The sequence below is a fragment of the Cervus canadensis genome, chromosome 8, assembly GCF_019320065.1.
Source record: "Cervus canadensis isolate Bull #8, Minnesota chromosome 8, ASM1932006v1, whole genome shotgun sequence".
Lineage (NCBI taxonomy): Eukaryota > Metazoa > Chordata > Mammalia > Artiodactyla > Cervidae > Cervus > Cervus canadensis.
In genome coordinates, this window is record NC_057393.1 from 67,299,850 (window position 1) to 67,588,207 (window position 288,358).

General features: G+C 49.6%; 1 protein-coding gene across 1 annotated transcript; it reads right to left on the reverse strand.

The window, feature by feature from the left end:
* Positions 1-44,308: 44,308 nt before the first annotated feature.
* On the reverse strand, positions 44,309-194,642 carry COL13A1 (collagen type XIII alpha 1 chain). The gene is given in 40 exon segments (XM_043476738.1): positions 44,309-44,760; positions 46,436-46,474; positions 50,479-50,565; positions 56,168-56,203; positions 58,114-58,167; positions 59,464-59,517; positions 61,621-61,656; positions 65,572-65,652; positions 66,577-66,603; positions 67,576-67,617; positions 71,817-71,861; positions 73,834-73,986; positions 74,307-74,351; positions 75,448-75,510; positions 76,971-76,994; positions 77,843-77,911; positions 78,287-78,331; positions 79,451-79,504; positions 80,292-80,378; positions 81,350-81,403; positions 84,482-84,508; positions 85,113-85,145; positions 86,041-86,085; positions 95,062-95,097; positions 95,821-95,847; positions 98,433-98,540; positions 103,443-103,499; positions 105,333-105,359; positions 106,124-106,150; positions 109,642-109,668; positions 110,279-110,305; positions 111,100-111,135; positions 118,407-118,457; positions 121,121-121,147; positions 123,938-123,973; positions 126,587-126,613; positions 146,219-146,226; positions 174,937-175,006; positions 193,762-193,925; positions 193,928-194,642. Coding segments are annotated over 40 exon segments (2,085 nt in total). The 5' UTR covers positions 194,055-194,642; the 3' UTR covers positions 44,309-44,757.
* Between the last annotated feature and the right edge of the window lie 93,716 nt (positions 194,643-288,358).

Consider the following 288,358-nt stretch of genomic DNA (forward strand, 5'->3'; position numbering starts at 1 on the left):
GCATATTCTTTGGAGTAGCAGATGTATGTTTTCATGGGTAAGACTGTGTTCATGGATATAATTTTTAGTTCAGTTGCTTTTACTGGGTGTTAATTTGTATTCTTGGTAGGTATTAAGACTAGCAGGAGGCTATAGTCTTAAAGACCAATTTCTATTAGTTTCTGGAAAAAAATATATTTATGGGGGTGTGGTGGACAATATCAGGTGTGAAATGGAATTTATTGTAGTTCTGTTCTACTGGAAGCTGGTTCTGTCCTTTGTATTATGTTAGCTAGGGCTCTGTGGCTAGGGGGGTTGAGTCAAAGGAATTTGTTTATTTCAGTGGGAAAAGCTAACTTGCTATGGGCCATCCTTGTTTCCTCTGATCTCCCGCTCTTGGTAAGTCAAAGGATTGACAAAAGGAGTGGCAAATTTTTGATGTCTTCACAAAAGAGAAACCCACAGGAAAACACAATTTTCCAACACTGGCCAAATGGATGCATTTCAAAGCCTCTTCCATTTGGCAATGTTATATGTATTTGATCCTATAAATGTATAAATGTTTAGGCAATCTTTCGGTGTAAAAGCCTCCAATAGACTTAAGTGGGAAGACCCCAAAAGTCCATTACCCTCTGAATTTATACTAATTAATCAGGGCTGTTGATGGATTAGCACATTAGACCAAATGTGCTTCAGAGAGTTTTTTGAGCAATTGGTTTATTTCCCAAAAGATTATGATTATAAAGGTATAAATAAACCTCTCTGTTTAAATCTCACATGGCTTCTCAAAGTCTCCTGGACCCAAATGGTCTCTTTTCATTGGAACTTCCTTCCTTCACCTTCGTACTCTTTTACACTCCCTGTATATGACCTCACTGTTCTTTGTCTTTGAAGGCACTTTCCAGGTTAGAAATCTAGTGAGGACAAAGTTCTCTTTTCCCAAGACATATGTTTAAAGAGTTTAAAAATGATCCCCTGGGGCATCTCATAATGGTTTCGATCTCCTCTTCCTACAGGAAGCCCCTACCTCCCTTACTTTATAGATTTCTGATCCCTATACTTGATCAGAAATAACCTCCAGGCCAACATTCAAGACAGCTCAAGAGCCTTCTGGGAGTGCTTGAAAAATCCTCCTATCCTGTGACGCAGGCAGCCAGGCTGACTGAGATAGAGCTGAATAATTCATCAATATATATTAGATTCACATTCTCCCTATAACTTTCCAATAAAAATGTACGCATGGTCATTTTTATGTGTAGTTTATATAATTCGTTTCATCGTAGCATTTTGTTATATGCTCTTCTGATAAAGGCTGAGTCTAAGAAATTTACTAGACAGGACTTTCCCCTTTCATACTAGTTGGTTCCTTCAAATAGATGATGTAGTTGAAATTCAGAGAATCAAGGGAATGTCAGTTTCATAATAGTCTGGTTCTCAGAAGAGATCCCAGAGTTCACTTGGTCAAACCCTTTATGTGATAGGAAAAATCTAGTATTCAGGATGTAGAGGGGACAAAAATGTAACCTAATGTGCAGATCTAGTTAAATTGTCTGTATTTATTATTGAGCATTTAGAACATGAACAGGAATTTAGCACTGAGATAATATTGTATAGTTAAAATACATTTGAAATAGTCAACAGGATTATGAGTTCATCAATAATCTTGAGTTCTGCAATGGCCTCCCACACAGGGAGCCTCTGACAAGGTGAATAATAAATAATGATAGTAAGACCTTACACTTATTGAATGCTTATTGTGTGCACTGAGCTTTTCCATTACTAACTCATGTAATCTTGACAACAACTCTATGGGGTGGGTGTTGTTTTCTCCTTTTTACAGGTTTTGAAACTGAGGCAGTGAATGGGAGAGAAACTTGCCCGCAGTTACAATTGGGAAGTGGCAGCCTCATACTCTTTGTTGTGTTTTTGTTGTTTAGTTGCTAAGTAGCCCGCCAGGCTTATCTCTCCATGGGATTTCCCAGGCAAGAATCGTGGAATGGGTTGCCATTTCCTTATAAAGAGGGTTTTCCTGACCCAGGGACTGAACCCAGGTCTCCTGCACTGCAGGCATATTCTTTACCTCTGAGCCACCAGGGAAGCATTTGCTTTAAGCAGAGCAATTTTGTGATTGGTCACAAGGTCGAAAGTCTCTTGGACCATTCCCAATCCATATCCTCAAGGAGTCAGTGAAAAGCATGATTATAGTACATTTGGTTGATTACCGTTGCAATGAAAATATTTTCTTAACCCTTGACCTGTATGTGTGCATGATTTTATGAATAAATGTATTGATTGTGAGTTGACTCCATTAGCGACGAGGGTCTCTCGTAAACATTTTATTGAGATGCAGGATGAACTGTTTCTTCACTTAGAGACAGGCATGTCACATGATTTAGAGACGAAAGAAATGAATTATCCATGCTACCAGATTCATATTCTGTTGGGTCTGTTAGTAATTCATCCACAAAATCATCAATTTTAAAAATAACTTCAATTTGCCCACCCTTCAAGCCATTTTACTTTTTCCGTGATCCAAATGTTTGATGTTGTGTGAATTTAGTGGGTTTTTATTTTCCACAATTAGTTCTAATCTGGTTTATGACAGCTATTATAATTTGTGATTGTCTTTTCCTTCCAAGATCTTGGGATGCAATTACCTTATTAATTTCCTGATCCTCACCTCTTCTAGAAGACTATATCATGTAGGTGTATATTTTTATCTGACATATCTAAGTACATGAGTATGAAATTTCTATGTCCAGATTAATTTCATTTGAGAATTCTGATCTCCTTTGAAGTAACCTGAGATTCCCTGGGAGTGTCATAAAAACAGATGGAAATCATTGGTTTAAGCTCTTCTTTGAATGTAAGTTAGGCAGTTCTAGATGGTATATTAATTCCATCATGGCACTAACTGGCCTAACTCTAAATAGCAACTTGGAAGCCTGAGGTTATGAATGCCCACAAAACATCAAGCTAAACAGTTCCCCACTATGCTAAGAAGCAAACACAGCTTCTAAATGTACCTTATAGCCTGGAAAATATTAGGCAATCTGATGTTAAAGTTTTTTATTAGAGAAATGCAGAGTCTTTCCTATTGTTATATTTTGAATTGTAAACATGATTAATGTTAAACATTTATTTCCTTCATCAGAGCTGGTGGCTTTAAAATCTTAATCATTTTGGGTAGTGAATAATATCCTTAAAGAGAGAACACATAGGCAGTTATTGTGCCAGCAAAGTGCATTCTTGGTGTCTCTGGCTAAAATGAACATTGTCCCCTAACAAAAGAAACATTTTACTGGTGCTGGTTCTTAAGAACAACAATAGAATATGTCCTTTTAGATACTATGTCCTGACCTTTTGGGCTTCCCAGGTGGCGCTAGTGGTAAAGAACTTGCCTGCCAAAGCAGGAGATGCAAGAGATGCGGATTCGATCCCTGGGTGGGAAAGATTCCCTGGAGGTGGTAACCCACTCTGGTATTCTTGCCTGGCGAATCCCATGGACGGAGGAGCTTGACAGGCTATGGTCCATAGGGTCGCAAAGAGTCGGACACAACTGAAGCGAGTTAGACAACTCTGAAGCCAGTTAGAATGCACGCAGGACATTTTGGTTTGGAAGGGGGATTTACATGAGTGGGTGTGATGCATATCTATGTCTATACATCCACATATGAACAAATAAATATTTGGTGTGTATGTTACATACGTGGACGTTATAAGATGGGTAGTGACTGAGACTGCTGTAGGTTCAGAGTTAAGCCCAGTTTGGGACTTGTCTGGTGGTGCAGTGGATAGAAGTCCGCCTGCCGATGCAGGGGACACGAGTTCAATCCCTGGTCTGGGAAGATTCCACATGCTGCGGAGCAATGCTGTGTGCCAGAGTTACTGAGCCAGCGCTTTAGGGCCTCTGAGCCACAACTACTGAGCCTGTGAGCCCACAGATACTGAAGCCCACACGCCTAGAGCCTGTGCTCCATAGGAGAAGCCACCACAGTGAGGAGCCCACACGTGGCAAAGAAGAGTGTGCCCCTGCTCACCAAAGCGAGAGAAAGCCAAGGCAAAAAAAAAAAAAAAAAGGCCTGATTTGGATTTTAAAGAAATCTACCAAATGTTTAGCATTTAACCAATGAGCTATGTTGTAAAGGAAAATGAAACGTTTCATGTTTCTAAGGGAAATACATTGTCAGCCCCAATTATGCAGAGTTGTAGTTAGGGAAATAAGGCACGTAATGTCATTAAATTGAAAGGAAACAGAACCTGGAGCTTACGGGAGTGTGCCAGTTGGTATCTTGCTCGGTTTGGTGCCGGAGCTCCCTGGGAGATCATCCCAGTACCCCCAGGCAGAACTCTTTGTGACAGTTGTGATGGGAAGTGGCAGCGTGCATCTAGAGACTTTGGACTTTCGCATCTGTGTTGGGAGATTGTGTGATGTGGCCTCACACCTCAATGAAATGGCTCTTTACAGTTCAGACCCATTCTAGAGAATGGGGGCATTGATTTTCCAAATGCACACAAGCAGAATCCCATAGTAAAACTATAATTTATTTATACAAATGGTGTGTTTTTACAAAGGCCATCTGTCAGTTGACTCTCTGATCTAAAACAAATCTGTTTGTTCCCCAGAAGAAATAACATGTCTGTTGAAAAAGGATTTATGGACGACAGGCTGCCCAATCCACCAGCCATTGGTATAACAGTAACTATTTATGATATATTTACTTCTAAGGGAGTGCTGTGAGTAGAAACTATTACTTGTAAAGTATGGTAATTAATTTTTCATTACCTCAAAGCCAAGAAATGGAGCCCAGTCGCATTTGTTAAGATTGCTGCATGAGAAACGTGTTTTTTTCTAGAAAAGTAAAAGCATTCAGAGAGCTATGGCCTCATGCTAGTGCACTGCTCTGATGGATGGGGTAGGACTATGGGCTTGAACTCAAGCCCTGGATTTGGTTTTGGAGGCCAAGAAGGCAAATCACTATTGAATGATCCTGGCCTCTTGATTTCTAGGCACCAACTGGTAGCCCTTATTGAAAATTAGTACTGAAAGAAAAGAGGACTCTAGGTGAGGGAAACAAATGGAAGAGAAGGGAAGACCCCCTGTCCCCATCCCTCTACGCAAAACAGATACTCCACCAACTATTCATATTTTAACAATTATTTTGGAATGGAATCTAATATTTCTTAACATGTGCCCTTTTAAAGAAACTGGATTAGGTCACAGGAGAGGTACAAAAAGGTATGTTTTCTTCTCTTAGGAAGCTTGCCATCTACCTGATAACTCAGAACATGGTGATAGATACAGAGATCACCTTGACATTATCAATAAAAAATGGTTTACCAGAGTCCGTGGTTATCTTATTTCTGAACCCTTTCCTTAAGTCAACACCAGTTCTTATAGTTTGGTTTTCCAAAGTATTCTTAAAATTAGCCCTACCAAGTTTTTCCCCCAAATATTTAATTTTATTTTTATTTTTCAGACATTAAGATACATATGACACCTGAATATGACACACAGATCGAAAAGTGCGAAGGTAGATGGTCCAGGGGTCCTTCCCCTGTGTTCCCCAGGCAGCCGGGTGCATTCCCCAAAGTTAAATTACTTCTCTGTCCTTCCAAGCCCCACTTTCTCCCTGGGTTTCTCTTTGTGGACAAAAGTGTTATTTGTCTTCTCCAAGGGACTCTGGAAGAGTCTTTATAGTCACACCTCAAAGGGGACAGATTCTATGACAGCACATTAACTCCTCTTGGTTAAGATCTCAGGCAGAAGTATGGACACAGAGACTTGGAGGTGAGATGTTGGTGAATGTAACCACGAGGCTCTCCTGCTGGTGCAGCCAAGTGAAAATTCCTACTCCCCCCATCCCCCACCACTCTGGATCTAGAAAAATCCTCACGTGATGTATGTCAAACCCCAGAGACAAGGCTGGCACTGAAATACATTACGTCCATCAGGCTGACAGTCCAGAGTCCCAGCTCTGAAGGTAGGAGGACCCTCCCTCACCTCTTGATGACTCCTTGATGATGCCTGGATGCCATTCCGTTTTATTTCCCATAAATACCTCCCAGGAGTGGGGCTAGAGATGAAATGGGCACTGCTGCAGACCCCCATTATGTGGATAAGTCTCCCAGGGCGGTTGGACTGAACCCATTTACCCCCAAGCTCCCCACTTCAAAGGGCATCAGAATCGATGAAATGTCTGTTGACCCAGATCACATCCAAGGTCATGTCTGCTTGGGATCTCTGCAGCCTGGGGCCCCTGAGCAGGTTCACCTTCAGCTGGCCCTGCTGCTCCCTGGTTTGGGCTGCCAACCTTCCCGCCTGGAGGCTGGTTCCAGCCCAGCCTTTCGGGGAACTGAAGGCAGTGGACCAGGGCGCAGTGTATCCCTGGAGCCTCTATGAGTAGGAGGCTGATTTAGCAAAGGCACTAGAGAAATGAGCTCTGGAAACTGTGGGAATGGGGCAGCTCATGGCTTCCTCCAACCTTTCAGCTGTGGCCTCCTTAGGTCTGGTTCTCAACAGCCCTTGTGTTGCTCCCTCCCGTATTCTTACAGAGGAATATATATATATATATATATATGTATATATGTATATGTGTATATATATATAAGAGAGAAATATATAAATATAAATATATATATATATATATAGAGAGAGAGAGAGAAGAATTTCATGCTTGGGCTTCAACAGAAGACTTCCTGCCTCACCTAAGTATTCCTTCTATTTGATTTGAGTTGGAGAAGAGTATCAGAGTGAATGGGAAGAGAGTTTATGTCAAAGGAGACTCAGTCACTCACACCTTCGCTGTCCATAGAGGTTTCAACCTGTTTCTTCTTTTTTCCCCTCCCTCCCTGTCTCCACCACCCCCCCCCGACCTTTTCCCTTCCTCCTTCCCTTCCTTCCCTCTTTCCCTCCTTCCTTTTTCCTCCTTGAAAATTCTTAGCTTGGGTCTTTGGGCACAGAAAGGTCCACTGAGAGCTGTTGAGCTCCTGGGAGATCTAAGGCTCTGGGACAATGTGTGCGTGTGCGTTTCTGTTGCGCTCCCATCTTACGTTGTTGGCAGCTTCTCACAGGGTTTCCCCCACAAGAGAGAGCTGCCCACTCAGTCTTCTCATCTCACCCCAGGCTCCTCGCCTCACCAGCTAGCTCTGCTTACTCTGTTACGTATTCCCAGGATCCCTCCTTCGTAGCAGATTGAAAACATTTTTCTGGAAAGGGACAGATAGTCAATATTTTGGACTTGTGGAGGATATTATGTAGGTATTTATATAGCAAGGGAAAAAACAAATTTCCCTAATTTTTTGTTAATACAATTCTAAATATAGTAATAATAGTGGAATATGATTTTTGTTTTCATTTATTTAAAAAACTAGTTCATTTTAACTGGAGGATAATTACTTTACAATATTGTGATGGCTTTTGCCATGCATCAGCATGAATCGGCCACAGGTATACATGTGTTCCCCCCCCCCCATCCTGAACCCCCCTCCCAACTCCCTCCCCACCCTACCCCTTTGGGTTGTCCCAGAGCACAGGCTTTGTGTGCCCTGCTTCATGCATTGAACTTGCACTGGCCATCTATTTTGCATATGGTAATGTATGTGTTTCAATGTTATTCTCTCAAATCATCCCACCCTCCCCTTCTCCCACTGAGTCCCAAAGTGTGTTATTTACGTCTGTGTCTCCTTTGCTGCCCTGCATGTAGGATCATTGGTACCATCTTTCTAAATTCCATATATATGCATTAATATACAGTGTTTGTCTTTCTCTTTCTGGCTTACTTCACTCTGTACATTAGGTTCCAGGTTCCTCCACTTCATTAAAACTGACTCAGATGTGTTAAATATTCATTAGAAGGACTGATGCTGAAGCTGAAGCTCCAATACTTTGGCCACCTGATGCGAAGAGCCAGCACATAAGAAAAGACCCTGATGCTGGAAAAGATTGAAGGCAGAAGGAGAAGGGGACAACAGAGGATGGGATGGTTGGATGACATCGTTGACTCAATGGACATGAGTTTGAGCAAGTTCTGGGAGATCGTGAAGGACAGGGAAGGCTGCAGTCCATGGGGTTGCAAAGAGTTGGACATGACTGAGCGACTGAACAACATCTGTATTTCATTGTGTATATGTACCACAACTTCCTCATCCATTCATCTGTCAAAGGACATCTAGGTTGCTCCCACGTCCTAGCTATTGTAAACAGTGCTGCTGTGAACATTGGGGTACACGTGTCTCTTTCAATTCTGGTTTCTCTGGGTTATATGCCCAGTCGTGGGATTGATGGGTTATATGGCAGTTCTATTCCCAGTTTTTTTTAAGGAATCTCCACACTGTTCTCCATAACGGCTGTACCAGTTTGCATTCCCATCAACAGTGGAAATGTTGAGGGTTCCCTTTTCTCCACACCCTCTCCAGCATTTATTGTTTGTAGACTTTTTGATAATAGCCATTCTGACCGGTGTGAGATGATACTTCATTGTGGTTTTAATTTGCATTTCTCTAATAGTGAGTGATGTTGAACATCTTTTCATGTGTTTATTAGCCATCTTCGTGTCTTTGGAGAAATGTCTGTTTAGGTCTTAGGCCACTTTTTGATTGGGTTTTGTTTTTCTGGTATTGAACTGCATGAGCTGCTTGTATATTTTGGAGATTAATTCTTTGAAATACAGGTCTACTAATGAGAAGAATGGGATTCTATTTTAGGGGTGATAACATTTCTCCTCCTCCTTTCTCTCCTTCTTCTCCACCCCTTCCATCTCCTTTCTCTTCCCCCTCTTTTCTTCCTCTTTTCTTAGACATTCCTGTTGGATCCCTCCTTTGCATACTCCAGGCTGTGCTGCTTGCTTTCTAGGACTGCTGTCTAATTATTTGAGGGACTTATCTCTCCCACCCCTTTAACAATTTCCTTCTCCCCTTTTGTGTGTTGCACCTACTGTCTTTCTTATTTTTGGCTGACTTCCTTGTTTTGGTGGGGAACATTTTCCAGGTCCTTCCTGAGAAAGGGTACATAGAGGTAAAACTATTTGCATATCTGAAAGCAGCTTTATTCTGTTAATACTCTCACATTTGATACTTTCATCTGTGGTCATTTCTCTTACACTTTTTCTCCCTAAGGGTTTATGTCTGTGACTTCCTTTATTAATATTTTAGTGGAGTTTCAGAAGGAAGTGAAAATAAACATAGGTAACATAGTTAAAATTCCACATGCTAGTCAATATATTTTTCCTTTTTTAAAAGAACCCCCTCCCCTAAATTTTAGTGAGATAGCCAGAATAACGACTGTTTTTCCTTGTTTCCCTTGGAGCTAGATGTGGCTGTTATTAAGTTCTGGCTAGTTCTGCATGTGATATATGTGTAGCTTCCAGGTCAAACTCTAAAAGGAAGAGGCTGGTCTTTTCCTTCTCTACCCTTTTGCCTGGAACATGGTTATGGTGGTGAACCATCCTCAGCCTTGCAAAAGAAGATAACACTTGGGGAAGGCTGAGCAACAAGAGAGAAGGAATCTGGGCCCCCAACATAGTGGGGCACCTTATCAGCTCTGGGCTTCTAATGATCCCTGGCATGTGGGAGAGAATTACACCTCTGTCTTGTTTAAGTCATTGTGAGTAGACTAATCCACTGCATGTTCAATCTGTCATGCTCAACTGGAGGAGGTTCTTCATTACATGTCAAATAAATTTCTCACCTTTTTCACATGAGGGAATTAAAAGGCTCAGAGGTGGTAAGTAGCGGAGGAGATAACACATCTCTCAGTTGTGTGATAAGTGAACTATTGTCACATGACCACACTCCTAACTTATTTTATTTTTCTTCATATGGGTTCATGAAGCTCAGAAATGAAAGATTTGGTTCTAGTCCTAGTTCCTCCACTGTGTGACTTTGGAGGTGATAGAATCTCTTTGAACCTTAATTTCTTCATCTATAAAATGATAATAATGGTTAAGAATGGGGTGGGGGGTATACCATATTCTGCTTTTGTAATTAAGTCTTTAAATGTTTGCTCTAAAATGAATCTTTAAAATGAATTTTATTTAACATGTAAACTTATTGTACTTCTCTGTCCATGGACTTCTCCAGGCAAGAATACTAGAGTGGGTAGCTGTTCCCTTCTCCAGGGGTTCTTCCCAACCCAGGGATCAAACCCGGTTCTCCTGCATTATAGGCAGATTCTTTACTTCTGAGTCACCAGAGAAGCCCCCATAATATCAATAGCTATTATTTGTTGAACATTTTCCATGTGCCTGGGACTGCAAAGCACTTTTAGAACAGTAATGATGTTAATAATAATAAACTCTATTGCATGCTTATGATGTGCTGTGTATTCTGTTTGTATGTATTATCTCATATACTCCTTACAATAATTGCGTATGACCCAGCAATCCCACTACTGGGAATATACTCTGAGAAAACCATAATTGAAAAAGACACACGTACCCCAGTGTTCATTGCAGCACTATTTACAATAGCTTGGGCATGGAAGCACCTAGATGTCCATTGACAGATGAATGGATAAAATAGTTGTGGTATATATATATATATATATATATATATACACAATGGAATACTACTCAGCCATAAAAAGGGATGTATTTGAGTCAGTTCTAGTGTGGTGGATGAACCTAGAGCCTGTTATACAGAGTGAAGTGAGTCAGAAAGAGAAAAACAAATATTGTATGTTAAGGCATATATATGGAATCTAGAAAAATGGTAATGATGAATCTATTTGCAGGGCAGAAATAGACTGGCAGACATAGAGAACAGACTTTGTACACAGCGAGGGAAAGAGAGGGTGGGACAATTGAGAGGGTAGCACTGAAAAGTATATATTACCATATGTAAAATAGATAGCTAATGGGAAGCTGCTGAATAGCACAGGGTGTTCAGTGTGGTACTGTGACAACCTAGAGGGGGTAGGGGGTGGGGGGTGGTGGTTCAAGAGGGAGGGGACATATGTATACTTAAGACTGATTCATGGGTTTGATCTGTGGTCAGGGATACTAAGATCCTGCATGCTGCTTGGCATGGCCAAAACCACCCCCCCCCCCCCAAAATAAAGACGTATATTAAAACAAGCATTTTGGATAAGATGAAAAACAGTCTTTTGCAACAAATCATTGAGATGTACCTAGGGCATGTTTTCCTTTCCTCTTCTAGGCTTCTCTGGCAAGAGGCACAGTTACATCACAGTCTCAGAGAGAAGTTGTCTTCTAACTTTGTCTTATGGGCCCAAAGTCACACAGCTAGTGGCCCAACAGGCATCAGAACTGGGACCTTCTGATGGAGATTCCAAGGTTCTCTCCATTCCACCTAATTGCCTCTGTTAATCTCACTACCCATCACTGTGTGTGTCTCATATCAAAGGTTAGAAGAGACTCCAAAATAATTCAACACAGGAAGATTTCACAGTTGGATTTTATGTGGACAAATGAAAACGACCCCATTTCTTTATTGACACACGTTCATTTTCATAAAAAGATACTTTTCATGGAAGCAAATTAAGTAGATGTACCCAGAATCTTCTGGTGTATTCATAGATTTATGACCAAAGGACTGTGTAGTCACCATTTACTGATGAAATCATTTTCTTATCTGAACAAGGTCACAGCTGCCTTGTCTTTTGCGTCTGGTTTTGTCAAGAGGCCCAGTTCTCTTTCTAGTGCCCTGGGCTACCTCTATCTCTGGTTGCCACATTCATCCAGCTCCTTAGGTGAAGGTAGTCACCACTTGGTTCTGTGTCAATGATCATGAAATTGAGTGCTCCCAAACAGTGTAACAAGTGAGCAAGAAGAACCTTACTGAGAGCCAGAGGTGGAGGTGGGTTAGTTGGTAAGTGATGTCGGACTCTTGAGACCCCATGGACTGTAGCCCACCAGGCTCCTCTGTCCATAGGATATTCCAGGCAAAAATATTGGAATGGGTTGCCATTTCCTTCTCCAGGGGATCTTCCTGACCCAGGGATCAAACCCGGGTCTCCTGAACTGCAGACAGATTCTTTACCTACTGAGCTACCAGGGAAGCCTGTCAGAGCCAGAGGGGATGGTCACAATTAAGATCTTCAAGAACTTTCAAAACGACATCCCTGTAGAGTGGCTGTGACTGCTGCTGCTCGTTGAGATGAGAAACCATTGGCTCAGAACCAGCCAGTTCTCAACAGCAGGGCTTCATGTGCTACTCCAAAGTGTTTCTTTCTTTCCATGGTGGTTGCTGAAATGCAGGCTCTAGGAATCCTGCTTTAAATGTGCCGCTGGAGACTCTGGGCTATTAAGGGTTATTGCTAGTGGTCCTCCGTCTAGGAAATGATTCCAGTTCTGTATTATCCATCTTTGACTTGGCTTTAAGGACTGCCTGTATTACTGCAGAATGTTGTGGTGATTTTTGTGTTTGCTTTGGTAACCCATATAGTCATTTGTAATGAAAATTATGTTGAGGATATTATGGTACATAACCCAAAGAAGCACATGCTCACCCATCAGATACTCTCAATTCTTTTTAGAATAAATTCTGTAAACTAAGCTTCACATGAACATGTTTTTATTTTCCAAGCAGAATGTGTGTTCAGATTACCTTTAGCTCACATTTGTATATCCTTAAAATGGTTATGTGTATGAATGATTCAGTTGAGTTAATAGCCCCAGTTAAATAGTTCTCTTGGAACTATTTAAAATTTTCTTATATTGCTTCAAGGTTAGATAAAATCCCAAATTTTGAATCTCTTTGTCATGAAAAAAACCTACGTTATACTTAGTGAGAGCTCATGACATCCCATGTGCCACCACACTCCTTTTCACATTTAAAAAAAAATCAGTAATCCAACTGGACATTCCTTTTTTTTTTTTAAGTACGTTGTAGTCCCTTTGCTAATCTTTTGAGTGTATAAAGTGTTTTCTTACAAATGCTATACGGCTGACATTCTTTTGTGGCTAATCTTACTTGACCCAGCCCTAGTCATTCACAAACAACAGATGTTCATGGGCTATTTTTCACTTTCCTGCTTGCTCTGTGAGCAATTAAGTTGGTAGTAGGCTGTGTCTTTGTCAGGTCCTCAGATTTCCAGTCAAACCTGGTATTTTCCTTGAGCTGATTTTTCCTCCCTTGGGACATGGTCTTTTGGTGCGGCTGGAGGTTTGTGGCAGGCTTCATTTACGTTTGTTCTGGTTTGGGGTACGGCTAATTCAGGCATAAGATTTCTGTCAGAGGATATTTAGAGGCGCTCTGTATTTCTGTTTGGAATACTGAACTATGGCTCTTTCTACAGAATTCGCGAGTGCAATACCTCAGTCTCCTTGTTTACAAAACAATCACAAGACCTTCTAGACAAGGCCAGAGCCTCCCAGGGTCTCTGACTATTAACTCTAGCTTTGGGATAACTGTTCCTGATTCCCTATCTCTCAGTGAAATATTATTAAGCTAGAGCAACAGATGACAAAAATGGGCTTTTAGTTGCCTTTAATTCAGTTCTGTACAAAAAACTTTTGGATTATCTATTGTTTACTAGATATTGGCTGTTAGCACACACTCCAAACCAATTTGGAGAGAAGTGGGCAGGACTGATGTAATCAAAGCAAAGACACAAAGATAGTGAAATGAATATGAATTTTTTTCCCTAAAAGACCACATATCCACTTTGTGGATTAAGTGTTTCTGTTTAAAGTATTTATTGGTTCTATTTATTTTTTTCCTGATTGCAAAAGTAAATAATATCCATAGTAGGCATTTTGGAAAAAAATAAGGAAAGTAGTCTTCATCCATACTCTCAACATCCATGAACTAACCACTAACACTTTAATCTCCTTCCTTTTTTATAAGCATGTCTATATGATTCACAAAACTCTTCATATTGTTTTTAAGGACTCTGTCTTGTAAGATAAAACCTCTATCTAGAAAATGACTCAAATGTATGGCTTAATATAAGTTATTACAAGGTGAGCACTCATAATTAATATCTAAATAAAGAAGTGGAACTTTACCAACACCAGAAACCCCTCATTCTGCCCCATCACCATTTCAACCCCCTCACCTTCCATGAAAGTAACCACTATTTTGACTTTTATCATGTATAACATTTTATCATTTATAACTTCTATGTATGTTACAAGCCTCATAATATGTTATTATTATTTTCATTAAACTGCCAATGATCTTTCAAAGAGATTTTAACAAATAAGAAAAACACTTTATATTTATGCAAATATTTCTATTTCTGGTGCTCTTATTCTATCGTATAGATTCAGATTTCCATCTAAGTTTCCTTCCATCTGCAGGACTTCCTTTAACATTTCCTAAAGTGCAAGTCTGCTGCTAATAAATTCTTTTAGCTCTTTTATGCTTGAAAAAGTATTTTACTTTTGTTTTTGAAAGGTATTTTTTTCTGAGTATAAAATTATAGGATTATAAGTTTTTGTAGTCATTTAGTTCTTAAAATGTTGCTCTGTGGTCTTCTGACTGGCTCTGTTTCCATTCACTAGTTTTTTATTTTTTTTTATTTTTTTTTCATGTGGATCATTTTTTTTTCAAAGTCTTTATTGAATTTGTTACAATATTGTCTATGTTTTGGTTTCTTGGTCATGAGGCATGTGGGATCCTAGCTCCCCAACCAGGGATCAAACCCTCAACCTCTGCATTGGAAGGCAAAAGTCTTAACCACAGGAGTGTCAGGGAAGTCCCTAGTTAGTTGTATTCTTATCAGTTGGCTGCTTATAAGATTTTTATCTTTGCACTGACCTAAGCAGTTTGGCTAAAATCTTGTTGTTGCTTAGTCGCTAAGTCACGTCTGACTCTGCAACCCCATGGTCTATAGTGCGCCAGGCTCCTCTGTCCTTCATTATCTCCCGGAGTTTGCTCAAATTGGTGTCCGTTGAGTCAGTGATGCTCTCTAACCATCTTATCCTCCACCGCCCCTTTCTCTTTTGCTTTCGATCTTTCCCAGCATCTGTGTCTTTTCCAATGAGTTGGCTTTTCGAATCAGGTGGCTAAAGTATTGGAGTATGCCTCGGTAAAGTTTTCTTCTTGTATCCTGTGCTTTGGGTTCATTGAACTTCTTGGATGTATACATTTGATAATTTTGATAAATTTTGGAAAATTTTCATCCATTATTTATTTCTTCAATTTTGTCCCCACCTCCCTCGTCTTTCCTCTTCTTTGGGGACTCTAACTGTTCTTTTTCAGGCTGCTGGAAGTTACCCCACTGCTCCTGGGTGCTTTGGGGTTTTTCTTTCCCAGACTTTTTTTCTCTGTATGTTTTGTTTTGGATAGTTTCTATTGCTAGGCCTTCAAGTTCAATACTCTTTTTTCTGCAATAATTAATATGCTGGTCCTCCTGCCCAGTGTTTTTTTAAAATCACAGATACTGTAGTTTTCATCTCTGTTCGTTTGGGTCTTTTAAAAATATTTTGTTCAAATTGCTGCATGCTCAACCTTTCTTTTACTTTATTAACTATATGTACTGCAATTACAATTGTTTTATGTCTTTATCTACTATTTGCGTCATTTCTGCCTCTCCTTTTTATGGGTCGCATTTTCCTGTTCCTTTTTATACCAGGTAATTTTTTGCTGGCTCCAGATCTTATAAATTTTAACATGTGGGATACTGGATATTTTATATTTCTGCAAATATTCTTGAGTTCATGTGTGGGATTCAGTGAAGTTACTTGGGAACAGTTTGATCACTTTGAGGTTGGCTTTTAAGCTTTGTTAGGTGCGGTGCAGGTCCTCTGGAGAAGGAAATGACAACCCACTCAAGTATTCTTGCCTGGAAAACCCCACAGACGAGGAACCTGGGGGTCTGTGAGGTTGCAAAGAATCGGATACAACTTGGTGACCAAAAAACAGCTATAGGTGAAGTCAGAACAATTTTTGTTTTAGGGCTGATTTTGCCCCATTACTTAATGCCTCATGAATTATAAGGTTTTTCCAGGTAATGGGCTTTTCCTGGATTTACGTGAGCTCCGGAAATTGTTCACCTTTCTCTGTTTGATGGTTCTTTCCCCAGATTTGGGTGGTTTTGTCATAGCCACGTGCTGATCAGTTCGCAGAGGTGGTTCTCTGCGGACCTCTGTTGCTCTTGTCATGCATTCATCTCCTCACCTGTAATTTGCCCCATGGACTTCAGCCACCTGGCCTCCTGGACTCTCAACTTTGTTTCCTCAGCTCAGGAAGACTGCTGGGTTTCTCCTGTCTGCATTTTGGCTTGGATCTTTTCTCTAGGCAATAAGCTGTGGCAGTTTTAGAGTTTACCTCCGTTGTTTCCCATGTCTTAGGGATCACTGTTCTGTGAAGCCAGAGAGCCGATATCTAAAAATGCCCCCCCCCCCATATATTTTGTTTATATCTTAGTTATTTCAGGTGGGAAGCTCAATCTGGTCCCTGTTACTCCATCTTGATCGGAAACAGAAGTCCATATCTTGACTTCTATAGTGATTGATCCTTTATTCTGCTTAGTAGTTTTATCACCCAGGGGCACATCTTTAGGAACTTTAGTTTAATCTTGCCCATAAAAAAGTTATTATGCACCTTTTAAATCTCTTAATATATCGACTTCTTCTTCATCCTTTTCTTTTTCTTTCATCTGATCTGTGGAAGAACTGAACTGTTTGACTATGCTTTCACATGCTCTGGCTTTTGCTGATGCATATTTTTGGTGTAAGTTTAACATATTGCCCAAGTCTTTTATATTTCCTGCAAATGGGCAACCAGATCCAGAGGTCTGATCAGTTTGGGTTCAATTCCTTTGGCAAGATTTCACCAGGAGGTACCTAATGTCTGGTTGTTTCTCTTTTTGTAATGTTAGCATTAATGTTTCATGCCTAAATGTATTCATTCACTGAGGATTGCAAAATGGAGATATTCTAATTCTTTAATTTCTTTTTCATTTATTAGGTGGAGTGCTTTATAAAGAGACACATGTCCTCATTACTATTTGATTATTCATGGTACAGCTTATATGGGAAGGCAGAGTAAATGATTCATTTAAGATAACAAATTGGTTTCATATCATTCTCTCAAGATGACTCATTAGTTTAAAAATTCATTTTTAATGTCATTATTAACTCATTGATTGATCGGTTTTAATCAATTGCAATTATACTTTTTGAAGCTCAAATTGCCCTGTCTCTGGTTGGGGGGAGTCTCTTCAAGTTGGCTCTGAGTTTTTTTTAACTTTTTATTTTGTATTGGGGAATAGCTGATTAGCAAACGATGTGACAGTTTCAGGTGAAAGCAAAGGAAGAACTCTGAGTTTTTTTAGCACCTTAATAGCTTAATAAATTCCTCTGTATTATGTAATATATTCCAGGCTCATCTTGTACATTTCTTGCCCCAAACCAGGAATGGCAACTTGCCCAAGAAGTCTTTTCATAGAAAATGGCATTTTAAACACTCTGCTAGGGATGATCATTGCTCTTAGGTTGGTCAGTGTTAGATCATTGCTGTTGGTCATTGTTTTCAGGCTTCTTTAGTGCACAGAGCTAAGATTTTATGTGTATATGTTTATGTGTGTGTATTTTTTCTTTTAAGAAAGAGACTATCTCATGCATTCATATTGATACTTCTAATTTATAAATGACAGAGTTGTAAAATTCAACTTCTTCTGTATTACATTTATATTTCCTCTCTTCTACACCAAGAATATTGATTCTTAAGGACAGAAGAGATGATAGAAATATAATATCCCATAATTACTCATGTACTCTATCCCTCACACAAAACACCCTTAGAATAATAACTGTAATATTACAACCCCCAGTGTTATTACTAAGGGCAGTTAAAATAATTGTTTTTGCATATTGTGCCCCACTTAAACTGTATCTACTTGTTTGTACTTCAGTCATTTCATACTATAAATCTCTCTCTCTTTTAGACCTCATTTAGTGTTAGTTCTATAAATAGCTACTTGTTTATTACTTATCACCAATTCATATGTTAAATGTTCCTTTAATCATTTTGCTCGACTGAAGCTCATTCGTTGGTATATTTCTCAAGAAGTCCTCATGGGAACAATATTTCGCAAGTTTTTGTGTGTTGGTAACACTTTATACCTTTGTACTTGAATGCTACTTTTACTGTCTATAATCTTAGGCTTGTATTTTCTCTCTTTGAATATCTTAAAAATATTCTCCATTTGCTTCTGGAGAAATGCTAGTGTAGAAATGTTTCATGATAATCTAATTTTCTTTCTTTTATAACTCAACCACTGTTTCTACTAGATATGCAAAGTATTTTTTTTTAAGTTTAGCAATTTCATTAGAATATTTTGTGATATTGGTAATTCTGGGTTGATAATCTTAGATATATATGATATATTCTTTTAAAATGTAGTTTCAAAATCTTTTCTTTTAATTTAAAGAAAGGTTTTTTTTTTTTTTTTTAAAAGAAAGGTTTTAAAATTATATGTTTTGATATTTATTCTATTCCTTTGTTTTAATTTTCTTCTTTGGAGACTCCTAGTATTCATACATTGAATTTTCTTATAGACTTTATTCTTAAAAGCACTTTTAAATTCACAGAACAATTATCTGAGATCACTTACTTTTGTCTTGAAGATTCATACTGGATCTTATTTAAAATATTTAATTATTGATTAAAAAAAAAGGCACCTTAATTTTTGAAAGCTAGTTTTGCTGGCTCCAATATTCTTGGTGGACAGTTCTTTCTTTCAACAATTTGAACATATCATCTCACTGCCTTCTGGCCTCTCATTGCTGAGGAGAAGTCAGCATTTAATCTTATTAGGGTTCCCTCATATGTGATGAATCATTTTTCCCTTGCTGCTGTCAAGATTTTAGTTTTGGGTTTGGGCTTCAGTATTTTTACTATGATGCATCTGGTTGTGGATTTTGTGGTTGTATATTAATATTTATTCTACTTAGAATTTACTTATTGTTGTAGTGAGCCCAGGCTGCTTTAACATAACACATAGGCTGGGAGGCTTAAGCAAAAGAAATTTATGTTCTCAGTTATAGAGGCTACAAGCCCAAGATCAAGGTCGCATCATGGTTTCTTTCTGATGAAAGTTACCTTCCTGGCTTGTAGGTGTTTGCCTTCTTGCTGTGCCCTCTCATGGTGGGGAGAGAGAGAGAGAAAGAAAAGAGAGAGAGAGAGAAGGAAAGGGAAGGAAAGATGAGAGGAGAGAATTATGGTCTTTCTTTCTTTTCTTATAAAGGCACTAATCCCATCATAGGGGTGAAACCTCCCAAAGTCCTTCCTTCCAAATACCATCACTTTGGAGGATAGGGCTTCAACATATGAATTTTGAGTGAAAACAAACATTTAGTCCATCTCATGCCTCCAAATTTAATTGCAAGAAAATGACTCCCAACTTCACATTTCTAACAGAAAAAAAATTATTTACTGCCATCATATTTATTTATTTACTTATGGTACCTACAGATGTGAGAGTTGATCCATAAAGAAGGCTGAGCACCGAAGAACTGATACTTTTGAACTGTGGTGACTCTTCAGGGTCCCTTGGACTGCAAGGAGATCAAACCAGTCAATCCTAAAGGGGATTAACCCTGAATCAACCTCTTAATTTCCCTCTGTGCTGTCCTCACTTCTGGCAATCAACTGTTTGTTCTCTGTATGCTTGATTCAGTTTCTGTTTTATTATATTTGTTCATTTACTCTGTTTTTTAGACTCCACAATAAGTGAAATCATACAGTATTTGTCTTTCTCTGCCTGACTTATTTCACTTAACATAATACCCATAAAGTCATCTTCTTCTTTTTTTTAAATTGAATTATAGTTGATTTACAATGTTGTGTTGGTTTCTGGTGTACAACAAAGTGATTCAGTTACGCATATATCTATTATTTTTCATATTTTCCACTATGGCTTATCAAAAGGTATTAAATATAGTTCCCTGTGCTATACAGTAGAACCTTGTTGTTCCTCTATTTTATATATAGTAGTTTGTATCTGCTAATCCCAAACTCCTAATTTATCCCTCCTCCACTCCCTTTCCCTTTTGATAACCATAAGTTTGTTTTCTATGTCTGAGTCTATTTCTGTTTCATAAATAAGTTCATTTGTTTTATTTTGTTTTTTATTTTTAAAATTCATTTATTTTTGGCTGTGCTGGATCTTTGTTGCTGTGCGGGCTTTTTCTCTAGTTGTGACGAGCAGGGATTATTCTCTGCATGGGCTTCTGGTTGTGGTGGCTTTTCTTATTGCAGAGCATGGGCTCCAGGGCACGCAGGATTCCAGAGCTGGGGCCCGTGGGCTCAGTAGTTGCAGCCCCTGGGTTCTAGAGCACAGGCTCAGTAGTTGTGGCTCACAGGCTAAGTTGCTCCTTGGCATGTGGGATCTTTCTAGACCAGGGATGGAACCTGTGTCCCCTGCATTGGCAGGCAGATTCTTCACCACTGAGCCACCAAGGAAGTTCCATTTGTTTCATTTTAGATTCCACATGTAAGTAATATCATATGGTTATTTGTCTTTTTCTGACTTCACTTAGTATGATATTCTGCAGGTTCATACATGTTGCTGCAAATGGCATTAGTTCATTCTTTCTTTATGGCTGAGTAGTATTCCATTGTGCACATACACCACATCTTCTCTAACCGTTCATCTGTCAGTGGACATTCAGGTTGCTTCCACATCGTGACTATTGTAAATAGTCTATGAACATCAACTCTTAAAACTTATTGGAAGGACTGATGCTGAAGCTGAAGCTCCAATACTCTGGCCACCTGATGCGAAGAGTCGATTCACTGGAAGAGACCCTGAAGCTGGGAAAAATTGAAGGCAGATGGAGAAGAGGCGACAGAGGATGAGATGGTTGGATTCAATGGACGTGAACTTGGGCAAACTCTGGAAGATAGTGAGGGACAGGGAGGCCTGGCATGCTGCCGTCCATGGGGCAGCGAAGAGTTGGACACGACTTAGTGACTGAACAGCAACGACGACATGAACATTGGGATGTATATATCTTTTCAAGTGAGAATTGTCTCTGCATATATGCCCGTAAGTGGGATTGCAGGATCATATGGCAACTCTATTTTTAGTTTTTTAAGGAATCTCCATACTATTTTCCATAGTGGCTGCACCAAATGACATTCCCACCTCCAGTGCCTGAGGGTTCGCTTTTCTCCCTATCCTCAACAACACTGGCTATTTGCTATCTTTTTGAATAGTCATTCTGATAGATGGGCTTCCCTGGTGGCTCAGCTGGTAAAGAATCCACCTGCAATGTGGGAGACCTGGGCTTGATATCCCGGCTGGGAAGATCCCCTGGGGAAGGGAACAGCTACCCACCCCACTATTCTGGCCTGGAGAATTCCATGGACTACATACAGTCCATGGGGTCAAAAAGAGTTGGACACGACTGAGCGACTTTCACTTTCACATTTCTATAGACATGAGGTATCTCTCATTGTGGTTTTAATTTGTATTTCTCTGATGATTAGCAATGTTGAGCATCTTTTCATGTGCCTGTTAGCCATCTGTATGTCTTCTTTGGAAAAGTGTCTATTCAGGTCTTCTGCCCATTTTTAAATTGGGCTGTTTGCTTTTTTTTTATGTTAAGTTGTATGGGTTCTTTAAATCTTTTGGATATTAACTCCTTGTCAGATTATATTGTTTGCAAATAAAAAGAAATTGTTCCCTCTACTGATGGACACATAGGTTTGTTCCTATTTTTTAAATAACAAACTATGTTACATTGAGTATTCTTGTGCATTTTCTCTCTATATATGTATAATTAAATATGTAATACATTGGCATATATTTTTATCTATATAATATTGATAGATGATATATAAAGTATATTGAAAAATATTTTGAAGTTGTACACAGGGCAGTTTCTAGAACTATTGATCAGAATGTTTCTGTTTTCACTTTTAATAGACAATACTCATGTTGCAATGAAATAATTTCCCATTTATTTTCCACTCATTTTTCTTTTCTTCCCAGTAGTTTTCATCTACTATTAGGACAATTTTAAGAGAATCATTGGGAAAAAAAATCAACCATAATCCTGTCACTTTACATCAGGAACTTTTTTTGTGTGAGTTACATTTGTTCATTTTGTCCATGTATTATTAGAATCTAACATCTTGTTTCCTGGAAAGGGAAGCCTGGTGTGCTGCAGTCCATGGGGTTGCAAAGAGTCAGACATGACTAAGCGACTGAACTAACTAACTGATCTTGTTTCCTGCTTATTTTCATTCCACTTAAAACTGTCAAAAACATTTCCCTGTGTAATTACATAGTCTTTCATCATCATCATTACCATTATCATATGGTTTTATGATGGCATGATAAACTGAACAGATAAGATAGTAAATTTATTTAACTGTTTTGATGGAAACCATTCTAAACTGCAATTAAGAAAGATATTCCTATCCGTTTTGCCCCAAAGATGCATGGATCTTTAGGTCTCAATTTGGAAGGGCTAGGCTACTTTTCGGAAGCTAGCCAGAGAAATACGAGGTGCTCAGGGAGTTTCCTGTCCAGTCCTGAGACACATTTTAAATAAAAGTTTTCATTCCAAAAGCAAGTTTGGAATTTTGTTGTGGAAATTTTGGAGGGAGAGTGAGAACATTAGCCATTGATACTACCACTGTAGTAGTAATATCTCCTTTCACTTAAAAAGTAATTTACTAATTAATTAATTTTTGGTTGCATTGGCTCTTCATTGCCACACACGGGCTTTCTCTAGTTGCGGTGTGCGGGCTTCTCCCCGCGGTGGCCTCTCTTGCTGCGGGGCACGGACGCTGAAGCAAGTGGGCCTCGGTAGCTGTGGCGCACAGGCTCAGCTGCTGCTCGGCGCGTTGAATCTTCCCCAATCAGGGCTCAAACTTGTGTCCCCTGCATTGGTAGATGGATTCTCAACCACTGGACCACCAGGGAAGTCCTGATTTGTTTTTTGTGTTAATACATTTCCCCCTCCATTTGGTTTCTTTCCTTTCCTTGTCTTCCCTCTTAAAAAGTACAGAATACACGAATACATTCTTACTGTGTAAAAGATGAAAATAATTATCAAATGGAGAAGAAACAATATACGCTCCTCATTCTAGCACAGGAGCCTGCCTTCCCTCTAGAGGTTCATTACTGTTAAACATTTGGTGAGCACAATTCCAGTTTTATTTCTTTGTAGCTACAAATATATAAGTACATAAACAGTTATTTTCTTTTTACAAGTAACATCTTTTCTCTATTGTTCTGTGACTTGCTTTTTCAATTCACAACATAATCTCAGAGCTAGTCAAGTTAGCACTACATTGTTATCTTTAACATCCATTTAATATTCTACAGAAGGGATTATGGCAGAATTTTAAAATATTTCCTCTATTGGTAGACATTTAGATTGTTTCTACTTTTTTCTATAAAAATGTTACAGCAACTACTCTTGTGCATTTTTTTTTGAAACATATGAAAAGTTCTGTATGGTAGGTTCAAGTTGAATTTCAAGTTCACTTAGTAGATATGTTCAAAAGTTTGAGAGATGTAGTCAAACTGTCTTGAATTTATGTCCTTTCTAACAGTATATTGGAGTGTCTGTTTCCTTTTACTCTTGTCAAATTTAATATTGTTGTTGTTCAGTTGCTCAATCATGTCCGACTCTGCTATCCCATGGGCTGCAGCATGCTGGGCTTCCCTGTCCATGACCATCGCCTAGAGTTTGCTCAAACTCATGTCCATTAAGTTGGTGATGCCATCCAACCATCGTGTCTTCTGTTGCCCCTTCTCCTTTTGCCTTCATTCTTTCCCAGCATCAGGGTCCCTTCCAATGAGTTGACTCTTCACATCAGGTGGCCAAAGTATTGGAGTTTCAGCTTCAGCATCAGTCCTTCCAATGAATATTCAGGGTTGATTTCATTTAGGATTGACTAGTTGGATCTCCTTCCTGTCCAAGGGACTCCCAAGAGTCTCTCCAACACCACAGTTCAAAAGCATCAATTCGTCAGCTCTCAGCCTTCTTTATGGTTCAGTTCTCACATCCGTACATGACTACTGATAAAACCATAGCTTTGATTATATGGACCTTTGACGGCAAAGTAATGTCTCTGCCTTTTAATATGCTGTCTGAGTTTGTCATAGCTTTTCTTCCAAGGAGCAATCGTCTTTTAATTTTGTGGCTGCAATCACCAGCTGCAGTGATTTTGGAATCCAGGAAAATAAAATCTGTCACTGTTTCCATTGTTTCCCCAACTATTTGCCATAAAGTGATGGGACTGGATGCAATGATCTTAGTTTTTTGAATATTGAGGTTTTTGCCAGTTTTTTCATTCTCCTTTTTCACCTTCATCAAGAAGCTCTTTAGTTCCTCCTTGCTTTCTGCCTTAAGGGTGGTGTCATCTGCATATCCGAGATTGTCGATATTTCTCCCAGCAATCTTGATTCCAGCTTTTGCTTCTTGCTGCCCAGCATTTTGAATGATGTACTCTGCATATAAGTTAAATAAGCAGGGTGACAATATACAGCCTTGAGGTACTCCTTTCTCAATTTTGGACCAGTCCATTGTTCCATGTCTGGTTCTAACTGTTGCTTCTTGACCTGCATACAGGTTTCTTAGGAGGCAGGTAAGGTGGTCTGGTATTCCCATCTCTTTAAGAATTTTTCAATTTGTTGTGATCCACACAGTCAAAAGCTTTAGCACAGTAAATGAAGCAGAAGTAGATGTTTTTCTGGAATTCTCTTACTTTTTTGATGATCCAACGGATATTGGCAATTTGATCTCTGGTTCCTCTGCCTTTTCTAAATTCAGCTTGTACATCTGGAAGTTCTTGGTTCACATACTGTTGAGGTCTAGCTTGAAGAATTTTATTAATATTAAATATTAATATTTTAATATTTAATTAATTCTTAATTAATATTAAGAATTAATATTATAAAACAAAAATGTTTAGTAATTTTTGGGAATGCCTTATTATTTTTTCAACTTTATATTTTTAAAAAAGCATTTGTTTTAAATTGAAGGATAATTCAGTTCAGTTCAGTCGCTCAGTCGTGTCTGACTCTTTTCAACTCCATGAACTACAGCACACCAGGCTTCCCTGTCCATCACCAACTCCTGGAACCTACCCAAACTCATGTCCATCGTGTTGGTGATGTCATCCAATTATCTCATCCTCTATCATCCTCTTCTCCTCCTGCCTTCAACCTTTCCCAGCATCAGAGTCTTTTCTAATGCGTCAGTTCTTCACATCAGGTGGCCAAAGTATTGGAAGATAATTACATTACAATAATTGTGTTGGCTTCTGCCATACACCGACATGAATCAGTCATAGGTACATGTATGTCCCCTCCCTTTTCCTCCCTCCCAGTTCCCACCCCATCCCCCTCCTCTAGGTTGTCACAGAGCACCAAGTTGGGCTCCCTGTGTCACACAGCTTCCCATTAGTTATTTATTTTACATATGGCAATGTATATATTTCTATGCTACTCTCTCAATTTTTATTTTTGTTTTAATTCATATTTTTTTTTTTTTTTTGCATTTTGGTACCTCTGTCTTCTTTCACACAGCACAATGTTTTCAATATTCACCAATGTTGCAGCATGCATCAGTGCTTCATTTGTTTCTTTTTTCTGACAGAATACTATTCCGTTATGTAGATCCATCACATTCAGTTTATCCATTCATCAGCTGATGGACATTTGGGTTGTTTATACTTTTTTTTGCTTTTATGAGTAATGCTGCTATGAAATTAGTGTACAAGTTTTTGTGTGAACATATGTTTTCAGTTCTTTTAGGTATATTCCTGGGAATGAAAATGCTGGGTCATTTGGTAGCTCTGTGCTTAACTTTTTGAGCAACTGCCAAACTGTTTTCAAAGGGGTTGCACCAATTTGCATTCCCATTAGCAGTTTATTAGGGTTCCACTTTTCCTGCAACTTGTTAACACTTACAGTTATCCATCTTTTTTTATTATTGCTGTCTTAGTGGGTGTGAAGTGGTCTCTCATTGAGTGATTTGCATTTCTACACAGGTACCAGAAATGTCTTTTTTTCTTTCTTTTTTTGGTTGAAGTACACTTTCTAGTATTGGGTAAGGTTGGCCATCTTGATTGTAATTGCAATGAGAGTTCATGGTCTAAGAAGTATTCTGAGTCTTGCACATCTGAATATGTCTTTATTTTTTCTGATACTAGAATAATAGCTTGATTGGATATAGAATTTAGGCTCAAAATTATTCCGTCTCAGCACAGAAATTATTCCTACATTGTCTTCTTTTTAAATCTATTTTTTGAAACAATTTCAAAGAAAAATTAGAGTAGTATAAAGAGCTCCTGTATACCCTTCACCCAGATTTACCTTTTTTGTATTTTCCCACATTTGTTTTATTATTTTATTTTTGTCTTTATCCGTTTCTATTTTTTTCTGAACTATTTGAGAATTGTAGTTATCATTCCCCTTTACTTTTATTTATTTACTCAATGTGCATTTTCTCAAGGCAAGAATATTCACTCATATAACTATAATACCATTGTAGAAACAGAAAATTTACCATAGATACAATACCATTTAAACTTCAGACCAAATTCAAGTGTTTCCAGTTGCCCTATAATAAATTTTATAGCTTTCCTTTTTTCTCATCCAGGATCCACTTCATTCTCATGTCTGTTTAATATTTATTCTTCATTATTCTGGGTCAGTTCCTTGGTCCGTCTTTGTTTTTCATGACATTAATATTTTTGAAGAGTACAGGCCCGTGTTTTTGTTGAATCTCTCTCCATTTACACTGTATTCTTACACCCGATGTTGCTAGTAAGACTTTGGAGGTAGAAGGACTGAAGGAGAGTGTGTTCAACTCAGCTTGACCCCTTCTCACTCCTGAAGAGCCAGAGAGGTAACAATCTACTTCTGCAATATTTGGTTCCCAAGCCCTTCAAGGCCTGTTCAAGCTCAGAATCCCCAGAGCTGCCCTTTGACAGCTCATTTGGGAGAATTTACTGTTCTCTCGAACGGAGCCTGAGCTGGGAAAGAGATCTCTATGTATTGGTGCTATCCAAGCCGATCTTCCCTCAATTCCCACCTTACAAATCTTGTCTCAGAGGTAATATGCTGACTTCTTTCAGCTACACTTACAGCTGTCAACAACAACTATAGTCACATCATATAAAGGTACCAATGATCACAGTTGATCTTTGGCTATCGCTGGAGGCCATCATAGTATCAGAAGAGATTTTGAGTTCAATGATTTCACTTTTTTGCAAAGTAGAGGCCTCAGGAGATGGAGAGCTACGGAAGGTCCCATCCCTCGTTAGTGCCACAACCCTGTCTTGAATGAATATTATGATTTATTATTTAACTCGAAATCCAGAAATCCTAAGGAAACCACTCTTCAGCAGTGGCAAGACTAATACAGTGGCCACCTTAGTTAAATTAATACTGGAAAAAAGTGGAGGGATGGGGTGCATAGTTCATGTCTCTAGGACTAAGATGCTGTGAATTTGCCAGCCTGATTAAAAAGGCCAGGTGGGTGATATGCATGAGGCATCATTGGAGAGTGGGGGGCACTTTATGAGTTTGAAAAAGAGAGACCGCAATTCATTATGCTAAGAGCATCTTAACTGTCAGCACATTGAATTAAGGGGCCAGTAGCAAAGAGGGCCTTCTTAGTTAACAGTCAGAAACGTGAAGGGTCAGGGGTCTTTAATTCAGAGGAAAGACTCTAGCTGTATAAACGTAGAGATTTATTGCTTACCCAGTGATGAGTGCTATGAGATCCAGGGTCAACACCCTTCACCACATCTGCTTTTGATAAGCTCTGCTGAGTTAGTTATTTATGTCATGAGTTCTTAGCCCCAAGCGAGGTGGGGGTGGGGGCAGGGAGACAGTGGGAGAGACAGTGAAGAGAGAGAGGGGAAGGGCCCAGAGCTCACAAAGGTCAGAAGGTTAACGCTCAAATACGGGGCTCCATCAATAGCTGTTCAAGGGTTTTCCTGATTATACTTTTACCAGCATAACATACGAGTTGAAAAAGATGATGGGTTTTAACATTGGTGAAATAGGTCTGGGTATTAAATAAAGCAGAGCATGGCTTTACAATTGTGAAATATATTTTTGTGTTTTAATGGAAAACTATGTTTCATCTACAGCAGGGGTCCCCAACCTCCGGGATCTAATGTCTGATGATCTGAGGTGGCACTGATGTAATAATAATAGAAATAAAGCACACAATAAATGCAGTATGCTTGAATCATCCTGAAACCAGCCCCCGCAGCCATAGTCTGCGGAAAAATTGTCTTCCACAAAACCAGCCCCTGGTGCCAAAAAGGTTGGGGATCGCTACTCTACAGCCTATTCTTCTGGGTTATCACTATTCTCCAACCCTTTGTAAGTTGTAAGTAACGGTCAGATATGTAAATTCTATCCCAATGGTAATAATTGGCTTTGTTCCCTTTGCTATTCCTGTCAACATTCCTTTCATCCACACGCACATGTACATTTTAAGCTTTTCCTCTGGACAGGTTAAGACAGTTGTCTGGTTCTCTCATCATACGAGTCAAATAAAATCTTTACCGTGTGTTCATTTTTATATCTGTGAGAGCGTCGTGATTTTACCTTTTTCTGAATGTTATCTTTTAACAGAAAAATACTTCCGTTGCCTGATTGCTTGTGAAAAAGTTAAGCCCCTCTCCTCTTCCATGTCTTTCTGAGATTTTGTTACGCAGATCAGCTTCCTGGAAACTTCTTCACGGGTACTTTTAAATATCAGTCATATAAAACAAAAACAAACAGTTGAAACCTTCCCCCTCCTCCTTTTCGATGCTATTTTCTGCATTGTGGGGTTTAATCATTCGAAACTACAGGTCTATGTATCTAAAATACTTGTCTGTTTTACCAATTTTACATTAAGGAGCTGATAGAAGTTTGGGGATTGGGATGGGGGAGGACAGTGGGAAAGAAAATGTCAGGAAACAGAAAACAGAAGAGGTGTTTTATGTGCCTCATGCCAGTGGGAGCATTTCAGATCAGGAAGGGCTCCTGGTCATATTTAATAGCAGAGTCAGATCGGGAACTCATATCTCCTGTTGAGTTCTTGGTCTGCTCTGCTTCAGAAGAGGAGAGGCTAGGTAGAAGTTTTTCCTTTTAGAAGCCCCTCATCAGACCCCTAACTTGTTCGATGCAATGACTGTATTTCTGATGCTCTATTTTGAAGAGAGAGGGCCACAGGTGACAAGGTGAATGCCCCAAGTTCCCTCCCACCTGCCTCCCACAAGCATCATCTAAATGTGACTTATTTATTTGTTTTGGCTGTGTTGGGTCTTCATTCCTTCGTGCGGGCTTTCTCTAGTTGCAGTGAGTAGGGGTGACTCTCTATATGCGGTGTGCAGGCTTCTCATTGCGGTGTCTTCTCTCGTGGAGCATGGACTCTAAGGTGCCTGGGATTCTGTGGTTGGGGTGCACAGGCTTAGTTGCTCTGTGGCATGTGGAATTCTCCTGGACCAGGGATGAAACATGTGTTCCCTGCATTGGCAGGCAGATTCTTAACCACTGGACCACCACGGAAGTCCACAAGTATCACCTAGAACAGTAGACAGAGAAGGAGAGGCCAGAGCCCCAGAGAAGGGCCTGGGTGGTCCCTTCTTTATCCCTAGCTGTTTTTCTCATGAACTGGAGAGACCATGATGTTGAATCACAAAAATTCTGTTTCTCATATACATGAGGAGGGGACTGGAGATGATCTCAAAGGCTTGTTTCTACTCTGACATGGTAGGAAGCCAAGATCAAGCCTTTTGGTCAATTGAAGTGGGAAGCAACCTGCTATTCATCATGACTTTCTTTTGAATTGTATGGCTTCAGTTTGGTCATCCACAAAGGATAAAATGACACTTCTCAGCTTTGATGGAGTTACATGCAGGATTTCCTTGGCTCCATCACAGAGTTTGCCTGGGACATTCCTTGGGAATTCCTACCCACTTTCAATGGATCATCAATTCCAGGTTATTTGACTATTATTTCTGCCTTGGCAAAGGTTTTTTTCATGTGATGTTAGACATCTATGAAACAATTTTGGTCAAACCAAGAACATATTCAAAGTTTGAATATTTCATTAAAAATTGTTGGAATTTATTTTTTCCCTAAATGCTCTTAAAGCTAATAAGATAATTCTGGTTATTAATCATGGGTCTTATACATAAGAACCTATTAATCATGTGTCTTATACAATGGAAAAAGTTCATTTCACATTCAATTTCTTTTTGGTTTTGTCCCAAAATAGAATTGAAGCAAAATAAAATACTAAACAGAAATCTCCCTTATATAAAATATTCATACTCCAACCAGTTGGCCTAATGAAAATTAAGACTTAGTAATTCCAAGTGCATCTGCTACCTTTCAAATTTTAAGAACAACTGTGGCAGCTGTTTTCATTTTTAGATGGAGCTCCAAGAGGTTAAGTGACTTAGGCAGTCTCATATCCGTTAATGAAAGAGTCAGAACTAAAACCCACTCTCCTGAACCCTAATCCTTTCCTCTTTATATGGTACCATCTTACTTCCATTAGTTAGGAATGAATGCTCCCTTTAATCATGAAGCTCTTTTTCCTTTCTGAAAGATGTTAAAGTAAAGGTATATAATTTCTGGGGAAAAAAAAGAACAAGATGTAGATGATTTGTAATTTATTACTTAGATCAACTTCCATTTTAGAAAAGACAAAAAGAAAATATATAATTCATATTTACATCTTTTGCCATGGAAAGTATTTACACCATAGATATTAAGTACAAAATAGCATATAAAACTCTAAGACGACACAGACAGGAAGGACCACAATTTTGGCAGGGAGTTTTCTCTTTTTCTCCTTACGGGTTTAAGTGCATTAGGCTAACCGTTAGCCTAACATTTTGCTGATTTAGGCAGTTACTGTTTCATCTTTTTAGCTTGATGGGCTCTCCAAAAGAGCCTTTGTTCAGAATAATTAGTAATTGATCTTGCCACATCACTTGCGTGGGTTCACCTTTGAGCCTTAGGATACTGTGGTTCAGGCCACTGGCCTTTGTGGGTTTCCAGTGGGTATGGGTTTCTACTTAAAAGACTAGTTGGACTTATTTGCTGCAATGTTACTCATCTGGGAGCCGCAAGGCTACATTTCAAGGAATAGGCTCATTTGCTCAGCCATGTTTTTCAGGAGAGAGAATTCCAATTGCAAAGACTATTCAGCCTTGAACTTTACGGGGCCAGGGACCAGACTAGACTGGTCACTAACTAGACTGTCAGTGCACCCCTGGCAGAACTGGGATTGAAACTGACCCCATCTCAGTGCCCTAACCCTGGTGTCACAGCAGCTGGGCTGGAGTTGCTCAGAATGCCCGCTTGTGGGAGGCAAGAAGTTTTAAACAGATGTGGGTATGGGTCAGCCGGGGGCTCTGCCCTCTGTGTCAAAAACACTGAAGAAGCCACTTGTGAAGGCATCTAGAAATAGGTCCTTAGGCAAGTACCGATCACCTGGGATGTTTTCCCTCTGGTTCACCTGTAGCCTGGAAGTTACTGAAATTGAGCAAAGATCCCACTCCCATGTTGTCTTTGACCTGGTATGATCAGGTTGGCAAACTGAATCACAGGCAATTAAAAATCAAAGTTAAAAACGGGAAGGACAGAACAATCCAGCAGAGGAATCAGTTTTGTTGAAATAGCACCTGATAAGAAGAAGAAAACCATATAGGAAACATGTTAAAGGACTGATCTTTTAACGTCAATATCTGTCTATCAAAGAGCTTGCTCACTGCTTAAAAAAAGTGCTTTCCTATGTCTACTATCCCAAATAACTAACATAATTCCAAAATATCAAAGGTCATTAGAAAAATAAATTGACTGCACCAGAAAAAAAATTCAAAATTAAGAATGATAAAAGAATAATAGTGATAGTGATCACAATTAAAAAAAGAGGCAATGCTTAAAATACCAAGATATAACAGAAGATATTTACATGTATGACTGTTAGCAGCAGCACAAAATGTATCAATGGGTGTGTACAATGAAACACAAACTGAAGATTGTGAGAAGCAAAAGAAACTTCCATTATCAAGCTCATCATGAAAATAAAATACTGTGCATTTAAATACTGTACTCCAGATGCACCAAATAACAAGAAAAAAAGCTTAAATGAAAATGTAAAATTAACAAATGCATAAAACCCAACTGCTTCAATAAACAGGCTGGAAAGACCAGCCTAGGATTGCAGTGGAAGTTTGCAAAGTCCAGCTTGGCAGAAAACAAATGCTGGGAATAAGGGAATCAGGCATTTTTGCACTTTGTTCTTTTTTTCCCTGGTAAAATGGCATTTTTTTTTTTTTTTTCTGAATCGCTAGAATATAATATGAAATTCTATACTATTTCTTTCAAAGAAAATTCTCAAACTTAAAATAGATTAATTAAAATTCTTTGAAGGCCTTTTTAGAATATGATTGGAAGAGGTCATGGTGCTTAGTGGAGTCTGGCTATTGAAGCAAAGTAGGGTCTGAGGCACAGGGATTCTGCCCTGAAGCGGTCACTGTGGTCAGTAGAGAGAAGCTGAGGTTGAAGTTAGGGCCTTGCTCCGACATGCTCTGGGGTTCCCACCATCTGGTGAATGTCTCCGTGTGGCTGGTAGCAGAGTCCACGAGGCCCCAGATCTCCAGGGCCCCAGGAAGGCATCCTGTTCTGTGGTCAGCAGTCTGGGGTAGACCGGCTGGGAAATGTGGGCACTGACATTCAGAACTGGACTTGCTCTGAAGAGCCCAGTGTGAATGCCTCGGGACTAGATGAGGGACGCCCTCACCAGTGGCTACTTCAGAAATGAAAACTTTAACTGGAGAAACCAGGCTTCTTTCAGGGTCTCCTTCCGAGTGGGAACCTGCTCGGTTGATGATTAGGTTAACATTTGGACTGGAGGACTGTGTCCCAGTGAAGAACCAGTCAGTTCCTCCAAGTCTGGGTGCCCGGGAAGAGTGTATTTCTTGGCCAGTTGGTACAGTTAAACGTTGCTCTCTTCTTAGCCCCTACTCCTGCTGGGCAGGGGCTTGGAAGGTGTTTTTACACTGTCCATGTACAAGTCTTTTCCCAGGGACATCACTTCGTCCTGCATGAACTTGCAGTAATGCCTTCTGATAGCACATAAAACACTGTTAATTTTCTCTTACACACAATTATACATCCTTTTGGCCACAGGACAGCAACAGAGCTACTTAGAGATTGACTTTCTCACCTTGATCGTTCAGGAGCACACGTTGAACTTTAATAGCTGTGGTGGCAGGGATCCTGCAGACCCTTGCTCATTCATGGGAAATCCTGAGGGTCTTTTGAGAGGGTCTTGGATGGCCACGGAGTTGGCTTGTTTCATTTTGGCTAAGCTATAAACCAAAGATTCAGTTTTAAAGAAAATGATCAGCTATGTTTTTAGCCACAAGTACTTGGCACTGGGTTTCTCTGAATGTCTTATCGTGTGTTAGAGACTTTATCCCAGATTCCAGCAATTCATGCATGGAAGGAAACCAAGTGAGTTCCCAAAGAAAAAAGAAAGAACCAGCACGGGGAGTTGTCACCCCTCCTTTTCCAAAACAACTTTCTACCCAGGTTCGGTGGGGAGGGGGTGTTTTTCTCAACCCAGGCTTGAGCCAGACCCCCTCTTTAAGCTAGAAAACATAGATACCTGGTTAAAAACCAAACCAAACAAATCCCTGATAGGCATAAGGAAAAATGCATTTGACCCATTGAAATCAGCAAAAAAGCTACAGATTATAGAAGCACAAAATATTAAATCTAGTCTCAACCTTTTACTTTAAGGATGAGGAAAAGAAAACTCTCTGCCTCTGGGCTTCCTCTGGAGACAGAGCAAGTCACAGGTCTAGACTAAGAAATTTGCTGTGACTTATTGAACTTAAAAGCAGTAAAAAAAAAAAAAAAAAAAACCCTAGAGACTTTACTTATGACCCTGAAGCCAGAAAACAAAGTATTTCTTCACTGGTAGGTCCTAATAACAATGTTTTATCAGATTCAGAATAGTAACCCAAAATAAAATCAAATAAAACAAAGGTGTGGATTTCTCTTCTTATGAGGGCCATAATAGGATAAATGATACATCTGTCAACAACTCTATGTAATTGAAAGGCACCAGGAGTGTTTGGTAGGAAAACAAAGCTGTCACACATGTTGACCAGATTGCAGATCTTTCTCCCCAGGGGTCTTGTTTTGCAGAGGTGAGCTAAAATGATGCTCAGTGGATTGAGCTGAGAGAAGTGTGGGGGAACTGGGGGTGGGCGGGTGGGGGCTGAGGATGGGGGGAGAGGCAAAAGGAGATGAGGAGAGAGAGATGAGGGAGCCAAGTGGTCTGAGGGTGAGAGAGTGGAGGTGGTGGGTGGTCTGAGGGCTGTCTGAATGGAGAGACAACTGAAAAAATGAAGAAAACAGGTCGTGGGTGGAGGCAAGATAAGGAGGTGAGATCCTCAGGGGGAACCAAAAGGAAAGGCTGAGAAGACCATTCAGGCTGAAGGGCTGGGGTCTTACCCCTTGGAGGGTCAGAGATTGGTAAGAGGCTTTGGGAACCATTTGTGAAAGTGGCAAAGGCAGTAAGAAGGTAGAAAGCTTCCAAGCTCTCACCATCTGCTTGACAGTGGGAGGAGATGCAAGCCCAGGACACTGAGGGACGTGGAAGGGGCGCCATGGAGACCAGTGACTGACCTGGAGCTAGGAGGGGTCCTGTTCATTGAAAATTGATCTCTTTTTGGAAAAAGGCACTAGGATGTGACAGGGGTTCCTGCAGTGGTCAGGATAAGAGAGCCTGTTGTTGTTCAGTAGCTCCATCGTGTCCACTCTTTGTGATCCCATAGACTGCAGCATGCCAGGCTCCCACGTCCTTCATCATCTCTCGGAGCTTGTTCAAACTCACGTCCATTGAGTTGATGATGCCATCCAACCATCTTGTCCTCTGTCATCCCCTTCTCCTCCTGCCTTCAATCTTTCCCACTGTCAGGGTTTTTTTTGTTTTTGTTTTTCCAATGAGTTGGCTCTTCGCATCAGGTGGCCAAAGTATTGGAGCTTCAGCTTGAGCATCAGTCCTTCCAATGCATATTCAAGGTTGATTTCCTTTAGGATTGACTGGTTTGATCTCCTTGCAGCCCAAGGGACTCTCAAGAGTCTTCTCCAACACCACAGTTTGAAAGCATCAATTCTTCGGTGCTCAGCCTTCTTTAAGGTCCAAATCTCACATCTGTACATGACTACTGGAAAAACCATAGCTTTGACTGACTAGGTGGACTTTTGTTGGCAAAGTAATGTCTCTGCTTTTTAACACGCTGTCTAGGTTTGTCATAGTTATTCTTCCAAGGAGCAAGTGTATTTTAATTTCATGGCTGTAGTCACCATCTGTAGTGATTTTGGAGCCCAGAAAAATAAAGCCTGTTGTTGGGGGCACCTAAGGCGGGGAATCCAGTATAGGATGCCTCACTCCAGGAACTTAGCACCAGGTTGCCTTCATGGGAGGCGCTTTGACCTAAAGGAGAGCTTGGAGGAAATAACTTTTTAAAAGTCATAGGAAAAATACAGTTATTAAAATTAAAAAGAGGACATCTCACCTTAACATCAAAACAGAAATGCTAGAGAAACTTAAAGCATCAGCAAACTATATGCAGGTACATTTTTTTTCTTCCATACAAGAGACCCACTGCCTGCAGTATGGATAGGTCCTTACTAAAAACAATTACACAAGGAAAAAAATGTAATTCACCAGTGCTTTTATCATTGAGGAATTACTCTTGAAAATCTTTTATTTTTCCTTACTCTCTAATCTATATAATCAGTCAGATAAGCTGTTGATCTTTATTATGCAATACAGAAAATTAAGTTCTGACTTACTTAAAAAATACACCAAATCTTCAATTAACTGCAGTGAAGTTTCCTGCAAGACGCAGTGCAGGAGAAGTTTTTCTATTGAAATACCGAGGAAATGATTGTTAAACTTAAGACAACAGATTGGCTGCATGGGGAATGTTGGCCTCAATGTCTAAGAGGTCATAGGCAGGGAGCAGAAGTGGGGAGCTGCTGCTAGGGAGATGGTAATAGGCCCAGAATAAATAACACATCGTATTTTTGTTGTTGTTGTTGTTGTTTTGTCTTTAGGACACACCATGAGGCTTATGGGATCTTAGTTCCCTGACCAGGGACTGAACCCACCCCCTCAGCAGTGAAAGTGTAGCGTCCTAACCACTGGACCGCCAGGGAATTCCCGATAACACATTTTATATTGGAGCCAAAAGGGAAAAAAGTCCTCATTCAACCAGGAATATGGGTAACTGGAATTTTAAAGAAAGATTTAAAAAATTTGCTGATCTTTCTCTTTTTAGAGAAAAAAAAAAGTATGAACATTTATGACATTTAGTTTTAAAAAGCAACTTCCCTGGGGTGGGGAAGCCAGTTCACATCTATCCTGAGCCACATCAGGTTGGCCACCATTTCCACATCTCCATTTTTCAGTGTCCATGATGTCTGTCAAGCAGGTCCTCTGTGTGGACACAAGGGGGCCTGCTATGAACCGAATTTCTCCAGAAATCTTAATAAACAATTTCTCAAGTGACTCCAGTTAATGGAGGTTTGATTACAAAAAGCAAGGTTTTTCCCTGAACTGAATACTAACCATCTCCTTGTCTAACTTTATACAGCTGTCTCCCATGTTCCAAGTCCTCTCGTGGAGATAGTCCTCCCATGGCCTGTGAGGCAAGCAGAACCTTCCCCAGGCCTCAGAGGAGGCAGTGGAGGCTCAGAGCATGGCAGGCGCTTGTCCAAGGTGGCCCAGCCGGCGCTGCGCGGTCAGGGCCAGCTCACAGACCTCCTTCCTCCCGGGCCAGAGTGCCTCCCACTGGCGGGGGGAGTTGCAGCTGGCTTATTTTGGCAGACTTTTGCAATAAAACACTTTGTCTTTGGAATGAGCAGAGTGCAAGAAAAATGTCTCTTAGCAGGCAATTTCCCTGCTTTTTTTTTTTTTTAACAGTAAAATGAACCCGGGCGCTGGCAGTTTCCTCTTTAAAAGGTGGCTGTGATGGATCTGTCTTCCTCCAGTGTTGTAGGTTCAGAGCTGGTGGTTTGCCAGCACATGACACAGACCATTTTATTACTGATATGTGCACATGTCCAGGATCCTGTGAGTCAGTGAAAGTCCTCAAACCCCTTCACTCATGTGTTAATGCCATGTTCTAGAGGGTTGTTTTCTGTTTCTCCCGTGGGCCCAGGGATGAAAGGAGCATTGGATGGCTGGTTAATTTGGCTGTAAAAACCCAGGGGCACCCACTGAGCCTCTGCGTATGGTGACCAAGGAAGAAGAAAGGCAGTGGTGGGTACATCCCAGGCACTGTCCCTTCAACCTAAAGGCAGATCCTCTTGGAAGCAGGTAGCTTGCTGCCTATCTCCATCATCCCAGGACTGCACATGAGATACGTGAGGCCCTTGACTGTGAGGGCCAGGCCAGATGTCCAAGCTTATCGCCCAGTCATGCTCATGGGCTTCTCTCCTCTATGACACTGTTGTGCCCTTCGCTTGAAGACACATGCTCTTTGATTTTGCAGCTTGGTATGTTGATCAGCTTACAACATTTGAAAGAGCCCAGGAAGTTAAAAGGTTAATGGTGGCAGCACCAAAGGAAGTTAAAGGAAATCTGTTGAGAAGCAGCTGGGAAAGGTGACCAGTCTCTGGCCACAGCCTCCTGAGGAGGCTTTCAAGGTCAGAGTGTGACCATGCCGGCAGCCACTTGGCAGAGATGGTCGCTCAAAGATCCACAGCTCTCCACTGCCTAAAAGGCATCCCAGCGCCCTTGCAGCGCGGCAACGGCAGAGGGCGCTAGCTGCCAGCAGAGGGCGCTCGCTGCAAGGCCGCGGAGGAAACCCCAGCAAAGCGCTGGAGGAGACGGGCCGTGTGAGGACAGGTGTCACGGTCTCCTGCGGTCACCCTCCGATCACCCTCAAGCCAGACCCCCGGGAAGGGTTCGGCCCGCGACCCTCCGTCCAGAGGCAGCTCCCGTCTTCTCCCTCCTCCGGGGTAAAACGCGTTTCCCAAGACTTGGGCTGCCTGGCTTCACTTCTTGGCGACTAACCATGGACTCTGGCCCTTGAGGAGGCAGAGAGAGGCGCGTGTTTGAGGAGGAGGCCCGCTGGTGATGGGCGATGCCTCCCTGAGCCAGGGGTCCCACTGACCTGCGAGCTTGGAAAGGGCCCTCCCAGTTTGGACCCACCCTCTTTATATTCCCTTCCTTCCACCACAATTTCGGTTTGCCCTTCTGTAATTCCAGAAGCTAGCGTGACCCAGGATCCTGCTCACTGGAAGATTCTATGAGGAGGACGAGAGGAGGAAGGGGCCCCCTGTCTGCAGTGGCCAGCTCCTTCTTCTCTGCTGTTAATTCCTTCCTGGCCCCCTGGGTCTTCTCTTCATTCTGACCCCTTGGCGGCCACAGCATCCTCAGATGTACCCTCACTTAGCACTCAGCACAGTCCTTGAGCTGCCGGGCACACTGTTACCTCCCTGAGGGCAGGCTTACGGTCCTTAGTGGCCCCTCTTCCCTCCCACTGCCTGCACACAGTAGGTGCTTAATAAACCATATTGAGAAGTCAGCAGGTCAGAGATGTTTATGAGTCTCAGCCATGGCAGAGAGACCTGAGCTAGGTCCCTGAGGGGCCCAGTGAAAGAGAAAGTCCTTCTCTAAGAGTTCACTGTCTAGCATAGGAGACCAAATTTCCTCCTCTAATAGAAGGTGGAAGGAAAAAAGAACAAGACAGGGTTCTTGGTCATTTCGGAGAGGGAGACTCATCCAACAGAAGAACCCAGAAAGGCCTTCCTAGGGCCCTGGAGTCTGAGCTGGGCCTTAGAAGGAGGTAGAACTTTGACAGGTGAGAAAGCAGGCATTCCAGCCGAGGGCTCCGCACAGGCCAGGGGTGTGTGTGTGTGTGTGTGTGTGTGTGTGTGTGTGTGTGTAAGCAAAGGGTGTGTGTGCAGGAGCCGGTGAGTAGACCTGGAAAGGGAGGCCCCACAGTGTGAGGCTTGCATCCCTGGCTCAGCTCTGCCTCCATCTACGTTTTCCTTCAACAGACACCCAGCTGCTTCTCGGAAGCAGGGCTGTTCCAAGAACTGAGGGTCTCTGCGTGTGGAATTCTGCCTAGGCCTGTCAAATCCAGCTCCCTTCCCTGTGTCCTCCTCCCTGGCCCTCCTCCTCTACTGCTTCAGGGAAACTTCCCCCTTGAAAACTCCCCTCCTTGGAGCAATGAGCTGCTGGTTTTTCCCTGTCCCTTCCTTCCTTCTCTGCCTTCCGTCTCCGTGTGGATCTCCTCCTCTTTTCTGGGCCCTCTTTTCAGTGGTGCGGATGGGGTCTTAGGTGCTTGACATCTCAAGTTGCCCGAGAGTGTGTCCAGGTGCGGGGCTGGGGCTGGGGCCAGGCTGTAGGTGTGTGGGTGGGGCCCTGGGAAGGGCGCAAGAGCCTGGAGTTAGGGAGGCAGCCGTGTCCCTGTACATCCGGGGGGCTTTGGGACTCCAGCTGCATGCCGGGTGGCTAAAGTTGTGATGTTGAGTCCCTGAAGAATGTGGCAGCTTGGACACCGCTGGGAGGGACCAGGTCTGCAGCCACCGCTGCCCCAGGAAAGCCGGTCCCGCTCGCCCACTCCCCGGGGCACGTCCAGGAGTCTGGTCACTCAGGGTTACGAAGCACATGCATGCGGCACATGGATTTGCAATGCCAGCTCATGCACAAAACTGTCACAGCTGAAAACGACTCTAGGCTGAGGGGCACGGCATGCTCCAGTGTCCCAGTCCTCCTAGGAGCTGACCAGTCAGTGGAATCAGGGGGTTTCAAGATGTCAGAGGTCACCTGTCATTGATACCTGGGGAAACTGAGCGGTGGAGGAAGGGCTGGGAGCTGAGGCTCCGGACTCCTGGCCAGTGCCGGCCCCCGTCTCGGCTGACGCTGACCCTCCCCACGTCTGTGGCTTTTCATTCTGCCAGGTGAAGCTGGGATCCCGGGAAGGGAGACCAGGTGGGGAGGAAGCACCAAGGGAGGCGGTGATGGGGCCATGGGGCATGTGGGAGGCAGTGATGGGGCCATGGGGCATGTGGAAGGTGGTGATGGGGCCATGGGGTGTGTGGGAGGCTGTGATGGGGCCATGGGGTGTGTGGGAGGTGGTGATGGGGCCATGGGGTGTGTGGGAGGTGGTGATGGGGCCATGGGGCATGTGGAAGGTGGTGATGGGGCCATGGGGTGTGTGGAAGGTGGTGATGGGGCCATAGGGTGTGTGGGAGGCGCTGATGAAGCCATGGGGTGTGTGGAAGGGGCTGTCTCCTGAGCGAGATGGGGCTTCCTTTGGCCCCGTGACTGCACAGGTACAGTGGCTGACCTTGGTGAGAATCCTTACTTGGACCTAGAGGACCTGTTACCCTGTCGCTCAGGAGGGGGCTGACTCAGTCTTTTGTCTAGCTGGGTGTTTGCAACTCTCCAGGCAGACAGTGCTTGCCACCAGGTGCATTTGGTGCCAGAGCACGGGGAAGGGAGCAAACTAGAGAAGGTGCTTCTCCAGAGCAGCTCCCTGCAGGTCACAGAGAAGGTCACCAACAGTACTGCGATCTGCCCCGTTGGTCAGGGCTGGTGCCCCAGTCACTCCTTGAGCAGATGGCTCTCACAAGGGGGGCTGCAAGGCCCCAGGACCAGCGTGAGCGTCTCTAACCTCCCTGAGTCCACCAGCCCCTTGCGTGGCCCTTCCTGGTCCATCTCTCCTGTAACACACCTGTCTCGTTCCTAGAGCTCCTGCCTCATTCCTAGAGCTCCTGCCTGCCAGCGTGAGTGTGGAGGCCCTGCTACTGCTTTTATTTATCTGTTTGTGACTGTGCTGGGTCTTCATTGCTGCGAGGGCTTTTTTCTATTTGCGGAAGGCAGGGACTACTCTCCAGGAGTTGCGACTCCCAGGTTCTCGAGCACAGGATCGGTAGTTGTGGCCGCATGGGCTCAGTTGCTCCATGGCTTGGGAGGTCTTTCCGGATCAGGGATAGAACCCTTGTCTCCTGCACTGGCTGGTGGATTCTTTTACTACGGATTCACTAGGGAGGCCACCCCCCATCCCCCACCCCACTGCCACAGCTACTCCTCAACTATTTGCTTCCATGCTTCTGACATGGAGTTGAGTTGGGTTAAGGTCCAAGTAAAGAGGCCCGGTGGAGAAGGCAATGGCACCCCACTCCAGTACTCTTGCCTGGAAAATCCCATGGACGGAGGAGCCTGGTAGGCTGCAGTCCATGGGGTCACGAAGAGTCGGACACGACTGAGCGACTTCATTTTCACTCTTCACTTTCATGCATTGGAGGAGGAAATGGCAACCCACTCCGTCTATGGGGTCGCACAGAGTCGGATACGACTGAAATGACTTAGCAGTAGCAGCAGCAGCAAAGAGGCCTGGGGCACCCTCAAGTCAGGGGTGTGTGGAGCCTGGCTTGCAGCCCTGTGCTGGGGAGGGTGTCTTGGCTAAGGATGTGCCAAACTTTGCGGGCGATGATGTATGTACATGGTACTTGGTGAACTTCCCCCCAGGGGAGGGCAGCGTGGACACTGAAACCAGACTGATGGTTTTTTTTCTCTGACCACCAAGCCCCTGGAGGCGAAACTTGAGAGGTTCTTCCCTGCCTCTCCCCGGCTCTCCTGCCCCCGCCTCTGACTTGTTTTCCTTGACTCTGACTTATAAACTTTTCTTTACACATCTCTCTATTTTATTATTTATATTCTTGCCAGTGACTTTGAATCCTTTGTGATATTAGCTGAGGTGGGGCTTCCCCGGTAGCTCAGACGGTAAAGCGTCTGCCTACAATGTGGGAGACCCAGGTTCGATCCCTGGGTCGGGAAGATCCCCTGGAGAAGGAAATGGCAATCCACTCCAGTACTCTTGCCTGGAAAATCCCACGGCCTGAGGAGCCTGGTAGGCTACAGTCCATGGGGTCACAAAGAGTCGGACACGACTGAGCGACTTCACTTCACTTCACAAAGTAAATGAGGGCTTCCCTGGTGGCTCAGTCAGTAAAGAATTTGCCTGCAATGCGGGAGACCTGGGTTTGATCCCTGGGTCGGGAAGATCCCCTGGAGAAGGGCATGGCAACCCACTCCAGACTTCTTGTCTGGAGAATCCCATGGACGGAGGGGCCTGGCAGGCTACAGTCTGCTGCTGCTGCTAAGTCTCTTCAGTCGTGTCTGACTCTGTGCGACCCCACAGATGGCAGCCCACCAGGCTCCTCCGTCCCTAGGATTCTCCTGGCAACACTGGAGAATACAGTCTATGGGGTTGCAAAGATCACACACGACTGAGCGACTCAGCACAGCAAGAAGTAAATGAACAGAGATGAGGATGGAAGCAAAGTAAGGTTTGGGTTTGCCCAGAGCTTTTCAGGGTGTTCAGCTAACACAGTATTTCAACTTCTGGAACTTTCCAGGGCATGTTTGGCCCTATTTCAAAATCATTAGTGGGTTCTGATTGCTCCAGTGAGACCCTGAAATAGAATGAGGCAGTGAGCCTAGAAAAGCCAGGGTACACTCTGATTCCTTAGGACCTCGGGTGAAGGGGTGAGGAAGCCAAAGAAATGGTGAGGAGGGTGGCATTCCAGGAAGCCCAAGTCAGTAGATCCAGGGCAAGAGCATGTCTCCAGGAGCAGAGGATGGACAAACCTGTGCTGTGGCCTACAGGGACCCTGGGTCCTTTTGACTGTGCAGACGCTTTCCTCCAGAAAAATACAAAAAATGGTCAAGGCGCTACTGCAGAGCCCAGGGACCTGTGTTCAGTGCTCCGTGGCAGCCGGATGGGAGGGGTTTGGGGGATAGTGTATGTGTGTGTATGTGTGGCTGGGTCCCCTAGCTGTCCACCTGAGACCATCACAGCACTGTTAATCAGCTGTACTCCAATACAAAACAAAATTTTTAAAAAAATATATTTTATGACTGCTCTGGTAGAAAGATAAATATAATCCTGGCTGGATTCATGATTATACACTCAATTTTTTTCTTTTGGATTTAAAAGAAATGAAAATATTAAAATATTGTCTTACCGCCTGAAAGCCCCGCAAAGGCCCAGGCTTGTGTTGACTGTGCCTGGTGGAGCAGCTGGCTCTGGGTGGGGTCTGGGGAGTGGGCTTAGGCATTATCAGGGAAGTGCGGCATCCTGGGACCCCCTCGGTAGGAAAAGTAACTTGTGCCAGCTAGTGGCTGGGGCCTGGGTCCCTCATGCTCTGCTGCCTGGTGAGGGGACAGATGACCACAGAGAGCAGCTCTCATTCAACTGCTTCCCTTTTCAAACAAGGAAGCCAAGACCCAGGGGAGGAAGGTGTCTGACTTCCACATTATCTGAGTGGACATTTGCTAAGAACACCAGCAAGGTCCCTGGGGTTTGGGCAGCATGTGGTCCTATGAAGACAAGAGTCTGTGAGTGCAACCTCACCCCACAGTGCGGCAGGGGCCCCGCGAATGTGAAGCTCACCAACTTAGACTTCATGTGACTACATGTGGACAGTGTCTCTGCTTCAGTGTGCTTTTGTACTGTTTGTGATGAAAGGATATGTATTTATATAAAGACAAAGTGTAAACAAAATGGGGAGGGGTATTTAAATTACTCAAGTACTTTGGTATTTTCAAGCCCTTTAGAAGCACCAGTTATGTTGTTAATACCTAACAGTACACCTGTGTGCTACCCCATAGGTAATATTCGCCTGGTCATTAAAATAGCTTTGTTTTATTTATAAGCAGTGAGACCTTTATAAATAGTGCACTAAAAACAGTACAGAAAGCAGTAAAATTCTATTTCTTAAAACAAACAAACAAACAAACAAAAAAACAGAATGCCAATATCTTAACCAGATTTGTTTGAGTGTCCTTTGTTGGAACAAAAAGACTATTGGGGCAAACTTTTCAGCTGCTAGTTGTGAGTGGACCTTGCAAATCTATAGCAAATGAATGGCTGTCATCAACAATAGCTGGTATTAATGACTGCAGCTCAAAAGGAAGGAAAACAAACCAAAAATCAAAAGTCCTAGGACTTAGCCCTTTGTAACCCTGGGGGTTTGAAGGGTTTCAGCGAAACTGAACCTTACACTTGTACATGGAGCTGCCATGAACGTGGGGTACATTACAAAAGATGTCGCTTAATACAGTCCTGGCCCTTCCTCTGTTGGACTTAAAATGGCTCAAACCATTATATTTCTTCCTTTTTTTTGGCCACACTGCAAGACATGTAGAACTTTTTGGACCAGGGATCAAACCCTTGTGCCCTGAAGTGGAACTGCAGAGTCTTAACCCCTGGGCCACCAGGGAAGTCCTCAAACCATTATATTTTCGAGGACCCCTGCTTCTGGGACTTGCTGATTTAACAAGAGAACAATGTAATTAATTTAGTGATGAATCAGGATCAAGAATTTCCATGTTTCACTTTTTTAATAGTGGAAATCCATAAGAGTTTAAAATATTCTGAGACACACCTAGCTTAGCAAACACCATGGACCTTCTTGTATCTGTGAAGTCACACACAAACCAGCCAGCACCTAAGTGCTGGTTGGCCCCCTTTGGCACTGGAACACAATAATTTATTAAGCTTCAATACTTAATAAGTGTGCACAAATATCATGCAAACATACAGCCGTACTCACAAATGAAAAGTGTATTAGAGTCTTAGACGTATGCAAAACATCTTGTAAACAAAAGGGAAGAGGTTGGTATTTTCTGTACAAAATATGCAGGTTTTCCTTTTTTAAAAAATAATCTGTAAGATGCATCATACTTCGGGCATTTTCAAAAAGTGAAAACTGTATAAAAATAAATATTCTATGTACAAACACACACACAGGCCAATCCCAGGTTAGAGGCATCACTGCAAAACAAAAACAAACACAAAACGACATGGTGTTAGTGTCTGTGAGTGTTTATTTCCCTTGTGGGAAATGAGGTAGGTCTTGTTCTGGGTTGGAGGGGAGGGCTTTGGGTAGGGGACCTGGGGGAGCCAGGAACCCCCTCCTCCAAGACCCTGGTGCTGACTGTCAGCACCCTGAGGGTGGGAAACTACCTTTTCTTTCTAGTCATTCCCCTTATTGGTCACTAGAGGGCACTTTCTCTCCATGCAGCCTTTGGAGGCCGGGCTGTTGAATTGCCGAATCTTCCCAGAATAAATTTATGATGTGAATCAACAGACATCAGGCTCTCTAGCAGCTTCTTGCTTCTCCCAGACATTGTACCCCTCGAGAGTGGCTCTTCTTCCCCTGCTAAGCTCAATTATTTCTATCTCCTAACCATCCACAGCAACCCTGAAGAAGAAAGTCTTTTTCTTAGGGGACACACCTCTTTCCTGTTTCTTGGAGCTTTTAACTAGTTCTAGGGGAATTAACCAAGAGGATGAAGTGACAGACAGATTCCTGGGGAGGCATCTCCCTTGAAAGCAGAGCTTTCCCTCTCTCTGGCTAGTGGGTGTTTTAGGTACCTGGGTGAGTAGATGCTCAGCCTACAGCCTGGTGTCTTGGTGATTTCACTGCTTTTACCGAATCTTGTGAGCTAATGAGATGGTGGACACCTAGCCAGAGGAGTGATTCATCTCGCTGTAAGTGTGAGTGCTATCACTGGGCAGGACTGGATTAGTTAAGTGCAAACTCTTGGACAGGTAAGGATCTCCAGCTCTTTAATGAGAATGAACCAAAACCTTGAGACAGTGGTGGTGGAGGGCTGGTGAAAAGTCTCTGAACAGGAGGAAGGTGAAGGGAGGCCATCGGTGGGACTGCATGGCAGGTACTGCCTTTTCCAAGACCAAGTTGGGTTTCTGGATTAGGAAACCAATGGCCCTGGTCATGCCAGGGAGCCTTGCACAATGGGGGCCCTGGATGAGTCAGGTGGCTATGTTGAGGGCACAGCCCTGTGGTGTCAGGTGGCTTTAATGATGGCAAATGCCAAAGGCAAGTGTGGACAAAGGAAACCTCCCTGTTGGTGGGAACTATGGGACTCCAAGAGAGGGTGGGCAGGTCTCAATGTGCAGAAGCATGAAACTCTGACTATTTAAGTTCAAGGGGAAGGATTGAGTGATGAGCTGGCAGGTCTCTACGAGGAGGTATAGAATCCATATGACTTTATACTTAAAGTATAGAGATTTCCTACATCTGGGTAAACATCATCATATGGCTTAAATGGCCTCTTATGAACACTATGAGACTAGCTAATGATAACTGATTTTGAAACATGGCTTAGAACTCCTTGCAGAAGAAGTATGGTATAAATTAACCTCATGAAGCATAAAGATGTCATCTGTCTGGCTACATGGAAATTCCATACACTGGGTTTGCTGATGCCTTAAAAACTATTTTTAAATGTTCTCAAGTGCATGCAGTGAGTGGAACTGTTTAATGGGCACCCTGCTTTTGGGATTGTTCCTTTTTGGACCCCTGTCCTGCTGCCTCATCTGCAGGAAGGCCTGGAATGGAAATCGTGCATGCTTTATCCCACGGCAGAAAATGGAGCCCATGTACAACTCTGCCCTGAGGCCCTGGAACCCTGGGAAAGCTTACCTTGTTCCAGCAGCCCTGGACTGGCAAGCCATCTTCACCCTGCAGTGAGGAAGAAAGGCAGATGGCTCAGACTCACGGGGATGGCCCAACAAGCAGCAGGACAAGGGGAACAAGGGCCACAAACACCGTGTCAGCTGATCAGGGTGCGGCCCACCTGATATGGTCTGTTTCTCTTCTCTACCCCAGGGCCTAGCCTCGGAAGGAGGCAGGAAGCAAGCCCACCTGTCTGCCTGCCGGCCGAGCTCACATGTAGTTACAGTTCAAAGCTGAGATGGGCTGTCCTATTGCCTGTAGGCCCGGTGAGCAGAGGCGACCTGAGCATGGTGGAGAGGACAGCTGGAGGCCTGCTGGTCTCCAGTCTGGCTGTACTGGGTGTGGGGTGCCCGTGGGCGAGTCACTCATCACCTGGAGGCTTCAGTTTCCTCCTCCATAAAACCCGGGGAAGGTGCGGCTCTATGGAACGAACACCCCCCACTCTCTCATTCTTTGATTTCTCTCTCTTCCTTAGCAGCTGGGGGCGGACATCCAGGCAGCTCCTATCTGGTGATCAATAAGGAGGAGGACGGTTGATTTCGCAGGCTTTCAACGTGGGGCCGAGGTGCCTTAAGCAAGGAGGCGGGACTCCCGGCACAGCCTTAGTGTCGCTGGGGGCTTGGGGGTATGAGCAGTGGTAGGATAAGAATCCACCAGGTGCCACTTGTCCCCCTGCTGGCGCACTCACTGAGTACCTGAAGCCCCAGGACATCCCGAGTCTCCTCGGCCGGCTGTCCTGGCTGCTCTGGTGCGCCCTGGGGGGAACTAGATACCCCTGACGAGCAGGCAGGGAGGGTGAGGCTGAACCAGGGCAACGATCTGGTTCTCAGTCTGAGTCTGTTAGAACTGCAGCCCAGATTCTAGAACTTCAGGTTCCAGGGCAGAGAAGGAGATGCACACAGGGTTTCAGGAGACCCGAGCAGGTGGTCAGCCCCCGAGGGGCTGGAATGGGAGCCCCCTACGCCTGAACCTACTCATCCACCCACGACAGGCGTGGAAACCGCTCACCTGGAGCCCAGCAGACAGCCGGCCCTGCACGGGGGCTGAAGAAGTCTAATTACTTTGTACTGAAAATCCTGATCAATAGCGCAGCTTCCCCGCCGCCCCCACCCCCCACCCCCACCGCCCACTGCCCCACACCCACAGTAACACAATGCAGGAGACGGCAAACAATGCAAAACAAGAAAGGGAAGGTATGTAAACTTATACAGCAAAATTAATAGACAAATGACACATTATTGGAGATAATGCCAGTTTGCATTAAAGGTCAAATCAAGGTGACTTTCACCGTCCCTTCTGGGTTGGGGAGGTTCTGCAGGTGGGGGCGGTGGTGCATCCCAGGGTTCAGTGAAGACCTGGGTCCCGTTTCCCAGCCCACCACAGTGCGACACTTCATATGGACTCTGGGAGGGACAGGAGCCTCCGCGGGCCACAGCGGCTTCCCATTGGCACGTGGACAGTGGCAGGGGGAAGAGAGGAGGGCTGGGCAGGCAGGGAGGGGTTGCAGTGGCAGTGTGTGGGTGAAGAGCAGGGTGAGGAGCCAGGGCTGCGGCCGGCAGAACTCAGATTTCGGGATTCTGGAAAGGGCTGTGGCAGAGGGGATGACTGGCTGTTGATCAATGGAGGTGCCGTGGAGGGCATGGGAGATTCCATGGCTGAGAAAGGTGCCTGTGCGATGCATGCTGCATGCTGTGGATTCAGGAGGCTGGGTGGGGGACAGGAAGCAGCCACTCTGTCAGCTTAATCTGCCTCTCCTGGTCCCTGAAAGTCCCTTCAAGGGGCTCTGTGGTCACCGGTCAGGGTCACACAGCATCTTTTCTTACAGCGTTTTCTCCTCTGTCCCAAGACAATTCATCTGTGACCCTGGCGTGGGGATGTGAGGCTGGGAATTCTCATCTGACAATTACTGGTGTGAAAATAGCTCCATGAGCTTCAAACCTCATCGGGAAATTTAGGGGGGCAGGAAGCTTGTAAGCAAACTGCCGTGGAGTGAAGGGCCATCTTCTGCTTCCGCCCATAGTGTGCTGAAAGGATCGCTGTGGAAGCCTAGAAGGTCCCTGCCTGGAGAGGGACTGGGACCTGGGGAACCAGAACTGTAGCCACTTAGGCAGGTCTTATGCTTGGGAGTGTCCTCAATGTCTCCCCTTCCTCCCTGTCTCCTCCCTTCCTTCCTTAAACAACCTTTCCATGTTCTTCTAGACTTCTTGGTGGCAAACCACTGAAAAATGAAAAAAAAAAAAGAAAAAAGAGAAAACCAAGGGATGGTCTTGCAGCATCCTCTGGGATTCAAGCAAAAAAGGATGAACCCTCTAGGATCTAGAATCCTGATTTTGGACCATCCCTTGGTACTGGGGTGTCACCTGGACAGTGATCCCAGTGTCACCTGGACAGGATCTGTGCTGGAAGGTCAGTCAGAGTACCCCCTCCTCTGCTTTGGTTCTAGAACTCCTCATTCTGCCCTGTGTTTATAAGGGCGTCCATCTGTCCTCTGCTAAATCATGAGATGCTGGAGTGGAGAGGGATGTGGTGCCAACTTGGGCATCTCATTCAAATGTTCATCCAACTAACTGCAGTGTGTGAAGGCAGAGAAGTCACAGTCCTGAGAGCTAATGCAGAGACTCCACTTCCCTGGCTTCCTTTCTGGTGGCAGGTTTGTCTAGAAGCAGTTCTGAAAGGAGGGTCCGATGCAGCTAAAGCTGGCATTGGATGGGCAGGACCAGCTCACATTAAGGTGATGGGCTTTTGAAGCTGCTGCAAGAGGAAGAAAAAAAAAGCCTCCTGGCAGACTTTGCATGCAAGAGGGGGATGTGCGGGAGCCCCCGTGGGCCAGCCAAGGCAGGGTGACCCTTGGTGCCTACAGAGTGAAGAGGTGGGAAGCAGAGGCCAGATGGATGGAGCAGGAGTGTGGAGGGCAGTTGGAGAGGCACACAGGCACAGACCGCACACGTGGGGAAGCCCATACTGGCCATGCAGGCAAGGGAGGGTGATGCCATACCAATGGGCACGGGGCATCCAGTCCGTCCAGCCCTGGTAACCCCGGCTCCCCTTTCTCTCCTTTAAAACCTCGGTGTCCCTGTTCACAAAACCAACCACGATGGTTATTTCGGTCAAGGCTGGCCAGCTCCGACTGTGGCGTGGAGAGACCTAGTCCTACCCTGGCCAGGATGCAGGACCCTTAGGGCATCTACAAGTAAACCTCAAACCCCAGTTGATTCCTGCCTTCCCAATTCAGCCTTTGTGCGCTCTCTGGCTCCAGAAATGTTGAGCTTGGCGACGTGTCCATCCAGCCCCCTCTCTATTTAGAGATGCACTTGGCTTCAACACACATGAGCTTCAACTTAATGCATCATAATGTTAGGACCCTCCAATGGGTTGAGGGACACTTGAGAAGCCCAGCAGATGTGCCATGAATCATTCCTCATTGGCTGGTTTGGGAAGGCTTCCTGGGGGTGTCTGTCTACTGACCTTGGTCTGCAGTTTTGCAGGTTTTGGCTGGATGGCTGGTGCGCATTGAGAGGCTGTATATAAAAGCCCCTCTCTGGCCTCATTCTGCCCCATTTCGGACAATGACAACCTTCGGGGGATGCTAGCCCTGGTGTCCTGCATCCTGACCAAGTGGGGATTCAGATGACTTGAACTGCTGGCCACAGAGGTGGCCCCAAAACAAAGAAGGCAAATGGGGGTGGTTCACAAATGCTACCCTGGCTACCAAAGCCACCCCAGAGCTAAGAGCCAAGGCCTGCTCCCAAATCCCTTTCCTTGTGGTGTCTCCATTTCCACACATCAATTGTTCAGCATCTTCAAAGGGAAGGGATTTAGTGGGAATTGCTTGCAGCTGTGGTTTCAGGGCAACACCAGCAGCAGGCAGAATTTCATCCACATGAACAGACGGGTTTGGGTAGTGTTAGTGGAGTCATTCGGTTTTCATCTTAGTTTATTTGCCTTCTTTGTTTACAGCTTGCAAACCTCCAGGAAAAATGAGAACAACCAAGTGATAGATGGAAACATACCAATGGACAGGGGGCATCTAATCCAGGCGCTCCTTGGTCTCCCTTATCCCCCTTAGGCCCTCTAGAGCCTTTCTTCCCCCTCTCCCCCTGTAAATAATGGTTTAGTCCAAGAAAAAAAAAAACATCATCAAAACTTTAGGATCATTCATGTGTTAAGGTTAGAGACAGAAAAAAAAAAAAAGAGGGGAAAATAGATTCTCTCAATTAGGATAGTCTCTTTAACAGGATTAGGGGTCAGTGTCCACCCCACCCCACAAAGAACCTGAGTATTTGGCTAAGGCAGATGTGTGTGGGGGTCAGTAGGGCTGAGAGCCAGAGGTGGGAGGAAGTGCAGATGGATGATACTAATTCTGAGCCCAGAATGCATCTATATAATGGACAGGGGAACCCATTTCCTTCTCTTTGAGGGTTCATTTTTTAAGGGGTCTGGGACTTCCCTGGAGGTCAAGTGGTTAAGACTCCCATCTTCCAATGCAAGGGGTGTGGGTTTGATTCTTGGTCGGGGAACTGAGATCCAATGTGCCACACAGCCAAAAATAAATAAATGAAAGATCATCATAGATCACTCATATTAGAAAAAAAGGGTCTGTCCTGATGGCTTTTGTCCCAGTTGGGTCCATCCCTTTGATGTCCTCTTAGGAGGCAGGGTGATTTTGTTCAGAGCCCTTGTGTGTGTGTGTGTGTGCACCGTGTGTGCATGCATGAGTGTGTGTTCTCACGTGTATGTACAAGTGCATGTGTGTATGTTGTGTATCTAGGTTCTCAGCTGAGTCCTCCCATTCTCTGGTCCATCCTGGTCTGAGGTCATGGGCACCTACTTGTATATGGATATGTTGACTCAAGGAATTCATTTGTTTCTGAAAAGCTTCAGCAAACATCATCTTTCTAAATTGAACCCTATTTTACATGTGCCAAGGTCACTCTCCATTTAAAGAAGGGCTGTGGGAAACTCTGTGTAATGAATTTGAGTTGTGGTCTTATATGTTGGATTTCCTTATAAGGGACCAAGCATGCCCCTGGGAAATCTCCCTGGAACTCTCCTCTATTGAAGGCCAGTTGTCTCAGGCTTGGGGGCTTCCACTGTGTGTCTCTGGGTGGGTAGCCTAATGGTCAGAGAGAAGGCTTGCAGCTGAACGGGATTTGCCTCTTACCAGCCATGAGACTCTGGGAGCTTACTTAACCTCTCTGAGCCTCAGTTTCTTCATCTGTAAAGTGTGGATAATAACACCTCCCTCAACGTTGTTGCGAGGTCTTTGTGCACATTTAGTGCTTAATACTGGCATATAGGGATAAAGGGCTTCCCTCATAGCTCAGCTGGTAAAGAATCTGCCTGCAATGCAGGAGACCCAGGTTCGATCCCTGGGTCAGGAAGATTCCCCTGGAGAAGGAAATGGCAACCCACTCCAGTAGTCTAGAGAATCCTATAGACAGAGAAGCCTGGTAGGCTACAGTCCATGGGGTTGCAAGAATCCAAGAGTTGGACACGACTTAGCGACTAAACCACCATAGTGATAAAGACCTCGCCTGCCAATGCAGGAGACGTAAGAGACGCAGGTTCAATCCCTGGGTCGGGAAGTTCCCCTGGAGGAGGAAATGGTAACCCGCTCCAGTATTCTTGCCTGGAGAATCCCATGGACAGAGGAGCCTGGCAGACTACAGTCCATGGGGTTGCAAAGAGTTGGACACGACTGAGTGTGTGTGACTTAGCACACACACATGCACTGGCCTATAGTATGTGCTCAGTCATGACAGCAGCTTCATAACAAGAGCAGCAGCAATCATCACTTCTCGTCAGCCAGTGTAGGAGCGAAGGCTGCCGTCAGAGGCTGGACCTCCTGTCTACTGCGTTCCAGCAGTGGAAGGCTACAGGGTTCCTTAGAGGGAGGCAATGGATAAGAATATTTAAGACGTTTCTCCAGGCCTTTGGAAATTACCCACATTTCTTGATTCCAGAGGTTACCTGCAATTGCCAACACATCCTTCTAAGTGAGTTTTCTAAAATGCAAATGCCTACTTAGAAAATAAAGATGTGTTTAAGAGGAAATGTGTCTATGCATCTTAAGTGTCATGGCATTGGCTCTAAGATAGGCCCACCAATGAGGAAATCATGGAACAGTTAACCTGCAGACAGTGGACAAGCGAAACCACTTGCTATTTGGATGAAGAAGCCCCGTGGGAAACTTTCTCAGGAAGGTGTCGTTTATACTCTGGGTGAGGCCAGCACAACAGTGAGCACAGTTCCTTAAGTTCAGAGGGTGAGCACAGCTCCTGGGAGTGGGGGTCTTCAGGTCCTGATGACGGGCCTGGCGGGGCAGAGGGTTAGCCAAGGTCCCTTCAGGATGGGAAACTTGCACTCTGGGCTGTCAGAGGGCACAGGAAGTGGCCTTATTGGGTGCCCCTTTAAGACGTCAGAGTCATAACTTCACCTACATCCTCTCTGCTCCCGTTCCCCAAAGAGGACACGAAAAGGGCCCTAATGCAGAGGGGTGTCAAGTTGGTATGGGAGGGGGGCAGGCAGAATCAAGTAGCAGGGCTTTCTTAAAAAATGAACAAAACTGCTTTTAGAGGAAATAAACTGAAGCTGGAGGAGTGGAAGGGAAAGGATGAGGCTGTGGAATCATTATAATGGGTGAACCTATCTAGAGGGAGCAAGATTCAGGGAGTAAAGGGGAGAAGCAGGCCCAGGCTGAGAGAGAGCAGATGGGGGAGAGGAAGGAGGCCAGGGGGCCTGGGGAAGCAAGATGCAAAAACAGATGTGCACACACATGCATGCAAGCAAGCATGTACACGCACGTACACGCGTGCACTCCCCCCCCCACCTGCACACACACACATTGCAGACGGCACCTCTTGGAGAGTGACAGAAGCTGCACGAATGCTTCCAGACCTTTCAGTTGGCTGGTTTGCAGGAAGCTCCACAGTGAAACCCAGTTTTCCTGATGCCCCGATTGCCAAATTCACACCACCCTTTACCCTGTGATGGATTTTTTCATCCTAAAAGTGGCTCTCAGGCTAAATTCACAGAGCTGTTAAGGGACAAGGAGAATGTTCCTAGTGACAAGGACAGACTCTTTCCCCTAGCATGTGTGGCCCCTTAGAAAACTGCCTGTCTTGGCCTCTGGGCCTTGCCCACCACTATGAGGACCATCCTCCTTCCAGGAGCAGGAAGGAGGCCCCAAGACCATCCTCTGGTGGGACTCGGAGTACCATGGTCTTAAGGCTGTGTCTTGGGTCACTCGGAGATAGGATAACAGACCTGGGGCACCCATCCGAGCCTCTCTGATGGAGAGCCCCAGGTGTGATATGAGGCAAAGTTTGGGAGCCCCTTCCATAGCCAGTGGGCATGAAGGGCTTTGAACATCTCCAGCTGCACCTCCACAAGCAACAATGAAACTTCCAACCTGAACATCATCTAAGCACTTCTGGCCTTTTCCCTGGACCAAAGTGCCAGAAAAAACTGTCATGACACAGAGCTGACTCTGCTTGGACCTTTCTTCATTTTGGAGGCTTTTATCACCAAGGCCTCATCTCTCCCCTCAAAAGTTCCATTAGGGCCAGTGGTATAAAGAGGTCTGAAAGAGGGGTGAGCTGTAAGGGGTACTCTTCTAGGACATTTTGGCATCCTGAGAGTTAGATCTCTTGGATGGAAGAATAAGCTGGTCCTTGATTTGAAAACCTGCTCTTTGGAAGAAGTCTACTGGTTTTTTATGAGGCACTCCAAGGAAGGTTCATGTAACTTGTCTGTTTTCTGGACTTGATTTTTACTAAGTGACATATTGCTAATTTATATGTGGGACAGGGGAGAAGTATATAAAACCTTAGAATAGGAACTGGAGAAGAAATATTTTCCCACTGATTTATGGGGCCTCAGTGGCTCATTCAATGACCTCGGTTCTTTAAGCATCAGAGCCACCAGCCTCCCAACTTCTCTCCATCTGTGACAAGGGCATTGAAAATTTTTATTTATTTATCGGCTGCACTGTGCAGTGCGTGGAATCTTAGCTCCCCGACTCGTGCTCCCTGCCTTGGAAGGGCAGAGTTTTGACCAGTGGACTGCCAGGGAAGTCCTGACAAGGGATTTTCTTGCCTCGCTTCTGCCTCTAGGGCAACACAGTCACCACCACTGGAAGGATTGGTTTTGTAGCCTTCAAATGGCCCAGTGCCTCAAGCCAACTGAAAAAGTCTTAAGAAAGAGGCTTAACAAGTATTGATTGAACATAACAAAGAAAACCAGAACACTGCAGAAATAAATTAGAAAGGAGGTTAGTATGCCAACTGAGAGGTGGAATGATCAATTATTTTAGTGGCCTGAACTCTTGGATGCCAGTGTCGGAGGTGGGCTTTCCAGGCCGCCTTAACTGGCTGGCACATTTCTGGAAGTGGGTCTGTTTATTCCAGTGGTTTATTCCGAGCCTCTCTGATGGGGTGCTCCAGGTGTGATGTGAGGCAAAGTTTAGGAGCCCCCTTCCATAGCCAGTGGGTGTGAGGGGCTTTGAACATCTCCAGCTTCACCTCCACAAGCAACAATGAAGCAACAATGGGCTTTTCATGGACAGTCTGATAGGGGTAGCTTTGCCTTTCCTTTCCTGTTCATAGAATATATGGGACAAATGGATTGCTTCTGACCAGCTGACCAGCTGCCAGAAAGGAAACTTTAGGAATATGGAACTGTTCAGTAAATCCATCTTAAATGGAAGGGACTGGCGCTGATGCCAGATACAAACGTACAGATTCTGGAGTGTTCTATTCATGAACGCTCTGTTATCAGTGTTCAAAGATCAGCCAGAAGACTGCGCTTCCGCAAGTCCCCTGCTCTGTCTAACTCTCGTGGGGACTCAGAACATGTTATCATAGTTTGGAGCATTGTTTCTCCTTCTGTTCTTCCCACTCTTCTACCTCTAAGATCCTTGAATATTATTCCCACTAGAAGATGCTCTTGGCCTTCTTGGGGATGTCCACACCACTGAGAACCTCCATGATGAGGAAGGCAACAAGACGTTCTAGAAAGGAAGCCAAAGGCCAGCCCTTGGTCAGATGTCGTGAATGACTGCTGCTGGGCACCAATGTGCCATGTGGCCATCAGGTGGCCGTGGGTGCCGTGGACACTTAGAACTGTGTCCTGGTGAAGATGGCAGAAACCAAAGGAGGAGCAGGGTCCTTGAAAGCCATGACACATTTCATAGTCCTGCTGACTCTTTCCAAGAGAAACAATGGCTGGGATCCTTTTTAAAGGTTTGGCTGTGTACAACAGTTGTCTGCTTGTTCTTGGAGCTGGGATTTATTTTCTCTCTCACCAGTGACCTGGGATGCCTGGTAAAACTAAGTGTCAGAAGACTAGGACTCGGCGATGATGGATGTAAAAATCTCGTTTAGGGGCCCATTACCAGGGCAACCAAGAGAGAGCTGGGCTCGTGACTCCTGTCACTGGATGGCAATGCTAATCTGATGGCCGCCCTGGGACTCAGCCTCCCCTTTCCTCGTGGAAAGATACGTGCTTCAATTTCAGGATTAGGTCCCTAGGCTCCCTGAGTGCCACGGATTAAGCCCCTCACTAGAAAGTCTTTTAATTTAGAATGATTTATCAGGAAAAACTATATTTCCACGTTGAGTCAGGAATCCCCAGTTGGTCATTCCACCTCGCCATGAAGACATTAGTAATCAGAGCCAAAGTGTGAGGACTCAGACTCACCCGGTTTCCTTTGTCCCCGGGTGGTCCGTGTAAACCCTGCAATAAATTCAAGAAACAAAGACACATTAAGGAGAAAACACAGGATGGCCATACAGTCCTTCCTTCCAGGCTCATAAAGCTCTTTACTGGTGCCTAATTCATCAGAGACAGGTTTCATGAGCCCCATTTTACAGAAGGGGGACAAAGGAGAATACTTGCTCAAGGAACTTGACCTAGAGACAGATAATGAGTTATGGGTAAAGTCAAACACAATTTCTGGTTTTCTCACTCTGTAGCCAACACCCTGGCCTGGGGTCAGGTTCTTCTAGATGGCGCATGCCAGGTACGTGATCTGGGAGCAAAGACCGCTCCTGGATAGGCAGGTGTTTACATGGCTTTCCCGCCTGCCTCTTTTTTTTTTTTTTTTAATTCGAGGATTTACTATAATTGTGTTGGTTCCTGCCATCCATCAGTATGAATCAGCCATGGGTATACATATGTCCCCTCCCTCTTAAACCTCCCTCCCACTTCCCACCCCATCCCATCCCTCTGGGTTGTCAGAGTACCGACCAGATTTGAGTTCCTAGATCCCACCTGCCTCTTGCTAGAAAAATGACTCCAAAGCTCCTGAGCCCCTCTTTTCAAGGTGCAAGCTGCTCTCTTTATTATTTTTTCCTTCAATTTTTTTAATTGTGGTAAACTACGGCGCTACTGTTAAAGAACCTAGGTTTCAATGCAGGAGACAGAAGAGATGTGGGTTCGATCCCTGGGTCGGGAAGATCCCCTGGAGGACGGCATGGCAGCCCACTCCAGTGTTCATGCCTGGAGAATCCCGTGGACAGAGGAGCCTGGCGCACTACAGTCCATGGGATCGCACAGAGTTGGACGTGACTGAAGTGACTTAGCACACAGCACAACATACACAAAATTTACCTTCTTAACCATTTTTCAGCATTCAGTTCAGTGGTATTAAGTACACTCATATTTTTGTGTAACTATCACTACTTTCCATCTTCAAAACTCTTTTTACCTTGCAAAACTAAAGCTCATTCCACCTTTCACTTAGTGTTCTACTTTCTGTCACTATGGTTTTGACTACTATAAATACCTCATATAAGGGAAGTCATACAGTATTTGTCTTTCTGTGACCAGCTTATCTCACTTAAATGTCCGCAAGGTTCACTGTAGTGTAGCATGTCAGAGTTTCCTTCCTAAGACTGGAAAACATGCCATTGCACATATAAACCACATTTTGATTATTCATTCATGTATCTATAGACACTTTGGTTGCTTCACATTTTTAGTTATTGCAAATGATGCTGCTGTGACTAAGCCTCTCTACAAGACTCTGCTTTCAATTCTTTTCCCCCTTGTCTTCCGCTGGAGAGGGATGTAAAGCAAAGATTGGCTGGAGGTGCTGAAGCACTGCCGAGCATGGGACCCAATCAGTGTACGACCTTCAAGTGGGTGGGAAACCAAAGTCCTGCCTGTCGCAGGCAGCCGACTTCTATAAACCAGCAAAGAGAAGTCCGTTGCAAATGGGAAGCCAGCCCCCTGGGAAGCTGACTGTCTTGGGAGACATCTCCCTGCCGTCTAGTGATCTGGACGTGGCTCTGCCCCTCCGTGAGGGCAGGGGCCACGGCACAGTCACCTGTGAGACCCTCACTGCATCGAACACAGAGGCCTCCAGGGAAGGGGATCAGCCATGTGAGTCAGACGGTCCACACTGCTGAGGACCTGGTTCCCTATCAGGGGCCCTGTTCCCCAGGGTTTGCCTGGAGCAGAGCCCAGCAGGGGAGTTCTAGAGACTGGGTTGGCGGCAGCTGGCTGCTTCGTCTGTCACAGAGATGAGAATTCTCCTCGCTTGGCCCTAGAATTTTTGCTCCAGGCCCTGGATATTCTGTTTTGACAGTGCTTCTGTGGTGGGGGACCCGGGTGGGTGGAGCCTCTGATCCCATGAGACTTACAGGAAGCCCAGCTGCTCCCGTTGGTCCTGTCATCCCAGGGTCGCCTTTGCTGCCCTGAAACCAGAGAAACAACACATGAACCTTCCCTGACGGGGTAACAACCTTCCGACAGCCATTTTCTGTTTTCATACGAAACCTGGGCAACCTCCCCAGTCTCTTCAAAGAGGCTCCCAGGAAGTAAGGGCTGGGTGGAGGGTGGGATGACTGCATGGACTACGTGCCCTGAGGAGGGGGCTTGGGAGCTCCTCTCAGCCTTCTTCCACAGATCCTGGCCTCCGTGGACAGTGTGTGTTTGTTGGGGCGGGGGTACCGGCTGGCCAGGGGGAGCCGCAGGGGAGGAGAACAAGGAGTAGGACATGGGCATGGAACGGGAGACAGGGAGAGAGAAGGAGGGGGGCAACGGGGAGAGAAAGAGAGCTCTGCTTTCTCTCTGAAGCTGCAGGTGTCACCCTCAGAGCAGCCACCCTGGCTCCCCAAATGGCTGCAGAGCCCACATCTCTCTCTTGAAGCTCCCTCCCCGCCGCCCCCCAGTTGTGTGGTCTGAGAGCTAAAGAGACAAAAGCCTCTCCTGTGGGCAGAGTCAGCAGGATGGGCTAACAGCTCTTACAGGTGGAGAGCCCCGCAGATGCCCACTCAGGGCTCCAGTGCCCATGCCAGCCCTGCAGTGATGCCAGGCCCCGAGAATGTGGAAACCAGGCCTGGCTGGGAGGAGCTGGAGTGGGGAGCTTTCTTCCTCCAACCCCTGCACAAGCCCACCACACTGGATGGGGGAGAGTGACCCACGAGAGCCAGTCTGATGCACAGGTCAGACTGTGCATTTCTAACACGACCTGGTACTATATTCTGTGCTGTTTCCCTAAATCACTGCAGAGGTCAGGTGTGTCCGGTGACAGCAGGGTCTGGGGCCTTGCCAGTTACCTGTGACCGAAGCCAAGTGACCAGAAACTGAAGGGAGGAGGCTCTCCAAGTCTCTGTCCACTTGTAGTTACAAAATGAGCACCCATGGGAATTCCCTGGCAGGTACAGTAGTTAGGACTCAGAGCTTCTACTGTAGAGGGCATGGGTTCGATCCCTGGTTGGGAAACTAAGATCCCACAAGCTGAGTGGCACAGCCAGAAAAAAAATGAGCACCCCAGGCTTGCTGCACCCCCACAGGCTGGGAGGATCATCAAGAGAAGATGTGCATGAGGCGCTGGCAGGGTCTAGGAGGAACAGATGGGGGCTGAGATGGCTGGGCTGACACGGTGGCCCTGTGGGTCACAGGAACCAGGACTGAGGACCTGAGGCAGAGGAGGGGCAGAGGGGCCCCTGGTTCTGGTGGTCCAGGCTCCCGGCTCGCTGGGCACTCACCCTCTCTCCCTTTGGTCCCGCTGGGCCTGGAACTCCGATTGGTCCTGGAGTACCCTGGGGAGGTGAGAGAACGCAGAGGTGAGAGCCCTGACGCCGAGGGGAGCCCGGGATCCCCGCCCGATGCCTGGAGATGAGCAAGGTCCAGAGGCCCAGTTTTCAGGGTTGGCGAGGCCCGGCTCGTGCAGAGCGGTCACTGGACTGGGCTGCGTTCCTGTTTGGTTTTGGGGGCCTCGGGGAGAAAGGTCTCCCCCCTGCCTCAGAGCCAGATTTGAGGAAGGAAACCCTTTTGCTTCACAACCAAGCTTGCCAAGGCTGAAAACGGCAGGAGAACGGTTGCTTAGTTTGCTCCCAGAAGCACTCGGGAGGGAGTTGACGCCATCCCAGGGGTGGGGAGGCTAGGGCTGGAACCCCTTTGCTGACGCAGCTCCACATGCAGCGGGAGGGTCTTCATGCCACAGAGACTGATGCAGACGCACACACAGAGGCAGGCATGGGAGGGTCATTCAGCCATTGTCCACCCCCACCCCGCCCCCACTGCAGGCCCTGGCCTTTAGCCTCAGGCCGGGCCTTCTGTCCCCATCCCAGGCCCTGAGGGACAGGCTGGATTGGAGAGATTAGTGGATGTCTGCTGACGCTGGCCTGCTGTGGAGGTGTGCCCTACGTGCCCCTGACTCAGGGCTGCAGCCCCACGGGGCAGCTGGAGGGATCAGCGCTGTGTTGCTTAGAAACAGAGTGGGGCTTGCTAGGGCATAATTAGACATCTTCTCCAGGTTCCTAATTTACAGCCCTGCTAGGTGAAACCTATAATTCAGAGCTTCCTATTGCTCAGCCTCAGTGATTGTATTTCTTGCTCAGGACATGAGGACTGGGCCTGGGCCTATGGGCGGTTCCCGGTGGTGCTGGGATGTAGCTGTGACAGGTGGCGGGGGTGGGGGGGAGCAAGTGAGGAAGGGCTGATTTACTTTATGTGGAAAAAAAAGAAAAGAGCCATAAGATGTTCGTGGTGGCCCCTTTGAGGGAGGAGCAGAAGCTGTGGACGTCTGTGACGGAGTGTCAGAATAGCACTCTGAAGTCACTGGTCAGCTTCAACTCCTTCCTCGAAGGCCTATAAACTGATATTGGAGAAATTTCTTGGTTTCCCTAAGGATCTGTTTTCCCACCTGTAAAATGGGAATGAGAACAGGAGTGTCTGCCTCCCAGACTGCTGCCAGGTTAGAATCGATGAAAACATGGCATGCATTTGATTCTGGGCCTGACACCTAGGAAGTGCCCAATAAATGTTAGTATTGGCAAGTAAACATTTTCCTTTAACTTTCTGTTATTGATTTGATGAGAAAAAACCTTCAGGTTCAAAGGGGACAGAAAATATAGATGTATACATATGCACTGCTCCCCTCTGTCCAATATGAATGGAATAAGTAGTTGAGAGGAAATCATGGTTTCTCTGATTTCAGCCACAGATAATCCCTCTAGCTCAGACTGGCCACCTGGGAAAGGTGTGCTAGGTGCAAGGAGGATAAAGAGAAAGGGACTGTGGTGTAAGGTAGATGTGGTGAAAGGTGTGGATGTAAAATGCTCTCCGAACACTAAGCTGGGACTCGCCTATGTGCTCCTCTATGCCACACCCGCCCTCACCCATCAGTGCTGGCCTCACCCACATACATACCAGACTGGTGGCTGCACAGGACTAGAAAGCCCTTGTGGGCAGACAGGAGATGGACAGAGCTCACAGTATGAAGACAGCACAGCATGACAGGCACACACAGACACCGTTGTGTTTGGTGGGGGTGAGTCATGGCCCAAACCCCCAGGGCTTGAGTCCCAGGCTGAACTCAGCATTCCTTTAGGAATAGATTCTTTGCTACTGGAGCAGCCTCCCACCCCACATCCAGTGGTCTTGAAACTCAGATTTGAGGACCCTGTGTGCATACTATGAACAGGGAAATGGAGATGAAGGCCTATTGTCTTTGGTCAAGAGGCCTGAATAAGCACTTCTGAACCGAGCACAGATTGCACTTTCTGGTGTCGGTGGTGGGATAAGCCATGATTTACGGAAAAAAACAAGGCCACAGCAGGACAGATGAAAGGGCTTATAGGCCAGGAGTGGGGTGGGGTGGGGTGGGGTGGGTGGAGGGGTAATGGAGAAGTGGCACTCACCGGTGGCCCAGGCCTGCCGTCCAAACCTGAAGCTCCCTGGACAAAGGGAACAGTTTGACCAGAAGAAGGGGAAGGGAGGAACGGGAGGGAGAAAAAGGGGCCAGGGAGGGGAGAGGTGAGTGAAGCAGTGACTCTGGACAGACATAAATGCTGGTCATCAAACAAAATGGGAGAAATAAGCTTGGGAGGACAGGTAATGTATTCACATGAAAACCAACAAAAACATGGAGACACTGAGTGCAGTGTGGCCAACTGCTGAGCAAGCTGGATGGAGATCAGTGCCGATGGCCATCCCCATCCTCTGTGCCCCCTGCTCCCCTCTCTCCTTTCATCCTCTCTCAGAAACCTCTCTCCAAGGAGGTTGCAGTGCTCCAGGGAAAGAGATACAGAAGGTAAACTCATGGAGAGGTGTCTGAACCAGAGCTAGTGCATCCTTTACAACCAGTCTTACTTGGGGACGACATGGCAGGTGGGGCCCAGGTAAGGATGGTCTTCCCAGCCTCCTCTGCATACCTGTTGATGTGAGTCCACACTGGGGGACCCCAGGAGGCTCAACATTGAATTACAACATCCAGTAGATGCTGGCCTACTTCAGCTTCAGCTAGGTGGGAGGAGTTGGGCCTTGAATGATAATATTCATGTTGCCTGACATTTCTCTGGCACTTTACAGTTGGCAAAGCTTAACACAAACTCAGCCCATTCATGTTATCCCAGACAGGGCCTCTTCTATAGAAAAAGGCTTTAGGAGCAGCTGACTGCTCCTAGGACAGAGGGCTAAGGCCATTTGCTCCTTGGAATTAAACTGGCTGGCAGTCAGGATGCTATTAAGACCCACTCACTAGGCAGCATCCAGTGATAGTAGAGTGGGAATTAGAGCTCTTGCTCCTGTGCTGGGCTACGATGATGCTCCTTTAGCCCACCGAGGAGAGCTGATGTTGCTGACACGACAACCAGGGAGAGAGTAGCTAGGACACTCTAGGCTAGTGAAGACTGAGTTCTGGAAAGTGGCTTCCAACTGAGCCTCAGAAATGAGCCTAGGCCTCAGGATTTTAAAGGTGGGGGAATACCCCCAGGAAAGAGGGGGGAAGGGAGCCGTTTCATCCTGGGGAAAGGATATCAGGTAGTAGGATCCTTCAGGGTGTTGCTTCTTAGTCAGGGGGCTTCCCTAGTGGCTCAGATGGTAAAGAATCTGCCTGCAGAGCGGGATACCAGGTTCAATCCCTGGGTCGGGAAGATCCCCTGGAGAAGGGAATGGCTACCCACTCCAGCATTCTTGCCTCAAGTATTCCATGGACAGAGGAGCCTGGTGGGCTACAGTCCATGGGGTCACAAAGAGTCAGACATGACTGAGCAACTAACACTTTCACTTTTTCACAGGGCCTTGCTTCTCAGTCCTAGGACCACATAATCCTGGGACTGATCTTGCTTATGGCCTAGAAAGTGGTGGTTCTCAACCCCAGCTACCATGTAAGAATCTCCTGGGGGTGATGTTAAATAATACAGATGCCTGGGCCCACCCCAGCCCAATTCAAACAGAGTCTCCAAGAGGGAGTCCTGGGAAATAGCACACTTGAAAACTCCAAGTGATTCCAGTGTACAGCCTGCATAGAGAATCTCTTTTTCAGGGTAAATAGGAAGAACTCAATAGGATGTGCCTGGAAACACAGGTTGCTGCTATATGAACTAAAACACTGCGGTGAAGCCTAAAAATAGAACTTGAGCTAAACATCCATATACTTTGTCTATGCAGTATTTTAATATGTGTATATATATACATAATTTATTTATTTATTATTTTTTGCTGCATGTGGGCTTCCTCTAGTTCTGGTGAGCAGGGGCTATTCTTCATTATGTAGAATGAAGAGTATGGTGCATGGGCTTCTCATTGTGGTGGCTTCTTGTTGAAGAGCCTGGGGTCTAGGCTCACAGGCTTCAGTAGTCGAGGCATGTGGGCTCAGCAGTTGCAGTTCCCAAGCTCCAGAGCACAGGCTCAATAGTTGTGGTGCATGCTCTGAGGCATGTGGAAGCTTCTGAGACCAGGGATTGAACCTGTGTCCCCCGCACTGGCAGGTGGATTCTTATCCACTGTAAGACCAAGGAAATCTGTCTATGGAGTATTAATACAGAGTTATCTTGAGCTATCTGGACCAGAGGGCATGAACTGGAGCTTTTGGGGCCGTATGTGGACCACTAACGTATTTTATATGGGTTGTAATATTGCAAATAATTTTGACTTAATATTAGAAAATGAGATATTCCATCAAATGCCAGATGTCTAGCTTCCTTAGAAAAGTTATAGTATGCAGAAATACTGGACCCTCACTCCCCTAAGGAAAGTCAGCTGAACTGAGCAGGGACTGGGCTCTTTAAGAAGAGACACACGGTCTCCAGTGAACCATAGTCCCCACTACTCCTTCTTGTCCCTCTGAAGTCCATGTTAGTTGTCTTTTATGAATATTGTTTTGCTCTGTTGTTTTCCTAAGCCAGCAAAAGTACTTCTCTGTTCCCTTGTCTCTATCAAAAGCTGAAAAATTAAAGACAGTTGGATACTTTGTTTTTCGTCTGGTGCTTTCTTTGTTTACATTACCTGTTTGGTCTTCATGTCAACCTCTGACTGAATTCCCCAATGTTTACTAGGGTCGTGGGGGCCATGAAGGTGAACAAGGAGAGGTTTGTGGTTGAGTGGGGGACTGGAAGGCTCTCTAATAGTAAAAAACACTTAATCATTCCGGATATAGCTTAAGACACGGGAAAAGTGTCTGCTAAAGTCATCAGTTACTGTAGTCTGTCAGGCGAAATCAGCTCCTTAACTATTCCCACATTTGATGCAGTAATGAGGTGTAATCATACCTTTTGCTCTTGCTGCTTGGTCGCTGTGATTACATTAACCAGACCTTCTAGCCCTGCCAAGCTGGGGCAACTGGGCTTCCTATCGTTCCCCTGCATTTTTACGGTTTCCTAGAGTGGGAGCTGGCCTTGTGCTCGGGACAGAGGAAGCCCCAGTAGCTGGGAAAAGCTCTCTTTGCAAGGCTGTGGCCTCAGTGGAGGCTCAGCTTCTGGCCCTGCTGGGCCATTGACTTCATCTGTGAATTCAAGTGACTCACTTTTTTCTCCTGACCCGTTAATAAAATGATTACAGGGAATCCTAAAGTTTCCTTCCATATCTTGAAAAACAAAGCGAGCCAACCTCACTGGGGTGTGAGGGAGGGTGGAGCCCAGGGCTCTGGGGAGGGTGGTGACATGCGTTTCCCTGGAGACAGGTGAGGCAGTGACCAGGCCAGCGGGGTTCCCACTGGAGCTTGGGGCACAGGAATTCACGAGCCCAGGCCCCACATCTGGAGATGCAGAGGCCTGCCAAGCAGCCCCCACCCTGACCTGGGGCCTTTAGCTGAGATCAGAGATCCAGGGAACCGAGACGTGAGTGGCCTTAGCCTGCTGGGACAGGAAGATCTGACTTTTTGCAAGCTTTTTGCTATGGCCAGTGCTTAAGAGCAGAGAGCAGGGGCTCTCCTGGAGTCTGCCTGGGAAAGTAGGAGAGAGAGAGAGAACACTCCACTGTCCCAGTGCTCTCAAGTCCTCTAAGCTCGGCCCCAGTAAAGGGAGATTTTTATTGCCTCAAATGAGCACAATTAGGACTGAGCACAATAAGGCTGTTCTTGGGCCTCCTCTGGTTCTCCAGCTGGGTACTCCTTGGGGTGGGGGTGGGGACTTATTCAAATCCACATTCCTCCAGAACCTAGGCCAGGGCCAGCCCAGAGGAGGCCCTCAGCAAGAGAGTTCGAGACCACAGTCTAATCCAGGTGGGAAAGCAAAACCCCACGGAGTTCTGGGGTGCTCACAACTTTTGAACCTTGAGTTTTCCAGTGGTCCTTCCTGGGGCCCTGCTCAGCACCTCCTCAGGACCACTAGGCTGGGCTCCTCACACCAGTGTGCAGGGTCCGCGATACTTACGGGTAATCCCAGAGGACCTCGGTCTCCTTTTTCTCCCTGGACGCCCTTTTCTCCTTTTGCTCCGTCTAGTCCTGCTTCCCCCTGTAGGGAAGGGAGATGGGTGAGATCACAGAAGAGCATGGCCCAGACAACTCACCCTTGCACTCTTGGGGTCCTGGAGACAGGGGTGGGTGGTGGTGAGGGGGGCAGACAGAGGAGGGAGGAGGAAGAGGTGGCTCATCCAGGGGTGGCTGGCTGGGGACTCCAGGAATCACTGAATTCTTAGCCTGGCTCCGCTCATGTTAGAGTCCCTTGTGTCTCTGTAGTAACTTTGAGGTCCCCAAAGGGAAAGGAGATGGCAAGAGAGGAGACAAATCCCCATGAGTTCCAGGTCAGGCATTGGCATAGACGACTATTTGCGTAGCAGAAAAACTGGGACGCTGGGGATCCTGGCTGGCAAATGCCTGAAATGCCGCCACTGGATCTCTGAGTCTCCCAAACTAATCAGGGAAAGAAACTGTCCCCCGGAGAATGTCAGTGCAGGAGACACAGGCTTCCCCATGCCAGTGGCTTGCAGCCTCTTGTACCCATTTGAGATGTTGAGGGAGGGAGTTGGGAGAATCCCAGGCCAGAGTCCAGTGGGCTTGGTCCCAGGAAGGAGTCCCATGCTCTGCCACCCTCTGTCTCCCACCTATACCTCAGGGTGAGTGAAGGGTCTGGGGTAGGTTACATGGAAAAAGGATCTCATCATTTGCTAAGAATCTAACCTGTCACTCTGTAGGGTCAAATGATGGATGGGAAAATTCTAAATCCAAAGCCTGTCCAGCATCAGTGATGGATGTTAATGGGACCACAGGACTTTATTCTGTCCTAATTCTACCCCACTGGCTAAAGTGTCACATAATTCCATCTAGGGAAGGGGTCAGCTGGTCTGCCTCTGAAGCACTTTCTCTCTTTTCTGTCCTCACCGACAGGGCTGCTTCCTCCACCCCCTCCCCCAGCATCTGCCACGTGACCTCCTCTTACCTTTGGTCCAGGAACGCCTTGGAGCCCCTGCATTTGGAATCAAAACAAGGCACCTCAGAACTGCGTTTCTGGTTAAGTCACTCTCATTGTCCACAAGTTGGACCGCAAAAGGGCAAGGGCTTAGGGTGTAGAGCCTGGCCTGGGATCCCCGCCTGGGGTAGATAGAAGGGAATGCTAAAGGGGGTCTGCTGGGGCTTTCTGGAGTGAGGCCTGAGCCGGGCTTCCCCAGTCAGGTACTAACTGAGAATCTCTCTGTGGCCCCCACAGCTGACTCATGAGAGAATACTCAGTGTCATGAAAGGAAGATTCAGAGAGAACCCAGCAAAAGTGAAATAAATTGATATGTGCAATGTGCTTAGCATAGTATCAGGCACATAGTAAGTTTAAATAAACATTGGCGACTGCCATTATTGCTACTGCTACTACTTGTTCCAGTGGCAATGGGGTGACCCATCCTCATGGGGACTGTGAACCCCACAGAGGCAGGGACCAGCATCTATTGGTCCAGGGGGAGGCTTAGGGATCCTCTAGGTATAATGCAGAGGGGTCCCTTTAAAGGTGCCTTATCACCTGTAAATATGGAAGGGCCAACCTAGTGGAGTCAGTTTTAAACGGGTCACTTTCTATTTTAATCCTGCTGGCTGGTTAGTCAGAATGGAAGAAGGAGAAGAACAGAAGTCTGATAGCAAAGGAACAGAGTGACTCTGACTTTTGTGAGGAAGGACCAGACCCCATGACCAGACCTAGGGGCTGTCAAGCTTGTCAACTCTTTCCAGGAAACCAGGCAATGCCCACGCTCCTTGGTGTCACAGAGATGATGCCTGTTTAAGGTGGGAGGGAAGAGGAGCATGGAGGGCGCATGTGGATGTGAAAATCCCTCCGTGGAAATAGATGATAGTTGACCTAAGGCTGAGACTAAGCCCAGTGACTGCCATGGAGAGGGCACGTTAGGGGCCTAGTCACAGTGGACTGAAACACAGACAAGCCCTCTAAACTTACCGGAGGTCCAGGAGGCCCCTCTGGCCCTGGCGGCCCAGGAACCTAGAAGACAAAGGGAAATGATTAGCCCACCACTTGTTATACTCTCAGTGGCCCTGCCTTTTGCCATAAGTCTGGGGTCCGGCTGGAGTTGCAAGGGGGAAGACAGAACCGCCAGTACACGGTCTCCCAAACGAAGGCTTAGAACAGGTCAGAAACTCATAAAAACTCATTTCCCTACACAATGTTGAGAAAAAGCCTAATGCCTCAAAATGTCTATTCTTCTAGATGTTTTTGAAAACCCAGAAAATCTGGCAGCCCCAGGCTCTTGTTCTTCAGTTCAGTTCAGTTCAGTCGCTCAGTCGTGTCCAATTCTTTGCTACCCCATGACTGCAGCGCAACAGGCCTCCCTGTCTATCACCAACTCCCGAAGTTTACTCAAACTTATTTCCATTGAGTCAGTGATGCCATCCAACCATCTCATCCTCTGCCATCCCTTTCTCCTCCCGCCTTCAATCTTTCCCAGCATCAGGGTCTTTTCAAATGAGTCAGCTCTTTGCATCAGGTGGCCAAAGTATTGGAGTTTCAGCTTCAACATCAGTCCTTCCAATGAACATTCAGGACTGATTTCCTTTAGGATGGACTGGTTGGATCTCCTTGCAGTCCAAGGGACTCTCAAGAGTCTCCTCCAACACCACAATTCAAAAGCACCAATTCTTCAGTGCTCAGCTTTCTTTATAGTCCAACTCTCACATCCATACATGGCTACTGGAAAAACCATAGCCTCGACTAGACGGACCTTTGTTGGCAAAGTAATGTCTTTGCTTGTTAATATGCTAGGTTGACCATAACTTTTCTTCCAAGAAGTAAGCGTCTTTTAATTTCATGGCTGCAGTCACCATCTGCAGTTATTTTGGAGCCCAAGAAAATAAAGTCTGCCACTGTTTCCACTGTTTCCCCATCTATTTGCCATGAAGTGATGGGACTGGATGCCATGATCTTAGTTTTCTGAATGTTGAGCTTTAAGCCAACTTTTTCACTCTCCTCTTTCACTTTCATCAAGAGGATCTTTAGTCCTTCATTTTCTGCCATAAGGGTGGCGTCATCTGCATATCTGAGGTTATTGATATTTCTCCCGGCAATCTTGATTCCAGCTTGTGCTTCCTTCAGCCCAGCGTTTCTCATGTTGTACTCTGCATATAAGTTTAAGCAGGGTGACAACATACAGCCTTGACGTAACTCCTTTCCCTATTTGGAACCAATCTGTTGTTTCATGTCCAGTTCTAACTGTTGCTTCCTGCCCTGCATACAGATTTCTCAAGAGGCAGGTCAGGTGGTCTGGTATGCCCATCTCTTTCAGAATTTTCCACAGTTTGTGGTGATCCACACAGTCAAAGGCTTTGGCATAGTCAATAAAGCAGAAATAGATGTTTTTCTGGAACTCTCTTGCTTTTTCAATAATCTAACGGATGTTGGCAATTTGATCTCTGGTTCCTCTGCCTTTTCTAAAACGAGCTTGAACATCTGGAAGTTCACGGTTCACGTACTGTTGAACCTGTTCTTGTTCTTGCCTGGCAACAATTACCTGAAGCTCAAGGAGAGTTTTCCCTGCTTGGTGGGGCTTCAGTTCTTTGGTTTACCCTAGTCCTCACCACTCCCTATTGTTTTCTGCTATTATTATTTTTTTTTGGCTGTGCCACGCAGCATGTGGGATCTTAGCTCCCTGACTAGGAAGTACACCTGTGTCCCCCCAAACTGCAAGTGCAGAGTCTTAACCACTGCAACCCCAGGGAAGTCCCTCTCTATTGTTTTGAACCCAGACCTTTTGCATTCATTTGTTGCATGCTTGGTCCTGGCTGGCATTTGGGTTTGAGACCTTTAGCTTAAAGAAACAGATTGGTTATTGGAATGGAAGGAGACTGAGATGCTTCTCAAGACTATTCCTCAAGCTCCCCAGGGTGGTAACAGGAGGGGGAATATGGGTCTCCATTTCCTTTGAAGGTAGGTTAAAGTAGAAGAGATTTGGACTGGACAGTGAAGATGAAGGAACCCTGGGAGGTCTTCCTCTCAGAGGAGGATGCTGTGAAGGGTAGATTCTGTCTCCGGTGAAGATGGACATCCATTTGTCCACAGTCAGTTACCCAAGAGCTGGGAGGAGACCTGCCTGCTCTTTTCTGAGTGGGTCCCCCTACTTCAGCTTCTGGACTCTCCTTGGGCTCTTCACCTTTCTAGGGACAGAATCCCCTGGAGTGAGGCCAGCATGGGGACCCTCTGCCAGGTGACCACAAAGGCAGCCGTTGCACTCGGCAGACAGGGAACTCCTGTTGTCCTTGGCCACATGGAGTTTTTAGCTCTGCAATACTGTAGTCACCTTGTAGGGAATGCAATCTTTGCAAACTCTACCTTCTTAAAAAAAATGTTTACTACTTTTTTTCTTAGTATAAACAAGTAAATCATATATCCTGATGGGGGTAGAGGTTATAAAAATCATGAATATATTAAAATTCATAGACCCTTACACAAATCCCTGAAAAGTCACTTTTACTATGTGAGAATTTAAAATATTAAAAATTTTAAAGGAATACAAATTCATTAACATAGCAACTAAAGAGAATGTCTCCCTATGGCTGATTCATGTTGAGGTTTGACAGAAAACAACAAAATTCTGTAAAGCAATTATCCTTCAGTTAAAAAATAAATACATTTTAAAAATTAATTAATTAAAAAAAGAGAGAATTGAAAGAAGGAAAAAGCCTAAATATCTCTGAGTAATGCTAATATTTTGTTTTATTTCCTTCTATACTTTCTTGATACATAAAATGTATTTGAATGTGTATCTATACTTATGATGATATTATATATATATATGTATAAAATTTGGTTCTTTTTTCACTTAAAACCCATTTTTTTATTTTTGCATGTTCCCCAAAAACCTCCTTTCCATGTTGATGTGCTCTTCACCAAATGGAATAAAAATGAGTTCCTACTAGCCAGGGGTTGGAGCAGGGCTTGGCATAAGAAAAACTCTCCAACATGGGGACTATTATTACCATTAGTATTGTTGCGGTAAGTTATTTAATCATTTCCTCCTTGTTAGAAATGCAGGCTGTTTCCAATTTGTACTTTAAATACATCTGGAAGGAACATTTTTGCATATTATGCGTTTCCTGAATTTCAGAGCATTTCCTTAGGAGGCTATCCAAATAAATAACACACGTGTTCTATAATCAAGTCTGGGTTACTAAATGCTGACGGGGCTTGGGGACACTGAAGGGTGACTGAGGAGACTTCTCCGGGGACTGAGATTCTTTGGGGGTCTCTCCCTGCGGTGGTGTTGGGGTGAGATTCTTTGGGGGTCTCTCCCTGCGGTGGTGTTGGGGTGAGATTCTTTGGGGGTCTCTCCCTGCGGTGGTGTTGGGGTGAGATTCTTTGGGGGTCTCTCCCTGCGGTGGTGTTGGGGTGAGATTCTTTGGGGGTCTCTCCCTGCGGTGGTGTTGGGGTGAGATTCTTTGGGGGTCTCTCCCTGCGGTGGTGTTGGGGTGAGATTCTTTGGGGGTCTCTCCCTGCGGTGGTGTTGGGGTGAGATTCTTTGGGGGGTCTCTCCCTGCGGTGGTGTTGGGGTGAGATTCTTTGGGGGTCTCTCCCTGCAGTGGTGTTGGGGTGGCGCAGGCTCTCCCAACAAACAGCCTCTCCCTCACGCATCCTTGATTTCTCTTGTTTTCCTGGCTCTTTCCTTGAGCCTGGTCCCCTCCTGTCTTATGAGAAGGTGGCTTCCATCCTGACTACCTCTCACTCCACTGTTCTCTCCTTTCCCCTTCACCACCACACTTCTCATAAGAATACTGTCTCTCTGGAAACCCTACCTCTGGAGCTTCTGGGCAAACTCCTACAGACCCTGCTCCAATGACCCATCCTCTGGGGTGCTCACCCGACTCCCTGAGCTGTTGCCATTCTAGTGCCCACAACTGGAGATTGTTTGCTGCCCAGGAGCGGTCTGTTTTTCCTGTCTGCAGGCTCTAGCACTGGGAATGGAACATGGCTGGTGCCATGTGAATGCCACCGAGGGACTTGACCAGTGGAGCGAACTTCACAACAACGATCCTGAAGTGCTCAGGAAATGTTGTTTCCTGCCCTCTTCCTGTGCCAGGCAGTTGTGAATTTCATTCTGGAGCACGGCAATGCTGTGCCCACTGGCGACTGTGGTGTGATGAGGTCCCTGTCACAATCCCCATGACACAAGCCGCAGAGCAGGCACAACCTACCTCCATTCCTGGGTCACCCTTCTCCCCTGGTTCTCCTTTCTCTCCCTGTGGACACAAAACAACACGGCGTGGATGCCAGCACTCCAGGGAGTCCGGGATAGACACCCTCAAATTTGTGACAAACCAGACCGGGATTAGGCTATGTCTAGGTGTCTGCAAAGATCACCTGGGAAGCTACGGGGGGTAACTGGCCTGAAGATGAAGACCAGGGCAGGGAGCCTGTGATCACTGGCTTCCTGTATCTGAGGTTCTATTAATAGCACATGGGAGGAGAGGCTGATATTCTGCATGGATCCTGTAGGGTAGAGACCCTAGCATAGACCTGGGACTTGTCTCTAACTAATAGAATATGGCCTGTGGCAAAGGTGATGGTCTGTCTCTCTTGTGATTATGTTATAAGCTTAGGTACAAATTTTACAGATGTTATACAACTGATAGGTTAAGACTGTGTTACAAGTATGTCTCTCTCTCACACACACACACACACACATGCACACACACCTCTGTCTTGCTTGCGTGCACTGAGATGCTCCTCCTGGCCTTGGCCTTGAAGAAGCAAGCTACTGTAATGTGCTCTGCCTACTATGAGAAAGGCTGTGTGGTCGGGAACTATAGGTGGCCTGTAGGAGCTGAGGGACTCAGTCCTACCATAGAAAGGACTGGATTATGCCAACAGCAGCAAGCTTGGAAGAGGACCCCAGCACTAAATGGGAATGCAGCTGATGGCAACCTGACTGCAGCTTCAAGAGGCGCTGGGCGGAGGCCCCATGCCGGGACTCCTGACCCATGGGACTGCCATAACACATGTGTGTTGTTTTAAGCCACTGAATTTGTGGTGACTTGCTATGCAGCTACCGAAAGCAAATATGGCTCCAGAAGCAGAGCCAGGCCCACAGGGTGTTGATGGAGGACCCTCACGCCACATAGGGAGCACTCCCTCCAGTTTGGAGGGGACACGGCAGGAGGCCACCAGCTGCCCGCCTGTCCCAGCTGAGTGGGCAATCAGTGGCCTCCGAGGGCCCCAGCACTGGGTCAGAGGTAGGACTGGTTGACCTCTGAGGTTCTTTCTACCTCTAAGAGGGGAATTTCTCCAAGTCCAAGGTTCTGGCACCTGTGAACTCTGTAGGCCCCTGGAGAGGGAGGCCACCATGTTGTGAGCGGAGGGAGCTGGAGCCCCTGTTGACACCCATCTGCCCCTCAGGGAGCAGCTGCTCATCCAGAGGACCCTCCCACCCCCAGGCTGGGACGGCAGATGAGGTCAGGGCAGCCTCATCACACCAGGCGCCTGCTAGGCAGGTGACCGCAGTCAGGGCACCCGACTTGCTTGCCCTCATCAGCAGAGGCCCGCTGACTACTGTGATGCTTGTCCTCTCGCCTTACTATAAATCCTGGGAGCCCGATTGGGCCAGGAAGTCCAGTCGCGCCGGGTCTCCCTGGGTCACCTGGTTCTCCTTTCTCCCCAGTTGGGCCGTCTAGACCCTACGGATTGACAAAGATCTCTGTTAACCAAGGGCTAGGTCATAACACTGAGGTCTGCGGACCAGCTGTGGCCTGCACGTGGGACCCCCTTCCCCCGAGAGCAGATGTCTAGGGTGCTGTCCATTTCTCAGATGGAAGCTGTGAGGCCCAAAGAAGGTTCCTAGGTCAAACCCAGCTGGCCTGGGCAAGGTGCCTTGTTAGTACCTCCCTTGGGTCTAGGGCTTCTGTATGCTGTCCCAAGAGACAGTTTTACACCCACAACTTTATCTTCCCAACAACCCAGTGAGGTATCCAGGGACGGCATTATCATCCCCATTTTACAGACGAGGAAACTGAGGCTCTGCCAGGCTCAGGGACTTTCCTGTGAATGGGAGATGACAGAGCAGGACCCAGGTCTCTTGAGGGAGGAAACTAGCTTTCATAAAGTAAGCCTGGAGGAGGAAGCAGGTGAGCCCCTGTCCCCGGCTCCCGACCCTGGTTTCCAGCTGCACCGGGCACAGCACACAGCTGTATCACGCTAGGTGGGCCTGGCACTCACCGGTGGTCCTGGCTGCCCCGTCTCCCCTTTCTCCCCCTTCTCTCCTGGGCTCCCCGGGAGGCCATCTTCTCCCTTCATTCCTGCAGGCCCAGGCTTTCCTGGGGGGCCTTGGGGACCAGGAGGGCCCACATCTCCTGGTTTGCCTCGAGGTCCCTCGAGAAAAGATCAGCAACACGTATTAGATACACCCATGGAGGATCGAGGGGAAGAACATGAAAGAATGGGGTGCGGGGGGCCCTAAGGACTTGGCTCTTGGGTGCTTTATTGGACCAGGCAGAGAGCCTGTGCAGCGTGGGTCTGCCTGGCTCCTCCTGGGGCCAGCACTGGGGCTCAGGAGGCTTCTGCAGGTGGGTCCCCCCTCCCCTCTTCTCGCTTCCGCACTAGGTGTGCACCCGGGCTCCCTCCAGAGCCTTCTGCACCCTCACCCCCGGGGCAAAGACTATCTTTAGAGGTTTGTCTGGGCGTGTGCTTACCTTTTCCCCGTCGAGTCCGGGAGGGCCTGGCAGTCCAATCTCCCCCTGCAGCCAGAACAAGCCAAGGTCACTCTCGGACCAGAGGAGAATGGTAACCATTACATATATGGCACTTGGTGTGGCAGGTGTCCTCAGCACTCACGCAGAAGGTAGGTACTTTCACTGACTCTGTTTTAGAGGTGAGTGAGAGTCCCCCAGTGCAGAGTTGTGAGCCCAAGGCCTGTGGTTAATGAACGGTGGATCCCGGTTTGATTCCTAGGCAGGGAAGATCCCCTGGAGAAGGGAGAGGCTACCCACTCCAGTATTCTTGGGCTTCCCTCGTGGCTCAGATGGTAAAGAATCCGCCTGCTATGTGGGAGACCTGGGTTCAGTCCTTGGGTTGGGAAGATGCCCTGGAGGAGGGCATGGCAACCCACTCCAGGATTCTTGCCTGGAGAATCCCCATGGATAGAGGAGCCTGGCGGGCTACAGTCTGTGGGGTCACAAAGAGTCAGACATGACTAAGTGACTAAATACAGCACAGCAAATAACCAGCTGTACCACCAAAGCAAGCTGAGAGGAAAGAGCAGTGAATTCCTCCTGGTAGATCAGGTAAGGCTTCAGGGAGGAGGTGGCAGCCTTCAAGGTGGGATTGAAACATGAGGACTTTGAAAGGTAGGGGAGACAAGAAGGGACTTTAGGGCAGAAGGTCTCATGAGTGGAGGACAGAAGGACAATGAGCGTGGCTTTCTGAGAAAATCCACAGGGATGAGGGCAGAGGATAAAAGGAAGCAGGAATGGAGGGAGGGGTGAGACTGGGGAGGGGCTTAAGTGCTACGTGCTGTGATGGCGGGTTGAGTCCCTGCTGTGGGTCCAGCTAGGGTGGGAGCTCGTCTAGACCCAGGCCTCACTGTAACAGAGGGGCCTGTGAGTTACAGGAGCCTGAGACCAGACAGTGAGGGAAGAACGGCAGAGTTGAGGGTGTGGGAGGGATGGTGGGCAGGTGGTGCCTTGGAGCTTGGGGAGAATTGCAGGCTGGAGTGGGGTGGTGGCCCTGGGAACATGAGAAGGATACAGATGGGGGCAGCCATAGGGTCCCATGCTCAGAGACACATGCAGGGCTTCTGCAGGGTCTGCATCTGCCTTGTCAAGACAGTGTTACCTTCTCGCCTGGGATCCCCGGAGCTCCGGGTGGGCCGATCTGCCCAGGAAGACCAGGGGGCCCCTAGGAAAGGAAAGAGAGACCTGAGGGAGAACATTATGACTGAGGACGGATGGCCTGTCTCCAGGGAGGTGTATGTGGAGGCTGATTATTTCCAAACATTTCATCAGCGGTAGGAACACTTTTTTTTTTTTTTCAAAGAAAATAACAAGGAGACTCCACAGTGTAAGGCAGGTAAGCTCTGAGTGTGTTTAGGCTAAAGACAGGGTTGGGGATCCTAGAGTCACACCTATCAGCCTTTTCCTCCCCTTCCCTCTGCACCCTGGGGGCTCCTTGGTTTCCTAGAAGATAAATCTGACCTTCCCTGACAGTGATTTAGAAATGTCTCTGGGAAACAACCCAAATGTCCATCAACAGGTGAATGTCTGGTACATTCACACAGTGGAATACTATACAGCAGTGAAAAGAGCCAAGCACTGCACAGGCCATGCTATAAAAGAAAGAGGCTCTGACACGTGATGCAGAGCAAAAGAAGCCAGAGGCAGATGCTGACATACTGACTGACTCCATTCTTAAGAAACTCCAGAACTGAAGACAGACCTAAGCTAGGGTGATAGAAAGCAGATCAGTGGGGTGAGTGTGGGACTGACTCTTGAGTCTCAGGAAGGAATTTTCTGGAGTGATCGAGGTGGTGGATACAAGACTATATACATTTGTCAAAACTCAACAAATTCTACACCTAAAGTGGGTACATTTTATTGTATGTACAGTTAATTCAAGGTTGATTTTAAAAATTAAGAAATTTTTCCATGAAAGTTTTGTTTCAAATAGCTATTTCAAATAATATATTTTAATGTTTCCAAATGAAGCCCACTATTTCAGAACCATTTGGTTAATACCAATCTCTGGGATTGAGGCATCATGATTGGTGCTTAGTTCTGGATTTGCATCATCTCTAAGTGTGTTCTCTAGCATATGGCCACTAAAAAATATTGAATGACATAAAATGTGAGTAGTTTGAGAACTTCTTGATCTCTCCTCTTTTCTCTGACTTGGAAGTTAAAGCAGGTGGTGATCATTTTAACTGCAGATATTCACTGAGGACCTATCACTGCTGGGCACCCATGCAGGATCCAGGCTTAGAATACACTGGTTTTCCAGATGCAAATAATGAAGTTGATTTCCAGGAAAAGTGGAGGATCGCTACTGATTTCTTAGGATTACACTTTATTAGTGAAAGTTTGGGTAAAAGGAGAAACATAGAAATATCTTCCTCCATACCACTACTTTCTCGATGCCGTTGCAGAGAGAACCGAGCGTTTATTCTTTGACAGGAGTGCCCTGCTGAGTTGAAGAACCACTCCAGATGACAGCTGTGATCCTGCTCAGGCTCAGGCCAGTCCCTGACCCAGGACAACAGGGTCTACGCTAACCTTCTGGTTTGGCTTTCAGGTTGCCCACCCCCAGCCCCCAGTCCAGCACCTGGGGCAGGCCGGGGAGGGAATCAAGGGACGAGGACTCACCATCAAGGCCAGTGTCCGGATCTCCTAAAAATCAACACCACGTAATCAGTTGAAGAGCAAATCAAGAGCCACCTGGAGGGTCCCTCAAAACAGTCCTGGAAGTGTGGGCGCTGAGCCCCTTGAAGGAGCACCACAGAGGGAGACCCTCTCGGGGACTCTGTGCCTTCCAGACTCACCCCACCCTCACCTCTCCCACAGGTTCGTAATCACTGGACAGAGAACACCCCACGAGCACCAAATGCTGTCTACAACAGAGTCAGACATGCTTAAAGGGACCGCAAACTGTCCCTTTACCAGAGAGGGAAGAAAGAAGCATGTCTTCCTTCTAATCACTGACTGGGACCCTCCCTTCATCTTCCCCCTTCTTCTAAGACCCAGATTTAAGGCTCTGATGTACCTCCCTTTAAACACAGCAGAACAAAACACGGATCTACTTGAAAATAAATTAGAGGGACAATTGTTGGCATTAAAAAAAAAATATGTACACCTTGAACATGGATTCACACAGGTACAAGGATTCCTTTAAAGGAGCAGTTCTCAGTCTGGGGTGATTTTGTCCCCCTGGGGACATCCAGCAGTGTGCAGAGACATACTTTGTTTTTTATAGCTGGGAGGCAATGACATAGGTGCCATCTACTGGGATCTAGTGGGTAGAGACCCGGGATGCTGCTGGACATCCTCCGGCACACGGGTCAGCCTTCTCACAACCAAGATTAACCAGCCCCAGATGTCAGTAACACCCCGCTTTTTAAAAAAAAATTTATGGCATGAGGGATCTTAGTTCCCCAACCAAGGATTGAACCCAGGCTCCCTGCAGTAGAAGCATGGAGTCTTAACCACTGGACCAACTGTCTCTGGGCGGTCCCACTCACCTGGAGAGCCTCGTTGATGTTCCCGTTGTAGTCCACCATCTCTCCTTTCCCAGGTTCTCCCTTGGAGCCCTAGGAGACAAACGATAGCTGTACCCAGGGCCTGGGTCAGCGGGGACCTCAGGACAGGCACCTCCTGCTCCTACAAATGGGATCAGAGCCGACGCTCGCTCCACAGGTGGGTCCAGAGCGTCTGGCGGTGGCTACCGGGGCTCCAGACACGCTCAGGGGATGCTCAGGGAATCCAGAACCAACGGAGAGCCCTGGACTAGACAGACCTGGGGGACGCTGAGTCTGATTGTGGCTGCAATGTCAGACATCCTAGCCAGACAACCTGTCTGGGGCCAGAATGCTCTTCCTGGAGAGCCCCAGATGAGCCACTTCACGCCGTGACCCCAGGGAGCTGAGACATGCTGCCCTGATTCTCTGGATGAGAGATGCACCTACCTTGGGGCCAGTAGGTCCCTGATCTCCAGGTGCTCCAGGCTCCCCCTGTTGCAGGACAAAATTAGAGTGAAATAGGCATAAAGCAGGTACAGAGAATCTGATGTCCCCAGATGGTCTGTGTGTTGGGGCCCTGGAGGGGCTGGGAGGCTCAGCTCAGGGCAGGCCAGGAGGGCGCAGGGCTCCATCTCATGCAGGATCCACCCCTCGGGAAGCGCCTCTGCCAGCCCGCATGGCCCTCTCCCTCTGAGCTCCCTCCAGCTTCATACTGGAAGGTCTTCTTTCTGTCCCGCGTGAGCTGTTGGTGATTCTATCCTTGTTTGTCTGGCCACCTCTCCTCAGTCCCCTAAGTCAGCCACCTCCTTGGGAGCAGAGATCAGACCCTCTGCCCCTCTGTTCCCATCCTGCTCAAGGAGCAAGGGTTCAGAAACTTTGTGCCAATTGCCTGGGTGGTCGCCAATCGCCTTGGAGAGCCCCGGCAGTTCCTGTCTGCTGGTGGAAGACCCAAACTGTGGGAGGAAACACGGGGGGCCAGGGTGAGGGATTAGAAACACCCTGCCTCCTGGAGCAGGTTGGGTGGGGGGGGATTTGTACTTGTTGGAAACAGGACAGAACCATGGGGAATAAACGAAAGGTGGTATAAATTGTGAAAAGCAAAGCAGAGTTCCACACTTGATCTGGGAAAATGTGAACCCTGAACACAGCTTTAAAAATGAAGCCAGAAAGTAAAAATAAAGGGAAAACAAACCCTTTAATATAACTCAACTTCTGCTGACCCTCCAGTGGGTCAGCTCAGGGAGCGTCACCTCCAGGTAGCAGCCGGCCCCTCCCGGCACCCACAGGCTTGCAGTGCCCATAGCAGCACCAGGCTGGCCTGTGCACAGGAGCCAGAGAGAATGGAGCCCCACCTTTACCAGTGGTTGGAAAATAGTAGATGCAGGGCCTCTGGGGCACTGCATTCCCCAGGCGCAGCGTTTCATCCCTGGCCCGTGCCTGGCCACCATCTCAGAGGGAGTTCCCCAAAGCTCAAGGTGACCACGAGAGATGGAGTCATGTCAGTCAGCCCTGTGCCTGGGGCCCAGTGGCAGGGACGGCCAAGACTCTCTCTCCGTCTGAGCTCCCAAGCTGACCCTCATCCTGCAGCTCTTAGATCGGGGCCCTCTGTACCTTGTCTCCTTGCTCTCCTGGGGGGCCTGGCGGGCCATCTGCTCCAGCCTCCCCCTAGGCAACAGGAGAGAGATGGGATGAGGATACGCAGGGGGCAAGAGACAGTCCGGCCATTCATGTTGTAGCAAGTGTATCTGGGCTCTATCTCTTGCCCGCTCATATCTACTAACTCCCCCTATTCAACCTGTCTGACTTCCCCACCCTTGGGCCCTGCCCAGGCCCACCTCCTCCAAGCAGCCCTCCTGACCTATTCCTTTCCTCCTCTGACTTCTGTGCTGCCAGGCCCTCCTCAGTTCTTAGTCAACACATACGTGTCCAGCTTGTTGAGGCCCCTAACTATGGACCCTCATCAACTTCTGGCTGTAGGAGGCAGGTCACTTTGGAGCCTGGAACACTCACCAGATCCTGCCTGGGAGACAGAGGGGAGTGGGAAGGGCCTAGGCATGTGGGGAGGGGGCCCCAGGAGGCCTAGGACCGGAAGAGCAGGGAGAGGCAGGAGTCTCTGTGGCTGATTCAGAGTCCAGGCTATGGGCCTTTCTGATTATCCAAAGACCTGGCAGCCACTGGTCCTTGACTCAGTTACATCACAGCCATTTGAGTCAATGGCTCCTACTTCCATCTGCCCCAGAGAGGGCATCTCTTTTGGAGAGTCAAGGTCACTGCTTGGAAGTAGGAGCTCGGTCCCAGGAGCTCAGACCTTTCTAGAATCCACTGGAAAAACCACACACTTAGAGGAGGAGAGAAGGCAAGGTGCCCAGGATATAGAGTCCCCCAAATGGACTAGGGATAAGGACCACAGGCAAACACTTGGCTTGAGCACCAGTCCAAGGGAAAGACTCACCTTTGGCCCTGGGGGTCCAGGAAGCCCTGGGGGTCCAGGCTCCCCTCTGCTTCCTTCAATGGAGTTGCCAGCATCGCCTTTTTCTCCCTGGGGGTGGAAGGTAGAGTTACCATCACTAACTTTGAGGCAGGTGGTTGGTCTCTGTCTCTTCTCCCCTCATAGTTCAAAGGACTAAAGACAGCAGACTGCCCCTCGGTCTATGCTGAATGTTGGGGAACGGTGGGCTCCAGCATGGCTGGGGACCAGAGGCTTTCAGAAGCCTGGCCATGGGATTTGGGGAGAGAATGGAACTGGTTACTAAAGTGGAACAGGTGTAAGCTAGAACAAGATCCCCATCAGAACCAGGATCAAGGTTTCTCAAAGTGTGTTTCAGGAAACACTCCTTCAGCAGGTTGGGAATATTCAGAATGTGACAAAAAGGGGTCTGGTGGCCAAACAATGTCGGAAAGGCAAAATGAAATGAAGCTATCCAGGCTCCTTCACCACAGGGTGTCAGGAGCCTCTTGGACAGGCCAAGGTGCTTATGACTCTCTGAGGAGCCTGCTTCATTTATTAAAAAAATTTTTATTGGTGTATGGCTGACTTGTGTTAGTTTCAGGCATACAGTAAAGTGAATCAGTTATACATACATATATTATATATATATATCTCCACTCTTTTTCAGATTCTTTTCCCATATAGGCCATTACAGAGTATTGAGTAGAATTCTGAGGGGGCTATTGTATAGAGCCAAACTTATTTGACTTCTTTTTTTTTTAATGGAATATCTGCGGAGCTCATGTACTGTAGACTATGCTTTCAGACCGGGTGCAGAGAAATCAGACCAAGTCATAGCTAATAAATTCTTTGAATTTGGGGCTTTTTGGGGACAGTCAGGACCTCCCATGTGGTACCCCATGCTTCTGTCCCCCAAAACAGAATCTGGCTGCTTTCCCCCAATCTGGGAGGGACCCCTGTAATGCTGGGGCCCGTGTGAATGTGCAGGGTGGGAAATGTGGGTGGAGATGGATGCTGAACTTCTACACAGAGCCCACCATTCAGAGCTGGTTGCTACCCACCTTCTGCCCCAAGAGGCCGAGTGGCCCGGGGGACCCTGCAGCCCCCTTCTCACCCTGTGGAGGGAATGTAGAGTTTGGGTTAGGAACTGTTTCTCTAGTATGTTGGCGAAGGCACCAGCCCTCTAATGTAGGGTCTTGACTTTCTTTTCTCCTACCTCCCTGCCCTTACCTGGGCTGTTCTCTCAAGGACTCATTTCCTGCTGGACCCTATCAGGGACCTCACTCCTTCCTTGGGACACTTCCCACTGGTATCATTGTCCTCCCAGTCCTGTGTGGGTGGGACCCTTGGCACTTATGTAGGGAGAGGAGCCAAGAGCATTGAGTCCCTTAGGGGGGTTTCCTAGGGAGACGTGAGCCATTCAGAATGCCAATATTTGGCATTCTTTTTAAAAAACTGCTTTGCTGTTTTTCACGTTTGTAATGTCTAGCAATTAGATGTTCCTGGTCTTTAGGGAGAGCTTTCTGCCCACCTCCTTCCTGCCTCTAGGGATGACAAAAACCATCACACTAGAACTTTTCCTTTGGAGGAATATTTTGAGAAGTGTGCCTCAGGTTGAATTGTGTCCCATGCAAATTCATATGCTGGAGTCCTAACTCCAAATATCTCAGAATGTGACCTTACTTGGCAATTGGACCACTAGAGATGTAATTAGCTAAATTATGAGGTCACCCTGGAGTCGGGTGGGCCCCTAATCCAGTATGATCAGTGTCCTTATAAAGAAAAGGGAACTTTGGACACAGACATGCATTTGGGGAGAATACCACGTGAAGACGAAGGCAGAGACTAGGGCGATACTTCAACAAGCCAAGGAAGACCAAGAATGGCAGCAAGCTACCAGGAACCAGGAGAGAGGCATGGGACACCCCGCAGAAGGGTGTCCAACCCTGCTGACACCTGATCTCAGACTTCCAGCCTCAGAACTGTGGGTCAATCAATGTCTGCTGTTGAAGCCACCCAGTCAGTGGTCCTGTGTTAGGGCAGCCCTAGTAAACAAGCGAAAGTTGCTCAGTCGTGTCCAACTCTTTGTGACCCTGTGGACTATGTAGTCCACGGAATTCTCCAGGCCAGAATACTGGAGTGGGCAGCCGTTCCCTTCCCAACCCAGGGATCGAACCCAGGTCTCCCACATTGCAGGTGGATTCTTTACCATCTTTCCCATCTGAGTCACCAGGGAAGACCAAGAATACTGGAGTTGGTAGCCTATCCCTTCTCCAGTGGATCTTCCCAACCCAGGGATCGAACCCGGGTCTCCTGTATTGCAGGCGGATTCTTTACCAGCTGAGCTACCAGGGAAGCCCAGTAAACAAGTACCCTTTTCTAGTCTACCACCAAAAAAATACTTTTTCTTGCTCATGACTTGGGCCCCAGAGCCCCGCTCTCACTGCAGAGATGAAGGGTCTCCGTGACTGTGGATGACCCCTCAGTGCAGCAGGGGCAGAGCTGGATGCAGCACCCAGCTCTCTTGATGCTTCTCCTTCTGTGTCACAAAGACTTCACTTGGATTCACAGCGTCCTGTATCAGGAGGGCCCCTCGAGAGCGCCCCTCCAGGCCAGCATGAGAAGCTCCAATTGCCACAGTCTGATGGTGGTTCTCATATGTAATAATATACACTGAGGGCCCTGGACTCATAATTCACTCGGATATCTCAACGAACTTTTCAGCGGAAGACACAAAGGATGTCGCATCAAGTCTAGCTGTCATCCCCTTGCCACCTGCCCTGGGGTAGAAAATGTGAATGACAAGAGGAGGGCATGGCAACCCACTCCAGTGTTCTTGCCTGGAGAATCCCTATGGACAGAGGAGCCTGGCCAGCTACAATCCATGGGGTTGCAAAGAGCTGGACATGACTGAGCTACTAAGCTCACACACAGGGAAGAGAGGAGGGCCAGGTAAAAGCCGCAGGGGTGAGAAGGACGAGTCCTAAGGCCCCAGCTCGCCCTGCAGGGCCTGCGGCTTTAGCGGGGGCATACCCCTGTCTGGGGCGGGGGTCTAAGGGGAAGGGTGTAGGGCTGCCCTGCTGAGGTCCTGGGGGATGGGAGCAGGGGAGAGAGGACCTCCCTTCCTTCGGCTGGGCTTTCCTCTTGGGTACCCAATGGCTTTCAGGGAGAAAGGCTGTGCCTTCGAGTGTGAATTTCTGAAGATTTGCAGGCCATCCTGGCTGGCATTCCCTTCCTCCCGGGGACACATGCACCCACCGCACACTGCAAGCAGCATGGCAGCCATGGGGGCGGGGGTGGGAACGGGGGGACCAGGAGAGGCCGGGGTGAAGGGAGCACACACTCGGAGACACGGTATCCTACCCTCTGCCCCCTCTTTCCCGGCAAACCTGGGGGCCCCGGCTTCCCTGTTGCTCCTGGGTCTCCCTTTGGGGTAAGAAAAGAAAGTCACTGATAAGAGGATGGGGTGGGAGTGGTGAGGGGTACGAGGGGCAGTAATCATAGATGAGTGTTTCCAGAATACCTGCCCCCTAAGACGCACCTCTTAAAAAAAGGTTGTCCTTGTCAGGAAGTTTGAAAATGCTGCAGAAGTTACTTTCTTTTTGTTTAGTTGCTCAGTCGCGTCTGACTCTTTGCGACCTTATGGACTGCAGCCCGCCAGACTACCCTATCCTTCACTATCTCTTGGAATTTGCTCAAATTCATGTCCATTGAGTCAGAGATGCTATATAACCATCTCATTCTCTGCGGCCCCCGAAAGAGTTTCCCAAGGTATATTTAGCACAGTAAAGGCTCTGAGAAGGCCTGCAGGAAAGAAACCTGTGTAATAGTTTGAAACTCCGTTATTTCTCAAATGTCTTTGACACGGAAACTTTTCTCACGTTACACCTCTTATTGGACTGGATGAGAGACACAGCCCTGCGGGTGCAGGGGACCATGTCACCGCCCGCTGCCGCTGGTGTGAATGTAAACCAGACAGTTGCACGGGCCAGGATCCAGGGAGGGGGAAGCGAGGCATCTGCAGCGCATTCTTGACAAGCAAGCCCCTCCCTGGTGGGCTCTCCTCTGCTCCGTCAGGTCCCCAGCCCCGGACCAGCCTCGGGGGACCAGGAGCAAAACCACAGCAGCCCCTCCCACCTCCACCCCACACCTGATGCTCCGGGCTGCCCGGAACATTTCCTCTGTATCAGTACCTTGGCTCCTGGGATCCCAGGTTCACCCTGCGTGGGAGAAAAGAAGACTCTGGTAAAGAATGTGAGAGAGCCAGATGAGTGAGGCCAGGAGCAGAGGAGTGAAGGCATTTGGGGGCAGAAGTGTCTGATCAGCTCAGGGCTTTCCTCTGCCTCGGACTCGGCCCCTCCTGGACTGTTCCTTATTCTTCCCCCAGGTGAGACGGTGGCAGATGAGAGGCAGGCAGCCCAGGAGGAGGGAGAGGAAGGAAGGGGAGTTTGCTTTGGATGCCGTGTCCCTGTAAATGACCTGCCAGGAGATCCACATAGAGAATTTCTGCTTCAGGAGTGTTCCTGCCCACCAGCTGAATTCTGGAGAGCAAAGCAAAGCACTAGACTCCTTTCACGTTGGCAGGCTGGTGGGACCTTCAGCTGAGACTGGTAAACCTTTGCCAGTTACTTGAGTGGCTTAGTTAAACATCTGTTATTCAAGCTGAGCATCTGGCATACATGCTGCTTTAAGGGCAACGGTTCTGAAGTCTGTCTGCTCCCGCCTTGGTCCAGTGGCCACCCACCGAGCCCCTGAAACCCCAACTCTGTCCTCTCCACCCCTCCCATCATGCCCCTCAGGTCTTGAGTTACAAGGTCCACTGACCTTCATCCCAGCCACAGTGGTTCCAGGAGCCCCCTGGCAGAGAGAAGGAAAGGCATGGGGACTTTCTCACCTGAGGCGGGGTGGGGGCACAGAAGAGGTGGCCAGCCTCCTCTCTCAGCCTCCTCTTGGGGAGACATGAGATGTGGAGACTTTGGGCTGCTGCTCAGGTCCATGGGGAAGGGGGTTGCTGAGCTCGGCTCAGAGAGAGTGGCCTGAGAAAGACCCTCTGTGCTCAGCCAGGCTCCCTGGGCTTCCAGACCCTCCTGGGAGACTCAGAGGGCACCATGGCAGGCAGCTCCTGACTGGGCTAGATGGGGGGCATCCTTGGGTGGAATGGGGGTGGGGCTACGAAAGGAGGAGGAGGAGATGGAGGAGAAAGGGTGGGGAGGAGAGCTGCAGGGAAGTGGACAACAGCAGGTGGCTGAGTTTACTAAGCTCACTGGCCCCTGAGGCTGCCTGTGGGACTCTCCTTAAGGGATCCCTCTAGCTCTAAGACCCAGTGGACTGGGGAGTGAACCCCACTTTCTTATCAGCTCCAGACCACCAACTTTGGGGTAAATAACTGCCAAGCACAGCACTTATTAAATTTCAAGTGAATGCCACTTTTAGGGGATCCTGACTCCTACAGACAGCTCTGGCTGTCTCAGGAGTTCAGCCAGAGCTGAGGGTACCTGAGAGGTTCTTTTTATGACCCACTGATGCCCAGGAGGAGGCCTGGCCATGCTGGGAGGCTGCCGATAAGTGATGGTTCATGGGTCAAAAAGGAGCACCCTGCCTGAACAATAGGCCAGGCAGCAAGGGGAGAAGACGAGAAGAAATGTGCAGCCCATCTCTGTTTTTATAGGAGGACAGGATGCAGAAGGAGGAGGTGCTAGGGGAGAGCACTGGGGCTGGGGGAGCTGCTAGGGAGTTGGGGGGAGCTGCATACCTTTGCTCCGTGTTTGCCTGGCATCCCTGGCATGCCCCGTTCTCCCTGCAGGAAGAAACAAGGGAAACAATGAGAAGAGGACCAGACTCAGGGCCCAAGGGCTCGGCCCTGAAGCATGGTCTGTGAGGATGTCAGCGAGAGGGGTTGCTCCAGAAGCTTAGAATAACCGTTCAAATCACATCTGCCAGGGATGGCTTCACCCCATCCTCTTTGGGCCAGGTCTCTAAATTCTGCAAAAGGCCCAGAAATTTTAGCTTCCAATGTAAGAGCCCTCCCTCACCCTGACCCCACCAGGACCTCTGAGCCATAGGCAGGGGTGGTGGAGTTGGACTCAGAAGCAACCGCAACAGATAAGATTGTGCCCCAGGCACTAAATTCTGGAAAATCCCTCTTGTGGGAAAGAGCAGAGAAAGGCACAGTCATTTATTGCATCTGTGTCTGGTACTGAGTGAAGCCGTCACATCCATCCTCTGTTCAATCTCTAGGAATCCCCTCCAGTCAGTGTGGGAGTGGATGTTATTCCTGTCCCACAGGTGAGCTTTGGAAGGCCAGGTATGATAGTCAAGGTCATGCAGAGCAGAGATTTGAACACAGGTCTTTTGTCTGCCAAAGCCCAGGTACCCATTTCTCTCAGCCAACCCCAAGCATCAGATGTTTCTATTGCTTGGCAACCCCAAGCATCCGTTGCTCCCATTAAACACCTTCTGCAGGCCAAAAGCAGGGCAAAGCCCTCTATTCTGGAGGGCCCTCAGGTCAAAGCCCTCTATTCTGGAGGGCCCTCAGGTCTGTGCCCCATAGGGGTTAGGGGTCGGTGCTCAGCCCAAAGGCTGTGTCTTCAAACCCTGGCACCAGAGAAAAAGGCTGAGCCCGGCTGGCCTGTGACCACAGTTCTGCTCTATGGCCAGCAGAGGGCGCCACAGGACTTCGTCAGAATTCTGGTAACTAGCTACAGCGCATAAGCTGAAGTCCCCAGTTTCCATTACAAACAACTCAGCTGGCTTGACTCAGCCCAGAGGGACACCAGAGTCCGCTGGGGTGGTGGTGGGTACAGGCGGGAGGTCAGCTTGGGCAGCCCTGATTACTCAGACATCTCCCGTTTGAACCCCGTTCTTTCTCTTCCCATCTTTCTGTCAGCTTTCCTCCAATGCATCTGCCCTCACATTTCCCACCTCCAGTGAGAGAGCTGAGCTGGGTGTCTGTGTGACCTTGGATAAGTTACTTTCTCTCTCTGGCTTCAGGATCCTGCAAAGTGAGGACTAGACACCTCCTACTCACTCCTGCTCCTGGGAGGACCAACCCGAGGAGCTGACGCTGGGTGTGTTGGCAGCCCCAGAACAAGGTTCCGTGGGGGAGGTGATGTTAGCTCTGGGTAAAACTGTGGTTCTACAAGGGGCTCAGTGGGTCTCCTCCTGCCCCAGAGGACAGCCTGGGGTGCCTCAGCAGCGCAGGAGGCTGGGGGCTGCCCACGCTCCATCTCTGGGTTTCTGTCCCCAATCTCCACACACGCTGTGCAGATCAAAACCTGGAGTGAGGGTGTCTGATGTAATCGGGGTTGTCTTCAGACCCTGAAGGTTTGTCTGTGAAGATACAACCGCACTCTCCAGGGAAATCTGTGCCCCTCGGAGGAGGCAGTCTCCTCGTTAGGATGGCTGACCTTTGCCCCTCCCCTCCCTCTGGGTCAAGTCTCATAATTCAGCAAGTGACCCAGACTCCCTTGATCCCCATCTCAGGGCCTCCCTCACCCCCACCCCTCTGCTGGGCAGGAAGCCAGGGTGCCCCTGGCTGACCCCACCCCGCGGGCTCATTCCACTCTCATCAGTCTCCTTCTCCAGGGTTTGTCTCCGGGGGCTCACCCCAGCCTGACCTCTGAACCAGGGTCTGGACTCAGCTTGCACCAGAAAACACTGATTCTGGACGATGGGAGAGGTGAGAGCGGGCTGAGTCATTATCAAGGGTGGCTGCGAGCAAGGGCATCTGTTTGCAGGGGTGATGGGGGGCTGCGGAGTGGGGAGTGTTTCCGGGGCCATTGCTAAAGGGAGGACAATGACACATGTGTGTTCACAGAGCTTTTCCTGGTGGCGTGTCTTTGTGAGAGCATACCTAGAGGCTCCTTCGTTCCCATTTTCCTACATGAAAGTTTTTTGTTTGTTTGTTTAAAAGGTTTAAGTTTGGAATTGTGCTGAAGAATTTAGATCCACTAACTCACTAACATCTTAGTTGGGGACAGAGCTCTCATAGTTTGCCAAAACCCTAGGGCCCCAGTTTATCTCCTGCACCTCTTGTCCTCCGAGCAGGGAGCCTGGAAGCTCCCCCGGGGGGCTGAGGAAGTAGGTGCTCCAAGCATTACAAAGGGTCTTGCACCAGATGCCCGGAGCATGGATGGTGGCTGATGCTGTGGAGCCAGGCCTGTGAAAGGCTGGCTCTTTTAACCTTGGTTCCCAGAACCAAGGATGCTGGATGGCTGGCCTGCAAGCAGTGGATTCCGGTCTCGGTGGCTAAGAAAGTGCTGAGTGAGCTCACATAGGTAGATAGGGGGCTGCCCTGAATGACCCTGAAGGCCGTCCCAGCCACCACTTTTACGATGCCACTGACTCCTGCTGCCCCTGCCTGGAGTGCCTGCCAGCATCAGTAGGTTCTGTATTCTGGTTCTGTTTCCAGGTGGGAGGACCCATCCTTTGCCCAGATGATGGGATGGAAGCAAGCTCCTTGGAGCACAAACCAGTTGTGTTCTGCTCTCTTAATTGGTGATTTACTGTTTGTTGAACAAATAGGGCAGGGACTTGGCAAAGGAGGCAAGAGGTGGGGGACTTCCAGGTCAGTTCCCCAGGCGAGCAAAGGTCAGGCCAGAGAAGCAGGAGGAGACAAACAGACCTCCCTAATGTGAGGCTCCTGCTGTGGGTTGGGGGGTGGGCGGCCCTGGGCCGGAGCAGGTCCACACAGACTCTTTGTTCTCTGCAGGGGAGAAGTGTGGGGAGTGGAGGACTCGGGGGAGGCCAGCAGGTGACTCAGGCCTTAAGTCTGGACCAGGGCCCTTTCCTGGGCTGGAAAAGCCGGGTGAGGAGAGCTAATGTCCTTCTCTCCCCTAAAGAGTTCCCAGGGCTCCCTTCCGGGAGGAGGGCAGCTTGCTCCCTCTTCTCGCCCCAGCCAGCTCCAGACTGGAGAGGCCTGGGGCCACGGAAACGCCAGGTCCTTCGGTAATTAGGGCCGGCAGGAAGTGATCTGGGGAATTACCGGGGTCAGGCGCCCCATCGAAGGCCAGGGCTTTGGAAGGGCGGCTGGGTTGTAATCTCGATTTGAGATCGGTTGATTTTGTAGTTAGTTCCAAAAAGAAAAGTCAGCTCTAATTAATCTGGGGACTTGGGAGTGCAGGAGAAACGGCGCAGAGAGCACAGGCTGGGGGCTGGAGACAGGCAGAGCAGTCCTGTCGGCCCTCATGAGGCCTCAGAGGTGGGGACCGAGTCTCAGCTCCCTGATCTGCTTTAATTGAAATGGTCTGGATGCCCTCCCGCCCCCAAGGAATCCCTGGTTTTGAAACCAAGTGCTGTCCCCACTCTGCATCGACAATTTCCATCTTCAGGGCATGCTCTGCTGCCTGTCAGCATGGCATGGAGCCTAGGGTTGCCGGGGTCCTCTGGGAGTCAGGGGGTGCAGGGAAGTTTTAGGAGGTTTCTCCGCTGGGGTGCACAGCTCAGACAGCCTTCTCCTGGCTTTATTGGAGGTCACAGGACCAGGTCAGCTCCCTAGGGAATAATTCGGGTACAATCAGCGCCAATGGGCAAAGCACTCCCCTTCTTTGGTTCTTTGAGTAAAATACACCAAGTACCCCCAAGTTCTCTGCCTTAGATGTTCACAGAGAGCCTGGGAGACATGGAGGAGGGCCTGAATCCAGCCACAACCTTCTCACAAGAAGGAAAACAGGCCAGCTCCCTCCTTCTTTCCTTCTAGTGGAGGAGTTGGGAGTGGGAGCAGGCGGTAGTGGTGGGGTATTGGAAATCATAGGTCCCCTGGGCTCATAAAACCCAGGTAGTAAAGTCATCCAGAACAAGACTTTGGGGCCAGACAGACCTGCTTCACTGCTTTGTAGCTGTGGCCCTAGGGGGATTCACCTCTGTGAATTTATAGATGTTGCCCATCTATAAATTGGGGATAAGAATAAAACGTACCTGACAGGGTGGTTATGAGGATCTGATGAGATGATGCAAGCAAAGTGCTCCTACACAGCCTGGCACGAAGAGGCCCAGAAAGGTAGATACAATAATTCTAGTTACGTTCTTCAGAAGTGTGTCCACCCACATGATGCTGTGCTGACTGGCAGGTCAGAACGATCCTGCCCTTTGGTAGAAGGACTGAGGTACCCGGGTGGGTGCCCTTCTGCTCCTCACACCGTCACTCCAGCGCCCTGGCCAGCCGACCACAGGGCCCATCGGATCTCCTTCCCTGGGAGTCCCTCTTTCTGGGGAGCCCCACCGCCTCCAGGAGGTGTGACCTCAGTTACAAGCTGAGTAAACACGAGGCTGTCACATCCTGCCTGCGCTGGTCTGAAGATGCACAGCCCGGAGCCGGCAGGATGGGAATGTGTGCTCAGCTCTGGTCCTTCATGCAAACCCCAAGGCTTAACACCCAGACCGCCACATGTGTCAAAGGCACCCCCCTACTGCCAAGATGGACGGGCCAGTTCTGACGTGCTTGGAGATAAGCTCTCACCAGGTTTTGTGATCCATACACAGTCTGACAATACTCATCAATCCTCTTGAAAGAGAGCCAAGGTTGTGATGCTTTAAACACACATTTTGTGTCTTGCAACACATTTAAAGTAGATCGGTGCCATAAATTTGGATCAAATAGGTACCACATGGGCGCATAACAATGCTCACAGTGTCTAGGCCGCGGGGCTGGGTGTGAGTGGGGCTGCGGCAGCACACAGCCCGCTGGCTACACCGGGCTGTGATCTCGAGGAGCTGGTGGAGACGCTGCCCTGCCGGCCTTGGCTGGCCTTTGAGAGCATGCCAGGTTGGGACCGGCTGCTGGGGTGGGTGGTGGTGGATGGAACTAATCAACAGCAAACTTCACAGGACCAGAAGCGTCTTTGCTGAGAGTTAAATTCCACCCCTTACTGAAAGAAAGGCCTCCCCGCAAGTGTGTCAAGTTGCCGGGACAGATGTGGAAGGGCCACTGGTCACCCCGTGGGGCCCCCTCACACCCTGAACACCTGGGGTGTCCCCACTGGGTGGCACGGGGTGCTGGGTGGGAGCAAACTCTCATCTTCCCAGCATCTGTGACCAAGCTGCCCTTCGTGTGGGTCCCCCCTTCCAGGCCTCTTTCTAGGCAGAGAGCAGAGATGGGAAGAGAGAAAAGAGATTTGGTGGACAAAGGAAAAGAGCCAGAGGGTTACCCCTCCACATCCCAGAGAAACCACAGGGGAGGGTGGTCTGTGCACAGTTAGCTTAGCCTGGGGTGACACCCCTCCTCCCCCGAGCAGACATTTCCTTCTGCACTAGGGCGGGAAGATTGGCTCCTGGGTTCAGACTCATGAGACCTAGCTTCCAGTCCCAGCATGATTATCACTAGCTGTGCAGTGTTGGGGCTTCCCTGATAGCTCAAACGGTAAAGAATCTGCCTGCAATGCAGGAGACCTGGGTTCAATCCTTGGGTCGGGAAGATCCCCCTGGAGAAGGGAATGGTAACCCACTCCAGTATTCTTGCCTGGAGAATTCCATGGACAGAGGAGCCTGGCAGACTACAGTCCACGGGGTCGCAAAGGGTCGGACACAACTGAGTGACTAACACTTGACTTGTGCAACGCTGGGCAGAGTATTAACCTCTCTGAGCTTCTTGTCTCTTGACAGTGGGGATAATGCATCAAATTACTGGGCCAAGGTGAGATGAGATGAGTGAGAGACAGAGTGAAAGGACTCTGGCTGAACCAGGGACGTGAAGAACTGCTGCCCTTGCCCTTGGGCAAGATTCTTCATTTAAGAATTGAAAAATGGGATGAAACACTTTAAGGAGAAAAGTAATATCTCATGGAAAAAGGACTCTTCATCTAAGAATTCTGATGGGAAGAATACTTCTGCCTGGCTATGGTGATCACTGGGGCTCAGGCAGTGGGAACAGGCACTCGTAGCCTCCTGAGTATCACCTGACCTTGAGGAATGACCCCCAGGTTCTTGGGGGTGGACTCTGCTGCTGGCCATCGGCCTCCAGTGCACCCTAGCCTCCGTCGGACTAGGACGCTGCGGCTTCAGTGATGACAGGACAAGGGCCCCAGCAGAGTGAGGGCTAGCACAGAGATGAGAGTTCTAAGACCACCTGGTGGCTCCAGAGCTCCTACTGAGAAGTCTCAAGGACAGGCTGGGAGAAAAGAAGCTGGCAGGAGCCTTCCAGAAACGCAGAGAAGCCGGCAGCCTCACAGCTCCCCCTGGATTCCATGAGAAGAGGCTGTTATGGAAGGGCAGGAGCAGGTCAACAGAGAAAGAAAGTGTGGGAACATGAGCTGAGCATGAAGAAGGGCCTTCTCAGAACCCCAGGAGACCTAAGAGCGGTGATGCTTCTGACAAGCACTGGATGTGGATGAAGAAAGGCCTGGACATAGACTCGAGGGGTCTGACTCATAAAGTCAGGGTCGGATGGGAGGCTGCTCCTCTCCAGGGGGTATGGAGCCAGCTCTGTTCTTAGGAAGATGTAGCTTCCCTGAGCAGGAAGGGATTTCAATCCAGTCTCCCATTGGATATAGAAGCTTCTCTTAACACATGACAGACCCATAGTTTTCCAGCCTCTCCTTAAATGCCTCTGGTGACGGGGAGCCCCGTCCTTCTCAAGGTACCCACCGGCACTTGCTTTATCCTTAGTCAGGCAAAAGAAGTACATCTGTGCTTTCTCCAGCAGCCCTGAGCCTCCTCTAGCAGCCCTGAGCCCTCTCTCTCCAGAACAGGCTTCCTCGGGATCAGAGGCTGCCCCTCTGTCAGTAGGACCACACTAGTTTCCTCTGCAAATTCCACACAGTCAGGGCTGAACGATTCCTCCCACAAACTTCACCCAGAATGGCCATAATCATGGAACCAGGCCCTGTACCATCATGACACCTTAGCCCCAAGCTGACGCCTCTCTATCCTCAGGGCAACAGACTCCCCCTGCCCCCCAACCTCCTTTCTGAATGAACCAGACTTCCAGTTGGCAGGGGAATGCAGATGCCTGCTATGGTAGGGATGCCAGCCGTGAGCATCCCCGTGACCCCCTGGGGAAACTGCTGCCCTGAAGTTTCTTCACAGCTTGAAAGAGCTGGTCTGGCTGCTAATGGGAAAGCCGACCCTGTGCTCCACCGGGAGGCAGTAAATTTTGTGAGTCTGCCTGAGTGGATGGAAGCAACCTCGGGGGCTGTAATTTCCACTTCCTGACACAGTACAAACTTCGCAGTTTATGCAGAACTAATGAAAGATCTCTCGGGTCTTGCCATTTCACCCACCAAGCACCCATAAAACAATGCGGTGAAGGCCCCTGTCGGATTACAGAGCTACAGAGCCTGTGGAATGTGCTCCTCCAGAGCTGATTCTTCCCTTTCCAGAATCCCTCCCCTTCCTCATCCTGCCTTTCTTCCCCTGGAAGGCGCCAGAGCCTCCCAGCTAGGGCCTGGAGGGTGGGATGGGCTCCTTATGACACAAGGCATCATGGGAAAGGCTGTGACCTGGACTTGAATTCCTGCTTTGCCACTTATGAGCCACTTAGGTTGTACCTCAGTTTCCTCATCTGTTAAATAGGAGAAGAAGAGTACCAGCCTCCTAGGATTAGATATGATGCAGGTCCCATTGAAGGCCAGCCTGGCACACAGGAGACATTCAGTAAGTGGTGTATAGTGTTAAAATTATTTTTATATTATTAAAGTTATTGTAATGACCATCTCTGGGCCTTGGCTCAATTGTTTCCCTGTCTAAAATGCCATTTCCCTTGAAATCTGCTGCTTGCAGGAGCACAGTGGTAGATTAAAGATGGTCACAAAGGCTTTGCCACCCTCCCACAAGAAGAACAAGAGGCTGAGTCATCTCGCCCCACTGACTTGAATGCTTTGGCAGTGCTACTTGCTTTGACCAATAGGACCTCAGAAAATGTGATGCAAGAGATGCTTTCGAAAAGCACTTGTGCACTGGGACTTGCCTGTTTCGAAAGCTGACCTGGGCCTGCCATGCTGTGAGGAAATCCATCTGCCCTACCCTAGGGGCTGAGAGGCCACGTGGAGTAGAACAGAGGAACCCAGGCCACAGCTAGCACCAGCCCCAGGCATGTGGACGAGGCCGTCTTGGCCCCCCGGCCGTTCCAGCCATCATCCCATGTGACTGCATGAGTGAGCCCCGAGGAGACAGCTGGCCAAGCCACAGAATCCTGGGAAAGAATTGTTTTAAGACAGTAAGTTTGGGATGGTTCGTTACACGGCAATAGATAACTGATACACTTACCCATTCACCGGGATTGAACTCAGAGGCTGTCCTCTCTCAGACGACTTCCCCCAAATCCTCCCAACCTAGAATGAATCGCCCTGAACCCCCTACCCCAATATTGACACAGCACTTTGGATGGTAGGGGTTAGTGCAGTTGCCTTCACTAGGGTTATTTGCGTAGGAATCCTGTCTCTTTGGCCTGTGAGCAGCCAGACAGCAGAGTTGGGACCTTCCATATCCCCTGCCACACTCAGAAGCTCTGCCTGGTCCCCACTTACTAGGTCCTCAGTGGGCAGGCGAGAACCTGTGCCTCTGTGTGGACACGGCCACTCGGGTTGGCAGGGGACACATTCCTGGGTCTGAGGTCCAGCGGGGCCACTGACTTGCCCAAGGCCCTTCCTCTCTGAGCCTCCTGCTTCCTCAATGGAGACACAAACTTAAATTCACTTAAATTCAAGACTTTTGAGGCCCTTGCTGATGTGTGTGCAAAAGTGTGTATGGACCAAGTCCAGACCCCGTGTGCACTGTGGTGAAGCCCCACTTGGATTGTCACTTGGTGGGGGACGGGTCCTCCCTTCCCCCTCCTTCTTACCTTCCGGCCGTGGTAGCCCTGGATCCCTGGGTCTCCCTGAGGGGAACCAAGAGAAGCCCATTAGAGGGGTTTTCTTGCTGCACCCCCCTCCTCCATGTTACCATCCCCTTCTCCCCAGTGACTCCAAATCCTCTGACCTCCACCTCCAGCCAACCTTGGAACAATAGCAGGGACTGTTTGACCTCCCAGAACCAGTCCCTGTCTTGCAGAGGCTGAGGGAGGAGGGACGGGTCGACTCGGCGCGGGCACAGGAGCCCTGAGGGTCAGTTTTGGTTCCACCATGGGCTCTCTGTGGCACCTGGACAAGTCACTTCCCCCCGGACTCCAGCTTCTGCATCTGTGAAACGGCTGGCTGGATCAGTGCTTTGCAACTTCTCTTTCCTAGAGCCACAGGGACTCCAGCTTCAAAGGGAGACTCGACATTGTGGGCTTCCAGATAAGGTTTCAAAAGAAACTGGATGACCCCAAAGGTCCTTTCCAGTTCTGGCCCCTTAGGAGCCACTGTTTTACTGGGATGTTGTGACAATGTCCTGGGCATCTGAATTCCCAGCTAGACCATGATCTGTTTGGAGAGCAGGGCTACATCTTCCATACCAGCCACAGCACTTGCTTGGCCTGAGCCCATGAAAGTGCAATCCTTGTGAAGCCAATCAATTCCCTCTCAGCCCCTTACTCAGTACCAGTCAGTGCGCCACCCACTCCCCACCAGGGAACTTCCCCACCCACTTGATGCATCACCCATCACTGAAGGGCCCTCACCTTTGGTCCAGGAGGCCCCGGTAAGCCCTGCAGAAGCAAGAAGAAAGGTGAGTGGAGATGGATTCCACTGGCAAATGGTGAGGGCTAAACACACTTAGATGGTGCAGTTGGTAAAGAATCTGCCTGCCAGTGTAGGAGATGTAAGAGACATGGGTTCCATCCCTGGGTCAGGAAGATCCCCTGGAGCAGGAAATGGCAACCATTCCCGTATTCCTGCCTGGGAAATCCCATGGACTGAGGAATCTGGCAGCTACAGTCCATGGGGTTGCAAAGAGTCGGACACGACTGAGTACGCACACACACAAACATGTTTACAGTGAAGGCTGCAGTGGGTTCTGGATGCACTGGAGAACCCATCAAGAGCGCCCTCAAAGGGTATCTGAAGCCTGCTGAAGGCACGTGGGGACAACAGGCTCAGTCCCTCTTTGCAGCCACATGGGTGCCTCGGGCACCTCTGCTGTGCTGGCCCGCTGCAAAATAGGTCAATGGCATCATGTGAAATTGATAGTGTGTTTGGTCCACCCACCCACCTCCTAACTAGAGCCGCTCCCTGGAAAGCTGACCTTGCCCAGCAGAGCATGGATTTTGCCTTTGGCCCTGCCAGCTTGCAGGGGAGCCCTCTGTCTCCATTCCCCACCCCTGGGGCGCTGTGACCACAGGAGCCAGCTTGGGGGAAGTGGTGTGAGCCCTGCGGGAGCCCGAGGGAGAGGAAAGGGAAGGCGGGCTTCAGTGTGGTCTCGGGCGTGGGTCTGGATGGCAAACACTGGCTGGAGAAAACCATGATGCCTGAGTCTGGCCTGTTTCAATTGGTTTAAAAACATGCGTTCTGGTTTTTTTCTTTATAAACAACCTAACAAAGAAAACTGCCTGGCTTGGGTTCAGGGATCGGGAGCCCAGTGTGTTCGGGTGAGGGCTGTCAGGAAAGAAGTGGATTTTGAGCACTTTTTAAAATCTTGGTTTATATTCTTGGCTTGGTTTGTTTGGTTCAGTTCTCTAAATTCTGCTTTTCCTTTTAGGTTTTCTGCTTTTCCATCCATCAATCCATGAAAGTGAGACTATCTTCCCTCCCCAGAGTTCTGGGGAGAAATCATGGAAATATTTAAAATCCGTTATGGGGATCAAGCTGAGCAGGAGAGCTGGCTCTCCCAGAAAGGTAGGTTTTCACTCTGCTGTGCTGCCTTCTGGTCAAGCTGGCTGCTCTGGTTGACCAGAGCTGTCACCCAGCCTAGGGGGACTCTACACAGAACTTTAGCCTTGGAAGCTGGGGTAGCCGAGGGCCCAGGTGTGAAGCTGAGTGACCTGGAATATGGCTATACTCATCGTGGGCTCCTTGACAGAAGCACCCCTGACTCAGCAATTCCACTTTTGGGAATCTATTGCCATGAAAGCATCGGAGATGTGCACACACATTTATGTTTAAGGATGTATATTACAGAACGGAACCCATTAACTACCTTGTAAAGAGTCCCAGCAGTCCTAAAATCCATATCATGGGAGACTCCTGACATAAGAAAGGGCATGGTATATGAGATTAAGTGAAAAGAGTAACAGGATACAAAGTGTTATGTTATTCAGAACATCACCAACCTGGAAAATGTTTATGTGCAGAGAAGTCTAAGGAGAGAAATGGAAAGGACTCTCCCCAGTGTTAACGAAGGGGAACCCTGGATATGGGAAAGCAGACAGTTTAAAACTTTTTCTTCATCTCTGTTCAAAATTTTTCACATTGGATATATGATGCTTTTGTCATAAGAAAGAAAAACAAAACAAAAAAAGGCCACGTGGAAAAAAACATTATCAAACAGACTGTCCTTAACCCCTCTGCCTCCAATAACTGCTGACATTGGTCTTAGCTCTGGGTAGAAATGCATTTTCTCTAAAGAAGACGTCCAGGGTTTTCTGAGTTACTCTGCCCTGGTGCTTTCTTGAACACAATAGAGCTGAGAAAGAGTTGGGGCTTGGCTAGAGCTTGCAAGCAGATGACCTGGTGGACACTGGGACTGACCTATCGCCTGAGTGTGGTCTTGCCCAGAGGAGTGTCTGTCAGCTCCCCTGGGTCCCTCCTGACAGTGGTCCAATCCACAGGCTCGATGCAGGGTCCTCTTGGCCAACCGGGTGTGTAACATGGTTGGAAGGTGGCCCAGGAGTGGGAAATCCACACACACCAGCAAAGGCGTGTCTGTTAGGGATGCTAGGCCACCAGATGCCCCCTTGCTACCTCCTTTAGGACACATCATCCCAACTCAAGTTTTCCTAAGCCCAGGGGGCAGGGGACATCCATCAGAGTGGTCCTGGGAACTTTCTCTCCAAGCTCCTCTCTCCTGAGGCTGGGAGAGGCAGGCCTGCTCATAGTTTCCCCCCTGGGAGGCAGTGGCTGAAGCAGAGCACATGGTCCCAGGATGTGTTTTCAGAACCAGAGAGCAACCGGTGAGTGTGACTGGGACGGGCAGCTCCCACAGGGGCCAGTCACGTCCGGCAGCCTTGCCAATGCTTTTCTGCCCTTTCAGCGGGGGCCCAGAGTCACATTGGTTACCCAGTTCCCAAACTTGCAGAGAATTCAGGGGATGAATCTTGAAGGAGAGGAGGTGGTGGAGAGCAGGAGGGGTACTTACGGGCGGCCCCATGGGCCCTGGCAGTCCTGGGTGCCCCAGAGGTCCACTCGGTCCGGGAGGGCCTGGTGGCCCTGGCGGGCCTTGGATGCCAGCCTGGCCCTGTTCACCCTGAGGTTGGTGGAGACAAGTGTCAGAGGGAGAGCCCGGGGCTGCAGAGCCGTCCCGCCCCAGTGCCATGCACCCGGTGAGGCCCCGCCGTGGGCTCTGGGGGAGGCGGCAGGGGCGTGACGTGATGGTGCGGTGGTGGTGACCGCATGCAGAGGCCGGGGGCAGTGAGGAGGTGGCCAAGACATTAGGCCTCCAGAGGAGAGGCTTCCAGACAGGATTTGCTGCGTGAGCTGTTGGTCCCCTGGGCAGAGCCCTGCTGCAGTGGCAGAGGCGGAGGAGCGGGTGAGTGCCCCCCAGCCCAGCTGAAGTCCTGTTCCCAGGTGGGTCAGATGAGCAGGGTCCCGCCGAGGTGGTGGTGGTCTCAGTCTGCCTTGACCCCTCCCTGTGATCTCCGCGCCCTGGCCTCCCAGCCGTCAAATGAGAACAGCCGTTCCTTGTTTCCTGTCACATTTTGCCGTCTTTGATTATCTGGCCCAGAGGATCAACTGAGTCTTTAGGTCAGAGGCCACAGAATTTTGTTTAGCTCAGCAAACAATTGGGCAAGAGATTTTATGTAAAATATATATATATATATATATATATATGGCTTGGTAGCTTCTGTTGAAAAAAATGGAGCCTGGGTGAGCTAGACCCACGTTCCTGGGGGGCTGCCATCAGCTGGGCTCTCCGGGTCCCTCAGGCCCCAACCTTCCAAACCATTCTGAGTGCAGCCTGCTTTGTCACTTGTGTGATCTGTGTCTGATCTCAGTGGACAGTTGAGTTTGCAACCCTTTGCTTGGTTGAGTTTTGAAGGTATAAAGTGCTTCATGCCTTTCTGGAGTCACTATTATTATTATTTTTCCTTATCCTGAAGCCTTTGTCACCCCACCCCGTGCAGGTGTCCAGGGTGGACCCAGAGTCCAGGGAGGTAGGGGTGGGATCGTGTTCCCTCAGGAGGAGGAGAGAGCCTGGTCCATGTGACCCAGATCTCGGGGCTGGGGGCCAGCCCGTGTCAACCTCTATCTATGCAGACCAGTGTCATTAGGTTGCTTTCTCCATGACCTCTCCGGGGAGGTTCTGGGGTCAGCTCTTGCTGAGGGCTCCAGCCCTGCAGACAGACTCAAGTAGAACAGCCTGGCAGGAGTGAGTACTCCAGACTGGGATGCAGGAGACCCAGGTGCCAGACTCCAGGCCAGCCCACCCTTCTCAGTGTGATCTCAGTAATCCTTTATGACACTGTACATAGAAACGGGGCCTGATGATGCTTGCTGCAAACCCCACACAGGAAAATGATGATTATAAATAGGAGTGCATGACCTCGGAATGGGAACTCAGATTTTAGCAGCATCCGCTTGAACCATCTCACCAGTGGGATATCCTAGGACAGAGGCCACCAGCAGTGCCACTCTCGGCCTGAGCTACATCCTGCCACACCCTCTAAGAAACCACTTAAGGACTCCGAGAGTCCATGGTGGAGAAGGCAGGTGCAGAGATGGTCCCATTTTACAGAAGAGAAAACGGAGGCTCAGAGAAGTTGAGCACTCTGACCAAGGTCACATGGAGAATTTGGGGGGAACTGGAATCAAAACCCAGAACTCTAGACTTTTCTATTCATTCCAAATAAGCCCCCAGCAAAAACTGCTCACCATCCAGCTTTCTGCACTTTGGCACTGACCTTGAACGCCATCTGCTAAACATAACATTTTTTCAACTAATGTTAAACTCAATGTTTAAGCATCTTACAGAGCCTGTGAAATCAATATTGGCTTATTGATTGGAAATGGACAAGCCTTTTTGTGTCCCACGGTGGCCGACAGCATAAAAACCTTATTCTCTAGGCAGAATCTGCAGCAGGAAAGACAGGGGCCCCTATTCTCTCTCTCAGAGCTCTGGCTTCTCCTCCTCCTGCTCTTGAAAAGGGCGGCAGCAACATGGCTCGGCCTCTGTCAGTTTGTTCTTCTGTAAGATGGCCATGATGATGCCAGTTCCACTGCCTGCTGGCCCGTGTGGGATTGCATGGGATAATCTGTGTAGAATTCTTACAACAGAGCTTGGAACCCAGCAAGGGCTCAACACATAGGAGTCAGTGCAACTAGGGCCAGGAGGTAGGTGATGGGAGTCGAGGCAAATGGCCACTCTGAGCAAGGACTTAGCTCTCCTGAAACGGGGTCTGACACGGGTAGGGGTGGCTGAGAGTTGGGTGGGCCTGGTGCTTCTCTGAGCTGCCAGTGGGTCCCCTGAATAACCAGGCGTTGGGTAAGTGCTCGGAGCACATGGAGGCTCTCGAGGATTTGGCTGGTGTAACGGGATATGGAGGCTTGGGTAGCACACGTGTCACGTGTCCCTCTGTATTTTTAGCCATTAATTGGAGTGATCTTTCAGCCTTGTTCAATCAGATGCCTGAACATTCAGGCCCCTGGGCTCCTGAGTCAGGCCAGTTGTTGGCTCCAGGCCCTGCTGTCAGGCTTTCAGAGAGCATCTCAGAGCCCTGCCACTTCCAGCACTCCTGAGACCTTGGGGGTAACCTCTGACCCCCAGTGTGAGCAAGGCTAGGGGTGCGGGTGGCAGCCATGGAATTCCTGGCCTGGCATCAAGCTGCAATGCCTTTGCCTAGATCCCTGGGTCTGTGGTCTCTTGCTCTTTGTTCTTTGTGATCTGGTCCTGTCCCAGCCTCCTTGGCTTAGTAAGGCAGGAAGAAGGAAGCAGTTGCTCACAATGATTACACCTGTTGGTTGTGGGCTACATTTCCTCTGCAAATTCCCTTGCTTCTCAAACTCAGGTTACAAGTGATCGGATGCTGAGCAATCTGCATTTCTAAATATAAAGGGTGTAGGTCCAGCTGAGAGAGCCCTGGTGTGGAGTCTGAGGCCCGGCTGCCAGTTCCCACTGTCTCCTGCTGCTTCTGCCACCTTGGGTACAAATTCACCTCTCTGAGCCTCAACTTAATTTCAGTGCTTCAACTCTGCCAGGAAGTATTCCCAGTGTTCTGCATACACAATAACCCTATACAGTAGGAACCATTATTATCCTCATTTTACAAATGAGAAAACAGAGGCACAGAGAGGTTAAGTAACTTGCCCCAAATTGCATAACTAGTAACCGTCGGAAAATGTGGGTGCTCTGCAGTTTACCGGCTGTGTGACCTCAGGCTACTTACTTAACGTCTCTGAGCCTGATTTGCTCATCTGTGAAACAAGGATGATCATGCCTAACTCATACAACCGTTGTGAGAATTAAATGAAACCAGGCTGTAAAACGCATGGCCCGGCGACTGGCACACAGTGGAGGCTGCTGTTACTGGCTCTTGTGAGCAGCAACAGTGAGACAGTAGTTGAGGCTTCTGGGCCCGGGTGTTGTGTATTTCCACGTGTATGGTATTTGTAGGCCCGTCTTTGGCTAATTTAATGTAATGGGAGTGCAGTGAGATTCTGCTTTTGCCAACAGCCCTGGTAGCTCAGATGGTAAAGAGTCTGCCTGTAATGCAGGGGACCCAGGTTTGATCCCTGGGGCAGGAAGATCCCTGGAGAAGGGAATGGCAACCCACTCTAGTGTTCTTGCCTGGGAAATCCCATGGTCAGAGGAGCCTGGTGGGCTATAGTCCATGGGGTCGCAAAGAGTCAGACACGACTGAGGACTTTCACTGTCACAGCCCCAGCTGGTTCGTCAGGGTCCAGACACTCGCCAGCCCCTTGGGAAGCCCCTTGTGGTCTGGCCAAGGGAGGTGTCTACCTGGAAGGTCCGCCTTTTAATGACGGGGGGTGGAGCCAGCCGCACTGAATTGAGGAGAGGCAGCAGCTGAGGAGAAAGATGAGTTGGAAGGCCAGAGGGCAGAGGCCAAAGATCGCAGGTGTTCAGGAGGGCCGAAAGTCCGCAAGGAAGGCAGGGTAGCCGAGAGGGAGGGAGAAGAGGAAGAGAGAAGAGAGATTAGCGGGCATGAGGCATTGGAGGGAGGGCGTGGACGGGCCGCTTGAGGCTTGTGGGTGCAGTGCTGAGCTTGCCCTTGGAAGGCACCCCATCCCTGGAAGGAGGCAAGCCCTCGGGGTGTTGGCAGCAGCACTCCCCAGTGGGGAGGAGGGCCCTCTGGCTGGGCCTCCATGGCCAAGCCGGGCCACGGAGGCCTCCTGACACACGGCCCAACGTTGCACTGCCAGGCCCACGGGTCCCTGGTCGTGGACAGAGGCTGCAGGGCTGAGGGGAGCAGACTCTGAGGCTCTGACTTTGGAGCCACAGGATCAGCCTAAATTGGTACTTGAAGCCAGGCTGGTAGGCGGCCACCCCTGGGTTCTTTTTTCGGCTGGACGAGAAGGGCCGGTGTCAGCGAATCTGGGGAAGGTGGTCAGCCCCAGCTCCCGGGGGCGGAACAGGAGGAGGGTGTGACCAGTGTGGGCACCAGCTAAGTGCTACTGAGGCCTCACCCTGGGGCTTGGAACATCGAGGCTGGACAAAGACGTTTTTGGCATGTTCAACCGCTTTTTTGGGGGAGCGGGGCAGGGAGAGGCAATCATGTTAGCTAATGCAATTTTCATTTCTGGAAGTTCTGGCTGCTTCCAGTCTCTCTATCCAGTGGAGTTGAGCGCCCCACAGCTTTAGGAAGAGGTTAGAACCCAGGTGAAAACAGAGATGGCATATAATCCACCTCTTGTTTCTGAAAGCATTGTAACTCACACGAGGTGGCTGGGAGGAGCATTAGGAAGCAAGGGCTGCTTGGGCTGAGGAAGCAAGGGCTGCTTGGGCTGAGGATCCACCCAGCCAGGGACCTGGGAGCCCAGTCACGGCCTTTCTGGGTCATTGCCACCTTCATGGGCAGCTGCCTCGCGGGGAGCCCCAGCCTTCCCACTGGGGCCTGGGGATGTGCAACATTGTGCTCTGTGTCCATGGAGCCTCTCACCAGAGGGGCCCAAAGATCTTCCAGAACCTACAAACCTTCAGAATAATTATCTGGTTGGAGCGCAGAGCTGCTAGAGAGCCACTTAGGTGCTCCTGGGGTGGGATAGGGGGTAGGGGGTAGGGGTGGGGGGGGAGACAGGGCAACGGCTGTGAGTGAGTGCCAGGCTCAGATACCAGATCCCACTCCCAGGGCACCCCAGACACCCACTGCCCACCCGGCCTCCCCCTCTCTCCCTGGGGATGCTGCAGGCTGGAACAGAGGCTCAGACCACCTGGATCATGTATCTCGTGGGCTGGGAGGCCTGCCACCCCCCTCAGGCCTGCAGACCCCTCAGAAAGGCAACAGACCCCCTGCCCGAGAAACACCTTGCTGTCCTACCCACTTCCAGATGAATGGAAGGTGCCAGCTGCCTCGCCCTGCCCAGCAGCTGGATCCCCACCTCCACTCTCACCCAGCCTGACTTGTTACCCACCCTGGCGCAGTCATAACCCTGGGTTTCTCTGCCGCCTGTGGCCAAGGTGTGCTGGAGCCTTCCATCCCTGCCGGCTCCCTTTTCCTGGGTTGGGCTCAAGGGCAGAGCCCTTCCCTTCCCCCTGCCCCCATGCTCAGAGCTAACGACACACTGCCAAAGCGGCTACAGTTGTGTTGTCTTTGCTGCTGGGGGATGCTGTCTTTCTTTCGGGTAACATAACAATCCTGTGAGCCCATCGTTTCAAATAAACACAGCTGACCTTCTATTATTGTATCGGGATCAGGCTGGCCGGAACACCAGGGCCCCTGACTCCCTGGAGCACATGCCGCCGCCAGGCTGGCTCTGTCTGCCCTGCTGCCGGCCTGCCTGCGCCCCCTACCCAGCCTTGGTCTCAACCCTACCCCAGATGCTCACATTCAAGGCTGCACCCTGCCCCCGGCCTCTCTCTGGCCTGGGAACCAGAGGTCAGCACCTAGCAAGGCCCTCCCGGGGCCTTTTGGAGCCAAGCTGGTTGACTCCGAGTCTGGCTAGTCTTTCTCTCCACTCCCTCAAGCCCCCTGCCTGGCAGGGGTGGACGGCCAGGCTGGCCACACTGAGTGTGTTGGGGGCAAAAGGAAGCCCACGACAGGGCGATGGACACCTAAAGATGCCTGTCATCCCCATCCCCGCTGCCGGAGGGCGATCCACAAAATGAGGGGTGTCCCGGCTCACTGGGGCTCCTGTATCTTCACTGCCCTCTGCTCCACCCCCAAGAATGGCTCTCAGCGTTAGTGCACACATCTCAGGGCGCTCAGTAGGACTACAGCAGGCTTTGGGCTCCGTATCCTGCGGTGCAGCAAGGGAATGGAGGAACTGGATCGGGGGTGGGGAAGAGCAGGACACCAGCCCTGAAATCCCCACCCCACTTGGAGGGGCTTCCTTGACTCAGAGGCAAAACAAAGACTTTACTCTTGCACTGATAGTCAGCTTTCAACTATCTCCCAGCACGCAGGTCTGGGTCATCTGAAACAATGACTAACCCAAAAGTCCCTGATTTGGCCAGGGCAGGCAGCCAGCCAGCCAGCCGGCCAGACAGACAGACAGACACACAGCAATGCCGGGTAGGGAGCCAGACCCAGACTCACACAAGTTGCACAGCCTTATGTTGAAGGCCACTTGCAGAGGAGCGCACAGCCAGGCACTCGGAGCTCCAGATACACGCGTGCTGGGGGCTCCCAGGCCCAGCCAGCACGGGGGTAGATACACAGAGACACATAGCTCTGCACAAACATACACACGCTGATCACCAGGCACAACCCCGGGGGCCGGCCAGACGCACTGCCCCCATCACGGCGCTGCTCTGTCTGCTGAGTGCAGAGGGTCTGTGTGCGCCTGGCCCCAAGCTCTGTAGGGAAGAGGAGGCTAAGCTGGGGGCTGTGCCCCAGGGGTGGATCAGTTTTCGGGGCTCACTTACCCGGTGTGGGTACTCTCCACACTGACCCTGGGGGAGAGAGGGAAGGAGAGGAGGTGTCAGACACTTGTTGGGAGGTGGACCCTGGGGGCAACCACAGGACCAGGGGACACACCACACACAGGCACACACACCACCTGCCTCCGGGCTCTGTCTGACTCCCTCCCTCATGCCCGCTTGGTAGCGGGGAAGAAACCCCCTCTGTGGCCCCACAGAGCCAAGGGCAGGACTCTGCCACCACACATCATATGCCATGACGGTGGAGTCAGGGGTTATGCTCCACGCCTGGCGGGGGTATCTTCCAGAAAGGTCCATCCTCTGGGTGGGCCCTAAACAGGAGTCCCTAGATGAGAATAGTGGACATCGAGGCAAGGGCAACAGAGCCCTCGGACAAGACTTCTTTGAGCTGGGGTGCCAGGTCCCTGCACCATTCATTTGGGGGCAAGCCCAGCAGAGCCCCCATCAGAAACTCAAGGAGACAGAGCACATAGGAGGCTGGGAAGAGGGCCAAGCCAGTAGTTTACAAAACGGACCCCCTGAAATCCTAGAGCCTCATGGGAGGTGGTCAGGAAATACCATGGGGGAGAAAGAGGCTAAGGGCCAGGCTCCAGGCTGTCCCCTTCCCTCAAGAAAAGACCCCCACCCAGGGCAGCCTCCCTTCTCTCTCATATACTGAGTGCCACAGTGGGTTCCCTGCTTCTGTTGATAAGAACTGAAGTTTGAAAATCACCCTTTCTACCTGTTGGAAGACTGCTTCTTGAGATGAAAATTCTAGAAAACCCCCATCGGCTTACCTTTTCTCCCTTTTGTCCTTGAGGTCCCTACAAAGAGATGGAAATGAGACAGTCAGAAACCGAGGCTCAGGACTCAGGGCCCGAAGCCTCTCTGCTGGAAAGCCCTGGGGTGATACACCAACCGGCTGTCCCCAGGGACCCGCCAGACCCTGAGGGAAGGAAACGCGCACAGGTGACACAGGTGAGTGGAATAAAGAAGACGGGCAGATTCAGAGCATGCAGGCCTGCGTGGGATTGTGCAAGAAACTTTTTGGAAGGCCTGAGTCCCGAAGGCCGGGCTTAGCCACCCGTGCCTAGGCTTCCTGTGCCTGAAACAGTCCAGCTGTTGGGGCCCAGCTTCTTCATCCACCAGCGGACATGACTAGGTGTGCCCTGCTCCCCGCACTTGACTACGATGAAGAATAGGTGTCATCTTTTCCTTATTCCTGCACCCGCCAGGGTCCTGTGGGCTGGCCACAGAGGAGGCTGCATGGACGGGCGGGACAGGGCTCTGCTACTGCCAGACGCCCTGCACTCTCAGGCCATCTCCTCTCGGAACCGAAAGCACATTCTAACTCCTACCCTCTGCAGCCTCAGCATCAAACCCACTGAGCCAGAAGGGCTTCTGGGGACACGGGGGCTGGGGCAGCATTCCAGACATCAGGAACTTTGGAGGAAATTTTGGCCAAAGAGATGAAGCAGGAATTTCATCTCTGTGTTCTGGGTTTCTTGGAGGAATGTAAGGGCCTCAGAGCTCCCCTCCAGGGAGTCTGATCAAAAGCTCGCAGGGCTGAGAAAGGAGCCTGGATTCAGGGTGGACCCTGGTTCTCTGAGGGGGATGCAGCATCTGGCTGGCTCTCTCAGGGGCCTGACCTGAGACCGGGGCTGAGGAGGCCTCAGGTGTGGCTGGTGTGGAGAGGGAGAGGGAAGGTGCCCCTTGTTTTGAGGACCCCCTCGGGGGCAGGCTTTGGGACACGCTGAGCTCACGCCCACGCTGGCCAGAGAGGAAGGCGCTGGTGTTGCTCCTTCTCCTGGAAGAGGTGATGGAGATGAGGTCCTGTGGCTCAGTGAGCAGAGGCAGCGCTGGGACCGGGAAGGTCCAGCTGCGTCCACTCTGCCACGTGCTCTGAATAGAGCTGGGCCCCGTGGGGCAGGGCTTCTGAACTTGGCTGGAGTCACAGGCAGTGTCCCACCCCCTGGGGCTCTGAGGTCCCTTCCAGCCGCCATTCTGAGGGCCTGTGAGGGCCCGTCTGCCAGGCCAGTCTCTGTAGGGCTTGGAGACCTCAGGATCCTCGTGGACAGATCCATCTGGGTGGGTGAAAGCCTACTTTTGTCCCTGACTTGCTAACTGGGCCAATTACCAAACCGGGAGTTTCCCAGGAGGTTTATGGGAAGGGACAAGTGGTCTCTGGGACAAACCATGTGGCATCCCAGCCCATGCAGTTGACAAAGTGTTTAGTATCAAATTCAACAGACTATGATGCATCTGCAGGGGAGTGAACTACAGGGGACCAGGCCACCTTCCCTGGGGACGGAGAGAGGCGTGTGATGAGAGAGGGAGGTCCAGGGGCCCAGCAAAATAACCCAAAGGTTTGGGACTGCAGAGACAAGGAGGACGGAGTCTGGACACTGCAAGTGGTGGCCCATGGGACAATCACAGTCTCCGGGGATATTCTGCTGAGCCCACACACTTTTATTTTAATTAACTGCCAACACTGAAGCTCACAGAGAGTACAACAAAAATCTGAATTTCGAGTTTAAGTATTTCAAGGTCCAGCAACACTTGGCACCAAAGAGCTCTTGAGGCTGCCCCTTTAGGCAGGTTGGGGTCAGGGCAGTGTGCTACCCGTGGTGTTTCCGCTGGGCCAGGCACTGTTTGAAACACTTGATGTGAATTAGCTCTTCCCACCTTACGACAGCCCTGTGAGTGGTGGGACAAGAAGTGAATTCAGAGTCCTGGTTCTCCTTTACATGACTGGTGGGACCCTGATCCTGTCTACACCTTACATCAGCTGCTCCGGGCTACTGGGAGGTGGGTGGGGCAGAGGTGACCCCCTTTTGACAGGTGAGGACACAGGTTAAGCAGGTGAGGGTAAGCCCCAGCCCTCAAGTTGGAAGCTCGACAGACGGTAAACCATCCCGAAGGGAGGAGAGTGGGAGATGGACGGCTGATAAGCAGGCCAAGATAATGACACTAGACAGCATGTGGGATTAATAGCTCAGGGTCCCTGTGCCAAGTCAAACAGGAGCCTAATGGCTCCGTGGCCTGTTGGATTTTGATGGATGACTGTGAGGCAGACACCGATGTGGGTTTGTGGTAGAAGGGATGGCCTCACCTTCCCCCCCCCCCCCCCCCCCGCCTTATATTTGTTCTAACTCCAGAACAGACTGGGAAGATTCATGGGTAGTTAACTGGGGTGGGGCAGAAGGATGGCGGGAGGAGGAGCCCCTTAGAAGGGTCCTTTTCTTTCTAAACAAAGGGGCCTGGCAGCAAAAGGAGGCATGGTGGAAGGTAAGATCGTACCATGTGGGTCTCAATCCCATTCTGTTACTTACGAGCTGTGTAGCCTTGAGCACTATACTCAACCACTCTGAGCCTCTATCTCCCCTTCTTTAGAGTGGAGGATGATAAGCTGTTATTATGAGGATTAGGGAGCAGAGCCTGGCTGATGACCATCATTATTACTTCTGGGGTTGCATGGACTGTGTTAAGGCTCTGCAGAAGGTGGGAAGGAGCAGGAGGAAGGTGGGGACAGTGGTGTGTCTCTCCAGGTCAGCTCTCCGCCTGGCTGGGGCAGCAGCGCCTGGAGCCCTGGGCAGCCCAGAGCAGGGAACGCTAAAAAGTCAGGCTCAGGGCTTCGCTGGTGGCTCAGTGGTAAAAAATCTGCCTGCCCATGCAGGAGACACGGGTTTGATCCCTGATCCTGGAGGAGCTCAAGTGCTGTGGAGCAACTAAGCCCATGTGCTACAACTATTAAGTCTGTGCTCTAGAGCCCAGGAGCTGCAACTACTGAGCTCACAGGCAGCAACTGCAGAAGCCCGTGAGCCCTAGAGCCCACACACGGCAACAAGAGAAGCCTCACTGAGAAGCCCTCACACCGCAACTAGAGAGTAGTTCCAGCTCGCCACAGTTAGAGAAAAGCCTGTTCAGCAACGAAGACTCAGCATAGCCAAAAATAAATAAAATTATTTTTTAAAAAAGAAAATGAGGCTCAGGATGTAGTGCTGGATGGACACCCCTTGCTCCCAGTGTGAGTGCTGAGCATGAGTGATGGTTTGGTGACGCTAGCTGCCAGTTCTGTGTGACACTGGCCAAGCAAGGACGCTCTCTGGACCTCTCTCTCCTCATTCTTCAGGTGGAGAAGCCCCCTGCCCATCTCTCCTTCCTGTGCCCAATAAGTGGGATGCGTGGCACCCAGCTGGGGAGTGACCCTGGGGTAGACACTCCCTCGGCTGGGTAGGGTTTGTTAGCCCAGGAGGGCCAGTCTGACCCCCCTGCCCTTGAGAGAAGGCTTAGGGTTAGGGTGAGCTGGTCTTACCATCTCCCCCTTTGGTCCTGGCCGGCCCTGGAAGGAGAAGAGCAAGTGAGTTGTTTGCAATCAGGACCCCCTCCCCCACAGCTGCCCCTCTCATGACCATCTGTGTCTGCGGCCACGTCAAAGCGGTTGAAATGAACAGAGACAGGCTCTGGATGGACAGCGGCCTCCCCATGGACTTAGGCGTGTGCGGGGGCTCAACCAGGACGGGAGACCCTCAGGAGAACACAGGAGGCACCCTGAGGTGCTGGGGTGGGGTTTCAGGGGGCGAGGGAGTGAGCTGGAGCCTGGGCTCCTTTCAGAATAGCAGGTCAGGCTCTCCAGCCCTCTTCTCTCCCCGCCTCAATCCCTTCCAGCTCCTTCAGGAGGCCCGGAATCAGCAAATTCTAGGATGGATGTTGCTCCAGATGCTGAGGGCACAGCTTGGCCGTGGACTTGTGCCCACGGGGGTTGGGGCAACTCATTCTAATGGCCCCTCCTCCCCTTCCCACTGGCAATGACTTTATACCCCAAGAAGATTCATTTTTATTTAAAGCGCCTTCTAAGGAGTCAGGGTCTCACAGAAGGACTAAAAGACCCCAGGCTAGTGATCTGGACTAAGCAAGGGGGAGGCGCTCACAGTGTGAAAGGGGCCACTCACCGGTTTTCCGTCAAGCCCAATGGGACCCTGAAAGATAAACAGGCCAGATGTGAAGACTGTGCATCACAGGTGTTCTGGTAGACAGGCAGCCTGGGGGTGGTTAAGGACACAGGCTCTGGACTCTAACAAGGTAGGGTTCATGTCTCTGCTTCACCACTGGCTGTTATGAGACCATGGGTAAGCCTTGGCTTCCCATTCTAAAATGGGGAATAAAATAATCTCCGACGTGGAGTCTTTGTGAAGAGTAAATGAAATGCCACCTGCCCCATGCCCAGCACCTGATGGGTGGCAGTCACCTTGGTACCAAAGTCCTTCTCACCCCAGAGGAGAGTGGATGGCATGCTCCTGGATAGCAGGGCCGGCCAGTACTGAGGCCTGCAGGAAAGGCCTGCCTCCTATCCTGCTCTCAGAATCTGTCTTAGGGCTTAGGAGGGGCTCCCCGGACATCCAGATGGCCAGCTGACTGCCCCACACCCCAGGCGGACTGACCCTCAAAGCGAGGTTGGAGGTGGCTTTCCTGAGATGCATCATCTTCCCCAGAGTCCATGGACCAGCCGGGATTCCTAGCCTGTGACCTCGCAGCCTGTCTGGTCTGACACGCCTCTAGTTCCATGTTGATGTCCCTGTCCTTCTCTGCACTGTGAGGCGAGCACCAGGCTACTCTCCTTGGTGGCTTTCCGTGAAAGCCAGCGGGAGGGGGTCCTTGCTGATGGGGGTTTAATAGTGCACATTCAGCTTGAGCACCAGCCCTGCCTGAAGTGTATCACCCAGCCAGGACCAGGGGTCTCCGCAGACACAACTCACCAGTCCTCTCCACTTACCGGAAATCCTGGAAAACCTCGGGTGCCTGGCTGACCCTGAAAAGAGTGTGAGAGGAGTGAGGATGGGCGAGGAGGTGAGGAAGCCAAACCTTAGTCCCTGGTTCACCTGGGCTCCCAGAGGGTCCATGGTTTCCCTCCCATTCCACTGTGATTGTCTCTGGGAGACACAGCCTGGGAGGCAGGATGGGGAAAGATGGACATGGACCATCATAGGAAATCTCCTCCAGGGACTAAGGATGGGAAAGAGGAAAGCAGGTGGTCAGCCTCCTCAGGTCTTTCTGGGAAGTAGCTCCCCGAGCTCCTCACTGCCTGCCTAGATGCTCTGAACCCCTGTGTGGGTATGGGAGGGGGAGCAAGGACACTGGGGACTCAGTCTACAACACACTGAACTCCTTGACTGTGATTGTCCAAGTCCTCTTCATTTACAGTTAGTGCTTGTGGCCACCTATCTAAGGATGGTTTGGATATCAGAACTGACCTTCAGGATGTATTTTCAGGCCAGAACAGGTCAGATTGTCCATTGTCCAGCGTCCCTTCACCCTGGCTAATGGGGCTCTCCTGGTTGGACAATCTCTGGATCCCCCCCCTCGATCTTTGTGGGATGCCGAGCCATCATGCCCGTTTCCCCAGGGGTGCAGAGTACATAGATTGGTATTCAGGTTGGAAATTTGAGGCAGGTTCATTGGCCACAGTCCAGAGGTTTATAATCCAGATTCAGGACAAAGGAGAAGAGTGGAGGTAATAATAAACCTGAGGCTGTGCAGATCCAGGGCGGGGGTGGGGTGACCAGGAGGTCCAAGGTGACAGAGAGTTGAGAAACCTGGATCCCATCACTCCCCTTCTGAGGAACTAGCCAGGGTTCTCTTTTGATCACATATCTTTTCAAGGTCAGCCTCAATCTCACTCCGATGCACCATTTTAGCTCCTTTCCTGCCTCACCTTCCCACCTACTCTCTACCCAGGTGCCCTGGCTGACCTGCCTATCCCTGGACACACCACATCCTTCACATGACTAACTCTAAGCTTGGAGTCTCCCCTTGGCTGAGATGGCCTCAGTCTCTTCCCAAGTCTGGGGTTTTGAGTCAGGCAGACTGAGTTCTAATCCTGTCTCCTCCACCACTGAGGGCTGTGTGTCTCGGAGCAAGCCGCTTATCTTCCCCGTGCCTCAGTTTCCTCATCTATCGAATGGCTAAATAGAATAGCTACATAAATAGTTTTATAGAGTTTCCTCATCTATAGAATGGCTACATAAACTCACAGGGTAATTCAGCTATATCTTCAGAGCCTATTGAGATAGTAGCTGCCACCATCACTGTAAACTGAACTGAAATTTGTTAAACTGAACTGAACCTAGGGCCACCAGAACACAGTAGGGTTGCTTTTGATCTGATATGTCTCAGGGTCAATGGAGGGTTGTTCTTGCCAAGCAGTAGTTTCAAATCAGACCCTTGAGGAGGATTTCTTTGGGTCCATCTTCTGTAAACATGAAACCTCTCCGGGTTTCTTGGGTCCTCCTTGAATCTGTGGACTTGAGTGTCCAGAGGCCTCTGCTCAGGGGACATGCTCAGGGGACAAGGCTGGGTGGGACCGGGTCCCTGCAGGCAGAGTCCATGCACTGGTCAGGCCGGTAGCACACTGGAGCATGCTGCAGGCCTGGGATGGGCTTGTGGAAAGCATCCAAAAGGGCAAGAGGGTGGAGATACCACTCATGTAGCAGAAGGGCCCAGGCTTCTCTCCTCTCAAGGATAAGTGATGCTAAGAATAGCACAAAGGAGAAAACCCGGAAACCTCCCAGTGTAAACTTTCAGTTATGCTGAACACTGAGAGGCCCGAAGAAAAGGTCAGGAGGAAAGGATTCCAAGAAACATCTTCAGTCCCACTCTGGATAATATTTACATGGTGGGGATAATCACATGGTTTGCTAATTACAGAGCCGTCCCTGGTAGCAGGGTGCGTTTCTTCAACCCAGAGCCAAGTCTGGGGCTAACCAAGGCTTTTTCAGGAGATCTTGGGAAGGATGTTGTCATTGACCAACTGGAAACTGGGTCTGCACTTCCTTGAGAGGTTGGGTATTGGTGAGGCACATGGAGAGGCTTGAAACTGGATTTTAATTTCTCTCTCTTCACATCTATGCCGAAGGTGGACATCTCTTCCAATGGTTATTGACTGATTGTATTTATTTGGGAACTGCCTGTGTACATTATTTACCAGTAACTCCTACTGCACTGTTTATCTTTTTCCTACTGATTTGAGTAAAGCTCTTTGACAACAATAGTAACTGAGAGTTATATGCGTTGCAAATATTCTTTCCAATTTGGCATTTGTCTTTTTAATGGTATACTTTCTGTCATATGGAAACTCTACATTTATGTCAACAAATGTATCAATATTTTCCTATGGCTTCTGGGTTTTAGGTCATGTTTTGAAAGACATTCCTCAGTTCAGAAATATAAATGTTTGCTCATGCTTTGTTCCCTAATTTTATGGCTGCATATTTTATATCTAAGTATTTGTTCATTTGAAATTTATTCTGATTTCTAAACTGTTTGTAGTTGTCTCAGCATCATTTTCTGAACAATCTATCTTCTTTTTCTATTGGGAAGTGAAGTCTTTATCATGGACCAAATTTCAAGATGCATTTAGCTTTATTTCTGTTCTGTTTGTTCTTTTAATTGCTCTGCTTCTACAATATGTTTTACTATCTAGTAGAAGAACTACACCTCTCCTTCCTATGCCCCTTTCTCTATTTTTCAAAAAGTTTCTGAAACCCTTACAAGATTTTTTTCCAAACGAAACTGGAGATTGTTTCGTTGAACTCCTAACTGCCCACCCCACAATTCACTGGTATTAGAATCATGTTAAAATTATGGATGATAGATTTATTTGTAGATTAATTTGCTGATTAATATTATGTCCTTCTATACAAGAACAAGGGCTTCCCTGGTGGATCAGATAGTAAAGAATCTGCCTGCAATGCTGGAGACCTGGGTTCGATCCTTGGGTCAGGAAGATCCCGTGGAAAAGGAAATGACAACTTGCTCTAGTATTCTTGCCTGGGAAATCCCATGGACAGAGAAGCCTTGCAAGCTACAGTCCATGAGGTTGCAAAAGAGCTGGACACAACTTAGGGACTAAACAACAATATAAGAAAAAGGGAAACAAACTTTACGTTGCTTTCTAAAATCTCTTCCCTTAATTCAAGGCCAGGGAAGAGAGGGAGCCAGGTGGATCCCTATGTCTTCTTCTCCCTTCCTTTCTCCTGCCTGTATGTGTGTACGGTAAAGCAACATGGACAAACCAAAGTTTCTGGCTGGAGAGAAACTTCCCTCTTGGCTGACCTCTCAAAGAGGGTCAGTCATGGATCGGTCCAGAGCCTGCTTCAATCCACCTCCCCCAACCCAAGTCAGAGCTGACTATCTTTTCAACAGGACTTGGTGCTAGTAAACACTTACTCACGCTGGGGAGAGGAGAGAAGAGAGCCTTGCTTTGTGCAGCATTTGCCGATTTCTGGAAATCTGTGATTCTGTAAATACTCCCATCACAGCCCATTTTAAGCCTTCCAGCCAGCCCCGCACCTGCAGCCTCTTCTAAACATGCTCAGTGCTGGAGCAGGAAGGATCAGGGGAGCTCTGTAAACCGCAAGTCTGGTCATGTCCCCCCTTAGCAGAACATAACCCAACGGATAAAGTCCCAACTCCTGGACATCATGTCCTTCACAATTGGGTCCTCGCCCAACGTGACAATCTCCTTCTCACCATCCTTGCTCTTGTTTTGTTGTAGAAGAAACTTTCCTGGGACATCCCTGGTGGTTAAGAATCCACCTTACAATGCAGGGGACTTGGTTTCAATACTTTGTTGGGGAACTAAGAATCCATATGCCACGGAGCAACTAAGCCTGCGTGCTGCAACTACTGAGCCCACGGGCCCCAGTTAGAGCCTGTGTGCTGCAATGAAAGACTCTGCGTGGCACAGCTAAGACTCGACACAGCCAAATAAATAAATAATTTTTTAAAAAGAACTTTGCCCATTTCTCCAGTAGTTTACAGGAATTGTACCTGCCTTGGAAGTTCTACTCCTCCTTGATCACAGTTTAGTTACCTCTTCCTCCTGGAAGTCCTCCTTGCCTGCCTTCACCCCAGGTCAGGTGCCTCTCTCCGTGTCCCTAATTGTCCCCAGCTAAGCACCGACCATCTGGACTATAATCACTATAGGGTGGTTTCTCTCTGCCAAAGGGTAAGTGGGCTGCAGTCAGGTTTTCATCGTCTACATGGGATCTAGGATGCAGGAGGTGCATGACAAATATTAATGGAATGAATAAATAAAGACACATCCAGCAGGTGTATCAACCTGGTTGTAGGGTGTCTCATTGTGAGTGAGGGCTGGAACTTTAGAGGGCTCTTCCTTGCCTCTGAAGAAAAGCTAGGGGCTCTGGGAAGGAACAAGCTCCCTTTGAGACGGTGGGCTTTCCTAACCTGGCTAATGACCTTTCCAGTACCTGCGGGGCCAGCCAGTGTCTCAGAGTCCCAGCCTCGAGCTCAGCTTAATGGGGCCCGCTGTTCCGGCATCTTGAACCATCCTTCACCAAAGTGCATGGAGGTCCCCTCTTTGCAAAGACCATTTCTAAAGCTCCAAGAGAGGAGGCAGGTGAACCCTAGAGCAGCAAGGCTGGTTCTCATTAGCAGTGTATATTTGAGACCCTTCCTGGCTGAGTGGAAAGCCATATGTTCCCCATCATCCCCGGTCACAGAGGGCTTGCCCACTTGACCTCTGCCCCTTGACTGCATTGGTCCCTTGGTCTTCTGGGTCCCGTACTCTCACTAGCTCCAGGGGGCTTGCTGAGAGGAGATGCAGGGGCTGCCCTGGTGTCTAGTGAGCACTCAGTGGGGGTGGGCCCCGCCATCTCTGTGATGGTCACACACACAGGCCAAAGTCAGAGGGCCCTGGGCTTGGTCAAGCCTTCTAGTGCCATAAAGCCTCTCTTAACACCAACCCAGCACTCACAGGGAGGGCTTTTTCCGCAAGGTAAATATCCTTCTTAAACAGTTGAACTTAAAACGTGAAAGGGGGTGTTGGGGAAACGATGTTGGCATTGGAATGAGACCGACTGGGCCCAAACCAAGCTCCAGCACTGAGGAGCCAGGTGACCACAGGCCAGCGAAGCACCTTTCTTTCCCTCTCTGGGAAATGGGCTGGCAGGGCCTGCCTCACAGTTTTCCTGGGGGCTGAAGGAGACCAGCACATACATGGTCTTTCAGTTTAGGACCCAGCATGTCTCTAGGTGTCTATGAGAGGGAAGCAGTCGCTATTACCAGAAATAGAAAGTACTTCTCACCCCTGGAACCAAGTCCAGTGTGGTGGTTATATTTATGCACGCTGAGCCAGAAGCAGGGCGGAAGGTGGAGGGGGTGGTGTAGCTAAAGCAGACCCTGCCCTCTGACTGTATTCTCTGGATGTGGGGTCTTTTCAACCACCTCTACGTAGCCTGCTGAAAGCTGCAGCTAAGAGGGTGTGAGGACCAGCCTGATCCACACAAATGGAGCATCGTGTCAGATGGGGAGGCAGGCAGAGGTGGTGGCCAAGGGGTAGGGCCCGTACTCTGTTACTCCCCTGTGCTCCTAACAGGCCCACCCCAGGATTGGTCCTTGCCTTTGGAACCTAGGGCACTGTCTTTCTCTGTGACTTTCCCATCTCCTGACTTGCCCTCCAGCTGCATACCGCCTTTGTTGGGAATACCCAATACATGAGGGGGCTTATAGTCTGTTGTGAGAGTGGCCACATGAGCCCAGAAGCACAGGTGATGGGAACTCTGTGGCCGGGTGGTCTGCTTCAGCAGCAGAGCTCAGAGGGCAGACTCTGAGCACACAGCCCAGCTGAGTGTCATATCCTAGCAAGGCCCCACTCATGTGTATGAGTGCAAGTCACTCAATTTCTCTGGGCCTCGATTTTCTCATCTATAAAATGGGTGTGCTTATAGTACCTCCCTGTGAGGTTCTCATAAGGGTTAAGCGAGCTGCTATGTGTAAAGGTCTCAGGATCCTGCCTGCCATAGAGTAAGTGCAAAGTGTCAATCTTTAGCCCTACTGTGTGGTCTGAGCCATGGAAACCTGTTGAAAGGCCTGTCTGTGCAGCCCAGGACCCTTCAATCCCTGCCTCCAGCCCAGGCTCCTGACCGGCCAGCCCTGCCAGCCCCACTCTATCCTTTGGCTCCCCCTGCTAAAATTCCTGGGCTCTCCCCCTCTGCTCCCTGCTCTCACCATAGCCCCTCCCTGACTGCACAGCCACAAGGGTCCCCTCCCTTGGACAGAGCTTAGTAATTTGCTCTCTGACCCCTCTCCTTAGTCTGTGGGTAGGAGACTCATGCTTGCCATTGAACGCAGGGGGATAAGTTAGAGGGCTTCATCCACCCACTGGGTGAGGCTCTGGGGAATCTGAGGCTAGGCCTCCGCATCCCTTCCCCCCTCCCATGCATGGTCAGTCAGCAAAAGAGCCCAGTGGAGCGTAGAGACTGCAGCCCATTGCTATGGGGGAAGCCCTGGGGCCAGGGGTCCTGGGTTCTAATCCTTCTCTATCTACGGGACCCCAGCCAAGCCCCTTCCCCTCCCTGTGCCTCAGTTTCCCCTTCTGAGAGGTCCCTTCTGCTCTGACAATTGGAGATTTGATTGAAGCCCCGTGGGCCAGACACTCTTTGAGAAAAACAGACAGTCCTCCTTCCCACAGTCACGGTATCTTCCCGCAGCATCACCCGAGCCCCCCTTTTGGTCCCTAAGGAACTGTCCTGGAGGGGAAGCCTCTCTCAATTTTCCCAAGCCCCTGGCCACTGGGCAGAGGGTACTGGGACCCAGCACCGAGCACATAAAAGAGCTTTTGTGGGCGAGTGATGGGCAGGCTTTGCTAAGACCAGGAGTGGGAGCTTGGGTCAGGAAACCAGGCCTCTGGGGTAGCTGCTCCCTGGGCTTCTGGAAACAAGTCTTGTCCCCTGGAAAGCTGGAGCATCAGGCCTCCCCACCCCAAGCAGAGCCAGCACTTCCTCCCTCTGCCTATAAACAGCAGGGCCACCTCACAGCTGTTGTCATTTCGTGGCTAGAGGGTCGGCTTTCAACCTTCCCAAGAGGGTGTAACTGAGGCAGATTTAGGCTACTTTCTTTAACATCGACAGCAGCACTGAGGCCTGGCCGGGCTGACCGCATCCCATATGGTGGGCATCACACCCAGACGCACAGCCAGGACTTGCGTACCCCGCTCCCCACTCAGCCCTTCTCATTAACTCACCCATCCATCCATCCCAAAGAAAGGCAAAAACCACTTACAGGGGGGCCGCGGGGACCAATGATGGACATGCCGGCATCTCCTGGGGCGCCCTGTGGGGGAGAGAAAGAGGGAGGAGGGGGAGAGGGAGGGGAGGGGAGAAGGGAGGAACAGAAAGGAGAAGCTGGCAGGTGGGGAAGGCAGAGAGGGCGAGGGGGGACCCCAAGACCCAGAGACCACAGGACAAGGGGCAGAAAATGTGGAGGAAGATGAAGGGCTCACAGGAGAGGGGATGAGAAGAGGATGAACGGAACATTCCAGAAGGATCAAGAAGGGCAGTGGGGAAGCAGGAAGAAACGAGAGAGGAGATACAAGTAAGAGCACATGATCGGGGACCAGAGAAAGAGGGCGGCGGGCCCCCGGGCCGGGAAGCGGGGAGCGGGGAGAAGAGGATGCCGAGCGGGGATGGGGAAGAGGGAGGTGCCGGGGGTGGGGGGAGACAGGGAAGAAGGGAGACTCAGCTCAGCCACGGCTGCTCAGGCCCTAGAGGCGTCCCCACAGGGCCCGGCTCGGGAGGCTCCCCAGCCAGATCTCACACCCCCGAGTCTCCTTCCCTAGGCCCCAGTGCCCACGCGGCTGCACCCCGTGACTGCCAGATAGCAGCCCCCTGGATGGAGCTGCTGTAAACAGAGGTGGGGACGAGACATACACTTGCCGTGTGGGCCCCGCAGGCCTGAGCCCAGAGGTTAGGGCTGCCTTGGCCTCCTAGTCCCGGCGTGGAGTGACACAGAGGGGTCCAGCCTGCAGCAGAGTTTTCAGCCCGGAGAGTACGGTGGATGCTGGGCTGGGGGCTCGAAATGCCATGTGGTCCAGCTGCCTTGATAAGTTGTGTGTGTGTGTGTGTGTGTGTGTGTGTGTGTGCTGGAGCTTGGGGAAGTGTGACAGAAGGAGGGTGAAGGCTGTATGGACACAGGTGGGGGTGAGAGGTGATGGTCTGGCAGAAGGATCCTGACGGTGCCCCACTGGAGGACAGCAGGATGCTACTTCCCTCCAGGAGTCCAGAAAATGCCCAGGCCTCAACTGCAGGTCTTTCTCTGCCTCACGGAACCTCTCAGCCCACATATCTCCTTTGTGAACAGGATGCTGAGAGAAACTCTGCTGCACTTACAGGGCAAGGGATGGAAATGCATTTGTAAAATGTTATGCCTCACATGCAGGTGAAGAGTGAATTCAAATTAGTAGCTGTTTATTCCATTGCAATTATATAATTTTTATACAAAGCAACATAGTGTGATGGGTAGGAGCCAGAATGCTTGGGTTTGAAGCCCAGTTCTGCTCCATGCTGGCTGACCTTGGGCTACTTAAGTTCTCTCTGCCTCAGTTTCCTTACCTGTAATGCAGAGATAATAGCGCCTGTCTCATAGGGTGGATGTGAAAATCTCATGAGATAATGGTGTAAAATGCTTAAAAGAATGCCTGGTCTCCGAAGGGGCTAACAAGTGTCTGCTATTGTCCTTATATTGTGATTGTGTCCCCTGTCTTTCTCCTGGGTGGTTTAACCACCTGTGAGGGTGAGACCCAGCCTTTGTTATACTTGGAGGACAGCATAGGACAGTGGTTAGGGACCCACGTCCGACTCGGAGTCAGGCACCCCGGGAATCCTCTCCAGCTCTGTCACTTTTAAAATTTTTTTAAAATTTTTTAATTGTTCAGCCATGCCATGAGGCCTGTGGGATCTTAGTTCCCAGACTAGGGATTGAACCTGTGCCTCCTGCAGTGGAAGCACCAAGTCTTAACCCCTGGACGGCCAGGGAAGCCCCCAGCTCTGTCACTTTCTGCTCTGTGACTCTGGGTCTGTGACCCTGCCTCTCTGTGCTCCAGTTCCCTCTCACATAAATGAGACCACCAAGCCTCCCTGGAAGGGCCACATCACTGTTACCTGGGATGTTACTGTTACAGAGTAAACCGCTTAAAACAGTGCCTGACAGTTTGTGCGTAATACACGGTTGTTGCTGTCGTTACAGTTGTCATTTTTATTTCGGAGATAGGGAGACTGGCAGAAATACATACTGCGGTGTCCACGTGAGGAAGTGTGGAGCTGGGACCAGGAGTCTGCTTCTAGCCCTCTGGTCATCTCTAATCCTGTGGGACCTCGGGCAAGCCCCACACCCACTCGGGGCCTCATCTCGAGAGCCAGCTGGTTAGCTGCACTGCTCTATAATCCCTCAGAGCCCACCCAGTTCCGGGACAGGGCTGTCTCTTCGGCGTCTCGCTTCCTGGGAGACTCCTCTCTATCACCCCCGGAGCCTGTCTGGGTGTTTGCCGGGGGACTCTCTCGGGGGCAGCACAAAGAGAGTGTCCAGGTCTGAGGGGGCAGTGATGGGCTGCAGGTGGGGGTAGAACCAGCCACATACAACGGCAGCTGGTGCTCTCCTCACCTCTGGGAAGGGTGACTGTCTAAGGCCAAAATCAGAGCCAGGAGGCCACATGCAGCCCCCACGGGCTGCAGAGACCCCTCAGCCAGGGAAGTGGGACCTCAGCCAGGGAAGTGGGACCTCAGTCAGGGAAGTGGGACCTCAGCCCACGACTCCTGCCTGATGGGGTGGAGGCTGTTAGGAGACCCGGCCGTGACAGGCTGCGAGGGCAGAGCAGGCCAGGCTGGCATCCTCCACTGGGGCCTGTGCACCAGGAGAGGGGCTGGAGTGGGGGGCTTCCGAAAGCCCCCACGAGTCCAGGGGGTGGAGGCGCCGGTGCAGAGGGGAAAGTGTGGACTCACCTTCTCGCCTGGTTGGCCCTTTCCTCCCTGGGGCGATCACATGCAACATGGGGTGCAGAGAAGAGACAGGGAGGGAGGGAGAGAAAAAAGAAAGGATGAGAGGGAGACACACGCACAAGAAGTCGTGTTAATGGCATGACGACCAAACACAAGAAATCACCGTGAAATAAGAAACAAAACACAGATGCTGACACTCGACAGGTCGCGAGTCTGGCAAGCATAGCTCGTGGCCGGCTGTTGTCTCAGCCCAAAAGCTGGCCCCAGCCAGATAACGAAGAAGGAAATAGTGGCAGGGGCCTTAAGTGGCCCTCTAGACATCTGTGTGTGTGTGTGTGTGTGTGTGACAGAGAGAGAGAGACAGAAAGACAGAGAGCCCACCCAGGCCAGAAACATGTCTGAGGAGCCGTGGCCCCAGCAGCCTGGGTCATCTGAGGAGGGAGTGGGCATGGGAGAGACTTTCTCAAGGACTGTGAGGTGAGGTGGAGTCTAGTCCTTTTGAAGGTCTAGCTGAACACCAAGCACAAAATTGCCAAGTTAGATGCGACAGGAGTCATTAGGGGTGGCCAGGCAAGATGCGAAGAGGAGCACAGACAGAAGGACACACATCTGGGAAGACGGAGGATGCATCCGGGATGCAGAGGGAAGTGGGTCATGGCCAAGGACCCCTGGACCCAGGGTGACCAATCCACCCTCATTCATAGCAGCCAGGGGCGCCACCTTTGGTGAATCACGAGAACATCTCAGGCATATCACACCCACTGGCCACCCCAGTACTTATCAGGCGGCCCATGCCAGGACGCCTACTGAGCAGCCAAATGGGTCCATTGTCACATTTAAAACAGCACAAGCAGCATAAAAGCACCAAGGCGGCTTGAAAATAGCTTTGTGTAGAAGGAAATGGGGAGACCTCCTGTCGTTCTCTCTCCTGCCGCACCGCCCCCCTGCACTGTGGTCAGAACAGGGGTTGAATGGACATTTCCTGGGGGGACACATCCATAGGGCCCAAGAAGGAGGGCATGAGGGGGCAGGCCTGGAGGGGCTGCTTTGCACTCTGCAGGCTTCCCTGTTGGCTGGTGGCTGCCTGCAGGGTAGAGACTCCTGAAGCTTACCTATCAGGAGCAAGGACTTGGGTGTCTTGGGTACCAGACCCAACTCCACCCCAATCTTGGGTAAACTGAGTCTCACCGTGCTCATAGACAAACAGGCTTTCAGAGGTCTGCGGTGGAGAACGAACCTGGCCCAGGCTTTCCCAAAGCGAGCCTCTGAGAAAGGCTGGCTGAATGTCATCCCCCTACTCTACACAGGACCCACTGAAAGCCTAGGGGACTCAGGGTTTGGAGTTAGAGAGCTGACGCCTAGAGAAAGGGTCAGGCAGGAATGCCACAATGCTGTGATCTGGGGAGTGGTGGGAGAACCACACAAAGGGGAGGCCCAGGGCTCCCAGTCTCCCTGTCTTGATGGTTCTCGGGTGGCCCAAGGGAGCTCAAAGCTCTGCGACATTGTCCTGAAGCTCTGGAATGTCCCAGAACCTAGGCCTAGAACTTGGCTTCACCCTAAGGATCAGACCCTCCTTAGAGCTGTGATGCCCATGGAGGGGATTTGGGAGGTGGGAGGCAGGATTCCACTATTAGGGTCAAGAGCACAGATCTAGAGTCAGGTTGCCTGGATTAAAGTCACTGATAATCCACTTCCTGAACCTGTGGCCTTGGGACAGACACTTAACATCTGAGCCTCGGTTTTCTCATCTGAACGATGGTGGTGGACAGCGTGCCTGCCTCATGTAGTTCTTGGGAAGACCGAATGAGCTGATGCGTGGAAGGCCCTGAGCACAAGAGGCAGCACTTTCAAGTGTTAGCTGTGATCTGGTGGCTTTGCGCACTGGGCTCACACCAGGCCAGCCTATGCACACAGGATGCCTGACCCAGGCTTAAGGCCAATCCAGGCCAAGAGGTGATGTGAACAAGGTAAAAGCATGTGTGTGACATGGAAAGATGGCACGGGGTTGGTCAGGGGCACTGGAAACCAGAGTGAAGGTTGAGGCTGGCTCTTGGTGGGGAGTCAGAGGTCAGTCGGGGAGAGTAGCTTGGGCCATGTCCTAGACTTGGGGGGCGGGGGTGTGGTTATCATTGCCTTAGGTGGCCACCAGGTGCTGCCTTTCCAATCCCTAGGAAAAACCCTGGTGCTGGGCCCTCAAAGCCTAGCGCTAATCTTCCCATTTGTGACACAAGCTCCCTATCAAATCTTCCGTTTCACCATCTTATTTTTTCAGCAGGAAACGAAGGTTTTAACCCCCACCTTCCTGGTGAGGATTGGAGGCACTGCCTGGAAGGAAGCCCTGTCTTCATCACTAGCCTCTGTCTAGGGAAGATGCCTCCAGATGCTGGTTACACTGTAGTTTCTGTAGGACACTGTCTGTTCGTGTTTCCTGCCATCTTTCACTGCTCTTGCTGGAGGATGGTTGCAGGAACAGCTATAAATCTGAGGGTGTCTGCCAGTCTCGGGGGGCAGGGGGTGGGTGGGTTAGGGAGTAGAGTGGATGGGAATCCTCGGTAGTGATTGGCAAAGAGCCAATTCGTGCCATTTTTGGATTTTTCCTTTGCCATGGCAGTTCTCTGGAGAGTTAAAGCCATTTTGAAAGATCTGAAGGATTGGAATAAACCATTCCCCTCCTCCTTGAATGTCCTTTCTGCAGCAGCCTTGGGTGGGGAGAAGCGAGAGGTCCAACTGCCTCCTAGCGGGGTGGGGTGGTCTGCAGGCCAGGCCAGCACAGGGAAGCAAGCAACAGCTGCCCGAGCAGGCAGAGATGCTCCAACTCACCATACGTCCAGGCATCCCAATGGCACCTTTGTCCCCCTGATGAAGGAGGCAGAAACAATTAGAGGTGGCCAGAGCCAGGCCAGCATGTGAGGGGCCCCATGGCTAGCTACACCCAAGATCTGGTTTGCCTGGGTGCTTGGGACGATTCCCAGGCATTGTGGGTGAACTTGTCCCTTGAGCCCCACAGACTGTTCGGTCGCATCCTTGTCACGCTCAGCCTTAACGCAGGGAGAGTGAATGGCAGCTCCCATCTGACAGAAGGGTGAATCACTATCCTTGCTCTGTCTCTGCCAGAGCTGCGGAACAGCGCCCATGGTCCCCAGGTCCTCTCCAAGCCCTGTGTCTGCAAAGACTACCAACAGAGTCCTGCCCCTCCTCGCCACCAACCCGGCACCCACAGTGCGCCAAGTGGCTTCAGCCACATCACGAGTTTCAGCTGCTCAGAGCAAACTGCTTTGTTTTGCAGCCAGGGGTTATATCTCCTCATTCTGGAAATCTGCTTATTAAGTTTTACTCCTCACTCTTTTGGTAGAGAATATTTTTTTGCAATCATATATGTGCAGACTCATAAAATCTGGGGTAGGGCTTGGGGTTTGCTGGGAGCCTGGAAGGATGGAAAGTCACAGGAGCTGAAAATCAGACGGTGTTTGTCCCTGTAGGAAAGAGCTGGGTTTGTGGCTTCATCTGAAGGGTGGGCATTTCTGGAGTGATTTTTGTGTCTGCTGACTCCACTTAGGCAAAATGCCCTAAGGGATAATTAGCATCCTAAGATGTACATGGACACATCAGGGAGTAGCAACCAGCTCTGAATTAGGGTCCTGTTACATGTACACTGTCAAGACTGAAGGTGTCTTCAGTAAAGTGTTCAGACTTTGGGAAAGAGTGGCAGGGTTGCAGTGAGGGTTATGAGCATGGATCATAACCATGATCCATGAGCTCCCTGAAGCTCCCTGAGCATCCGGGCCTCCTCCTGGGGCTGCTAAGAGGATGCCAAGAAACGATGGCTCTGGGAATCTAACTCTGGGTGCCTTCACCTGGTGAGTGCCGTGTAAACTGCGCCTACAGGTACCGAGCCCAGCAAGGTTCTGGGGAAGCGATTGTTATAAATATGTGTGTACCTCACACTTTTGGATTTCACAACAAGGGACCAGCATCAGCAGATCTTTCTGTGGGTCACTCCCAGGCCCCTTCATGGGGAAGCCTGAGTAGGGCCGTGACCCTTCCCACTGAGGACACCAGCCCACTGGTCATCGGTTGTGACATCCCAATGGCCCACTTGCTCTTGTGCTTTTGAATGATCTTGCAGGATGTGTGTTTTGGTTTCATTTCTTTTTTTAAAAACTAATGGTCTTTGCAGTCCTGGCCATAAAACACTTGGGTTAGGGATGGGCATGGAGTGGCCGGAGACTGCAAATTCTTGTGTGGCGGCCCCTGCTCTGCAAATTGCCCCCAAATGCTTTTTAAAGGTGGACGTTGTCAGAAAAAAACAAAGTCTGCCCACGTTCCCCCAGTCATCTGATTTTCCCCCCTCCTTGGATTTCATGGGACAGATCGCCCTGTCCTTCTTTGATCCAGGGTTTGTGCTTGCTGGGACAGTTTTCATTTTTCAAAGCTAAACATTCTCCCACATGTATTTCATTAAGAGTCCTTGCTAGATTTGAATTCTAGAAGTTACTGGTTTAGTCAAGAGGTTATAGCACAATTCACATTGAAAGAGGAGTAACTGGGATAGAAAGATGCATAGGAGGCTCTGCAATCCAACTGAGGTGGCCTTCGGGGCAGGGAGAGAGGGCAGCTTGGTGCCAGCCCTGGCTCCCCCTAAACGCCCACCTTGGCCCTCTGGCTGGCTAGAGCATCTCGCCTGAGCCAACAGCTATCCGAGGACCCATGGTATCCAGTACTCCATGCATCAATGCCCCAGGCCACACTCCACAGGGCAATGTCTTTGAAGACTTTAAAGATGGGTCTCAGATGCCCAGTATGGATCACAGAAAACAGCAGTATGAGATGCTATGAGATAACATGGGGCCTTCAACAGGTCTACATCTGAGGCTTGGACAATTAGGCCAGCTATTTGCCCTCTCTATTTCCTCATCTATAAAATGGGTGTGATAGTACTCATTTTATTGAGTTGGTGAACAAATCAAATGTATAAAGAGCTGCCTGGCATGTATTAAGGTCTCAGTGAGAGAAGGCTATGAGTACTATTTCTACTTTTGTCCCAAAGCCCCCATGGTTCCTGGACCCACCTTCTCCAGCACTCAGAAATGATAACTCATGGGGAAAATAAAGTTTTTGAGTCTACTCTTACCAGGGGACAAAGCAGGGACAGTGGCCTTCAATGAAGCTGGTATGCAGGAGGATAACCAGCAAGCCAGGGGGCTGCCTTCCCATCCAGCCCCCCATTATGGGGCCACCAGTGAAGTCAGGTGCAGCCCTCCAGGGGCCTGCATGCTGTCATCTGCCTGCCTGGGGCCCCAGGAAAGGTACCCAGGTGCTTCACCCTCAGCCGTAGGTTAGAGATGCTGAAAAGAGGCCTCCCATCCAGACACACCTGGTGGAAAGCGGCCACCCACCCTCTCCTGTCCTTGGATTGAGGAAGAGCCTGTGAGAGAAAGGCAAAGTGAAAAAGAAATGAAAGGTACTTACCGGGAGGCCGGGTCTTCCAGCAGGACCCTGAAATTAAGGAGGAAAAGTGAAGTTTAGGAAGGTCAGGGTATTGCAATATCTGATAGTTCCAACTAGCCGTATGACCTTGGAGTCCCTTGTGCTCTATGAGCCTCTGTTATTTTATAAACATAAATGAAGACAAGGCCTTAATCACTAAACTTCCTTTCAGTTGTAGCATGCATTCAGTCACTCATTCATTCATTCAGGAAAGCAGTTAGCAGAGGTCTTCTCTGTGCCAGGCCCAGGGTCTGTGCAGGGAACAGAAGACAAAAATGCCTCTTCATAACTATCCCTCAAGGAGCATCAGAGCTCTGGGCCTCACCAGCATGTCCCCTCTCTCTGAGCCTCTGTGCCTCAGGGTCCCTACTCATGTGTTCTGGCCCTGGCCTGGGAAAGGGCCTGAGGGCCTGGGGCTTGGCCCTCCCTGTCCTACCACACAGGAGAAGCCAGACATCATCTCTGGTCCAGCCGGTCTGCCTGGGACACTTCTGGTGGACCTGCCCCATCTGCGCCAATGGACCGTGACCAGGGAGCAGAGGGTGGGAAAGGGTGGGAGCCTCCCTGGTGGGACCCCTTCCCCTCTGTTGGGATGGTGAGGGGAGCAGTGGGACCTCCTTCCTTTGATGCCTCTAACTGGCTTCAGGCCACTCTCTCTATAGGGAATAGGCCCTGAGAGTGAGCAGGAGGCTGGACCCCACCCCATGTGGCTCCAGGAGCCTGTCCTCATTGACCACAGCCATGTCTGTCTCAAACCCTTTATCTGAATAACTCTAGGACTCTTGCCTAGCGCAATTCTGGGTGTAGACTAAAGACTCCCTATGATGGATCTAAAATCCCATTGAAAAGAGGAAAACATTCAACAAAGCATTGATCATAATAGTTATTCTCAGAGTCATATGCACAGGAGGGGGCGCAGGAACGCAGGAGCTTATGAGAAACTCATATGTTTTTCCTTCTGGCCTCCAACTTCCAGAGAGATCTGATACAAGAGGGTGGTGGAGAAACTGCTCTAGGAGCTGCCTGGTGGGATGTCGCGGGGCACCCTGCAGAGGGTGGGAGGACTACCTGGAGAGAGCTTTTGGAGCCAAGCCCCACCCTGGCATGGCCAAGGCCTGGGGTCAGGAGAGACAGGGTCTTGGTAAGGGAGAAGCAGGCTTCAATTAACAGCAGGGCTCTGGGGTCAGCCAGCCCGGCTGTCACTTACTAGTCAGTGACCTCAGGCAAGTCACTTGGCCTCCCTGTATCTCAGTTTCCTCATCCTGTAAATGGGAGAACAATCTCTACCTCTTGGGATCGAATGAGATAATGTATGTAGAGCATATGGCGCAGGGCCGGCAGGGAGCAAGCACTGAGGACCACAGCCCTCGGAAGAGAAGAGGACTGGCTGGGAGGTGTGTGCAGCTAGGCCCCCTCTCTCCTTTCACGGGCACAGCCATCAGCTGTGTTTCTCTCCTTCCAGCCATCCCGCTTTTCCCAGAAACCCACGGCAACACCAGGAGTAGGTCTCAGGGTGCCCACCTGGAGACAAGTCCCTTAGTCCCGGGCTGCTGAGCAAATGCAGGCAGTACCAGGAATAAGGCCCCCTTCCTGGGGCCTTGTTTCTGAGGATGTCTGGGAGGCGGGGTGGGGAGCGGTGACGCCCCCACAGAGAACCGGGCTCAGGGGATGCTGGTTAGCGGCTCCACAGGTAGAGGGTGAGTGTCCACCCCTCTCTGCTGAGTTTTACCCCCAGGGCACTAAAAGGTAAGCTCCCAGGGCCGGCAGCGCACTTTCTATTTTGCTCATGGTTGTGTCCCCAGTGCCGAGGAGTGCTGAGCTTTTAGTAGGTCCTTAATTCATGTTTGTGAACAAATGAACCTGGGAATGCAGCCGCCTTCTTTCCCAGCCCCACAGAAACAGCCTGGGGGCCCCCTGGTGTCCTCCTTGATCCAGAGCTGCAGCGCTGAGCCAGTCCCTCTTCCCGCCACTTCTAAATGCCATCAGGGAGTGTGCCAACGAGGGGCGGCCACCTCCCTCCGCCCCAAGAGGCAGGCGCACCTGTGGAGGGTTCCCAACCTCACGCAGGGGCTCTGAACCAGAGACGGACAGAGGGGCACTTTACTGACCGCTCTGTGTGATGACCACCGACATCACCTGCATGCGGGGGACGTTCTCTAGGGTCTTGGCAGCTTCACCTAACCCTCCCTGCTCCTGGACTCTTGCAACAACTCTGCTTTCCTGTTTGCTTTGTCCACCAGGAAGCTCAAGGCTGAACCCGTGGCTTGTCTGCACAGGATGTTGTGGGGTCATCAGCTTGGATGCCCCTTGTTTTCTTGCCTCTGCTCTCCACACACCCACCCACTGTTTCCTTATCTAGTTTATGAGTCACTCCCAAATGTTTCTTGGAATAATGTAGGATAGAAATAAAATGAAGTAGTAAATTAAGGAATAAAAATACAAAGAATAATAATTTCCTCCTGAAAATCTTTGGGGATCATCTAGGGAAGTCTTCTGTTTCTAGAGTTTAAATGAGTTAACATATTTTACATGGAAAAGTATATACATAATTATACACACATAGAGGTATGTATAATATGTATACATATACACACATAACCATACATATAAGAAAGAAAGAAAGACAGCACTAAGCCATGTCCAACTCTTGTGACCCTATGGACCGTAGCCTGCCAGGCTCCTCTGTCCATGGGATTCTCCAGGCAAGAATATTGGAGTGGGTTGCCATTTCCTTCTCCAGGCCATACATATAATTATGTATATATTCCTTACAACATCTGGATGAGCCAGGTACTATTACCATTTTCATCTTATAGATGAAGAAACTGAGGCACAGAGAAGTAAAGTAATTTGCCCAAGGTCACATAGCTAGAAGTGGTAGAAGCAGGATTCGGACCCAGGTGGATTGGCTCCAGAGCCCATGCTTGTAATCACTTTATTACACTGCTTCCATAAAAATACATCAGTGTCTAACACATAGTAAGTGTTGGCTAGTATTTCAGCAACCAAGGCTAGCAGCTGAACATCCTATATTTCCTCATATTCCTTCAGAGTAAGAGACACGTATACTTCCTTGGTCACCTGTTTCAGTCTCATGGCTGGCATCATTAAGACACTCTCTTAAATCTAGAGCCGGAATGGCCAACAACTGTCAGCTACTGTGGACTCCAGTAGACTGGTAGTGACTGAGTAAAGCTCTCTGTTAAGATGCCTCCTAATCGATTAGCAATGTCTGTCATGGGCAGTGGGGATGCAGCAGTGGTGGGCACCAATTTTCTACCACTCAGATGATCCCTGCTGCTACTTAAATCCATTCTCCATGGTTGTGTTCTCTAGGTGCTGACTGTCCACAGGAACTGGAGTCACCCCAGGAGGCGCCCCTGAGAAACACCCCAAGGGCGGCAGACCAGCCTTGTGATCAACTGCCATCTCCCTCTCCCTGCCTCTGGCCGGTGGCATTCTTCCATTGTGGGAAGCAGAGAGAATAGGCAAGGGGGTGATTTCCACCCTGGTTGGCTTCCAATTTCCTCCTCATCTTGTGGTTTCAGCCAGGGTTGGGTGAAGACTCAGGCCTCTTCTGTGTCAGGTTGAGAATTCAGGAGAGCTACCTGGGCCCCTGTCCCTCACTCCGTGGGGCTGGGGGCTGGGTGGGCAGACATTGGGAGGAGAGAATCATACCCACCCATTCATGCATCCGAGCTAAGTCACTTCAGTTGTGTCTGACTCTTTGTGATCCCATGGACTGTAGCCCACTAGGCTCCTCTGTGCATGGAATTCTCCAGGCAATAATACTGGAGTGGGTTGCCATGCCCTCCTCCAGGGGATCTTCCTGGCCCAGGGATTGAACCCATGTTTCTTATGTCTCCTGCACTGGCAGGCAGGTTCTTTACCACTAGTGCCACCTGGGAAGCCCACTCAACCACCTCCCAATTTGCTCCCACCTTGCAGAGCCCTCCGCAGTGACAGCACCTCCATGGCTGGGAACCACTGTGGGATGAGGCCTGTAGAAGTTCTCAGGACACTGCGTTCCTGGGGAGCACAGCCCCCAAGTCAGGCAGGGACCCAGCGCTGACTCGGGTTAGCCAGGAAGCCTGGCTGTGGGGACCAGGTATTTGGGGGGAGGTCCCTGGAGTGGGGGAGGTGAGGACTCTTTCTGGCTTTGTCTGAAAAGAAAGGGAAAAGCAGCCCATTTCCAGCAGGTGGTCTGTCGAAGTTTCCTATGCAGAGTTTATTTTGGAAGATTGATGACAGGAATTGAGGTCTGACATCCAAAACATGCATGATAAATCAACCCTCCTCCTCTCAGGGAATGACAAGATTTTCCTCTCTCTCTAAGTGAGCAACGAGCAAGCTGGGCGGTATTGTCAGGCTGGGTTCAATGTGCCTTTCAGAACACGGATGGAACGGAACATCATGGTCTCATTACAAACAGGGTAGCCGCTCTCCACGGTTCAGATCAAGACAACAGCTATGGAAATGACTTCTCCGAGGAAGGGCTGGTGATATAGGCTTTCAGGATCCTTGAGAAAGATCTGATGCGGAGGGCTCGGCCCTTTCAACTCCAATCCCCAGCTCCCCGGGGGGTGACCTCTGGGCCTTTTGTTGGGGTATCAAATGCTGTCCTCAGAAGACATGCTCCTGTTCTCTGGATCCATTACTTCGGGGAGACAGTCTCCTCAGGCTCTTCTCAGGTTCTCTGGAAATGGCTCGGCTCCCCCGCCCTGCCCTGGACTCTAGGGCAACACCAGGAGAAGGAGACCAACTGGCTGCCTCGACATTGTGTTGCTTCCCAATCTAACCCGCTGACACCACTCTCTTACATAAAAACACCACCACCAACAGCCACCACCTGCCTGAAGTGACTTGGCCAGGTGGAGCTGCCCACACAGAGGGGCGAAGACCACATTCTAGGAGCGGTCCATACTTAGAGCCACTCACCGACCTGTTTCCTGAAAGGGCAGGAGATCTTTCAAGGACCCAGACCTGAGTAGAGATGACCTCTTTCTTCTAACACCTGGGGCTCCTTTGACTCCACTTGTCTCTTCGGAGGACAAAGGAGCAGGCTAACAAGGGGGCAAGCCAGCCTTTCAGATTATATTCAGGGACAGGTTACCCCAGTCACAACCTCTGTTTGGCCCTGGGGGCTGCAGAGGTGGATGGGAAGCAAAGTGATGGCCATGTCAACCTTCTGGGGGACCCTGCAGACTTCAGTGCAGAGCATAAGGAGCTCAGACCCCCCCACCCCGGGCCCGGTTACCAGCAGAGAGCAAGGCCTTTTGGACATTGGAGACCAGACTTCACAGGAGTACTTACAGGAGGCCCTGAAAGAGAGAGAGAAAATGCCAGGGTCAGTGTCACCGCCATAAGGGCTGCCTTAGAAGGAGCGTCCAAGAATTTTTCAGCTGTGGGGTTTCCAGCTGGTCTCCGAAGTTTGCATTTTCCTGGCCCACTTTCACCAATCTAATCTCTTCCCCCTTTATTTCACCTCTGTATTTTGATCACTGGATGAGAAATCCAGAGGTCTGGGCCCCAGGTGGAGCTGGGTTGGGGCCCTAACTTCCAGTGCATACCTCAGCTGCCCACCCTAGAAAACAGGCTCTGAGGGACCTGCTCCAGTCTGGGCTCTTGGTGGCATTGCTAAATGTGGGGTGCTGGGCACCAAGGCACTTTGACAACGGTCAGAGTGTTACAGAACCTGGAGATCGCGCTCATCAGCACGCCCGCTGTCTCATCAGCATGCTCGCACGGAATGCAACGGAAAACAGGCAGGAGCGGCAGGAGCCAAAGGAGGTTTTTCCCTGAGTTCCCCGCCTGATGGCTATCAGGCCTGTCCTGGTTTCTGGTAAGCTCTGAGTCAGGCTTTCTGCCCTCCTGGGTCCACTGCCCACTCCCTCTTTCTCACCGCCCACCTCTGTGCCCCGGCCCCACCCTCCCTTCAGCCTCCCTCCTTTCTTTCCTCCTCCTTGTGGCCACCTCCCCCCTCCTCTCTCCCACAGGCCTCAGCAAGAGCCCTATCTCATTACCGACAAGAGCTGAGAATTACAAATTCAAATGTTCCGCAAACGGGGCAGGAGGATGGGTAGGGAGGTAAGGGAGAGAAAAAAGCAGCAGCCGAGAGATAGCGAACTGAAAGGCATCTCTGCAAACATGATTCACCAGAGCCCAGGGCCCGTGGGATTCCCGGCTGGGCCCTGTGCGTCTGCCTAGCCCCTGGTGACCTGGCCACGTTAACACAGCTGCGACTCCTGTCGCTTCTTTTATGCTTGGCCAATAAAGACTCCTTATATTTCCCCTGGCTCCTCGTGTTCCCAAAGCCAGCTTCCTTCTCTCTGCCTTCATCTGCCTGCTTCTCCATCCTGGTTCCCTTCCAGGAGGAAACAGCCTCTTTCATACTGGCCTCTGTCAAGCCATCACATTAAAGGGAACAGAATTTTTTTTTTTTAAGAAAAAAAAAAAAGAGTCAAGAGGGGTAGTTCCCGGGTGAGGAGGCCCCAGGCAGGCCGGCAGTGAGGCTTTAGAAGAGCAAGAAGGAGGGAGGTCTGGGACCTATTAGATGGAGGGGCAGGGGAACGTCACCCAGAATCTGAAAATATCCCCTGAGTGCACTAGCAAAAGGGGCCCAGCCCAGCTGGAAAGTCTGTGCCTCTTGGCCCGGGGAAGTGTCCTCGTGAGAAACAGGCGGGTGACAAAGTTCAGTCCACGGCAATCTGGGGATGGTTTGAGCCACATGGAGAGCAGATGCCCTGCACCCGCCAGGCTCCCAGGGTGCAGGCTTTGGGGGCGGCGTCCCTGGTGACACAGCAGAGCCCCGGCGATGGTGCTGTCTGCTCTTAGTGGTCTTAGCCATGCAACTGTCACCAGATGCAGTCGGTAAGCCAACCCGAGACTTGGCACTTAGCTCCCACCCAGAGGAGAGGTTTGCTGGGTCCTGCCGAGTAATATAAATTCTACTGCTGATTTCAAGGGTTTTTACATTACCGCCACCACCACCACCGCTGCACCTACCGCTATGGTCCTTACGACATGCTGGGCACAATTCTAAGTGTTTCCCACTACAGAGTAGATTCTGTTATACCCATCTTGTAGATAAGGAAACTGAGGCACAGCACAAAACCCCCAAGATCAAGCTGATAGTAACCGGTGGAGCTCCTGTCTCCTCATTCACGCCTTTTACTCAAAAAGCAATCCATATATACCTATGGCCCATTTGGGTTGATGTATGGCAGAAACCAACACAATATTGTAAAGCAATTACTCTTCAATTAAAAATAAAGTAAAAAGAAAAAAGCAATCCACCTCACGCCCAAATTGCCCACAGACCGCTTCCGTCCTCTCCCCGGATGCCCACTGTGTTCAGCCTCTGGCTCCTCTCTCTGGTCCCCACCCTCTCATCTCTCTTTTATGGGTCGCTTTTCTGATGCAAGGGAATGTGGTTCTGTCAAGCTCTTCCAGGCTAGCGTTCCCCCATGTGCCACTCACACAGACTTCAGAATGGAAAAAGCCTGTGTTTGTCAGTTGATTCTGTGCCTTAGGAAGGGGAAGAGGGATAGAGGACTTACCAAAAAAGACTCTATCATTAACAGTTTTTCCCTTGTTAAGGATAATCCTCGAGGGTCCCCCTGGAAAATCTGTAGGCCCCTTGGAAAATCTAACTGCAGCCCTACCCCTGCCAGCTTCCATCAGAGCTCTGGATTTCAGAGAGCATGCTTCACCTAGCACCATGCTCAATGCCCCGCAGCTCCCAAGCAGCTTGGGAGCCGAGGGCTTTGTGAAATCAGCCATGCCTTGATGGCACTGGTGGGTCTCCCATGTGGGTCACTTGGCCATGCTCAGGCATAGTTGACTGGTCACCCTGGCCAAGCACCATAAGAGTCACCCCAAGGCATGGCCAAGTCCCCATTGTACAAATGAAGAAGCGGAACCCGGGGAGGGGGGAGTGGCCATGCATGGTCACCACGTGGATGGGTGTCAGGGATGGGTCCAGAACCCAGGTCTCCTGACCCCCCATCCGGGAGGTTTCCTACCAGGCCACACTGCCTCTCATGGCCTGTGTAGTCGATTTTCTCACTCACCACCTCAGTGAGGCCACACTTGCCCTTCCTAGGGATTGGCTGATCTCCTCCAACCAAGACAGTCATGTTCCTCCTGAAGGGGCACGTAGGGATGGACTCCAGTAAAGAATCAGGGTAGTGCTCTATGTCACACCTTTTTTTCAACCATTTTTAGCATGCTCATTTATTCACTCAGCAAACATTTAACAAAAGCCTACAGTATATTGTAAGCTGTGCTTGGCTATGGCTCTATAAAGATGAATAAGGCACAGTCGTTGCCTGTGAGGAAGGAAAACTTCATTTTTTAATTACCTAATATCTACCAGGCCTGATGCGCTAGTGACACAGATATGAATAACTCATTTCCTCCTGTTGAGAAATCAAGAGTTTCCTATGTCAGAGAGCTGGAGAGATTCCAGAGAAGAGAACTAAAATGAACAAAAGGATTTAAGAGAGGTAGGTTTGCTGTAGGAGGATTCACTCACTCACTCAATCAACATTTTCTGAGTGGCTATGATGTTGCAGACATAATGCTAAACACAGTCCTTATAACAGCACGTTCAATCCTTAGAACAACCACATGAGGTTGGCATTATCCTCATTTCACAGATGAAGAACCTGAGGCTTCGAGGTTAAGCAACCTGCCTAAGGTGGTCTCCCTGTCTTAAATGGCAGCATCTGTTATTTTTTAGGCTTAATTTCCATGTAGCAGAGCCTGGATTTGAACCTGGTCTCTCTTTCCTGGAAGACTGTGCTTTCCAGACTGGAGGTCATGAAGGTCACCAGGGCTGGAAGGGGCAGCCTTCTAATTTGGGCAGGTAAGGCCCCTCCTCCTCCCTTCCTCACTAGCCCTCCCCTTCTACTAACCCTCCTCCCCAACACCCCCCCCACCCCAAAACATAGAAGGCTCTGCCCCATCCAGACCTTGGATCCAGTCCTGATCCTGAATAGAGAAGAAAAGGGCCGCAGAGCGTGCCCGAGTTCAACGTCATATGAGCTGTGATCTGACCCTGTTTGACTGCTGGGCTCCTAGCAGCTGGGGTCCTAGCCCCAACCCATGCCGCCTGGTGCTTGCTGCCAGGCTGCCTGCAGCTGACCACCTGCCACTTGTCTCCGCCACGTGCCGGCCCACCCATCCTGCCAGGACAGATGCTCTGCATCCCAGGCTCTCCTAGGACCTGGGTGACTAACTACAGAGCCGGTCTCGCTCTGTCTGCTAGAACAGGGATTCTTAATCGGGGTGGATTTTGTCCCTCACGGAATAGTTGGCAATATCTGAAGACATTTTTTTTTTTTTTTTTTTGAGCCAAAGAAGACTTTTACTTCAAGATTATTTTCCCTATTTACTCTCTAAAACCACAAGGAGCTTGGATCTAAAGCAGTAACTGGTTTCGGTGGGTTTCGGTGGGTTTGGGGAGGGTGCAGAGGGGAACCCTTCCCAATTACGTTTGCAGACCACAGACGCTCGAGCACCGCTTCCTAGAGCCCGACGGCTACTCATAACGGTCACGGTGTGAGCAAGGGGTGGACGGGGTCCCTTCAGACCTGCGTCAGGCGGAGAGGCCGCCGCCACAGCCCAAGGTGGCGGCGGGGTCGCCCCCTGCGTCCCGGGGGCCTCCGTGGGCTTCTCAAGGCAGACGTGACCCGGGAGTCCAGGCAGCGCGCACGGCGTCCCCAGCCGCTCACCCCGAGTCAGTGGCAGCCGCAGGCTCGGACGACCATGTTCCTGTACTTCTTCAGGATGACGTTGGAGTTGTCGTCAAAGTAGAGCACCGAGATGGCGTTGAGTTTCGTGGGCGCACAGCACGGTTTGGGGACGTACTCGGGGTTCATGAGGTGAACCAGGGTCTGCACGATGGCGTGGTTGGTGGCGTTCATGTGCGCGTTGAGAGGGAACGAACATTCTCCGTCCTGAAGACATTTTTGACTGTTACTACTGGGAGGCTGCTTCTGGTTTCTAGTGGATAGAGGTCAGGGGTACCATTAAACACCCTACAAGGCACAGGGAAGTTGCCTATAATAAACCATTATCTGACTCCAAATGTCAAAAGTGTCAAAAGTGAGGAATCCAGCATGGACTAAGAGAAGAAGTCCTGTCTCCAGGTTTCCCACGTGCCTGTAGTCCTGCCTGTGCTCCTAGGTTGAGGCCCTGGTCCTCACTCTACCTGTGGTTTGCCAACTTTGAGGATCTTCTATGTGTTAGCCCATTCTCCCTCCACTCAAGACCTTGCTAGGACAAATGACAATTCATTTATTGAGCAATTATTCTGTGCCTGACACTACGCAAACAATTTTACATACCTCCCAATGAATGAGGAAAGTAGCTATTATTATTATTATTCCCATTCCACAGGTAGAAAAGCTGAGGTCCCAAGAGTATGTATTTATGGTCACAGAGTCATGCATTCCTGAGCTGGTCCTCAACATGCAGGCATGCAGAACACTACTGTGGCATGAACACAGCGTGGCACAGCCTCTTAGGACCATGGGGCTCCCAAGCTTGAAGAGGACACACACATGGAGCGGAAATGATGAAGCAACCTCCGCATTAAGGAGTGCTGGCAAACGGAAACACGAGTAGCTCAAAAACTACTGAGAGAACTTGGTCAGTGACAGGTGTGATGGCCTATTAAGGGAAACTGAAATGAGGCAGCCTCTGCCCTTGGAGACTGACATCAGAGAAAACAGGAAGCCCTTCTCCTGTGCAACCCCACAGTGGGGATACTGGCTTTTCAGGGATGGTCGCTGTAAATTTCTGAGCAGAGCATCTGGATTTGGAGCCCTGGAAGCATGTCTGACGAACCATGCTTAGTGAACTGATGCTAAGAACCCTGTGTCTTAGCTCACTGAGCTTCACCACAACCCAGGTCTCATTTTATAGATCTGGAAACTGAGGCTTAGAAAGGATGTGAGTCACCTATGGTTCACGGCTGATAAGGGATCCTGAGTTCTAGTCTAGTGCCCTTCCTGGAGCAGCCCACCACTGGCAGAGCTTTGAGAGGTGGCAGGCTTTACAGTTTTTAGAAAAAATATGTAAGTACTCAGATGGTATCTTGTGAGGGCTGGTCATGCTCATCTCTTCCCAACTCTGCATTCAGTGACTTCACATTGGCAGCTAGAAATCAACCACAGTAGGAGTATTCACACCACAGAAATTGGCAAAAACTACAAAGCAGCCTCACCCTGACCCAAGAGCCAACTGTTAACCATGTTCCAGCACACTGCGGCTCTGATCTGTCCCATGATGATGTCAGCCACAAGGCATCTCCAGACCTTTCCAGCTCGGGCTGATGAACAGCAACAGGTCCTGAGAGGAGTGAGCTAAAATCACACGTACCACACTCTCTATTTCTGCACTCATGGCAGACATTGCTAATCAATCACAGCTAGTCTTCCCCCAGTGAGCCTAGGCAAGGCTTCATAATTTTTTCCAACATGGCTACTATCAATCAGCAGAAGCTGGCACGTGAGATGAAATCCATTAGTCATCTTGGAACTAGAGCCATCTGGCGGGTGAGACACAGGAAATCAAGTAGGGAAGCATGGGGATTATTTTCTGACTAATCAGGGAGGGCTGGGCTAGCCTTGAGGGGCAGCAGAGTAGTGAGGCTGGGTACCCTGGACTCCCCAGCCATACCTCATGCCAGGGGTAGGAACTAACATCAATTGCAGCCCTTTCTCCATCCAATTATCAAGACTGGCAGAGGGACTGGGAGGGGTGAGCAGAAAAGGGACAGGAGCCAGTAAGATCCCCTCCAGTTTGATTCATGTCCTAGTCCCAGGAGGTCCCCGGACGACCTACTGCTGCTACATCTCACCAGAGGGCAACTTGAGTGGCCGTCTTCCTGCAGACACATGATGGGGCCTGGGGCCAGCTCTGATGGCTCCTGGACCCCTCTGCCCTTGGCAACATCCCCCCCTTCACCATGGACGTTGTCCCCCTTCCTTGACCTTGCTCCCCATCTTCTTTGGGAAGGGCCTGGGGACAGGCAGAGGTGGTGGGATGGGGGAGGCTCAGGTGCCCTGCCCTGGATGTGTGTGGGAGGGGTGCCTGGGTAGCAGAGTCTCTCCTTGTCTCCCTAGCATTCGTTCTCCCTTCCTCCTTCCTACAGAACCTCGATTTTATTCTAGTCTCTACCCACTCTTCACATAGCCCTGGTGTCTCCAGGGAAGCTAATCCCAGGACTGACTGGGAATGGGTGAGGGTAAGTGTCTGGGGTCAAGAACTCTCAAGAAGATGGCTCTGGTTGCGGGTTGGCCAGTCTGTACAGTCAAAGAGGAAGCCCACAGCCAAGGACACTGAGGGGTTGGACATCCTCTTCCACTACTGCAGCTCCCACCACCCCAGACCCCCACGTGCCTAGGGATGAGGAAGCAGCCCTGGGGCTCCAGGAAGTGGCCCCAAGGGCTGCGGGCTTGCAGGAGGCCACAGACAAGGAGGAGAAGGCTGGGTGTGGGGACCTGGCTTCAGGGGCTCTACCCAGGGGACAGAGGGCTGCACGAGCCCCTGCAGAATGGACAATGGCTCTGATCAAAGATGTCCACAGGCCACACCTGCATCCCCTCCCCAGCACCATGACAGCTGTAACATTGGGAGGATGAGAAAGCAGGGCTGGTGTCCTGAACTGACCAAGCGATGAGCCTAGAGGGCTAAGTATTAAGCAGGACGTGGCTGAGTTTCTCTGGGTTATTTCTCTCACCCTCAGCAGAGGAAGGGGCTTGAGAGCAAAACTGAGCGCAGTATGAGGAGGGAGAAGACAGCCGCATCTTTGTACACATGAGGGGTGTCCCCTGCATGCTCACCGCATGAGTGAGCATAAACACCTGCTCAGCACCGGCTGCCTGTGGGCTGCTGTGCTGGACACGGTGAAAGTCAGACACCGCCCCTGTTCCCGGGGGCTCCTCTAGCTCAGGAGGGCCCCCCCACAAGTGACACCTGGACACTCTGTCCCTCTGCTTGAGCATCTGCCAACTTCTTCCTGCAGACGGAAACCAGGGACCCCCCAGAGTCAGACTGCAGCTGTCCCCCTGATTTCAGGTGCTGGACCCTGACTTTCATCCAGATTAGAACCAGGTTTGCTTTGGGTCTTGGAGGGATGCTCTCCTCTCTCCCTTGGGGCCCCCACCTACCTGGGTGCCCACTCCCCAGTGAGCTCCTGCCTTGGGTGCCATGAGCCTGGACTTGGCTGGTCCATGGACACATAGCCCTCTGCCCTCTCAAGGTTCCTGTTTTACCTTTCCTCATTTGACCCACAAAATAGCTCTGAAAGGTTGCAGCAGGTATCAGCGGCCCCATTTAATGGGCGGGGGTCTGGGGTTCAGGCAGGAGAAGTGTTGCCTAGTGAACTCGGGTCTCCCCCTCTGGCTCCAGCCCCTGGACAGCCCGCTCACCTGCAGACTTGAGCCAATGACCAGTGACTGCCCGGGGAAGGGCAGTGGTCTTAATAAGACCCTTGACTGCCTCTCTCTTCCTATCCCCCTGCACTTGAGCCCTGAACTGGGGCTTTCTTTGTCCCTTCGCTTGTCACGTTGGTCCTGCAGGAGGATAAGCCTCCGATGCATCACCCCTCTGACCCCAGACCTTCTTCCTGTCACCAGATCTGGCCACTGTGTCCGATGTTCCTGTGACAGGCCCTGCCCTGGGCAGCTCAAACGTCACAGCTCTGTTGGCCGAGCCCTACCAGGCAGCTGCTGGAGGTGGGGAGGGTCGGGTCGGTGAGGGTTCGAGACCCTGGTCAGACCCACAATGGGACATTACCCGCCCCCCTCCCCGGAGGCCCAGGAGAGGTCATAGGTTTCTTAGGTTTTGCCTTTACAACAAGGCCTATAGCTTCCAAGGATGAACTTTTTTAATATTAAAATCACAGTTATTGACAACCCTTTATGGGGCTGGTATCCTGAGTTTTGTCTCATCATGGTTATAAATACTAATATTTTAGTAAGGACTCAGCAACCTCCATCAAGAGCCAAGCATGTTTTACATCATCTCATCTACTCTTCACGACAGCCCTGCAAAGTGACGCTACTATTATCCACACCCATCAGAGGAGGAAACTGAGGCAGAAGTCACACCAGTGGCTTATGGCCATAGAGCCGGGGCCCAGGCAGCTCTGCCATGTCCTTAGTGGCAGAGCTGTGCGTTACGTCACTGACTGGCCTGCACAGCCCTGGCAAGCAGTTTCAGCTCTCACTGCTCCATTTTACAGATGGGTCTCTTGAGGCACAGAGAAGTTAAGTAATTTATCCGAGGTCACACAGCTGTGAAGGGCCTGGCATTTGGAATCAGTTATACCCTAAAACTTTCCTTTTCGACACCTATATTTATTGCTTCAGTGAAAGCAAATAAAAGTCAATAAGACTTAGGTGATGGGGCGAGAAAGCTAGACTGCTGAGAATGAAAATCTGCAATAAGTCCTTTCTAGTCCCTTTGATGGAGAAGGAAATGGCTACCCACTCCAGTATTCTTGGCTGGGAAATCCCATGGACAGAGAAATCTGGCTGGCTACAGTACATGGGGTCTCAAAAGAGTTGGACACGACCAAGAGGCTAAACAACAGTCCCTCTAAGGATTGCATGGTCATTCAGACCACTCTCATCTCTCTTAAAGTTGGGCCCTCAAGCACCCCCACTCAAGGCTGATTGTTAACCCCACCGAGACACTGCCTGTCTGAGCAGGAACCAAGGCAGCCCCACACACTCAGTCTCATAACTTCATTGTCACTTTATTTAGAAGCAGAGGGACAGAAAGTTGACTACTTGCACTTTCCACTTATCCAACTGGGCTCCTGCCCAGAATCATGGGTAAGAACATGGGCTTTGGAGCCAAATGGTCACAGGTTCAAATTCCAACTTTGCTACTTGCTGGCTGTGTGACCTTCAGCAAGTTGCTTAACCTCTCTGAGTTCCAGTGTCTTTTCCTACAAAATGGGGGTAATGATATTATCTGTGTGCCTAGTTGCTCAGTCGTGTCTGACTCTTTGTGACTCCATAGACTATAGCTTGCCAGGCTCCTCTGTCCACAGGATTCTCCATGCAAGGGTATTGGAATGGGTAGCCATTCCATTCTCCAGGGGATCTTCCTGACCCAGAGATTGAACTCAGGTCTCCTGCATTGGCAGGTGGATTCTTTACCGTCTGAGCCACCAGGGAAGCCCAATCATATTATCTACATTGTTGGATTTCAAGGAGTAAATGAAAGAATACAGATAAAAAGTTTAACACTATTCCTGGCTTAGAGTAAGCATATATAGTAAATGATAGCTATGATAATTACTATGGTTATGAACTTGGAAAAAATGACCTCCTGTCCCAGAAGGGTATGATGCCTTCCTCCATTCCAACCACAAGTATGGCTAACACAGAGAACTCTTCCCATGCTTCAGGCACTGTTCTTAGTGTTTTATGGACATGACCGTATTCAGCTCTTAAAAACATTATAAGATGGATAACTTTGTGACCCTCATTTTACAGATGAGAAAACTGAGGCACAGAGAGGTAGTATGTCCTGTGTGGGGTCACAGCTGGTGACCCAGGAGCCAGGCTGTTAGTTTCCATGCTGCCCTGCCTCCCGGATGAGTCCCTGAAACCCTGGAAACCGCAAAGAACAAACAGGCAGGGGTCAGGGTAAGCTGAGATGAGCAGAGCAGGATGGACGGGGCTGGGCCACCATGTGAATGAAATAGTGTGAAGTCACCAGCATTGAACCCTCAGGACGAATTACGCATTTTCTTGCTTCCTTGGACACTTCCAGGTTGGGGTCAGAAGCAGAAGTCCTGAGTGAGGAAATCTCGGGACAGGTCTTGCTGACAGAGATTGCAGGCCCAGCTCTGCAGACGGAGGCCAAGGGCAGGCATTGTTCTCTGGCCGCCAGTTTCCTGAGTGGCCTCCCGCACAGGGCAGAGGGGCTGGGCTGCTAGAGCACAGATGGGGGCAGTGAGGCCAGGGAATGGGGAGAGGTTTTCTATCAAGACATTCCCTGCAGTGTCAGGGTGACAATCAGTCAGGGCTGGGGTGTCCATCAGATGCTGCTGGCTCTGACCTGTATTTTGATAAGGATCGAGAGTCCCACTTGAACTTGTCACCCTTGTCTGACTCTGGCAAGAAGCCATGAGATCCTCCAACAAGCTCTGGACAGCTCTCCCAAGGAGAGTTACTTCCTGCCCCGCCCCCATCCCTCACCTTGGGTCTTTCCCAAGAAGTCAGCAGTTGTGCAAGCGATGTTCCTTTGTCACATCCAAAAGGCACACGGAGTTCTCCAGCAGAGGTCACAGCATGTACACCGCAGCGCCACAGCACCTCCTCCAGGCAGTTGGCTTTGATTTACTACAACCCCAGAGTACTACGCACAATTCTCTCAAAGTTCTTAAAATATTTAGTTAGCTATTGTTCTCATTTCTATGTGAGGATGCCAATTCCATGTTTTTATTTTTTGTCTTTTCTGTTAGACTCTAATATTTCTGACGGGTGCAACCGTTCATTCATTAGTCACTATTCTAAGAAAAGTTGAGGAAGATTAGATGCTGCCAACTCCAGAGCCTACAAGAAGCACGACAGGCAATGAATGAATGAAGAAAGCCAGGTGTAGCACAAGAGGGAGTGGTAGAGACTGCGGCAAAGTGCCAAAGGCTTGCTTGTGCACCTAGGATAGAGTCGCTGCCTATCAGTTCCAGCCAAGTACTGCCAGGAGGGGATGCAGACACACTAGTGTCAGATCTTGGAAATAAGCAAGAAAAACTCAAATTGGATATTTCATGTAAAATCTTCTGATTTCTAAATGCTGATGCTAATTAAAAAAAAAAACAAACAACTACTACTCTGCAAGCTAAACAAAGCTGCATTTGGTCTTCAAGCTGCTAATTCACAATTCATAACCTCTGGAAACCTTCCAGACCTGATATGTTCCAATTCCACAGCCCAGAATATGTGCTCATATTGCTGAGGACATGAATGGGTGGCTGGGTGAGTCGATTGGCTGTCATTGAGCTAGGAATCTGTGAAGAAACAGTGTCCTAATAGTATTTGCAAACTGAGCTTATGTTTGAGAGTTAGCTTTATTAATTAAATAATAAAAAAAGAGTTAGCTTTATTAATTAATTAAAGTGTGGAATTGTTTAGCTATGCCCACTTCAGGCATGTTTACACTCATCCACTTTTGCCTCCCTTCTCTTGCTGGATGTGGAAGCCCAGAACTGAAGACTAGCACTGAACAAGTCCTAAGCCTCAGAGTGGCAGGTGACTTAGAAAGCTGAGTTTTACTCAGGCTTGGAGGTAAAGCAGGGTTGTATTGAACAGTGATTGAAATTAATTAACAATTAGTGAGATGCTTAATTGCCCTGGGTATCTACTTTTCTTAAATCTTACTTTAAATTGAGCACAACTAAAAATATGCACTGTGATGAACAATTAATAAATGTTAATGTTTGGTCAAAATTCAGAGTGTTTAACTTATAGAAATAGCATAACCAAGTGAAAAATCTGCTTGTCTCTATCTCTCAAATAACTATGTCTCAAGCACCTGTGCCATCTGCCTACAAGGTCATGGTTAAGGTGAGCATATTTAATTGTGGGTCATTTGTTGTTGTTAGTTGGTAAGTAGTGTCCAACTCTTTGCGACCCAAGGACTGTAGCTCACCAGGCTCCTCTCTCCATGAGATTTTCCAGGCAAGAACACTGGAGTGGGTTGCCATTTCCTCCTCCAGGGGATCTCCCCGACCCAGGGATTGAAGCCTTGTCTCTTACATCTCCTGCATTGGCAGCAGATTCTTTACCACTGAACCACCACAGGACGTCCCTGTGGGCCATTTGGCCATAATGAAATTTATAGTCTCAGGGGCAGCAGACTGGCATTCCGGCATGGGCCTTCTTCCATGCCACCTGCCTGGACAGTACCATCAAACCCTGCAAACAGGATAACAGCTAGTGTGTGCCAGGTAGTAGACTGGGCATTTCCTACTCACTATCTCTAATCCCCATAACAACAGTATATCTGCATACATTCTAATTTACCAGATGAAAATTCCAGGGCTCAGTAAGGTGAAATAGATTTTCCAAGGTCAAATAGCTAATAAATGATGGAGGTAGGATTCTCTCCTGGGCCCATCAGACTGTAGAGTCCATTCTCTTTCCACACCAGCACCCTCCCTAAGGAACTGGGCACACCCACTATCCCTTATATATGGAACAAAGTTGTTTGGTACCCAAGATTCTACAGGGATGCACTGGCAGGGTTGAGGTCAAAGTCCAGATGTCAAACTCCTATTTGTAGTACCAGACTACTCTGGGATAGAAAATACCTGGGATACATACCACTACTCATCTATCCAGGGCCCAGGGCAGATATAACTAATCTGTCTCTATGCTGCTTCTCATACTTTTGGCAGCCACAACCAGTCAATCACAGCTGGCCCCCATGAACAAACATATTTGCCATTCTTGGCCAGGAAAGAACTCTCATAAATGGAGGATGTAGAAGCTCTAACCAGAGTCTGGTGGCAAACAGAGATAGATGAAAACCACTAACTTTTGAACTGAAAGAGCTTTAAACATGTGATAGGAGAAGAGACAGAAGGAAGGAGAAAGGATGAAGTTGGGCTCTGTCTGTGGTCTTATATCCCAACCCAGACAGGCTTGGGGGCCAGCCTGGTTTGCACAGCAAGCTGGGTGATCTCACGGGTCTGTGTTGGGGCCGCGGGGTGGTTGTGGTGAAGAGGGGCCGAGGAACTGCAAACATCTGAGCTGAGAAGAGTGAAAACACTTTGGATCCCGCATTTGGCTTTGCTTTCTAAAAAGAGTTTGGTTTGTTTTTCTGGCATTTATTTATTGTTAAAACAGCTCTTCAGAAACATTAAAGGACATTTTGTGAAAGAAAAGCATCACCCCCCGAGCCCCCTGCTCACACACAACTGTTTCCATTTTCCCTTCTTCCCTCTGATCCACATGTATACCTAAGCAGGGCTGAAACCAGCCAGCACGCAATAGGGAATGCCTGCTTCTTTCACTCAACACGACAAGGTAATCACATTCCCACATTTGTGCTGCCTTCCAAATGACGTCTTTTAAATGACTACACAATATACTGTGATTGGCCTAGAGTTGCTGGCTACTAGGTCTGGAAGTCTCTATGTTTTTTATATTTTATGCTACAACGAATATCTTTGTGCATTTAGCATTTTTGATAACTTTTCTTAGGCTAAGGAAGCAAGACTATTGGGTTGATATGAAACCTTGTGTGAATACCACTCTGACTTTCTGCCCTTGCTTTTGACCTCACATGTGTATAAACTCTTGAGAGTTTTCAAAGTGCTGTCCCTCAGCTGGGAGGTGGGGAAGCCCACTCCAGGCCACCCAGTGGAAAAGAGGCCTCGATGGAGTCTACGCTTGCTTTTCACGCTCCTCTTGCAAGGTTCCTGCATGTCCATAAGCCCTGCCTGCAGGGGTGGGGGTTGCACGTGGAGAGGGGGTGGGATGCGGAGCCCACAGGAAATGGGGACATGGCATCAAGGGGAGGGTGAAGCCTCTCTGGTGGTCACCAGTGTCCCCTCCTTATGGAATGTCGCTTCCTGACAGGAGGCCCTGCCTGACTTTTTAATTAAGAGAAGATGCTGTTTAGAGGGGGCGGCGGCGGGGGAGCCTGGGAGCCCAGGCCATCTTATCAGGTGCTGATTCCCAGGAAAAAACAGCAGAGAAGCCTCTACCCACCATACACAGCCCCTCCACCCCACCCCTGCAGCTGGGCAGCCTGAGGCCAGGGTTTCCACGGGGCGGGATGGGGGGGCAGGCTGGCGTGGGAGCTCTCTTGGAAGGAAAGGCTGGGTGGTCTCCAAAGCTCTGATCCCCTTCTGCCTGAGGCACCAGGAAAGCACAATAAACACAGGCTAAGCAGCTTCAGCCCCAGCTCAGCCCCATTCCCTGGCCCAGCCCCAGCCTGGCCCCAGCCCGGCCCCGTCCAGCCTCAGTTGCTAAGAGTCCACATTGGCTGAGAGCATCACTTCACTGCCCGGGAGAAGTTTGCCAGTTTCACCCATCTAGTCCCCACTCCTCTCCCACTCAGCCCACTGGGGGCTCCAGGATTGGGTGGGTATGACTGTAGGCCACACCCACGACCTCATCTCCAGCCCACTGTTTCAGCCTGTGGTTCCACAGAGCTGCAGGGCTGCTGCCCCACACCCAGGGCTGGAGACCACCCTGGGCTCACACCAGCCCAGGAGAGTCCTAGCCAGCCCATAGTCGATGGTTACTTATGGAGCCCTCACTTTCTGTGTCAGGCACTGTCCTGAGCTGATGCTGGGGCTATAGAGGTGAACAAGACAGAGTCCTGGCATGAGACCTTGGGCAAGTCAACTTCTGACTTCAGAGTCCTCATGGATACATGGGGGCACTGTGAGAATTAAGTGAGATCATATATGTAAAGTGCTTAAACCAGTACCCAATATACAGCAAGTGGTATGTAAATGTTAGATTTTTACATTGTTATTATTTTTTCTAGTTGTAAGCGATAAGCAAACAAAAATCAGAAATAAACGAGAAAAATCCAGGCATTGGTAACTGCTGTGAAGAAGTTAAAATATGGTAACGTAATGAAGAGAGGCTGGAATTTGAGAAAATGTGAAAATGCTTTAGCTTAGGTGGTGGAGGAAGGCCTTTCTGAGGAGATAATACTGAAGCTGGAACTTTAAAAATGAGAAGGAGCCAGTGTGAGAGGGTCCAAATGATGATTATTCTATATAAGCCATGTAGCAAGTGCAAAGGCCCTAAGGTAGGAACAAACTTGGGTGTCTAGGAAACAGAAAAAAGGCCTTTGTAGCTAGGGCTGCCATGTCTAATTCGGTAGCCTTTAGTCACCTGTGGCCATTAAAATTAAATTAAATAATTCAGTTCTCAGTCTCACTAACCATATTTCAAGTATTCTATAGCCACATGTAGCTAATATCTATTGTATTGGATAGCTGTTGCTGCTGCTGCTAAGTCACTTCAGTCGTGTCCGACCCTGTGCAACCCCATAGAGCAGCCAACAGGCTCCCCCGTCCCTGGGATTCTCCAGGCAAGAATACTGGAGTGGGTTGCCATTTCCTTCTCCAATGCATGAAAGTGAAAAGTGAAAGTGAAGTCATTCAGTCATGTCTGACTCCTAGCGACCCCATAAGACTGCAGCCTACCAGGCTCCTCCGTCCATGGGATTGTCCAGGCAAGAGGACTGGAGTGGGGTGCCATTGCCTTCTGCGGTATTGGATAGCATAGGTGTAAAATATTTTCATCATTGTGGAAAATTCTATTAAGCATCTCTGCCCTAGAGCTTTGGGAGGAAAAAAAAAAAAAAAGAGAGATGTTGACATGAGATGAGTCAGGAAAGGCAAGCAGGGGCCAGACCCCAAAGGACCTTGGAGGTCAGAGTAAGGTGCCTGGTGTTTGTCCTAAGTGCACTGGGAAATCCTTAAGGTGTCCAGATTTCAGATTAGGGGTAGGGAGGCCCACCTGCTGATTCTCCCACTTCTGTGAACCTGAGGAATCCTCCAAGTCAGAGTTGAAGGGGAACAGACATGCTTGCTGAATCTGCCCAACCTCCAAGTTCTACACAGGAACAGTGCAGAAACTCCCCGGGAACTGGCCTTTCCCCGGGGGATGCGTGGCTCCCTCAGTGAAGGCAGAGGTGCTGCCGGCGCACAGCCCTCACCGTCAGTGCTTTTCATGAACTGCCTTGGCCGAATGTCCAAGGCCCCTCACGGTGGGCCAGCCCCGGAGCCTAACTCGGGGCATCCCTGAAGGGCCATCCCAGCGCCAGAGCTCCCTGGGGTGGGCCGGGCCTTCCTTGAGACTACACTGCAGCTCAACTTATCCCTTTGCCCACTCCTGCTTCCTCCCTTTCCCTTCCCCTGTTTCAAAGTCAGCTTCCCAGGGCACCCATTGGCCTCAGACGCTCAGCATCTTAGGAGCACAGCTGGTCCTTCCGCCCGTTGGTGGGAGACAGTGGAGGAGTCAGCGCACAGTCGCTATGACAACAGCACTAAGCAAGCACAGCCTTGATCAGCAGGCAGCCGCCTCCGAGGGAGGGTGGCCACCAGAGGGTCCCCAGATGGGACAAGTCCTGAAGGGTGAGGGGTCATATTCACCGAGTGCCCTCCTGGGCCACGTGGTTCCCACACGTGGCCCTGGGGCCCCTCCCCAGGCCTCTAAGAGCAGCGCTGTGGCGCTCATCCTTCTGGGGGCAAAGCTCGGCCTTGTGAGACCCCATGGTGAGACAGGTTCCCCCGGGGCCCAGATGCCGGGACCGGGATGGGAACCCCGAGCTTGCTGATTCTGCAACCTACTCTTTTTGCCGTACTGCACCACGCAGTGCAAACTTACAAAGTCCTGAACTCAAGGATGTCATGAGTCGAAGCACAAATTCATGTTAGGGAATGTGGACACTTGGGGCTCATCTCGCCTTTGCTGTAGTCAAGAACCAAAGTGACCCTCTTCCCTCCTCCGCCACTTCACCCAGAGAGACTTCACGGTATAGCTGCAGCTGCCATCTAATGTCTGTCTTTGTCACCACTTTCAGACTACAAACACTGCTTTGATGTGCTAACAGACCCTAATCGAGACGGTGTTTAATGAAGTATTCAGTGGAACCCAGGATGGTCAACCCAGCTACTCTCCTGACCTCTGAGCTCCCTTGGGAGCTGGCTGGGGGACGAAGGCCTATCCCAGGCACTGGGGCGGAACAATTTGGGGAAGCTGAAATCCCCGAGGGCAGTGCACAGTGGGCAAGGCCTGGAAAGAGTCCAGGAACATTGTGACTTCAGCAGATGGAAAAAAAAACAACCACCCATAAAAGAGTCACTTGGGGATGACAGTGGTGACTGACCCTGGGGACAGGTTGAGGCAGCCTGGGAAGATGTCAGGAGGCACCATCCTTATCACCAGACCCTGGACATGACCCCAGACTACACAGTTGGCTTCTGAAGAAATAGGCCTCCCATGGTACTACGGTCAGAAAGTCTGCAGGATTGGGGCCAGGATTGGTGGGGGGTGGGGGGTGGGGTAGGGCTAAGCCAGGATCAAAAGGAGATGTGAAAAAAGAGAAACAATATCTTCTGTCTTATAAAAAAAAATCAGAATAGAAACCCGTCATCATGAGGCAATAATCCCACAACCCTTCCAAAGATGGGGCAGAAGGGCTACCTAGCTCAGTTCCCACTCGTGGTCTTCATGGGGGGATGGAGGGAAATGATGAGTTAGCATTGTGACCCCAGTCCTCTTGAGCACCTGGTCAGGCGACCAGGGCATCTCTGCCAGCCCCCAGATGCCCTCCCGGAGAAAGCAAGAAAAAGATTCAAGGGGAGCAAATGCCCATATGCAGTGCTAAAGCCTGCATAGGACCTTCTGCAGGTTTAGGGTCAGGAAACTGTTCCTTGTAGGCACTGCGATTTAAGAACCTTTTAACATTCTAAGACATTTAAAAATTGGTGTGGGGACTTCCCTGATGGTACAGTATTTAAGAATCTGTGCTCCCAATGCAGAGGGCATGGGTTTGCTCCCTGGTTGGGGAATTAAGATCCCATATGCCGCATGGCACAACTAAAAGAAAAAATAATAATAAAAATTGGTTTTAACATTTCTCTCTTTTTTTTTTTTTTGGACTCTTAGTTCCTCAACCTGAGATTGAACCTAGGCTGTTGAAGTGAAACACAGAATCCTAACCACTGGACTGCCAACCAGGGAACTTCTCTTTGTTTTTGGTAAAGTTGTTGAAGCAGTTTGAGTCCATCTGAGCTGGAGGAGAATAAGGAGACAATCTGTCGGCATGGCTCAGGCAGAGGAGGGTAAAGGGACCTTGGGCAGCTGGGGGCAAAGGCAATACAGGGTACCCCTTGGGGACGGTGTTGCAGGAGCAAATGCTATCTGGATGCGGTAGCCCTTGACTGGACAAGCGTCAGCACTGCCCATGACATGTAGGGACAAGGTGAGCTGTCAGAGGATATTGGAGGTGATAGAGGAGGCTTTCTTGCCTTAAGCTCTCTACTGGTGCAGGTTGTTTCTTCTGAGGGAGGTGCTTCATTCGGTTTTTATAAGAAGAGGAGGATTCCCTTCTGCTCCAATGAAACATCCTTGTCCATCTGCCTCCAGAAAGATACAATGGAAGTTTGGGGCAGGGAAGACAGGTGAGTCAGATGCCAGCCAAGTGAAACAGAAAATCAGCTCACAACTGGCGGGCTTTTCCCTCTCTCACTGAGGGGTTTTGCTTACACTCCTAGCATTTTTTTTTTTTTTTTTTTCTGCACTGCGTTCTTGTTGCTGTGCAAAGGCTTTCTCTAGTTGTGGAGCATGGGCTCTAGAGCACACAGGCTCAGTAGCTGTAGGGCATGGGCCTCTCTAGTTGTGACTGGCATGTGGGATCTTAGTTCCCTGACTAGGAACTGAATCAGCATCCTCTGCATTGGAAGGCAGAGTCTCAACCACTGGACCACCAGAGAAGTCCCTCCAGCATTTCTTATAACACTGGGAGCCATTGTATATGAGATTTGGTAAAACAGACCAGGGTTCAAATGCCAGTGACTCTCAGTAGCTGTGGAGCCCCCCACAAGTTTCTTTTAATTTCTCGGCGCCTCAGTCTGCTTATTTACAAGTGGAGCTGATAGTAGCAACTTGCAAGAGTTGTGAAGGCAGGACATATGGATGCAAGTGTCTCGCTGAATCCGCATTCGGTAAACGGCAGCTTTGTTTCTTGTTACTGGGCCATCACATGCATTCACGATGTTTGTTACAGGGTGGTTTTAATTCAGTTCAGGCCACAGTTCGCTCACATTTTGTCAGCAACCTCAGCCGTACAGCTTTGGGATACTCTTTTGCCATCTATCCATCTTCTTGGCAACCTCTGCCTTTGTCCTGCCCCCTCCCCCAGAGCCCCTTGCTTCAGCTGTTCCTAAGGGCTCCCTCACCTCCTGATTTACAGAATTTGAGCAAATGATCCTAGAATCCATTGGGCCTAGACAACCCCACTCTTAGAACCCAGACAGGCTAGGAAGGGGAAAGAGGGTGGAGCCAGGGGGCTAGATGGGCTGTGCTTCCCGTCTGAGTTCCAAACACACTGGTGCTCAGAAGGTGCTCCCATTTCTGCGGGTCAGGATGCAGCCCCTGCAGGGGGAGGACCCCCTCCCCAGAAACAACCCCCACCCCCACCCCCACTGAGGACTTTGAACTTTCTTAAGTTCTTGGATAGTTTTGTGGGGCCTGCCTGGTCGCTTTTACAGGTCACAGACGGGGAGGGTGAAGAGTGATTCGGGGCCTCTCCCCCGCCTTGGCTGGAGCACCCATCCCTCCCTCCCAGGGCTCCTAATCCCCTGCCTGCAAACGCCTGTCCTCCAGAGCTGAGACGCTGCAGAGCCAGAGGCTTATACACAGACCCATTATTTATTGGGAGGCTTAGGGCCAGGATGAGGTCGGAGCCACATTCTCTGCTGTCCTGGCTCTTCTCACCTGGGTTGTAAGCAGGGAGAGGAGAGAGAGGGAGGCACGGGCACAGGATGGAGGAAGGGGCACTTGTGTGTTGGGGACCTACTGTGTGCCTGGTCCCGGGCGACTTCCTTGAGCAGATCATAGTAGGTCACTTTTACCTGAAGCGCGTGCACGTGTGAGCAATGCAGATGTGTGTGTTTGGAGATGGGATAGTCAACAGCACAGCTCTCGAGTCAGGCCTGGGTCCAGTCTCTAGCCCTGACTCTCATGGGATAATTTCATACGCACACATTCCTCTACCTCTCGGAGCCTTAGTTTTCTCGTCTGTAAAATGGGGATAAGACCATCTACTTCCTGGGGTTCTAGAGGAGCTGTAGTCAAGCCCCACGCATGGGTCATTGTACACTGTTTGGCATATAGGAGTTGGTAGCTGTTAGGAGGAGGAGGGAGAGGCTAGGACAGAGGGTCGAGAGAGAGTGGAGAAAATAGGAGCGGGGTGAGGAGTGTCTGAGCAAGAGAATTCATCTGCTCGCCTGGGATTTGCCTGGCTTCAGTCTTCTAGTAGCTTCCTGTGGGTGAGCCCCTAAGGAGACCAGGAGCTCCGGCTGAGAAGCCCCAGCGAAGACTGATGGAGGGGGAATCAGGGTTCCAGGCAGCAGAGTTGCAGCCACTGCCCCCACCTCAAATGACTGCACACCGGCTCTTACCAGCAGCCACTACACAGAGGAGGGACATCTGGGGGTGGGGGTGGGGAACTTGGTCCCTCCTGGGGCTCCTTGCTGAGATTCAAACAAGCACCCTGTGTCTTTAAGGAGGCGCCTGTTGGGAGCGCAGGAGGGAGGAAGGTTAAGATGATTAGCTGGTGCTAACAAATTTAGGATGTGGAAGAAGTCTTTTTTTGGCTGTCCATCAAAGGAAGGATTGAATGTCCCTGAGGTTGGAGAGAGCAGAAGGAGGGAGGAGAGGGCTGGGGGAGGGGAGCAGGAGGGTGTTGTGCTGACCGGCTGAGCCTTCTCCCTGGACAGGCTTTTCCCCGGCAACTGGGGGTGTGCGGGAGTTGGGCAGGCTTGCAGGGCCACGCGCTGTCTGTCCAGACGCTGGCCATCAGCCTGTCTGTCTGTCCTTTCCCCTCCCCCACAGCCCCAACCCCAGCTCAGGTTATGTCCAAGCAGCTGGGCTGAAAAGTGATCCTGGAGGAAGAAGGCCCTTCCTGTTGATTAGGAACCAGGACACTCTTCCCCAGCCCCCCTCGAACATGACCAGACCCCCGCCTCATCGAGGCTCCTTGTCCCGGGGCCACCCCCAGCCCCTTGTCATCAAGGGCTGGACCACCCTTCATCTCAGTTCCCCTGTAACCAAAGGAAACCTGCACGGCCTCCCAGAGAGATCACAAGCCACTCACAAAAGCCTTCATAAAAGGTTATTTCCGGCACGAGCTGGAAGGAGGAGAGTATGGGAAGCATGCCATGTCCAGGAATGGTTCATTCAGAACCGACTGGGCATGGGCTCCAGGCCAGATCCTGTGGCGGGGACTGGGGAAACAAATAGCAAGGTTCCATTCCTGTCCCTGGCTTAACTCCTGTCCCCAGGAACGTGCGGTCCAGCAGGGGAAAGAGAAGAGAACAAAAGAGTGCGCCAAAGGACACGTACAGACCCACAGTCCCCAACACTTTTGGTACCAGGGACCGATTTCATGGAAGACAATTCTTCCAGAGACTGAAAGCAGGGAGATTGTTTGGGGATGATTCAGGCACATTACATTTATTGTGCACTTTATTTCTAATCTAATGCTGCCGCTGATCTGACAGCAGGTATTGGTCCATGGCCCAGAGGTTGGGGACCCCTGGTATAGAGAGCAGTGGTGTTCAGAAGTCAGTGGACAGAAGGATGACCTGGAATGCCTATCTAAACCCTCAGAGATCCTGATGCTGTAGGTCTGGTGTGGGCTCTGGGCACCTATCTGCATACTGAAGCAGAGTGGGTGATAATTGTGCAGGTGGATGTCAGAGTCGACATGGAGAAAGGCTGAAATGGAAGGAGAAGGGGGTAACACTGAGAAAGGAAGTGGGTGCAGGAAGCAGAAAAAGTTTTCCAGACTAAGTGGCCTGAAGCTGATTCCTGCTGGGGAGGGTGGGCAAGGCTGAGGGAGAGGAAGGGGTGAAGGAGGCTTGCAGGTTGGGGAATGCCTTGGTTAGTGTGGCTGGAACATAGAAAAAGACCAGGCTGAGCAAGAAGCAAAATCTTGGGAGCATCCCAGGGAGGTTTAATGTCTTCAGCAATGGAGGTGCTGATTGGGTTTGCAGTTTTGAGAAACTGCTGCGAGGTGGAGAGGAGGTGGAAGGGACCAGAATGGAGGAGAGGCAACTGGTAGCAGGCTTCAGCAAGGGTCTGGAGGAGGACTAATGGGGAGGGTAATTCCTCCCCCCATGGGGGAATGTCAAGGAGGCTGAGTCCCAGGTGTAGGTCATGATGCCTGGTGGCCTGGGGGCCAGGAAGTGTGGGGGTGGGTGAGGGACAGAGTGGAAGCAGTGATGATGATCAAGTTTCTGGTCCTGGTAGTCAGGGGTGAGATTTGCTTCTCCCTGAGGCTTGAGGACACAAGAGAAATTAGGTCGTTCAAGAGGAAAATGGGGAATGTCATTCCGGACCCAGTAACTCCAGGTAAAGAAGGAGGTGTCCTTGAAACAGAAGTGAGGTCCAGGCAGGCAGGACACAGTTACAAGCTTCCCTCGGATCACCGACCCCACAACTCCAGAGTCTCTGGCATTTGAGTACAAGGCCTGTGACCCATACCCTCTGCACCAGCCATGCTGAGTTGTCCATCATTTCCATTGCACACACAGCTTTTCATACCCCACGTGTTAGCATGTGCTGCTCCCAGCCTGGACTGTCCTCTTCCCCTCCCAAAATCAAGCCCTACAGCTCCTTCAAGACTGAGATCCAACAATACCCTCAGGGCTTGCTAGCCCCCCTTTTTTGCTTCTGAATCTCCTTGGGTGCATTTTACATTCTACACTTTATTCGTGGGCATCTCTCCTGGAGGATGGGGCTTACCTAGTGTCTCATACAGTAAAAAACCTGCCTGCAATGCAGGAGAGTCAGGTTCAACCCATGGGTCGGGAAGATCCCCTTGAGAAGGGAATGGCTACCCACTCCAGTGTTCTTGCCTAGAAAATCGCATGGACAGAGGAGCCTGGCAGGCTACACGGGGTCACAAAAAGTCAGACATGACTGAGTGACTAACACACAACAACAACAACTCCTGGAGGATGAGGACCATTTCTTGCTCCAGTCTGTGACCTACTGAAAACCAGTCACAGAGCCTGGCCCAGAGCAAAGGATCAGCACCCCTTTACTGATAAATAAACCCAGGTTTATTGATGCTAATGGATGGCAGCTCCTCTCTGGAGGATGCAGAAGGATGGTGAGAAAGTACATGGAAACGAACAGACTGTCACCAAGCCTGTCTCCACCTTCACCATCACAGGAAACACTGGTTGACATTTACTCTGCTGTGTCAGATTGCTCGACATTCATTATTTCATTTAATCCTCGTCAAAATCCACAGAATCAGTCTCCTCATCATCCTCATTTTATAGATCAAAGCTGTCTAACAGGGCATTCTGCAATGATGAAAATGATCTATATCTGTGCTGTGCAACACAGTCACCACATAAGCACTTGAAATAAGGTTGGACCTAGGAGATGGATTTTAAACTTATTTAATTTTAATTAATTGAAGTGTAATTGGAAGAAAAGTTATGACAAACCTAGACAGCATATTAAAAAGCAGAGACATTACTTTGCTGACAAAGGTCCATATAGTCAAAGCCATGGTTTTTCCAGAAGTCATGTACAGATGTGAGAGTTGGACCGTAAACAAGGCTGAGTGCCAAAGAACTGATGCTTTCCAACTATGGTGTTGCAGAAGACTCCTGAGAGTCCCTTGGGCTGCAAGGAGATCAAACCAGTCAATCCTAAAGGAAATCAGTCCGGAATATTCATTAGAAGGACTGATGCTAAAGCTGAAACTCCAATACTTTGGCGACATGATGTGAAGAGCTGACTCATTAGAAAAGACCCTGGTGCTGGGAAAGACTGAGGACAGGAGGAGAAGGAGCCGACAGAGGATGAGGTGGTTGGATGGCATCACTGACTCAATGGAATTAAGTTTGAGCAAACTCAGGGAGACAGTGGAAGACAGGGAAGCCTGGCAGAATGTGGGGTCGCAGCGAGTCAGACACAACTGATCGACTGAACAACAAATCACATGTGGCTACTGGCAGTCATAATCGACGTTTCAGTGTAAATGAAGACAGACTGAAGGGGTTATGAAATTTGCCCAAGTGACAAAGGGAAGGAGGGATAAAGGCAAGACTTGCAACTGGGGTTGTCTGGTCCCAAACCCATGCTTTGAGCCACCAGGTTTTAACTCCATTTCCTTTTCTCACCCCCAGATTGTGGGTGTGATGGAGAGGAGTTTAGCATCATCACACGAGCCCCAGTGCAGGCTGGTGACCTCTGTGACCACCAGTTGAATCCCCTGACAGTTTGTGCAGCGTGACTGCCCTGTGTGAGACCCAGGGTTTCCCCGGGGCCCTCCTCTCCTGCGGTGACAGTGAGTGCTGGAGGAGATGATCCCACATCCTCCCACATCCTACGAGCCACGATTTCTTTGCAGGAGGCCTTTGGTCCCAGGCTCTGCAGCTGGAGAATATAAACAGTTTACTCTCACTGCGTTTCTGCAGCCCAGGCAACGGGGAAGATTTAACCTAGATTGTATCTGGCACTGACTTCCAACGTTTGCAGACCTGGGGCCTGTGAGGGCCACTGCTCTGGTGTAGATGCCGCTGGCCAATCAGTGTGAGCTTTATCTGAACCCCCCCAGCATCTGGGTGACCTCTGCCTGCTGTGGCTGCTGAAGACAAGGGTGTAGAGACGGTGGGGCCAGCATTTGGCGTGGGGATAATGCTAGTGCCCAAAGGAGCATGGGCAGATGAATGGTCAGGAGGTGGGGGAGAGGGAGAGAATCCTCAGAGACGCAGTGACCTCAGGGGGCAGGTGCACAGAATACGGATGTCATGTGGGGGCTGGGTGTGAGACCACCAGGTTCCTGTCCCTGCTCTGTACAGAAGTCAGTCTGAACTTTTCAAAGTACCAGTATGATTGGGTCACAGCTCTGCTCAGTATCCTTCTGTGGCTCCCCATTGCTCTCAAGATGAAGGCAAAACCTTAATATGAACCTCATCTCATGTCACTCTCTCCCCACAAGCTCCCTGCTCTAGCCACATGGCTCCTCCTGTTCCTCATTCCTGCCCGCTTCCTTCCCATCTCAGGATCCTTGCACATGCTGGTGCCCTTGCCTGGAGTGAACGTTCTCCCTCCCCTCTTTGCTTGGTTAATTTCTACTCCTTAAGGGTCACTTCTTCAGGGGAAACTTCTTGGAGCTTCTGACCCTGAGAACTCTTTCCAGTCTGTCATGGAAGCCTGTACTCTGTTTGGTAGGAGCGGTCACCCCTGCAATGGTACATCTGCCAGTGGGACTGATGGAGGTGCCTCCCTCACTAGACTGTAAGTTCTGGGACTTGCTTTGCACGCCCTGGGGTCCCCAGCACCTTGCTTGGTCCTAACGTGGAACAGGTGCCCTGTGACACGAGTTGAATGCACGCATGAATGAATGAACGAAAGGATGCTACTGTGATTGTGTGCAAGGCAATTCCGTTCTCCGGGCTTGACACCTTAAATGATGGTTTGTAGAGTATGTACTCCATGCCAGGTGCTGGGAAGGGCACAGAGCTGGCTGTGCAGAGGGGAGACAGACATTTAAAAAGGCCATGATGACACAGTGGGATAAGGGTATGCTTGGAAGACCAGCAGGCTGTGAGGAAGCTTTTAGCAGAGGCATTGGGTGGGAGAAGGGCTGGGAACCAGGGAGGACTCCCTGGATCAGAATTACAACTCAGGTCCAATCCAAAGGTTAAGAGAGTGTTAACAGGCAAAGATGAAGAAGAGTGTTCTCAGCAGAGGGCAGAGGAAGGGATGGGGGGAGAGCCCCCATGAGACTGCAAGGTGGGCAGGGGGGCAGTGGGGAGAGATGGAACCAGATGGGGCCAGGTTGGACTCTGACATGAAGGCACTGGTGCCATTGTGGGGTTTCTGGCAGGGACGACAGAGGACTGTCCTCCTGGGTAAATGGAGAAGACTGGGTGGGGCAGCGTGTGGGGTCCCTCCAGCTCTGGGTCCGGGGGTTCGGAGCTAGATTGGGAAGGTTCCCGACTGCATTGCCAGCACAAGCCTCGTGGGACTGGTTTCCTCTGTGACGTCAACTTAAAGGTCACTCAGATCCCAGGTTTCCTCTCCAGAGCCATTTAGGTCTCTGTATTTTGTCCTTTCCCCTGGATCCCTTTGGGATCCTGTGACATTCCCAGCCTGGAGCACCTCGAGGGGTAACCGGTCCCTGAGCTCCCGAGTGACTGTGAGAAGCAGGACTTCCTGAATTTGTCCTAAATTTACCTCGCTCAAGTTTCAAAGGGAGCCCCTCATCCTAGCCTGGCAGGAGTCAGTGGAGAAGGAAGTGCGCCGGGAGCCATGTGGTGGGAAGGGGAACTCAGGACATCTTCACTCTGGGGGCCCTTTGCATCACACCAGCCAACAAGCTGTGTTCCACAACTGTACAGACAGGCCCGTTTCTCCCTCTTCCCAAACCCAGGCCCCTCTCTGTACCTGATAAACCCAGGCATGAACTGATGAACTGGAAGTGAAACCAGGCCATTCAACCAACTCCTCACTCCAGTCAACAGATGCCACAGCTGGGGGTGTGTAAATGATAAGATCCTTAAGTAGCCGGCGCCTTCGACGCCACTGACTGTCCCTCCAGTCTCTTCTTCCAGGTCTGCTGCCGTGCCTCCAGGGACCCGGCACTTAGGGCTTCCGCCATGCTCCAGCCCCACGCCTTGCACAACCCAATGCTCCCGCTGAAAAGCTCTGAGTCCTGCCTCGCTTCTCTGTCTCCCCTCACTGCAGACAGCCCAGCAGCAAGGCCTGCCAATGTCACCTCCAAAACACAGCCCAGGCCTCTCCTCTTCTCCTATATCCTCTGTCACCACCGCCTCTCACCTGGACACCCACAGTAGGCTCGTCTCTCCCTGTCTCTGCTCCCCGCCTCTGTAATCCATTCTCTCCAGAGCCAAGAGGAATGTGAATTGTATATCAAGTGTGTGGCTCCCCTTTTAAAACTTTCTGTTCACCAATGATGAAATTTACAAACCCCACAGGCCAGAGTTGTGCCCTTCTGGAGGCATGACCTCTTTCCTTTTCACTCACTCCACCAGCTGGCTCCAACCTTTCTCTTCTTCAGATACACTGAGCTCATTTTTTACCTCAGGGCCTTTGCACATGCTACTCCTACTGACTGGAATGCTCACACCCCATCCTCTGAGCTAATTAATCAATCAATTGGGGATCTTCCTGATCCAGGGTTCTAACCTGGCTCTCCTGCATTGCAGGCAGATTTTTCACCATATGAGCCACCAGGAAAGCCCAATTAATTTAATAGACACTTTTATGGTGCTCTGTTCTATGCCAAGTTTAGTCTAAGCAGTTCTCAAGTTCTGAATCATGTTAACTCTTCACAAGACTGGGTCCCTCTTGTCAGTTCATATGTCACCTTCTCATGGAAGCCTTCCCTGGCCATCATCAAACACCCACCACTGCTCCACCACTGCCAGGCTCCATAGAATATATGCTTTTGATTCATTTTCATCATAATGATCAATGGATTCTTTTTCTTATTTATTTCTTTTAAAAAAAATTAAAAGATTTTCTTAGGCTATATCTCAAGGCATGTGGGATCTTAGTTCCCCAATCAGGGATCAAACCTGTACTCCCTGCATTGGAAGTGCGGAGTCTCAACCACTGGACCAGCAGGGGAGCTCTCTCATTTACTTCTTTCTATGCTTACATTCTCTACTAGACTGGAAGCCCCAGGAAGGCAAGGCTGATCAGTTAATTTGAGCTTTAGATCCCTAGAGTCTAGCACAGTACCTGCCCCTGAAAATGAATGAGTGAAGGGGTCACCTGCCTGGGAGAGGCTTCTAAGCCCACCACACTCTCTAAATGCCGCAGCTGGTATGTACACACCACGGCATATAAATAGTGAAATGCTTCCTGTGGGTACTGCTCAGGTCCCAGTCAGGAGAGGAGCTTCTAGAAGGCAGGGATAAGGAAGGTCGTCTTCATCTTTGTGTAAATTACGTTTGCAGCAAACGGCAATGCGATTTAGAGCTTTCAAAGGAGCTGCATACACAGAACTCACTGAGAGATGCAGTGAGACTGTTGCAGCTCCAATTCACAGACGCAGGAACTGAGAACCAGAGAGCCAGGGCCACATCATCGCACAGAAGCTAGGACTCAGTGCAGATTTGAAGCTTTTATGAAGGCTGTATCTACCTAAGTGCCTGGTGCTCTGCATATAGCAGGGCATCAGTGGAGATTTCTGTATTTGCTGCAGCTAACAGACAGATGTTCAAACATATTCCTTTGGAAGGTATATGGTCTCAGGTACATGCCCTGGTCTCAGGGCAGTGGTGTTTCAGAAACTCAGGAGGAGAGACAATGTGGGCAGTCAAGAGTCCCAGGTGGGGCTTCGGGAGAGCTGAAGAGCAGCATGTAGTAGGCACCTCCCTGCGCCAGGCACTGTACCAAGAGATTTACCTGCATCTCCTTAGCGCCCACAGCAGTACAATGAGATAGATGCTGTCGTCATCCCCATTTTACAGATGAGAAAGCTGAGGCTCAGAGAGGTAAAGTCACTTGCCCATTGTAACACAGTCAAATCCTGGAACTCAGCCAGCAGACAAGCCTGCCACTCCTTAGTCCAGATGTCTCCACACACGGCTGAAGAAGCCTCCTGCTCTGTGTTTTAGACTCTGTCTATAAAGCCAAAGTTCAAACTAAAACCTGTCTTGGCCTGTCCAGCTCTGACACAAGTCCTGGAGGGACACGAGGCCATTGCAACATGAGGAAGGGGCTGATCGGATGCCCTGGAGGAGGAACACACTCTGCCTGCCCAGGACTTAGTGGGTGGAGTGCCTAGGAGTAGCCAGTTCACAGGGCCCTGGTTTCCTGTGCTTGTAGATAACAAAGACCAGATCATGTGGGAATAGAGAAGGGCTGGGGGACCTTGGAGCTTCCCAAGACTAACAGACTGACTTATATCACAGGGGATGTTACGGTGCGCAAATGCTGTGAGTAGCAGCTAGCCCTACTACAGCTGTTAGAATGAACATCAGAAATGGGCCCCAAGCCTGAGCTTCCTTTGGACAACAAAAATAACATTCCTTCTCTGTATCTTCCTTCTTTCTTTCTTCAGAATCTTTGAGTCTGTTGTTCTACAGAAACATAATCCTACTGCCTTAGGTGTCCACCCTACAGGGGGCTGGGCAGACAGGATGGAGAAGTGAGAGTCAAGGTCGGTGTCTAACTCTCAAAGGACTTACCACCCACCACGGAAGCAAGGAAGGTGAGTGAGACATGCCCAGGGGAGGAGTCGAGAAGACTGGACCTGACTTCATCCCTGGAAATAGTCGTGCGGGGGGTGGTGGCTTCAGGGGCCAATCAGCTTTAGGGACATGACATCATCATTTATTCTGGCAGGAAGGACAGGCTGTCAAATGGACAGATGAATCCGGAACTAGATGCCCATCTTTGTGGGAGCTCCTGGCCTCAGGATGCATCACAGTGTTGGCCAACACTGGCCACTGGGCTATTTTACATTCTTCTGCCTTGCCTTGGTTTCCGTAAAAGTCCACCCTTCCTGTGGCCCCAGGAGTGCTTCTGGGGACTCATTTGGAGGACAAGACACTGAGAACCTGGCCACGCCCATCTAACTGTGCAGGTTGAGGCAAGTTTCTTTTTTCCTCTTACGGCTTCATTTTTCCCAATTATAAAAAATAAGCAGATTGGAGGACAGTGGTGTATTCTGTATCCTGCTTCTAGAGCATCCAGGTATCTGGAGGGGTCACCAGTGGGACACCCCAATCCCACCTGCGGGACTCTGCTGCTATGTTTACGTGAAAGGTAAAGTCTGGATTTGGGCTTCCCAGGTGGCTCAGTGGTAAAGGACCTGCCTACCAATGCAGGAGCTGCAAGAGACGCAGGTTCAACCCTTGGGTCAGAAAGATCCCCTGGAGGAGGGCATGGCAACCCATTCCAGTATTCTTGCTGAGATAATCCCATGGACAGAGCAACTTGCTGGGCTGGAGTCCATGGGGTTGCAGAGAGTGCTCATGACTGAGTTGCACACAGTTTGGATTGCTGGGAAGCTTCCCTTCAAAGAATGGGTTGGCCCCTGCCTCCCCCTCAAGGTGGCCTCTGATGTCCATTTGGTGTTGTGGTCTGGATCTGGCCACTGTAAGGAGGAGACGTGCCCTCTTCCATCCCTCTGCACCTGGTCAGGATCCAGGGTTAAGGCTGATCTCTCCCCACGCCTTAAAGGCTCCTCACATTCCTCTCCAAATGCACAGCTTGCCTTCCTGCTCCTTCCTCAGCTAAGCTGGGGAGCACTTGGCAGAAGCCAGGATTATAATTGTAAGAGTTGGGAGCCAGATTCTTCTAGAGTTGAACAGACTCTCCAGAGCAAGAGCACATGACTTCAAAAGAATGACATGATATAGATTTTTTAAAAATATCTCTGTGAACTGCCAGTGTTGTTTCCCAGAGTCAGTGTACATTCAGTCCAGTGAGTCATCTGCCCCTTCCTCATCCCCACTCCCTGAAGTAAAAACAGAACATCATGCTCCTGTCAACACCTCCAAGTTCCAATCAGCAAAGAGCAGAGCAGGGGGTGATGCAGTCAGGTACTGGGAACTAGAGCCATATGGAGACCCGCCAATCAGAGCCAACGCTGGTGTGCTGAATGGGCGAAGCCACAGGAATGTCCCTGCGGTGACGGTGTGAAGACTCATGAGCACCTGAGGGAGAGGAAAGTCTCATTCCAGGAGGGCTGACACCAGCTTTTAAGTCTGAAGGGCGATGAAGGGGACATTCTGGGCCCCAAAGCCCTGGGGTCCTAGGTGTCCAGGAGGGAGTCTGGAGATATGACCAGGGGAGCCCCCTCCAAGCCAACATGCCAGGAGCCCACTCCCCCTGCCCTGTCCACGCTGCCCCCGGAGGCCCAGGCCTCCCTGACCACGTGCCCGCTACCCTGTGGCAGCCCCTATAGCTACGTGGGGAGCTGGCATCCACTCAGCCACCCGCACCTGCTGGGTGCGCGCCTGCATCCACGCCAGGGTTCACGCATTTCCTCCCCGACTTGGGCTGGCTGCAGTGGCAGACCCCTCTGCTGAAGCCCCCATCTGGTACTTGACCCCCACGAACCCCCCGCCCAGGGTCTCCACTGGGCAGAGGTGTCCACATGCCAAGGAATGCGGTGACACGGGCACTGGGCCAGCCATCCCCAGCTCCTCTCACTGCACCTCTGCCCACTGGGGGCATTCCCCCTTGCCTTGCCTGCTGTGTCTGCCATACACACGCGGATGGCAAAGGCGCGGGCGGGGGGGGGGTGGCGCAGGAAGAAGTGCTGGGCTGCAAGGAGTTGGTGAAGGGAGCTGGAAAGAATGAGCAGGCAGGCCCAGGGCAGTCTTGCTGCCACTCAGCTACCAGAGGGTCAGACTCTTTAGGGATCCTTTTCTCCTTCCCTCCTCTGCCTGCCCTGCCCCCACCAACCTCTGCATCACCCCCTCAGGCGGATCTGGGGGCCTCTCCTTCTCCTCACCCAGGAGCCCAGTGCAGCTGGGCTACCGGCTCTCTTCTAACCCCCGGGGCTAGTGACTTAGGACAAACGCCGGCTGTGCAGGTCATCGTCAGCAGTGTTGGTCCCTGCCTTGCTTGTTGCCCGCCTCACAGAGGTGACCCCAGGACTGCAGCTGGACTGCCCCATGCAGGGGACCCACCTGCCACTATCCGCCACTATCTCCAGCGGGCCCACCCCTATGGGAGCCCTTGGACTCTGCAGCAGCCGCTGCTTTACCTGTTCTTCCTTTTACCTGGACTCCCTTCACCTGAGCTCCTCTGAGTCTCCCGAGCACAGGCCACGGCATCAGTTTGTTGAGTGCTGAGTGAAAGTGACAGAGATGGAGAGACAGCAAGTCTGCCTTCTGACACTGTGCTGGTTTTTTTGGAGTCAGACTTTTTTTAAGATTTTTTTTTTTTTTTGATGTGGACCATTTTAAAAGTCTTGATTGAATTTGCTATAACACTGCTTCTGTTTTTTGTTTTTTGTTGTTTTTTTTGACCATGAGGCTTGCAGTATCTTAGTGCCCCACCAGGGATCGAAGCTGCAACCCTGCATTGGAAGGTGGATTATTAACCACTGGACCACTCGGGAAGACCCTAGACTTCTTAGGTTAAAATAATTCTGGCGCCAGCACATGCTAGTTCTGTGACCTTGGCCACATGACACAACCTCTTTGGGCCTCAGTCTTCTCATTTGTAAAGCAGAGATAATAGGAACTGCCAGGTAAAGTAATTATGAGGATTAAATGAGATAATGTGATAAAGAGCTTATACCAGTGCCTGGCACAGAGTAAGCCCTTGATACACGTTGTTGCTATCATTATTAATTTTTGTCCTCCAGCCTTACCCAATACTACTTCCCTGGACAAGAATTACGGCCACTGCCAAGTCCTCAGTTTGCTCCCAGGAAGTACTCACTCCCATGGCTGGAGGAAGTCCATCAGGACAGAACTTCTGACAGTTTGTTTCAGGTCCCCACCCTGCCACTTCCTAGCCCTGTATCCTTGAGAGATGTGCTCTGAGCTTCAGAGTCCTCATCTGGAAACGTGGTCATATGAGAGTCAACCTCAGAGAGAGGCTGGGAGGATGGAGTGAGGTGTGCAAGGTACAAAGCAGGCAGTCAGACCAGCTGCTGTCAGAGACCATCCAAGCGGCCTTGATGGTGGACAGGAATCTGCCGGGGAGTAGCTGAGAGGCTGGCGGGGCTGAGAAGGAGTGGGGGCACCAGCCAGGGAGTGGGCGGCTGGGTGGCTCTAGGAAGAGCTGAGGGCTGCGTCCACGTGTCAAGGGTGTCTGACCTTCTAGTCTCTTATGCGGGCCACGGCCCTTCCCGTTTACTTCTTTCCGGCAAAGCAACCCCAGCATTCCTTTAGCACCACTGCATTGGAAGCTTCACCCGGGGTCCTCCAGGACAGAGTGGGCAGAGGAGGACGCTCCACTGTGTGGGGGGCAGGGAGCCCCTGTGTCCCTGGCACACGTGGGGCCAGAGCTCACCCTGGGAGAGGCGACAACTCCCAGGGCACAGAGTCTCCAGCAAGGCGCACCCCTGCCCTCTCTGCCCTGAGCAGTGGCCTTAGCTGCCAGACGGCTGCCGGTACAGGTAAGGTCACAGAATCAGAGCTTCCTTCTCCCACCCCCGGGAAGGAGCCCTCCCAGGACTTCAGCACTTCCACAGAAACACCCTGCATCCTCAACCCCCCACCCCTGCCAGCTTGTCCAGAATAGAGCCCTGGACTTCCCTGGCAGTGGTTGAAACTCTGTGCTTCCACTGCTGAGGGTATGGGTTCAATCCCTGGTCAGGGAATTCAGATTCCATGGAGTGGCAAAAAAATAAAAAACCGAAAAGCAAAATAGAGCACTACCTCTTTCCTCTCCATCCTACTCCCTTCTGTTTTGCCTTGTCTCTGAGGGCAAATGGGCCGGCATTGGAAGCCTTGGACTCTTTCTTCTAGCTGTAGACCTTGGACAGTCTCTGAACATCTCTGAGCCTGTCTCCCCATCATTGAACTAGGGATAACCACAGCCCTACAGCCCAAAATGGTTGGTGGGAACATAAGTAATACTGTCCTAAGTTTGAGGTATAATGCCATCTGTTAACAGAAATACATGCCAGGATCGTCATTGGTTACCCAGGCTCACGAGTTCAGCATGGCCTCGACCCCTGCTTTGCTCACACCTAACCAGTAGCCTACACTTGCCATTTTATCTCTGCAACCTCACCACCTCTCAGCCTGTACCACCTGATGTTCCATGTCTTCTCTCAGCAGGATTGGAGTTGCCTCTTCCTGGCTCCTCAACACCAGCTCTCCTCCACTGCAGCTGCGCTCAACTGGCTCATGTCACACCCTTTCTGAGAAACCTACCATGCATCTTCAGCATGTCATCCAACTCCCTCCATAGTCCATCTCCCCCACCCCGCCTTCCCATCCTTTTCTCTTCCTCCATCCCTCCACATGAGCTTGCTATAGTCATTCTAGATTATTCCTCACTTTCCACAGTGGGAAACACTATCTCTACACTTTTATTACACTGTTTCTGTCACTCACAATGTTCTTATAAAGGTTTTCATTTACTGACATCTCACTGGTCTTGTGAGGCCTGCCTCACATTCCACTTCTTCCAGGAAGCCTTTCCTGATTCCTCTCTTCAAAGGCATCACTCCTACTCTCTCACTTCCCAAACGTGATGCTTATGCCTCTGTTGGGCACTTACCTAACCCTGGACAAAATGAGGCCCCTGTTTACCCTCAGCGGGCCAATGTCCCCTTGCTGCTGTGGTGCACGGGCAGCCTGTCCACTTGATGCCAGCCCCTGTATGCCAGCTATTGTACGGCACTACTGTACTTTTCAAGGCACTGTACTAGAAAAGTTTTAAATATTTTATTGTTTGTGTTTGTTTTTCATGTATCATTTGTGTGAAAAGTATTACAAACCTATAGTACAGTACTGTTTAGCCGATTGTGTCAGTTGGGTACCTAAGCTAACTTTGTTGCGCTTACGAACAAACTGGACTTAGGAACGTGCTCTTGGGACATGACTCATTCGTACATAGGGGACTTAACTGTATCACTATTCAATACCCCACAACGAGTCTCCACTCTGCTACTGACAAATATTTAGGTTTTCTTTCCCTGTGGTCAGTAGCACACACAGAGCCGAGGTGGACCTTTTCCTCTCGTATGCACGTGTGAGTGTTTCTCTAGGGTGTGGCAAGAGGGGGGGTGGCTTGCTACACTTGACCAGATACGGTTAAATTGTTCTTCACAGGTGTCCACCTCTCTTCACAAGTGAGGAAACTGAGGCCCAGAGGCAGGGCAGTGGCCTGCTCAAAGTCCTCAGGGTCTGGGACCTGTTCCCGGTCCAGGGCCCTTCCGGGCGCAGCACACTGCCTGTCCGGAACCCCCATTTCCTTATTTTTATTTCTCTACAAATCTCCGCGACCACCCGGGTGGGCGTTATCAGAGCCCATCTAGAAGAAACACATTATCAGCATCCTCCAGGCGGCCTGGGGGTCTGGGAGTGCTTTTGAGAGGAAATGGGGAAGAAATTAACTTTAGAGAATTCCCCAGGCAGCTCTAAAACTCCCGCGGATGGCCTTGAGAGGGGAGGCGCTTCCAGGGGGCTGGGGCGGGTGAGGGGGGGCAGTGTTTTCTTAGAGGGCAGCACCTGGATCCCTGGCTGTGTGGCCCTTCCCAGGCCTGTTCCCTGACCCACCCCTTCCTGTGAGGGCCGGGGGCTTCCTTGAGGCCAGGTGCCCTTTCCAAGGCCTCAGCCAGCCCTCTTCTGGGACAAGCTGGAGCTGAAAGGAGCCACAAAGTCTCCAGGACATGCCTTCGTCTGAAGCCCAGCGTCCAGGCTTTATTGAACCAGTTGTCTAATCGCCAAAGCACAGCATCCCTGCTCTGACTTGACTGCAGCTCCCTTCATCTACAGCCTCTCCATCCAAATGCCATCAGAGGAGAGGCAGCTGGGTGTCCCAAGGGAGCCTGCTGGGCCTGCAGAAGGGAGACCAGCAGGAGGGGAGACTTGGGGAGTTAGCAGGTCACATTAGGGGTTCAAGCCTTTATACTGGAGGGGACAGAAAGCGCCGAAGGCTAAAGCGTAGCTAAAGCCTTGTTGTTTAGTCACTAAGCTGTGCCCAGCTCTTTTGCGGCCCCATGGACTGTAGCCCGCTAGGCTCCTCTGTCCATGGGATTCTCCAGGCAAGAACACTGGAGTGGGTTGCCACTTCCTTCTCCAGGGGATCTTCCTGACCTCCAGGGGTTCAGGTATTGAACCCGAGCTACCAGGGAAGCCATAGGGTGATGCGTTAAGTTTAAAAAAGACCACGCTGACTTCAGGCTTCCCTGGTGGCTCAGGCAATAAAGAATCCACCTGCAATGTGGGAGACCTGGGTTTGATCCCTGGGTCGGGAAGATCCCCTGGAGGAGGGCATGGCAACCCACTCCAGTATTCTTGCCTGGAGAATCCCCATGAACAGAGGAGCCGGAGCCTGGCGGGCTGCCGTCCTTCGGGTCACAAAGAGTCGGACACGACTGAGTGACTACACACAGCAAGCAGAGCACGTGCTGACTTCTGACTTCTGGGTGAAAGGGTATTGGCGGAGGCCTGCTGGGGCTCCTGCGGCAAGTCAGCTGAGAGACGGCGGCAGACTGATGACGACAGTAGTGGAGGTGGAGGGGTTGGCAGGGTGGGAACCTGAGACTCAGTGATCTAGGGGATGGAAAGGAAAAGGGAGTGTTCAGGTCGGCGCCCAGGTTCTGGCCTAGGTGTGCTGACGGCGCCATTCCCCAAGATCAGGAATTCTCGGAAAGGGCCGGGTGTGGGGAAGGACATTGGCTTCAGCTGTGTGCCTTTTGAGGCTGGGTGGCCTGAAACACATCCAGAGGGAGATATCAAGGAGGCTGCCTGGTGGTGTTCATAGGCAGGGAAGGTTCTCCCTGGCTAGAAACCCACAAAGGCTCCTCTCACTGTGTAAGTGCCTCACATTGAGGATTGCACCTGTAGAATCTAAATCAAATCACTGACACTCATGGCCAAGGAGAAACCTTCACAGGTATACACATCTTGGTCTCTTTTCACTTCTCATTGGAAGACAAATGACTTGTCCCAGTAGGTGGTTTTGCCTGGATTATACATTGAGCACACACCAGGCAATATGTTAACATAGTAACTTAATAGCAGAACTAGGGTGGGAGAGAAAGATGGAAGGAACTGTGGGGATACTGTAGCAGGTCTGGAGGGGTGAAGGGTTCATCAGGTAGAAACGGAGAACAAAGTTATCGAGGCAGCATGAGCAGATACACGCACGTGAGACACTGGTATACAGGCGGGGCAGGTAAACAGCCCAATTTTATTGAACAAAAAGAGTACCGCATGATGGGATGTTGATCAGAGACTAGGCTGGAGAGATAATGTGGGCTTACCATTGGAGTGGGGGCATTTATAAGCACTAGGGAGCCATGGATCCTTTCTGAGCAGAGGAGTGGAACTGACAGAACCCAGCCAGGGATGGAGTGCAGTGGGCGCGGGAAAGGGAGCATTGATGTTGCCACAAGGGGTCGGAGCCTGAGTGGGAGGTCAAACCTGCAAAGTCAGGAGGAGGAGGTGGGACGGGGGTGGGGAGAACGAAGCTGACACAGCATGTGAAAGCAGAACAAGGGAGAGCCTGAATTGAATAGGGGTGTCTCTTCCCAGACTGGTCCTTAGGGATGTGTTTTAAAGAATAGTCAATATGACTCAGAATTAACCATCAGTGACTGGCATGTAAAGCAGGGTTTTTGACAACAGTATTTCTGTAATTTAAATGTTCTCCCTAAAATAACCATCAGCTCTTTAATCCTCTTCTTCACCAATGGCAGCAAGGGATATTTTGGTCTGAATTCTCTGTTTTCTGGGTTAGCCAAGTTTGAACTAAGGAGAACTGCAAAGAAATGAGCAGGAGGTGATGGATCTGCCCTACTGCAGTCCAGTTTGGGATAGAAGCCCTGGTCATAGGTTCTGATCTTGTAAACACCATGAGGCTCTGGGAGGTGAAATCTGGTGCCAGGACAGACAGGGCCGGCTAGACAAAGGAAAGACTTCAGGACATGTGGATGCCAGCTCTCAGCACTTATGGAAAATACCCAAGCCCAAGAGGCAGTTTCAACCTCAACACAAATAGCAGCACATGAGAAAATAAAGTTCTGTCCACAGAATCACAGACTGTGTTGCTGGAAGGGGTTTCTCTGCCCTCCACATCCTTGCTAGTTTGGGCTCCAGAATATGAATTGGATCAGGTCACATCACCATGTCCCCAAGCCTTCTCTGACACTACATCTTACTCTCTGTGGGTAACACAGCCAGGACACAGGCCTCACTGCCTACCATTCCTATACCCACGGCAGACATCATTAAATGACCACCACACTTTCTGATGGGCCTGGATGCAGCCTCAGGATCTAACTTAGCACAGCCTTGCAGGCAGACATTACCAATCAACTACCACCCTCAGGATGACAATCGTTTGCCTCCCATTGAACAGAGAGAGCCAGAATGCCTCAGCCTGTCTCTCTGCTGTCTTTTTCCACCTGTGTTTCCCATCACTACTTCTATGCTCTGGCTTCCCTCAACTGCTTGCCATTTCTAAACAGACAAGTCTTTTTCTCACTCCTTGAGCCTTCGTCCATGTCGTGACTCAGCCTGGAATGCACTCTGTGCAGACTATTAGTGGTTCCCCAGGATATGCTCTCCTATAACAATAAAGCTGTGTCTGGGCACAGAGCCGCCCAGCATAAAACACTGCCTAGCCTCCCCTGCACCAGAAGGTAACCATGTACTAAGTGTTGGCCAATGAGATATGAGGGGAAGTGATGCATTTTTAATTATTTCCCCAAGTCTTGCCTTTAAGGGTTTGGGCGTATACTCTCCTGGGCCCCTTCCCTTTCACAAAGGCCATTTGATGGTGAGAACAAAGCAGTGCCAGGGTCCCAGAGACAGAAGCCACATGATGAAGATGGCAGGGCCAGCCTTCCAGCCTGGACCACCATCCCCTGGCCTGCCAGGGAAGAGTCATCCTCCTCTACCTTGTTGAAGTCTCTGTATTTGGTGGGGGAGTGCGGGGAGGGTGTCCTTGGTTGTGGTGACAACTGAGTTTGTATTCTAACTGTGTGCTCTCCCACCTGCTTCTTGTTCTTTACAACCACCTTCTAGCGCCACCGCCTCAGTGAAGTCTTCCCAGAGCCCCAGGCTCCTCTGGGATCCCCCACACTTCGTGCACACCTCCTGTTGGCAGTCCTGAACCACAGGATGGCCGCTGCCCCTCCCACCATCCTGGCTGAAGGCAACTTCTCTCTCCTCCATCCATCCCCTGGGCCAGTGCTGGTGATGGCGTGAATGCCCAAATCTGATCATATCACCCACTTGCCCCTGCTCTTAAAGTGCAGACCTCTCAGTCTGGTGGTCAACACGTGACTCTGACCTACTCTGAGCCTTAGAGATGAGGCCCAGCCTGTGAAGTGATCTGATCCAGAGGCTCAGCTGGTCACAGCTCCCTCTGTGTGTGTGTGACGGCGAACTGTCCCACCCGCTGCCCGCCCCGCCCAGCCCCAGAGTGGCGGGTCTCAAGTAGCTGCTTCCTTGCTGACTGGAGCCTACATTGTCCTGCTCCTGGTTTGTTACTGAGAACAGGGACATTGACTGGGGAGTTTGCCTGAGCTGTGTATTCTTCTCAAGTGGCCTAGGAAGTCCCACGGCCTTTATATCTGTTCCTGAGACCCTCCTCCTGTCCCACCAGGCAATATGCTTTGCAAATGGCCCACACCTATTCCTCTGAACTTCTGGCCACTGTGACCTTTCTAACAAGGCTCGACCTCTGGCATCCCGTCCCAGGCTGCAGGCCCATCACTCCCTGGGCAAACAGTACACACAGCCCAGAAGCAGGGTGCGGCCAGATCTCAGCCAGTAGATGGCTATTTTGAGACAGGGAGGATCCTGGGAGGATGCTGGCGAGGTCAGAGTAGGAAGGGAAAGAGGTGGATTTTCTGCCCACGATTGTGTGTCCCAAGCCCTCTCTGGATGCCGCCCAGGGGCCCGAGGCTGCCACAAGGAAGAACACACCCACCATAGGGCTCCAACCTCGGTCTGGCTGGCCACAGAGGCAAACTGAGGGCAGGCACAGGTCTGGGGCTCCAAATCCTGTGGCCGCAGTGGGCAGAAGGAGTGTGTGCTTGTTTGTTGCGTCCTAACAGCAAGTGATTTCAGCATCAGGCAAGACACCGAGTGGTTTCGGAGCAGAGAAGGTGTCAGAAACCAACCCAAGGTCAGATGGAGAACACCAGAGAGAATCTAATCATCCAGGAATGATAACTGATAATGATTTATTGAATATTCATTGAGCATCTACTACATGTAGAGCACAATATTAGACACTGGCAAAAAAAAAAAAAGTGAATAATGTTTTGCCTTGTATGTGACACTTGGCAATTTTGTAAGTCCTCTTCTCCAAGTATCAGGAGACTAAAAATGGTTCATAAAGTGGTTTATAAACTCTAACCCTAAGAAAATAGTCGGAGATGCATGATTCAGGTACAAAGATGAGAGCGGTATTCCACTGACTATGGGAATCGCAGACATTTCAGAATGCCAGAACTCCATTGTGCCAGCTTCCAGTGTTCTGGGGAAGGTCATCTGTCAACGTCAAGTGTTCAATACTCTGCCAGGCACAGCCTGGCTGCCCAGTGAGGGGCAGGGGCAGTAACTAGTATTACTCAGCACAGGTTGGCCACATGGCCCAGGCTTGCGTGCAGAGGAGATACCTTTACCATGGGGCGAGAAGCCTCAGGTGGGGCAGAGGGGACAGGTCTAGGGACCGAGTGGGACCCAGACTGTTCTAGGAGATGCGTTGTATTCTGCAGTTCTGCTGTCTGAGACACCTCTAAGCATCCCTCACATCCTTCTCTACTGACTCTCCAAAAAGCTGGGAACACATCTTATTCTCCTTCTGATTTTGCCTCAGTTCGGGGCCTTTAAATGCCCCTGGTGTTGCCCACCTGGATCCGATCTGTACTTTGGGCCAAACTGTCCTCTAGGGACTTTTCCGACACCCCTTGCAGGTGTCCCTGCTCACTCTCCTCCCATCTCCTGGCCAAATCAGTCCCTGCTGGGGACCCTTCCCACAAGGGCCTGCATAAGCCCTTCCTCATCCCCAGAATCCCCGAGTCACTCATGCTGCTTCACGGCTTTCTCCTCACCAGCCAAGAGCTGAAGCAGCGCTCTTCTAGATTCTTCCTCCCTCCCGTGGCATCCCTTCCTAGCTCCCAGCTTCCTGGGACCACCTGAGCTGGATTCTCCCAAGCACATAATGGATCCCTCTTGGTTAGGTCCCCACTTTGATGGTAGGCACGGAAAGGATACAGCCGAGCCTCTTTCTGCCTGTAAATGTGCCTCTGACACCAGGACACAGTGTTTGATAAGGATTTCAGTGATCTTTAAAGTGTGAGAGGAATGGAGCAGAAAAAAATACTAGTAGTGCTAACTAGGAATCAGGAAAGTGCTAAGTACTCTCCATGGAACTCTCTGAACTTCTGCTACATGACTGCAAGGTGAGTATTACCCACATTTCTCAGAGAAGACCATCGGGGCAGAGAGAGGTTAATAACTCCCTTGAAGATCACACAGCTGGTAAATGTCAGAGCTGGAATCCAAACCTCTATGTTCCCTGGCTCCAAATCTCCTGCCTGTCATCAGCTTTATGTACTTCAAGCAAGAACAATTGCAACTGACCAGGAATTATGAGGATGACAGACACCGTGATGAAACCTGGGCTGCCTCAGAAACCCCAATGCACACAGTTGCTCTGCCCAGGCTCCGTCAACACAGCCTCACCTTCATCTCATCTCATTAATCTTGGCATTCTCTTCCCAAAAGCTAACCCAGATCCCAGGGCTCAATCTCCGGGGCCCCAAGGGGGGAAGGAGCTTCCCAGGGCTCCTGGACACCCTTTTAATTAACCCAGATGACCCTCTTCTGACTGAGGCCAGCTGAAGCCCATCACGGTCTCACCAGCTCCCGTGCCACCTGAACTGTAACTCCCAGCTGTGACTCAGCCCACTCACCCGCCAATAAATGTGGTCCCTCCATTTCCCACAAGCTCAGCATCTGCTGGCCGCTTCTCCCTGGCTTGGGGACCCTGAGTGCTGGCTCCTCAGCCCCTGTGTCCAGCAGAGGGCCCGCCAGAAGCACCCAGGGAGTGTCCTGCTACAGCGGGCATCCAGGGGCCTGACTCTGAGCCAGCAGAGACCTGTAGCAGAGTGAACCCTCTGCAGTTCCTTGAAAGTGTTACCTGCCTCACATACCCTTGTTTGGAGCTTCCTCCCTCACCCCCAAAGGGGTGCTGCCCATTCCAGCTACTCATGGGGATAATGAAACTTGCCCATCTGTCATTCTCGTAGCTTAACAACAATGGTGAGCAGCCTGGAAAAGTCTTCATGGACCACGACCCGGAATCCACATTAGATTGGTTAGCTTGATCACGCCACATCACCCAGCAACCTCAACCTTGTTGGTGAGTGTGTGTGTGTGTGTGTGTGTGTGTGTGTAGCCTAGACACCAGATAGTGAACACACAGCCCCCTAAGCAATCTAGGTGGGACAGGCAAAGTTTTTCAATCATGGAGTAATTCATTCATTTGGGAATAAGTACTTTTGAACCGATTCTATCGGGCGCAGGCGGCACAGTGATAAATCAGAGGAGCCAGATCCCTGTCTCAGGGGCTTCTTTCAACTCTGTGTGACATTGCACAATTTGCCATTTGCATTATCAGATATGATCTCACAGCCTGGTGTGCACAGTATCTGGCCCATAGAAGAGTTGAGGAACAAATGAAAGCTTGAATAAGTAAATGAATGATGGATGGGGAGCGGGAGCCAATCAATGGGAACATGGAAGGCGAACATCACAGACTGTCATTCCCATCTTCCAAATGAAAAGCGGCGCTCTGAACAGAGTGTGGCCTGGCCACTGAGAGGGCCTCTGGTGTGTGTCCCTGTCCTTGTCACCCCTGCATGGGGCTCCTTACCTGGCGGGCAGTGGCATCCTGGGGACGTCTTCGGGGTCTCCCGGCGCCTCCGTGAGTGGAGCTTCCATTTCTGCACAAGGAGACAGAGAAGAGGGGTCACTGGGGGTAGTAAATGCCAAGCCCTGGAAAGCAACTAGGGATTGAGGGCAGGGTAGGGGGCTAATGAGGGGGATGGGGGCGGGGTCTGACGGGGCACTGATCCTGGATCAAACCCTGGCCACCGGGCGTCTGGGTAATAAGAAGCAGATGGAGGAGTCCCATCTCAGTCACCTCAGGGTCTGATGTCTTTGGAGAGCTCTGAAGAAAATTAACTTGAGCACAAGACCCTATAAAGCAGTTTGGCCTTCCTGCACCCGATACTCATGAGCACAACGACCTGCTCTTCTCGGCTCTCTGCTAATTGTTTCCTGTCTAGTTCTGAGTGTCTATGCATCCCGGGGGCAGGGACAGTGACCTCTGTTCTTCTTGTGTCACTCACAGAGGCAGACACAGGCAGGACCACTGTCCCTCCATCAGACCCCTCCCTCACCAGCTTCCCTACCCTGCAGCTAATCTGGAAGGCACCAAAGATGCGGCAAGAAGCAGACTGAGATGCCTGCCCAAGGAGCTGCCGTTTCCGTGGAGATGAATGGACGACACACACACAGCTGCCAGTACAGACACCTGGAAAGGGCAGGGGCTGAGCACCCCCGTCCTCGCCACCACCAACGGAGGGAGTTGGAGGGGAAGCCAGAGGTTAACAGGTATGCTCTGGGGCCAGACTGCTGGGCTCCTGGCTTTTCTCAGACCCTGAGCTGTTAACGGTTCCAACCTCTTAGGTTACTGACAGATCAAAGAGGTTGGTGCATAGAAAGAAAGGTGCCTGATCCCCAAGAGTCATCAATAAGTGTTAGCTGTGATTACACTTTCATGGCAAATAGAAGGGGAAGAAGTGGAGGCAGTGACAGATTTTATTTTCTTGGGCTCTAGAATCGCTGTGGATGGTGACTTCAGCCATGAAATTAAAAGACACTTGCTCCTTGGAAGCAATGCTATGACAAACCTAGACAGCATATTAAAAAGCAGAGAAATCATTTTGCTGACAAAGGTCTGTATAGTCAAAGCTATGGTTTTTCCAGTAGTCATGTGAGAGTTGGACCATAAAGAAGGCTGTGTGTTGAAAAATTGATGCTTTTGAACTGTGGTGTTAGAGAAGACTCTTGAGAGTCCCTTGGACAGCAATGAGATCAAACCAGTCAATCCTAAAGAAAAACAACCCTGAATATTCATTGGAAGGACTGATGCTGAAGCTGGAGCTCCGATACTTTGGCCACCTGATGTGAAGTGCCAACTCACTAGAAAAGACCCTGATGCTGGGAAAGACTGAAGGCAAAAGGAGAAGGGGGTGGCAGAGGATGAGATGTTTAGATATCATCACCAACTCAATGGACATGAATTTGAGCAAACTCAGGGTAATAGTACGGGACAGAGGAGCCTGGAGGGCTACAATCCACAGGGTCACAAAGAGTCAGACACGACTTAGCAACTGAACAGAAACAATAATTACATTCCTTTTATAGGTAAGGGACCTGGGCTCAGAGAGGAGGCTAACCTGGTCAAAACCATGGTGGAGGAAGGCTGAGATCTGGACTCCTTTCTCTGAAGCTAGGACTGCAGTTAGAAGCCAGTAGCAGCAGAGTCAAATTGGCCCCTAGATATATTTTACTTGGCTCCAAAGTGATTTTTTCCCCCAATGAATTTGTCACCAATCTTTTGATGAGGCTGATTTCACATGAAAGTCTGTGTTTCTAACTTCTTTTGAACATACTGGAAGGTCTAGCCACACGGGGCCTGTATCGCACAGCTGGCTGTGACTGACTGTCCTGTGCACTCTGGTCCCCACTCCAACGTGCTGACCAGCCACGATGCCAGCTGGCTCCTCACAAGCTTTTCCCCAGCACTTGCCTCCTCATGGTTGTGTAGTCCTGCCACTCAGGGTGAGGGCAAAGGAAGCCACCTGCAAGGTGTCGTAGGATTCGGTATCACCTCTAGTTTGGCAGTAGAGACAGAAGGGCAGGACATCTTCCCGAGGATTCCCGTCAAACTAATGTCGGCTGAGCCCCCGCTGCGTACTGGCGCTGAGCTGGGTGCTTTCACACAGGGAATCACATCCAGTTTTCATAATCAAACTCGGCGTGCATGCTAAGTGGCTTCAGTCGTGTCAGACTTTGCCACACTATGGAATGTAGCCTGCCAGGCTCCTCTGTCCATGGGATTCTCCAGGCAGGAACACTGGCCTGGGTTGCCATGCCCTTCTCCAGGGGATCTTCCCAACCCAGGGATCAAACCCAGGTCTTCTGAGCCACCAGGGAAGCCAAATAGTGACTGCATTTCTTGATGAAGGAAAGTAGGTTCAGAGAGACTGAGTGACTTGAACTTGGACCAGTATGTGGTGGATATGGGATGAGAACTCAGGCCTTTTGATGCAAAGTCTACTCCATGCTGATGTATACAAATTCCCCTGGCAGAGGGAGCTCAGCCACCGTGTGTGTGTGTGTGTCTGTGTGTCTGTGTGTGTGTGTGTCTGTGTGTGTGTGTGTGTGTGTGTGCGTGTGCGCGCACGTGCTGGGGTAGGGACAGATATGCCGTGTTGAAGGGGAGGGCAGAAGAGGACAGGAGGTCAAAGCACATAGGAGGAGGAAGGAAGGAACAGCCCTAAGGGGGAGCCCCTCACTCAGAAAGGGAGGCTGGCACACAGATACTGGGTAGATGAACACTGAGGTGGGCACAGGGTGGCCCCTGGGCAAATCGAGGACATCCCAGAATGAGGTCTGGCAGAAGGCCCTTTGATGCACAGCTCTGAACCCAGCTCACTAGCACCACTTTCCAGGAAGGGACTGTGCATACCCACTTCCACATCCCTTCCGACCAACAACCTGTAGGCTCTCCAAGGGGCTTATCTGTGGCTGTGAGTGGCAACAGTGGGTGTGTGACCCAAGTCTGTTAAATGAAGGAGCTGGTCAACGGCTAAGAAGCCATTGACCGAGTGGGCAGCATTTTGGCTGTAGGTTGCAACCATTAGGGCTATCACTCATTCAATAACAGCAAGATGCCAAGCACAGGTTGGACCCTGGAGATGGAGCGTGCAGCCCAAGATGGACAGGAGCTCTGCCCTCCTGGGTTCACCTTCCAGTGAAGGAGACAATGAACAGAGAAACAGATGAATATATATCCCAGGTGGTGATAAGTGCTATAGAGAAAAGTAAACCAGGGTAAGGAGACAGAGAGTGACAGAAGGTGGTAATGTAAACTCAGGGGTCAGAGAAGTTCTCCGTGTGCAGGGCACGTTTGAGCAGAGAGAACTGACTGAAGTAAAGAAATGAGTCATGGAGAGATCTGGAGGAAGTGTGTTCCAGGCAGAAGGAACAGCAGAAGCCAAGGCTCAGAGATAGGGCTGCATGTGGAGTTTTCAAGGAAGAGGAGAAGGGACAGTGTGGCAGGAGTGACTCGGTCAAGGAAGGAAGGATAAAAAAGTGGTGGGAAAAGCAGATCATTGGGGTGCTGGCAAAGGCATTGAAATTTAGAAGGGCACAGATTCGTGACATTTCCACAGCTTCTTGACAGCCATGACACTCCAGAGCTAGTACAGACGCTGCGGTCAGCCATCGGCTCTCGCGGTCAGGCTCATCCTTAGCTGTGGGGTATGGTGGCTGCTGACAGCTCAGCGCCTCACTAGGAACCGCTCTCAGCTGAAGGAGCTGCCTTGACCAGGGTCATATCCACGCCCCGCAGCAAGGCAGGCCACAAACAGCCCCATTTAATAATAAAGGAAACTGAGACTCAGAGAGGAAAGGGGAATTGCTTTGAACAGGTAAGCCACAGAGGGATTAAATTCCAGGTCCTCTGCCTTCAAGTTCAATGTTGTAGTGTTGTGGCTGTTTAGTCACAAAGTCATGTTGGACTCTTTGCGACCCCATGGACTGTAGCCCACCAGCCTCCTCGGTCTATGGGATTCCCAGGCAAGAATACTGGAGTGGGTTGCTATTTCCTTCTCCAGGGGGTCTTCCTGACCCAGGGATCAAATCTGTGTCTCTTACGTCTACCTGCATTGGCAGGAGGATTCTTTATTGCTGAGCTAACCAGGGAAGCCAGGGTCAATACTTTGGTTCAGTTCATCCTGTATATGTGGCTACTGCTCCTTAGTCGCTTCAGTCATGTCTGACTCTGTGTGACCCTATGGAATGCAGCCCGCCAGGCTCCTCTGTCCATGGGATTCTCCAGGCAAGAGTACTGGAGTGTGCTGCCATGCCCTCCTTCAGGGGATCTTCCCAAACCAGGGATTGAACCCGGGTCTCCTTCATTGCAGGCAGACTCTTTACCACTGAGCCACCAGGGAAGCCCAGGCTCAATACTTTGGTTCAACTCACCCCGTATATATGGAGCTCCTCCTAATTGTGAGACTACAAAACAGAGAACAAGACAGTCCCCATCAACGAAGGAATTTGAACTTTATGTGGGAGACACGTGTTGAGGAGCATCCAGCTGGTTGCAGACTTTGAGAGCTGAGTGGGTGATGGGGGTTCTGTGCCCAGGTAAGGGTTCGGCCCAAAGCAGCCAACCAAGGGTCTGAAGCAGAGGAAGCACGTTGTCAAATCTGGCTGGTCCGAGGGCCCTCCAGCAGCATGTTGAGAAAGACCACGACAGTGAGAAGGTTGGAGGCTGAGGTTCCTCTCTGGAGGCTGTCAGTCACACATCCAACAGAGAGACACTAGGGGTCCCGTTTATGGCCTGGCAGCTTGATAGACAGTGGCGGATGAAAGGAAGGGGGTACACAGGGGAAAGAATGGACAGGGCACAGGATGAACTTGGTGTGGGGTAGGGTCTGGGCTCAGCAACTGTTTTCTGTGAAGGGCCAGTTAGTAAATATCTGAGGCTGTGTAAGCCATACGACCTCTGTCACAACCACTCAGCTCTACGGTGTAGGTGCAAAGCAACATAAGCATGTCCATGTTCCCATAAAAGCGGATTTACTGAAACAGCCTTCCAGTGGGATCCAGGGCTTGTTTGCTTACCCCTGATACAATCTTTACGCAAGCATGCTGTTCTTCCTCCCACCATAAAAAAAGAAAAGAAATGAAAAATCCTCATGGACTCTACTTAGCTCTTTTCCTAGAAAAACTCCCTGATGGAAGGTATCTTCCCTGCTCTCCCCTGGACCACTCCTACCAGGCTCTTAGCCTCTTTCCTGGCTTGATCTCCATGAGGCCTTTCTGTAATAGGTTTGCTAGCCTTCCTCCTTGTTTTATTTTCTCCTTCCAATTTTGTTGTCGTTGTCATTGTCTTATTTAGCTTACTTATTGCTTCCCCTTTCCTTAGAAAGCAAGCTATACAAGGACACGAATATTTTGATCTGCTTCATTCATTGCTATTAATATATTCTCAGTGCCTACAACATGGCCCGGCACATGGTAGGTGCTCAGTAAATACGTGTTGCTCAGGAGATCTTGTGCAGTTCTAGATTTCTGGTCTGTCTTGTAAATGGGAGGATGGCTGCCCCTTTGAGGTGGGCATGTGCTATCCAGACCACCACAGGACCCTACCCCTGGCTAGTCTCACTGCCCTAGGCCACTAGCCTGGCCCCCCTAGGCATCTGAGTTTGAGACCCTTGGTTTGAAATCCCCATGCTGAGGCTCTGGGGCAGGTGTAAACCTTTCGGAGTCCCTGGGGTGGACCCCCAGCTGCCCTGGACAGAGAAGCCTTCCTGCTTCACCCCTGTTGGCAGCCAGGGCCTCCTGGAATGCCCCACATGGCCAGAGCTGAAATACCACCTGCCTGATCATTGCAGCTATTAAAATGCCTGTATCAGTATCAAAGGGAAAATGCCAAGTGGCCACTCACTCTCCCCAGAGAACGCAGCTCCGGTCTGGCCTAGGGTTTAGGGCCCATTCCCTCCCTGAGCCCAGCCCCAGCACTCTTAAAGGGCTCAGGCTCAGCTGGGCCTCTGTAATACGTGGGTGGATCCAAGTCATGGTGTGAGGGAGGGAGCCCAGAGCAGAGGCCAGGTGAGCTCCGACTTCCATAATAATCGTGACCTTGAGCCTGGCACCTCCCCTCCCAGAGAATCTGCAAAATGGGGATATTAGCCTCAGGCCAGGAGACCCAGGTTCGATCCCTGGATCAGGGAGATCTCTTGGAGAAGAGAATGCCAACCTACTCCAGTACTCTTGCCTGGAAAATCCCACGGACAGAGGAGACTGGTGGGCTACAGTCCACAGGGTCGCAAAGAGTTGGACATGACCGAGCAACAGTAACCTCTCAAGTGTTGCTGTGGGAAGTGCCTTGGAAACCAAAAAGTACTTACCAGGTGGACTTATTAAATAGGAGTAATATTAATAGTAATAGTTATCCGTATTCAGCTATATATACTAGGCACTGTGCTAAGTGCTTTAGCATTTAATAATTAATTTTTGATATTAGTGTATGACTCCTATGAAAACCCATCTGCCCTTGGAGGTTGCAATGGTATTCTATTTGGTGTTAGTGCATGCCCCGCTGCTCCCCCCCTTCCAATGAAACATCACTGTCTGTGGGGCATGTGGTGTTGATACAGGCTGGAGCTACCTTTGGGAGTGTTAGGACCTTGGGGTCTAGTCCCAGCATTCCCACTAACTGTGAAGCAAGAGGTGTTACCCCTCTGGGCTTTGGTTTCCTCGTCCATAGAACAGGAATACTATTAGGTATCACTGGACCACACAGGACAGCTGGAGGGATAAGATGAGATGAGACTAGAAAATCGAAAGAGGGCTTCAGATGTGCAGAAGGGTGAGCACCTGCTATGCCAGCCTGTTTTTCTCAGTGACCAGATGAAGGCCACTTCTCTCTTGAGCTGATGCCAGGCCTGCCTCCTCCCACCTGCCACAGTGAGGCTGGCCTGGCCTCATGTACTGCTGCCGACACGTGGTCCTACCCCTCCACCTCCCGGGAAACTCAGACCCCTTCTTCCTACAAGGTGGAGGGTGAGTGAGGGACCTGTCTGCCGCCCTGCCTTTTGACCACAAGAACAAGAAGTTGAAAGAAGGATTTGCCCACTGAAATGACCAAGCTGGGCAAAGCTCTGTGCCAGTGTCTGATTACAATGCCTGGCACAGAGTGTGTGCCCCAGCCCAGCTGCTGGAGTATTCTCCTTACCCCAGGCCATAGCTGCTATGGGGCTGGTGTCCTGCTGGAGACTTGAGGTGGCCCTTTGAGGGCAGGGCCTGGTCCAGTGTCACTGATCCACACTTGAACCAAATTACTTACTTTTAGGCCTGCACCCCCCATCCCAGATCCATCCCTGTGGTCCCACGTGGGCTCTGGCCTTGGCATGGGGGGAATTCAGATAGAAAAGAGGGCAGGGGAGGGCAATCCAAGGAGAAGCAAAGGCTGGATCCCAGAAAAGGCAGGAGATGGACAGAGGGATTTGTTAAGGGGACGGGCCCGCGTGTGGCTGCCTGCCCCTGAGCGCAGGCAGCTCAGTGGGATGAAATCAAAGTAGAGGAAACCGAGACACTCAGCCTACACCCACACAAACTGGACTCGCCCTGTCTGCTCTGGGAGACTGTGTGCTGGGGGCCAGAAGCGGGTGCCCTGGGGCAGTCTGAGAAACTGTCTTCTTCCTTCCTCCCCCATTCTCTTTGTGCAAGGGACTTGGCGTCTGATCACAGACTCCCAGGGCCACGAAACAGGGGACTCTCTAGATGCCATGAGCTGCTGCTGCCTCCCCATTTCACCAGAATCACAGAGAGACATTGCTTTAGGCTCTGCAGGCCAGAAAACTTGGGGATAGAGGTGCACGCCCCGGTGTGAACTTTCCAGCCTTCGTATGAGAAAGTTCTTCCAGCTCAGCAAAGACTCTGCTGCAGCCTCAGGAGACAGGAAACAGGATGGGCGCTGGGTTAGCATGAGGCCTAGGACCTCCAGTTTCGGGGGGCCTGAGGTCATCTCTACATCCAGTGCAGGATGAAGCAGGGTCCCCCACAGTAGAGTGGGGAGGGACTGGAGGCAAGAGTGCTGGGATGGAGATCAGAGCCTCTCCCCCACTTTCCCACTCACGAGTGGGTATCGAGCATCTCTGTTTGCAGAGCCATGCAAAGTGCTGGGGCCCCACGTGTGAGCAGGGCAGACACGGAGGCTGCCCTCATGGGGCTTACTCTCTAGGGAGGGGCACCACACATCAGCGTGAAGCAGCCCCTGTCATCAGAGCTCTGGCAGGAGGGGTGAGGTGTCGCGAGCCCGTCCGGGGGCACTGACTCGGCTGGTGCATCAAGGGAAAGTGACAGCTGAGCTGACATCTGAGGATGCCAGCCACCTGCCAGGGGAGGGGCCCAGGTATGGGGGAAACGGCCAAGATCTGATACAATAAGGTGCTTCTCAGAAACCAGGCAGCAGTCTTACGCATATTAACTCACTCAGCACTCACAGAAACCCACCCACGAACGAGGAAACTGAGACAGAGATAGGTGAATTAACTAGCACACAGCCAAGAACAGCAGAGGCAACATCTGAACATGGCTCTGCACCCCTGACCCTCTCTCCCTGTGCCTGTCCTAAGTGGGTGGGCGAGTGGGGAGATTGACTCTTTTCAGGAGACTGCAACATCTATTCCTGGAGTGCCAGGCACTGCTCAAAGCGCTTGTTTTAACTTTCTTTAATCCTAAAAACAACACACGTAAGAGGGTGATACTCTTACTATCCTTAACCCCATTTTATAGAGATACAAGCCAAAGCACAGAGAAGTTAATCCACTTGCCCAAGGTCACACAGTCAGTAATTAGCAGAGCTGGGCTTGAATCCAGCAATCTGGGTCCAGAATCTGTGCTCTTAGCCATGACCACATACAGCCATTTGGCTGGACCCTAAGAGAAGGTGAACCATGAGGCTACAGAGGGTGGCAGGGGCCTCCCCTCAAGAATCGCAGTAAGAAGCAATATGAAGTCACTGAAGGGCTGTAATCAGAGAACTGGGGTGATCATACTTAGAATTTTTGAAAGACTATCCTGGCTGCCATGCAGATGATGAAGGGGGCGGGGCAGAGTGAAGAAGGGCAGATGAGTGGGGTCTCCTGCCATGGCCTGGGAGAGCCAAGGGCGGCTTGGGTGGCTCGAGGCAGGCATGACACACAGAAGAGGATGACTCTGTGGGAGGCTGAGAAAGTTCAGTCCGTCCTGGAGTCAGGACGTGCAGTGCTGGGTGTGCAGGGGCGGATGTCCTGCTAGCTTAGAGACACTGAATTTGAGGTGCTTTCAAGACATGCTGGAGGAGTGGGATGGCAGTGTAGGATGGACCTGGAGCTCTGAGGAGATGAAGAACACATACAACATTACAGCCCGAGCTGTCTAATCCTGGAGCAGCCAGCTGCATAAGGTAGTGATCTCCTCGTTACTGAGGGTGTGCAAGTCTGAGAACCAGGGATGTTTTGGGAACTCATTCCAGCACATGACTCCTTTCCTTCTAACACTGATTCCATGAGTAGGGAGATGCTGGAGGTGGCAGGACCACTCTCACTTCCCATGTCACTTCCCAAGTCTCCCCCTCCCCAGCTCCCAGGGAAGTCACTTAGGCTGTTTCTGGGAGAACCCCAGCTGATGCCCCTTTAACCAGCCCCCTTTCTTCACCCCTGTTCCCAGAGGTCACGCTTCCTGTCCTGCCTCACAGGCCACCTTGTCAGAACAGGATCTGATGCAGAAAACCTCCAAGTGGTGGCTGAAGAGGCACCTTCACGGGGCCTCTGTAGTGTACAGGAGACTGCAGGTGTAAAGTCCCGAGGATGGCAGAGCCCCACGTCCTGTGACAGCCTTTGTGGGGAAGATGTGTCCTCTGGGGGCAGTAGGGCCTCCCTGGCTGAACTTAAAAAACAGGTAGGAATGAGCAGCCTGGCAGGGGGCAGGGTGGACCAGAGCTGCCCATGGCAGCTTATGAGCTGAGCTAAGGAAAGACAGAGACTTCGCTTGGAGGCCAGGGAAGGTGGGGACGAGGGAAAGGTGAAGAAAGGGGGCTGAGGAGGCCCAGTCCATGTAGACTCCGGCCATGTGAGGTTTTGGGAAAACCCACAATAGCCTCCAGGAGGGGAGTCAGAGGTCCAATGTCTCCCGGAAAGGCTGTGCCCAGCCTCTCAGGCGGGCAGTTCTGCCCCTTTGTACTTCACTTGCCCTCCCCCTTTGAAGGACTGGAGGAGTCCTTGCTGCCAACAGCCACATCCCTGCCCTTTGGGGCACAAAGAGATTTTGCAGGGAGGCCAGCACCCCAGGCAGGAGGTCTGTAGACAGCAGACGGGAGTGCCCACTTGAGGCTGCTGCTGGAGCCTGCCTGCCAAGCAGACAACACGTGGAAGAGCCAGGACCCCAGCCTGCTCCGGCCCTCCCAGCCCCTCTCTGCACCCGGGCCTCAGCTTCCCTTGGAGGAGCTCGCTGACTTTCTTTCCAGTTTACTGAGGACTCAATAAGACTGCTTCTGGGAGGGGAAGAATCCAACCAAAAGAGGTGGGAGAAGCATTCCTAAGGCTTCTCCTGTAACCACCTTCCTTCTGGATGGATAACAAACTCTCAGCTGATTTTATTCTTTGAAAAACTAAGACCAGGGAACTTCCCTGGTGGTTTGGTGGCTAAGAACACACTTCTCAATGCCGGGGACATAGGTTCCATTCCTGATCGGGAACTGAGATCCCACTGCTAAGATGCTGCAGGGCAACTAAGCCTGTGTGCCTCAATGCAGGGCCTCTGCAGCCAAAGGCGGGGGGGGGGGAGGAAATATATATATATATATATATATATATATATATATATATGTATAGCAAAACCAAGAACACTAGTGGTAAGGAGCCTGCCTGCCAATGCAGGGGATTTAAGAGACACTGGTTTGATCCCTGGGTGGGGACGACCCCCTGGAGGAAGACACAGCAACCCACTCTAGTATTCTTGCCTAGATAATCCCATGGACAGAGGAGCCTGGTGGGCTACAGTCCATGGGGTCGCAAGGAGTCAGACATGACTGAAGTGACTTAGCATGGACACACAAGACCAAAACCAAAACCCAACACCCTGCTCCAAAAACAATTAACCCCAATGCTTCCCCTTCTTTAACCCTCCCATACTTTCAAACCATGCAGTGCGTGGTAGGACTGTTACTGAATCTCACTGTGACCCTCATGACTGCCACCATCAGCCCCTGAAGCACTGCTCTGGACTCAGGCCAGGGGCCCTGGGTAAACTGCACAGGGTGATCCTGGCTCAGGGGAACAGATACAGTTTCTGTCTCTGTCTCTTTTGATAAAAATGAAGTACAATTTTGAACACACCAAAATGGTTAGTTAAAAGAAATATTTATAAAAATAAGTGCAATGTTTGCTACAGAGCAACTTGGGAGGGACTGTCAACTGTGGAGCTTGTTAGACAACCCACTGCCAGATCCTGCCCACAGGGATTCACATCAGGGTTTAGGGAAGAGGGGTCAGCCCTGGTATATTTTAAAAGTCCTGCAGGTACCATTATGCAGCTGACTCATCACCAGTCCAGGGGTAGGCCTTTGAGGGTGTGCAGACATGAGAGAAGGAGGGGAGAGTCACTTTTAAAAGTTAAGTTTCTAGAGGACTTTTATCCTTATTTTGCCCCAAAACACTCAAGAAACTGCAGAGGCAGTCAGATAGATGCACATTATAAAGGAAGGCAGCAGGGCAGAGGAGGGAGAAAAAAAGTGAGGGCAGAGTGATACAGCAGGGCTGAGATAGGGACTTGTGCAGAATCTTCTTCCTGAAGGACTCTGCTCTGCCTGGGGATGACTCCCAGATTTGGGGCTAAGCTTCCTTAGAGGACAGTTCAGTGTCCAAAGGACAAGACCCAGCCCCTCCCTCCTGGAAGCCCAAACATTCTGGAAGCCAAGGCTGGACTGGGACTTTCCTGAGGGTCCTCATCACCAAGACTTGATGTAAGCCTCGGTGCCATTCTTAAAACAAAGATGGTAATGTGAGCTGACATCAGGTCAGCTCGGTCAATGCCACCTCTGTGACAAACCAAACTGAACAGTCCCTGAGCCTGGCCTCTGTGACCTGCCTCAGCTGACTTAGTGGTACTTTATACAGATCGTCTATACGTGTGGCTCTGAATGCCAGCTCTGGGGCCACACTACCTGGGTTTCAGGCTCTGCTACTTACTAGCAGCAATGTGACCTTGGGAAAGTAAAGCAACTTCTCTGGGCCTCCACATTCTTCTCTGTAAGAAGCGAATAGTAAACATATAACCACTTCATAGGATTATTGTGAGAATTAATTAATAGATGTGGTCTTTTCCAAAGAGTTGGCTCTCTGCATAGAACAAGTTGCTCTGCAGCAAACATTACACTTATTTTTATCAAGTTTAACTAAACATTTTGGTGTGTTCAAAATTGTACTTCATTTTTATCAAAAATTCTATTTACACTTAAAAAAAAGTTGTGGACATGAGGCAGCCTCATTTTGTCTCCACCAGTGATGAGTGAGGCTGTAATGGTTCCAGTTGTTATTATCTGAATCCTGCAACAACACTATTAAGAGGATGTTGTGCCCATTTTTCAGGTTGGGGCACTGAGACTCAGGTCATACAACTAGGTAATGGCAGAGGAGGGATGCTCCCAGCTGCTCTGTCCAGGTGAGGACACATCACACTGAGCCATCCCCACTCTCAGCTGGGACCTGGGGTGCAGCTCTGACTCAGGAGGAGTTCCTCAATTCAGCCTCTACTGACTGCTGCAAAACACCAGCTCCAGGGCACACCCCCTTGAGCAAATGCTGGGCAGATAGCTGGGTCTGGGTTGGGGGAGTGGGTAGAAGATAGCTGACTTCTGAGATGGCTTCACTGGCCTCTGGCAGTGGGACCTTAAATCAGCAGCTAATTGGTGAGGGCTGCCTACTCTGTGCAAAGCCTCAGGCTAGCCTCAGTGAAGGACTGGAGACCAGCAAGCTCTTGCCCCTGCCCATTGGGTTGTATGTGATCAAATGGAGAGATAAGATGTTGAAAGGCAGTGGAGAGGAGGGCTCACTGCACAATGTGTCTGAATCTAAGCCATGGTTGGCAACAGATTTTATCTTGTGCATTGACTCCAGTAGACTGGGAGTGGCCACCTGGAGAGCTGTGTTGAGAAGGATTCTGAAACCTAGGTAGGCTCAATGGGCATGTGTTGAGTGATTAGTAATGCCTGCTATGGTTCTAGGGTAAGAGAAGTCAGCACGTGCCCTATTTTCCTTCTCTGAGTTAGATACTTGGCACGGCCAGGCAGTTCTTCAGGAAGTCAGTGGGGGAAGGGCCATTTTGGGTCAGGGTGTTTTGGGAAGACTTTCCAGAGGCATGGGGGCAAGTCTGGAATAAGGGGGAAAGGCATCTCTCTGAGAGTGTCAAGTTGTGAGACTACGCATAAGGCAGACGGCCTTTTGATTCGGATGCTTTGACTTTTTCCCACCGTCTTCCTATGAGGGCTGGGAGTCCTCAGTGTGGTTTGGAGCTATTTGCTAGTTTTAAGGCTTTCAGAGAAGCTATGAAACTTTAACAACTCTCCCTAGTTTTATCTCTAGTAAATATTGCTCTGTATTTTTTAAAAATTAGAGTCAGGAAATAGTTCTTTGGCTTTTTTTCCTTAAGCTATGCTGCACAGCTTGCATCTTAGTTTCCCAACCAGGGATTGAACCCAGGTCCTTGGCAGTAAAAGCACTGAGTCCTAACCACTGGACTGCCAGGGAATTCCCCAATAGCTCTTTGTCTTGAATGTCAACTCTTGCTAGCGGGGTAGTGGTTTCCTGCGTTGAAGAGGATTCTAAGGCTGTATGTAAGCTCAGTGAGAAAGTGTGTGGCAAGTGATTAATAATGTCTGCTGAGGGCTAAGAAGTGGAGACTGAAGCACACATTTGCCTTGTCTTGGCCACCACCTGGCCAGACAAATACTATTGTCCAGAAAGGAGAAGGAGTGGTGTGGAAGAGAGATGCCTGCTGGAGACGGAGGTCCTAACTCCAGGTTCATCTGATGCCTGGTGTGACGCTTTGGACCTGTTTTCTCATCAGTAGAGTGAGGGGACTAGACTTCAGGGTCTCTAAGGGTCTTTCCTCTATTAAAACTAGTCATTTAAGACTAGTCATTTACTCACAGCATGAAAAGAGGGGTAGTTTTAAGACTGACTCAGGGGAGCGCTGGCTGCATCTGAGGACACCTGGATCTAAGGTCTGTCCATTAACTGAGGTCCAGGCACCTGGGATGCTCACAGGACACTACACAGGTCTCGCCACACACACATTCTCTGTTTAAGAGCCTGCTCCTGCCCCATCTCAGTGCTTCATTCCCAAAGGACCCCATCCAGAGCCCCAATCTCTCAGCTACTGCTTTGATCTCTCCTCCAAATGTCCCTGGAAAGAGTTCAGTAAGGGGCTCCTGTACACACTCTATAAATGTGAGGCTTTCCTCTTGTAAGGGTTGTTATTATTATTTTTAGGGATGAAAGAGTCTGCCTGGGGTTCCTCGACATTTTAGCCTGGAAATTTCAACCACTTCCTCTCCCAGGGGATTCTTGGAGTGGAAAATGCCATCAATACCCAAAGGACTGAATCAGAGACAGTGGGATGGAGGTACAGTGATATCAGTCTTCTTATCTGTAAAATGGGGTAATGAGCATGTCAATCCTTAGGGAAGTCATGAGGACTGAAAGAGATAATGTGCATGGCACTGGCCATTGTACATACCCTATAAACACAAGGCCCTCCTATCAGAGTTGCTGTTACTCTTATGGTTGGGGAAGGGGAATCAGCCTGGCCTCCCTCAGCATTCACCTTGAAGGTGGCTGACACCCCCTTGCTCCCCCTCAGCCTGTAAAATGGATTTGGCAAGTTTGAATTCCATCCTCTTCTATGTCATCGCACACTGTCTGCCCAGCCCTAGGTGACATCTGATTTCCTCCATTTGGGACATTCCATTTTTTTTTTTTTCTCACAGCAAGCAAATCAACTAACGGGCAGCTGGAGCGCTCATTAAGGGTCCCAGACCGGGAGAGAGGCGCTGATGGGGGAAGAGCTGGAGCTGCGGTCTGGAAGCCACACTCCCAACTCCCCTGAGCGGGCGCCCGCCCCCACACTCCTCTCCTGGCGGCGACCCACCCTCCTCCCAGTAGCTCAGATCACTCAGATCGCAGCCTCTGCTCACATCTGCCCTTGCCTCCCCTCATTCCAGGCTTCTCTCCTGTGGAGTCCCCTCAGCCTGGCCTTCCCTCTTCCTCCTGTCTCCCAGACACGCCTCCACCCCCAGCATGCTAATTTCCCCACTGGGATGGGTGGTGAGCATGTGCCCCTGGACCTCTGCCTCCAGGCCATTGCCCAGGCTGTGTGCTTCCCCAGCATGGCCCTGCCCATGGCCCTTCCTCCATCCTCCAGGGAGTGACCCAGGCTCACGGCTCTAGAAGGGATTGCCTTTGTCTGCCCCATGCTCCAGGGAGCTCTCCAGAAGCACTTGTGACCTGATGTGGTGATACCTTTTAGTGCAATGTTCCATCTGCCATCTCCTGAGAGCCCCACAGCAGCCCCAAGAGGAAGGCAGGACCAGGGCTTCACAGAGAAGGGATATGAGGTGAGGGCGTGTGTCGTAGCTTGCCTGAGGCCACACGCCTGGGAAGGCCCAGCTGAAATCCTGGCACACGGGGTGCCTTTGGGCCCTCGTGGGCAGGAATCCTCTGCATACCCATTTCACAGACTCATTCCACAGCAAAACCATCCCCCTGTCCTCACCTGGGAGTTTCCACTGGACCCAGTTCTCACCTTTCTCCTCACTCTGCTCTTTGTTCTGACCTGGGAGAACAGACCACGGAGAGGAAAGGGTGGAGGAGAGGAAAGCGTGGAGTTGCTCCTGAACACCTTTGCTGGCCCAGACGCTGCCTGCTTCAGGCACAGCATCATCCCACAGATCTTTATTCGGTGACGCCCAAGTTCTAAGGCTGCACTGTCCTGCCTTCTGGCCACTCAGGTATCTATTGAGCAGTTATATGAAAGGTGGCTTACTGTGACTGGGGAACTACATTTTAGATTTTATTTAATTTTAATTAACTAATGAGTCACATGTGACTAGTGCTTACTATACGGGACAGTGCAGCCTTGAGAGAGTCCCCTCCAGAGCCACTGGCCTGCAGGCCCCTCCAGGAGAGGGCTCCTGAGGTCATCGCCATATAGACCAGGTCACCTGCCCCCTCCCCCACAGGACCGCTCCCTCCCTCTGTCCCAGAGCCCTCTGCTACTGACCTCAGGTCCCACCACTGACGCTGCCATTTCCATTCATTCCTCTCTGTCTCCACAAGTGCCCCAGGCCAGGTCACTGTCCTCTTTGGTCCATATTAACCTCCTATTTGGCGTCCCTGCTCTACCTGGCTCTTCATCTCATCCTGTGTACATCACTGCCTTCCTCAAGATCCCTCCATGGCTCCCCATTGCTCTTACAAAGATCAAAGTGTCCCTAAGGCCCCTCGTGACCTTGGCTACCTGTCTCTCTCTCTGGTTTTCAGCTTCCAGAAGCTGTTCCTTTTGCCCCATCCTCATCCCCATTTGCCTGGAAACCTCCTAGTCACCCTGTAAGTCTTCACTTGAAAAATCACTTTCCCAGGGAGCCACTGCCATCAGGAGCCCTAGACCTTCTCTGCTTCCATTCTCATAGCATTTTCCACATGATGTGGTCACTGTCCACTCCCTTCTCTGTGTCCTATTTGCCTGTAAGCTTGAGAGGGCAGAAATGTGCCCCCTGCCCCACAATGCCTGACTCACAGCTGGCTCTCAGGTTCACTTTCGGAATAAGTGCATGAGGGTGGACAATGGAAGGTGGCAGACAGCCTGGGGAGAGCACTGGGGCGGAGTCCCTGGAAGCTTCCTCTAGTTTAGGATCTTGCCACGTGACCCTGGGAAATCTACTGCCCCACTCTGAGCCTTGGTTCCCCCATCTGTAACATGGGGGTCTGACAGCCAGTAGGAGTTTAGACAGGAAGGCTCAGCCTGGCAGATAATAACACTGTCAGCCCCAAGGTCCTGAGAGCTTGAGACTTGGCCTAGCTAAGTCTTAAGCAGAGGAAGCCAGGATTGAGGAAAGGGCAGGGGCACGCCCTGGCCAGCAGGAGGGGCCAGGAAGGGGAGACGATGGAGAGAGGAACTGAGCAGCACACTCAGGGTCAGATGTTTGTCCCTCAGCAGCCAGGACCCCGGGGATACCTGAGGCAGCCTTCACGTCCCAACACCCTCCCTACCACGCAGCAGTTTTCCCTCTGCACTGCCAACCAGCCAGCACAGGCCGTCTGCCGGCACTGCGGAGTCCACCGGCTTCCCCCCAGAGTCCCAGAGGACCGTGGGTGGCTTGATGGAGCCCTCCGGCTTCCCTGGGGCCCGGCAGGGCGTGGGAATGAGCTGACGGCAGCAGTCACGGGTGCACCTCTGGCATCAGTAAACGTGCTCTGCTCTGGCCCTCTGACCTCACTCTCCGTGATTGCCCCGGAGGGCTGCTTCGGCAAGTGCCAGCCTTTGCCTGGTAGAGGCACCAAGAAGAGCCTGGCTGTAGGGTGCTGGGGCATCGTGTCAGTATGGCCGCGGCACCGCTGCAGTTAGAGCTGGGCTCCCGTTTACCATCAGCAACACCACTGTGATGGCAGAGTGGGGCTCAGAGGGCTTAGGGTGTGTGCCTCAGGTGGCACAGCTTCTAAGTAGCAGAGTGGGGACGAAAGCCAGGCCTGCTGGGCTCTCCTCCTGCTCTTCATTGTTTCACACACCACCTCCTACTAAGGAAGAGATGCACCCCCAGTTCTTCCCCTCGGAAACTGTCCATGGTCAGCCTGTTCCAGGAGTTCTTCCCAGACGGCCGTGGCCTTTATCTGTGGATCCTCCCCTCATACAAGGCCCTGGGTCCCCTGAGCTGTCCACATCCTCAGACGTCACCTGGCCTCATGGTCTCCTGGCCAGTCGCTAGTCGGGTGGGACCCCTGAGACTGTGTGTCCCTACTTTCTGTGGACTGTGGGTCTCTTCATGACTCTCGGGATTGTCCTGGCTAAGAGACACTAGTGGCTTCTAACACACTGAGGTTCAAGGATATTTTGGGAATGGGAGAAAGCTTGGCATCCTTTTCCCGGAAAGACACACAGACACAAAATGTTGGGGACCATTCCAGGGGACCAGGGACAACAAATACAGCTTCAGAACAAGACCGTAAGGGCTTATTTGTGCTCAAGGACAGCAGAGCCGAAACAACCAACACCTGGGCCCTAGCGGTCTGGGCAGAGACCAGCCCACCACCTCCTGCAAGGACTGCTCCCTGTCCCCCTCAGCCCCTGGGATAACTCACTCCTCTCTCTTCCCAACAGAATATGGCAATAAAAGGCAGCACTGATCGTCGAGGGATGGATGGGGAGGGCTGCGGGGGCCCAGCAAGCCTCGGCCCGGGGCCACCGGGCTCAAGTCCCGCCGCGTGGGCGCTGGGCGGCTCTCACACCGCCCTGGCGAGGAGCCGGGAGGGAGAAATGGACCTGGCCGCCTTTGCGCGCCTCCGCGCCTAGCCTTCCTCCACCTGCCCCGCGCGCTCAGGGCGCTCCCGGCGCGGTACGTGGAGGACGCCTGCTCTAGGCGGGAGGCGACGGGTCCGGCGCTAACCGCCCAGGTCCTCCTGCCCACTGGTAGGGCAGCGTCCGTCCCTGGCCCCATCCCTCCCGTAAACAACTGGGGCGAGGCCAGGGCGCACCGCGCGGCGGAGAGAGCCCACGGGCACTGGCTGGTCCAAAGTTGGAGGCTGCGCGAGGGGGCGCCGCGGGGAGGGAATAAAAGGCAGCAACAAAGAGCACAGACCTCATCCAGCAGTTGGTTGACTCGTCCCAAAATAGCCGGCTCCATTTGCTGCTCCCCACGCTCCGCTTCCAGGCGCAGCACCCGGGCCTGCAGCTCGACCGTCCGAAAGTGGGCGAGCAGGCTGACCGCCAGCGAGCAGAGAGCCAGCGCCAGCAGCCCGCAGACCCAGGGCTCGGCAGCCGAGCGCAGCGCTCCGCCGGCGCCACCGCCAGCGCCACTGTCCCGGGCGCGCCCAGCTCCCCAGGGCCGCGGGCACCGGCGGCTGTCGCTTTGCCGGAGCGCTCCGCTACCATCCCCTCGCGTCTTGAGAACCAATAAATAAATAAATAGAATAAATAAAGGCGAGAGCCGCTGCCCCAAAGCGCGATCTCAAGCTCCGGGGCAGTGGGGGAAAAGGCTTGTGTCGCTGGATAAACGTCCCTTTCCTTTGCTCTCGGCAAAGAGGATGGAAAAAAATAGCAGCTGGGGGTAGGGGGGCCGGGGGGAGCAAAAGAAAAAAAAATACAACCAGCAGTAATCAGGGGGTACACCCAGGTGAAAAAAAAAAAAGTTGCTTCGAAGAACGTTCCAAGTCCAGGAAAGTTAGGGAAATCTGGCCGGCTCTCCTTTCTGCCCCGTCTTTCCCTTCAAGTATCTGCAGTCCGGAGTTGGTTCAGCACTGTCTGTCCTTCTTGGTGTTTCCCGTCGCCCGGGCGAGCCAGTTTCAGTCCCGGGGCGAAGGGGTGCACATGGAGGGCCCCATGGGCAGAGGTGGGTCGTGGCCGCAGCCGAGGAGCGCTGGGGCCGATTCCGGCGCCTCTGTAACTTGACACACGAGCTGCGGCTGCACGGATCGGATGAGCAATCCGTGCTACTTCCCAAACTAATCTCTCCCGCCCCCCTCCCTTCTCCTCCTCCCCTCTCCTCCTCCACCTCCTGCGGGGCCGACGGCTTGGATTTGTTTATTTATGCAAACTCGCCCGGGGTGGGGGGCGTGGTGTGCAGGACCCGCTGCCCCAACCCACCGGCCACGGGAGCCCCTCTCCGGCGCTCCCGGTCCCCTTTGAAGTGACACTTGGAATTATTTATAGGCAGGAAGGGGGGGTGGAGTGGAGCTGGGGCTTGCTTCTCCCCCTTTCTCCCAATCCACACGGAGGGTCCTCTTTGCCTTCCTGCTAAGTCAAGGGTCCAGGCATCACTCTGCTTTCCGACAAGTCAGCACAGCCAGTCTTTGTGATCCTCCAAGGAACCCAGTTGAGTTACTGTCAGGGATCTAGATGGATGTCTATCTCCTGAGCGGGACTGTCTGATTCCCTTCAGCTGCTGCTGGGCACCCCCTGTCATGTCTCATCTCCTCTCTTCCTCCCCAGACTCCCGCTCAGCACCTCCATCTGCCCCACAGCCTTTGGTGGGGCTCACTTCACCAATCACAGCTTTACTCTGGGGTGAAAGGTCAACCCTCTGGGGTGGGGGGTGGGGCAGCAGAACTGGTGCCCTTGTCTCTCTTTCAGGACCAGGTACAGGTGAATACAAACTGAGCAGACGGTTATTTCAGGGTATCCAATAGACCAGTCAGTCGTCCCACCTGCCGGTCCTGACCCCTCCTCTTGTTGTCTGCTGTGGGTCTGAGACTCATTCCAGCCCCTGCTGTCAGACCAGCCTGCCCCAACCATTGCAGCCATTAAAGGTGAGCCATTCTCTCCTTGGCTCCCTTCCGCTATCATTTCCTGTGGTCCAGTAGAGAAAGCTGCCTGAAGGCCATTTTGTAGTTTCCTTTCTTCTCTTGTCACCTCTCCCATTTTAAGTAACATTTGTATCCCAAAGAGACTTTATCTCCTTGCACCTCTTGACATTCCCGGGAATGAGGAGGTGGCGGGATTGAGTTTATGGAGAAAGCTTACTTCCCAGGAACATCGAGAAGGGATGGGGGGATAAAAGATTGGTTCCTGAAATGTAAAACAGAGGTGGGTAGTGGGTATGGTGACAGGAGCATTTCTGTGATTCAATTTTAGAATAACAGGGTTGCCAACTGTACATTTTATATATTGACCTGATCAATACTAACATATAATCCAGTATCATGGCACACCTCAAAGTGTGGCAGGTGTATTTAATAGAGCAACACAGTAATAAAGTACTTACATCATAAATAATAAATATTATAACATTGCCTGCCAGGTCAGTTAGCCACTAGGGAGGACTACAGAGATGGAAAGTGATGCCGCAGATAGAAAGTGATGCTGAAGAAAGGACTGGTGGCCAGGAGCTCTGGGTCCGTTCCAGCTCTAGCATGTCCTTAATATGGGATATGGGGTAAGTGTGCCTGTTTCCTTACCCTGTGATAGACGTCTCAACTGGACTGTTCAGAATAAACCCCGAGAGAACACAGTAGTGTTAGTGACCACCAGGGGGCGCTAGAGAATTTCTGCACTAAGAGGTACATGCCAGGGGAAATGGCAACCCACTCCAGTGTTCTTGCCTGGAGAATCCCAGGGATGGAGGAGCCTGGTAGGCTGCCGCCTATGGCGTCGCACAGAGTCGGACACGACTGAAGCGACTTAGCAGCAGCAGCAGCCAGGGATGTAGATTTGGTTCCCCTTCCACATCCCCAACCTCCCAACCCCCTGCAAGGGTAAGGAACATGGAGGAAGGGAACTAGGAGAGTAGTTTCTTCCCTTTCTTATTCCACAAGCTGATGTTTTCCCTTTCAAGACTTTAGGGGCCCTCAGGAATGCCAAGGCAGTGAAATCTAAAAGATTTGGGGGCTGGGGCAGCCTCTGTGATTGGGAACTGAAGGGGGAGGGTGCAGCAGTCCTAGCCTGACCCCTGCATTCAGAAATGACCTGTGTGAACCCTGAGGCATCCAGGGGGACTCTGGTGTCAGGGAAACTTGGGGATTCTCTGTCAATGTTGGATCAATGTTCTGTCAATGTTGGAGTTAATCAACCTCAACAAGAAAACAGGATTTCTTGTTTGAGGCAAGAAGATAGACTTTCAGTGCTAGCGCAAAGAGTTTGAATTTAATCTGTGGTCATGATTACACTCCGAGATAAAAATAGATACTGTGGGTACCAGAATGGAGAGCTAAGAAAAAAATGTCCCTGTGCATACAAGCTTCACTGTTCCTAAAGTATCTTCTGTGTTTTTCTGCTTCTACATATTAGCTCTTGCAGTTCCCTCTGCCAGGAGGTCCATCCTTCACCCGTTTTCTGTACCTTAAAACCCTGCCAATGATGCCAAGCTGAGTCTCTGTGGCTCTGGCAGGGTTGACCCCATTCCTGTCTCTAGGGTATGTGAGCTAATCTAACCAATTAGCATCTCCATCTCCCTTGGCTACAGTGGTTGGGCCTGAGATGGGCTTGTGGCCAAGTTCAGACTAAGGAGAATCAGGCTGGAATGATTGGGAAAGGAATGCTATTTCTTTGTAAAGGGCTTTCTGAAAGAGTATCGGCTACCACAGGGGGCTGACCAACCTAGACAGCAAGCTAGACAGCATATTAAAAAGCAGAGACATTACTTTGCTAACAAAGGTCGTATGACCAACCTACCTAGCATATTAAAAAGCAGAGACATTGCTTTGCTGACAAAGGCCCTATGACCAACCTACATAGCATATTAAAAAGCAGAGACATTACTTTACCAAGAAAGGTCCATCTGGTCAAAGATATGGTTTTTCCAGTAGTCATGTATGGATGTGAAAGTTGGACCATAAAGAAAGATGAGCACTGAAGAATTGATGCTTCTGGACTATGGTGTTGGAGAAGAATCTTGAGAGTCCTTTGGACTGCAAGGAGATCAAACCAGTCCATCCTAAAGGAAATCAGCCCTGAATATTCATTGGAAGAACTGATGCTGAAGCTGAAACTCCAGTACTTTGGCCACTTGATGTGAAGAACTGACGCATTGGAAAAGACCCTGATGCTGGGAAAGATTGAAGGCAGGATGAGAAGGTGATGACAGAGGACGAGATGGTTGGATGGCATCACCGACTTGATGGACATGTGTTTGAGCAAGCTCTGGGAGTTGGTGATGGACAGGGAAGCCTGGTGTGCTGCAGTCCATGGGGTCGCAAAGAGCCGGACATGACTGAGCGACTGAACTGAACTGAACCACAGGGGGTATCTTGCCTCTGTTACTTAAAAATCTTGCCTGAGAATGAAACCAACACAGGAGGCAAGCAGAGGTGGAAAGAGTCTGATTCCTGAAGGCATTATTTAAACTCTGTGATCAAACTGTGCTTAAGCTCAACCGTGCCTGCACTCTTCAGTTACAGGACTCATTTTTGTTCAAACCTGTTTGAGCTGGGTTTCTTCTCTTGCAAGTAAAAGAACCTAGAGCCACAGAGAGGGGTTCACTCCATTTTACCGAGTCAGAATCTCCTTGTGGTGGGAGTAGGGGCACAGGTAAGGTTCCCATCCAGTTTATAGAAGCTCCCCAAGGGATGGGGATATATATTCAAAGTGACTGCACTGCCCACAGGGCAGTTGGGGGAACTTGTCGTCCGAAGCTCGTTTCCGTCTCTGGTGATGACTTTCCCATGAAATCCCACAGCCCACACCCCCCAGCATCTCTCACCCATGCCCAGCTGCTCTGGCAGTTCCATTTGGCACTCCCCCACCACCTCACCTCACAGCCAGCTCCCCTAGCACTACCTGGCTTTCATTCCCTTGGTGGAGGGCACAGGCATTGTCCTGCGGCTCAGGCTGATGTGTGTCTCCTTCCTCTTCCTTGCCCCCTGCATCCAGCTGGGATCAGGTCCTGTAGATTGCACCTGCTTAGTTTCTTTCCGATCTGTTCTTCCTTCTGGATTTCTCTGCTCCACTACCTTCCCCACGCCTAGTCCTTTAAACAGGTCCAACTCTCCCACACAGTAGCCCCAACTGGGAAACCTCACCCAAGGAAGCCAGGTCTGGGGGCCTACCAGAATCTCCTCCAGGCATCACAGACTCTTCCTTATTTCTCTCCCAGGCTTTATGGTCACTGGCATCACAGCCCTGTTTCTCAGCTCCGCTTCCAACTCCTGCATGTAGTGAGCAACGAGACAGAAGGAATCTGGGCCCCTTGTGACTCTGTGGAGTTGAGTTGTCAGAGAAGCCTAGACTCTCACATGAGTGAAGTGACTTACCTCATTTGAGCCACTGGCCTGTCTTGTGTAGCTTAAACTATGTCCTAACTGTGACCCGTGTCCGTCTGTTCCCTCCCCTAGGTCGTGAGTTTCTAGAAAGCGGATGACTGTATTCATCTCTGTATGCTCTGCCCTAAGCAGTGTAGATGCCCAAGAAATGGTGTCTGAATGAATGAATGGGCGAATGGAAGAATGGATGGATGGATGGATTCTACTTCTGGCTCTCTCCCAGCTATACTAACCTGTACATCTTCCTCTTATGTAAGATTTAGAAATTGATGAGCAGAGAAGGGAAAGGAAAACTGGGATGTATAAGGGCCTTCCTAACTCAAATATTCATTCATTCAGTAAAAATGTATGGAGCACTTTCTAGTGCCAGGCCCTGCTGGTGTTGAGGACACAGTGGTGAGCACAGCAGACCAGTGGTGGAGGCCAACAGGGATAAGTACTGCCAAGCAGGACAGAGAGGATGCTTGGGGGATGAGACCTGAAGGATGAACATAGTCAGATAAAGGGGTGTAGGGAGGGTGTGCCAAACAGAGGGAGCTGCCTGTGCAAAAGCCTGGAGTGGAAAAAGAGCATGGTGGAGAAACTAGGGAATCGGGGCAGTTGTCAGTGGTTCACTGTGGCTGAAATGTGGAGTGTAAAGGGGAAGAGTAGGGCTTCTGCTGAAGAGGTGTGCAGGGGCTGAGCAGGATAGTCCCCTGAAGGCAAAGGGGAGCCAGTGAAAGGGCTGTACCCCTGTGCAGGGTGTTGGGAGGTACTGACCTGCACCAGATAGTGATCCCAAAGAGAATGAACCAAGGCCAGGCCCAGAGTAGACATAAGGTATGAGAAATGCAGGCATTCTCTTGGGCTCAAGTCCTCAATCTTGCCCTTCTACAGGCTCTGAGATTAAATTGGCTTGCCCCAGGTTAGAGGACAGTAGCATCCCATGTCTCTGGGGAGAGTGTTTTCGGATTCAGTCTGAAGCCCTTGCTTGGAGCTACAGATCGAACATTTGGAAATGCGTTTTCCTGAGTCCCCACTTCCTTCCCACGCAACCACGCCAATCAGCTCCCTGGCTGTGACTCTGCAGAGCTGGGGATGGGGGTCGAGGAGCAGGGGCTGCAGATGTGCGGAGGAGGGCCAGTCTGCCCAGGAGGCCCTGGGAGCCTTGTTAACTGGGGCCAAAACAAACTCTCTCATTAAGAAGAAAGCAGAGCCAAGTGTGGAGGCTACACTGATGAAAACGCTGGGGGACCCTGTTCAGCAGGCTGCAGGTTCTTAGAGGAGTTCAGATACTTACAGTTTCAGGCCACGAGTGATTGTGTGCATGTGTGTGTGGGTGTGGCCCCCACCGCCGCAGCTCCCTCAACCTAGGGTCTCACTGTGTGTATCTACTCTTGTGCTTTGGTACATAGATCATGCACCTTTCTGCACACACGTATAAACATGGGCATGCAGAGGAGTGCAAATGTTGTGGATGAATGGAGCTGCCCACAGTACAGCTGGGCTGTCTCTAAGGCACCACCTGTGAGTGTGTTGATGAGGATATGCACTCATACTTCTGCCAAGAATGGATGTATGCTAAATTTCCCATAAGCAATCTGCTTTGATCAAGATGTGTATATGAGATCAGGTGCAGGCTTCTAAAAGTGTGTCTAGGAGTCATAGGGCAGTAACCAGGGACAGTATTTCAGGCATCTGTAACAGTATCACAGATGGACCCAACTCTTAGTTTCTTAACAGAATGATTTATTATTTCTCATAATACTGTGAGTTGACAGGGCTCAGTGGAGTGGTTCTTCTGTTCCAAGTAAGATGGCTGAGGTCACACATGAGGCTGCACTGGGGAAACTTGGCTGGGGGCTCAGCTGAGATCAGAACATTCAAGATGGCCTCTTGTCCCCCTATCCCCCACCTAGAGTTGCCTCTCAACGTCACATGGTATATCTTGAGCTTTTTTCAGCATGGTGGCCGGCTTTCAAAGGGAAATTCCAAGATACCAAGTCCTGGTGGCAAGTGCTTATGACACCTCCCCTTGTGTGACAGTTGCTAATGTCTCACTGGCCAAAACAAATCACATGGGGAAGCCCAGATTTTTGTGGGGGAGGGAGCTACCTATGAACCTGGTTCCAGATGGAACCCACAGATGTAGCTATCTACCCCAGCCTGAGAAGAATGCCTGGTACGGTAGGCTAGTGGACCTGTTCATAGGATCACTTGACTCTAAAAAGTCAGATTTTGGGAATATTGTGGTTAGCAAGGGCCATGACCAACTGTCCACTCTACTGTGCAGATCCTTCCCAGCTTTCTCCTGATGACCTCTTGCAGGAACATCTGGAGGCTTCAAACAGCTCACATCCCTCTGGTCTCAGGAGGATCGAGAATAATTCAGCAGAACTCTACCTGGCCTCATTTCAAGGTTAGGCATGGACTGCTCTGGGACTCATTTCCTGTCACTTGGAGGCTGTTCTGAGTGATTTCAGGTGCTGGCTCCACTGTTAACTGGCTGTGTGATCTTGGGCAAATTGTGTAGCCTCTCTGCACCTGCTTTTAAAATCTGAACTATGGGGAGAACAATTCCTATCTCCTGTTGTGAGGATTGGATGAGATGGTACATGTTGAGTGCCGTGTCAGGACTCAACACAGCCCATCGATGCCATGAGAATAGCTACAGAGACTGGGGACATATGACAAAGACCAAACAAGAGCTCACACCTCCTCCCAAGTCCTGGGTTCCTGCAGCTGAGAGGAGGGATGGTGTAGGTCATTGATTCATCAGTAGTCCACATCTACTGTTGAGCTCCTGGTAAAAACAGGACCCTGGGTCAGGTGCTCACAGAGCATACAGTCCCGTGGGGCCTTTGTAGGCAGCTACATACATAGGAAAGAGAACAGCAGTGCCCAGCAGAATGAACTGAAGACCAAACAAACAGGAAGATGCGTAATGACTCAGGACTTGGAGAAGGAAAGAAAGGTGGGGAGTTAGAGTTGGGTGAGGGTGCAGGAAGCCTTCCTGGAAGAGGTGAGTACTGAACAGGTGCCTCAAACATGGTAAGATCCAGACAGAGGAGAGGGCTGGGGTAACAGAGCACACGTTCCAAACTTTTGTGGTAAGCCCTTGCCAGGGATACATCATGTGACCACCGGACCCCCAACAACCCTAATCATCTGTCCCTTCCATTCCTTTCTTCTCAGGTGGCGTGGTCTGGTCATGTTTGCATACACACCAACATTCCCGTTTCCACGTCACTGGAAGACATGACTAATCAACTACAGAACACCACTCCTAACACACACACACACACACACGCGTGCGCGCACACACACACACACACACACGCGCGTGCGCGCACACACACAACCACTCTGCTTATGCTTCTCAAAGCAGAAAGCTATTATCAGTCTAATGAGGTTAGTGCATGGGGGGAAGGGTGGGTGGTGAAACCAATTTGCTGACTCAGGTTTGAGCTGAAACAAAGCATGATCTTTGAAATCCAGAAATGCTGTGTCCTGGCTTCTCCATCTGCAAACTGTAGGCCTTTCAGTAAGTATCTTCACTGCTCTGGATCTCAGCCTCCTGCCTGGGGTAAGAGAATATTAATTCCTACTCAGAGGAGCACCGAGAGACTCAAATGAGATCATGTGTGCAAAACTCTAATAAAGTACAAAATCCAAAAGAGATGATGGTGAATGATCACACTGCAGCCAGACGTCAGAAGGCTTGAGCAAATGCATCCATTAGGGCCCTATTTGCTGCTTTTTGGAGGAAGAACAATCAGATGAGGGGTGAGAGTGAGACACAGCCCCTCTGAGCTGTCAGCCCGTGGAAACAGGGCTTGGAATCGGCCTCAGCGTGGGGATGGTGGAAGGGCGCCCCAAGCATGTGCTCGGAGAAGAAGCACAGGACTTGAGCTCTCCCTGATGGGGTGGGGGGTGGGGAAGCTGTCAGAAAGGCAGGCAACTGTGGGTTAAGAGACAGATGTTTTTGGTTGATGACAGACGGGTAATGAAGAGCACAGTTAGTTTACTGAAGCAGATCCCTGTTTACCAGCATCTGGGAACTGTGAGTTAGGGTGTTGTGTCTCTGCGTCTCTCATGTCCCCAGCTCGCTGCCCACCCCCACTGCTGTGGAACTCTTTGCCTTGACCACGGAGCTCTATCTCTGAGCCTCATCTTAGGAGCGGCTCTCCTGGTTGGAAGTGGAGAGTATCTCCATCCCTAGACCAGAAGAACCTTCATAACTCCCCCAAGGCTCCACTGAGCACAGAGAGGTCAGAATGTGGTTCAAGGTCACACAGCAGACAGTGGCGGTGCTGGATCTGGGCCAGATCTCTTCCCTGCCAGGTATAGCACAGCCCCCAGGTTCAAGTTTGGCCCAGAGTCTGGATCGCAGTCGATGGCCGGTAAATCCAGAGGAGGTTTTGCCCTCCCCACAGAGCTTCACTCCCTCTTGTTCCTTGGCCAGCAGTAGCTGCGAAAGCAGAACCACCTGGAACATTTGTTCCTGTAAACTTCATTACAAAGATCTTCTTTTTCTTTCTCCTTTTCCTTAAGCCTGTTGCTTTGTTAAGGTCATTTCTAAGCATTGCAGGGGAAATGCCCTGTTTGTCTTTCCTATATGTCCCACCAGGAAATGAGGGCTCTTGCTTTCCTTGAGTGATCCGTTCCCGACACTAGCTCGCCGCTGACAGTCGGGTCTGCTGTAGATATATTAACTTGAGTCTTCCTTTGGCTTTATATGGCTCGGGGACAACATCTGGAAACAGATGTTTGCTTGGAGATGGAGCAGGAGCAGGAGGCCTGGATCCAAAAGCAAGCCCCATCCCCCCAGAGAAGGGGGGCAGACGTGCTGAGAGCTCCTGCAAGCACAGTTTCTGACTGGGGTGGGAATTTTGTGCATTTGAAGGAATGGTGCCCTCTCTGGGTTAGACACATGCTCCTGCTATGCTGGGCCTGCCCGGGGGTTAGCGCCAGTGCTGTGGAGGTGCTGGACTTTGTCCCCACAACTCTCCTCTTTGCTCCATCCCATGGCCAAGGACTGGGAGTCCAGCTCCTAGTTGAACATGTCAACTTTCTTGTTTTCCAGAGATGGAAAATTCCTGAAGGGCTGGAGACTTCATCAAATCCAAATTTGTTGAGATTCCAAATTCAGGAATTTGAAGTTTAGGACTTGCACATTATAATTCTCAGGACAAGGGTGATTTGGTAGGAATGGTAGTGATGGTGGTGGTGGCGGTTGTGGTAGAGACGACAGGGGGGTGGTGGCAGGTGGGGCGGGTGAATGTGGATGCAAACTAAGTTATCCACCTGCTCACCACATTTCTCCCAGTTGCCATGCCTGTGTTTGGCATGTGACCAATCTGGGCTAATCACAAGAACACACAGTTCTAGCCATTGTAATTGGCCCAAAAGGTAACCAAACTGAACCAATCAGAGACCTTCCATGGGAATTTTCAATCTGAGCTTTAGCAATGAAAATTATTTTGCTTCAGGGTCACTGAGAAGCCAGTATGCAAATCCCTGGGTCACATGGACAGAGGTCTGTCTCCAGAAGAAAATTAAATGAATAGCAGGAAGAAGTGGAGATAAGAGATGGAGCATCCTTCGGTGTTTGAGTCCCTTGGGAATAGTCACCCATAAGAAGGCTTTGCTCTTTCCAGTTAAGTTAGCTGACTTGAGTTTCTGCTACGAAAGGGTTCTGACTGCCTCTGAGCAGAAGGTGATCATGGAAGAGTAAAGATGATCACGTGAGAAGAAGCCTGGCAGTGATGAGATGAAAATGAAGATTGTAAAGACAGCAGCAGTGATGGAGGTGGTTGAGGTGATGCAATGGTGCTGCGAAAAATGGAGGTGGTGGTGATGATGGTTCAGATTTGATGGTGACTCGAATGGGAACGACACAGGTGATGATGGCAGTATCCATCATGGTGCTGCTGCTGAAGATGCTGTGCTGAATGCTAACTCACTCAAGATGCTAAGGTGTCCCCTTAGCATCTGGGTACATACCTTAGAGGCACGGACCCAAAAGACTCAAGAAAGGATTAGGGTGGGAGGAAGAACAAATTCTTCCAGAATGTCAGATGGTTTTTCTTAGCTAAATAAATCCTAGTTGAACCTGAATAGAAGAGTCCCAGATGGTACCATGTTGGACTTCAGAAGTGCATTAGAACCTCCTGGAACAGAAACCCCAGGGTCTCCAACCCCATCAGGTCCTTTGGAGAATTCCAAGTGTCTCCAGAGTTCAGGCAAGATGAACTTGAGGTGGGACAACAAACAGAAAAGGACTTTATCTCCTGTCTTATATGTGACTATTTATTCATTGTGATCTACTTGGTGAGAGTGAGTTACTTTTGGAGAATAGTAGCAGCTAATTTTTGTTAAGCACTGACTGTGTGTCAAAGACCATTTAAAGTGTTTTCCATACATCATCTCACATGATTAAATCATTGCAACCATAGGCATTTCGGTGCTGTGCTGTTCTTAGTCATTCAGTCGTGTCTGACTCTGTGTGACCCCATGGACTGTAGCCCACCAGGCTTCTCTGTCCATGGGGATTCTCCAGGCAAGAATACTGGAGTGGATTGCATGCCCTCCTCCAGGCAATCTTTCCAACCCAGGGACTGAACCCATGTCTCCCACATTGCAGGCAGATTCTCTGCCATCTGAGCCATCAGAAAAGCCCAAGAATATTGAAGTGGGTAGCAGACCATCCCTTCTCCAGGGGATCTTCCTGACCCAGGAATCGAACTGGGGTCTCTTGCATTGTAGGAGAATTCTTTACCAGCTGAGCTACCAGGGAAGCCCAGGTATTTCTATTCTCCACTAAGCAAAGGAGAAAACTCAGAGAGAAAATGTTATATGACTGACCCAAATTTGCACCATTACAAAGGCAGGGTGGAGGAATTCTCTGGCAGTCCAGTAGTTAAGACTGCCTGCTCTCACTGCCAAGGGCTTGAGTTCAATTCCTGGCTGAGGAACCAAAATCCCATAAGCCTCAAGTGCGGCCAAAAAACCTCCCACAATAGTCAGGGTGGGAAGCCAGGCAGCCTGGCACCAGGTCCCACCCTCTGACTTATAATACCACAATGGGAAGTGTGATCAGGGTGAACTCCATCCTCAGCAATGCTTCTGATCCCGTCCCTTCCCTGAAGTCCTCCTCTTCCATCCCCTTCTACCCATGAAAGCGTTTTCCAGAAGGAGAGCCTGAGGCCAGTTGGAGAGGCAGTGAACTTCTGTGGGTCCCATGGAAGAAGCCACCTGTTTTAGGGGGCTGCTTGGTCCTGCCACCCCCCATTGGGGGAGGAGCCCTGATTGAGGTGAGCTGGCTTATTTGGAAGTGCCTGCCTCTTCCTTGGGGTTCAACTCCTTTTCCCCAACAGAGAGCCCTTGCCTGTAGTAGTGAGCATGCAGCCCTCTGCTTTTGTTCAGAGTAGTGTTCAGAGTAGCGTTGGGGTCAGACAACCCTGTGTGTGATTCTTACTTCACCACTCTGGGCTGGTTACTACTTCTCTGAGACTAGATTTTTCTCCCATGTAAAGTACAGGTAATAATTCCTATTTCCCAGTGTTATGGGTAGTGAATTATTCAAGGTATGAAGCACATAGCCCAGTGCCTGGCATACAGTAAGCGTTCAATGAATGTCAGCCAGTTTTCATGACGTTATTGCTACTATAATCCCTGAACTTCAATCTTTTGTCATTCTCTTTCTTGTCTATAAGCAAGATTCCTGCTCTGCTGACAAAACCAAAGAGGCATAGGAGGGAGGAACCCAGGGTCTAAAGAAGCTCAGACCCACTTTTAATACAGGAGGGTCAGCATTGGCTCCTGAGCCGCCTCCTTCCCACAGAAGTTATAGATCCCAGTGGCTGGATTTCTAAAAATAAGCACGTGCCATTTCCATAATGGAAATTTTTCCTTAAAAAAAAAGAAAGTAAAACATTACAAAAGTAAAACATTTGTCCTCTGGGCCAAAGAGAACTAAGAAAGATAAACGAAGCCTTTTACAGAACCAGAAGTTTTCAGCTCCGGGCTCCACCCTGATGTGGTGGCTTTCGTTTTGTTGGAGGCTCCCAAGGCTTCAGGAGCATCCATTCCAGTGCCCCTGAGAGCTTAAGGGGGATGGGGGATGGGGGTGTTCAACCAAGGGAATGTGGGCTTTGGGAAGGGTGTCCCACTACTCCTGGTTTGTTTTTTTTTTTTCCCTCGGTGGTGCCCCCTGCAGGCTGCCAGCACCACTGCACCTGCTAACCAGTATCTATAGTAGGCTGCACGTTGGTAGGGCTTCCCAAATGGTTCAGTGGGAGCAGGAGACATGGGATTGATCCCTGGGTTGGAAACATCCCCTGGAGAAGGAAAGGGCAATAGAGTCGGACTCAGAATCTGAAGAAGCACGTTGGTGACCCCATACTGAGGATGCGCCAGGTAAAAATACTGGCCCAAGGCCACTCAGAAAGTAAACGGCAGAGCCAGGATTAGAGGGAAGTCTTCTGTTTCCTGGCCTAGGGACTTCCTTCCATACCAGCCATTCTGCCCCATCCAGGCATGTGCTCCAGAATCTCTGACATGAATTCGTTGGTCTGGGACACAATGAGGAAGGCTGTGAATCTGAAGTCAGAAGCCATGAGCACTATCCACCTGGTCTTTGCCCAATAAGTCACTACACAGCTCCAAGGCTCCCTTGCCTGTTCTGCAGAAAGGAGGACTGAGGCTACCGCATGGGGTCTTGGAGGGCATGAACTACCTAGTACATAGAAAGGACTCAAAGCCTATTTCTAAACTCAAATCACAAGAAACCATCACTGCTTCCCTAACAAGAAAAATAATTCTTCGTTTAAATAAAACCCAAACCAGTTGTCTGTGCTTTTCACCTCCATTTCCTTTTCAGCACTATCAACATATACTCAGGAAAAGAAGTAATTGGGATCAGGCTTCTACTATCCTGTCATGTAGAGAGCTACCTATCTCCATTAGCGTCATTTGTTGGGTGGGATCCCCAAGGAGACAGGCTTTGAGAAAGAGATTTGCAAGCAGGGGGTATACCAGAGACCCAGGGCAGAGGGAGAGAGGCAGAAGTTTAAGTGCCGTCATAAGAGGTCTCTGTCAACTCCATGGAGAGCTGGGAGTGGGGATGCCCTGCAGAGCTGCCCTGGATTGAGGGGGATTGGTCTCTCCCTCCACTCCTGCTCTAGTCCTGGGATTTGCACTATCCCAGGACTGTACCCCAGGGAGGGAGAGTGATTTGGGGTGGGACTCTTCCCTTTAGCCATGTGTGAGCCATCATCAGCAACACTGCTGTGACTGGGGAACCCGGGCCTCTGTCCTGGAGGGGATCAGGGTGGTGCGTCCCAGCATTCACTATACAAGGTTAGAAGCTGTATAGTAGAAGGCAGACTCTTGATGAAAAGACCTAAGTCCCTCTCTGGACTCTTAACTTAGCACACACCTGACTCCTTGCCATCATCCACGTGGCCACCAAGACAGGGAAATTCAAGATGGGCACTTCAGTGGTTGCATCTAAGCTCCTCTCTTCCCTCTCCACCCCGCTCTGACTCCAGAGCTCCATCCACAGGGTCCCTGGGGGTGCGGGCACACAGCTGCCCAGTGATGGAATTCTAGCCCTCTTGCCAGGCCACAGAACTCTGAAATAGCCCTGTATGTTGAGCATCCTCCCAGATACCCAGGAGCACTGGCTCTCTGAAGGGAAGTCTGCCAGGCACCCTGAGGAGAGCTGCCCTCCCCCTTTTCTCGTGACACTCAGGGTAGATGCGCCTATATACAGCCACTTCCACAGACTGCCCAGACCTGGACGCAGCTCAAAAATGTTTAGAATGTTCTGGATGGCAAGTCATAGAAAGTCTGATTTAAACTGGCTGGAATAATAAAGTAAAGATATTAACTCACATGAGTGAAAAATCCATAGGCAGGCCTGGCTTCAGGTGATGTTTGATATAGAGTTTCAGTGTCACTGAGACTCAGTTTTTTCTTCCTTCCTTCCCCCCCCTCCTTCCCTTATCTTCCTCTCTTTATTTCACTATCTATTCCTCTCTCCCTCCCTCCATCCTCCCCACTTCAGCTTCTCTTCCCTGTGGCCCCAAGATGGCTGCCCACAGCTCACAGCTCTACATGCTTACTCATTCATATCCCGCAAAAGAGAAAGAGCATCTTATCTTAGCATTGCCAGCAAAAGTCTGGGTAATAAGATTCATTCTAATTGGACTGGCTCGGGTCACATGCTCACTGTGGACCAATCCTGGAGGGCAGGAGGAGGGAATGTGCTAACGGTTTCACCCCTGATATGGAATAAGGGTAGGGTCCACCCTCCTGAATATTATCTTCACACAGAAAACAGGGCTCCTGGGAGGTGCAACTGGGGCCTGAGATGTAACCAATAAATACCCACATGGTTCATGGTGCTGTGGACCCCACAATGTCTTTATCAGTAAAAACACATTTAAATATTTTATTAGCACAAAAAGTTTAGTGATTCCTCACACAGTAAAGAATCTGTCTGCAATACAGGAGCTGCAGGAAATGCAGGTTTGATCCCTGGGTTGGGAAGATCCCCAGGAGGAGGGCATGTCAACCCACTCCAGTATTCTTGCCTAGAGAATTCCATGGACTGAGGAGCCTGGTGGGCTACAGCCCATATCATCGCAGAGTTGGACACAACAGAAGCGACTGAGCACACACATGTAGATGTAGGTATTCCTAGGACCCCAACTATGCATTCATGTAGCATGGATTATGGGCTGCTAATAATGTGGTTCCCTCTTTAGTTGTGCAGTGGATATTTGCTTTTATTATAGTTTAGGACCATATTATTAGCAGCCCATAATCCATGCTACATGGATGCACCTTACCTTCCTCATGGAACTAGCACCCCAGATTTTCTTTGGGGAATAATTTGTCCTTATTACTCCCTGTCCATGTGATTTGAATGGGACCATGCAACCTAGGTTGACCTGATGGTACCATGTCACCCAGGATCAGCCAGTCAGGCGCAGTTCCACCCAGAGATAGACACATGCTTGGATCTGGGCCAATGACGGCCAGATCCAAGCACTTGTTTATCTTAATTAGAGAAGGGAAAAAAATCTCTTCTTTTTTTTTTACTGAGCTTGAATTGGGAGGGAAAAGCCTGGAGCTGCTGATGGCCATCTAACCACAAGTTGGAGCCCAATTATGATGACTACCAGAAAAGAATAGGATGGAGAAATGAATCAAGATTGCTTCTTAAGTGACAGTTTGAAACCCTGGAATATGCTGCACCTAAAGCCAGACCTATGCTGGATTTTTCAGTAAAATGTCCTAATAATTCTTTTTTGTTGTTGTTGTTCAAGCCCAGTGAGTTGGGTTTTCAGTCATTGGCACCCCAATGTGTCCTAACTGAGAGAGTGCATGTTTAACTCAGCCCCACCCCCACTCACCCTGGGATCAAAGCACCTGATTCATCTTGGGCAGAATCCAGGCTTTCCATGAGGACACTGTTTCCCTGTTAGCTGCTTCTGCTTGGGGGTATCAAAACATGGAGCCTATTAAGAAAATAAAGCATTTGTCTATAATGGGTCAAAGTCACAGTGTCAGGCCATCATTAGTGAGATCATTACCATGAAATGTTGGAGAAAGAGGTGCTCCAAAGGGAGAAGAGAAAGGCACCCCTACAGAGACATCATGGGGCTGAGGGGGTGGGGTGGGTATGGGTCACTCCCCAGGGAAATGAAGGCTGGCTGGTGGGAATGTTTCTGAGAGAATGCACATGGCTTTGCTACAAATTCCTACTCAAGCCCTTCCTCAAATGGCCAAGTAATTTGAAGAGCTTTGCTGTGTATTTTTCATTCCACATACTATTTGCTCAGCCTGTCTGTCCCAGGCAGCTAAGTTTAACCCAAATGAGACGTTCTTGTGGAATTCAAATCAACAGAATCCCATAACTCGTGGGACCACGTGTTCACTGTCCTACTGTGTAGCTTTGATCATGTCCAGTTCAGTAGATATCACTGAGTGTCTGCTCCTGCCAGGCGCAGGTTCAGCTGGGCGCTCAATAAGCACTGATGTGCATGAGATGCAACCCTGCTCTTCAGAGACTTCAGCTGGGGGAGGTAGGATGTGAGAAGGCAGGCTATTCTACAGGCTGAAGGAAATAAGGCAAATGAGAGGTGGAGTGGGAACTGTGTGTTTGGAGAATATGGGGGAGAAGAGGCATAGGCAGGTATGGCAGGACTCCCTGGGCCAGCCTTGGCCCTTACCCCTCAGCAGAAGGAGAACCTGATTTTAGAGAGAGGGGGAGGCTTTCTGGGTCCAGGGAAGAGTAGGACAGAGACGCAGAACTATAAAAGGCCACATCTTCATCTTTGCTGCCATCTTCCTTAATCTGTGTCTCTTCATCCAAAACTCAGTGGGGGTTATGAAAGCATCATATTATATTCAAGGGGTTAACCGTTAGGAACTGAGCCTAAATGGATGGTCACACTACGACTTCACCCTTATTGAACGTCTTGCTTTTTTAGCCAGGACTTTCCTTTCTTTGAACCAATCTGACAAGCCCAAAGCAAAGCCAAGAATTACATCTTGCAGCATTACAGTGGTTTCTAAACTACCTACTACTACTACATGAGAACCTACTGGCAAATATAGCTGCAAACTTCATCTGTCACAAATTGACTGCATTAGATCATGAGCCGCTGGTTGTTGCCATTTCCACATTGTAACGGTTTGGTGTTTTGAGTACAAAGGATTTGAGAAGAGTGGAGGAATGGGTCGGTTTTTAAAAGAGGTGATCATGGGTGGGGGATGGGAGCATGGGCTAAACAAAGAGATGGCCCAGGAAAGACAGGCATGGCTCAGAGGACTGGAGCAGATACATGAGCTCTGTCTGGGAGCATAGACACTAAATACTGGAATCACGGTAACTCTGTGGTTTGGAATCATCATTCAACCTATCTGTGCTTCATTCAGGAGAGAGAAAAATATTGGAACCTCTTAGAGCAGATGACATGCTCCTGTGCGCAGGGAGAGGAGCGCAAAGGAGAGTGGGGAGAGTGGAGCACATGAAGCAGTGAGTATGAATTCGAGGACCAGGTGTGACAGAGAAAGAACTGTCCCTAGTCTTTGCTTGTACGTAGTCGCTCAGTTGTGTTTGACTCTTTGCGACCCCATGGACTGTAACCCACCAGGCTTCTCTGTCCATGGGGATTCTCCAGGGAAGAATACTTGAGTGGGTTGCCATTCTCTCCTCCAGGGGATCTCCCCAACCCAGGGATTGAACCCTGGACTCCCGCATTGCAGGTGGATTCTTTACCATCTGAGCCACCAGGGAAGCCCAAGAATACTGGAGTAAGTAGCCTATCCTCCTCCAGTGGATCTTTCCAACCTAGGAATCAAAGTGGGGTCTCCTGCATTGCAGGTGGATTCTTTACCAGCTGAGCTACTAGGGAAGCCCGTAGTCTTTACTACTGCGTTTCTATTTCAAAGCCTTATTAAGCTACAGTAGTAGCTGTGTCGGGACTTCCCTGGTGGCTCAGCAGTGAAGAACCTGCCTGCAAAGCAGGAGATGCAGGTTTGATTCCTGAGTCAGGAAGATCCCCTGGAGAAGGGAATGGCAACCCACTTCAGTATTCTTGCCTGGGAAAACCCCTGGACAGAGGAGCCTGGCAAGGCTGCAGTCCATGGGGTGGCAGAGTTGGACACAACTGAGCGACTGAGCACACACACACGGTAGCTGTGTCATCCCAGTCAAGTTGGAGTCCTCACCTTTCTAATTTCCTGGAAGTCTAAGTGGTATCCAGGCATCCAGGGCTTCACTGTCATTTGTAAAGCCCATCACTATGCCTGTCCTTGCTCATTGGTCCCTGCAGGTTGCCATGGAGATGGCCTTTGTCCCCTCCCAAGACCACTGCCAGTCTCTCTCATCTAGGTCCCTGCCACTCTTGGGTCATTCCCGTTCTGTGGGGCCATCCTGGTGTGCAGAAATTTCTGCAGATCTGAGGAGTGGAATCATGGCTCGAGTTTTCTTCCACGTTTTGCCAGTGTGAGCCCTTTCTGCGGTCTTATGGGCCAAGCATCTGCAACTCGAAACAGGAGACTCCTTCCCCTGCCTCCTGAGGCTGCAGTCCTCCCCTGAGACAAGAGCGCAGGACAGAAGTTGGATGGGGACGAGAGGAGAGGAGCCAAGTGTGGAAGGGGGAAATACCAGAGAAATGAAACATTACTTAATATTTCAAAACACTAACCTGAGGTGTTGCCAAGGCTCCCCTGAAACTCAGAGAGATTTAAGTGACCTATAAATATAAAGCCATACCAGCCATAGATCCAAAAGGAAAATCTGGAACCTCTTTCTGCAGGCCAAATGAAGGATTCAATCATGCTTAGCCACGGTGAGAAAGCCGTAAGACCACCATCCTGGGAGAGCAAGCACTGAAGAAGTTTCCATCACCCACAAGCACTGGGTGGCTGTGAGTTGCCTGACATTCATCTAAGCACTTTGGGCACTCAGAAGAAAGCTGCAGGGCCAGGTCATAGCTGAATCTTGAGAACGGTTGTTTTTGTTGAAGGAAATCTGGAGGAAAGGGTGGCTCTGAGGAGAGGGTCAGAAAACCCTGCCACATAAGGGAGGGTGAAGAAACAGCGGAGATTTATTCTAGAGGAGAAATATCACTGAAGGCTGTCAAGTGGGAGACAGGCTTGATCTGGGACTTCCTATAGGACCTGAGGGACACTGGGAGTCAGACTTCAGCCCTGCTGAAGGACAAGACCTAAGGATTCATCTGAAAATGGAAAGACTCTCCCTAGAGGTAGTGAGTTCCCTGTCGGTGGGATGATCAAGCAGAAGGTGGACAAATGCTTGATGATAAGACAGACCTTTGTGTGGAACGTTCAATGGGACCTTGGCGGTTCCTGCCCCACTGAGATGTCATGATTTTGCACACTCACTGAGTGGAAGTATTTCCTACCCTCACACATTTCAACCCCGTTAATCCACACCTTGTGGTCACTCAGACAGGTGCTGTCTGAAGACATCACCAACTATGAAAAATGAGTTTGCTGAGAGATAGAAAGAGAAATTAGATTACAAGGGAAGGGCTTGCCCTGCCTATGAGAACAGACTGTTTCCGAGGCTTTCTTCATATGTAAGCAATCATCATGGTAATTGACATCATTGTTCACTCTCTGCTCACTGTGACCTTGCCTCCTACTCTTCCTGAGAAAATTGAGGCCATCAGGTACAAGTTCTCAATTCCCAGGCATCTGCGCCCTCAGGTCTTGCCCTAGCCAGACATCCTGCCTTCCTCACTGCAGCCTCAGAGGATGAGGTGTCTCTCTGTTCAAAGCCAAGCATCCCACCTGTGTCTTTGACCTCTTAATTCTCCTGCCTCCTCCGAGAGGCTACCCCATCCATCATCCTTCCCTCTCCTGGATCTTCACCTCTTTCAGTCCACTGGCTGTTTCTTCTAGCGTAAAAATCTTCTCAGGCCCTTTACATCCCCCGAAACAAAATTCTCCACGTCCTCTTCTGGCTTCTGCCCACATCTCCCTTCTTTCCTTTTCATCCAACCTTCTCAAAACAGTAGGCCACATCATCTGTTTTCCAATTGCTCAACACCTATTTAAGCTTCAGTCCACTGCAAACTGGTTAACTGAAGCTGCTCTTAATTGCTCTTAATGTTCTTAACGACTGACAACTTCAGTGGACATTTAATTCTTAGCTACTGGTTCTCACTGTTGGAAAACCATTAAACATTTCTCTTCTGGAACTCTCTCCCTTGGCCTTTGTGATATCGCCCCATCTCTCTTGATGTCTTCTTCTCTGACTCCTTAAAGGGCTTTGTGGTGGCCAGATTCCCACCTCCTGGAGTTTATGTTGCATAATCATTTCCCACACTGTACTAGGGTCGGACAGTGTGGCTAATACAGTACGGCCAAAGTGATGGAATATCACTTCTGAGATTAGGTTATCAGACAGTGTGGCTTCTGTATTGGTCTTCCTCTCTTTCTCTTGGATCACTTACTTTGGGAGAAACTGTTTAAAATTCACGTCTGCTAATTCCATCACATCTATTATGTCTCAGTTTCTATTGATTGATTTTTTTCCTCTTAATTATGAGTGTCATTACTTTGCTTCTCATATCCAGCAATTTTTGACTGAAAGACAGTCATTTTGAATATTATCTTATTGAGCTCTGAATTTTGTTATCATTCTTTTTTTGTTTGCTTTGTTATCATTCTTTAAAGAGTGTCAACTTTTGTCCTGGCAAATTACTTGGAGATCAGCTAGATCATCTCAAGCCTTGTCTTTATGCTTTATTATGATGAGTCTATAATAGCTTTCACCCCAGGGCTAGTTAAACTAGTTGAGCAAGTAGTTGGTAGACTAGTTAATAGACTAGCTTAGCTCTACTCCTAAGGTGTGGCCTTTCTGAAGTTTCCACTAAGTACGCTGGGAGCTCAGTGAGGTCTCTCCACCTTGGTTGTCCTGAACCTGAACATTTCCCAACTGCTTGAGCTCAGAGAGTCATTCAGTTTACAACTCCCAGTAGTTATTCTTTCTCCACTACTTGTTCTTTGGCCAACCTCATGGAGCCCACTATACACATGCACAGTTTACTATTTAGCCAAAAGAGCTCACAAGGACTTCTATGTGATTTTCTGAAGCTCTTTTTCTGCATAACTCCCTCTTCTCCAGTATCATTCTTTGCCAATTCCAGCTGCCTCAGTTCTCTGAATTCTGATCTCTGTCTCCTCAAAACAGTGAGACTTCTGTGGGGCTTGGGTCCCCCTTTCCCAGACTATGGTCTGGTAAATGCGTCTAGGCAAAAAGTCAGGTTGATCATAGAATTCATCTCATTTGTTTTCCTTCTCTCGGGGAACGCAATCTTGTTCTGCTGGTTATCCAATGTCTGAAAACAGATGTTTCATATAATTTCCCCACTTTTCTCTTTGTTTATGGCAGGTGGGGGTTTGTTCAATATCTGTTACTCCACCATAGCCCAAAGCAGAAATCCATATAGGGTAAATTTTCATCAGCCTTTCTCACTCAAAGTATTTTTCGATTTAACCTTTTACTATTTAGGGTTAAGAAGCAGTTGTCTCTTCCAGCCCCACAAGTACTCATGAGTAGACATCTAATTCCTTCTTATTCCTGCTCATCAACCAGCCAGTTCTTCCCTGGGCCTATCCCTTTCCTGTCTCTTTCCAAACACAGCAAAAGGCAGGTGTCACATTTGTTCATCAAGTGTTTTCTACCCTCTTTCCCTTGGGTTCCAAGTCCTTTGGGAACCTCATTCATCTTCACGTTACTGTGGGACACACGGTTATGTATGGACAAAGTTGGCAGAGCTAAAATATCAAAGTTCTGGATCCTTGAGGACATATTGAGAAGAAGCCCAAGACCGACCTCCTAAACTTATTAAGTGAAATAACTAAATTAAGTGAAATGCGCTTGTTTGTTGTAGCCACTTGTAAGTGCATGTTCTGTTCCTTGAAGCCTAGAGTGTCCTGATGAGCGCACAAATGATCTCACCCCTCCTCTGTGGTTTATAACGTGCTTGCCTGTCAGATCTTTGCCTCCAGCCCGGATCTTCCTCCACAGGGGCAAGCTGCCTGCTGTCTCTCCACTGGTGTCCCACCCACACGTTCCTCAAACTCCACATCAAACATTGATCCTGTTTTTTCTCCTTCTAAACTGCTTTCCCTCAGAATTCTCAATTTCAGCTGAAGGGACCACCATGTGCTTCATAACCCAAGCTGTAAATCTAACTGTGATTCTGCCACTTCCCTTCTCCCTCTTTTCTTTTATATCCATAAATCACCAGGTCCTACTAATTCTGTCCCTAAGCATTTCTCAGAAACATCTCCTCCCCTCCATTCCTCCTCCTGCTACCAGGGAGAGGCCCTGCCACTTCTTTCCCAGTCTGTCCCCACCAATCCTACTGCTTCCAGCACATCCTCCATGCTGTCTGTTTTGCTCTGAAACACAGATTTATTTGTATCATTTCCATGCTCAGAACTTTTGAATGTCCCCCAACCCTTGTTTGTATGATGAAGTTCAAACCCTTACCAAGGATTTTGGGCTTCCAGGATCTGGCTTCTGCTGACGACTCTAGACCCAGCTCTTACTACCTCCCCCGCAATGTCATGCTACATCCCAGGAACACCAATTTGTGGTCAGTTTCTCTAGTCATCCCACTTTTTCTCCCTTGTGAGACTCTGTACATATTGTGTCCCACCTGAGAAGCCCCTGACAGCTCTATCTCACCCCCCACCCTGCTTTACCACCACAAGCATCTATTCATCCTACCCAAGTAGGAAGTCCACCTTTCCTCCCTCTAGAAACCTTCCCTAGTAACCCCAGCCTCCACGCTTGTGCAGTTGCCCTGCTCTGTGCTCCAGCAGTTTCCACACACATCAGTCTCATCGCACCTTTGCTGTTCAGTCGCTCAGTCATGTCTGTGACTCCCCCGTCCCTCACTATCTCCCAGAGTTTGCTCAGATTCATGTCCTTTGAGTCGGTGATGCTATCTAACCATCTCATCCTCTGCCGCCCTTTGCCTTCAGTCTTCCGCAGCATCAGAGTCTTTTCCAATCCACTCCACTTTAAAATCATGGTCATGTGTCTGTCTCCCACTCCACACTGAGCTCCTGGGGGACTGGGGACTTACTCAGCTTTGAATCCCCAGCCCTTGGCCCGTGGTGGTTGTGCAATAAATGTTTAATAACTAATGGATCATCCAATAAATCCATCACAGCAGGTCCCCTACAGACCAGCTCTGAGGAATGCTTAGTGGTTAGTTCACTTAAGTGGATTAACTTAAAAATAATAAAGCTATGTTTCCTTAAAATCATTTTTCCACCAGCGTCTTCCTTTAGTTGGGTACAACCAGGGATGGGAGTGTATTTGTGGTGAGGTTTCCATAGTACTTCTCTCGGAAGAGGTATTATGTTTCTAGAAGCAAAGAATCATGGCTTAGCAAGAGAAAATGTGAAAAGAGCATGGCATGGATCTGAGAAACTGCTGGAAAACTTTTCTAGGCCATGATAATCAGGATGGGACTTGAGCATCCATGAAGAGAGTGACTACAGATGTGGATGTCTGATAATCCCTTCTCCCCTAGTGTCTATGCTTAACAAAATTCCACTATTAGACCGTCACTCCTTTGGACTATCCATTACCCTCTCCTGTGGAATTCTTACAAGCCAAATTTCCTGTGGAAGGAAGACCCTGGGTTGGGAAGATCCGCTGGAGAAGAGCATGGCAACCCACTCCAGTATTCTTGCCTGGAGAATCCCATGGACAGAGGAGGCTGGTGGGCTATGGTCCATGGGGTCATGGAGAGTCAGACACAGCTCAAGTGAGTTAGCACATATGCACGCAGCAAGGGCTTAATCTCAATTCAATCCTTAGATGCAGAAGGGAAGGAAATATTTGTATTCAGTTTGTGTGATAGAGAAAGTTGGGTAAATAAATTAACCTCCCTATAAAAGAAGCTGAATCATTCCTTTTATGCTGAATTGGCTGATAGGTTCCCTTGGCAGCCAAGCCTTGGCGTGGGCTCACCCCAGTAGAGCTTTTCTCTCTGCCTCATTACTCTGGGTGAGGTCGTGTGACTTATTTTGGCCAATGCACTGACTTCTTAAGAAGTTTCATGTGTTTCCGCTTCCCTCATACACCTCTGCCACTTCCATGGGAGGAACAGTGCCCTGCCCAATCCCCCCACCTCCGCCGGATGAGGGACAGAAGGAGCAGATTCAGCCTCACAAACCAGCAGCAAGAAGTAGTGTAAGGCAAGCCCAGCTGAGACCATCTGAACCTCTGTCAACCTCCCTGAGAATAAATGATCAGTGTGGTAAGCCAATGAGCTTTGGGCTCTTTTGTTACGCAGCATTATTGTGGCAAAGGCTAACCAATATACCATCCTTCCAAAAGGTCAGGGTAAAGTACTGAGCACTTAGTGGCTGCATAGCACAGGATGAATGCTTAGTGTCTTGTTCTCCATTGAGCCTTGCTGGCAGGCACCATGAAAGAACACAAGAATATCAGGCCTGGAAGAGCCTTTAGAGGAGCTGTGGGCAGAGGAACCACCCAGTGTGTTGTTGTGACTTAACAAAAGGTAATTCGGGAAACTGTGGCCAGACTTGGACTGGTCCTCAGAGCTGGTGGTTCCCCAATGAAGTGAGCTGACCTCTTCACTGCCTATGGGCCAGCCTGCTGATAACCACGGCTTCCTTCTGCTGTGCCCTTCGTCACAGGTGTGAGCTCCATGTCACCAGGCTAGAATTTTGACGAATGTGAAGTGGTAGCAAGGGAGGAGAGGCAGGAAGGCAAGACAGGCGGAAGATTCAGCCAGAGACAGGATTCTAGGTCCAAGCAGGGATGTTCCATCTGTACTCCTACTTCCCTCTGGGGCCAAATGCCCTGTGATGGGACCCCTAGACCAGACCCCAGACTGTGGGCCAGCTTCCACAGCTTGATCTTGGGGAGGGAGCTCTTTGTCTGGTGCTGGAGGCCCAATGAATGCTTCACCTGTCATCATTAACCTCTGGCTTCCCCAGATCCCCACAAACCCAGCACAGACAGCCATGGGGATGGGCCCGAAGGAGGGAAGCTACGGGAACCAGGTTCAAGTGGGGAGCCTACTTCTCCTTGATGTTTGTGTCTCACAGATGATGTTCCAGCCAATGGCCTGGGGAGGTCCCCCTGCACAATCCAGGCCCCATGATTCAGAGTGAAATCAGCTTCTGATGCTCTCTTGGGGACAGGAGCTGGAGGAGAAGGGAGGCCTAGGACAGGGATTTAAGGGGCTTTGTTGAGTCCACTCCACCAGAAAAGCTGGGCAAAAGAGAATGGGAAGGGTGCCGGTCTTGGAGTCAGCAGGCTGGGGTTTGGTGCCAACTTTGCACATTATTCAGTAACCTATATGACCTTAGGTGGGGCTTCCCAGATGGCGCTAGAGGTAAAGAACCTGCCTGCCAATGCTGAAGACGAAAGAGACGTGGGTTCGATCCCTGGGTCAGGAGGATTCCCTGGAGGAGGTACATGGCAACCCACTTGAGTATTCTTTCCTGGAGAATTCCATGGACAGAGGAGCTTGGTGGGCTACAGTCCAAAGGGTCACAAAGAGTCAGACATGACTGAAACAACTCAACACACATGCATGTGCTGTTAGGCAAATCACTTCCCATAAATGGACCTTAGTCTTCTATTCTGTCACGGGGGGGATGGCCATGCTGGGGGATCTGCTTTAGAGGGTGCCTCCAGCCCTGACATCCTGATATCCTGTGATAGTGTTTGGGCTGGATATTTGTTCCCTCCCTATGGAATAATTGGAGAAGGAAATGGCAACCCACTCCAGTACTCTTGCTTGGAAAATCCCAAGGACGGAGGAGCCAGGTAGGCTGCAGTCCATGGGGTCACAGAGAGTCGGACATGACTGAGCGACTTCACTTTCACTTTTCTTTATGGAATAATAATAATAATGATAACAGTGTATATTTTATCCAGCCCTCAATATGTACAAGACACTGAACCTAGCATTTGCACGTGTGCTGGTGTTTCTCTGCATGATCTTGGTCAGATCACTTCCCATCTCTAGCCTTAGATCCTTGAGCTCTGAGCCTTGGAATCGATGTACTTGTGCCCAAAACAGCCAGGAGCACACCACAGGCAGCTGCAGGCTGTGGTAGCAAAGGCAGGCTCTCTGAAAGCTGTAGAGGTGAGTCCACATTCCACCGCAGCTCTGCCCCTTGCTCCAACTTGTTCTCTGCCTCCTCATTCCCTCTTTGGTCACATGGGGTGAGTAGTCATGGCCTTATTAAGGCACTCTGAGGGTTGCATGAAATGCCACAAGTGCAGCACTTGATATATACTTAGCACCAGGACTTGTTACCTCTGCCTTTCTGAACACACACTGTTCATGAGAAGGTAGATTTTCTGATCTCTGATTTAGCACGACCTTGCAAAGCCTTAATTTTATTCAAGGAAGTGTTGGCCCCATCCTAAAGTATGACGTCTGAGAACACTCACTCCTGCTCTTCCGCTGCCTTTTCTGGGTCATTTCCCCTCAGGTGACCCGTATTGGAGACCCAGCATTCTCATGCTCTTTCACTTCCTTGTATCCAAACCCTGACCCTGGAAAAGGGTCAGATGACCCATTTATATTTAAGTGTAAGTGACTGATATGGCTGGGGCTTTGCCTCTTGTTAGGGGTTTCATTTCAGAAGAAAACAAAGCCATTAGTGGGCAGAATGTTTGGAGAGGCCTTTGTGCATCGATGTACATGTGATGGAGTCATCTGCAGGTCAGAGGGACCTTCCCAGAAGAGGCTGAGGACTCTGCAGACAGCAAGGCTCATCCTGCTCTTTGAGACCCATTTTTGAGCAAATCAGCTCCCAGGACACCCTGGCTCTAGGTGACCTCAGTGGACCCTTCTGGCTTCTCTTGGACCTTCCTTCAGGTAGCACATCTGGACCTAAGTGGCAGCTATTTCAGAGGCTCCATAGGAAGCCCACAGACCAACTCTGACTCTGCACCCTGCTCACATCCCTGTCCAAGCCACTGGCCCCAGCTGGCCATGCAGACCTCTCAGATCCCAGCTTCCAGGAAAACATGTTCTTCCTGGGGTTTGGGAACAAGGCAGCCTGATTCGTGCTAGGAGATTCTTTGTTTACATTCCCTGGGTCTTTCTACTCAAGAAAAAAAAAAGAGAAAGAAGAAAAGAAAGAAAGAAGGAAGGAGGGAGGGGAAGGTGGTAGGAAGGGAGGAGGCTTGTGCTTTGATCAAGAGTTTATAGTGGAATTTCCTCTTTCTTCCTTTTTCTTCCTTTTTTCCCCTGGCAGTAAACTACCAGACTCTGAACTGAAAGGGTAGGGATTCCATGGCTGTCAGAAGAGACAGGGATGCCAGCTCTGCCTTGGGAGAGTGGAGCACTGGGATTCCAGGACCAAGACCTTGACCGCCTGCCCCACATGCATGGATGATGTGTCCAGAAGCGCAGAGCTAGCCCCGGGGGTCTTACACAGCCCTCGTCCACCACCCTTGAGCGTTCTCTGAACCTCCTAGCTCTCACACCTCACTTTCATTCCCTGGTATCCCCAAAATATCAGAGAGGAGAGGGGGGTAAGGACAGCCTGCACCTGCTCCCATCACAGCGGCTCCCCGCCCCCACTGTTGTTTGATCTCTTTGTTCTCTGAAATCATTTTGTTGGTGTTCCTGGTGTTGCTGTCACAGAAGGGGAGTTCCCAGAAGGAAGAGAGGGAGAGGTCGGCAGCTCACTCTGGACCCTTGGCTCCAGACCCCTCCCCACCCACGCACACACGCTCAGGCACACACATGCACACACAAGTACACACATGCACACACACGCACATGGGCATGTGCCCATGTTGGGAGGGGCTCTTTTCTTCTAAGATGGGTGGGTGGGTGGAGAATAGCAGGTTTCTCAGCACCTTGGGAATGACCCTGAGGCCAGGGCCCTGTGCTGGGGGCCTTGCCTGAAGAAAAGGAGTTCTTCTTTGACTCAGTTCTGTCCCCTGAGGGGCTCCTGGGCTCAAGGACAAAGGCGCAGAGCCACCTGAGCTGCCGCGTCCCTCTTCCCAGAGGCCCAGGAAGCAGGAGGATGTGTAACTCCATCACTACCTCATAGCTTGTGAAACCTTTGGGTAGGGAGACCGCGGGATTCCCCCAAACCTGAAGGGCAGGGCAGGGAGACAGGAAGTCTCTCTGGCACTGTCAGCTCCCTGGCCCGCCTCTCACTGCCCCCTTGGCTGGGAGAAGGACATTGTTAGGAGGAGAAAGCAGGGGCGGGCGGGGGGGCTCTGCCAAAGCCTGTCTAGCTTGAGCTAGGCTGGGTTTGGGCCCCCTGGAGCCCCTGGTCAAGAGGTATCTGGGCAGATGCCAGCTTCTACCAGGAGGGCACTGGAGGGACTGGAGAGGTCCCACCGCCTGCTCCCTGCCCTCTTGCCAGCTAACCTCTGCTGGGGTCAAGTTTCCCTCCCCAGGCTGAGCTCACCGCATCCCCCACTGTCCTTTGTTCAGTGGCTTCACCATAGATCTCGGCTTGCTGCACTGTACCTATCAGCGGTTTATTCCAAGTCTCTCCAGGTTTAAATGCTGAATATGGGCTGTTTTACAGATAGGGAAACAGGCTTAGATATGTTGTTATGTGTCCAGGGTTGCAAAGCTAGTGGAGGCTGAAGCTGGAAGTCACACCTAAATTGGTGATACCCCCTAGGTCCATTCGCCTCCCCTTGCACAAGTGCCGGCCCCTGCCCCCCACTCCGAGAGAGATTTCCCACCCTGCTTTGTGCCCCAAGCACAAGTTGAGAAGCGAGTGGGGGAGAAGCATCCACCCCTTCGTGCCCCCATCCCAGCCACACTGGGCCCAGAAGGTGGCCATGCCCCTCGGGGCCCAGCACACATCTCTACGCCTTTCTCTCATCCAGCATACCCCCAGGTCCTGAAAGACAATCTTTCCTCCTATGTCTGCAAAACATCTTCAGAAGTTTCTGGGCCCAGGGGGAAAAAAAAAGTACTGTTTAAGCAAACAGATTTCTGACATAGCCATACCCACCATTCCAGTCTCACTTCTGTGGGATGCTACTAACATCACCTCTTAAGGATGAACAGACAGGCCCATGGAAAGTGATGAAGACTAGGGTCTGGTCCACAAATGCTCAGAAGTCGTGTGTCTCATCATCGTCATCTTCAAATTGACAAGGTGGTACAGTGCGAAGAAGGCCAGCTTCCAACCCCAGCTTGCTTGATCACTGGCTGGACCTCAGTTTCCCTACTTGTAAAGCAAGGCTGGTTCACTGGATGCCTCTGATATTCAGTTCTCTGCTTCAGCATGCTCTGAGATGGCCAAGGCTTGACCCCTCTAGATAACATGTGTTCCAGCCCCCGGGAGCGTCTGTTTTCCCACATCAGTGTTTTCCAGACACGCTTTCCTCATCTCCACAAAGTGGTGGGGAAGGTGGGAACCAGGACTTCCTGCTGACAATCCAAGCAGACGGCTTCCCAGAGAGGTTAGGTGACCTGCTCAAAGTCACAGAGTGGACTCGACACCAGAACCCAGCTTTCCTTTCATTGCCTTCCAGGGGCTGTCGTGGCTCATTTCACACTGAGCGGCAGGAGGAGGAACCGTGGGGAGAAGGGGGAAACACATCTAGACAAAGGAAGCGATGCTGAGGGCCTGAGTGACATCCTGCCCCCTCCCCCCACGAGGCTCACAGGCTATTAAGGGGAGCGAGAGAAAGGCGGGCGGCAGGATAGGGCCTGGGTCCGAATCCAGGCTTTTGCCAGGGTCAGGGAGCAGACAGTGCTTAATGAGTCCAATCTGTCCGGGAATGTTCCCTCGGCCGGGGAGCTGCCTCGGAGTCTGGTTGCTTTGCACGGCAGCTGTGCGAAGCACTTGCCGGCAGCAGCCCGGCCGCCAGGGACCACCAGCGACCACAGCTATGGGGCCACCGGCAGGAGGGCCCAGGGGAGGGCAGCTCCCTCTTTCTTCAGCACTGATCTCCAGAGCAAGGACCAGCACTGTGTGGACAAAACTGGTCAGGCCCCGGTTCCACTTCCCTTCTCTTCCTGCAAATTGACAGAATGGGCCAGCCTGGGGTCAGAGGGCACTTCGGGTACCTCTCCCGTCCCCACTAGTCCTCTGGACCCACACTGAGACTCCTATCTTCCCTCCCATCAGCAGCTAAATGCTTACATGGTCCACTGAGACTTAGGCAACTGTGGGTCAGGCCTTTGCTGTGTGGTCTGTGTCATAAGCGCAAGGCCGTCAGAATGTCTTGGCAGGACTGGTCCTCTGCAGTGGCCTTGGAAGCCTCCCTTTCCTCTGTGAAAGTGGAACTCCAGGCTCAGGCAAAGCCCTCTTTTATAGTCTAAGGACATAAATGATGTCTAATGAACGATGATGGTAACATTGAATGCACTTCATGATGTTTTAAAAAGCAGAGATATCACTTTGCCAACAAAGGTCCATATAGTCAAAGCTATGGTCTTTCTAGTAGTCATGTATGGATATGAGAGTTGGACTATAAAGAGGGCTGAGCACCGAAGAACTGATGCTTTCAAACTGTGGTGCTGGAGAAGACTCTTGAGAGTCTCTTGGACTGCAAGGCTATCAAACCAGTCAATCTTAAAGGAAATCAACCCTGAATATTCATTGGAAGAACTGATGCTGAAGTTGAGGTTCCAATACAGGCCACCTGATATGAAGAGCTGACTCACTGGAAAAAACCCTGATGCTGGGAAAGATTTAGGGCAAGAGGAGAAGGGGGTGACAAAAGATGAGATGGTTGGATGCCATCACCGACTCAATGGATATGAGTTTGAGCAAACTCAGGGAGATAGTGAAGGAGAGGGAAATTTGCTTTGCTGCGGTCCAGGGGGGTTGCAAAAAGTCGGACATGATTGAGTGACTGAACAACAAATGATGAGCCTTGCACTGAGTGTTTTGTGTGCATTAATTTTAACAAACTCAAAATCATTCCAGAATGTTTCTACTTCTGTAATTTCTGTCTTATAAGGATGAGGAACCTGAGCTCCATAGAGAACTAAATAACTGGCTTGAAACTAGTGGCAGACTTGGGATTCTGATCCTGGCCATCTGACTTCAGACCTGGGAACTTCTCTCTCCTTTATGCTGCTATCTGTTCTGTGGTGGTGGTTTAGTTGCTAAGTCAAATCTGGCTCTTGCAACCCCAAGGACTATAGCCTGCCAGGCTCCTCTGTCCTCTGTCTAAGGGATTTCCCAGGCAAGAATGCTAGAGTGGGTTGCCACTTCCTTCTCCATGGGATCTTCCTGACCTAGGGATCAAACCCGGGTCTGCTGCATTGCAGCCGAATTCTTTACCGACTGAGCCACCAGGGACGCCCCATCTGCTCTGTAGTTTTTCATTATTATCTGTCTCCAAGAGGGTTATGAGTTGCTTGTTTGTAGAGACCTGGTCTACCTCCTTCACTGATGTGTTATCAGGAGCCAGGTGCCTGCAGGTACTTGTGGCAGCTGCTCTGGGTGCCCCGTCAACAGCTCCCGTGCCCGCCACCACCTGTATCTCTGCCTGGGATTTCTCTCTGGCCAGTGGAGCCAGCTCTGCCTGGCAGTAGCTCTCCACCAGTGACTGACAGAGTTGTAGTTAAATATCCAGGTCCCTCACCCTTGCAGGGAGGTAACTCTATGTCATGGGTCCTAACTGGTTCCCTGAGTTCTCCAGCAAGATGCAACCCCAGTTGCCCATAATGGTCACCTGCTGGAAACACCCCTATTCTGGCTGTCTTCCACTCCCTGTATCACATCCCAGCTCAACTACTGATAAACCATTCCCACATAAACCTCACAAATAAATCACAGCCTTATCTCAGAGTCGACTTCTAGGGGAGCCCAAACTAAGATAGTGCTTCACGTCTGTGAAATGATTGGTCCTACTTTATACTGTAGGGTTACAGAGAGGTTAACCACTAGCCTAATAGTTCTCTACAGTTTTCATTGTTAAAAAAACAGGTATTTCTTTTTACCATTACATTAAAATATATTTATTTAGAAAATGGCAAATCCCACTTTATGATGACAAGTTCCAGCTGGAGAGGAGGAGAATCCCTTTTCTCCCCAATGGAGCATGATTAAGAGCACCAAGAAGGCACAGATGGGAAGCTTAAAAGTGTGTGCAGGGGAAAGAGAAAAGGACGAATGCCTGGGAGTGGCAGGAATGGTCAGCGAGGGCTTCCTGGAGGAGACAGCAAGGGAACAGGACCTTGAGAATGGTTTAGAGTGAAATAGATGGTGAGTGAAGCTCTCAGATGTCAGTGAAGGTGTGAGCTCCCTCTCTGGGAAGCAGCAAAGGAGAGGTGAGGTCTGCTTGTGGGGCCTTGGGAAGCTCAGCTCTGCTGCTCACCAGCTACGTGACCTTGGGCAAAAACCCAACCTCTCTGAGCTCCCACTACTCATCTGTACAGTGGGCATCATGACTGCACCTACCTTGTGTGGCTGTGAGGATTAGACAAGGTGATGTGAGCAAAGAACCTGACACGGTGGGTGTGACCAGAGTCAGATGTCTTTTGCTGGTGGTGTGTGTGGGGACACTGAGTGGTTCAGCCTGTCCCACTGTCTGCACCTTGGATCGCTCAGTTGGCATCTGGAGAGGCAAGATGCCAGCCTCCTATAAGTGGTTTCGTCTTAGTGAGCCCCAGGTCCCTCATGTAATCTTGTGTAGAATGAGATCTGAATTTCAGCTTCACCTGCATCCAAAGCTATAGGGCAGAAGTAGATGAAGAAACAGATGTGAACATAGTTTATAAACTGTTAAGTGCTGGCACTTTGGAGAGATTAGAGTGATGGCCACAGTGACTCAAATTCAAGATGAGACTGGTCATAGCAGGGATTTTATTACAGGGCAGAAATTCCTAGAAGTTTCAAGCTGGAAATGATTCTAGATAATCAAGTTCAGCACCCCCCACATAAGCCATTTTAAGATGCTCAAACCACAGTCCAGAAAAGAAGGAAGATTTACCTAAGGCCAAGCTGCCAAGAGGTGGGTTTGGAATTGAACTGAGGACTGTGCTGGCAACTAGCCCAGGGCACCTTCCTCTCACAGTGGGTGCCGGGAGCACAGCCACCTTCTGGGTAACCCCTGCACCCCACTTCTGTCCTCCGCTTCACCTTTCCACGCTGTCCATCTATCTGGCTGCACTCTCCCCCACTGCCTCCTGCCCCCACCTACAACCCACACGCACTCCACATCTCCGCCTGCTCCCACCTGGGGACTTGGCTCCGATGTGTTTTCTCGGAGAAGCTGCACTGGCACAGGTCTGTTTGTAAGATCCCCCACCTCCGTTTAGTGGTGTTTATCCAGGTGTGTCCGTCTGCCCTCCTAGCCAGGAGGCCAGCAGGCCAGGAGGCCAGAACTGCTCAACCTGCCTGCTGGGTGCTATCCCCCACTCCCCGTGGGCTCTGACCTCTGCACGCCACAGGCATGGGCCAGCAGCCAGCCGACACTGTGCCCGCACTGGGGCAGGGCCAAGTGGCTGACACAGGTAGTGATATGAGGACACCCTAGAGGAAAGAGGGCTGTGTTTTGGGTAACAGGACCCAGATCTTAGCAATCAGAGTCATGGTATAAAGTGCCAGGTTCCATTCATTGCCATTTACTCTATGTAGGGACTGTACTAAGTGCTTTACATGTATGTATCATCTGGCTTAAGATTTAGGCCATCTGTCAATATGATTAGTTATTGTTACTCTTGTTCTTCACCTGAAAAGCTTCAGAGAGTTATATTTGCCAGAGATCACAACGCTCATGGATGATGGAGCCCGGACTCAAACTCAGGTCTTAATGGCTCCAAATCCCCTGCTTGTAATCACGCTATTGTACTGATTACCCTCCTATGACCCTGGCACAGCTAGAGTCCACCTTCCCATACTGCTGCCAGAGAACTTCTCCAGAGGGGAAATGAGCCATCTCAGAGCCACCTGCCAGGAAGTCAGCTTGGAGGACTGCTGTCTCTGACTCCGAAATGGGATTTTGTTGTTGTTCAGTCACTAAGTTGTGTCCAACTCTTTGTCCACGGGGGTGACAGCAGAGTGCAGGCCTCCTTGTCTCTTACCATCTCCTGGAGTTCGCCCAAGTTCATGTCCATTGAATCAGTGATGCCATTCAACCATCTCATCCTCTCATGCACTCTTCTCCTCCTGCCCTCAATCTTTCCCAGCATCAGCATCTTTTCCAATGAGTCAATCGGTTGTTCACATTAGGTGGCCAAAGTATTGGAGCTTCAGCTTCAGCATCAGTCCTTCCAATGAGTATTCAGGGGTGATTTCCCTTAGGATTGACTGGTGTGATCTCTTGCTGCCCAAGGGATTAGTGAGATGCTAAATTGATTCAGCCATTTAGAGGGCAATTTGGCAGAAGCTAGCAAAAATAAAAACTATCACACTCTTGAACGCAGCAATTCCTCTTACAGAAAGTAATCACCCAGGGGTACAACAATACTACATGATGTTCACTGCAAAAGACCTATGTGTTCATCAGCGGAGGAGTGGTTATGTAAGCCCTTGGACATCCATGAGATAGCTATGAGGCAACAGTTAAAATGAATGAGGCAGACTTATATGACCTGACATGGGAAGATCTTTAAAACATATGGTAAGCAGAAAAAAAAGCGAAGTACAGAACACTATGTGAGATGTGTATATAAAATGCCCCAAACAAGTCCAAATGATAAATATGTGCAAATAAACACCAAGAAGATGGACAGCAATGATACATACCGAACTGTAAACAGTAGTTACCCTGGGGAGAGAATAGGTTTAAGAGGGCGGAGGTAAAGTAGAACTGTTATTGTTTACTCTGTGCACTTGTATATTTTTTTTTCCAATGAGAATATGTTCATGATCCACTTGTGTAATGTGAAAACAAAGTGAAAACCCAGGCCCGGACTACTCCCAGTGGAGCTGGATCTACAGAGAAAGGAGACAGTGAGGGTAGATTTCTCTGGCCACTGAGGGCAACTGGGGGCAGCTGAGTAGATGGTCCAGGGAGATCTCGGCCTGATGCTCCCCAGGGCAGGTGGTCTGTAGCGCCTTATGCCTAAGCAGTCCGTTGACTTTGGACCTTGTTCAGCCTGTTCTGTCACTCCAAGGTGAGCTGTCTGGAACTTCTGGCATCTGTTTGTGGGATGAGAAGACGGAGAACCACGCCCGGCAGGACAGGGCCAAGGAGAATCTGGGAGCTTATATCCTCCCAGCTGAGGAAAGAGAAGACATGGCCTCGGGGCTGATTAGACGTGGCGGTCCCTGCTGGAGAAGGGAAAGAGCCAGGTTCACATGGGAAAGACATGTAGGTCTGGACTTGGGAAGAATGCGCCTCAGCTAGAGGGTGGAGCTGAGTATCCCTCACCCTCTCCAGGACCTTGTCCCTGCATGTCACCCTTCCCAAGATAGCCCCTTCCTCTCTGCACCATTTCATGGTACCCGGAGGAGCTTACTCTGGAGTTGGTCAGACCAGGTTAGAATCTGCCTCTTATCAGCCTGGGCTTCCGAAGTGACTCAGTGGTAAAGAATCCGCCTGCCAATGGGAGAGATGTGGGTTCAGCCTCTGGGCCAGGAAGATCCCCTGGAGAAGGAAATGGCAAACCACTCCAGTATTCTTGCCTGGAAAATCCCATGGACACAGGAGCCTGGAGGGCTTCAATCCATGAGGTCACAAAGAGTGGGACACAACTTATCAGCAACAACTTATCAGCTTTGCCTATAAGAGCAAGTCACCCACCTTCTGAGCCCCCATTTCTTCATCTATAAAACGTGAAAATCACAGAAATGTTTCACGGGCCTGTTGGGAGGTTACAATAGATAATACTTACAAAATATTGTATGTACGGTGCCTGATAGTACGTGCTTGATAGAATCATGATTAATTATTCTTGGGTCACAGCTAACACCTGGAAAATGTGGTCGGAGGGGGGATCTTTTGAAAAAAGACCTAAAATCCAGCACAACTCGAGACGTTTTTAAAAAAATCTCCTAAAACCACAAATGAATTTCCCTTTCATTTCCAACAACAGGTTGACAAACCCCTGACCAAACCCTTGTGCCTGGATGTGTTCCAACCTTCAGAACTTTTGGGGTTTGAAGTGTTTATTTAAACACATGAAACTCCTAGCAGGGATCGGGGCAGCACCTCGAGATCAAACATAATAATATTTGAGAGGCAAAATACATGGATATTCACACCAATGAGAACACATAATTTCAATGAGTAGTCTCACATCAGTTTAGCTCAAGTTTGCCGTCAAATGGGTTACACAAGGTTTTGGTTCTCAAAGCTTTGTTGGGGGCAGGGGGTCTGCTTTGTCAGTCAATTGGACACTCTTAGACAATTTTCCACTCTCCAAAGTACCTTGGCTGCACTGCAACAACTCTGATAAAAGGACATTTTATCATCATTTGGGCTTTCCTGGTGGCTCAGATGGTAAAGGATTTACCTGCAATACAGGAGACCTGGGTTCAATTCCTGGGTCAGGAAGATCCCCAGGAGAAGGGAATGGCAACCCACTCCAGTATTCTTGCCTGGAGAATCCCATGGACAGAGGAGACTGGTGGGTTACAGTCCATGGGGTTGCAAAGAGTCAGACACGACTGAGCGCTAACACTTTCACTTACCATCGTTTTACAGGCGAGGAAACTCAGGCTCAGAGGGGTGTTGTGACTTGCCCACCATCACACAGTCGGTGAGTATCAGAGTCAGAACTATGATCTAGGATCTTGAGTTTCTTGGAAAGGCAGAGAGAAACAGGGCTCAGAGCGGGTGGGCAGAGGGCCTTCTGTCCCTTTCCCCATTCCCCCTCCAGCCCCCAAGCAGCCTGCATGGATTCTTCTCCGAGACAGCAGGGCACGTGTGTGCCGCCCTCCCTCACATGGAGTGCCAGACGCTGGCCTCGGAGGTCTCCCCCTCCGTCTGTGAGTTTCCGGGGAAGATACTAATGAAACTGTAACAGAAGAGTTTTCATCAGACCCATATGTTTTCACTTTAGCTGTACAACCAAGATATTTCCTGGCATCTGGGTTCAATTGCATGTGGACTGGGGTGCTGGTGGTGGTGGAAGAGGAGGAGGGGCAGAGGGAAGGCGAGGCTGAGGCTTCCCGTTCCCACGCGGGTGCCCCAGAAGCTATGGGGGCCATGGCGTGCTCTCTCCTTGTCTGCGGCTGCCACCAAGACCAGCCAGGTGATGTGGATAACCGGGGTGGCAGGAGGCGAGGGGAGATACATAATGAGAACACAGACACCTGCCGCATTCAGTGGCCCTGCTGATCCACATGGATGCTTGTCTCATGGGGAGGGGTGATTTCTCAGTTGAGGCAGCCAGATCCTGACCCCGAGTCTTTGGATAGATGGCGTTTCCAGGGATGAACCCACCGTGTGACCTCTGAGCCTCAGGACTGTGTCTGGGTCTCTGGGAACTGGGCAGCTTGGCTCAACCAAAGCTACACTGCCGGGAGGCCCATACACCCAGTTTGGAGTAAAATCACTGGTCTTTCCCCAAGGGCAACTCAGCCTGGGTCGTGCGGACCCTGCCCAGCAGAGGAAAGGGCAACAGCCCTGGCTGCCCTGTGAAGCCACAGGCTCTGGGGCTTAAGCCCAGATCGCCTGGGAGGATGCACCTGTCTTGCTTTACTCTGAACTCCAAGCTGGCGACCCTGCGCCGAGGTCTTCCCTAGCCCAAGTACAGCACGCCTGCTCTGTCCTGCTGTGTCCTCTCCCGGGGCCGCTGACATGCACTCTGGCAGTCAGCAGCAGATGGTATGACGTGGTAACCAAATACACAAGCTCTGAAGTTACACAGACCTAAGTGCACGTCCTGATCGTGTCATGCCCTGCTGTGTGGCCTTGAAGGTACCTAACCTCTCTCTCTTTAAGTTTCCTGGTCTCTAAAATGAGGGTGGACATAGCACCCACTCATAGGCTCATGGGAATTAAATCAGCTCATTTGCAGTAAGTTCTCTATAAATAGAAGCTGTTACAGAAAAACAAAAACTGAAAGAGTTTCTGGAAATCAATGGGACAATTCCCTCGCTCTGCAGATGTGTCTCCTTGAGACCCAGACGGAGGAAGGAGACCTTGTTAGTGATTAGGGACAAGGGCCGGGCTTTCCATCCAGGTCTGTATGGGCTCCATCTTTCTCACTCTTGGACTTGAAATTTGTCCCCATGACTCCTTGTAAGGCTATGTATTTCATCTTCCCATGAAGCAGTGGTCACCTGCCATTAAATGAAAGCAAACAGGGCTTTCTCTGAAAAGTGGTACCAACTTTGAAAAAATATATAGATGTATATCACATGTCTGCATATATTTAGTAAGAAATCTAGAAGGAAATACCCAATTCCACATGGAGTGAATACTCATGTTTATTCTTGTCATGGTAAGCCTTTCCCCATGATTGTGCCAACTTTGTAAGGTGGATGGATGGATAGATGGTTGGGTGGATAGGTGGATGACGTAGACAGGAGCAAGAATCGCTGCTTGTCTATTTCACCTGGGTTGCTGGAACCTAAAGTCATTAAGAAATTGTTAAAAGCAAAATATATGATGACAATGATGGTGATAACAGTGACAAAGATGATTCAGAATGGCTAGACGTGAAGGCTTTATCCATTCTCAACATTCAGGGGGAATGACTCTTTCAAATTAGCTTAGTCTGGTGTTCATTGGAATGACGATGCTGAAGCTGAAACTCCAATACTTTGGCCACCTCATGCAAAGAGCTGACTCATTGGAAAAGACCCTGATGATGGGAGGGATTGGGGGCAGGAGGAGAAGGGGACGACAGAGGATGAGATGGCTGGATGGCATCACCGACTCGATGGACGTGTGTTTAAGTAAACTCCGGGAGTTTGTGATGGACAGGGAGGCCTGGCGTGCTGTGATTCATGAGGTCACAAAGAGTTGGACACGACTGAGCGACTGAACTGAACTGAACTGAACTGAGTGACCCAAAAGAACACCAGGGGTTACACAGAGTGAGAGGGTCTACAGGGAGAACCCTGTGAACAAAATCTCGACTGATACAGAAAGTTCTGGAGAGTCAAGGCAAGAAGGCCTGGAGCAGAGGACCTGGAGTGGGGGAGAAGCCCCACCTTGAATATTCGGGTGGGGAGAGTCGAGGCCAGCTCACATGAACCTGGTAGGAGTGAGAGACTAATTAGACAGCTCTCTCACCCTTCAAAGGCCTCACACAAGCTGCCTGATGGACAGGCCTGCCCCGCTTCTCTCACCAGCACCTGAACTATGACTGGTTCATTTAGGCTTTACTACACGATATCACAGGATATTTTTATGGAAGTTGGGCTCTCCCACCAGCCCAAGAACTTCCAGAGGGCAGGAAGCATAAAGCCTGGCATACAGTAGGCATTTAATAAATGTCTGATGAGTGGAAAATTAAAAAAAAAGAATGAATAACTGTGTTTAAGCCACATGCATGGGGGCTCTGCTGAGTTGAGCTTACTTGTCCTCAGAACTATCCATCCTGGATCTGAGAGGTTTGTTTCTTCCTTGACACATGAGCCATTTCAAACTTTCTCCCCTGAGACGTCCATGGCACTGCCCTCCCCAAACCTCCTTTCTTCTCAAACCATGGTATCCACCCCACCCTGAACTCTCTCTCCTGGAACCACTCTCTCTCCCTTGCTCAGGCCCCGCCCCTTCATCCTTCCCTGCGCCCTTCTCCAGGAGCTTTCCGGCTCTCCACAGTCTCTTCTCCCTCCTTCCAGAGTTGCTCCGAATTCACCCACTTAGTAGTTACCTTTATGCTTAGCTGTGGGTTTGGCCAAAAGCCACATCCTTCTGCTTCCCTTTGTGGGGGTTGTCATCTGCTCACTGACCTTTCCATTTTAGGGGGAAGAAAGCCTAAAAATCCCCCCCCCGAACCCTGCTCTTGCAAAACGGAGACACCAGAGCTCTTTGCAGTACACTGTGTCTGGAAAAATCTGAGCGGCCCCCACACGAGGCCAGCGTTCCAAACTGGGGAAAACAATTTCCATCCTCTGAGCCACAAACCACCCCCGGTGCACCCACCACACACGGCACACAGAGGCCAGAGCCAAGGGCATGGCCCGGCCCAGGATACGGCCCGCCTCGGCCTCGTGGAAGCAGAGAAGAGCGAAGTGGAGGAAAGGCGGAAATTGAGGATGACGGAGCCAGGTAGGGTGGAGCAAGAGGGAAACAGAGAAACACAATGGGAGCCAGACTTGCAAATATCAGAAAACTGGGCCACAGCTGCCGGTCTCTCCCTCTGCCTCCCACTGCCACTCCTATGCTAGACTGGCTCCATAACACAGACTACCCCACATTGTAATAAGTCCTGGAGGAGTTCCCGTCTTCGCTAGGAGGTGGGTCACTCCATATGTGTCTGCTAGGTGCTGCAAATCTATTTTCCAGGGTATCTCTGATGGGCCAAAGCTTCCCGTTTTAGGCTTCCTGCCTATAGATGGACCCCCAAAGGAAGAAACACAATGCACAAAAATGTGTTCTTGTTCTATTATTAGTCTAGAGGCTAATTCTAAATACAAAGACTCGAGTTCTACCTTCTAGGATATTCCGTGGGGTCCTCCTCCCTGACGTGTCCCTGCCACCACTTGTTCCATCCATTACGTTGCAGTTTGTCCCTCCCCCACCTGATCATCTGTGCCACCTTTGGAACACTGCTCAACTTTATGTCAACTCCTCCACCTGCTTTTGCTTACAGGAAACTGGATCATATCTATGAATTCAGCAGCTCCAGTGTGCCCTGAAACGCAACCCAGGCAGCCAAGAAGCACAGCGCTGTCTGCTGCTGTAGGAAATTGGGGAAAGAGGTTTATGAGCCTTGTGTTCTGCTCAATTAAGCTGTCACTGGGTGTTTTGAAACTCTGGGCCAAATGCAAACACATACTTGTAATCATTTTGCATTTAAGCTTGGCAACTTACTTTCAATATTGCCATTATTACACTGGAAAATATTTTCCCTTTAAATATGCAATTTACCTTTTTTTTTTTAAAAAAAAAAGTCATTTCATTACATCCTGGAATCAAAATTTTCCCTCCAGAGGAATCCATCTCCAATTTAACAATTAAAGTAAATGAAAAACTTGGGTACAACATGCGGAAACTAATTTTGAAGTTGATTCCCTTCCTGCTAATGTCTGTTGCAATTGTCCCTCCTCTGCTTTTATCCTCCAGGCCCTTTGGCATTTAGGGCCACCTGCAGTGGACTTCTGCAGTTCTAATGTGAAACCATGAAGTCCTGAGCTTAACCCCTGAGATCTGGGGAGGAGATCAGAGTTCACAGTACTTTAAACACAGCCAGATCCTCAAAACACAGATTCACAAGGGCCTGCAGTTAATGACTCAGAGCGGGGACAGTACTGGAAGCTCATCCACCTCCAAGCAGACGATGATGCGTTTTCCAGAATGACCATCTCTCTTCATCTTCTCTGAAGTTCTCCAGAGGTAGCAACGGCCACCTGTTGCAGAGTTTTGGGTCAGGGAATCCTTCTCCGACCCACTGTAACCTCGCCAGCTTTAGCCACATAGCTAGGGTTGTCAGATTTATTCAAAACAAAAAATAAAGAACACCTAGATAAATTTTAGCTTCAGATAATCAACAGAAAAGTTTTAATGAGTTTCTCAAGCATTATTTTGGATATACTTATGTTGCTGTTGTTCGGTTGTGAAGTTGTATCCGACTCTTTGTGATCTTGCGGACGGCAAGTGCACCAGTCTCCTTTATCCTTCACTGTCTCCCAGAGTTTGCTCAGATACATGTCCATTGAATCGGTGATGCTATTCAACCATCCCATCCTCTGTAGCCCCCTTCTCCTCTTGCCCTCAGTCTTTCCCATCATCGGGGACTTTTTCCAATGAGTTGGCTCTTTGCATCACGTAGCCAAAGTATTAGAGCTTCAGCTTCAGCATCAGTCCTTCCAGTGAATATTCAGGACTAATTTCCTTTAGGATTTGATCTCTTTGCTGTCCAAGGACTCTCAAGAGTCTTCTCCAGCACCAAAGTGTGAAGGCATCAATTCTTCGGTGCTCAGCCCTTTTTATTGTCCAACTCTCACATCGTACATGACTACTGGAAAAACCATAGCACATAATACACTGTCTCGGTTTGTCATAGCTTTCCTTCTAAAGAACAAATGTCTTTTAATTTCATGGCTACAGTCACTGTCCACAGTGATTCTGGAGCCCAAGAAAATAAAATCTGTCACTGCTTCCACTTTTCCCCCTTCTATTTGCCATGAAGTGATGGAACTAGTTGCCATGATCTTAGTTTTTTTTTAAATGTTGAGTTTCAGGTCAGCTTTCTTACTCTCCTCTTTCACCTTCATCAAGAGGTTCTTTAGTTCCTCTTCATTTTCTGCCATTAGAGTGGTATCATCTGCATATCTGGGGCTGTTGATAACTTCTCCCAGCAGACTCACTTCCAGCTTGTGATTCATCCAGCCCAGCATTTTGCATGATGTTCAGTTCAGTTCAGTCGCTCAGTCATGTCCGACTCTTTGCGACCCCATGAATCGCAGCACGCCAGGTCTCCCTGTCCATCACCAACTCCCGGAGTCCACCCAAACCCATGTCCATTGAGTTGGTGATGCCATCCAACCATCTCATCCTCTGTCGCCCCCTTCTCTGGCCCTCAATCTTTCCCAGCATCAGGGTCTTTTCAAATGAGTCAGCTCTTTGCAGCAGGTGGCCAAAGTATTGGAGTTTCAGCTTCAACATCAGTCCTTCCAATGAACACCCAGGACTGATCTCCTTTAGGATGGACTGGTTGGATCTCCTTGCAGTCCAAGGGACTCTCAAGAGCCTTTTCCAACATCACAGTTCAAAAGCATCAATTCTTCAGTGCTCAGCTTTCTTCACAGTCCAACTCTTGCATCCATACATGACCACTGGAAAAACCATAGCCTTGACTAGATGGACCTTTGTGGACAAAGTAATGTCTCTGCTTTTTAATATGCTATCTAGGTTGGTCATAACTTTCCTTCCAAGGAGTAAGCGTCTTTTAACTTCATGGCTGCAATCACCATCTGCAGTGATTTTGGAGCCCCCCAAAATAAAGTCTGACACTGTTTCCACTGTTTCCCCATCTATTTGCCATGCAGTGATGGGACCAGATGCCCATGATCTTAGTTTTCTGAATGTTGAGCTTTAAGCCAACTTTTTCACGCTCTTCTTTCACTTTCATCAAGGGGCTCTTTAGTTCTTCTTCACTTTCTGCCATAAGGGTGGTGTCATCTGCATATCTGAGGTTATTGGTATTTCTCCCGGCAATCTTGATTCCAGCTTGTGCTTCTTCCAGCCCAGCGTTTCTCATGATGTACTCTGCATAGAAGTTAAATAAGCAGGGTGACAATATACAGCCTTGACATACTCCTTTTCCTATTTAGAACCAGTCTGTTGTTCCATGTCCAGTTCTAACTGTTGCTTCTTGACCTGCATACAGGTTTCTCAAGAGGCAGGTCAGGTGGTCTGGTATTCCTCTCTTTAAGAATTTTCCACAGTTTGTTGTGATTCACATAGTCAAAGGTTTTAGCCTAGTCCATGAAGCAAAGTAGATGTTTTCCTGGAACTCCCTTGCTTTCTCCATGATCCAACAAATATTGGCAATTTGATCCCTGGTTCCTCTGTCTCTTTGAAACCCAGCTTGTACATCTAGAAGTTCTCAGTTCACATACTGTTGAAGCCTAACTTGAAGGATGTTGAGCATAACTTTGCTAGAATGTGAAATGAGAGCAACTGTTTTGTAGTTTGCACATTCTTTGGCATTGCCCTTCTTTGGAATTGGTATGAAAACTGACCTTTTCCAGTCCTGTGGCCACTGCTGAGTTTTCCAAATTTATTGACATATTGAGTGCAGCACTTTAACAGCATCATCTTTTATCAAGATTTTAAAAAGCTCAGCTGGAATTCTATTCCCTCCACTAGTTTGTTTATAGTAATGCTTCCCAAGGCCCACTTGACTTCACACTCCAGAAGTTCATCTCTAGGTGAGTGACCACATCATCATGGTTATCTGGGTCATTAAGACCTTTTTTTGTGTAGTTCTGTATATTCTTGCCCCCTGCTCTTAATCTCTTCTGCTTATGTAGGTCCTTGCCATTTCTGTCCTTTATCATGCCCATCCTTGCATGAAATGCTCCAATTTTCTTGAAGAGATCTCTTGTCTTTCCCATTCTATTGTTTTCCTCCATTTCTTTGCATTGTTCATTTAGGAAGCTCTTCTTATCTCTACTTGCTATTCTCTGGAGCTCTGCATTCAGTTGGGTATATCTTTCCCTTTCTCCCTTGCCTTTTCTCTTCTCTTCTTTCTTCAGCTGTTTGTAAGGCCTCCTCAGACAACCACTTAGCCTTCTCGCATTTCTTTTTCTTTGGGATGGTTTTGGTCACTGCCTCTTGTACAATGTTACAAACCTTTATCCACAGTTCTTCAGGAACTTGGTCTACCAGATTTAATCCTTTAAATCTATTTGTCACCTCCACTGTATAATCATAAGGGATTTGATTGAGGTCATACCTACATGGCCTAGTGGTTTTCCTTACTGTCTTCAATTGACGGTGGCTTGGATCATGCGCTTTGTATAACAAAATTCAAGATATACTTATGCTAATAATAACTTGTTGTTTATCTGAAATTCAAGTGTAACTGGGTGTCCTACATTTCATCTGGCATCCCTTGGCAGGACCGTATCTCAAGCTGATGTTGACCCCAGATGGTAAGTGCATCTCACGGCCCGTTAGAGACTGGCCTTGAAGCACTGGCTTCCCCCTGCAACTTGAGAGGCCCTGCCATATTGCACAGGAAAGGAGATGCTTCAGATCCCACCTCCCAGGCTGGACAGTAGTCCACGCTGGGGTCAGGAGGTTGAATTCAGTGTGAAAGGCCATAATGGCTGATGACTGATGGCCATCACCTGTCAGGAGGGATGAACGAGAGGGCCCCCATCATCTGGGCAGGTCCTGGCACCCAGAGTGGGACATGTGGCATGGCCCTTCTTATCTGCACTGGTGAGGAGATGCCACTCACGGTGCACTGACGGCCCGGGGAGAGCCAGAGCAGAGGCTGCCAAGAAGGGGCCAGGCAGGAAGCAGTAGCCAAGGGACAGATCCCATATAGGGAAGAGGGAAAGGGTTGGGAGGAGTGGTGGGGAGGAGGGGGCAGAACCAGAGCAGAGCTCAGACGCAGGCAGCTTGGCGAGTGGGAGGAATTTCCCAAGCAGAGATGAGATGCTGCACGGTTGAAATGGTCCAAGTGGGCTGCAGGCCTGGAAGGCTTCCTGGAGGAGGAGTGGGATCCACTGGGGCAGAACTGAGTGAATTGGAGCCTTGTGCTAAAGAAATCAATGTCTGAATCAAATGTGGTCAGTTAATGGTCCTCTTTCCTGTCCAGGATGGGTTCACAGGAGAGGTGAGGTTGGCCCTTCCCCAGCCAGCGAGAATAGGGGGGTCTCAGGAGGCACTGAGCATGCAGGATGCTGCCAGGAAAGGCAGGGAGCCTGCTGACGGGAGCGGGAAAGGCAGAAGGAGGAGGGGCCCTCTGAAGTCCCAGAGAGAGAAAAGGTGCTTTTTTTTTTTTTTTTTAACACTTTATATGTTTTGGCTACTGAATTAGTCAGTATTCTCAACTTCCATGGAGGGAAAGAAACTGAAGTCAAGTTGGTTTAAACCACAAGGAGAATTCACTGGCTTGAAGAGGATGGAAGTGGAGTTTGCCTTACGTATATCTGGGCTGAGAAACCCAAGCAGTGTCAGCAGGCTGCCCCTCACTCTCTAGTCTCCCGGATCTCTTTCCCAGTGTGCTGGCTCATCACATACTGACTCCCTGTGGCTCTGGGCTCTTCTATCAGCTCAGAAGCCCTAGCAGTGGTGCAGACAACAGCCCTCTTTCTCCATCCCTTGGTCTGGCTTGCTTCCCGTTTTCATGCATTCACGCCTGAGCCATCACTAGGCCAGGAAGAGAGAGAATCCTGACTTGACAGGTGTGCGTCAAGGATGAGAGTACAGGGGCGAACTGGGGGTCAGCCACACCCATCTCTGGGGCCCACTGTGAGAGGTGTGGTCCCTCAAAATAAAATTGGATACACTTAGCAGAAAGAGTGAGGGGTAAGGAACAGATGCTAGTCAGGTAAAAATCACCATGTCCAAGCCAGTGGGCTTATCTATCAACGCTGATTTCATCTGATCATCACTGTGAGGGTGGGGATTATTGGCTTATTTTACAGAGAAGGAAACTGAGGCTCAGAGACCTTGTGACTTGTGCAATAGTGTGCAGCAAGGTGGAGGCACCACAGGATTGGAACTCAGGTTTCTTGGTCCTGATGTGGCCACACCAAGCGAGCCAACCCAGCCAAATGCCCTCCCAGCAGAAACACGGGGCCCGGTCCTTCCTACCCTTTAAGGGCCTCATCCACCAGTAACCCAGACCATACCCAGTCGCTGTGAGATGATCGCTTCCAGATTCCACATAAAGGAACAAGAACTTCTTCAAGCTAGAGGCCTCAGAGAGAAACAGGGTGAATACAGCTGGGTATTTACAACAGCAGGAATGTTTAGCAGGAATAGCAAAGGAATGGGACCCTCTAGCTGGGGATCCATGGAGCAGGGCTGGGTAAACAAGCAGCCCAAATGTAGCAGCAGCCAGAAAGAGCTTCCTGTAATGTTTGCAGCTCTGGGAGGACCCACAAGATCTGGAGCCCCATCACCAGGGAAGTGGCTTGAGCTGCATCTTGCCATGGAACCCTGAGGCTCTGTCCCATCCCTGCCCACTGTACGACCCTAACAAGTCACACCCTCTCCTGAGCCTCAGTTTTCTTGTCTGTAAAAGGAAGCATACAGACCAAATCACTGGGGGGGTTTGGCTCTTTTTTTTCTCTCTTTCTTTCTTCCTTTCTTTTTTTCTATCTGAGATCCAAAGGAAGAAACACCATTGCCACCGACTCAAAAACACCCACAGACAAACTTCACAAAACAATATTGACCCTTACCTCAAGCAATACACTGATCTTTTCTAGTTAATATACTTCATTTTTTTAAGTTGGATTTTTATCTGCTCACTCTTAGAAAACCACACTGGACTAGGTGATCTCCAAGGACCTTCTTAGAGACCAAGTCTTTCCAGCAGGGTTTCTGGGGCTATAATATCGTTTAGGCTCTGCAAGGCACTGGAGGAAGCAGAGGTGGGCATTGGAGGAGCTGGTGCTTAAGAACCACACCCTTCCATCATCGCCCCCTAGACCCATCCCAGTTCTCTCTTTTGCCTTTCCAGCTTTCCAGGGAAACTGTGGGTCAGAGGCGAGGCTGAGACCCTCTGTTCCTGGTTGGGCTCCGGTAGCTCCTTTCCCTGGAACCCCATTTCTGGACCAGTGAGATGTGCTGGTGGTGCTTAGTCGCTCAGTCAAGTCCAACTCTTTGCAACCCTATGGACTGTAGCCTGCCAGGCTCCTCTGCCCATGGAATTCTCCAGGCAAGAATACTGGAGTGGGTTGCCATGCCCTCCTCCAGGAGTACTTCCTGACTCAGGGATTGAACCCACGTCTCCTGCATGGCAGGCAGATTGTTTACTTGCTGAGACATCGGTAAAACATGCTAGTAGAACGTATAAGGACAGGTCGTGGCCATGAGCACAGACGGCTCTGCACTCTGGCAACACAGATCTGTGACATCCCAGTGGTGGACACAGTGAGTCTGCCCCTCCCAACCCCCTCCCAACCCTCCCCGCTGAGCGTATCCAGCCAACATTCCCATCCATCCTGCCTCCTGTGCCCCGAGCCTCTTGTAAGTGGTTTTAAGGACAGCAGCTGCACTGCCGGTATTTGACAGGCGGTTTAATCAGACTGCAGTTTCTGTTTGAAGAATGAGGAAGGACTCCAGAGGGAGGCCCTGTGAATTTGCAAGGAAATACTGAGGGGTTGACTTTCTGTCTGTCAAAGACAGCCCTGCTGAAAGGGCTGCGAAGCCTTAAGTGATCAGTTCCCAACTTTTTTCTTGGAGCCAAGAGTCACTCAGGCAATTTCCTCCCTGTTCTCCCAGGGGACCCCGAGTTGAACATTTTGGAGTAACGGGCCAGGTGACTGCTTTTGTTTCTGCAGTGTTGGATTGGGTTGGGATTGGGCCAGATTTAGGGGTGCCAAAGCTGAACACTGATAGTATTTTTTAAAACTAACTTTTAATTACATAAGTGATACATGAATACAGTCTTCTTTTTTCAGCCTTCCTTTTAAAAATTGCAGATGAAACCCAAGGCCCCTTTGAGTGTCACACCCAAATCCATTTCTTATTCCCACCCCACCCCCATAACCCTTGTGTTTGGTATGAAAATAGAAACATGAGTGTGTTTTATTTTCCATATAAATTTTAACGGTAGCCAACACTGTCCATTGTCCACCCAGCAGACACCCCTTTCCTACCTGCTAATGGAATCTGATGTAGTCAAGGGATGCGCAGAAACCTGCTGAAATGAGGGAGAATGGGTGAGAATGAATCATGATAGGCTCCCTAACTTCAGACTACACTACAAAGCTACAATCATCAAAACAGTATGGTAATGGCACAAAAACAGAAATACAGATCAATGGAACAGGACAGAAAGTTCAGAAATAAACCCACACACACATGGTCAATTACTCCACAACAAAGGAGGCAAGACTATACAATGGAGGAAAGACAGTCTCTTCATTAGATGGTGCTGGGAAAACTGGACAGCTACATGTAAAAAAAAAAAAGAAAAAAAAAAAGAAAGAAAGAAATTGGAACATTCTTTAACACCATACACTAAAATAAACTCAAAATGGATTGAAGACCTAAATGTAAGACCACATACAATAAGACTCTTAGAGGAAAACATAAGCAGAACACTCTGACATAAATTGCAGCAATATCTTTTTCTAGAGTAACAGAAATAAAAAAAAAAAACCAATGGGACCTAATTAGACTCAAAATCTTTTGATAGCAAAGAAAGCCATAGACAAAACAAAAAGACAATCCAAAGAAGGGGAGAAAATATTTGCAAACAATGTGACCCGACTGACAGGGAATTAGTCTTCAAAATTTACAAACAGCTCATCTGACTCAATATAAAAAAATGCAAGCAACACAATCAAAAAGTGGGCAGAAGACCTAAATAGATGTTTCTCCAAAGTGGACATACAGATGGCCAAGATGCACAGGAAAAGATGCTCAATATTGCTAATTATCAGAGAAAATCAAAACTACAATGAGATATTACCTCACACCAGTCAGAGTAGACATCATCAAAAAATCTACTCTAAATGATTTTTTATAACCTCATCCTTTTAAACATAAAGGTCTAAAGGTTGGTGGATGATCCAGTTCTTCATAATGAGATATCAGGGGAATGCTACCAAGGAGGGCTTCCCCTACCAAAGAAAACGCCAAGGTTTTGCAAAGAAAAAACCCTTTTCCTTTTCCTTTCTTCCTGCCTTGAATACAAATGTGATGTCTGGAACTACAGTAGCCATTTTATAACCATGAGGCAATGAACAGAAAGGAAAGGCCTGAGAATGTATTATTGAGCAGCTGACCCACCTCTCACAATTACTGCTTCTAGACTCCTTGTTATTTGAGAAAAAATAAACTCCTCTTCCTTTAAACTAGAGTAGGTTGGGTACTTGGTTATTTAGAGCAAAAAGGAACCTGGATTCAGAATTACCTGCCTATGTCAATCTATGACTTGCTTTTTTTCCCATTCAACAGTGATTCTGAGATTTAGCTACATAAATATATAGGGATCATCTTTTAACTAATAAATTGTGTTCTGTTGTGAAATAAACCATACTTCAGTGATATCTTACTGATTGGAAATATTTAGTTGGCTTTGCATTGTAATTTCACCATTAATACTGAAATGAACATCTTATACATGTGCTAATGTTTCTTCAATAGGTTCCTAGAAGAAAAATTGCTGTGCACATTTTCAGATTTAATATATTACTGCAGACAAATTGCTGTGGACAGTGGTTGTACCAATTTACACTTCTGCCCTGGTGGGGATAAGACCCTGTCTCACATCCTTGTCTACCTTTCTTTGACTATAAAAAGGCTGAAGTTTTACCAATATGATGATAAAATCATTATTGTGTTGTAAATTCCCTGATTACTAATGAGGGTGAGCATGCTTGAATTTATTGGTCACTTGTGTTCCTTTTGTGAACTGTCTGTTCAAAATAGCTCACTTTTCCATTGTGTCATTTGTAAGCAGTCTGTTTGTAACATATTGTAACAAACATTTGTGTATAAACAAAACATTACTGATTTGTAACCATTCCTGATATGTTATGGATGCGGATTCCTTCTGGGCTGTGTCTGTTTCAAGTATTCTCCCAGTGAGTTCCTGGTCTTAGTGCCAGCCCTGGAGCAGTATTCCTCAGCCCAGCCAGGGGCACAGAGCATGCAGTGGTGGAGCAAGGACTTGAAGCCAGGTTACCTGACACAAAGAGTCTGCTTCTCATATTCCTGCTGCCTCTGCTGACAGTGCTCAGTAATAAGGAACTGCTCCTCCCAGACCTCCCCGGGGGGCTCCTCCCCCCTCCTTAGTCTAAAGATTCCACCATTTGGGTCATTGTTCTGGCTTAGGCATCAAAGGAGAGGCGTCATTTCCAGAGATGACCTTGAGTTTCCCAGGAGAGGAGGAAACAGCCTGTGAAAGCCTCATTCTGGGGGTAGGGGGAGCTCATTTCTCTCTACGGTCACAAGGATTTAGGGGGGTAGCTTCATCATGCACTCCCCATGGTGCAGTGAAGTTGGCTGCCCCATTTGTTCCTGGGGTCTTTGGCTGCAGCTCTCAGGACCACAACCCACTCCAAGTATTCTTGCCTGGGAAATCCCACGGACAGAGGAGCCTGGCGGGCTACCATCCATAGGGTTGCAAAGAGCTGGACATGACTGAAACAACTTAGCATCCGGGACCAAAGTCCCTAATGTTCACTCCCCCTGCCTCCCAGGATCTCCCCATCAGCGATCCTTAAGGGTCTCTCAGAGGCCTGCATGGGAGTGGGCCCTGGTCTCCATAGCCTCCCAGGCGTTCTTCTTTTCCCAGTCTGGGGGGCGGGGGGCAGTGTGTCTCTGTAAACCTCTGTCTCAGCAAGCACTCCCACCTGTCCCTGAGTTATCCTCTGTTTTCCCCCCTTGTCACACCTATGCAGGGCAATCGGCAGAAGGACACTATAAGGGCCTGGGTTTTGCAAACCAAAGATTCCAAGTGGGCTTCCAGCCAGTGTTGCCCACGAAGTCCCCTAAATGGCTCTTCCTCCTCTGCTCTGCTCTCAGTCTTCCCCCACAAGATTAGAGGCAAATAAGGCCCCGGCATTTCCAGCTCTGGAAACCCTCCCTTCAGTCTCTCCTTGGCCCTAGACCTGCTGTGGGCCCCTGGGTGACCTGGTCGATTTCTCTGTGTTTCTAGGTTTCTGCTCTGGAAAATGAAGTTCCTTACTGCCCAAGAACCTCCTTTCCTGGGGTGACCAAATGCCTGGGGGTGGAAACCAAGGAGCAAGAGCACCCCTAGTAAACTGTTTCCCTGCTTCCATCAAGCTTCTCCTGTGGAGAGTTAGTTTTCCAGGTCAGCATGAGGCTTGGGGGCATCAGTGCCCTGGGGTATCTGTTCCTGGTTTGGCTTTTGGATCAGGTCCTAGCTCTTTGTTCTTTCTTGCTCCCCTCGCCCCGTCCTGCCCCAAGGATGCAGGTGTCTGCAGCAGCCCCTGGCCTGGATCTCAGTTCCAGAAGCAGCAGCCCAAGTCAGAGGCCTCATACTTCTGCCCAGCAGAAAATCCTTCCATCATTCCCCATCTGCTGTGCAGTCTACCTGGCTGCAAAATGAATACTCTGACCCAACAACCTCTTCAGGTCACCTTTGCGGTGAACCACATGCACCCGTCAAACCAGCGATCCTGTTGTCCAGACCTGCCATATTCTTTCAAACCCCCAAGTCTTTCCAAGACTGTCCCCACTTCCCCAAATACCCTTCCAACTCACTGTGTCCACCTGGCAAACTCCTACTCATCCTTCAATACCTTAATTCCCAATCTTCCCCATCTCAACAATTAATACTCCTTTCCTCAGCATCTCCAGACCAGTGTGTAGAATCTTGGCCCTAACCACACTGTATTTTATTATTTGTTGACCTCTTTGCTTAGGTTAAGCTGAAGGGCAGAGACGGCAACTTTTCCATCTTTGTAACTCAGTGCATTCAAGAGTACGGCACAAAATAAATCTCAATTCATGTTTGGAGAGAGAGAGAGAAAGACAATTCTTTAAAACTCTCACGAGATGGATAAAATTTCCCCCAGTTTTCAAATGAGGAAGTGAGTCTTAGGAAGGTTAAGTCATTTGCCCAGGGTCCCCTGGCTTGAGGGTGGGGAGAGCAAGGTTTGGCTCCAGACTGCTTAACTCCAGGGCTTAGGTGCTTGCTCTGAGTGTTCTATCGCTCCTATGGGCAGCCTTTTGTGGACGCTGGAGCCCCAGCATCTCTAGGCTTCTCTAAAGGTGGCAGAAATAATGATGTGGAGCCAGTCTTGTGAGGCTGTGTGTCCTGGAGTGACCCACTTAAACTCTCTGGTCCAGCTCCCCTCAGGCAGAGCAGCAGTAACAATCCTGCCCTGCCATTTTCCCAGTGCCTTATTGGGTTCATATCAGATGCCAGATGAGAGAGGGGCCTTAAAGGGTCTGCAGGGCCAGACTCCTGTTCATAAACACACAGAGTGGAGCCCGCCAAGCCCAAACTCCATTTCCCCTCGGGGGAGTCCGCCTCCCCACTCCTCACCTGCCTGCTTTGGAAACAAGTAGGTGGTGAAGCCCAGCCAGCAGGGCCTCTGCCAGCAGCTTCCCTCCCCAGGCTCCTCTCCTTCTCGTTAACACACAAGTGTTGTCACATTCTGGGAGCAGCCTCAGGCCCCAGACACCCCAGAGGTTTCCACAATCAGCCTGAACACTGGGTTAGCTAGCTGCTGAGTGGGAAGGGAGACAGCGCCAAACAGACACGCCCCGCCTCACTGAGGACAACCTGACCCAGGAGGCTCTGGCCAAAAAAGGAAGACACTTGGACACTGGGAGGGGCGTTTGACTGCAGTTCTCTGTATCAGGGGCCTTAGGTCTGCCTTCTGAAGAGTTGTTTGTCCTGAGTTAAGCCTCCCCGGCGCCCTCAGTTCTGGGCTAACTTATTCCAGAAAGCAGGAATAAGGAAGCAATTCCCCATTCCCAGGTAGGTGAAGGGGCTGGGCAAAGACAGGGAGATGTGTTCACTTATGCAACGGGCATTTATGGAACAGGCCATGTGTGCTAGGCCATGTGCTAGGCCATGGGGTGCTGAGGTACAGGCCTGGTCTCTGTACACATACTGCTTTGCCTCCTTGGTTTCACTGTCAAGAATATTTAGGAAGGGAGCCCCTCCTACCCTATCAGTAGTTCTGCATGCTTGCACAAGTTTAGAAGCAGACTCTGCACTTGGATTTGCTTTGAGAGCACATTCCCTTCACCTATCTACCATCTTGCTTTATTCCCTGAATGACCCTGTGAGAAAGACTGGGCTGGGGATAATCCCCACCTGGTACCAGTTGACTGGAAACTGGAGTGCTGGGTTCCAAGAGATCCTGAGGTTGCATCAGGGCTCAGTGTTATAGAGTGCAGTGATTGATTAGTAATGCCTGCAGTGAGTGCCGGAAGGGAGAGGAATAGCACTGATGCAAAGGAGAGTGGTCATTCCTGTACCAACGTGTACCCTCCTCAAGGGCGTGGGTCATGTCTTGTTCACTAATGTTGCATGGTGCCTACCACAAGGCTGATGATCAATAACTAGGCGTTATAGTAAAAGAACCTAGAACAGTGAAAATGCTGAGTGAGAGGTGGGACTTGTCCAAGGACCCAAGGTGAGTCTGGGTCTGCTGACTAGCCATCCTCTGCTATCTTGCTTCCCAGGTGGTGCTAGTGGTGAAGAACCCACCTACCAATGCAGGAGACATAAGAGACCCAGATTCAATTCCTGGGTGGGGAAGATCCCCTAGAGAAGGGCATGGCAACCCACTCCAGTATTTTTGCCTGGAGAATCCCATGGACAGAGAAGCCTGGCGGGCTGTGGTCCATAGGGTCGCAAAGAGTTGGACACAACTGAAGCGACTTTGCACACATGCACGTGATCTTGTCAAACAAACCTCACACTCTCCTCATCCCCAAGCTGTATATCTGTATTTCCATCTAAGGGCAAGGATTCAAAACCTCCAAAGCTGCAGGTAGCCTCAGCTGGAGGAGAACCTGGCTGGAAGACAGGGTCACTATGCCCTCTGCTTTCAGGATGGGGGTACCAGGATCCCACACTGGGTCTGCTCTGAGCCAGAAAGAGACCAGAAACCATAGCATGGTCACTGCTGCCAGCGGGCTCTGCCTCTGGGATGCCTTCAGAAAGGGTCGGCCATCCTCTAGGATGTGTGTTGGGCAAATCTGTCCCAAGACTGCACAGGCCCCTGAGCAAGAAGGCGGGAGGTCTTCTCATTGCACAGATCACCAACAAATATTTCAGGGGGCATCTAGGCCCAGATCTGACCAAAGTAACCCTAAACTGAAAATTCTGGAATTTTTTAAAGAGTCCTTTAAGGGGTGGTCCCCTATCCTCCAACAATATGCAATGTGTATCTCTTGATGGGGTTCTTTATCCTTCTCAAAGTGCCTTCATAACCACTCTCTTAGATAGAAGGGAATCACAGGATGTTAATGCTGAAAGGATCCTTAGGGATCTTCAGAAGCTGAGAAGGGAAAGTGACTTGCCCAAGGTCACACAGACATGGGTAGAGCTGGGCCAATTCCTGGCAGGGGCTTCCAGGAGTTCTTCATGGTTGTGACCAGGTGACAGTGCTGAGGAGTCAGACCTCCCTGGGAAGGTGACAAGGACTGGTAAATGTGCCTAGAAACAGGGTGGCTGGAGAGAGCCTTGGGGTCAGGCCCCAACCGAATGCAAGCATTTAATCCTCAGGGTAATGCGCTGTGGCCGCCCCTGGCCCTGTCCATGCCACCCACAAACAATTTCTCGTTCATTCATTTATTTTTAAACATTTTTTTGGTTTTGTTTTCCATCCTTTGTGTTTATAAGGAAAGCTACATAAACAATCCCAGAAAGAGGCCACCAGCTCCAACCAGCTGCTTGGGTTCAGGGTCGAAGTCATTATTTTTGGGAAATGGGTCTTTCCTCTACCCCTGCCTCCATCCAGAGTGGAGGCCATGCTATTTAGCATAACTCGGGGGTCACACGTGCATGGCTGTGCTCTGTCTACTCACTGTGCCTCTGTGTCCCCAGAACCACCCAACACCCATTTTGCCACTGGGAAACTCACTTGCCCAAGACCACATGACTAGCCAGTAGTTGGCAGATCTGAGATTCAGATCTGTGCTGTATAGAGTTTAAATCCTTGCCACTATGCTCAGGGGATCTCTTAAAATGAAGATGGGCTGCAGTGAGAGGGAGGTGGTGGGGGATATGGAGAGACCAGTGGGGACAGCAGGGCTGTGACTTCCTTCTAAAGAAGGGCCCCCAGGATGGAAACCCACCCCCATTCACATCCTGGGAATACTGTGCAGTGTGTATACACATTCCTGCAAATTCACACACATGCACGTGAGCACACTCACAACCCCCTCAGAAGCACCCACACACGCCCACTCACACAGAAATCAGCCCCACTGCAGCAGTGCAGGGGCTGCTGGACCAGGCCACCTCCTAGGACACCTTCTTCCCCCTCAGACCTCAAGAATACAGACCCAGGGACCTGCTCTCCCACCGGCAGCATGTAGAGGCCAGGAAGCCGCTTGCTTGCCCTTCACTTTGGCAGTTCCTCCCTTCTCCTTCTTGTGCCACTGCCCTCTGACCATGTGCAAGTCAGAGAACAGAGGCCAAGCTGGGAAAGCGACTTACCTGGGTCTGCAGTAGGCCCCTGCCCACTTGAATGCTTTCTGTAGTCATTTTTCAAAACTTTCTAGCTTGGGAGTCCTCCTTAGCCTAGTTGACAAGGATTAAGAGATTTCCTGGCAGTAGGGGTGAGTCAGGGCCCCTGAATGTTTGCTGAAGGAGTGAGTAAATGAATGGATGAATGAATGAAAAAATAGATGAATGGATATCTGAATGAATGGATGGATAGGTGGATTGATAAATGGAGGAAGTGAGTGAATACGGAGGGAAGGAAAAAAGAAATAAATGGATGAGTGAATGAATGGATGGATGGATAGATGAAAGGATAAATGGATGGGTAAATGAATGAATGGATTGATGGATGGGTGAACAAATGGAGTGAATGAATAGAGGAAGGAAGGAGAAGAGTGAATGAGTAAGTAACACAGCCGGGTCATCCAGGGCTTAACAATTCATTCAACTGGAAATTGCAGACACAAGACTATATCCTCAAAGAGTCTGCATTTTCATGGGGAAATCTGAAAATTTTTGGAAAATGGACATAAGGTAAGTGTTAATTGCTCAGTTGTGTCCAACTCTTTGCAACCCCATGGACTATAGCTCACCAGGCTCCTCTGTCCATGGGATTTCCCAGGCAAGAAACCCACTGGAGTGGGTTGCCATTTCCTTCTCTAGGGGATATTCCCAACCCAGGGATCGAACCCAGGTCCCCTGCCTTGCAGGCAGATTCTTTACCAACTGAGCTGCCAGGGAAACCCTTAGGTTCTGTGAAGTGTGACCTTTTGTGGGCCCCAAAGGCCACACTTCACAGCACCATGAGAGTCACCCTTTTGGGAAGATCTCCAGGTAATCTCCCCTACCACCATCATGGTGACTTGAAGTGAGGGTGTTGGGGGTAGCTCCCACTTTGCATCTGATCCTGGGGGCAGACTCACTGTTCTCCTTTCATTTCCTGTCACAGTGAGGGGAAGCTCTTTTAAATGAGATTTTACTAAAGGTTTGAGGATAACAATAGGGGAACAAACCCAGAGGCCCATCCCCTGGCATTCATCTCCCCTTTCCCTGTTGCCTATGCAGACATCACTAGTTGATCTCGACACTTCCTCCCTGAGCACAGGCTCCTTCCCTGAGCTGTGCCCCAGGCAGCCATGAACAGCCAGTGGGTGCTGACATGTGAAATGGTGCCTAGTCACTCTCCCTGGGCTACAGAATCTGGCCATGGGGATGTTGCTGACATGTCTTCCTCTCAGGGAGTCCTTGGAGAGGCCTCCCTGTCCACTATTTCCCTGCTCAGCACAGAGGATCCTACATGAACCATGCACCAGGCAGAGCTTGCTCAGTGGATGAAGCAGGAGTCCTGCTATTGGAACCAGAGTGCCAAGGACAGAGGGGGCCAGAAACCTGGCCAAGCTCCTAACAGGGACCCTCCACCAGCCCAAGGACAGCAGTGGGGCCAGAGCCTGGGGAGGTCAGATGTCATCACCTCACACTGTCATTTTACCAAAGAGGCCCAGAGAGGCCAGGTGATTTGCCCAAGACCACATGGTTAGTGACAGAGCTGGGTCTAAACCCAGAACCCCTGACTGCCACAGTCCAGTGCCCAAGCTCACCCACGGGGGCAGGGCCAAGAGTGGAACACAGGCCCCTGATCCTCGCCTATGACCCTTTCATTACTCCACTCTGCTTTCCTTTCTTTGGAACTTAGATAAAGAGTTCTGTTGGGAACTTCCCTGGTGGTCCAGTGGCTAAGACTCTGTGCTCCCAATGCAGGGGACCCAAATTCAATCCCTAGTTGGTGAACTAGATCCCACATGCTGCAACTAAGAGTTTGAATGCTGCAACTAAAAGACCCTGCACACCACAACGAAGATGGAGGATCCCACGTGCTGCAGCTAAGACCCAGCACAGGCAAATAAATAATTTTTTTAAGAGTTTTTTCCATCTATCTGGGGCCTCTTGAATTTCATTTGCTGGTGACCCTTTTAGCTCTCTCCTAGTTTTTGAAACTTACTGTCTTTCCAATGAGATTTTTGCAACAGAGGGTGTGGAAAGCCATCTCATGCTCTCCCAGCAGGGCAGTACTTGAATTGTAACGGAGGAAGAAACTTTTTTCAAGAGCCCCAGCCCTACATGCCCCGCTCCTTTGAGACCTGAGTAGAAAATCTCTCTCTGTCCAAGATGAGGCCTCTAATACGATTCTTGGACAGTTCCAGAAGAGCTGGAGAACCACATTTATTAGAGCCTGGAGGGAGTTGGGTCTGGAAACAGTGGCTGATTTATGAAGTGCGGGCTGCACATTGGGTAAGCGGGCAGGCGGTTGGTTGATTTTTGTGGATGGGCAGCCAGGGGCCATGGGGGCAGATGGAGTGGTCTGGAGGAGGTGGGTGGTGATGGTGTGGAGTGGGCTGCCCAGCAGTGGGGTCATAGGCTGGGTGACAGAAATCAACAGATCTGGTGGAAGGTGAGTGGATACAGGCCAAAGATGACCTGGGTAGGGTGCGGACTTGGTGCGGGTCTGCTGGGAGGCATGCATCCTGGGCTAAGGTGGGTAGGATGAGCACTGTGGGTCCAGGTGGGGGTGGGGAGTGTGTATTTCGAATGTTAGGCAGCCTGGGTCCAAGCTGGCTGGCTCAGTAGTGGTCTGAGAGGTAAGGGGTGGGCTTGTTAGGTGGGTGGGTGGGTAGGCCAGCTGTTGGGAGGAGGTTGGGTCTAAAGACAAAGATGGGGCTTGGGAAGGCAGTTTTAGCCTGAAGATTCGTATGCTCCATTCCATCTTCTCTTGGCATTTGCTATTTGGCAGCTACTGAACCAAATGCCTGGCTCCCCTGTCACCTCCTTCAGCTACAAACCAGCGTCCAGCCCTCCACAGCTCCCCACCCACCAATTAGCCCCCTCTGGAGCTGAGGGAGCAGCCCCGGGCGGGACAGTGGCTATTCAGAGCAGTGGTCAGGGCCCAGCCTACTTAAGCCAGCCCACAGTGACCTCTGGATGCTTTCCGGAAACCTCTGGCAAGGAGCCGCCCCTCTCACATTGCACGGGCTCAGCTGTTTGGGGAGAGCACAGAGAAGGAGGAGGACGCAGCGGGCGCTTTTCCGCAGGGAGGGTGTAATCACCGGTCCCGCGGAGCCGGGCTGGCCTCGGGGGCCACGATCCCCACAAAGGGGTGGCAGGGCTGGGAGCCTGGGGATGCCAGCGAGGGGTGAGGAGCAGGGGGCAGCCACGGGGGAAACCAACAAGGGCCTAAAAGACCCACTAGAGTAAATCCTTTACAAAGGAGTGCGGATGTCAATCAGGCCAGCATGGGCATTCCTATCATCCAGGAAGGAGTATGTGGAGCTCAATTAGGACCAACAGGATGGCAGAGAGACCACCAAACCACCGAAGAATCCAGAGGCGGTCTGCATGAATGCTCAAGTGTACGAGCTGTACCCCTTACCTGCAAATATCCAAACCCCACCTCGGCGACCTCCTGGCTGTGTGACCCAGGCAAGGCACTTAACTTCTCTGTTCCTCATTTTCCCCATCCACGAAATGGGGATAATATGACAATACCTTCCCCATAGGGTTGTGAAGATTAAATGAGTTAGCACATGAGAGGTGCTAAAAAAGAGTGGCAGGCAGACGGTATGTGGTATATGAATTAGCTATTATGGTTGTTGTTTTATTGTTAATATTCTGAAGACAGACTTGCCAACTCATAACCCAGCTGCTACCTGGGCTTGTCTCCAGAGCCTCTCATCCTTTCATTAAAGGGACAGGACCCAGGGACAGCCATGGCAGCTTTGTTAGTATTGAGTCTGCCACTGCAGAACTTGGCAGAGCAATGAAAGTGCATTTATTAATTCAGATATTTCAGGTAGAGCGTCTCTCATTGAGCCCTCCTCAGCCTTAGGAAAGACCCCTTCATTCCCAGCATGTGTGTCAGTCGCTCAGTTGTGTCCAACTCTGCGATCCCATGGACTTTAGCCTGCCAGGCTGCTCTGTCCACGGAATTCTCCAGGCAAGAATACTGGAGTGGATTGCCATTCCTTTCTCCAGGGGGGTCTTCTTGACCCAGGGATCAAGCTCAGATCTCCTGCATTGAGGGCAGATTCTTTACCGTCTTTGCCACAAGGGAAGCCCCTCATTCCCAGTATCTATCCCAAATCAAGGAGTTCAGGGGGAGAGGACCAAACGGGAATGAATGGTGCTTAGTGGAGGAGGCCCTTCCTAGTTTAGGGGAGGCTAAGGAGGACAGCAGGCTCCTGCCGGGCCCCCGCCCCCAGGCAGGCCAGGGGACAGGTGTGGAGACACCAGGCTGTTGTGGATTGACCATGGGGGGAAGTGAGAGGGCAGTGGAGGGCCTTATTGCCAGGCCTCTCACCCTCCAAGGCCTGGGCATCAGCTGTCCCACTCGGAGTGGCTTCGGTGGAAGGGGCTGGCCACCGGGAGGAAGCCCAGAGGGTGCCAGGTTCCCCAAGGTCCAGGTCGGGGCCAAGGCGGCTCTCAGGCCACAGCCGCTCCACTGGCTCAGCACCCCCACCCTGGGAGCTGGCAAGTGCTCAGTCACCCCAGCTAGGAGCCAGTTGCTCAGTCGGGAGTCCTGCTCTGCTTCCCGCCACTTCCTGCTTCTGGTCTTGGCCCCTCTTCTGTCCCTTGCTGGGTCTCAGACACGGGGCAGACCCTGGGTCCTAATGACCTGACTCCCAAGACTTTTCACAGGCTTGGGGAACAGGAGCATGTGTGGTGGGGGGTGGTGGGGAGGAAGGGAAGCTGAGTGGAGGAGGGGCAGAGGGCGGCACTGTCCACTCCTCACCACCAAAGTGGGACCCTGCACAAGTGAATTTATCTCTCCAGGCCGCCTTGGCCTGAGCCCTAAAGTTATATATGAGCTTCTTACATTGGGATGGTGGGCCAGGAGGAGATATGAGTAATGTCTCAAAAAACTGAAATCGGGACTTGAAAAGGACCTGATTATGGAGCCACAAAACCACAGCTTCTATTCCTTCTATTATCATCACACACTTAGCCCTTTCCACAGCTAACACAAGCACACCACTGCCTCGGGTGTGCCCAGCTCCTCTGGTAACCTGGGGCCTCTTCTTGGGCCTCAGGTATGGAAAAATCTAACTGTGTTGGCAAAACTGGAGGAGTTAAAGGGAATGCAGACTGGTGTGTGTGTGTGTGTTTAACGTGTGTGTGATGGATCTCAAAGCCACACCAGAGGGCTCTGGATTGGTCTCTCTGTCCTGTACCATCTGCAGCCCCTGATATCTGCCTCACACAGTTTACTGTGACTCCCATCATTTCTCCTCCCCTTAGAAGTTGGAAAGTGAAGAGAAAAAAAACCAACAACAGGAATTTTTCTTGTAATTTTCCCAAGAAGAAACTTGGGCCCAGACAGGTTAAGTGACTTGTGTAAGGTCACCCAGTGAATCAGAACTAAATCTAGACCTAGAAGCCAAATGTCTGAGTCCTTTGGCTGGGCAGTTCCCAACAAGAGGTGGGGTCAAAGGCAGCTGTTGGCCCACCTCCTTTGGCTCCTGCTTCTGGGGCATCTTAGGGGGCGTCTTCCTCTCTGCTCCTTGGGGGCCCCCCAGGAGGAGGGGCATTGGCCAGTGGGCTCCACGTCCTGCTCAATGGGCCCATCCTGTGGGGCTTCGCAAAACAGGAACACTCAGGGCCCTGCCCTTCCTGAGCAGACCAGAAGTAAAGCCATGAAGTAGACCCACACAGCCCCTGCCCTCACAGAGCTTGTGATCAGTTTCTCGAGGAGTCTTGCTTGACTTTCCAGAGCAGGGCAAACGAAGGGGCAAGATGAGGGCTAGGATAGCCCCCAAGCCCCCAGAGGGGTACCCAGCAGTAGGAGGGACGCAGGAGGCAGTGACTCAGCTGGTCCTGGCTACACTGTGGCTGCAGCAGGCAGGCTGTGCTCTGTGGATGGAGAGAGGGGGCCAGTGGACCCCTGTGGTCACTATTGGCCAAAACTGAAACGTCTACCTTCCTCCAAGCCCCAGGGGTGTGTCCCAGGCAGGCCAGACCCTGCAGGCATAAGTTCACAAGCTATAGAACAAAGGAGCCCCTAGAGGTTGTCTTGTACCATTCACTGTTCAGAGGAGGACAGGGGACTCAGGTGTTGGGGAGGCTGTCCCCAGATCACCCAGTGGGTTATGGGAAAGCCAGGCTTCCCCCCCGTACCCCCCACTCCCAGTGCTCTTTCTACCTCAGCACCCAGCTTAGGTCTGATAGTGACCCAGTCACTGGAGGGGACAGCTGGTATCCCTGGAAGCTGGCCTCAGCCCCCTGAGCACCCAGGGGATCTGGTCCTCTTCTTTCTGTAACAGATGAGACCCCAAGGCCCAGTATGCTTTGGAGGACAGAGCCTGAAGCCTGTAGATCTGGGCCACTCTAGGGTGCAGGACGTCAGTCCGAGAGATGACGTGCACGTCCATCTGCCATCTTCCTTGGCTGCAGCAGCCAAGGCCGGCTGACTCCTCCAAGATGAAGGCCACATAGTACCAAAGAAGGAGGGAGGCTTCCAGCACTGCCAGGCAGAGAAGCACAATGTCAAAGTCAAACCAGTCCCAGCTCTTTCATCCCTCTGCTGCCCTGCGCATCCTGGCCAGGGGAGGCCAGGGGAGGTGAGTGAAGGCTGCAGCCTTGGCCAAGGCAGACATGTGGACAGCCTCACAGGAGGCCCCTCCAGAGGCAGGAAAATTGCCGGCGCCTGCATAGGTGTGGACCTGTCTGGGAAGGGGCTCACTGCTGGCCTGACTCGGTTCCGGACTACCCTGGAACCTTCTTAACCACAGGAAGCTGAGGTGGGTGGGGCCTGCAGGGGTCCCATGGAGGGTTAGTGGGAGAATGTAGGCAGAACCAGGCCTCCCGGTCCTCAGCCCCTTCTGCCATCTAGCCCCTCTGCCAAGAAACAGCATCCACAAGGAGGAAAGAACCCCAGGCACAAGGAAAGACAGAACTCAGAGAGCTATAGAGTTCGCCTTCTCTCAAGGCCCTTCCGTGCCTCAGTTCTCTCTCTGGAAATAGAGCCAATTTTTCTCGACCTTCCCCTGGCTGAGAGGCTGCGTGTTCTGGAACTGATTCATCACAGAGCCCTGGAGATCTCTGCCCTGCCTGCGACACCCCAGTCACGCCATCTTCGCTTAGTCCCTCCAACCTGCCAAGCTTCCGCCACCGCAGAGCCTGCCCATGCTGTCCCTCTGTCTGCAACATGCCACCCTCTTCTCCCAGGTGTCCCTGATGGACGTGTGTAGCAGGCAGACAGGCTCAGGACGAGCCCTGGGTGCCAACATCAGATGGGAGAGATGGGGAGCGGGCAGCAAAGGAGAGCAAGAAGGGCGGGAAATGGGGAGAGGGTCCCGGGAGCCGGGAGAAGAGAGCCATGGGTCAAACAGCAGCTGGATGCCCTGGTTTAAGGCCAGCATCCTGTCATTAATACCCTCAGGCTGCAAGATGATGCTGGTGAAGGGGCTCAAGAAGAAATAAGGATATGGACTCTCGCTGTGCCCATCGCCTTTGTTCAGCCAGTTTCTCCCTGGAATGCCCTCCCCACCCTATATCCACTTGTAAATCTAGCCCATCACTCAGAGCCAAACATGAGTGCCTCCCCTTCTTTGGCCACGAGGCTGTCCTGCTCACCCACCCAATGGGACCTTTCCCTCCTCCAAGCCAACATCCTCCCTCCAGGTCCTCTGACCCCCTCCTCTGCAGGATCCAGAGAAAGGAGGACCCTGAAGCTCTATTTTCCCTGGCTCTATCCACATTCCCTTCCTAAGTTCCTTCTGGAATGAGATAAATGTGGTCCGTGAATGTCTGTCCAGTCTATCTGCCTGCCCACACCTCTGCCCACACCTTAGACAAGGTCTGGTCACCTTGTCTTGCTCGTGGGCCACACAGGGTCTTCCTACCTCTTGTCTCGCCCCTCTGGATTTCTCTCTCAGTCAGCACTGTGATGTTTTCACTCCTTCGCTCCAAACTCTCGATGACTCCCCACTGCCTGTGATTTTGAGGGGACACCCAAGGCCCCTGTTGCCTTAGCTCCAACCCACCTTTCCAGCCTCACCCTCCCAGTCAGTGCCCTGAGTGCTCTGTCTGCTTGTTCTCATGTCGGCCCTGAGTTTTGGACACCTGACTCTTGCACACACCAGAATTCCTGCTCTCCAGCTAGAGAAACCACTCTTGTTTCTAGAGCCACTTGAAGTGTGACCTCCTCTGCAAGGCTCCCCGGGATGCTGCCCATCTTTCCTACCACACCTGGGGACAGCAGCTGCGGAGGACATCCACGGATTGCTCCTCGTGCTTCCAGCTCCCCTGCCCCTTGACATCAGTAACCTCTTCTCCTTGTGTATGCCCTGCCCCAGAGCGTGGCTGTCCTAGATCCTGAGACATGTTTACGGGATGAAGGAGCCAGAGCAGCCTGCAGAAGCAGAGCCTGCCTCTCCCAGGACCACAGAGCCCAGGAAGGCTCCCCCCACTCTATTCCTGGCCTGTCACCCCTTCCCCTGATGCTGTCTTAAGAGAGGACACAATATTTTGTGCCACAAGGAGCCATTTGTGGTGAATGGCTGATATCCAGCTGCTCTTGAGAACCTGTCAGGTCCTACAAGCCTGAGGACTCCACCAGGGCTGAAGGAAGGGTGGAGGGAGCATGCAGTCCGTGGCTCAGGGCCGGTCAGAATCCTGGTCAGAGCCCTGAGTGCAATGTCCCCCAGTGGCCCTATGATTCTGGCTCCAGAGCTTCCTCCGCTGGACCTTGGGGGTCCTTCACTCAGCCTGCAATGCCCAGGTTGTGGGGAAGGGAGGGTGCTGGGCAGGGACACGGAGTCCAGCTCCTTTCCTCTCTGTGTAAACAGATGACTTAAAGGCTTAGGAGCAGAAAAATAAATAGCCCTGCCGGCCACAGCTGGCCTTGGCCCCAGGGAGCTCACTTTTCCTTGGAAGCCCCGGGACACTTGGCACCCACCCCCACCAGCCACCCACAAGCCTAGGAGGAGGGCCTGGCTTGGCTCTCTACTACCTCCCCTCCCCAAGATTCAACCCCAAGAAAAAGGGGCACCTCCCAATCTCCCATCCTCTCTATGAAAAAAATCCCTCATATGAAATGGTGTTGGGGAAAGGAAGGGCATGCTGGGACTGGCCCCTAGAAACCATAGGGTGCACATGAGATGGTGTAGGGGTTCAGGGGTGGCCTACATCGGCTTCCAAGTGAACCCAGCACTGCCTCTGGGCCAGTGATATGACCTCCCTGCCTCTAGGCTACATAGAGCAGGGGTCTCCCACCTCTGGGATCTCATGCCTGATGATCTGAGGTGGAGCTGATGTAATAATAATAGAAATAAAGTGTACAGTAAATGCAACACCCTTGAATCATCCCCAAACCATCCTCCTCCCCTGGTCCATGGAAAAATTGTCTCCCACAAAACTGATCCCTGTTGCCGAAAAGGTTGGGGACTGCCGGCCTAGAGAATGGGAACAGTAATAGTACCTGCTCCACAAGGTTGTTGCCAGTGTAAAATGAGATAGTGTATGTGTAAAGCACAGAACAGGGCCTGGCACATAGTGAGTGTTCCACAAATGGTAGCTATTATTGTGAGTTTATGATTGCTGACCCCACCTGGCTGCTGTCCCTGGGATCTGAATCCTACCCAAAGAGGCCAGGTCTGGCCCACTCCACACACCGGGGTGGGAGGCTGAAGACCCCAGGCTCACTCCCATGACCAGCTTTGTGCGAAGACTACCTTGCATCTATGATCAAAATCCACTCTCTCCCCTCCAACATAAGCATAACCTCCACCCAGATGTCTGCTTTCTGCTGACACCCAGCACTGAGCTTTGAGAACATCTGGATGGTGTGTTTTGGCTCCCTCTGCAAAGTCCAGATGTTTGGGCAGCGTGTGGATGCGCCTTTCCGGCCTCCCCCAGGAGCAGGATCGGGGCTCAGCATGCAGTGGCAAACATCTGTGATTGCAGGGAGCCCATCCCTCCATGCCCTAAGCCAGGCCTCCCTCACGTGGGAAGGGGGGATGGAGACAGTCTGCTTGCTCTGGGCCCCACGCCCCTGCACAGCGTCAGAGCCAGATGGCCGCTTGCTAGGAGGCAGGAGAGGAGGGGCTGGTGGGGGGCAGGAAAGGGCACAGGGTCTCTGCAGACCTGAAGCCTGGGCACTGGGAGTGAGGAGACCTGGGTTCTCATGCTGGCTTTCCTGTGAGACTGCTGGGGGACCTGGGGCAGGTCAGTCTCCCTCTCTCAGCCTTGGTTCCTGTGTTGAACAGTGAGGGGATTGGGCTGGAGCAGGTTACTAAGTCTGTCTGGCACTGGAACTGCAGAAAGCCTGTGAGATCCCAGCCCTCCTACCCTGGTCACCAGCCCCCACCCACCATTGAGATTGTGGTTTGCCAGTTCTCAGGTGGGAACGGGGCCTGGGAATTGTCAACAAAGGCCCCTAACATGTGCCCCCCGTGTGGGAGGCGCTGGCCCAGGTGGTGTGTAAGAACCTGCTGGCCTTCTGGTGGCCTCTGTGTGATGTCCCCTGGACCTGGTTTTCTCGGTCACTCCGGAAGGCTGATGTCGGCCTGCCCTGGCCTCTGACAAGCACGGGGGTAGCGCTCATAGTCAGGTTGGTCGGGCCATGTCAGAGGATGTGTGTGTGTTAGAGGATGTATGTGGGTCTGGGTGTGCGATGGGAAAGGGCTGTGCGCTTCTCTGTGTGTGTGCCGAGTATGGTGTGTCTGCCTAGAAGCGTGTGCTGGGTGTGTGTGTCGTGTGTGTGCGTTGTCCACTTGGCTAGTTTTCATATAGTCCACTGCTCTCCTGTCACGTCTGTGTTACTGGGGAGGGACAGGTACTGAAATGTCCCAGGAAGGCCCCCTTGCCCCTGCCCTACCCTCCGGGTGAGAGAGTGGACACTTGTCCCCATGGGGACCTGCAGCGCTGGGCTCTGGCCTGGAACGCACTGCAGTGAGTGGTTGGGAGTGGGCTGGGGCTGGGTCAGGCAAGGAGCAGGCTGGACAACCAGCCCCAGCTATTCAGCTCGCCCCTCGCCCCGAGGCCTTGACAAAGCTAGAGACTTGAAGAGGCAGCAGGTCCACAGATAACCCCCTCCCACAAGACTTCTAGAACGTCCGAGTGGCCTTAAGCCTGGGCAGAAGTCCCATGGACCCTTCAATTCTACCTGTTCTCATTCAACTTACTATAGTCTGAACCAAGGGACACCCTCTCTGCTATTCAGGCGGCTGTTAATTACCTTGCCCTCATCTTCATCCTGCACTGGACCCATTTGCTCTTTCTTTTCCCCTAAATGAGTCAGTCTCATCCAGCGACACACCACACACACACACACACACACACACACACACACACGCCCCTCTGCAGGTAGGGGCCAACCCCAGGATATCCTGTTTTCAGACCCCTCTCTTAGCCCTTGGCTGGTAGGCTTTCTGCTGCTTCCTAAGGGGTATCATGGAGCCCACCTTGATATGACATAACAGCTCTGAGTCAGGACAGCAGGCCTCTGCACCCACCACAGGTGTGATCTTGCTATGGGATGCTGGGCCAGACCGGGGCTAGGTTCAACTGTTGGCAGATACCAGGCACTTCCAAAGAGGTTAAGTAAATAGGAACAGTAACAATTAGGATCTCACTGAGCCTTTCCTATGTGCCAAGAACCCTACATGTAATGGCTAAGTTGGTGTCACAAGGACCGCAAGAGGTAAATACTACTGTTATTTTTACTTTGCTGGAAGCCACTGAAGGAGTGGCAATGAAGTAAGCAATGGATATGGGATACACAGCCACCACACACGTCCTCAACTGCGGAGTCAGGTTCCTTGATGGCACCTTGTTCATTCCTGATCCGTTACCAAGGGCCAGGCCTGTGCTAAGTGCTCTCCAGGCATTCACCGATTTCACGAGGGTCCTGCTTTTTAAGGAGCAGAGCTGGCGGGAGAGGAAGCTTGAAAGGACATGAAGAATAGCTTGGAAAGAGAGTGTGGAAACCTAAGAAGGGAAGCTCAAGATATGGCAGCAGTCAGCAGACTTTTTCTATAAAGGGCTAGATAGTAAATATACTTTATATGGTCTCTGGCTACAACTACTCAAGTCTGGCATTGCAGTGCAAAGCAGCCACAGATAACAAGTAAGCGAGTGTGACTAGGAGCCAATAAAACAGTGTTTGTGGATGAAGAAAACTGAACATATGCAATTTTCACATATCACAAAATATTCTTATTTTGATTTTTTCCCAACCATTTAAAAAATGTAAAAAGCCTTCTTAGCTTGTGGGCCTTATTGGGCTGGATTTGGTCCACAGGCTGCAGTTTACCAGCTCCACATGGGTTTAGCTCACAAAGCTCGTGCATATCATGGTTCTGCTGGTTCTTGCAGTTCTTCAGCCAGGTTGGAGCTCCTGTCCTGGGATACTGCATCCTGACACCCAGCAGATTCAGAGTTCTGAATGAGAGCCAGACAAGGGTTACTCCTGATCCTGAGCTGGGATCCAGATCTAAGCCAGGAACTCCCTCAAGGATTTGAGTTTTCAGCATCACCATTTCCTGGCTAAGTGATGTTGGGCAAGTTCTTTAACCTCTAAATTGAGTGGGATTCCCCTCAGGTGCAAAGGAGAGAACATTGACTCAGCTTCTTAAGCTAAGAAGATTTTTTGATTCCTGTAATTGAAAAGTCCAGGCGCAGACTTAAGAGCTTCAGGTACAGTTAGATCCAGGTGCTTGAATAACATTCCCTGAGTCTATCTCTTTCTACCTCTTGGCTCTGCATTTCTGCGTTGACTTCATGCTCCATTATAATCACCCTAAGAGGTGGGGAAAATGGCCACCAAAAGCTGGAGGCCCCATTCTATCTCTTTATTAACCACAGCTGAAAGCAAACTCTACTTCCCCAAACTTTTGCACACTTCTGGAAGATGCCAACCAGCTCTGGTTTGGCCAGGTCTGGGTCATAAAACTTCTGTTGAATTAATCACTATGTCCAGAGGAAGCAGAATCCTTATTTACCCCTGCAGCCAAGGGGCCGAACAGCACGCACCAAGAGTGGGGGAAGGGTGACTCCCTAATGGGAAAACTGGAAGGAGGTGAGTGGAGGCTGGGCAGGCAAGAGCAGCAGCTGTCTGCCAAAGAATCAGGGGCTTGGCGTCCTCTTCAGTTCAAGAGGGATAGTGACCCCACCTCACAGTCCGTGTGGCAGATGGAAGCCAGAGCAGCGTGACAACCCTCCCACTGTGTAGAGGAAGGGAGGATACGAGGAGCGTGTGGTAGGCCTTTAATCTGGAGGGCCTCTGACACTCCCACCGCCACCTCCTACCAAAGAAAGGCCCACAGAACGTAACATGGTACAACCGCTGTGGAAAATAGTATGTGTGGTAGTACCTCAGAAAATTAAAAACAGAATTACTGTATGATCCAGCAATCCCACTCCGGGTATACACCCAAAGAACTGAAAGCAGGAACTCAGACATTTTTACACCTATGTTCATAGCAGCATTAATCACAATGGCCAAAAGGTGAAGGGAACCCAAGTGTCCAAGTTGTTGGATGGGCAGATAAACGAATTGGGGGATACACACACACACAGGGAATATTACTCAGCCTTAAAAAGAAATAAAATTCTGACACAGGCTACAACATGATGAGCCATGAGGACATTATGCTAAGTGAAATACACTAGTCACAGAAAGGAAAAATACTATACAATTCTGCTTATAAGTACTTCCTCTAGGAGGCACCCAGACTAGTCGGATTCATGGAGATAGAAACTAGAATCCTGATTGCCAGAGGCTGAAGGAAGAGGGGAGAAGGAGTGGCTCCTTAATAACGATTACAAGGTTTCAGTTTGGGCCAAGGAAAGATTTCCTGGAGATGGTTGGCGGTGATGCTTCCAAACAATGTGAGTGTGATTAATGCCACTGAGTCATACACCTAAAAATCATTAGAGTGGTCAATTGTTTTACCACAATCTAAAAAAATGTTTTAAAAAAAGAAGACAGTTCCACAGTTTCAAAGATGATTAACTCAAAGCTCCTTTCAGCAGTCAGGTGAGGACGTCATCAGGGCAGACTCCTGGCCAGAGCCTCGAAACCACCCGGCGAGCCCTGGGTCCCTCCCCGCAGACCAACAGAAAGAAAGGCGAAAAGCCTCACCACTCTGCATTTTAGGGCCAGTGGGGTTTGTTGCTGTCGAACACGGTCCCTCCTTCCCTCTCCACAGACACAGAACAGAAGCTTCCAATACTGCCATTTTCCCCACCTGAGATTGGGGGTCCTATCCCCTGCACCCATCCATCCTGGCCTCCCAGGGCCTCTTGCCTGCGTGGAGGCAGGAGGTTCAGGGAGGCGATCCTGGGGTCCCACACAGTCAGCTGGTGGCAGAACCCAGCCTGGACACTGAGATAACCTTTCCAAGGTGGCGCTCAAGTATCTATTCACTCGGCAACCATCCTGACTTTGAAAACTGCACTTTGACAGAGGTCACTCCTACTTCAAACCCTCAAATGGCTCTCAGAATAAAATTCAAACTCCACAACCCACCCAGAAGCTCTTCAGGGCCTATCCCCGGGGCTCTCCGGCCTCACTCCCAGTGATCCCTCCGGCTGCCCCACCTGCTTTCACGGCCTCAGCACACGAGCATCCATGGGCCTCGCATGGCCAGGTCCACCTCTGTTAATGCCCTTCCTCCAGTTTTCCTTAGTGCTCCATCTAATCCTTCAGGCCTCAACTAATGCTATTGCTCCAGAGGCGTTCTCAGACACCTGTCTAAAGTGGCCTTTCCCAGTGATGCCTGGCCTCTCCTCAGGTTGTTTCCTTCTTCGCTCCCATCAGCTCAGCCTCCCGTGGCCGTGACGGTGGGTGAGCAGCTTGCATCACAGCCACAAATGGAAACCATGACAGCCACTGTGCCCACAGTCAGACTCCACGGGACCCACCAAGCTCCAGCTTCCCCAGTGGCTGCCAGGAGGGGCCTGTAGTCCAGAACTACAGGGCAGTCAATTGCATGGTGGATGGGGAAGGACCAGCAAAAACACCGCTTGTTCCTTCCCCGCCCTCACTGGCTTGTCCGATACAGTGCTTCCACAGGACCTCTCCAGGGACGGTTCTCATGACTGAGCAACCAGCTGTGTTTTCTAAGAAGCTGAGGCCAGCCCAGGAACACATCACCTTGGTTTTGCTTTTCTTCCTTACTGTCCTACTTCCCTCTCCCTCACTCTTGCTTCTTGGGATTGTATCCCACAATCAAGCATTAGCACACAAGCTTTGCTGTAGGATCTGTATTCTAGGGAAACTGGGCTAAGGTTTACCTTGGTAAAACAAAAGAAACAAACAAAAAACAGTACAACACCTAGCAAAAAATAAAGTGCTATAGAATGTTGAATGGATGGATGAGTGGATAGATGGATGGGTAGATGGATGGATGAGGGGGTGGAGAGATGAATAAAAACCTTCATTAATAGAACTCAACAAAGAACTTCCTTTTAGTGATGCCAGTGTAGATACTCACATCTTCAAGCTAAAAACTCTAATGCACACAACCAGGGAAATGTGGGCATATGTCCCATGCGTGCTGTGCTGGTTCTCCCGTATATTAAAAAGACACACTCAGACATTTCCCCCTGATCCATGTATAGCTCTTCTCTTCCAGGGCAAGCCTCTTAAGAGAGAATGAAGACTGCATTTGTAGAGTTGGAACAGAGGTCTCTGACACGCAGAAGAAAACTTGCCAGTGGATAGATAATCCTCTTGAAAAATGAGATCAGGCTGAATACACGTGCTCATGCATTCCAAATGCTGCTCTAAGCGCTGTGTGTACAAACTCACTGGATCCTCACAACACCCTTGGGGGTATATATGATTACCTCTTGCCTCTTATAACAAACAAGGTACCTAAGACACAGAGAGGTCAAGTACTTTACCCAACTCAGCCAGCCAGTAAGAGGCTGACACGGGGTTTGGAACCCATGACTATCTCGCTTCTACACACTGTTCTTAAAGGGAGTGGAGACAATTCTATTCTTCTTCACCAGCCTGACCTAGTGACCCTGGTTTTCCCATCATTCCAGCCTGGGCCACCTTTGAGTAAGCCCGGCAGGCACGCACAACCTCTCTTCAAGGTGACCCTCGCATATCCACGTAACAGCTGGCTCAGAGGGGAGACCCACCCCAAACATCTACTCAGAGAGACCTAAAGGACTCCTGCCTCTGCTTGGATCCATCTGTTTCAGTCTGAATGAAGATTTATGAGCCTCCACCTCTCTTCTCCAATACTTTGGCCACCTGATGTGAAGAGCTGTCTCATTGGAAAAGCCCCTGATGCTGGGAAAGACTGAAGGCAGGCAGCAGAGGATGAGATGGTTGGATGGCATCACCGACTCAATGGACATGAGTTGAGCCAGCTCTGGGAGATGGTGAAGGACAGAGGAGCCTGGTGTGCTGCAGTCCATGGGGTCAAAAAGAGTTGGACACAACTGAGCAACTGAACAACACCTCCCTTCTCCAGATGAAAGGCCACTGGAGACTTTTTTTTCAGGTGGCAGGAAGTAGAGCAGTGGTCTAGAGGAAGAGCAAGGGGCAATGAAGGGAGGCCAAGCGTAGGAGGTGGCTCATCCCATTCCGGCCGGGCCAAAGGGAGGATGCCCATGTCACTCACCCCCAGTGTCACCTCTCTAGAGATGTCTTCCCTCACCTCAGTCTACTGGCCCCTCACCGCCCCACATCCAGGACTCTCTGGGATTGTCTACACTGTACCTAACCCTCATCTCCCCACATCCAGGGCCCTCTGTGATTGTCTACACTGTACCTAACCCTCACCTCCCCACATCCAGGACTCTCTGTGATTGTCTACACTGTACCTAATTCTCACCTCCCCACACCCAGGGCCCTATGTGATTGTCTACACTGTACATAACCCTCACCTCCCCACATCCAGGGCCCTCTGTGACTGTCTACACTGTACCTAACCCTCACCTCCCCACATCCAGGGCCCTCCGTGACTGTCTACACTGTACCTAACCCTCACCTCCCCACATCCAGGGCCCTCCGTGACTGTCTACACTGTACCTAACCCTCACCTCCCCACATCCAGGGCCCTCCGTGATCGTCTACACTGTACCTAACCCTCACCTCCCCACATCCAGGGCCCTCCGTGATCGTCTACACTGTACCTAACCCTCACCTCCCCACATCCAGGGCCCCCTGTGACTGTCCACACTGTACCTAACCCTCTTGGGCACTGTCCTGCCTCTCTGCCTGCCTGTTTCTTATCTGTCTCCTTGGACTCTAATGCGCACCTCATGAGAGCAAGGACCTTGGCCTCTGTATCTCAGCATGTATCATGGTGTCTAGCCCATTGTGTTTAATAAATATTTGCAAATAGGTGACTGGGAATGTCAACAAGCCCCTGCTGAATTAACTCTTGGGCAAAAGAAACCAACAGTAGAACACCCGTCCAAACTTGGGGTGGGGGGGAGGGGGTGTGGAGGCGGGCAGTGGGGAGGGGGAGGGGGAGGAGGGAAGGAATCAGATAAGCGTTATTTTGCTTTTGTTCATTTTTGTTTGAGCTGATTGATGTTATACCTTTTTTTCTGCTTTGCATAAACTCAGAAGGTGGGACATTATGAGCTTCGGTGGCTCATGAGCTGGCTAGGCTACACAGCTGACAGGCTGTGCCCTGCACAAGCCCGGGGAGTGCCATCCGCAGTGGGAAGCAGCTCTCCCAGGAGCGGTGCAGTGCGCAGCCTGTGCACCGGAGTGGCAGCCGATAGCAAGGGAGAGGTAAAGAGATGGTTCCGTTTATGGGAGAAAAGGGCTGGAATAGATCTGACCATCATCCACTTTAACCGTCCTCCCTTCCATTTCATAAATGAGGAAAATGAGACCATGAAAAGTGAAATAACTTTACAAAGCAGAGACGGAACAAAACCACCAAGAATTCCACAAAGTGCCATTAACAGCAATATCGTCACATCTCTGATTATATGTTTTATCACCTTGTGATCGGCGAAAGAGACCTTTTCTTCCACGGAAAGAAAGCAGGGCCCGGGTCTAAAGCTGAGGTTGAGAATTTAAAATTCTTAAGGGCAACCAAGTCTCTAATTGAATAAGCAAATAAAGGTCAGAGACCATATCTAATTCACCACTGCAGCCCCAGCCCCATCCCCTGCCCAAGGTCAAGGCTGAAATGCAATAGACACTCAAATTATAACAGCTACCATTTACAAAGCCCTCATTACCTGCCAGGAACTGCTTTAAGCACTTTATAAATATTGATGCACTGAATCCTTGCAACACTCTTATAAAGCAGGTTCTATTATTATCCCCATTTTACAAATGAGGAAACTGAGGCACAGAGCAGTTAAGTAACTCACACAAGCCACATGGCTAGCAATAAATGAATAAATAATGGAACAAGTGAGTCTGTTATGTCACCACTGAGTCTTCCATGCAGGATGTTAGAGAGTGCAGAGCCCACCCCCAAGGGAGCAAGACGTTCCTCTCCCCGCAGGAAGCAGTTTGTGCCAAGGTCTGGGGAAGAACCTCGAGAGTGTCCCAAGATGAGACAGGACTGAAGGACTGAAGGACTGGTAGTCAGCCGAGCCAAGAGCAGAGCAGAGAGCAGGCTGGCGGAGGAAGTGCATCTTGTTTGCTATTCGTAGGTGTTAAGTGGGAAGGTGGCAGGGGCCTCATACACACACTCACACAGTGTCTCAGCTGACAGGAAGAGGAAATGCCTTGCATTTTCCAGCCTCTTGTCCCCAGGCCAAGCCTAAATGCCAGCCCTAAAAATACAGCCTGGAAGCACAGCTATGCTAACAGCTCCCTCCTGTCTCCGTCACCCTCTGCCCCTCCTCCCCACAGGTTTATTTTTGAATGAGGACTCTTCGTGAAAGGAACTTGATGCTCAGGAAACCTGATCCCTTTGCTTTCATGTCTCCTTCCATTCAGGTTTCTGGAGGGGAACAGAAGGGAAGGAGGGAAGGATGACCGCCTTTGGGTTACGGGGAAAGCAAAGGGGATGGAGCAGAGAGGGACATGTCACATGGGCCCTTTCTGAAAGATTCAGTAACTTGGTTGGTGGTAAGAATCTGTCAAGCCTACCAGCCATGTCAGGAATAGCATGAGGAACCAGAATCAAACATAACATCTCTGCCCTCAAGGGACTTGGAGTCTCCATGAGGTCTCAACCAAAAAGGGGAAAAGAAGCGTGTACTGCCCAAGGCTAATTCCAAGGTCCTGCAAACAGTCCTAAACGCCACCCCTTTGGGCTTGCCCAGAACCTACCAGGGCAAATAAAAGCTTTCACTCAGTGGAAGACTGAACACCTCCTTGCTATATATGATTGGAAAGAAGGCAAGGAAGCCCACCTGAACCTTTCCTATGTAACATGGTACTAGTGTTGAAGCCAGTGCAATCAAGCAAGAAAAAGAAACAACACCTAGATTGGAAAGGCAGAAGCAAAATTGTCTTTATTTGTGAATAACATGATCCTATACACAGAGAACCCTGTTGAACCTACAAGAAGATACTAGAATTAGTAAGTGAGTTAGGACTTCCCTGGTGGTCCAGTGGTTGAGACTCCGCCTGCCAATGCAGGGGACTTGGGTTCGATCCCTGGTCCAGGAAGATTCCACATGCCTGGGAACAAAGCTCCTGTGCCACAGCTATTGAGCCTGTGCTCTAAAACCAGAGAAGCCACTGCAGTGAGAAGCCCACACACCGCAACCAGAACGTAGCCTCTGCTCACCACAAAGGAAAGCCTGGGCAGCAGCAAAGACCCAGTGCAACCAAAAATAAATAAATAATATTTTTTTTAAAAAAAGAATGACACTGAAGCTTAAAAAAACAAGAAATTGGGAGCACTGTTGTTTTTGTTTAGTTGCTAAGTCAAGTGTGACTCTTCTGCGACCCTGTGGACTGTAGCCTGTCAGGCTCCTCTGTCCTTGGGATTCTCCCAAGCAAGGATATTTGAGTGAGTTGCCATTTCCATCTCCAGAGGATCTTCCTGACGCAGGGATCAAACCCACGTCTTCTGCATTGGCAGATAGATTCTTTACCACTGAGCCACCAGAGAAGCCCAGTGAGAGCATCTGTCTACACAAATAGGTAGTTACAAATGTTCACAGCAACTTCATTTGTAATAGCCAAAAACTGGAAACAACTCAAACATCCATCAACAGATGCATGGATATACAAACTGTGGTGCAGCCACACAATGGAATATTACTCAGCAATAACAAGTAGTAAACTATTGATACACACAGTAGTATGCATAAATATCAAAATAACTAAGTTGCATGAAAGAAACAGGACCCCCCCCAAAGTGTATACTGTATAACTTCATTAATATAAAATTCTAGAATTTTATATATAGTGATGGAAGGCAGATTTATTTTGAGGGTTGTGGATATGTTCATTATCTTAACTGTGGTGATCACTTCACAGTATAAACACATGCTGAAATTTATCAAATTGGGTACTATAAATATGTAATGTATAGTTTATTGTTTGTCAGTTATATCTGAAGAAAGCTATAACAAACATAGGTTGTGGGAGGGTGGATTTTGAGGATGGGCCTAGACAACGATTCTTAACTATGTTTTTGGATTACAGCCCTCTAAGAATCCGATGAGACCACAGAAAGTCCCACATACCTGTGAAGTCCACCCTCAGACCCCAGCTTTCATATCCCTGGTCTACAGCAGGGCCAATTACTGCACATATCCAAGGCCAATTACTGCACTGATTACTGCACATATCCACAGGCTGATCCTCAATGCCCCCAAAATGATGCTAGATGGACCCCCTTCCTCTCAGTGTTGCCCACACTTTCCTGGTCTGGAGCATGTGTTTGTGACAAAGCCAGTAGACATGACAAGGAGGCACTGGGCCCTGACGTGGAGCCCAGGGACGGGCCTCGGATGCATGGTGCACTGACACCTGGACCCTCGGTCCCTATGTCTGGTGAGGAGCTGCAGAAGCCATCCTGGGGGAGGGGGGGCTGGAGGAAACTGGACAGTTCTACTGTCTCCTAGACACAGGCCTCCTTCACCATAGGCAGAGGTGTGGCCATTACTTGTAATGAGACAGACCTGCCAACTGGTGCTCCCTGGTTACTGAGCCTCAACCCTGGACACAGGCTGACCCCCACTCTGCAAGAATGACCCTGGATCTCAGCCATAGGCTGACCCTTGGCCCTGGCTCCAGACTGAAGTCTAACTCCCATCACTGCTGACCCCACACTGACCTCTGTGTGGTACAAACCACAGAGCAATCCAGACAAGGATCTGTGGGTGCTCAGAGTCGAGCCCCTCTTGAGTATACAGAGCAAACATTAATGTTTTTAGTCCTGTAACCTCTAGTATGAGCCACTTCATGTCACCTGACGATGATGAGCACGATGATGAGAACAAAAATGTGGAAGGGACTTGGCCTAATTTCTGTGTGATCAAATATTTCCCATCCTGGAATTGGAAGACAGAAGAGACACAGAGCCTCCTGGCCTGCCTTGGTCTCCCCCCATTTCTAGGGCTTAGGAGAAGCAGGTCTCAGTACACTTTCCCACTGCACCTTTCAATCTCCGGTCACTTCACCCTGGGAGTCTCTGGAGAGAAATAACTCAAACCTCCCAGCAGAGGGCACCCTGAACCTTCTAACTCCACACAGTAGCCTGTTTCCTGGGTGCCAGGGCAGGAGTCCTTCTGAACGAACTGACCCTGCTGGGCTGCTGGGCAGAAGGAGGGAGCTCCTGGCTAACGGCTTCTTAGGCTCAGCTCCCAGCAGCCGGTCCTTCAGCTTTAGAGATGCCTTTGGGCTGGGCTGTCAGGCATGGGTACTCTCCCTTGATATTCTCGAAGTGCCCTGACAATGCTTTCTCTGGTAGCTCAGATGATAAAGAATCTGCCTGCAGTGCAGGAGACCTGGGTTCAGCCCCTGGTTGGGAAGGTCATGGCAACCCACTCCAGTATTCTTGCCTGGAGAATCCCATGAACCGAGGAGCTTGGTGGGCCACAATCCATGGGTTTGTACAAGAGCTGAACACAACTAAATGACTTTCACTTCATTTTCATCATGAAATGCTACTCAGCTTCCCCAGCTGCTCCTTGTCTCCAGGATCAGGTCACTACCCTCCAAGAGCTTCTAGTCTAAGCATCCTCGACCATGGAGCTGGCCAAGTGACTCTTAGCCCCAGCTGCCCATCAGAATCACCCGAAGAGCTTTTAAAAATACAGTGTGCAGACTACCCACGGCTAATTAAGAGACTCTGAGGGTGAAGCCCAGACGTAGTATTTAGTTATAAACTCCCAAGACTGAGAGGCATGGGGTTTGCTGTTCCAAGTGTGGTCCCAGGGCCAGAACATCAGTATCACCCTGGGGCTGGTCACGCCCCATCCCGTCTTGAATCTGGATCTCATTTTTGCAAGATCCCCAAGTGAATCATAGGCTCATTAAAGCTTGGGGAGTGCTGACTTAGAAGCAAAGCCATGGCTTCCTGACATGGAGAGGTTGATTCTGTGACGGGGCTGCTGGGAGGCAAAAACAGATGCTACATAGCGTGTGAACAAGTGTGAGCAGAGTAGGGAGAGTTGTAGGATTTTCAAAAGTGAGTGCCCCCTGAATGTCAGAGCATTCTGAAGGTTGGAGGTTGGATTTCAGCAGCCTTGAAGGATAGTTCAGTGGAGAAGAGGCATCGGAGGAGGGTGAATGGCTCAACGAAGGCCCATGGAGGGAGGTGCAGGGCTCATCCAAGGGCACAGTGAGGAAGCAGCCCAGAGGAGATGGGCCTCCTTGGAGGGGAGGAGGGACATCCACCTGCAGAGGTAGCTTGAAGCCAGTCCTCAAGAGCTATGACCAGCAGAGGAGGCGGAGTACTTCTTGTAGGCAGTCGGGAGCCCTTCAGATGCTTGAGCAGCAAAACAACCTGCAGATAGGAGCTCAGAAAATCTGGATGCAGTGTGAAATGGAGCAGAATGCCTTGCTCTCCCGATAGTCCCAGGAGGAGTGATTGATGATGAAAATAATACCGAGGAAAGGAATGGCTGGAATCTGTTGGTGCCTACTGTCTTCCCAACATGATTCCAGTACATGCTTGTTTTGGTTTTAAGTGGATGTTCAGCTGGTCTGCACTGGGAAGGCTCCTGGGCGGCACCTTAGTTAAGAGATCAGAGTCCCAAAGCCCCTGTTGTCAAACATGTTGATTGTCATTGCTGGTTATACCCAGGCCTTTGTCAGATGGTGTGCAATCCACAGCCCAGTTGTGTTACACGACCTCCCAGCCTCTGCTCCTCTTGTGTTGGATGGAGTGATGGTAACCGCATATCATGGAGTTTTTTTGTTGTGTTTAGTCATTAAGTCGTGTCCAACTCTTTTGCAATCCCATGGACTGTAGTCAAACTCCTCTGTCCATGGAATTCTCTAGGCAAGAATACTAGAGTAGGTTGCCATTTCCTCCTCCCCAACCCAGGAATCGAACCCGAATCTCCTGCATTAGCTGGTGGATTCTTTACCACTGAGCTACCAGATTAGAAGAGAGAGTTTATGGCGAGTGTTTAACAGAATGCCTGGCACATAGTAAGGCCAATAAATGGAGTTATTGTCACTTGGCACAGAGACCCAGGTGTGGGGTGATGCTGAGATCGGAGACTGGGTGTGTAATCTGTACCTCGATTCAGACTCTAGTGCACTGCTTGCCTCCCCCAAAGGCTGTAGGTAAGTCTCCAGGTCCAGCCCCACCCCAGCTTCAGCTGAACAAACTCAGCTGCTCAAAGACAGCACCCTGCTTCAGAGTGTGTGTATCTGTCTCCAAGCTCTCTCTACCTGTCACATGTCACTGGACTTAGGGCCTTCACTAAATCCAAGACGATTTTATCTTGAGTGTATATGTGTGTGCATGTTAAGTCTCTTTAGTCGTGTCCACCTCTTTACAACCCTATGGACCATAGCCCACCAGGCTCCTCTGTCCATGGGATTCTCCAGGCAAGAATAGTGGAGTGGGTTGCATGCCCTCCTCCGGGAGATCTTCCCAACCCAGGGATCAAACCCGCATCTCTTATGTCTCCTGCATTGGCAGGCAGGTTCTTTACCACAAGCGCCATGTGGGAAGCCCTTTCATCTCAAGATGAAGGGCCTTTCATCCTTAGCTTATTTACATCTGCAAAAACCTTTTTGCCAAATAAGGTCACATTCAAGTTTCTGGGGATTATGAGGTGAACATATCTTTTTGAAGTCACCATTCCACTCTCTACATCTCTGTTCAACCCAGAACTTCCCAAATGGATTATGGAACTGCCTCCCGTTGTTTTTCATGAACATTTGCTAATTTATAAAACACAGTTTGGAAAGTGCTGTCACCTATCCTGGAGCCCTGGAAGCTGGTATCTGGGTCGGCCCTGCCCGTCCCCAGCTCCCACAGCACAGATGGAGTCAGTGAGGCCTGGAGACGGGCTGCTCCTTGCCTAAGTCTAAGGGAGCTCTCTGGGCACCTCTGGGCTGAGACAGGAAGTCCTGAGAGCCAGCCCACTGCACCCCTCCACGATGCCGATTCCTGAACGGCCACCTCACTCCTGTGCCCCAGAAGAGCCTCCTGCAGCCAGTCTGGTCCGATGGGCCCACGGCCCCTTCACAATGGTCCCCTCTGAGGACAACGCCCGCAAGACCGTCCGCATGCAGGGACAGCTGCCGGCAGGGCCTTGAGGAGACTCGGGAAATAAATGAGGAGGATGGGCTGGGGGGCTCGGACCCCCGGGGCTGGAGATTGATGTGGCCATGGCCAAAGCAACATAATGGGCCTTGCAGGCCAGCCAGGCAGGAGATAAAAGCAAGGGACATAAATAACACAGGAAATAAAGGGCGGAAAGCTGGCCCAAAGGAATAAATCCCTGCTCCTCGACAGGCTCAGTGTGGGAGCTGGGGCAGTGCTGGTGGGCAGGGAGGGTGCAGGAGAGAGGGCAGCGTGGTGGGCTGCCAGCTGCCGCTGGGGCCTCTGGTGACACAACCCACCCCCACCCCCCGCTCACCACACACACACCACACTCACAGAGGCAGGGGCTAGGCCGAGTCCTGCTTGAATCACCAAGGCACACGGTTGATGGTCACCTTCTTCTGCCTCCATTTCTTCCTCGGCAAAATGGGATGAGGGCCTAGGTCAGTGTTCTCTGAGAGGGGTCTGAGGACCACCTCTAGGGTATCACCCAGAAAGCTTGTTTAACACGCAGATTTCTGGGCCCCACCACAGACCTATGAATAGGGATCTCTGGGAGAGGGTCTAGGATCAACAGAGCTAACAGGCTCCCCAGGTGTGAGACCCACTGGATCCTTCCATCATACAGATTAGATAGATAGATGATAGATAAAATAGATGCATGAATGGATGTACATATGGATGGATGGATGGATAGTGGTAGGATGGATAACAGATGTTTGTCACCATTTATTCACTGTTTGTTATTAGGCTGGATGGTTTGCTTGAGTTGGCCCAGTCCAATTTTCACTTTATTGCCCCTACTTTGCAGAAGAAAAAAGCCAGCTCAAAGGGATTCCATGAGCCACCTAAGGTAAAGGCAGGGCCAGGTTCCTGGCTGCCACAGTGCACCGCCCCAGCGATGAGGGGATGCTACGCGAGTATCAGTGACACTCGGGTCAGCAAGCACTGCACATTTGTTGTCCTTATGACCCTGACATTCCTTCAAGTAGAGCCTGATCCCAAGAGCCCCATCCCCAGCCCACAGGGTCCTTGTCTCTGTGCCTGGGGGCCTGGCTGAGAGCAAGAGGACCCTGGAGGTGTGGCTGAGCTGCCCTCTTACCGGCCTGATGGTGACAATGATTGAGGTGATGGTGAGGTTGAGGATGAGACTTGAGCCTTCTGAACACTTGCCCTGGGTGAACTCGTGGTCCTCACAGCTGAGGTGGAGAAGACACTCTAGCTTTCCTTGATGCTTGTGTGATTCCCCCCTTTCTTTTTTTATTGGGATAGAGTTGTTTACAGTACTGTAAGTTTCTGCTATACAACAAAGTGGATCAGCTATGTGGGCCTCCCTCCCCTCCCACCGCACCCCTCACCCCATCCATCTAGGTCATCACAGAGCGCTGAGCTGAGCTCCCTGCACTACTCAGCAGGTGTCTTTTCTTTTCAAATGGCTCCCAACCTTCTCACTTCCTGAATTCTCCACGGAACCAACATGCGTGCCACCTCCACCATTTTGCCCTCCCCTGTAGCGTGGTCTGGCCACCTCCTGGGGGGGTCATGGGAAAGACAGAGCAGAGGGTCTCAGAGGAATGATTCCTGGGGGACTGAGGATGGAGGGTGGCCTGAACCCGGCCTTCAGCTCTGATCTTCCCAGGGCTCCAAAGAGAAAGCCTCTGCTCAGCTGGCCTGCTGCAGAGGGAATGGAAAGCAGATGTGCAGACCTTGGGGGATCTACTCAAAACCGGGGCCTTAGCACCTCATTCCCACTGTCCTCGGTGGTGGTGTGGGGTCACCAACAGGGAGCACAGCCTTCTGCGGGGAAGGGTCCCCAGCTGCCTCTTTCACTCAGATGATAAAGGAGTGAAGGAGAGAACGCCCCTGAGCCATGGAAAGCTGCAGGACCTCTGGGAATTCTGGGCGGACAGACCAAAACAGGAGTTCTGCTGCTCAGGCCAAGACACGAGGCCGGAGCATGAAATCGCTGGGACGAGATCACAGGCCTCGCCATGTGGACAAGGTATGACCCGGTCACTTGTTCCTCCCCGGAGATCCACCATCGCCATTCCTTTATGGCCAAACAGGCCCCTGGTGAAAATGCAGATGCTCCTGGGAAGAGTGTGATGCTAAGTGCAAGTTATCGGTCATGACCTGGAACAGAGGAGCCTGGAGGGTTACAGTCCAGGGGGTCGCAGATTCTGACACAACTGAGCATGCACGCACCCACGGAATATGAAGGTGGGGGTCGACTTTCTGTAATCCAGCCCAGTGGTTCTCAATCCTGACTGCACCTTCACACCTCCTGGGGGAGCATTAAAAAAAAGCACATGAAGTCCTAGCCCTGGCACAGAGATGCTGATTTAGTGACACCTGGGGTGGGGCCAGGGACCTCTGAAGCTCTCCAGATGGTTCCAGGGAGCAGCTCCACCAGCCTCCAGCACAGTGACCCTTTAAGGGGACAAAACCCTGGAGTCTCCCCACTCGTGACCTCTGGACCAGCCGTGTGCCCAACCCAGGGAGCTGATTAGACCTGCATCCCTCAGGGATCATCGACTCAATGGACATGAGTTTGAGCAAACTCCAGGAGACAGAGAAGGACAGGGAAGCCTGGTGTGCTGCAGTCCATGGGGTCACAAAGAGTCAGACACAACAGAGTGACTGAACAACAGTAACAACCCTCAGGCCCCACTATAGCCCCCCAGGATCAGAATCTGCTCTGAGAAAGACCTCCAGGTCAAACACAGGCAAGTGCACGTTTGGGAAGCACTGACTTACAGGAAACACAGGCCTTTGCTCTCACCTTATTCCTGAGGCCACTGGGCAGGGCAGACTCAATCTCCCTCATCCCTTTACCGCCCTCAGCAGTACCCCCACTGCCCAAACTACCACCCCCAATCCTTTTCAGCTACAGAGGCTGCCGGTCTGTGGTGGGAAGGAGCATGTTTGTGCGGGGAGCCCTCTTTCTGCACAGCCCCAGGAGGTTCTGAGACCTCTTTCCCCTCAGAGACGGCGTGTGGGTGATTTACTGCTTCAGACACTGGGATGCAGGGGCGAGAGACAGGGCACGGGCTGGCAGCCAGCCTGGTCAAACACAGGAACGGCAGCAGCCGCCTGGGCCCTTGAGGAGCCACAAGCCTCAAAGATGCATGAAGTCTCTGCAGAGAGAGATGGGCTGCTTTGTTTTCGCCTTTAACAAGCGAGGCTTGTTTCAGGGACCGTGAACATATGCTGCCAGGCCTGTTCTGACCCGGCTGCACCTGCTGATCCTGTTCTCTAGACCCAGACACCCCAAAGTGTGTCCCTACCCACATTCTACCAACCCCTGCCTCTGTCTCCTTTCCCCAGCACCCCATCAGCTTCTGGAGTTTCAGGAAAGGAAATCTGGATGGGGCTGAGGTTGCAGGTGGATCAGTGACCATGGAAGGGGCAGGGGTGGGTTCAAGGGTTAGACAGAGGTCCCAGGTCCAGAGTGGCCCTGGGCCCACTGAAGTCCAGGTCATGGACAGAGCCAAAAAGGAACCTTCCTCTCGGTGGGAGCCGCTCAAAACTGGGTCCTGCGATGCCAGGGTCAAGCATAGCCATGAAGGAAGGAAGGGCTGGCAGGTGAAGAAGGGACATTTTAAAAGAGGGTCCAAGTGTTAGAGATGCTTTCTCAACAGTGTCACTCCTGAAAGGGAAGCACCTTCTCTTGTTCTCTCTGAAGCAACTTGCAGGAGCTGGGAACAGTGTGGTGGTCAATAGAGAATGAGTAAGGAGTACAGAAGTGATCAGTGGGTGGATAAATGAGAGGACAGATGGAGAACGAATGGCCAGGACTTCTGATTCCAACATTACGGCAAACGAGATACTTGGAAAAGCCTTCTTGTTAAAAAAAATCAAACCTGGATAAATTATAACACAGACTTTTGAACACATTTCTAAACTTATAGAATATTAGAGACTATTCAAATAAGGGGAAAAAAAGTCACAAGAAGCTAAAACCCAAAGATGATATGGACCTGAAGGTAAATATACTTATTGGCAGCACCAAAGGGAGCCACCTGCAGGTTGGGGGAGCTGAAGCTGGTACTCCTAAATTAAGTCTCAGACTCTTGAGAGGGTCTACTAGTGAGGGTTCCAGATCAGTGGACCTCTCTGGCTCCCAACCAAGTACAAATCCTCTCTGGGGGAAGGTGTTCCCAATGGAGACCCTTGTGATTGATGCCCAAAGATGAACAAAATACGAACCCACAGTCAAAACTTACCAAAAACACAAGGATATGAGTCACCACAGATTTACATGCCTAAGAACTACAAATGTTGGAATCCTCAAATATAGAAAATTAAACAACTGTTTTCAGACTTTGGACAACACGCAACTCAGGACTGAGAGATGAGAAACAAATGAGATCAGACTGAAGTCCAGTCTTCTGTGTGGAGGCAATTTCTGGAATGCAGAGCAGAGTGGGTGAACCCAAGCAGAGTTCAGGAAAGGAGCTCTCAATGGGTTGAAGAGATAGAAACTGGAGTTTGGAGAGACCAAGGTGCCTAGAATTTTCAGGACAGAATGTCAGAGAAAAGAGAGTCATGTAGAGAAAGAGCTTCTAAAAGCTGCATGGTCCCCTTGAATCTTTGGCTGGATTCCAACCTGTGCAGAATAGGGTAAATATCCAAGGCTGAGCAAAGAATATCTGGGAACAGAACAATTACCAGGGAGCTGTACACTGAAAAATCCCCAGAGCCCACATAGAGCTAGGAATCACTAGAGTTCATTTGTTTTTCATACAGCTATCCAACTGTCTTATCATCTTTTACTGAGAAAGATGTCTCCTACCATTATCTCTATTCAAGATTTTACTCGAGGTCCTAGCCACTAGAATAGGAAGACACAGAAGCATAAAAGCATCCAGGCTGGAAAAGAAGTGCATCTGTCTTTATTTCTAGGCAACACAATTACATACATACAAAATCTTAAGTAATCTACAAAGAAGTTACTAGCATAAGTGAAGTGAGCAAGGTTGCAGGATACAAAGTTAACATATTAAAATGAATTATATTTCCATATACCAAAAATAAACAGCTAGAAATTGAAGCAGAAAATATCATTTACAATAGTACCCCAAAATACTTGGAAATAAATTTAGTGAAGTATGTGTAAGACTTGTACACCAAAAACTACCAAACAAATGGTGACTATATCATGCTCATAGGTCAGAAGACTCAATATTGAACATATGTCAGTTGCCCTCAATTGATGATCTACAGATTTAATGCAAATCTAATAAAAATCCCCAAGGGCTTCTCTGGGGGAGCAGAAATTAACAAGAGGATTCTAAAATTTACATGGAAATGCAAAGAACCTAGTATAACCAAACAATATTGAAGGGAAGGGCAAATTTAGGAACTTGTACTATCTGATTTCAAGATTTATTAAACTGTACTAATCAAAATATGTAATACTGGCATAAGGATAGACATATTAGGAAGTCAGAAGTAAATCCACACATGCATGGTAGTAAGTTGATTTGACAAAGATATAAGATATTTTAATATACAATGACTAGTCTTTTCAATAAATGATTCTAGACCAATTGGATGGCTATATGAAAAAAACCCTCAATCTCCACATACAAAAATACCCAAAATTGGTAAGGACCTAAACATAACAACTAAAACTTCTAGAAGATTATGACTTTGAGGTTGGTTTACCAAAAGTTTTAACTTTTGTCTCAGGTTCCAAGGATTTGTTAACAAAAAAAATCACTCATTGTACACAAATAAACAATTTCAATATTTAACAAAGAATTATCTAACTTATTTTCAATATACAATCATTAAAAAAAAAGAAATAGAAACAGTAGAGGACAGTAATAGCACAAACATCACCAAATTGGGTCGACTAATATCCAGACTCAAACAGCACTGGGAAGTCCCGTGTAACAGAAATCTGGAGTCCCAGATGGGAAAAGGTCCCAGGCAGTGCAATCACTCCACAGGTGAGACTTCAAATTGCAGTTTTGGGGATTCCTGTTTATAATTCCAGGCTGCAAACTGATATCAGCATCAGTTTGTGAGCAAATTGCAGCTCTGATTTCACATTAACCTTTTTACAATACTGTTTGTTTTATCTTGTGAGTCGTAGTATTTTGTTAAGCCCTGGGCATGGTTGACCACCCAAAGAAAAAGAAATGCAAAAAGGCAAACTGACTGTCTGAAGAGGCCTTACAAACAGCTGAGAAAAGAAGAGAAGCTAAAGGCAAAGGAGAAAAGGAAAGATATACCCAATGGAATGCAGAGTTCCAAAAAATAACAAGGAAAGATAAGAAAACTTTCCTAAGTGATCAATGCAAAGAAATAGAGGGAAACAATAGAACTGGAAAGACTAGAGATCTCTTCAGGAAAATGAAAGATACCAAGGGAACATTTCATGCAAAGATGGGCACCATACAGGACAGAAACAGTATGGACCTAACAGAAGCAGAAGACATTAAGAAGAGGTGGCAAGAATACACAGAAGAACTACACAAAAAAAAGATCTTAATGACCCAGATAACCACAATGGTGTGATCACTCACCTAGAGCCAGACATCCTAGAGTATGAAGTCAAGTGGGCCTTAGGAAGCATCACTACGAACAAAGGTAGTGGAGGCAATGGAATTACAGCTGAGCTATTTCAAATCCCAAAAGATGATGCTGTGAAAGTGCTCCACTCAATATTCCAGCAAATTTGGAAAACTCAGCAGTGGCCACAGGACTGGAAAAGGTCAGTTTTCATTCCAGTCTCAAAGAAAGGCAATGCCAAGGAATGTTCAAACTACCACACAATTGCACTCATCTCACACGCTAGCAAAGTAATGCTCAAAATTCTCCAAGCCAGGCTTCAACAGTATGTGAACGAGAACTTCCAGATGTTCAAGCTGGATTTAGAAAAGGCAGAGGAACCAGAGATCAAATTGCCAACATCCATTGGATCACAGAAAAATCAAGAGAATTCCATAAAAACATCTACTTCTGCTTTATTAACTATGTCAAACCTTTGACTGTGTGGATCACAACAAACTGTGGAAAATTCTTCAAGAGATGGAAATACGAGACCACCTTACCTGCCTCCTGAAAAGTCTGTATGCAGGTCAAGAAGCAACAGTTAGAACTGGACATGAAACAATGGACTGGTTCCAAATCAGGAAAGGAGTACGTCAAGGCTGTATGTTATCACCTTACTTATTTAACTTATACACACAGTACATCATGTGAAATGCTGAGCTGGATGAAGCATAAACTGGAATAAAGATTGTTGGGGGAAATATCAGTAAACTCAGATATGCAGATGATAGCACCCGTATGGCAGAAAGCGAAGAGGAACATCTATCTCAATCCCAGCACGTCCCAGTTCTTTCAGTTGAGCAAGTTACCTAGTCTCTCCAAGCCTCCATGTATAAAAATTTCTCCACGTATAAAAATGAAGAAAACCATACCTACCTCACAGTTTTATGAAGATGAGATGGCAGGTATTTCCACACACTTTGTGTGCCTGCCTGCAATTTGAAGCAGACCTCACTAAAATACCCACCTTATCTCCATCTTATTCCCACACTAGACTGGCTAAGAAGGCATGGACCAAGACTGACTTCCCCCCATTAATCTGGGAGAAGTTATATGACTCGCCCAAGCCCATAAGCCTGCTAACTATGGAGACAAACTGATGCCCCTGCTATCCTAACATCATCACCAGCTATATTAGCAGTGGTCTGATAGTGGTAATAGCAGAGGTCTGCTTCTAGACGTTACTTTGCCGACAAAGGTTCATCTAGTCAAAGCTATGTTTTTTCCAGTAGTCATATATGGATATGAGAGTTGGACCATAAAGAAAGCTGAATGCCAAAGAACTGATGCTTTTGAACTGTGGTGCTGACAAAGGCTCTTGAGAGTCCCTTGGATTGCAAGGAGATCAAACCAGTCAATCCTAAAGGAAGTCAACCATGAATATTCATTGGAAGGACTGATGCTGAAGCTGAAGCTCCAATACTTTGGCCACCTGAAGTGAAGAACTGACTCATTGGAAAAGACCCTGATGCTGGGAAAGATTGAAGGCAGGAGGAGAAGATGATGACAGAGGATGAGATGGTTGGATGGCATCACCATCTCGATGGCATGAGTTTGAGCATACTCCGGGAGTAGGTGATGGACAGGGAAGCCTGGCGTGCAGCAGTCCATGGGGTTCACAAAGAGTCAGACATGACTGAGTGACTGAACTGACTGGGCATGGCTGGTCAGACAGCTAGGAGCTCAAAACTTCCAAGACCCACTCTCTGTCTTATCTGTATCTCAACTTACTGGTAACAACTGGTGCAGTCAGAGTAGTGTCCCGGCAGATCAGAGACACTTCATAAGCCTGCTCTGCTTGCTTGTCTCTGAAGCCCTGAACAAGATTACTTCCATTTTATTTTCCCTAACAGAGGTAGGAAGCAAAACACATGAACCATAAAAGAAAAAACTCATAAATTGATCCTAACTAAAATAGAAAATTTCTACTCTTGGAAAGATCTCTTTAAGAAAACGAGAAGTTAAGCCATAGACTGGGAGAAAATAGTTACTATATATATATATATATATAATATATATATGTGTGTGTGTGTGTGTGTGTGTGTGTGTGCGTGTATTTACCAGACAAAGGACTTGCATCCAGAATATATAACAAACAATCTAAACTCATAAGATACGCAACCCAATAAAATATGTGTAGAAAAGTCAAGTGAACATTTCACCAAAGAAAATATGCAATGGTCAACAAGTACATGAAACACTGATTAACTTCATTTATCATCAGAGGAATGAAAATGAAAACCACAAGTGAGTTACCACTACAGATTTACTCAAATGGTTAGAATTAAAAGCTTGACAATAACCGAGCACTGACTCGGATTCAAAGCAACTTGAGCTCTTGTGATCGGCACATGTATATTACAGAAGGCTTTTTTCATAACAGCCCCAAACTGGAAGTAACTCATAATCCCAAAGCAAGAGAATGGATAAACAAATTGTGTTATAGCCATACTATGGGATGCTATTCATCAATTAAAAGAAGCAAAATACTTATATACATTGTAGCATGGATGAATTTCATATCTTCATGCTGAGAGTCATGGATTAGATTATTCCCCTAATAGGATATGTAGAAGTCCTAATATGTTGTACCTATGAGTGCAACCTTGTTTGGAAATAGGGTCTTTGCAGATGTAATCAAGTTAAGATAAGGTCCCACTATCTTGATTGTGGGTGTTGTTACACAGGTGTATATACATTTGTAAAAACTCAACAAATGGTACCCTTAAAATGGGTGACAGATCTGAAAATGAACAGATTGAACTTTTGGAAACAAAAAAATTATGTATAATTGTCCAGATTCAAAACTTGGGACTTTCTTGGTGGTCCAGTGGCTAAGACTCCATGCTTTCAATGCAGGGGGCCCAAGTTTGACCCCTCGTCAAGGAACTAGATCTCATAGGCTTCAACTATAGATACACAGATGTAGATAGATGTTCAGTTCAGTCGCTTAGTCGTGTCCGACTCTTTGCGACCCCATGGACTGCAGCACGCCAGGCCTCCCTGTCCATCACCAACTCCCGGAGTTTACCCAAACTCATGTCCATTGAGTCGGTGATGCCATCCAACCATCTCATCCTCTGTCATCCCCTTCTCCTCCTATCCTCACTTTTTCCCAGCATCAGGGTCTTTTCAAATGAGTCAGCTCTTTGCATCATGTGGCCAAAGTATTGGAGTTTCAGCTCCAACATCAGTCCCTCCAATGAATACCCAGGATTTATCTCCTTTAGAATAGACTGGTTGGATCTCCTTGCAGTCCAAGGGACTCTCAAGAGTCTTCTCCAACACCACAGGTCAAAAGCATCATTTCCTCGGTGCTCAGCTTTCTTTACAGTCCAACTCTCACATTCATACATGACTACTGGAAAAACCATAGCCTTGACTAGATGGACCTTTGTTGACAAAGTAATGTCTCTGCTTTTTAATATGCTGTCTAGGTTGGTCATAACTTTCCTTCCAAGGAGCAAGCATCTTCTAATTTCATGACTGCAGTCACCATCTATAGATAGATACATTTCCTAGCTCTGTCTACTAAGAGAATCTAGAAGCATTGACATTCAGTAGTAATAAGCATACTTCATGCCCAGATCTTGGTTTCTAAACACTATTGTTCAGTAAAAGGAACCAGGCTTCAGTAAAAGGAACTCTATGTCTGGGACAGGAGAAATGCAAAATGAACCTAAAGCATTTGAGGTACCAGGAAGTAAGAAAGTGATTTTAAAAAGGTCAAAAGTCAGAGGAGCTGAACTGAAAGAATTTCCAATGGCCAAAGCTACAACAATTTCAGGAACAAAACAAATCCCCATGAAGTCATAAGTAATTTAATAAAAAAATAAATAGCAGATTTTTTTTTGTCCACACTGTGTGGTATGTGGGATCTTAATTCCCTGATCAGGGATCAAACCCATATGCCCCCTGCATGGGGAGCCTGGAGTCTTAACAACTGGACAACCAGGGAAGTCCCAAGAATTCTATTTAGCGGAATTCTGTTTAGAGGACTGAGGGAAATAGAAAATGCTTATTTTCTACTATTTTCTATTACTATTAATAGATCATTGCAGTAATAACTGCTACAGGCAAGACCCACCCAGAGATGCTAAAATCAGTGGGCAAAATATAAGAAGAAACAGGATATTTGTACAGCCTCAAAGTATCCCCCCCAAAAATACTTTTTAATTACTATGGCATTTTAAACACATGTCCACAAATTCTTTCACACTAGTCTCTCCCAAGAGGTTAGTTTAATTCCCTTCTCAGTGAGTATGGGTTGGATTGCCTCACTTATAACAAATAGCTAGAAAAAGGGATACACAGTAGCATTTATAGTAGAGAAACCTGGTGAAAACCATCTTAACCAATTCAAGGTTAACATCGTTAGTAATAAGACATACTGATATCGTGTACTCTCTGATGGGATGCTATTGGAAAGGTCTATTACCTATGCGATATTCTTCCCCGAAAGCTATAACCCCAGTCTAACCTTGAGAAAATATCAGACAAATCTAAATTTAGGGACATTTACAATATGATCAGTATTCCTCAAACACAGTAAGACCATGAAGGACAAGGAAAGAATGTTGAACTGTCACAGGTTAGGAGCCTAAGGAGACACGGTGATTAAATGCAATGTGGTATCATTGACTGAATCTCAAAACAGAAAAAAGACATCAGTGGAAAACTGAGAAAACTCAAAACTGTCTATGGATTAGTGAGTAATTTTGTACTGATGTTAATGTTTTAATTTTGATAAGTGAACCATGGCTATGTAAGCTATTGACATTAGGAGAAGCTAGAGGAAGGATGTAGAAAATTCTCTGTACTATCTTCACCCCTCCTCAAGTCCAAAAATCATTTAAAGATAAAAAGTTGTTTTTATAAATTAGGTATAACTCTTAAAAAACATATAAATGAAGCATCAGCATGAGATTGATCATCAGGTAATCTGTATGCAGGCAAAAGCAGTTGATCAAATATATTCCTAGCATTCGCTATCTTCTCCTAATGTAATCTAGGAGAGTGACTCAATGAGGAGATAGGCAGTAGCTGATCCTTTATCATATTATGAAAGCTACTATTACTTCACCCTTAAGCTAGAGTACATTGTGGCATTTATTCCACATATGCAGGTTGTCCTTGTTCAGTTGCTAAGTTGTGTCTGACTCTGCGACCCCATGGACTGCAGCATGCCAGGCTTTCCTGTCCTTCACTATCTCCTAGTGTTTTCTCAGTCAGTGATGCTATCTAACCATCTTATCCCCTACCACTCTCTTCTCCTTTTGCCTTCAATCTTTCCCAGCATCAGGGTTTTTTTTACAGTGAGTCAGCTCTTCACATCAGGTGGCCAAAGTACCGGAGTTTCAGCTTTAGTATCAGTCCTTCCAATGAATATTTAGGGTTGATTTACTTTAGAATTGATTGGTTTGATCTCCTTGTTGTTCAAGGGACTTTCAGGAGTCTTCTCTGGCACCACAGTTTGAAGGCATCTATTCATCGGTGTTCAGCCTTCTTCATAGTTCAACTCTCACATCCATACATGACTACTGGAAAAACTATAGCTTTGGCTATATGGACTTTTGTTGGCGAAGTGATGTCTCTGGTTTTTAATACACTGTCTCATTTTGTCATAGCCTTCCTTCCATGGAGCAAGCAGCTTTTAATTTCATGGCTGCAATCACTGTCAGCAATGATTTTGGAAGCCAAGAATGTAAAATCTGTTACTACTTCCACTGTTTCCCCAACTATTTGCCATGAAGTGATGGAACTGGATGCCGTGATCTTAGTTTTTTGAATGTTGAGTTTTAAGTCAGTTTTTCACTCTCCTCTTTCCCCCTCATCAAGAGGCTTTTTAGTTCCTTTTCACTTTCTGCCATTAGATATGCCACTTCTGCATATCTGAGGTTGTTGATATTTCTCCCAGAAATCTTGATTCCAGCTTGTGATCCATCCAGCCTGGAATTTTGCATGATGTACTCTGCATATAAATTAAATAAATAGGGTGACAACATACAGCCTTGTCGTACTCCTTCCCCAATAATGAATCAGTCTTTGTTCCATATAAGGTTCTGTTGCTTCTTGACCCACACACAAGTTTCTCACGAGATAGGTAAGGTGGTCTGCTATTCCCATCTCTTTAAGAATTTTCCACAGTTTGTTGTGATCCACATGGTCAAAAACTTTAGCATAGTCAATGAAGCAGAAGCAGATATTTTTCTGGAATTCCCTTACTTTCTCTGTGACCCAACGTATATTGGCAATCTGATCTCTGGTTCCTCTGCCTTCTCTAAACCCAGTTTATACATCTGGAAGTTCTTGGTTCACATACTGCTGAAGAATTAAAAGGAAGTGGCAAGAATACACAGAAGAACTGTACAAAAAAAGGTCTAAAAGACCCAGATAACCATGATGGTGTGGTCACTCACCAAGAGCCTGACTTCCTGGAGTCTGAAGTCAAATGGGGCTTAGAAAGCATTATTATGAAAAAAGCTAGTAGGGGTGACAGAATTACAGCTGAGCTCTTTAAAAGATGATACTATTCTAAAAGATGATACTATTCTAAAAGATGATACTGTCAAAGTGCTTCACTCGATACATCAGCAAATTTGGAAAACTTAGCAATGGACACAGGACTTGAAAAGGTCGGTTTTCATTCCAATCGTAAAGAAGGGCAATGCCAAAGAATCTACAAAGTACTGTATAGTTGCACTCATTTTGCATGTTAGTAAGGTTATGCTCAAAATCCTTCAAGCTAGGCTTCAGCAGTACATGAACATATACAAGTATCCTACACTTTTCAAAAGTTCCTTATGCTTTTAGAAGTTTTATAC